The following is a 219,465-nucleotide window of genomic DNA, read 5'->3' on the forward strand; positions in this document are numbered from 1 at the left end:
CTCTGAGAGCGGCTGCTGGGGCTTTCATTGCTACACGGGCCCGCGTCTCTTTGCCGCTGTCTCTTCCACACGCGTATTCCCCTCCTGTTCTACCCGCTCACTCACTAACTCAAACGCGCGCATGTTCCATTTCCCCTCGACTGAACAGCACCGTACCGTCCCGATGCCCCTTTGTCTTTGTCCACTTACGCTGTCTTTCTTTACGTACAGTCGTTCAGTCATTATCTCCCCTCCCAGATAGGGTGAGTAAGCGCAGTAAAACGCCTACTCGCAACCAGCCAGACTCAAAACCACATCTGGCTGTTCTAATTCGTTCTCTCTTCGATTTTTGTGATTGAGAAGGATGGCAGAATGGTAACATTACGGCAGCGATCGATGCTTTCCACCAGTATCGTGAAACATTAAGTTGTTTCCTTCTCTGATAATATTACTGTCGCCGTGGAACGAGAAACAAGGCTGATTGGCAAGCCATAGGCGCAGGGTAGTACAGCTATTTTTTTAAAACGATTGCCTTGTTACTAAACAACTAGATACAAACGCGGCATTACCCGGATATTCGTGTTGTCAATTTTCTATTAGAAACTTAAACGAAAGGAGATCTGTTTTTATAGTGTAATACAGAAAATACATCGTTTCCACGCTTTCGTGAGCTGGCATGAAATTATGAAACAGTTGTACAGAGAAATATACATAATGTACAGATGTATAAGTACAGTACCTTGGAAAGTTTCCGTACTGTGGGCGCAGCTGCTTCACGTGTATACAAAGCGATTTTGGCGACTTCTCTTCACAACTCTTCAGACGGCAATTGTTTACAACTACAAACGTTTCCGCTTCGTTGTTGAAAGCTGTCAAAAGCGCCGCCAGGTGTCAGAGATTTACTTAAGGTGACTCGACTGTAGGATTGTCTTATAAGTAACGAATAATTGTATTAAAGCTTCATGTATGATGCAGCAGCCTTTCATGCATATCATTGTTTATTATGTCATATCTATTGAAGTATGGTACGTAGGTGTTTGTTACCCTGACAGGGATTGTTGCTAGACAGTAAGGGATGTGTTTACCAAGTTTAGTTGAAATCGGTACTGTGGCTTAGGAGGAGATGAGAAACTTACACGTACACTATGTAATCAAAAGTATCCGGACACCTGGCTGAAAATGACTTACAAGTTCGTGGCGCCCTCCATCGGAAAACGCAGGAATTCAGTATGAAGTTGGTCCACCCTTAGCCTTGATGACAGCTTTCAATCTCGCAGGCATACGTTCAATCAGGTGCTGGAAAGTTTCTTGGGGAATGGCAGCAAATTCTTCACGGAGTGCTGCACTGAGGAGAGGTATCGGTGTCGGTCGGTGAGGCATGGCACGAAGCCAGCGTTAAAAACATTCCAAAGGTGTTCTAAAGGATTCAGGGCCGGCCGCGTTGGCCGAGCCATTATAGGCGCTTCAGTCCGGAACCACGCAACTGCTACGGTCGCGGGTTCGAATCCTGCCTCGGGCATTTATGTGTGTGATGTCCTTAGGTTAGTTAGGTTTAAGTAGTTCTTAGTTCTAGGAGACTGATGACCTCCGATGTTAAGTCCCGTGGTGTTCAGAGCCATTTGAACCATTATTTAAGCACCCAGGCACTGTTGGTAGCCCGTAAGTTCATCTCGATTGTAAGTTTCTCAACAGTTGCACATCTATTCACTCGCACACATCTGCCAGACGTTGTTCACCTGTGTCATATATGACACTTTATGTACCACACTTGCCTCGATGCCAGTTTCGGATAGCGTCATTTTGCCATGCACGGTATACTTTAATCACGACGGCACACGAACAGTTTAGAAACTTAGCGGCTTCGGACATGCTTCAACCCTTGGCCCGAAAAGCAATGATAGTGCCCTTTTCGATGTCAGACTAATCGCTTCGTTTGTGCATTGCAACGACTGCACTTTTTCCCGCATCCCACCGACATGCTTTATATATTCTCCCTCGGCGTGTATGAGTGGTTATTGCACGTTGACGTCGTACGTTGGCGGTGGTCACATTAATGTGATAGGGCCGTGCACATGTAGATTCAAAGTGAACACAGCAAATTAGATCACTATTGTGGATTGTGTCACTAGTCGGACGCTTCGCAAGCGTCTAGCACTGCGTGACGTATCGGCGGATAATTCGGTCATAACCCAGTGAAGCAGCTTTTGCAGTTGTAAAATGGATATTTTACAAATCTGAATAGTTTTCAAGTGCCTACGAAGAAGTTTTGGCATTGGTCACAGTATGCCAAAAACTGCTTGGACCACTTTAACTGGTTTTCACCAGAATCGCTATAGTTCGATTTTCAAGTCCTCGTGTCTGAAGAGTTTTGCCAATTGTTTCTTATCTATTCTGTCGCCACCTGGATGGTAATGTAAATGATCTACCCTTTTTCTTCTCCATATTTGTGAGGTTTGCTGTATTATGTTCTACACATTCGGCTGTCCGAGTCTCAATATACGAGTAGTTTAGTATGTTCGTTTCCGACAGCTTTTCCTGCCTTGTTGTCCCATCGTTTCACTAACACCAGCAAATGGTAATTTTGAAGTAGGTTTCAGATGATTATTTGTGTCGCAGCATTACACACCTCCTTGTAATAGAACTGGGCAGTCTTTCTGAACAGCCGAAGATGTGACCGATTTTTTCCTCAGCCTCACCGCAGTGTCTTCGCTTCGGGTCTTCCACTGAATTTTAGATTCTGGTTGTGATGGCGTTAGTTTTGGTACCATTTTCTTGTGTAATTTCTTTCTTACGGTTTCGCTGGTCAACCAGGACAACAGCTTTTCCTATCTGTTCAGCATTTGATTCTTTCCAAAATACTGCTCATGTACTGCTTTATCGGGCGAGCTGAGTGCAGCACTGAATAGCGGGTTTCCGGTATTGACTCTAGATTTGCTCTTTTTTTTTAGAAGATTCCTGATGTTGACCTCAGCCAGAGCCGATTCTTGGCTTTCATCTAGTCTAGCAACGCACGCTTTTCTTCCATTGTTAGCCTCACTTCCAAGTGTCCTCAGCCACCTGTTTTTCTGGGGAAGTATTACGTCCTCCCATACACTTCTCACAAAGCGAGAGATTAGCGCTAATACGGATATTTACAAGTAATCATTCTTGCTACGAACAGCTTACTTTTGGGTACCAGGAGCATCCTGTCACTTACCATTAGGTGGCTTCCTGAGTCTAGACGTCGATGCATCACTGTCCCAGTACAGACCACAGCACCTTTGTTCTGTATCGAGTGCAAGTCGTGATTTCGAAGGTTTCGTGACCTGTTAAGCTGCGAGTTCCTTAACTACGACCTTGGGATTGAAAACTGTTGGGTCACCCTCAAGGGCTAAGGGGTGTGCTACACATTAGGCTGTAGAAGTGCACTTACGATGTCCACGGCAGTTGCGTTGCGTGGCGATGTTGCTAGCAGTTGGTGTGTTGAGCTGTGGGAACTGAATACGACGAATCGTGTGTCGGCTGTCGGTAGCCAATCAGGATGCTCGTTCATAACTTCCTGTAGTTCGTACAGAAACTTAGGTAGTGTTTTGTTCTTTAGATTTGAATTTTACCACGTCATTGGAATTTTCGACGAAATCGGAAATCAGACATACAAGTAGGTTTTTGCAGCAACTACATATATAGGCTCACGCTGCACATCAGTCTGTTATGGCAATGGAATTTTCGTATTGCCATCTCGCAAGCTTTTTATCACATTCCAACCTAACGTAGGTCTGTGGCTTCGCCAAGTTCGGCCTGTCAGCACATCTAATTTTTTGCCATTCACCAAAGAAATATGAAAATCACTCATCAGTCCTAAATTTCATAACAAGTAGACCAGTGAAAGTTATTCTGGTGTTTTCCATAGCGAAAAGAAACTTAATCAGTTCGTATCTAGTGTCGAAAGAAATCGTTATATTTAGTCATTCTTATCGGATACCGTAAACTGTCACCCGATTGGCTAAGACCAAATTCAGCAAATTACCAACATCGGAATACAAAGAAAGAGCCGCCTACACCATAAGTGAATTTGCGACTACCAAACGCTGCTACCCAGACTGCTGAGTTCTTTCTTTTTCTTTCAGTAATTATCTATACAGGTTGTCTTAGGAGGAGTGGTCAGTATTCAGGGATGTGACGAGAACGATTATTCGAAACTAAAATGTCAAGTAAACACGGGTTCTAAAATGTACACTGATCAGCAACAACATTATGACCACCGACCTACTACCGAAATAAAGCCGTCCAGTCGATAGCAGCGTCAGCTGACTAGGAATGATTGCTAGTGAGACAAACGCACGGTTCCAGAATGAGATTTTCACTCTGCAGCGGAGTGTGTGCTGATATGAAACTTCCTGACAGATCAAAACTGTGTGCCGGACCGAGACTCGAACTCGGGACCTTTGCCTTTCGCGGGCAAGTGCTCTACCAACTGAGCTACCCACGCACGACTGGAAGTTTCGTATCAGTGCACACTCCGCTGCAGAGTGAAAAAGTCATTCCAGAAACATCCCCTACGCTGTTGCTAAGCCATGTCTCCGCAATATCCTTTCTTTCGGGAGTGCTACTTCTGCAAGGTTCGCAGCAGTGCTTCTGTAAAGTTTGGAAGGTCGGAGACGAGGTACTGGCAGAAGTAAAGCTCTGAGGACGTTGTGTGAGTCGTGATTGGGTAGCTCAATTGGTAGAGCACTTTCCCGCAAAAGGCAAAGGTCCCGTGTTCGAATCTTGGTCCAGCACACAGTTTTGATCTGCCACGAAGTTTCAAACGCACGGTTCTTGTAGTATCAGTGAGCGTGCTGTCCGTGTGTGAAATGGGGTAGGCGCATTGTCTGACCGAGGGCAGATTGCGATGGCACGGAGCCTCGGCACGAACGTTTTGTAAACTGCATGACTTATTGAGTGTTCGAGAAGAGCTGTGGCGAGTGCCTTCAACACGTGGCGAAACCAAGGTGAAACCACGCCCTGACGTCGTGAGGTTGGGCGGCGACTCCTCATTACAGATGTCGGACGTCGTAGGCTGGGCAGACTGGTAAAACATGAGAGGCGGCGAACTGTGGCAGAACTGGCATCAGACTTTAAAGCTGGGAAGAGTACAAGTGTACCTGGACACACTGTGCACCGAACACACGATGGGGCTCCGCAGCCGACGACCCATCCACGTGCCGATGTTGAACACCACGGCATCGGCAACTATGACTGAAATCGGCACGCGATAACCGGCACTGGACACTGGCGCAGTGGCAGAGCGTCACATGGTCTGATGAATCCCGATACCCTCTTCATCATGGCGATGGGAGGGAGGGAGTCCATCGTCTTCCAGGGAACTGCTCCTTGACACCAGTACTGCGGGAGGGAGGCAAACTAGCGGCGGCTCCATTGTGCTCTGGGGAACATTCACGTGGGCATCCATGGCTCAAGGCGGGGTTCGTGCAAGGCACCATTACGGCCATGCAGTGTCGTACATTGGTTAGAGGCCACGTGCACTCCTTCATGACGATTACGTTCCCCGACGACAGTGTTACTTTTCATCAAGATAATGTCATAAGGCTAGGAGTGTGATGGGATGGTTCGAGGAAGACAGTGGGGAGTTCCAGTTGATGTGCTGAACCCGAGCAAACACGTCTGGGATGTGACTGAACTTAGTGTCAGAGCTTATCGCCTCCCTCCCTGCAATTAACGGGGTTAGGTGACTTGTGTGAGCAGATGTGGTGCCAACTCTCTCCAGCCACCTGCCAAGACCTCATTGCTTTCACCCCACAATGTATCGTCGCTGTTATCCGTGCCAGAAGTGGACATACCGGCTACGCCACAACATTCAGCTGGCAAATTCTGAATATGTTTCCAGGTTGGCTTTGATAAGTGCCTTTTGCATAGGAAGACATATTGGGATATTTCTGTGTTCGATGTTGAAATTATATCTCGCACGTCTTCTGTGACAGTTAGCCTAATTGAAACTGTCCAGTTAGTGCCCATGGAGCACCGGCAGTAATCAACAAAGATGCGTTAGAAGGCGAAAGGATTGTCTAAACACGACGGCTTTCGCTTGCTTCAAATTGAAATTTGATATTTGCTAGAGGCAGATGTCACCTAAGCATGGTCTTAATCTTATAATTTCTTTTCCATTAAAGGCCGCAACTTTCAGTTGGAGATTTAATCGCTGGATGGCTGGCTCAGTGGTCAAGTGTGTAGGTGTGAAACCAGAATCTGTAAGCCTGAAGTTTAACCCCAATCGATAGAGGGAATTTTAATATTTTCACTTCATTCGCCTCTAACTATGACTTGGGGTCGTGGAAGTTGCCAAGTTGCTGCTTCATTCAGAATCCTTAATAAACTGTGGGTCATCCAATAACTAGCCGTTTAAGACTGTTCAAAGGTCGAAAGAGGACTGGAGCGTTCCATCTAAAATAGTAATATGCAGGCTGGTTATAATTAAACGTTCACTACTTGAAAGAGTCTCTCATCAAAAACGAGAGTTCGTAGCACAAAGAAACTTTGTGCAAACATTTTTAAGGATATGTGTTACAGAAACAACCAGTAGACCCATGCATGAAACACATTTTAATTTCCACATAAGGGAGTAACATTTGTTAATTGCGTACCATGTTTACGTTCCAGGCTACAAACGTTGCTCAGTGTAAAGACCATCTGTAGCCACGACAGCCTGGAACCACACTGTGGATACTATTTCACAATTTTTTGCAGTCTTTTTGGAACAGTGGACCATTACATGTTCAGCTGCTGTACATAGTTCGTGCAATGCCTGAAGATCCCACGCTGCGTCCAACACTCTCAACCGCGGCATAAGTAACTTATTCAACAACTTGTGGCACAATTGGCCTTCGGCTTCTATCAGAAGCATTTCCTAAATCTACAGTTAAGAGCAGCTGAAGTATTGCTGTTGTCTTGCGAGTAAAGCTCTGTTCACCTTGAAACTTCCTGGCAGATTAAAACTGTGTGCTGGACCGAGACTCGAACTCGGGACCTTTGCCTTTCGCGGGCATGTGCTCTACCAACTGGGCTACCCAAGCACGGCTCACGCCCGGTCCTCACAGCTTTACTTCTGCCAGTACCTCGTCTCCTACCTTCCAAACTTTATAGAAGCTCTCCAGAGAACCTTGCAAAACTAGCACTCCTGAAAGAAAGGATATTGCGGAGATATGGCTTAGCCACAGCCTGGGGAATGTTTCCAGAATGAGATTTTCAGTAAAGTTGTGAGGACGGGGCGTGAGTCGTGCTTGGGTAGCTCAGTTGGTAGAGCACTTGCCCACGAAAGGCAAAGGTCCCGAGTTCGAGTCTTGGTCCGGCACACAGTTTTAATCTGCCAGGAAGTTTCATATCAGCGCACACTTCGCTGCAGAGTGAAATTCTCATTCTGGCTCTGTTCACCTTCTCTGGCTGTTTGCAAATGTAGTTCACACTGATGCTTGTGTTTCCAACCTACATCACCATAGCAATACCGGCGCCCAAAGGAAAGTCATGAAAGTAACACTACTAACAACGCACGCGCAGTGCACAATCTGAATGTAATTGATATCGAGTTTTGCACCTATACGGTAAACAGTTTTCAGTCTACACTGGCTCAAGTAGCGAAAGTATAACAGTAAGCACCTTGTACTTGGTAAAGCACTATGGTGTTGAATCAACCCTATGATTCGAGCACAGCGTTATTTTACTGCGCTTACTATGTTATACAGAAGATGCTTTTCTTACTGTTTGTTACCTTCAGATGTGATAGCGGCCACGACACCATCGTTTGTCTCTAAATACAATAGATATTATTTGGAAAAAAAAGTCGTATTCCATCACCAACGTAAATAAGTCCAGAATGGATTCTCACTCTACTGCGGAATGTGTGCTGATTTGAAACTTCTTGGCAAATGTGACAAAAAATGATTCAAATGGCTCTGAGCACTATGGGACTCAACTTCTGAGGTCATTAGTCCCCTAGAACTTAGAACTAGTTAAACCTAACTAACCTAAGGACATCACAAACATCCATGCCCGAGGCAGGATTCGAACCTGCGACCGTAGCGGTCTTGCGGTTCCAGACAGCAGCGCCTTTAACCGCACGGCCACTTCGGCCGGCGCAAATGTGATAGATTGGGACTCGAACCTGGAACCTTTGCCTTTCACGGACAAGTGTTACATCGGTTGAGCTATCCAAACACGGATAGACCAGGCACCGTAGCTCAGCGTATTCGATCAGGAAAATAGTCACGCTCAGTAGTAGAAAACACCGAGTGAAGTTTTAAACGATGCATTTTCACAAGTGTCATGCGACGTCCTCACAGAAATTGTGGCGGAAAAGGACGAAGAAACAGATATAAAGCCATTGCGCATTCCTGCCGCCAACAGTAAAGTACATCAACCAGCCAATAACTAAACAGTCTACTTTTGCCAGGTGAGCGGCGACGGCGTCTTGTTCGTGTCCCATGCGCACCGTCGCAAACACGCGTAGTTTGTTTACTTCCTCGCCGCAACTTGTACTCAGGTCCGTTGACACTGCGTCACTATGGCTCATTCTTACAGAATCAGCTTCCAGCCCTACCACGCAAGAGAACGAGTCTTTGAAATCGAACGATTCATTCGTGACGGAGTTCAAATACCACCACTGCACATCGTCGGTATCCACCTAACCATCCCAAGTAGCGTCGTCTACGTCGAGATGGTCGACGACGAGCTAGGTCACGCTGTTGTGCTCACAACACTCTCAGGTTCCAACACTCCGCTGGCCACGGTGGCCGAGCGGTTCTAAGCGCTTCAGTCAGGAACCGCGCGACTGCTACGGTCACAGGTTCGAATCCTGCCTCAGGCATGGATGTGTGTGATGTCCTTAGGTTAGTTAAGTTTAAGTAGTTCCAAGTTCTAGGGGACTGATGACCTCAGATGTTAAGTCCCATAGTGCTCAGAGCCATTTGAACCATTTTCCAACACTCCGATGGTCACATCGGGGCGGTTACCGTTGACAACGCAGCACTAGGATTATGCACACTAAGAGTCTTCGAACTCTCGTTGGAAGTACCGCCGGACGCAGTCACCGCGGTTCTCCGACCGTATCGGACGGTAGTTAGCCACGTGGCCGTAAAATGTAACACCTTCGATACATAGCCGGTCCTCAACGGCGTGCGACAAGTTAAATTGAATTAATACCTAGTCATAGGTGGATGTCGAGCAGTTGTGATGTTCGATGGAGATCTCATACTTGTTCTGGTGGCGGCCAAGAGGGTCACATGCGTAGGAGCGCATTCAACGTCGGGTTACACAAATCCCATTAGGTGACCCGGCGCCACCCCTCCTACGGTATCGGTTGTCCCCCTCAATCACACAGAGGCGACGCGTTCAACCGTCATGGCAGACGAAAGACCACTTAGAAGACAGCGAACGTTAGATTGCGCACCCATAGCACGTACAGGGTTAACTGAGACCGTTATAGGGTCGACAGAGATTGAAAACAATCGCCCGTCGGCTTCACAGGGACATTCAGATGAAAGGATGGAACTCGACACTAGAGTTGTACCAACCTCTGCTTTTCTCCCTGAGGGAGATGCGATGTTGGAACCACACACTCTTTCGGAAACAGAATTCCGTGTCCAAGAAAAGAGGTCACGGAGGAAACATAAAAAGCTACGTCGTACGCCCTCAGACGGTTGCCTCCTGCAAACGTCTCCTGCGGTTGAAGGCTGGGCGGCCAACGAGACGGGAAATATGGGTGACACAGTGTCGCCCTCACCTGTTGCTATCCCTGCCTTCGACACAGCCGTTTCCACTGTCTCAGGTAAACAGATAACAAGAACAGCTCCCGTAGCCGGTACACGGTCAGCCCCTCCCGAGTAACAGCAGATGACGGTGCGGACGCGGCCTGCAGATGACAGGCCACAGCATTTACGGCGACCACAATGCAGGAGACGATCTACAGACCCTTAGCGACCATCAACGTTGACACCATGCGACACGTACGAAGTTGTCGTTGCATTGACACTGTCTCTCTCTAAGAGCTTTGCGTCTACCATTTCTCGGGTATTCATAACGTGTAGGCTTTGACGGCCGGTGTTTTCATTAGTTAAAACTTCCGGGCTGAGAGGCCATGGTCGATCTGTAAAACTTCTTATTCCCGATGTTTTGTTGACAACTCCGGGCAACATCTTCCGAAGTGAGTCAACGACTGGCTGCCAGGTTTTTTTTCCTTTATTGTTATTTAACACCTTACACAAGGTGGGCTGGCAGCAGCACAGTACGCTGCTCTTCAGCCACAGGTTTTACAAAAGGAAAACAATGGAGACACAGAATATACAGAACACAGTGGGGGTCAAAAAACAGTAGACACAGAAACGAAAAACACGAAGCCGTTCACAAGCTAAGACAACCAAAGAAACTGTTAGCACTGAACACAGACGCTGATGATGGAGACGACACGTGAACGATGGAGCGTGGGCGGCGAAAAACACTGAGGCCCAAACACGACGGCACACACACGAAACCGATGGCGATGATCTCTGGCGCGCGAATGTCCACTTAACGTGTGCGAGTCCGGGGACATGCCAAGAGGGGAAGAAGGTGGAGGGGGAGGGAGAGGAGAGAGCAGAGATGCCAATGGTTGGGGAGATGGGGGGAGGAATGATGGTATGGGGGTAGGAGAAGCCCAGGGGAGGAGGGGGAGGAAGGGAGGAGGGAAGGAAGGGAGAGAGAAGGGAGATAGGGTGCCCTGAGGAAAAAAAATAGGAAGTGGGAGGGGAGGGGTAGATGCAGGAGGGCATCATCAGGGAGGGGGAGCTGGCGGAAGCCACCTTGGGAGAGAGTAAGGAGAGTCGAGAGATGGAGAGCAGGTGGGACGTGGAAATACAGGTGCGGCAGCAGGCAGGGGTGGGAGAGGATGGGAGAGACAAGCGGGTGAGGAGGATCGAGTTTACAAGAGGTCTAGAGACTCTGTATCCGTTCGAGGAAAAGGAGGAGGTGGGGGAACGGAATAAGGTCCTACAGGATCCGCGTTGGGGAGGGGAGATGGATGCGATAGGCAAGGCAAAGAGCATGGCGTTCAAGGATTTGACGGGATTTGCAAAAGGTAGGAGGAGCGGAGATCCAGGCAGGGTGGGCGTAGCAGAGGGATGAGGGATTTATAGGTGTGGAGGATGGTGGAGGGGTCCAGACCCCATGTATGGCCAGAAAGGAGCTTGAGGAGACAGAGTCTGGAGCGTGCCTTTGCTTGGATTGTCTCGATATGGGGGGGTCCAGGAGAGGCGACAGTCAAGGGTGACGCCAAGGTACTTAAGGGTGGGGGTCAGGCGATAGGACGGCCATAGATGCTGACATAGAAGTCGAGGAGGCGGAAGGAAGGGGTGGTTTTGCCTTCAATGATCGCCTGGGTTTTGACCTTGAGCAACCACTGGTTGCACGATGTGGTGAACCAGTCAAGATGGGATTGGAGAAAGTGTTGGGAGCGCTGCAGGGTGGGGGCGAGGGCAAGGAAGGCGGTGTCATTGGCGTACTGGAGAAAGTGGATGGGGGGTGAAGGCGGCGGCATGTCCGCCATATACGAAAGGTACAGAAGAGGGGAGAGGAAGGAACCTTGGGGCACACCGGCGGAGGGGAAGAAGGTGTGGGAATTCGTGTTATGGACGGTGACGTAGGAAGGACGTTGGGAAAGATAGGACCCGATCAGACGGACGTAGTTAAGAGGAAGGGCGAAGGTTTGGAGCTTGAAGAGGACACTGGAATGCCACACGCGGTCATACGCGCGTTCGAGGTCGAGGGAGAGGAAGATAGCGGAGTGACGGGAATTGAGCTGTTCAGATTGGAGATGAGTGAGGTGAAGGAGAAGGTCATCGGTAGAGAAGGATGGCCGAAAGCGACACTGGATAATGGGAAGGAGGTGGTGCTGGCAGAGATGCTGGTGGATGCGTCGGGTAAGGATGGATTCCAGGACCTTGCTGAAGATCGAGGTAAGGCTGATGGGACGGTAGGAGGAGACAGCGGACGGCGGTTTGTCGGGTTTAAGGAACATCAGGATATGGGAGGTTTTCCACAGGTCGGGGTAGTAGCCGGTGTACAGGACTACATTATAGAGCCTGGCAAGAGTAGAGAGGAAGGAGGCAGGAGCTTCATGAAGGTGGCGATAGGTGACACGATCGTGACTGGGAGCGGTGTTGCGTTTCGTGCGGAGTGTAGCGATGAGATCCTGAGTAATGATGGGCGCATTGAGTTCGGTTTGTGCAATGTTGTACAACTACTGGAAACCAGGAGCGAGGGGAGAGACAGAGGTGTCAGTTCGATCGCGGACATCCGAGAAGAGGGAGTAATCGAAATGGGGATCGTCGGGGATGGTAAAGACATTGGAGAGGTAGGAGACAAAGTGATTGGTCTTACTAAGGTTGTCAGGGAAGGGTTGATCATCATGACGGAGACGGTAGTAGGGAGGGGCTTTAGATCCGGTAAGGCGGCGGAAGGCTGACCAGTACTTGGACCAGTTAATAGGAAGTGTAGCATTAAGACGGGTGCATGTCTATCGCCAGTCCCGGCGAGCAAGGTCCTGATGTGTCGTTCTAGTTGCCGGTGGCGTCTTAGTGTGTCCGGGTCACGCGTGTGAAGAGTGGCACGGTAGAGACGGCGGGATTCACGGAGAAGGAGGACGGCCTGGGGGGATAAAGTAGGACGGTGGGGGTGGATGGCGACGGAAGGGACATGGGCCTCCACAGCCTCAGACAAGGGCTGCTGGAGAAAGGAGGCGGCACGGGTAATATCATCAGGGTGGTGATATATTAACAAATAACATTGTGCATTAAACTACATACTTTCACCTAATACAGTTAAATTTTATAATGTGAAGCACATATGTATAATTCACAATTAAATTTTCAGTCGAAATTACTCCTTCCTATACCTTCTTTAAAAGAGTGGTAAAATTTCCAAAAGGTATCTCAGTTAAAAATGCCCTAAAACCATTAACACAACAACACGTACATGACTAGCTCAAATAATAAATACATGTACGGCAAAGCCCAAGATTTGGTTGGTTATAGAAAGTTTGCTGATTTCAACAACGCAGACCACATTCAAACTCTAGCCAACATAGGCCGCTTGCCGGTCAAAACATGTTACGACTACGGCAGCGGGGAAATTCACATAGGTAATAAAAGAACACAGGTCACCTATCAATCTTACCAAAATCAGTTTACACGGAGGAGGAAGAGGAGAGTGGGGATGGGGGGGGGGGGGGACGGAAACATAATAAATACCATACGCAAGTGCGCTTGCCAAACCTACTACTAAAAATACAGTATAAAAGGATCACAATTAATGACAAAATCCGGGATAGGCCCGGCAATATTGCACCTGAGCGCTGAGCATTATACTGAGTGCACTATCCGAAAATTACCTCGAGCAATTAAACAGAGAACCGACTCGTGGAGATACCATCTTGGACCTACTGATAACAAAGAGACCCGAACTTTTCTACTCTTTAAGCGCAGAACAGGGAATCAGTGGTCATAAGGCCGTTGCAGCATCCCTGAATCTGCAAGTAAATAGGAATATAAAAAATGGGAGGAAGGTTTATCTGTTTAGTAAGAGTAATAGAAGGCAGATTTCCGACTACCTAAAAGATCAAAACGAAAATTTCTGTTCCGACACTGACAATGTTGAGTGTTTATGGAAAAAGTTCAAGGCAATCGTAAAATGCGATTTAGACAGGTACGTGCCGAGTAAAACTGTGAGGGACGGGAAAAACCTACCGTGGTTCAACAACAAAGTTAGGAAACTACTGCGAAAGCAAAGAGAGCTTCATTGCAAGTTTAACCACGGCCAAAACCTCTCTGACGAACAGAAGCTAAACGATGTCAAAGTTAGCGTAAGGAGGGCTGTGCGTGAAGTGTTCAGTGAATTCGAAAGTAAAATTCTATGTACCGACTTGACAGAAAATCCTAGGAAGTTCTGGTCTTACGTTAAATCAGTAAGTGGCTCGAAACAGCATATCCAGACACTCAGGGATGATGATGGCATTAAAACAGAGAATGACATGCCTAAAGCTGAAATACTAAACACCTTTATCCACAGCTGTTTCACAGAGGAAGACTGCCATGCAGTTCGTTCTCTAAACCCCCGCACAAACGAAAAAATGGCTGACATCGAAATAAGTGTCCAAGGAGTAGAAAAGCAACTGGAATCACTCAACAGAGGAAAGTCCACTGGACCTGACGGGATACCAATTCGATTTTACACAGAGTACGCGAAAGGGTTTGCCCCCCTTCTAACAGCCGTGTACCGCAAGTCTCTAGAGGAACGGAAGGTTCCAAAAGATTGGAAAAGAGCACAGGTAGTCCCAGTCTTCAAGAAGGGTCGTCCAGCAGATGCGCAAAACTATAAACTCTGACGTCGATCTGTTGTAGAATTTTAGAAAATGTTTTTTGCTCCTGTATCATGTCACTCCATACAAATACTTTCAGAAACGACTTACTGACACTTAAATCTATACTCGATGTTAACAAATTTCTCTTCTTCAGAAACGCTTTCCTTGCCATTGCCAGTCTACATTTTATATCCTCTCTCCTTCGACCATCATCAGTTATTTTACTCCATAAATAGCAAAACTCCTTTACTACTTTAAGTGTCTCATTTCCTAATCTAATTCCCTCAGCATCACCCGACTTAATTCGAATACATTCCATCATCCTCGTTTTGCTTTTGTTGATGTTCATCTTATGTCCTCCTTTCAAGACACTGTCCATTCCGTCCAACTGCTCTTCCTAGTCCTTTGCTGTCTCTGTCAGAATTACAATGTCATCGGCGAACCTCAAAGTTTTTATTTCTTCTCCATGAATTTTAATACCTACTTCAAATTTTTCTTTTGTTTCCGTTACTGCTTGCTCAATATACAGATTGAATAACATCGAGGAGAGGATAGAACACTGTCTCACTCCCTTCCCAACCAATGCTTCCCTTTCATGCCCCTCGACTCTTATAACTGCCATCTGGTTTCTGTACAAATTGTAAATAGCCTTTCGCTCCCTGTATTTTACCCCTGCCACTTTCAGAATTTGAAAGAGAGTATTCCATTTAACACTGTCAAAAGCTTTCTCTAAGTCTACAAATGCTAGAAACGTTGGTTTGCCTTTCCTCAATCTTTCTTCTAAGATAAGTCGTAAGGTTAGTATTGTCTCGTCTGTAAAGAATTCGCGTTAGTATTTTGCAGCTGTGACATATTAAACTGATAGTTCGGTAATTTTCACATCTGTCAACACCTGCTTTCTTTGGGAGTGGAGGGTATTTCGCTTGTCTCATACATCTTGCTCACCAGATGGTAGAGTTTTGTCATGACTGGCTCTCCCAAGGCCGTCAGTAATTCTAATGGAAACTTGTCTGCTCCCGGGGCCTTGTTTCGAGTCAGGTCTTTCAGTGCTCTGTCAAACTGTCACGCAGTATCTTATCTCCCATTTCGTCTTCATCTACATCCTCTTCCATTTCCATAACATTATCCTCAAGTACATCGCCCTTGTATAATCCCTCTATATACTCCTTCCACCTTTCTGTCTTTCCTTCTTTACTTAGAACTGGGTTTCCATCTGAGCTCTTGATATTCATACAAGTGGTTCTCTTCTCTCCAAGGGTCTCTTTAATTTTCCTGTAGGCAGTATCTATCTTACCCCTAGTGAGTTAAGCCTCTACATCCTTACATTTGTCCTCTAGCCATTCCTGCTTAGCCATTTTGCACTTCCCGTCGATCTCATTTTTGAGACGTTTGTATTCCTTTTTGCCTGCTTCATTTACTGCATTTTTATATTTTCTCCTTTCATCAATTAAATTCAATATTTCTTCTGTTACCCAAGGATTTCTATTAGCCCTCATCTTTTTACCTACTTGATCGTCTGCTGCCTTCACTACTTCATCCCTCAGAGCTATCCATTCTTCTTCTACTGTATTTCTTTCCCCCATTCCTGTCAATTGTTCCCTTATGCTCTCCCTGAAACTCTGTACAACCTCTGGTTTAGTCAGTTTATCCAGGTCCCATCTCATTAAATTAGCACCTTTTTGTAGTTTCTTCATTTTTAATCTACAGCTCATAAGCAATAGATTGTGGTCAGAGACCACATCTGCTCCTGGAAATGTCTTACAATTTAAAACCTGGTTCCTAAATCTCTGTCTTACCATTATATAACCTGTCTGATACCTTTATTTGTTCATGAGACCCAGAAAATATTAGATACCATTAGATGCCATTTTCCTTGACTTCCGGAAGGCGTTCGATAGAGTTACGCACTGCCGCCTGATGAACAAAGTAAGAGCCTACGGAATATCAGCTGTGTGGCTGGATTGAAGAGTTTTTAGCAAACACAGCACGTTTTTCTCAATGGAGAGACGTCTACAGACGTTAAAGTAGCCTCTGGCGTGCCACAGGGGAGTGTTATGGGACCACTGCTTTTCACAATGTATGTAAATGACCTAGTAGAGAGTGTCGGAAGTTCCATGCGGCTTTTCGCGGATGATGCTGTAGTATACAGAAAAGTTGCAGCATTAGAAAACTGCAGCGAAATGCAGGAAGATACGCAGCGGATAGGCACCTGGTACAGGGAGTGGCAACTGAGCCTTAACATAGACAAAGGTAATGTATTGCGAATACATAAAAAGAAGGATCCTTTATTGTATGATTATATGATAGCGGAACAAACACTGGTAGCAGTTACTTCTGTAAAATCTCGGAGTATGCGTGCGGAACGATTTGAAGTGGAATGATCATGTAAAATTAATTGTTGGTAAGGCGGGTACCAGGTTGAGATTCATTGGGAGAGTCCTCAGAAAATGTAGTCCATCAACAAATGAGGTAGCCTACAAAACACTCGTTCGACCTAGAATATTGCTCATTAGTGTGGGCTCCGTACCAGGTCGGGTTGACGGAGGAGATAGAGAAGATCCAGAGAAGAGCGGCGCGTTTCGTCACAGGGTTATTTGGAAAGCGTGATAGCGTTCGGAGATGTTTAGCAAACTCAAGTGGCAGACTCTGCAAGAGAGGCGCTCTGCATCGCGGTGTAGCTTGCTCGCCAGATTTCGAGAGGGTGCGTTGCCGGATGAGCTATCGAATATATTGCTTCCCCCTACTTATACGTCCCGAGGCGATCACGAATGTAAAATTAGAGAGTTTCGAGCGCGCACAGAGGCTTTCCGGCAGTCGTTCTTCCCGCGAACCATACGCGACTGGAACAGGAAAAGGAGGTAATGACAGTGGCACGTAAAGTGCCCTCCTTCACACGCCATTGGGTGGCTTGCGGAGTATAAATGCAGATGTAGATGTAGTAGCCAAAATATGGTTGACAGATACCAAGGTCTGACATCATCTTAGTGCTAACTGACACAACAAATAAATAAGAGTAAAAGAACAAGCAAATGGCAATGCCCAACAATTTAAATAAAAATAAGTGAGCTCATGGCTAAAAGCAATTGCTAGCAACTTAACAAGCGCAGTCCCCAGCAAGCCAGAAAACCAATAACATACACTCCAGCAACCGAGCCAGCCTGACCAAAGTATTTTCAACTCAGAATCGGGGCGCGTGAGCACACCGGGTCCACGCAAAACACACACTGCCAAAAAATTCCCAACAGACCTGGCTGCCACCAGGGCGGGAAAACGGGGGCGACGACCGGGTACACACCAGCAGAAAACTCGACACCTAGACTCCGGCCAAAACGGAATCACGCAGAAAATATAAACAACAGCTGAAGTAAGGTGAAACGAACCCCGCGACGCAGACCATACAGAGCAAACACACAGAAAGCCTGCCCTGCAGTCCTTACTACTCCTGGGTGCGGAAACCCAAGCGATATCGTGGCACCCTTTTCAGAGGCGGAGAACCTCGAACGATCGCGTGCGGGGATCCATCAGTTGTCCACTACAGCACGTCACCAACATACCACACCGCCCAACGGCCAAATCAACGATTCCCGCTAACAATGAGACCACACCTTCACGCCGGGGCGGAAAGCAAAATACCACCAGCTCGGTGCGAATCCAACTGCCGAGGCGAGAGCGCGCGGCACCCCGCGAAAAACGCTCCAGAGGGCAGCAGTCGCCTCAGCGCCTGCGCAGACCGAACCAGACGGAAACAGAAATACAAGTCGCTATCGATAGTGCCGGATACGCAACGCGCCAGAGAAATGGCACACTTAGGTTAGTTAGGTTTAAGTAGTTCTACGTTCTATGGCACTGATGACCTCAGATGTTAAGGCCCATAGTGCTCAGAGCCATTTGAACTTATTAGCTCTGTCCACCAATGTTTTAGTGACACCTCTCTTCTGCCTGAGCTGATGGTTCGAATCCTTATGGAGGTAACGGTTGGTGTGTGTATCTTTTGTATACACTTCATGTCCTACACTCCCATCTGCCCGCTCAGTTACTGATACATCCAAAATATTTAGTTGTCCATTGCTCTCTTGCTCCATAGTAAATTGTATCTTTGGACTAATACTATTTAGGTACACCAAGAAACTATACAACTTCTCTTCACCCTGATTCCATACCACAAAAGTGTCGTCCACATACTGATACCATTTCAAAGGGCTTTTAGTGACAGACTGCAACGCCTGCTGTTCGAAAATTCCATGAACAGATTAGCAACAGCTGGACTCAGAGGGCTGCCCATGGCCACTCCTTTCGTTTGTTCGTAAGACTCATTACCATACTGGAAATAAGTACAGGCAATGTCGAAACAGAGCTACTATATCAGTGGAAAAAATATCAGCTATGTATGAAAGAACTTCGTCAACAGGAACCATGGTAAACAGGGACACCAGATCAAAACAAACAAGGATGTCACCTGGGCTGACAGTAATATGCTTCAATTTTTCAATAAAGCGCACAGAACTTTTAATGTAATTATCAGTTTCACCAATATGTGATTGTAGCAAGGAGGTGAGATGTCTAGACGACTCTTGAGTAAGCGATCCAATAGCACTCACTACCGGACTCAATGGGACATTAGACTTGTGTCTTTGGTAGCCCACTTAATCTAGGAGGGCAAGCTTCCGTTTTACATCGATATTTGTATTCCTCTGTAGGAATAGAAGACATTTCTATTAATCGATTTGTAGCTCCTAACACCTTCGTTGTAGGATCCTTTTGAAGCCTTTTATAAGTGTGGAATCCAAAAGGTGACTGATCCTCCTATGGTAGTCCTTACTCTTCATCACAACTGTAGCATTACCCTTATCAGCAGTAAGTACAATAATATTCCTGTCTGCATTGACCATCCGTAACGCCCTCCTTTCTCCTTGAGACAAGTTACTGCTAGGTGGCTTAGCTTTACGTAGTATCCTGGCTGTTTGCATCCTGATTTCATCAGCAGAATGTGGTGATAACTGTCTCTATATTAACTATAATATCCTGCATAGGAACCTTTGATGGAGTAATTGCAAAATTTCCTCCTTTCGAGAGAACAGAAATTGCTTCCTTAGATAATTCCTTTCCCGATAGATTGGTAACCACACGGGAATCATCTGAACCTGGTGTTTCCTATCTGCCCTCCTGTAAATCCTCGAACTTCTTCTTCTGCCTATTAGAAGACACTTAGTTCCATGGATCTAAATGTTAGCCTGTCTGTCTTATTCCAGTCACAAAACAGCAATCCATTGCTAATAAATAAATGGAGATTTAACAGTTAACTGCTATTTACCGGCAGTCCTCGACGTGTTTGATGAATCTGCTCCCGTAGTATCAGCACTTCCATGCGTGAGTAGATATGGTTAGCTTGCGTCGAGTGAAATAGTCTTCTCACGTTCAAAAACTTCGGAATTGTCCCAGTGTCACGAAAACGTAACAAAAAAGTGAGCGTACAAAGTTGTTGAGCTTTCTTCTTACGTAGAGTGTCCAGTCGTCGTACCATAACAGACATATCCACCCCGTAGAGGCGTCCGATCATAACGTGAAGGCTTTTAAGGCTGGCGTATTCATTAGTTAAGACTTCCGGGCTACATTGTCGTGACACCGGGACAATTCTGAAGTTTTTGAAGGCGAAAAGACTGTTTCACTCGGTGCAAGCTAACCGTATCTACTCACGCCTGAAAGTGGCGATGCTACGGGAGCCGATTCATCAAACACGTCGAGGACTGAAGGTAACTAGCAGTTACTGTTAAATCTCCATTTAATTACTAGCAGTGCAGTTTAGTTTTGTGACTGGAATAAGACGGACAGGCTAACATTTAGGTCTGTGGAAGTAAGTGAAGAAGTGTCTTCCAATAGGCAGAAGAAGAAGTTCGATAATTCAAAGAAGGGGAGACAGGAAACACCAGTTACAGATGATTCCCGCGTGGTTATTAATCTGTTGGGAAAGAAATTATCTAAATAAGCAATTTCTGTTCTCTCGAAAGGAGGAAATTTTGCAATTACTCCATCAAAGATTTCTACGGAAGATATTGAAGCTAATATCAAGGCGGGGTCAAATGCGGGGGTGCAGAGGACGCCGCGTACGTCCCACGTGCCCCCCGGTCGGTCGACTGCTGTGGCTGCCCCGGGTACTGCCTGCACTGAGGTTGACCCCTCACCCGTGGTCGAGTCGGAGAGCATTCCAAAGTCTGGCAGGCAGCGAAAAACTTTCTGAGGAGCGGATCGTAGGGCCTCCCCTCAGAAAGTTTGACGAACAGGTTTCGGGCGTTATCTGTGGCTGAGGATGTCTCTGAGCCAGATGCAGTCGTCCACTCAGTTCCAGAGGAAGCTTCTCGGCACGCAAGGTCTGGTCGTTCACAGAGGGTGGGTTTTCTGGTAGTTGGGAGCTTCAATGTTAGGTGTGTAATGGGGCCCCTTAGGAACATGACTGCCAAGGGCTGGAAGGAAGCCAGTGTGCACTCCGTGTGCATACCAGGGAGAGTCATTCCGGGTGGGCCGCGCGGGATAGCCGTGCGTCCCTGGCGCCTTTTCACGGTCCGCACGGCTACCCCCGTCAGAGGTTCGAGTTTTCCTTCGGGCATGGGTGTGTGTGTTGTCCATAGCGTAAGTTAGTTTGACTTAGATTAAGTACTGCGTAAGCTTAGGGATCGATGACCTCTGCAATTTGGTCCCATAAGACCTTACCACAAATTTCCAAATTTTTTCCATTCCGGGTGCCATGAAGAGTACAGGGTGTAGCCAACTGCAGGTGCTGGCTCATGTCGGTACCAATGACGTATGTCGCTTTGGGTCGGAGGAGATTCTCGCTGGTTTCGGGCTGCTAACGGAAATTATAAAGACTGACAGACTTGCTTGCGAGATTAAGCGGAGCTCACCATCTGCAGCATCGTCGATACAACCGACTGTGGTCCTTTGGTGCAGAGCCGAGTGCTGGATCTGAATCAGAAGCTCAGGCGGTTCTGTGACCGTGTAGGCTGCAGATTCCTTGAATTGCGCCATCGGGTGGTGGATTTTCTGGGTTCCACTTAATAGGTCAGGAGTCCACTACACAGAGGAAGCGGCTACACGGGTAGCGGGGGCTGTGTGGAAAGGACTGGACTGCTTTTTAGGGTAGAGTGCCTCAGGGAACCACAGAAACGACGTCCGTTTAAAAGGGGCAGGTAAAACACAGTAAGTTAGTTGTAGAAACGATCGGTACTGTACTTGTAAATTGTCGTAGTTGTGTTGGGAAAGAACCAGAGCTCCAAGCCCTAATAGAAAGCATTGAAGCTCAATTAGTTAAAGGTACAGAAAGCTGTCTAAAACTGGAAATAAGTTCAGCAGAAGTTTTTTCTAGCGATCTAACAGTTTTCAGAAAGGATAGATTAAATGTAATTGGTGGTGGAGCATTTATTGCCGTCAGAAGTAATTTGCCTTGTAGTAAAATTGAAGTAGATAGTTCATGCGAAATAGTGTGGTAGAGGTTATACTTGACAATCGGACTAAACTATTAACTGGATCGTTTTACCGACCCCCGACTAAGAAGATATAGTTGCTAAACACTTCAAAGAAAACTTGAGTCTCATTTCAAATAGATACCCCACTCATACAACTATAGTCGGTGGTGACTTCAATCCACCCTCGACATGCTGGAGAAATTATACGTTTAAAACCGGCGGCAGGCATAAAACGTCATCCGAAATTGAACTGTTTGCTTTCTCAGAAAATTATTTTGAACAATTAGTTCATGAGCCCACTCGTGCGTGAATGTTTACGAAAGCATACTTGACCTCTTAGCAACAAATAATCCTGTACAAATAGTGGGCATCGTGACGAATACAGGGATTAGCGACCACAAGGCAGTAGCTGCTAGGGTGAATACCGTAACACATACAACCATCAAGAAGAAACCCAAAGTATATCTATTTTCAAAAAAGCTGATATGAATGCTCTTAACTCCGTTTTAAGAATTAGTCTTCGCTCATGTAAGCTCATGTAAGCGTAGAAAAGTTGTGGAATGATTTCAAAGAGATAGTATCGACAGTAATTGAGAGAGACATACCACATGAATTAATAAGTGATGGTACTGATCCCTCATGGTACACAAAACGGGTCAGGTCGCTGTTGTAGAAACAGCAAAAAAGTCATGCCAAATTTAATGATGAGGTCCCATACTCCGAGGAGCGTAGGGAGCGATGCGGGAGACTCGTACCGCAAAATCCCCAAGACTGGCAAAGTTTTGCAGAAGTTCGAAATATAGCGCGTACTTCAATGCGAGATGCTTTCAATAATTTCCACAACGAAACTCTCTTGAAACCTTGCAGAAAACCCAAAGATATTCTGTCACACATAAAGTACACCAGTGGCAAGACGCAATCAATACCTTCACTGTGCGATGATAACGGTGAAGTCACTGATGACAGTGCCACTAAAGCAGAGTTACTAAACACGGTTTTCCGAAAGCCCTTCACCATAGGAGACGAAGTAAATATTCCTGAATTCCAATCAAGAACAACTTCCAAGACGAGAAACATAGAAATAGATATCCTCGGTGTCGCAAAGCAGCTTAAATCACTTTATAAAGGCAAGGCTTCCGGTCCAGATTGTATACCAGTCAGGTTCCTCTCAGAGTATGCTGATACAATAGCTCCATATTTAGCAATTATATATAACCGCTCGCTCACAGAAAAATCCGTACCTAAAGACTGGAAAATTACTCAAGTCACACCAGTACCAAAAAAGGGAAGTAGGAGTAATCCGTTGAATTACAGGCCCAGATCACTAACGTCGATTTGTAGTAGGGTTTTGGTACTAATGCTGTATTTGAACATTATGAAGTACCTCGAAGAAGACGATTTCACGGCACATAATCAGCACGGATTCAGAAAATATCGTTCTTGCGAAACAAAACTAGCTCTTTAAACTCATGAAGTAATGAGTGCTATCGACAGGGGATGTCAAATTGATTCCAAAGTTTTAGTTTTCCAGAAGGCTTTCGACACCGTTCCTCACAAGCGTCTTCTAACCAAACGGCGTGCCTGTGGAATATCGCCTCAGTTTTGGGACTGGATTCGTGATTTCCTGTCAGAAAAGTCACAGTTCGTGGTAATATGCGGGAAAGTCATCGAGTAAAACAGAAGTAATATCTGGCGTTCCCAATGTAAGTGTTATAGATCATCTATTGTTCCTGATCTATAGTAACGACATAGAGGAAATCTGCGTAGCCCTTTTAGATTGTTTGCAGATGATGCTGTCATTTACCGTCTTGTAAAGTCATCAGATGACCAAAACGAATTGCAAAAGGATTTAGATAAGATACCTGTATGGTGCGAAAAGTGGCAGTTGGCTCTGAATGAAGAAAAATATGAAGTTATTAGCATGAGTACTAAAAGAAATCCGCTAAATTTCGATTACGCGGTAAGTCATACAAATCTGAAGGTTGTAAATTCAACTAAATACTTAGGGATTACATTTACAAATACCCTAAATTGGAACGATCACATAAATAATGTTGTGGGTAGAGCCAACCAAGGACTGCGATTCATTGGCAGAACACTTAGAAGGTGCAACAGGTCTACTAAAGAGACTGCTTACACAACGCGTGTCCGCCCTATTCTTGAGTATTGCTCTGCGGTATGGGATCCGCACCAGATGGGAGTGACGAATGACATCGAAAAGTTAAAACAAGGGCAGCCCATTTTGTATCATCGCGAAACAGGGGAGATAGTGCCACAGACATGATACGCGGATTGGAGTGGTAATCATCAAAACAAAGGCGTTTGTCATTGCGACGAGAACTTCTCATGAAATTTCAATCACCAGTTTTCTCCTCCGATTGCAAAAACATTCTGTTGGCACCAACCTACATAGGGAAAAATGATCATCACGATAAAATAAGAGAAATCAGGGCTCGCACAGAAAAATTTAAGTGCTCGTTTTCCGGCGTGCCTTTCGAGAATGTAACGGTAGAGAGAGAGAGCTTGAAGATGGTTCACTGAACCCTCTGCCAGGGACTTCATTGTGAATAGCAGAGTAATCCGTAGATGCAGACGTCATATCACCAGATCAGTCTTCCCTTAAGGAAGCTCTATGTCGATACCGTGACATAATAGCCCTAGCAAGGCCACACTGCATCCCGGGAGCGCTGGCTTTAGCCAGGCTTTCGATCGAGTGGATCACGTCTACCTAAGTCCGTTCTCCAACACATTCAGTACCCACTCCTCCGAGGTGCGACCTTCAATGTGCTCTTTAACGAGCGTGTAACGCAATCCCTCCAGATTTCCAGATCGTGCTTCAAGGCTTCCCTTGGCACTGGAACCGCCCTCTGTGGCCTCTCTCAACGCCTTCTAACATTCTGCGTGGTGTCTACTTGTTCTAAGTCGTGTCTCCCTACCACTTTCGCGCAACGACGCTCTGAGCGTGTTTTTTAGGGAATTGACTAGTTTGAACCTGGGACCTGTTGCTGATAAGGAGACGCCAGACCACACATGACATGTAGAGTTCAGAAGAGGTCAGTGAGACTAGCGATGATATAATCAAATACTTAATGATTTCAGCGTCAGCTCCACTGCACTCCCTGTAAAAGAATCTTAATACTCACTAAATTTAGTGGAAGGGGTTCACGACTTTCCTATTTTTAGTTAGCTGCTAAAATAACGTCGAAAAAGCAGTTAAGTTTACCATTGGAATTTTTATTCTACTCACAAAACATTGTTTATAAATTGTACTATTGATAAAAGGAAATATTTTAATACAGGATGATAAAAACCAACTGCGTTCAACAAAAATGTGAACGAATATTCCCTGAATGGGTTTCCAAGTTCTATAATGGATCGAAGGATGACCTATGCCATATCACATCTGTAATCTAGGTTTAAATTAAGTTTCATAAAAGAGAAAACTATCAAAAATGGTCTACAGTGACCCTCAATTATCTTTAATTACTTATTTAAATTGTCTTAAATTACAGTGGCTGATGTGGCTTCTCAATAACTATATAACAGAAAAATCATCGCATTTCAGATTTTAACTTCAAGTAGCAAATGTGGATACCACGAAGTTTAATTAGCGATCGACACAAGTATTACGTAAAGAGGGGATGCAACAGATGAGACTTCTGCAGTTCTGAGTGAAGCCTTATGCGCTCTTATGCGGCATCGCTTGCGTTCATTACCTTGTCGGTGGTTAGGTAGCGTCAGGGGCTGCTGGCGGCGCAGCTCCACACACCTCGTCATCTCGGTAGCAACTCTCTCGAATTTATCCTTACTACTGTTTACCAAAGTTGGTTTAAGAAAAAGGTATCTGGCTGCGTTTTCAACTGACCAATCAGCGTCTCAATTTTAACCTTAAGCTCCGCCCACAAAAAATCTGTCTGTCCAATGAGATACGTTATACTTTCCGCGGTGGGTCAAAGTTTTTAATGTTTCATACATAACAGCTGGTGTGGCTCTTTTAGTGTTATAGTAAGATCTATACTGTTCTTCTGGAGGCCTCTATTTTTAGCATGAGCTGGAGGATGGGCCTCTTGGCGGTCGGCCGGCGATGTGGGTGTCCCATTGTCCCGCTCTTATCGTAAGGCCTTCTAGCCTGCACTGCTCTGCTCCCGGCTTCTGTTCTCATTCCTCCCCAAGGAACAGCGTCTGTTTCATGGTGGGAAGGTATGACATGCATTTAGACGTTCTTGTGTTAGTCTGTGGTATTCCATTTACTCACTCGTTGATCGTATTACCTTGGTTAATTTAATGTCAGGAGTTATTCGGAGGCATGTGACATATTGCCGGATTTGCTATCATGTCATGGTTTTCATGGGAGGTGTTGGATTTGCCTGACACCTTACAGCCTCACGAGATTCGACTTAGGTGGCGTCACATTTCGCTACACAGCGTATGCAGACGACCTGGTTTTTGTGCTCCGCAACACCGACGATGTAACCAGCGCACTAGAATGGATTGCCGCACACGGTGTGGCTTCAGGCAGCTGACTCAACGTCACCAAATCGGCCGCCATGAACATAGGAGAAGGGTTGACTCCAGCGTGTGTCGACCCCCTAAAGCTTAGTGGTTCGATCAAATGTCTCAGAGTTTCAGGGCGACATACGGTGCATTGCGGCACTTAATTACAGCCGCTCATGACAACAAATTCGGGTCAGGCCTAAAACCTTCGTCTGCGGACCCTAGACATTCTTCAAATGGCATACTTACTCATTGTTTACCTAGCATTGCTCCTTCCACACATGGCACGTGTACATGTTAAGTTACCACATATAAAAATATCTGCGGTTATGCGTGTTACACTCTGTATAACTGGTTGAGAACGTACAGCGCCCCAATAATATATTTGACAGGAACTGCACACTATCTATTGTATCTCGAATGACTGATAGGCATTCACTCACTACATTACCATGACACCGAAATTGTAAACAAAAGTCATTGCTTCACACTTTTATGGTATTAGAATTAATATGAATTTTGATTGCTCTGTTTGAAATTACATCTTCCCAACGATTTTATTCACGATATTCCACGAACTTTTGATAAGAAATGTTCTGCTTCATAGAAAGGTTTTTGAAGGAAATAAAAATTTTGAAACAGATAAAAGTCAGAGAGACCGAGAAAATGCTGTTGAGGATCAACAAATGCAATCAAGAAAACTGCCGAATATATATGTGGGTAACCAGAATAATCTTTATACATTGTACAGCATATCCTGTAACACTCGGCAATGCTACACTACTGGACATTAAAATTACTACACAAATAAGAAATGCAGATGATATACGGGTATTCATTGGACAAATATAATATACTAGAACTGACATGTGATTACATTTTCACGCAGTTTGGGCGCATGGATCCTGAGAAATCAGTACCCAGAACAACCCCCTCTGGCCGTAATAACGGCCTTAATACGCCCGGGCATTGAGTCAAACAGAGCTTGGATGGCGCGTACACGTACAGCTGCCCAAGCAGCTTCAAAACGATACCACAGTTCATCAAGAGTAGTGACTGGCGTATTATGAGGAGCCAGTTGCTCGGCCACCATTGACTACACGTTTCAATTGGTGAGAGATCTGGAGAATGTGCTGGCCAAGGCAGCAGTCTAACATTTTCTGTATCCAGAAAGGCCCATACAGGACCTGCAATACGCGGCCGTGCATTATCCTGCTGAAATGTAGGGTTTCGCAGGAATCGAATGAAGGGTAGAGCCACGGGTTGTAACACATCCGAAATGTAACGTCCACTGTTCAAAGTGCCGTCAATGCCAACAAGACGTGACCGAAACGTGTAACCAATGGCACCCCATACCATCACACCGGGTCATACGCCAGTATGGCGATGACGAATACACGCTTCCAATGTGCGTTCACCGCGATGTCGCCAAACACGGATGCGATCATCATGATGCTGTAAACAGAACCAGGATTCATCCGAAAAAATGACGTTTTGCCATTTGTGCACCCAATTTTGTTGTTGAGTACACCATCGCAGGCGCTCCTGTCTGTGATACAGCGTCAAGGGTAATTGCAGCCATGGTCTCTGTGGTGATAATCCATGCTGCTGCAAACATCGTCGAACTGGTCGTGGAGATGGTAGTTGTCTTGCAAACGTCCCCATGTGTTGAATCAGGGATCGAGACGTGGTTGCACGATTCGGATAAGATGCGGATAAGATGCCTGTCACCCCGACTGCTAGTGATAGGAGGCCGTTGGGATGCAGCACGGCGTTCCGTATTATCCTCCTGAACCCACCAATTCCATATTCTGTAACAGTCATTGGATCTCGACTAACGCGAGCAGCAATGTCGCGATACGATAAACCGCAATCACGACGGGCTACAATTCGACCTTTATCAAAGTCGGAAACGTGATGGTACGCATTTCTCCTTCTTACACGAGGCATCACAACACCGTTTCACCAGGCAACGCCGGTCAACTGCTGTTTGTGTATGAGAAATTGGTTGGAAACTTTCCTCATGTCAGCACGTTGTAGGTGTCGCCACCGGCGCCAACCTTGTGTGAGTGCTCTGAAAAGCTAATCATTTGCATATCACAGCATCTTCTTCCTGTCGGTTAAATTTCGCTTCTGTAGCACGTCATCTTCGTGGTGTAGCAATTTTAGTTCCCAGTCGTGTAGATCTGCAGTTTAGTGTAGTCATAGGCAATTAATTATTGCTAGAAATGCACGTGAATTTTGTAACACAAATAAAGCCTATCCCCTCTCGAACGCTCTGCGCTCCCTTGCCCCTCCCCTCCCCTTGCCCACCACGCTCTACCTAGTGGGGGGGGGGGGGGGGAAGGGACGTGTGACAAAATATACCAGCCATTATTCGGTTCTGCCGGTCTCGTCAAATAACTGCAACCTTATTTTTATTCCGGTATTGATTAGTGGCCTAAGAGAACCATTGACACCGCAAAGCTGCGAGTTACACGTCAGGAACTTCTCACCGCGCCGCTGTTCCGGGCCGGCAGGATGTCGGCTGTCTTCGCATGTGTTCGAGTCCGTCCGCGCCGTGTCACCCCCACCACCGCGTCTGGCTCTCCCGCGAAACACTCCAACCCCGCACAGCCGGCAGCTCAGTTGCGCACGAGCAACGCGCGCGCTAGGGTCGTGCGGCGGTAAGGAAGCAGCCGCCACACAGCTCGGGAAGTGTGTTCGTGTCGCGGACTGTGGTGGTCGCCGAGTTCGTATCAAAGTGATCCAAACACACAAGCAGCCTCTCATACTATCTTAATAGATGGACTGCTGTGCTGAATGCGTGTTAATGCCCACAGAGCATTGTTGCAACTGACTGTTGTTTCCTGGTTTTGGCGTCAACGCGTTATTTCGAAACATAACTAAGTATCCGTCGTTACGAAGCTAGTTAGTTAGCCCTTACGCTCTACGACTTGAAGCCAGTTGGAGAAAATTGAACTGATGCACACAAAAATATAGTGTTTTGCAAATAGGTAGAACTCAATCTGACATATCTCTTACCAGAGACTGATCACACTCTTAAAATTTATGACGCCCTCTGTATTTAACTAGACTAGTAATATGCCGTACATTTCTGCAGAGAATCTTTTAAAAAACAGTCAAGAATTAGTGTTATGGTGGTTTTATTAGGAAGCCAGTTGGATTATTCATCAGCATTCCATCGAAAGTAAAATCCGCTTTATCCTGAATCCGCCGTCACTACCAAAGACGGAGTTCTGACACAACTGCAAAAATTAAGAACTGGGTGTTACAGTCCTCAAATTTGCCAGTTGCAGCAACTTATGTTCGAGTTTGAACCACCAGTATAGTCGCACATAATGCCACTCTAGTCTCCGTGCAATTTTACGCGTTCTCAATAACAATTCATGGACGAATAGCTGTATTTGCTGCAATCAAGTCAAAACACATTTCTGTTGCAAACCGAGAATATTTCTGTGACGCAGCTGTAATGAACTGAAGATATCAGCGGCTTTTCTGAAGAGTTTTTGTTGAGCAAAATCAGCGTCGGCCGCAGACTGAAGCGACAATGCATCGCAGCTGGAGAGGCTCCACACGTGACGGACGGCCTGTCCGTTCCTAGCGATTGTGCAGCACATAGCCAGTGACGGGGACCGACGTGCGGTGCATTGTGAACACAGCCAGCAGAGTTCATCCGCAGAAATGTCCTCCAGTCTTCAGCGGCGACCTTCGGCGTCCTTTTGGAAGCAGCACCGGCGCCCGCTGCCCTGGTGCGCCGTAGCGCTGCTTCTGGCTGCGGCAGCTGTGGCAGTTGTCGCGGAGCCAACAACCCCAGCGCAAGGTAGGAAAATTAAGATACCAGGCAAACGATTAAGACACGCGGTACGGTTTGAGTGCTCTTTTTTTCTGCTGTTTGTATGTGTGATTTCATGCCTCTCTTGTGGCATTTTGAAGTTAGGCTGCAATCGGAAAATCGAACAGGATTCATTTTCTGCCTCTCTTGCGTCTTTTTGAAATTAGACTGCAGTCGGAAAATCGGACTAGATTCATTTTCTCTAACTATCCAGCAGCAGTCCAAATATATTCATGTAAACAAATGCACTTGAAAATGAGAATAAATTCTCGAAACGCGTTGTGCTAAGCATGAAAGGAGAAGTAACTGGTGCAGTTTTCATTATTTAAATCACGAATTACTTGCATAATTACCTGGGATTCCACGTTCTTCAGTAATAGTTTTTAACCACTTAAGTGGGTGATAATTTCTTTTCTTTTTTTCCCCCCACCCAAGATCGCGTCTTGAAATATTTTTGTACCCCCAGTTACCGTTAGCGACAGGTTCTAGCTGACATTTTCGGATCATCAGGAAATATATTACTGCGTACGAATCACACAGCCATAACAAGAGGGAACGCCGTTTATAAAACTTTCAGCTAGTCAAATACGTAACGGTGGCACTTTTGTTTTATAAATGGAGTGTGCCCTCGTTATGGTTGGGCGATTCATGCACAGTAATATGATTTCCAGAAGATTCGAAGATGACAACTAGACTCTGTTGAATACGGACTGCCGGCCGGTGTGACCGAGCGGTTCTAGGCGCTTCAGTCTGGAACCGCGCGACCGCTACGGTCGCAGGTTCGAATCCTGCCTCGGGCATTGATGTGTGTGATGCCCATAGGTTAGTTAGGTTTAAGTAGTCCTAAGTTCTAGGGGACTGATGACTTCAGATGTTTAGTGCCATAGTGCTCAGAGCCATTTGAACCATTTTTGAAACGGACTTTCAGGAAATAGAAATATTTCGGAACGGGGTCTTGGATGCTAAAATTCTTATTAATCATCAAACAGCATTTCGCTCCCAGCAACGTGCGCAACTTATGTACAGGAGTAATATCCCCTACCGCTGACTGACTTACCTCCTTTCGACTACGAAGTACTGAAGAAATAAATCTTACGAGGTTTGGAATGTGACGTTCTCGCACGTGGCTTTCTCTTACGTCGCGAGGACACCAGTATGTTATAGAAGTCAAACATAGCTATCGATACGATATAATCGAATTTGTTTTATATGACGACCTGAGGGCTCATCTGTGTCTACCACAGTAGCTGCTCCATATTTCAACTGATAATGAGGCGAACGTTGATCGTGCTTTATGATTTTGTGTGATGTCAGGACTTGTTCCCAAAACACTGCGCGCGAGGTTTTAATGTGTCGCGTAGTGGCTCATCCAATTTTATTTTTAAGTAGTACCCTGTTTCAAAAATGTTTATGGGACGTAACTGCTAAGGTCATCAGTCCCTGAGCTTACACACTACTTAACCCAAATTATCCTATTACACACTACTTAACCTAAATTATCCTAAGGACAAACACACACATCCATGCCCGCGGGAGGACTCGAACCTCCACCGGGACCAGCCGTACAACCCATGACTGCAGCGCCCAAGACCGCCCGGCTAATCCCGCGCGGCTACCCTGTTTACCCGTGTCTGTCCTGATATTTTATCCTTGATTTTACCTAATACTTCTGCTGTGTTTTGTCTGATCGTTATGGCTGGTATATTACTAATCTTACAAAAGCTGGGTTGTATTTTCTATACGTGTATGAGAATACATCATGGTTTTCTAATCTATTGTGATTTTTTATAGCTTTTCACCACCATCGACTGCAGTCATTTCAACCAAAGACACTGATAGCCTCGCCGCATAGCACCACAAATATAATTCATCACCATCGTCATCAAAATATTATTGAGTGAAACTGAAGTGAATTACGATAGAATGATATTATATTTCACATAATTATAGGTCGTTTACCTTGAGAAATGCCGGCCGAAGTGGCCGTGCGGTTGAAGGCGCTGCAGCCTGGAACCGCAAGACCGATTCGGTCGCAGGTTCGAATCCTGCCTCGGGCATGGATGTTTGTGATGTCCTTAGGTTCGTTAAGTTTAACTAGTTCTAAGTTCTAGGGGACTAATGACCTCAGCAGTTGAGTCCCATAGTGCTCAGAGCCATTTGAACCATTAGAACCTTGAGAAATACTTTAAAACATCGTCTGTACAAAGAAAAACTTCACAAATTACCCGCCAGTAGGATAGCTCTTTATTAAGGCCTCGTCTCGTACGAACTTCACGCCTTCTTTTTCGTCTTTTCTTTTGATTGTGAATGGCAAAAATTGTAAAAATGTCTTGTCGTTAAGACGAGTCGCTTTTGGTGTTCAAGGGGTGTGTATAATTGATCACATTTGTTGTTCACATGATATATCAGCTGTTCCGCAAGAATGTTGATGACGAACTCTGGTCTGACTTTTTCGCCCCCATTTCTTTTCGTCCCCAGTATATACATTAAAGCACGCATCGTCCAAGAAATGACGACCGAGCGAGGTGGCGCAATGGTTAGCACATTGGAATCTCATTCGGGAGGACGATGGTTCAAACCTGCGTCCTGTTATCCTGATTTAGGCTTTCCGTGACTTCCCTAAATCGATTCAGAAAACGCTGGGATGGCTCCTTGGAAAGGGCGCGACCTACTTCCTTCCCCATCCTTCCTTAATCCTATGCGGCCGATGACCTCGCTGTTTGGTCCCCTCCCCCCAAGTCAACCAGCTAACCAATAAATGGCATAAAGTATCACGACAATATTTTCTTCGGTCTGCATGTGGCCATTTGGTAGCTCTTCAACTGGGAATGGCTAATATCCACGCCTCCCATATTTTTCTTGTAGTCCAAGACGACACTTTGTTTGTACACGATGCCATTATTTGAATTTATTTCCTGAAATATATTCTCCTGGAACGAGCCATTCATCAAAAAGTCTGTCTTCTCTTTCTATTTCAACATTTTTTATGCATTCGCACATCCTCAGTTTTTCATTTTTCAGGATGTCAGGGAACTTCTTTCTGTTTTGGCGCATTATGCAGACAAACGTCGTGGTTCTTAATCGTAACTTCGTCAAACAGATCTGAACTAGTGCAGCAGCTGTTAGTTAAATAAAGTAACCCTTTCCGAGCAATTCATGAACAAGCGCTAATATAATCCGAGAAATAACGCACTTTCTCTTCAGGACAATGAGTGTCGTAATTTGCACCCTCAGGTGTAAAAACAAGAAAAATCACTATAATTGGCCGATAATACATAATCTTGACTGACTGGAGGTGCTATCTAGTGGAGAAAGCAATAACTAGTAGCATTATAACACCTGATAGCCTAAAACTTGTCGTTCCACTTACGTACAAACTTTAGATTGCTGCTGACGGATGTTTCCGTGGACAGTTTTAGTATGGCCTGGACCAGTGGCCATTCGTACACCATTACAACATCTGTCTTATGTACGTAATATATTAATCAAGGTTTGAACGAAGAATCGGAGATTGCGCATAGGGAAACTGCGTGAATCGATTAAAGTTCAGATTTGGTCCACCGGTGTATCGGGCCTTGGTCTAAGATATTTTCACCGTTTTCACGTGAAAAAAACGGGTTTTTCTGGGACGTGTCTAAAGCGAGCCACTTCCATACTTTAAACTTGTACGAATCGGTTCAAACTTTGCACGAAGGTAGATACATGGATAAAGTCAAAACGAAACTTTTTTAACCAACGATCTGTTTCGAGATCAATGTAGCACGAAAAATTTGTTCTATGTGAAATGAATGCACGGAAACTGTTTAAAGTGAATCAGATAAATAAAAAATGCATTCTTACTCTTTCAGAAAACAATCCTCATTTGTATTTTACGTGCAAAAAAGACTTTTCCCCCTTTTTTTACTTGAACCACTTATCTGTTCAAAACTTGTGCGAATCGGTTCGAATTTTGCAAAAAGGTAGAGAAATACATGTAATTAAGGGCCGTCTTGTTGTTTTGTATAAGCTTTACCCGTTACCACAGTATAAGCAACATGGTTCGAAAGACAATTTAAAAAAAATCTATACCGGGTCAGTCGCCACCCGAGTCAAGAAAAGTCAGCATCGGTTGCCAAGCCATGACGGCCTAATGTCAAAATTGTGACAGAATAAAAGTTGGGAATCAGGTTGAAAAATGCTCCTATCGTAGCACAAAAAAATGCGAATACGTCCTGGGTAGAGTTAGGGTTGTAAAGCAAGGGGACTAGTTTTTCGACTTATCTGGCGGTTTCAAAAACATTGAAATCGAAATATCGTGACACAGTCACGCTTTTTTGCGAGTTAACCCTACTTTTAACCCTGCTTTCCCAAAGCAATGAGCTATATTAGACCCACCCCTGTGAGGGGTGTAAGAATAAATAGACACAAATTTATGCGCTTCTAGAGAGCGAGATGCATCTACAGTAGGAAGCATCCGAGAATGGTGGAGCTTCTATAACAGGCAGTATCCCAGAGTGAGCATGCATGCATCCTGCACTTTGCTGACACGTTGTGTCATACTACACGACATAAAAATCGCCACGTTGGATGATATTTGCTGCATGTGAGGCTGTGCGACGTGACATCACGTATCATATTAGTTTACTTGGTACGATGCATTTACTAACAGTAAAAAGTGAAAGAGCGCGAAGATGTCAAGATGTCTTGACATAAATGTCTCTGAAGCTGCCAGATAAGTCGAAATGCTAGTTCAAATGGTTCAAATGGCTCTGAGCACTATGGGACTCAACTGCTGAGGTCATTAGTCCCCTAGAACTTAGAACTAGTTAAACCTAACTAACCTAAGGACATCACAAACATCCATGCCCGAGGCAGGATTCGAACCTGCGACCGTAGGGGTCTTGCGGTTCCAGACTGCAGCGCCTTTAACCGCACGGCCACTTCGGCCGGCGAAATGCTAGTTCCCTTCTTTTGCATCTCTGACTCTGCCCAGGACATATTCACCTTGTTTTTGCACTGCGATAGGAGCACTTTTCAATCTGGTAACAATATTGGCGTCTCTTTGTTCTGTTCCGTTCGCGTGCTGAGTGACAGACAGATGACTACATGTCTATGTACGCACTGTAATATCTCTTATACTCAAGAGCATTACACGATGTATTCATTTGTGATAGTAGAATGGTTGAACAGTCAAATGCACCATGTTTAAATTCATGCAATGGGTTTTCGCGATAACTACGTCGTCTTTTGTCACCATAGACTGATATTTAAAATACCGGCCGGTCCGTGTGACCGATCGGTTCTAGGCGCTTCAGTCCGGAACTGCGCGACTGCTACGGTCGCAGGTTCGAATACTGCCTCGAGCATGGATGTGTGTGATGTTCCTAGGTTAGTTAGGTTCAAGTAGTTCTAAGTTCTAGGGGACTGATGACCTCAGAAGTTGAGTCCCATAGTGCTCAGAGCCATTTGAACCATTTATGTTCCCGAGCACATCTGTTACACTTTCATATGGACTGTACCGGCCTGTTACGGACGCAGCAACGAGTCTCCGAAATCGTTCGATGACTGTTGTCATGCATCTTGATAAAGACTCATAACTCTGAAACCGGGCGCACTAAGCTATTGTGTGTGCTGTATCCTTTCCGTTTGCAGCGCACTTTCCCAGAACCTTCCAACAAATATACACGATCCAGTCACGTTAGTTTTACCAACGCCTTTATTCGTCATCAAGCGATAACCACTCACAAACGGCAGCTAGCAGCACTGGAAGTGGTGGCTACGTGAAGCGTGCTGGAGGGATGCAGAAAAAAGTGTAGTCGCTGTTGTAAAGCAGAAACGGACCGCTTTATCTGAAGTCCAAAACGGCATGATCATTGGCTCTCAGGCCAAAGATGGAAGCACTTCCGAAGTTTGTAAACTGCTCGCCTATCGCCGTGGTTAAAGTATATGGTGAATGGCAAAACAGTGCAACTGTGAGCGCTACGGGCCATGGAAGACAGGGGTGATGCGTACGAGCTGAGATGTGTGCGAGCGAATAGACGTGCAACTGTTGGGAAACTGACCGCCCAATTAAACGAATAGGCTACCAACAGTCTCCTCAACGACCGTTCAACGTATGGGCCTCCACAGCAGGTGCATGGTTCATGCATCCACGCTGACTGCTGATTATCGGTGACGAAGACTGGAAAAGACACGCCAACGCCGCAAGTGCACGGCCATTGAGTGGTAGTAGGTGGCCTTTACAGAAGAATCTCATCTTATGCTGCATCGGACAGTTGGTCGTTGGTGCGTACGGCGTGAAACGTCTGAAAGCGAACACCCTGCGAGAGTCGTCGGAAGGGTCCAGGCCGGAGGGCGTCCCCTGGGTGATCTCGTCATTATCGAAGGCACAGTGGATCAACCCAAATATGCGTTCACACTTGGGGACCATGTCCACCGCTGCACGTAATTTACTTTTCCTCGGCACGATGGTATCTATCATCAGGACAACGCAACACACCACGCAGTTCGGAGTGTACGTGCGTCTTTTGAAGAGATCCTGGATAAATTTACCGCAATGCCCTGGCCACCAAACTCCCCGGACTTAGGTCCAGTCGAGAATCTATGGGACCACTTCGATCGAACTGTATGCGCCATGGATCCTCAACCGAGAAACCTAGAGCAGCTGATCACGGGATTGCAGACGGCATGGCACCAGCTCACTGTCGGTACCTTAGAGGACCTCACTGACTCTCCTCTTGCACGTCTCGCGGCTTTGGACAAGTTAATGTGACACGACAGCATAATCCTTCCATTCACCTTTCCTAATAGTGATTTTACGTGATCGTCCTACTTCACAAAACTTCTTAAGGCACTGTGAACGGTTCCGAATTTATTCGTGTTTCGTGCGCCATCCGTTACGGATTTCGTGATAACTCGTTTTTTCTACACGCTGTTTGTAAATGGTATCTGTGATATATTTTAACTACTTCGTCGTTTATGTGCTTACACCAGTAGGCAGTGTATCAAACTTGATTGTTTCAAGTACTTTTTCCATGTTTTGTATTTTAAATGCGTTTTGGTATTTCAAATAGTTGCTATGTTTTTGAAGTTCCTCAAATCAAGAAAACAGAAAGAGCTGTCTATACTCACTCGAAAATGCTTTTTATAGCCAACATCATATTAATTGATATTTGTTCTTGACGACTGCTTTCGACAGCTGAGACTGACACCTTCTGATCTTCATTTTTTGTTGTTGTTATAAACTGTGTCCCATCATGAATGATAAACTCATTATGGAAGACGATTTATAAACAAAAATCTTTTGAAGATCCGAAGAAGACAGCTTCATCTGTTGAAAACAGCCGTTCGTAAAAAGTATCGATTAATGCGATCTTTTCAAGCTAATATTGTCTTTTTCAAGTATCTCCCGCTTTTAGAGATCTCGCGATTCCGAAAATGTTAGGAAATTAAAAACTTTGAAATACTTACAGTGATTTTTGGCGACGATTCTTCATATGTTCCTAGTGAGAATGAAAGTCCGAATGACTGTCAGTGGATGGTTTTATGGTTCCGAGAACGATTCCAGTGTCCGTTATATCGCTAAACCTGTAAAGAAGCCTAAGGCGGCAGTCTTTTCAAGTGATTCCCAAAGTAACGAAGATGGTGATCCTGTTACTGTGAATGATTCGTTTTGCCATTATGTTAATATTACTCCTAAATACGTATACAACTTCAGTATATGAGATATACATCCAATTTTTATAATCAGATGCCATCTGATTCTTTCACTTGGTAACAGGCACATTCTTGTATTTATGCTCAGTAAAAGGGAGCGCCCGTTACCTAAAACAAGTGAAAATTTTGCCCACGTCTTTCTGCATTTGCTCAAAGTCGTCCATAAACGATACTTTCCTGCAGAGCAGGGGTTTCCAATGCTTGCCTTTGACGCAACACTTTAAGCGTCCTGATACTCTGAAAGAACACATTATTTTGAAGGTTAACAAAATTTTCAAAAACTCCGAAAAACTTTTTTTCATTCAGTGATCACTTCAATTTTAAATCAAAACTAATAATACAGAAATCATAATAAAACTTTTAATACAGCATTAATTTAGCGAAATGTCGATTCCATATTCCTAGATTTCCAGAAGGCTTTTGATACGGTTCCTCACAAACGACTATTAATCTAATTGCTTGCATATGAAGTATCGTCTCAGTTGTGTGACTGGATTCGTGATTTCCTCTCGGAGAGGTCACAGTTAGTAGTGATGACGGTAAATCATCCACTAGATCAGAAGTGATATCTGGCGTTCCGCAAAGTAGTGTCATAGGCCCTCTGCTGTTCCTCATTTACATAAATGATCTAGGTGACAATCTGAGCAGCCCCCCGTAGATTGTTTGCAGATGACGCTGTAATTTACCGTCTAGTAAAATCATCAGACGATCAGTTCGAATTTCAAAATTATGCAGAGAGAATTTTCGTATGGTGCGAAAAGAAAAGTGCGAGGTCATCCACATGGGAACTAAAAGAAATCCGATAAATTTTGGGTATACGATAAATCGCACAAATCTGAGGGCTGTCAATTCGACTAAATACCTAGGAATTACAATTACGAGCAATTAAATTGGAAAGACCACATAGATAACATTGTGGGGAAGATGAAACAAAGACTGCGCTTTGTTGGCAGAACACCTAGAAGATGCGACAAACCCACTAAAGAGACAGCCTACATCACACTTTTCCTTCCTCCGTTGGAATGTTGCTCCACAGTATGGGATCCTTAGCAGGTGGGATTGACGGAGGACATGGAAAACGTGCAAAGAAGGGCAGCTCGTTTCGTGTTATCGCGCAATAGGGGTGAGAGCGTCACTGATATGATACGCGAGTTGTTGTGGCAGTCACTGAAACAAAGGCGGTTTTCTTTGCGGCGAGATCTGTTAACGAAATTTCAATCACCAACTTTCTCTTCCGAATGCGAAAATATTTTGTTGACAACCTCCTACGTAGAGAGAAACGATCATCATAATAAAATAAGAGGAGTCAGAGCTCGAACGGTAAGTTTAGATGTTCCTTTTCCCACGCGCCATTCGAGAGTGGAATGATAGAGAAGTAGTATGAAAATGGTTCTATGAACGCTCTGCCAGGCACTTAAGTGTGAATTGCAGAGTAACCATGTTATTAATACTTCTCCGCGGAGCACTTATTGACTTCCCACGTAACACCGGTGTTCCACGGAACACAGTTCAGAAAAAGCCTGCTTTAGAGGACTTCATCGCCAGTGAACAATTGGATACTGGTGATGATGCTGTGTAATAAATCATTTATGTATGTAGAGAACTAAGAGTTCTTGCTAAGCTTTCTTGGAGCACATCCTATATTACTTTCGTTTATGTAGAACGTTCACCGTCCAGTGTAGCGTACTGGGTTCTGTTAATCAAATATTCATTGAGCTAATCACATATTTGCGAAGAAACTCCATGTGACTGCACTTTGATAAGCAGTCTACGAAGAAATACAGTGTCTAACGCCTTCCAGATATCTACATTGCCGGAAACGTTCACCTGCCTCCGCTGTCTGCGAGGTACTGATTATGAACTAAGCAAGCTGTGTATCCAGTCTGCCTCCGCAGATGAGTGCTCAGGGCGGCTGAATGCCATAAGTAGGACTCGGGTTCGATCCCCGATTTTGCAAGGAATTTTTTCATGGTGTGAGGACTGCAACTGGGGGGTACGTAGCCGTCTAATGCCAACTGAGGAGCTACTTTACCGAGTGGTAGTGGCTCCAGCTCACGCAAACTGGCAACGGGCTGGAGGGCGGTGTGCTGTAGAGATCGGAAACGCAGCGAAGATAAATCTAATATCTGGGTGGCATGCTTCACAGATCAATGCGCTGCTGTTACATCAGTACTATGGGGCTTCCTTCTATCAGCGAGTATGATGAATCTGGTGCTGATGTCGCTTCATTCTCCCCGACACTTTCTCTCTTATTGACACACGTAGAAGAGAAACGCTAGTTTGTGCCGGAGATGTATACACGATCTTGACGCTGAAAAGTAAACACTGGTAAGGCGAAATCACCGACTGTAGGGATCGGATGGATTTTAACGAAGCTGTGTTTGGTGAGATAAAAATTAATTCGTGCAAAATACACAACTGCAAATGTTCTCCATTAAAGCAGGAGTGATATCTAGAATAAGTTTCACGCTATAGCCCACGCTTCAGAAAAAGCATACAAATTTGTTCCAATGCCAACAAAATGACTGTATTCTTATCCACTCCACTGCCAGTATGAGAATACATATATACGGCGTCAGACAAAAACTGCGCACTGAGAAAAGTTTCCGTTATATCCCTGCCGCAAAAAAGCGACCTATTTCTGTATTCATTTCGTCATCGCAGCTTGCATTTATGGGCTAACAGCGAGTTGTGTAGCTTATCATTTGTTTCTGTAATTTATTTTAATGATTAATGACCATTTAGAAGTGGCATTTCATCCTCACGTCATGTTTTCTGGTACTGTCGTTACAGACACATTAACGCCTCCAAAGTATGTACATGTCAAAATAATTATTAGACATTCTCTGACTAGATAACAAATATTAAAACCAATTTACAGCAGTCCTCGAAAAAGTTTCATCTATATAAATATACACGGTGACAATTACTGAAGAATATGAAAATAGAGAATTTAAATTAGCTACAAAGAATTTAAATTAGCTACAAACTACGTCGTGCACACACTTTATTCAACATGTAAACGTATCTACAACTATTCGGATTTGACGTGTTTGATACGCCTGCCGTCATTAGCTATGATGTGGTGCAGTCGAAAAGCAAAATTCTGCATGACCCGCTGAAGTGTCGGAACATCGATGCTGTCGATGACCTTTTGAATATCTGCTTTCAGCTCGGCAATAGTTTTGGGGTTTTTCCTGCACACATTACCTTTAATTTCTTTTTTTGGTCATCAGTCTTCTGGCTAGTTGGATGCGGCCCGCCAAGAATTCCTCTCCTGTGCTAACCTCTTCATCGCAGAGTAGCACTTGCAACCTACGTCCTCAATTATTTGCTGGATGTATTCCAGACTCTGTCTTCCTCTACAGTTTTTGCGCTCTACAGCTCCCTCTAGTACTATGCAAGTCATTCCCTCATGTCTTAACAGATGTTCTGTCATTCTGTTCCTTCTTCTTATCAGTGTTTTCCACATGTTCCTTTCCTCTCCGATACTGCGCGGAACCACCTCATTTCTTAGATTATCAGTCAACCTAATTTTCAACATTCGTCTGTAGCACCACATCTCAAATGCTTGGATTCTCTTCAGTTCCGGTTTACTCACAGTCCATGTGTCACTACCATACAATGCTGTACTCCAGACGTACATTCTCAGAAATGTCTTCCTCAAATTAAGGCCGATATTTGATATTAGTAGACTTCTCTTGGCCAGGAATGCCCTTTTTGCCAATGCTAGTCTGATTTTGATGTCCTCCTTGCTCCGTCCGTCATAGGTTATTTTACTGCCTATGTAGCAAAATGCCATAACTTCATGTGCTTCGTGGCCATCAATCCTGATGTTAAGTTTCTTGCTGTTCCCATTTCTACTTCTCATTACCTTCGTCTTTCTTCGATTTACTCTCAATCCATACTCTGTACTGTTCATTCCGTTCAGCAGATCGTGTAATTCTTTTTCACTTTCACGCAGGATAGCAATATCATCAGCGAATCGTGTCATTGATATCCTTTTACCTTGAATTTTAATTCCACTCCTGAACTTTTCTTTTATATCCATCATTGCTTCCTCGCTGCACAGATTGAACAGTAGAGGCGAAAGGCTACATCCTTGTCTTACACCCTTTTTAATACGAGCACTTTGTTCTTGGTCGTCCACTCTTATTATTCCGCCTTGGCTGTTGTACGTATTAAATTTGACCCGTCTCTCCCTATAGCTGTCCCCTACTTTTTCAGAATTTCGAATATCTTGCACCATTTTACATTGTCGAACGCTTTTTCCAGGTCGACAATTCCTATGAAAGTGTCTTGATTTTTCTTTAGTCTTGCTTCTGTCATTAACTGCAACGTCAGAATTGCCTCTCTCGTCCCTTTACGTTTCCTAATGCCAAAATGATCGTCATCTAGCGCATCCTCATTATTCTTTTCCATTCTTCTGTGTATTATTCTTCCAAGCCACTTGGATGCATAAGCTGTTAAGCTGATTGTGCGATAATTCTCGCACTTGTCAGCTCTTGCCGTCTTCGTAATTGTGTGGGTAATGTTTTCCGAAAGTCGGATGGTATTGTGCCAGACTCATACACTCTACACACCAACATGAATAGTCGTTTTGTTGCCACTTCCCCCAATGATTTTAGAAGTTCTGATGGAATATTATCTATCCCTTCTGCCTTAGGCCGGCCGCAGTGACCATGCGGTTCTAGGCGCTCCAGTCTGGAACCGCGCGACCGCTACGGCCGCAGGTTCGAATCCTGCCTCGGGCATGGATGTGTATGATGTCCTTAGGTTAGTTAGGTTTAACTAGTTCTAAGTTCTAGGGGACTGATGACCTCAGATGTTAAGTCCCATAGTGCTCAGAGCCATTTGGACCTTCTGCCTTATTTTATTTTAAGTCCCCTAAAGCTCTTTTAAATTCTTATTCTAATGCTGGACCTCCTATCTCTTCTAAATCGACTCCTGTTTCTTCTTCTATCACATCAGGCAAATCTTCCCCCTCATAGAGGCTTTCAATGTATTCTTTCCACCTATCCGCTCTCTCCTCTGCATTTAACAGTGGAATTCCCGTTGCACTCTTAATTTTATCACCCTTTTGAGTTTCCTGTATGCTGCTGAGTCTGTCCTTCTATCATTTATTGTTCGATGTCTTCACATTTTGCCTGCAGACATTTCGTTTTGGCATTTATTGTATTCCTGATTTTCACCGAACATTTTTGTACTTCGTCCTTTCATCGATCAGTTGAAGTATTTCTTCTGTTACCCATGGTTTCTTCGCAGTTACCTTCTTTGTATCTATATTTTCCTTCCCAACTTCCGTGATGGCCCTTTTGAGAAATGTCCATTCCTCTTCAACTGTACTGCCTACTGAGCTATTCCTTATTGCTGTATCTATAGCCTTAGAGAACTTCAACCGTATCTCGTCATTCCTTAGTACATCTTTGCTTATTGATTCTTCTTGAAAATGTCTTAAGCTTCAGCCTACTCTTCATCACTTTTATATTGTGATCTGAGTCTATGTCTGCTTCTGGGTACACTTTACAATCCAGTATCTGATTTCAGAATCTCCGTCTAACCATGATGTAATCTAACTGAAATCTTCCCGTGTCACCCGGTCTTCTCCAAGTATACCTCCTCCTCTTGTGGTTCTTGAACAGAGTATACGCTATTACTAGCAGAAACTTGTTACAGAACTCAATTAGTCTTTCTCCTCACTCATTCCTTGTCCCAAGCCCATATTCTCTTGTAACCTTTTCTTTTTCTCCTTCCCCTACAACTGCATTCCAGTCCCCCATGACTGTTAGATTAGTCGTTTCAATATCCCCATACACTTTCTCTATCTCTTCATCTTCAGCTTGCGGAGTCGGCATGTGTAGCTGAACTATCGTTGTCGGCGTTGGTTTGTTGTCGATTCTGATAAGAACAACCCCTTCACTGAACTGTTCACAGTAACAAACTCTCTGCCCTACCTTCCTATTCATAACGAATCCTACTACCGTTATACCATTATCTGTTGCTGTTGATATTACCCTATACTCATCTGACCAGAAAACTTTGTCTTCTTTCCAGTTCACTTCACTGACCCCTACTATATCTAGACTGAGCCTTTGCATTTCGGATTTTCTAGTTTCCCTACCACGCTCAGGCATCTGACATTCTACGACTCAACTCTTAAACTTATCGTTTCGTTGATTATTCAATCTTTTTCTCGAGGTAACCTCCCCTGGGCAGTCCTCTCCCGGAGATTTGAATGGGGATTCCGGAATCTTTTGCCAATGGAGAGATCATCGTGACACTTCTTCAGTTACTTGACACATGTCCTGTTGATTTACGTTATGTGTCTTTAATGCAGTGGTTTCCATTGGCTTCTGCATCATCATGCCGTTGATCATTCCTGATTTTTCCGCCGTTAGGGGCAGTTTTCCACCCCTAGGTCAGGAGAGTGCTATGAACCTCTGTCCGCTCCTCCACCCTCTCTGACAAAGCCGTTGGCAGAATGAGGGTGACTTCTTATGCCGGAAGTCGTAGGCAGCCAATACAGCCCCACAAAAAGGAGCCGCTTGTGTTCAGATCTGGAGAATATGGCGGCCAATCGAGGCCCATGACAGTAGCCTCTGGGTACCGCAGAGCCAGAATGCGGTCCCCAGAGTGCTACTGCAGGACATCAAACAGTCTCCTGTATGGGTGGTATCGAGTTCCGTCTTGCATGGACCACATCTTGTCGAAATCAGAGTCACTTTGGTTAATGTGGATGAAATCATCTCCCAAAACCTTCACGTACCGTTCGGTAGTCATCGTGCCATCAAGGAATATCGCACCGATTATTCCGTGAGTGGAAATTGCACACCTAAGTCACCCGTTAAGGGTGAAGAGACTTCTCGATCGCGAAATACGAAATGTGGATTCCCAGTTCCCCAAATGCGCCAATTTATATTGTCGAACCCATCCAAATGAAAGTGGGCTTCGTCACTAAACAAAACCACAAACGCAAATACAACCGTTTAGAAGTTACGACGATTTTGGTTCATATAGTTCAATAATTGCCACTCTGTATGCATACACTGAGCAATATTTACTGCTGGTTGATCAGTTGTTGCCCGCATCTCGTGGTCGTGCGGTAGCGTTCTCGCTTCCCACGCCCGGGTTGCCGGGTTCGATTCCCGGCGGGGTCAGGGATTTTCTCTGCCTCGTGATGGCTGGGTGTTCTGTGCTGTCCTTAGGTTAGTTAGGTTTAAGTAGTTCTAAGATCTAGGGGACTGATGACCATAGGTGTTAAGTCCCATAGTGCTCAGAGCCATTTGAACCATTTTTTGATCAGTTGTTATATTGGCATGTTACTTGCTTCTGGCGATTAGACAGGTCGGACATTTTGTGACATTTCAGCTTGCGCTTGAGAATGGCTATAAAGATGAAGTCATGGTTGTACGAAGTAAATGAATCGTAATTTGCGGGTCAGCGGCTGAAATCGTTTTCAAAACGTTTGCGTATGTAGCGGGAATGCCGCGAGTCAGCGGCTGTACTTGCTCTTGCTCTTCTTTCTGAGATAGAAGAGGCCGTTTTTGAGCGACAGCGGGCTCAGGAACGAATGGGCTGTGACGGAGATTCACAAGTCTAGTCTAGGGGCACACGGAGAGGGTGGGCTCGGAGGTGTCGTCATAGGACTCGCTGGCGAGTATAGAGCGAACATAGTTCGCCTGGGTAGCTAGGCAGCAGATTGTTAACCGAAGGTCCCAGGTTCTATTTCAGGCCACCTCGGATATTTTGTCCGCTCGTATCGTTGTAAATGTCAAGTAATCGTCTCCAATACGCTATCCTATAGTCTTTCCATTATAGAGGTGGCTGAGTGGTCGCGACCGGAAAAGTAATAATTAAAAAATAATTTAAAAATTAATTAAAAAGAAAGGAAAGAAAAAGAGAATGACACGGCGGTCTGCCGGTACCGATTGTTCCTCCAGAGCCTGCTGGCAGTGTTTACTTCACATGTATTTCACAAGTGGTTGTTGATAAATTGTGTTTATTCCTGGAGACAAGCACCTTTCCCTCCAGGAACGAGATAATGACTGAGCCTAGAAAAAGCTTTGGGATCTTTCAACAGGCATACGTCGACGACTGTTGGTCTCTATATTGTAGAGATTCTTCTTCTTCTTTTTTTTTTTTCAGCCGAATACCCCGACATAAGAGGAGTAGGACAGAGGAAATATTCCAGTGCTGGCACTGGACTACCCGTCAAGGGAAAAGCTCTCGATAATCTTGGACGCAACGATATTTAGTTCATTTTTTGAACAAAATTGTTCATTGTCCCGAAGGAGAGTTGAAATGTGTGCGGGCGTGTGTATTTCATCAGGACTGTTTTGTCGAGTATGTTCATCTTTGGACGCCCGTCATCAGGGCCTATTTTCATTCGGAACGCATGAAACGGCGTTCCGGCGCCTCCGAGGGACATTTTTTGAACTCACGAGAACAAGTCAGTATTGGAGCTTTAGAGCAATACATGTGTATTAAATAGCAACGTTAACTATAATTTGGCGCTGCATCGGCTCCAGTGAAGGCGACAGTGGGTGACCAGCGTGATGGGATGGGCAGGAGGGAGGAGGGAGATACTGTATTTGTGTGTGTGTGTGTGTGTGTGTGTGTGTGTGTGTGTGTGTGTCTGTGTGTGTGTGTGTGTGTGTGTCTATGCGTGTGTGTGTGTGTGTGTGTGTGTGTGGGTGTGTGTGTCTGTGCAGTATACCCACGATAAGTTGAGCTCTGCTCTTTTTGATCGGTACGTATCGGTACATCTCGTGTTATGTGTGTCAATGAGAAACACACAACGTAAGGAGTTTTTGAATCTCTGTATAATGTGCTTGCACGAAATCTTGCTTCTCCCGTATCGTAATTTACGCCATAGGTGCTGACCAGTGACGCGCACGGCACACGCATGGCTGAAAGTTGGCATCCTTTCGAGTCGATGCGTAAACATCCCTCCTCTGACATCTCTTTGCCCTCAGCGCTCAAGATCTTTTCCTCTTTGTTAGAACATAGATCAACTCTTGTCTTAGTTTGGATTACCTATACAGCAGAAGGCAGTTCCCAGCGGGTGCTATTTTGTACTCTCGATAAAAAACGGAGATGTGTTACGTGTTTGACCTTTACGCTTGTCTGTCAGTCTGCGCCAAAATGGCTACCAAACGAAACGTACCACTTGTATGCATGTTTTTTTTTCTTTTATTTGAAAGCTGCTTTAATCAGCATGGTTCTTCGCCATGCTCCGTGAAAATCTGTTATACTATTTAAATGTTGTCAGGTATATGACGTAAAAATGTTTCCCGCCAGCGCGCTCTCTTGACATATGCTACGTGGGTTTATTGTTTTGATTATAAGAAAGTTCGTTCAAAAAACGTGAATTTGAGAACAGTATTTTGGAAAAAAATCTTTTATGTCTTGTCCCAAGTTTTCAAAAGCCTGAAATTGTCATTTTTATGGCTGGGTGGGGCGAAGGGGGGGGGGGGGGGTGTTTGTATAGTTGAAGAAGTGTGTTCCGGCACCAAGAATTTTAGAAATTAAGCTCTGAGTGGCGCATTTCTAAGCCATTCGTCAGGTTCGCTACTCCATTTACCATTCTGACGTTATTGCACTGGGAGTAGCTGTGCACATGTGAAAATTCGTGTAATACAAAAGATATTTCTTATTCGTAAAGAAACTGTGTCCACTGATTCATCGTACGCCATGTTGACAACACAGTTCAATGCCCTCTGGCCCCTTGGCTTCCTATTAACAAGGCTGTTAAATCCCATCTTGGCCGTTCACTCCTTGTCGACAGCACAGTCAAATAGGCTCTCGTCTCTTCGTTCTCAGACTCGTGTTCCGTACTCCTCAGCAGTGTACTCGTACGTACTCAGTCGGGTAGTATGGATGAGATATTCGTGTCTGCTGAAACTCTCGAGCATGTTGGGTAATACATGGTATGTCACTGTGCGATTAATTGTGAGCAAGGTGCTCGTCATTTTGAACAGTTGCTGAAAAAGAAACGACTGTTATTCTTATGTAATGCACTGTCCAGTAACATAACAGTTCATTTCTGTTAATTTACTAATGTTCCATAATTTGTTCCTAAAGGGTGTTTAAACATTTAGAGTAAAAATTATGCAGATGACATTGGATCTGAGATGAGTAGCTAATGGGCGGAAACGAATAATTCTGGTAGTAAAAAGATTTGAGTACGCAGTTCGTGAGTGGCGTATGTTTGACAGTTGTTCGTGTTCCTGCAGCAACTTCGGAGTGTTACCTTGAAAAGTGAGACACAAAGTCACCACGACAATTTTTTTTCTATGAAGCTTTTTTCTTTTTACATGAAGTTGTTGTTACCTGACACCCCAGTTCAAACCGAAGAAGAAGTGGTTGGTAGAGTTCTTTGTGCCCATGTCATTGTCTAATGGACAGTAGGTATAGGTAGCAGAACGCCACAAAATTCTGAGCGCCGTTGTACATTGTACGTCAGTCGTGACTTTTGTATAATTGCGAAATGGCTAAGTTATTGTTATAATGTGTGAGTTGTCTGTCAAAGGTAAGAAACTAAATAGCCCAAACATCAATATGGCAGACCGTGACGTGTAAAAAGTATCGATTACTTCTTAGTGAAAAGTAAAAACAACAAACAGCCGCCGATAATAATGGTCTTTATTAAGAACAAATAGCACCGTTGTTGTTCAACATCAGATGGCTGTTCACCATCAAAACTACATTCAGCTGATGTTTTATGAGCATTGTTGATTTTTTCCGATGTGGCGAAAGTTTCGCGTTATGGGGATGCCACCGAAAGTCCATTATTCCAGGGAAATTTCGTAACAATGAAAACCATCCAACATAGCACTTGAGTTGAATGTAATTTTAAATATGAACAATCGTCTGACAGTGAAGCTGTCGATTCGAAACTAGGAAGAGCGTTACTTGCTTAACTAGGCTTCTTGCTGTTCTCTTACATTATTGGAAAGAATTAAGCAATAACTAAGTATTCAAGTCCGACTTTTATTTCCTCACCTCAAAGAACCCAGTTTAAGATACTTCACCGTGGGTATTATATTGACGTAAATTTTTTTGCAACACTATCTGCCGACATGATATGTGTCGTGTAGTTCGAAAGATGTGGCGCAGTGGTTAGCGTACTATAATCTCATTCAGAATTTTGGCGATTCATTTCCCAATTCGGACATCCAGGTGTTAACCATTCCGTGGTTTGCCTAAATTGCTTAAGTAAAGGACTCGATTGTTACTTTAAAAAGGACAAGACCGATTTCATTTCATTACCCAGCTAGGCCAATGAAATTACATGAATGCTTGGTGTCTGTTCTTTCGGACATGTCCGAAAGGACAGACACCACGCAGAATCCGCAGCCGTTACACATCATACGTAAATTGAAGGTGGAGAGGGGAAGAAAGGAAAGTGAAGAGAGGGACTCAATGCTGTCAGCTGCATTGGGACATAACGCGGAATCGTCCGCAGCTCGTGGTCTCGCGGTCGCGTTCTCGCTTCCCGAGCACGGGTTCCCGGGTTCGATTCCCGGCGGTGTCGGGGATTTTCCCCTGCCTCGAGATGACTGGGTGTTTCTGTTGTCCTCATCATTTCATCATCATTCATGCGCGTGGCGAGATGGGACTGAGCAAAGGTTGGAAATTTGTACCGGCGCTGGTAACCGCGCAGTTGAGCGCCCCACAAACCAAACATCATCATAACGCGGAGTTAGCGGCGAATGAAAACTTGTATAGGACCCGTATTCTAACCCGAGGTCTCCTGTTTACTAGGCAGGTGCGTTACACTTCGCGGCATCCGGGACACAACGTTATCGCAAGAGCGCGGACTACTTAGGCACGCCCCACAGCCGTTCGACATTCCTATCGAACGACATGTCCGAAAGTACAGACAACACGTATTCATATAATTTAATTGGCCTAGATGGGCAATTGATCCATTATCTTCAGTGCGGATGCACAAGTACGTCCGACATCCTGTGGGAACCTCAGAGAGCTAATATGGAGCAAATGGACAGGAACTGTGGATAGGTGGAGCTGGATGGGCGTACCGAGATAGACCGCACAGTTGCAATGACGTCGTGTCCTGGGTGGCCCAGTGGTTAAGGCACAAGACTCAGGAAATCCCTAGTTCGAATCCCGGTCTGATACACATTTTCATTCACCGCCGCTGATTTCGCTTAGTGTTCCGTTGCAGCTGACAGCAGTGATCTCCACTCTTCCCTTTCCTTTCATCTCTTCTCCTCCTTCAGTTTACATATAACTACTGTATTTCATTCCCCTCAGTCCGATCAGTCTGGAACTGCGCGGCCGCTACGGTCGCAGGTTCGAATCCTGCCTTGGGCATGGATGTGTGTGATGTCCTTAGGTTACTTAGATTTAAGTTGTTCTAAGTTCTAGGGGACTGGTGACCTCAGCTGTTAAGTCCCATAGTTCTCAGAGCCATTTGAAACATTTCAGTCCGATCATTTGCACCGCCTCTAACGGGCCTCTTTCACTACCGGACTTAAACCTTAATCTTTCCTATTTACTTCCTTTGCTAGTGTTCTCATTGATCAAGCCTGCCAGCGAAGAAGCAAGAAGTGCTTTACTTGTTCCGTAAGCAATCCGTACCATTAATCAGTGGCTACACTTTCTTCGCATACACGAGATACATTCCGTATTACATGAATCTACACGGGCGTAAAAAATTTTCCCAAGGCAATACGCGGAGGTAATGCTGGTACCAAAATGAAATTCTGGAACTTTGTAAAAATATGGGTTCGCCCAGTATAAGCGAAAGCTGTCGCGGCCCAACTCCTATTCAGTAAAATATTTTTTCATCATGTCCGCGTCACTGCGCAAAATAAATTAGCAATTAACGTTTCGGCTGCTGCTGAAAGTGGTCCGCATTAGGAATACTGGTTGTGGTACATCGTTGCAGCTGTGCGGTATATTTTATCCATTCATTGCACGGGTTATCAAAACAACTTGTTCTTATGGTAACTGGCGGTGTACACACACAGAAGTAATCACCTTGATGTAAGCCAACATCAACAGCAGCCACACCGTGATTATTATTTAAATTGACAACAATGTGTTGTCTCATAACGAGAAGAGAGTTTGCTAGACACTTGTCTCATAATACAATGTGTGATCAAAAAGTGACGGGAACTCGTTTTTCTTAAAAATTCTTTATTTATTCATCAACTTTATTCTCTTCAGAGTAATGTCCTTCAGATATACAATACTTACGCTAGCGCTTTTTCCAATCTTGGAACCACTTCTGGGACTCACTCGTCGTTATGGCGTTAAGCTGCTTCAGTGATTCTGTTTTTACCTGATCAGTGGCCGGAAAAACGACGTGCTTTCATGGTTCTTTCCAGCCTCCGGAATGGAAAGAAGCCGCAGGGGCCATGTCCGGCGAATACAGTGGCTGAGGCAAGATAACGGTTTTGTTCCTTGCTAAAAAAACCACGAACAAGCATTGGGGTGTGAGCGGGAGCATTTTCATGATGCTTCACGCAGACGGCGCATAACCTCCATAAGGCAGGAACTCATGATGCAGTGTCACTTTACAGTCAAAGATAACAGTGAGAAGAATCTTCGCAAGCGATCGAACTTGTCGAACTTTTCATCGAGCGAGGTGGGGCAGTGGTCAGCACACTGGACTCGCATTCGGGAGGACGACGGTTCAATCCCGTCTCCAGCCATCCTGATTTAGGTCTTCCGTGATTTCCGTAAATCGTTTCAGGCAAATGCCGGGATGGTTCCCTTGAAAGGGCACGGCCGATTTCCTTCCCCATCCTTCCCTAACCCGAGCTAGCGCTCCGTCTCTAATGACCTCGTTGTCGACGGGACGTTAAACATCACTAACCTGACCTTGTCGAACTTTTCGGTCTTGGCTCTCTAGGGATCTTCCATTGGGACCATTGGGCCGTGAGTTCGACGTACCCACGTTTCGCCATCTGTTATAACCTTCTTTAGAAGTTCTGGATCGTTGTCGACTTCATTCATTGGACAAGTGTGTGCCGAAAAAGTGGGTTACGGACGGTAAAGACCCACCGTGGATTAACAGCGCAATTCGGCGAATGCTCGGGAAACAAAGGCAGTTGCACTCGCGGTACAAGAAAGATCGGGAGAATGAGGACAGGCAAAAGTTAGTAGAGATTCGTGCTGCTGTAAAAAGAGCTATGCGCGAAGCATTCAACAACTACCACCGTCATAACTTAGCAAAAGATCTTGCTGAAAATCAAGGAAATTCTGGTCTTACGTAAAATCGGTAAGCGGGTCGAAGGCTTCCATCCAGTCACTCACTGATCAGTCTGGCCTGGTAACGGAACACAGAATAACGAAAGCTGAAATTTTAAATTTAGCATTTGAGAAATCTTTCGCGTAGGAGGATCGTACAAACATACCGCCGTTTGAGTCTCGTACAGAATCCCGTATGGAGGACATAGTGATAGACATCCCTGGGGTTTTGAAGCAGCTGAATGGGTTGAAAATAAATAAATCGCCAGGTCTTGATGGGATTCCAATTCGTTTCCACAGAGAGTACTCTACTGCATTGGCTCCTTACTTAGCTTTCCTGAAATCTCTTGCCCAACGTAAAGTCGGGAGCGACTGGAAAAAAGCGCAGGTGACGCCTGTATATAAGAAGGGTAGAAGGATGGATCCTCAAAATTACAGACCAATATCCTTAACATCGGTTTGTTGCAGGATTCTCGAACATATTCTCAGTTCGAATATAATGAATTTCCGTGAGACAGAGAAGTTGCTGTCCATGCATCAGCACGGTTTAAAAAGCATTGCTCCTGCGAAACGCAACTCGCCCTTTTTTCACATGATATCTTGCGAACCATGGATGAAGGGTATCAGACGGATGCCATATTCCTTGACATCCGGAAAGCGTTTGACTCGGTGCCCCACTGCAGACTCCTAACTAAGGTACGAGCATATAGAATTGGTTCCCAAGTATGTGAGTTGCTCGAAGACTTCTTAAGTAATAGAACCCAGTGCGTTGTCGTCCATGGTGAGTGTTCATCGGAGGTGAGGGTATCATCTGGAGTGCCCCAGGGAAGTGTGGCAGGTCCGCTGTTGTTTTCTATCTACATAAATGATCTTTTGGATAGGGTGGATAGCAATGTGCGGCTGTTTGCTGATGATGCTGTGGTGTACGGGAAGGTGTCGTCGTTAAGTGACTGTAAGTGGATACAAGATGACTTGGACAGGATTTGTGATTGGTGTAAAGAATGGCAGCTAACTCTAAATATAGATAAATGTAAATTAATGCAGATGAATAGGTTCAAAAATGGTTCAAATGGCTCTGGGCACAATGGGACTTAACATCTGAGGTCATCAGTCCCCTAGGACTTAGAACTACTTAAACCTAACCAACCTAAGGACATCACACACATCCGTGCCCGACACAGGATTCGAACCTGCGACCGTAGCAATCGCACGGTTCCGAGCTGAAGCGCCTAGAACCAGCTCGGCCACCGCGGCCGGCAGATGAATAGGAAAAAGAATCCTGTAATGTTTGAATACTCCATTAGTAGTGTAGCGCTTGACACAGTCACGTCGATTAAATATTTGGTCCTAACATTGCAGGGCGATATAAGGTGGGACAAGCATGTAATGGCAAATGTGGGGAGGGCGGATAGTCGTCTTCGGTTCATTGGTAGAATTTTGGGAAGATGTGGTTCATCTGTAAAGGAGACCGCTTATAAAACACTAATACGACCTATTCTTGAGTACTGCTCGAGCGTTTGGGATCCCTATCAGGCCGGATTGAGGGAGGACATAGAAGCAATTCAGAGGCGGGCTGCTAGATTTGTTACTGGTAGGTTTGATCACCACGCGTTACGGAAATGCTTCAGGAACTCGGGTGGAAGTCTCTAGAGGAAAGGAGGCGTTCTTTTCGTGAATCGCTACTGAGGAAATTTAGAGAACCAGCATTAGAGGCTGACTGCAGTACAATTTTACTGCAGCCAACTTATATTTCGCGGAAAGACCACAAAGATAAGATAAGAGAGGTTATGGCTTGTACAGAGGCATATAGGCAGTCGTTTTTCCCTCGTTCTGTTTGGGAGTGGAACAGGGAGAGAGGATGCTAGTTGTGGTACGAGGTACCCTCCGCCACGCACCGTATGGTGGATTGCGGAGTATGTATGTAGATGTAGATGTAGATTCAGTAATTCCTGAGCGACGTCTACGCAATGGCGATTTTGGTCGAAATTCTACAGTTTCGGAATAAACTTCGCTGCTAATCGTTTCGCGCCCGACACGTCCGAAAGAATTTCGTGAGCCAAAAGACACGCCGACATCATCAGCTATCTGTCTGATAGTAATCTCGCTCTTTTCCAGTACTATTTTTCTTTACTTCTTCCACATTAACGCCAGGGCGTCCAGGGCGGTCGTTATCTTCAACATCCTCTCGACCATCACTGAAACGTATATACAACTCGTGAACTCTTGTATTGCTCAAAGTAGAGGCGCCAAAAGCCACAGTCAACATTTAGAATGCGGTGCTGCACTGTATTCCATTTTCATTCAGTTTTGATCCATCATTTTCGAAAGTAAAATCTCGCCGAACACTCTAACACACGTGTAATCTTTTCTACAGTCAATAATAAACAAAACATTCAAAACAGCTGAAAATGCAAATATACGAGATCATCAGGAACATGTGTACCAAAAAGATAACAAATTGAAAATCAGATGTATAAAACGCGCGAAATTATAAAATGCCGTTGCTTTTTAATCAGTCCACCTATGTTCCTGTACCACTGTTCACTTTTCAGATCTGTGTTACGCCTGCTCCCCACTGAACAAGTTCGTGGATCGCGGGTACACCTCACGACGTACATGTAAGATTTTTTCGTACATTACTCTGTTTATAGTGAAAACTTATTTCAAGCACTCACGTAAGATCCAGCTTCAGGAAAGAGGGTGGGGGAGGAATACTGATAGTGAAAAGTAGCCGCCAACGAGGCTTAAAAAACGAATTTAATGAAACGCGTCATTTAGTCACAAGAAACAAGATCTATGATAGATGTGAAACGCGAAAGATTTGTACCACTTCAAGAAACGATAGAAGATATGCGAAATTATTTTAGTGCTAAAATAAGCCTAGATACCTTTGAAAAATAATTTTCTGAGCGTTGGCTGTCCAGAGGCGATACTATTCTTTCCTGACTCAACTGTAAAGTGCAGTAGGACTACATGCAACAACAAAAATTTTTTACAGTACGAAATAGCACACTACTTACATCTATTTTTAAAATGGTTCATTCTTTGATTTGCTGTGTTAGGTTTCATCACGAATTACTGCTGTTGTATTTAATATTAAGCACAGTGCTTATATTTTAAGACCATTTTCTTATCCGTGTCGTACTGCATCTGTTCTTTTCTTCGTGGTTACATTTCATTACGTTCAAGTAGAGCCTCGAAGGCGTATTTCATTGTTTATGTATGACTGGTTCATGCGTGCGATCCACCACAGCACCGACTGTAAAAAATTGCAATTGTTGGTGTTTCAGAAATAAATACAGCGAAGTACGCAGTGCTGATGTCGAAAAGTGTTTGGTCAGTCTCATACACAAGCAGTGTGGGTATAGAAAATCACAGTTTTAGTGACTGAGGAGCAGCAATATTACATTGCATAATCCTAGATAGCAGCCTTTCATCTACATTTACATCTACATCTACATACATACTCCGTAATCCACCATACGGTGCGTGGCGGAGGGTACCTCGTACTACAACCAGCATCTTCTCTCCCTGTTCCACTCCCAAACAGAATGAGGGAAAAATGACTGCCTATATGCCTCTGTGCGAGCCCTAATCTCTCTTGTCTTATCTTTGTGGTCTTTCCGCGAAATGTAAGTTGGCTGCAGTAAAATTGTACTGCAGTCAGCCTCTAATGCTGGTTCTCTAAATTTCCTCAGTAGCGATTCACGAAAAGAACGCCTTCTTTCCTCTAGAGACTCCCACCCGAGTTCCTGAAGCATTTCCGTAACACTCGCGTGATGATAAAACCTACCAGTAACAAATCTAGCAGCCCGCCTCTGAATTGCTTCTATGTCTTCCCTCAATCCGACCTGATAGGGATCCCAAACGCTCGAGCAGTACTCAAGAATAGGTCGTATTAGTGTTTTATAGGCCGTCTCCATTACAGATGAACCACATCTTTCCAAAATTCTACCAATGAACCGAAGACGACTATCCGCCTTCCCCAGAACTGCCATTACATGCTTGTCCCACTTCATATCGCTCTGCAATGTTACGCCCAAATATTTAATCGACGTGACTGTGTCAAGCGCTACACTACTAATGGAGTATTCAAACATTACAGGACTCTTTTTCCTAGCCGGCCGAAGTGGCCGTGCGGTTAAAGGCGCTGCTGTCTGGAACCGCAAGACCGCTACGGTCGCAGGTTCGAATCCTGCCTGGGGCATGGATGTTTGTGATGTCCTTAGGTTAGTTAGGAGTTAGGTCTAATTAGTTCTAACTTCTAGGGGACTAATGACCTCAGCAGTTGAGTCCCATAGTGCTCAGAGCCATTTTTTTTCCTATTCATCTGCATTAATTTACATTTATCTATATTTAGAGTCAGCTTCCATTCTTTACACCAATCACAAATCCTGTCCAAGTCATCTTATATCCTCCTACAGTCACTCAACGACGACACCTTCCCGTACACCACAGCATCATCAGCAAACAGTCGCACATTGCTATCCACCCTATCGAAAAGATCATTTATGTAGATAGAAAACAACAGTGGACCTACCACACTTCCCTGGGGCACTCCAAATGATACCCTCACCTCCGATGAACACTCACCATCGAGGACAACGTACTGGGTCCTATTACTTAAGAAGTAAGCCTTTAAACATATTTGTGGGGAGAGGAAGTAGTTCATCACCATAAACTCTTTTTCTGTGTACAGCAAGACGCAATTTAACTCAAAAAATAAAATAAAAGTAAAAGAAGACAACAATACTTCCATAATGCAGGAAATGTTAGTGGGCTAGGTGATGAATATTTTTCATCCAACAACCTACCGCTGAAAAGGTAATGGAAATTGTGTGTTGGGACGGGTGGGTATGCCTCATAGTCTTTCGGCTGGTTAAAAGCCATCTCCCTCCTATCGCTTTATTTTGTGATCTACACTAGCTGATAAAAAGTTCCCGTACAGTATTAGTGGATATTAAGTGCGATTTGTCCACCCTTCACCCATTTGACGGCTTCAGCTCTTCACTTTCAGAGAGGACTCTAAACATCTATGGACAAATGAGAGCCAATTCTTCCTCAAGGGCCGAAATCATAAAGTGTAGTAATGGAGTCTGCAGCGAAGCGGGTGTGAACTATGTTTCAACAAAGGAATTCATGAGTCAGGACTTCCAGAGCGGAACGAAACTTCGAAAACGTTAAAAACATACGTTTTGACAGAGCACAGAGAAACAGTGTGATTGTTAAACTGTTTTCACAGAGTACAGAGAAAATGTGCGATTGTGAAACTGTTGCGTTCATTTGTTGCAGTTTATGTGACAAACTATTACGTTTTCATCATCTCCTTGGGAGTGTTCGCATTCACATTCACACGAACACCTATATCTAGCAAGGGGGCATATCTGACTCACTTTCCAATCGTACAAATTAGGTGGGTCGATAAGAGATTCCTATCATATGACACACATACTGTCGCTAATGCCATATGCAACACACCAGACGTGTTTTCCGGTGGAGGATTCGGTTGACCTGTCGCCTTGTCATCAAACGTTTGTTTTTCACACTCTAACGCCACTCCCTTTCGGCTGCTGCCGGCCGTTGTTTCAGAGCTGTTCTAGGCGCTTCAGTCCGGAAGCACGCGGCTGCTACGGTGGCAGGTTCGAATCCTGCCTCGGGCATGGATGTGTGCTATGATTTTAGGTTAGTTAGGTTTACGTAGTTCTAAGTCTAGCGGACTGATGACCTCAGATGCCCATAGTGCTTAGAGCCATTTGAACCATCTTCAGGCTGCTAACCGAGAACTTACGTAGAATCACTTGTCATTATAGGTCCCTACCTTTCACCTCACTGTATCAAACGGACGTTACACTACGGCACAGACACAAATTTCAGTAAAGCAAACAGCGGAATAAAAAAGAAAAAATAATTGCCACGTGGGGGTTTGAAGACCGTTCGCCAACTTCACAGCCCAACAGCTTTACCACACTTTTTTTTTTGTTTTCGGTTGATCTCATTTTGTTCGACATTCTTCGTTTACATTTCTTCGGGGCGGACGTCCCACGACACCTGTTCGATTTCATCGATGATCTATTCACCCAGTTCTTTAATTACAGAAGGCAACTATCCCTCTGACCGAACACGCTGAGGTTCCGTCCTAGCATCCACTTAACTCGACGCCATTTCTCTTCCGCGTTACTCTATATTTCACCTGCTGTTCTTGGACCGTTCATTGCTTCTGTTTTACTTCTTTTCCACAGTCAAGTACACCCTCGTTCTGTTTTCATGCTTGATCTGTGTTCAGTTTTTGGGGGGCTTCTACTGAATCCTCTTACCACTAAATCTGAGGGGAATGCGATGGCGAGTTCCCCTTGTCATGTGACATCTTGTGACTGGTCCACTTCCTACGTCACTCCTGATCGACCCGTTGTGCTGTTGCTGCTTCTGTGCTGACAACACGTCGCTGCTCGCCTCCTTTTAATACAGGCACTCACGCAACTCGTGGCATCTAGTGGTCCATTTCGCAGTACATAGGGATTTTCGTATACATTTCATAATGTGCTGCATATGCCTACTGTAATCCACTTACGTAGCTCAGCAATAGCACTTCTGTGGAGAAACAGGGCAAGGAAGATCCAGGTGCCACTGACGACACAGTCATTGGAGACCGCGCACAGAGGAGTAGCCAAACAGGCATTTGCCTTCATCGATTTAGGGAAAGTATGAAAAACCAGTACGAGGGTTTCCGGGCGGAGATATAAATCTTGTCTTCCCGAATGTAAGTTCATTAGCTTAGTACTAAATCACCTTGTATTGTCTTACGTGTGGGAGCTCCGCCGAGAGCCTGTAATCGACGTCCGGTGCTATCAAGTATTTTCGCCTAGGATGGAAAAATGAAACTCGGTGCACTGTAACGCTTTTCATAAATCTCACTAAAATGTCCGTCCTGATCACTTTTTCAGTAGCCTCACTCACTGCTTTTAGTAACTCTTCTCTTCGCACTTTCACTATCGATTCAATTTTGAAAATCATCCTACAGAAATATATTTCAGAAGCTTTTATTTTCAGATTCTTATGTTTTCTCATCGTACACATTTCTCTTCGACAAAGTAGTGTGGTCCCAAACGTGGAAGTTTTTTTAATTTTCATGTTCGTGTGGACTAGATCCTTTTGTTGAAGAGAACATTCATTGATTCATCCAATATGATTCCGATGTCTCCACTACGTTGTAAACCTCACTAAGTCACAATAACTAGATTTCAGATGCTAGTGAGAGTTTCTGTGTTGTCCAAGTCTTCCATCTGAGGAAAATACGCTAATGTGACTCACTGTTTCCTCCTGTAAACAACTGCTGCAGTAATTTAAAAACCAGCTCAGTGGTTTCTGCTTGAGTCTAACAACACATGACATGACGAGACAGCCGAGCTCTATAATACTGTACGTGCGATATCCACAATCAAAACGACGTCAACACTTCATTCCTTGCCAATAATACATAGGAGAAACGGAACGTACCTTTCTCGCTCTCAACGTTTGCTTAGTGGCTTTCCACGCCTCTCACAACACAACGCTTAAAACGACGTAGAGAACAACGTGGCGATTGTGGTCTTCGCCTTCTGTTTCAGTTCTGTCAACATTATATAGGAGAGGTAGAACTTACCTTATTTTTCTTCTAGCAAGGTGAGTCGGTAAACGACAACGGAAAAAAGCAAACAGCCTTCTGCTTGTTTCGACGATTTACTTTTACGTTCACAATTTCCGTTTATTCCCTCAACCTTTTCTTTCCCAGTGGGTGCTCTGTCTGCTTCTGAACGGGTACTGTTGAAAAATATGAAGTTTCAGCATCCACTTTGTTACAGATATTCTTGAGCATACATTCGTCACGTAAGTACAGGTATCGCAGCATTTACACTCCTGCCATAAAAAACGTGAGCAAATAATGGGACTGGATTATTTTGGATCCAGAGTCTATTTTTTTAAATGTATTACGTTGTAATGCGTATGTTACCTGCAAAGTGTGAAATTGAGGAAGTGTGTAGAATTTCTGGGTAATATACAGAACGCGTAGAACTCTTTGGCGATGTGTTTCATTTTAACTTAATAATTTTCCTAGGAAATCTATAAAACGCATAGGTATATTATAAAAATGCAAAATGGATCCAGTCAAACAATGAAATTAGAATGAAGTAACAAGTTCAAACTGTAAGTTTATAAATTTAACCGAAGTTAAATTAAAATATTAAAATTGTCACCACTGTATGTCTGAAAATTGACTTATTCTAAAGTAGACGTATTTTAATAGCTTTGAACGACTACTAGCATGTACTAAACAACTGGAAAAACAGTTTTTAACAATTATTACAAATGTGTAATAAACAATAACTGAATCTAAAGTTTTAATTTTTGTATACTTAGAAGCTCTGCTTCTTTTATACTATATTTACTGCAGCAAGCAGAACTGAAATTGCGTTTTGAATTGGAAATAACTGATCTTTTTACACACGAGCATCTGAGTTTCTGGCGTTTATTTTTGCACATGCACTTTACAAATCCACTTCCAGTCTCCATTGATTGCTCACCTGCAGCTCACCTGGACGATATTTCTTTGCCCATCGGAACGTATTTAGACATTAGGATGAATTTTGCATGTATGAACTGTTACCACGTGTACAACGGCTTTAGAATTCCTTCTTTGGTACCGATTTTATAAAAATCATCATTTGTCACATCAACCAAGACAGCCAATGTTACGAGTGTTCCCACAACCTTTATCAATTTCAGGGAAAGGCACGTTAATTGTAGCTCCCCTTTCTACTAACGGAACATTTTCTTTGCCTGAAATTCTAGCTTTTTCTGCGAGTTTTGCCTACTAACTTCAGTTGAATTCCCACAGACGACATGAATGGAGCGTTCACAGCGTGTCACTGCTGTGCTTGGCATCTTAGCGGAAACGAAACTCTGACACACCTGAGCTCCAACCGAATTGGACTGAAACCGTTACAACAATGGTATCTGTGTACTTTGTAACTGACAAAATATTTAATTTAAATTTTTTCCATACTTTGCCATAACCGTAGCCAACATTATACTAATTGCCTAAACTAAATCTCCGTACGAACAGGTCTTGGAAGTCCCAACGGTACCAACCGGCCGCCGTGTCATCCTCAGCCCACAGGAGTCACTGGATGCGGATATGGAGGGGCGTCATGTGGTCAGCACACCACTCTCCCGACGTCAGTTTACGAGACCGGAGCCGCTACTTCTCAATAAAGTAGCTCCTCAGTTTGCCACACAAGGGCTGAGTGTACCCCACTTGCCAACAGCGCTCGGCAGGCCGGATGGTCATCCATCCAAGTCCTAGCCCAGCCCGACAGCGCTTAACTTTGGTGATCTGACAGGAACCGGTGTTACCACTGCGGCGAGACCCTTGGCATTAATTGCATAGACAAAGTATTAAATGATATGCATTTCATACCTTGACTAATGGTTTTTGGTATTTTATGGAAGATGATACCTTACAGGAAAGGGGGAGAAAGGTAAGTGCATCAGTTTGAATAAGAGAATCTGGCCCGGAAACGACCGAGTCGTAAGTTAAAAGCGAAAGTCGTTCTGATACCGTTGACAGTGGACCTCTTCTACTGCGGTCTCTTTGCATTTCATATTTTGGGAGGAGTTAGTATGGACCAAATCAAGAAAAAGTTCCCTAGTTCATGAGCTCTAAGCTCCATACCATAAGAGCTATGAGTACTTGTCCAATAGAAGAGATGTTTTATACTAGCAAAAAAGATGAACAAGTTCTCATAGGCCTTGAAGTATGCATTTTACGGCCCATGTGTGCCTGACGTCTTTTTCTTGTTTTGGTCCATACTATCTCCTCCCAAAGTATGGAAAGCAAACAGCTTGTAGTGGAAGAGTTCCACTGTCAGAGATGTCACAACGACTTTCGTTTATAATCTTCGACTCTTTAGTTTGAGGGCAAGAGTCCCTTACCTCAAATTGATACAGTTTCCCTTCTCTATTGTCCCTGAAAGTTTGTCACATCACAGAATCACTCTGTGTATTGCTTAGGCATTCCATAAAATGCCGGATTTCATAGTTTCACGGTGATACATACATTAACACTGAAGGTCGTCTCTTAGGCCGTTGTGTTTGTCATTATTATAATATGTAAGTTTCTTATAAAAAAACTAAATACTTATTTTCAGCTGTTATTTCAAACCACTCAGTTTAGGAGATTCTACCATATGCATTTTTAACCCTTAAAGATTTGGAATAGAGGGTGTAGGCCCCGTGTTGCAGGTGCTGAAAAATCAGTCTCCTGGAAGACTGCGTCTCATGATGGGACGATCTGCAAAATGTAACAGTACATAGCAAACATCCTGCCAGGTGACTCGTATTCATCGGTTGCCCCCGTGGGGCCGGTGGCTAATGTTGCTGGTTGCTGGTGCAGTGCTCCCTGCTCCAATATTTTTTCAATGCTACATCTGCTCAGGGATCCAACCAGCGCAATGTTACCACAGAGACGATGTTCCAATATACTGCCCGGCGTCATTTTTGGCCGCACTTCTGATGTAAAGTGGACAGGTTTCTGCCAGTAAAGGAGCAATATGACTTTTATTTATTTACTCTTTTCCATTATTTCCAGGTCATTTCATGCTGTCTCAGTTCCCGCTGCACGTTATGGTCGGAAGTTGTTGGAACAACAAGCTTGTGTGCCCATTATGTCTGCCACCGTTTGGACCTCCTTTTCCAATGATGTAAAGAGCTATGTGCTGTGACATAGTTGTTTGCTTTCCGAACTTTGTGCCACTGTACTCACGCCACAGCTCTGACTTCAGAGCGATGCTGGTGTTTACTTACTCCTTAGCGCTGCAGTCCTTGTAGGGTCTTGATCTCTCTGAAAATAGCAGCCCATTTCTGTCGACCTCCTACTCGTTTCCTGCATCTTCTTACTCCCATCTTTCTCAGGTCGTTCTCTACGTCATCCGACCATCGCTTCCGTTGTTTGCCTTTGGAGTTTCTGTCTGTTGAATTTCTTCTGTAGACCTTCCTGACAGATCTTCCTTTACCATTTGCTCTGAATGGCACAGCCACCTGCAACTTTTAGATTTTATTTCCGAAACTAGGTTAGCGTAGCCGTATAGTTCTTCCAATTCCTTGTTTTTCCGTATCCTCCACTGCCCTGCCTCACTTACTGCTCCAATAATATTTCTTAAAATTTTCCGCTTGCAGAAAACTCCCACTAGTACTGAAGCTCCAAAAAAGGCTCAGTTTAGCCGGCGAGTCCGTAGGTGATGGTATAACGAGCGTACACTATAAGTGGCCACGCTTTCTCACCTGAGTTTCCCAATAATAAAGCCAGTCCGTCCTTAAACTGATTTAGTGAATCACCGGGTAGTAATCCATGGTTCAAATGGCTCTACGCACTATGGGACTTAACATCTGAGGTCATCAGTCCCCTAGCCTCAGAACTACTTAAACCTAACTAACCTAAGGACATCACACACATCCATGCCCGAGGCAGGATTCGAACCTGCGACTATAGCAACCTAGACCTAGAACCGCTCGGTCACTAGGAATTCATCTTACCTGTTATGTGGAGATGCTCTCGTAGCTTTATGTCCCTTTTCAGAGCCGTAGCAGCGCTGTCGGGTTGTCAATAAGAAGTACTACTGTCATATAGTTTACGTAATGAAGGGGGAGGAAGTTTTTGTGCAAATAATTTTCAAAGGGAATGCCAATATGGTGTGCTTATTTAAGAAAAACCGTATACTGAACATGTTCACACTGATTATAAGCTGACTATTAACGGTACGAGAGCATGCTCCACGGCATGATTAGATCGAAAGGCATCCTATCGACGACTGCTAACTAAGGCACACAGTTTACACCTTGAGCGTACAATCGGCTGAGTTTTGCGACCGCACCGCAAAACCGTGCGATTAGTAGACGAAAGGACGTGCCTCTCCAATAGGAACCGAAAACATTTGATCGCAAGGTTATAGGTCAACCGATTCCTCCACAGGAAAGTACGTCTGATATATTCAATACGACACTGATGACGGCATGTGCGTCACATGACAGGAATATGTTGTCGACCCACCAAACTTGCACACTTGGGGAATGGGTAAAAAGATTCTTCTACCTTGCCCGATTTAGGTTTTCTTGTGGATGTGATAATCACTCCCAAAAAAGTTATGAAAACATAAGAGTTTGTCACATGAACTGCAACAAATGAATGCAACAGTTTCACAGTCGCACAGTTTTCCCTGTGCTCTGTCAAAACATGTTTTTTACGTTTTCAAACGTTTCCGTGTGTAGACCGTCAAATCCTGCATATATCCAAGCAAATCTAAACATGTCCAGGAATTTTGGAGAGCGAAGTTGATTATGTGTGAGTGCCTGAACTTTGACAATTGTCTGAAAATAAAAAATTGAACGTTTCACTCGAGAGAAGATTTGGACCGAGGACTTCTCGTTCCGTAGCTGCTCACGCTAACCACGGAACCACGGCGCTCGTGAGTTGATACTCTCCTTGATGTTGCCTACCTTGCGCATGGACTACTCAGTTTGTATATTTTGCTTATTTTCTTCATAGTTGCACACAACTTCTTCCTGTTTTCTCGATTGATCTGTGTTCAGTTTTTCGAGGCCTATCCATTGTGCCAACTTATAACAAAATCTGAGGGGGGTGCGATGGGGAGGTTCCCTTGTTAGTACAATTGTCCCGGCTGTATTTACGACCAAGAGCTGATTAATTAGAACATTAAGGGTCTATTACAAACCTGAAAATAACAAGTCGGGCGGTCAAAAAATGAAACAAATCACCATGAGCATTACAGGACGTTACTCCCCTTTATCAGCAATAAGTTCCATGGATCCACGGTGAGTCGCAGCGGTTACTGAGTGGTCTGATGGAAGGCAGGTAGAAGAGGGCAGCCAGGCCACGAGCGGTTGTGTGACACGGATGTTGCCAACCAACTGACGGCATGTCGACCTGCTGCTTGTAGTCGATGCTGATCCCGGTGAACTGCTCCGCTATCCTCCTCCTGCGCAGGCCCTCCTTGCGGACATCGTGACCCCTTCTTCTCGAGAGGCTACCGCCAATCCCCAAACTTCGTGCCTCTCTCTCGTGCCAGCGAACCCGTATACAGGGTGAGTCACCTAACGTTACCGCTGGATATATTTCGTAAACCACATCAAATACTGACGAACCGATTCCACAGACCGAACGTGAGGATAGAGGCTAGTGTAATTGCTTAATACAAACCATACAAAAATGCACGGAAGTATGTTTTTTAACACAAACCTACGTTTTTTAATGGAACCACGTCAGTTTTGTTAGCATATCTGAACATATAAACAAATACGTAATCAGTGCCACTTGTTGCATTGTAAAATGTTAATTACATCCGGAGATATTGTAACCTAAAGTTGACGCTTGAGTACCACTCCTCCGCTGTTCGATCGTGTGTATCGGAGAGTACCGAATTACGTAGGGATCCAAAGGTCACCGCTTTCACCCGTTTCATGTGTCGCTACATCAGCAATTACATGGTGATGACTTTAATCATGAGAGCAATTCTGTCAATGGGCACTAACAGAGAATTCGTTGCAGTTCTACCTGTTTACCGATGAAGCGGGTTTCACAAACCACGGGGCAGTGAATCTACGGAACATGCATTACTGGTCCGTGGACAATCCTCGCTGGTTCAGACAGGTAGAGCGACAGTGACCGTGGACTGTAAATGTATGGTGCGGAATCATTGGCGACCACCTCATTGGTCCTCACTTCATTGCAGGGACCCAAACAACTGCAACATACATCGCGTTTCTACAGAATGACCTGCCAACGTTGCTCGAAAATGTCCCACTGGAAACGCGTCGATGTATGTGGTATCAGCATAATGGTGCACCTGCACATTCCGCAATTAACACTAGGCTGACCCTTGACAGGATATTCGACGGGCATTTCATAGGACTTGGAGGACGCATAAATTGGCCAGCTCGTTCTCCTGATCTTACACCTCTGGACTTCTTTCTGTGGGGTACGTTAAAGGAGAATGTGTGCCGTGATGTGCCTACAACCCCAGAGGATATGAAACAACGTATTGTGGCAGCCTGCGGTGACATTACACCAGATGTACTGCGGCGTGTACGACATTCATTACGCCAGAGATTGCAATTGTTTGCAGCAAACGATGGCCACCACATTGAAAATCTATTGGCCTGACATGTCGGGGCACACTCTATTCCACTCCGTAATAGAAAACGGAAACCACGTGTGTACGTGTACCTCACCCCTCGTGGTAATGTACATGTGCGTCAGTGAAAAAGACCAACAAAAAGGTGTTAGCATGTGGACGTAATGTGCTGTTCCAGTCTCTTCTGTACCTAAGGTCCATCACCGTTCCCTTTGGATCCCTACGTAATTCGGTGCTCTCCGATACACACGATCGAACAGCGGAGGAGTGGTACTCAAGCGTCAACTTTAGGTTACGATATCTCCGGATGTAGTTAACATTTTACAATGCAACAAACGGCACTTATTACGTATTTGTTTATATGTTCAGATGTGCTAACAAAACTAACAGAGTACCATTTAAAAAAACGTAGGTTTGTGTTAAAAAACATACTTCCGTGCATTTTTTTATGGTTTGTATTAACCAATTACACTAGCCCCTCTCCTCACGTTCGGTCTGTGGAATCGATTCGTCAGTATTTGATGTGGTTTACGAAATATATCCAGCGGTAATGTTAGGTGACTCACTCTGTATATATCGGCAAGCAGACAACCTAAGGGCACAACCCACAGATACCAACTCTTCCTCATAGATATTGGCAATGGGGCTGCAAGAGGGATAGTCGATACTAGACAGAACAGTCTACTAACTCAAAGACGCAGCGGCTCATCAGTATTCCGTGCACAATAGTCAGTTCACTCCATTCTACAGATCCCGTAATCTTCTTCACTCGTTATATTCTCTGCTACTCTTACTAACATCCTTTCACCATGAATTGTGATCCCGCTCCAGTAACTTTCTTTTATCTTTGCGATTGCTTTTCTCGATGTACAGGTTGAACGGTGAGGTAGACAAACTGCGTCATATCTTATGCCTTTTTTAATCTGTTTACTTATGTTGCTATTCAATTCTTACTGTTCCTTATTATGGACGTTAGGTTCCGTCCATCCTGTATCCATTTCGTAAAGAATCTTCTCGGGAGTTGGGCATAGGAAGGGTCTTCAATTTGTAGTACAGGCGTCGAATATGCATATGGCGATGATGTAGGCGTGCTGTCCAGAAGACTGGAAGAGCAGACTAGAAAAGGAGTCAGACAAGTTTGGGCTTAGAATGAATGACACCAAAACATAGTATATGTTCAGTTGCAGGAGAAACGCAGCTGTTACTGAGAAGTACGTCAAACTGAATGGGACCAACTATGGGACACGTTACCAGTTGGTAACCAATAATAACAGCACACGTGAGGAAATAAAAGAGAGTATTGATGCAGGAAAAAGATCTTACTCCGTGCTGATTAAGATCATGCAGTCACATAGCATGAGTAGAAAATCGAAGGTGGTTGTCTATTGAATGCCTATACGGCCGGTGGTAAAGTATCGCTCAGAAACATGGACAATGACTTTGGTAGAAGCCCCTGAGAAGATGGGAGGGTTTGAAGTATCCCTTATCTGTAGATAAGAGTGCATTTTTTTCCAGTTTTGCCATTTCACCTACATGAAGTGAATGTATCTGCGCTGCAGTAAGTATGGAGCGGCAGATTCCCATACTGGCTAGCAGAAGCGGTTGAAACCTGGCGCTTTCAGAGCCAGTGGGACGAGGTGCCGATGCAGAAATCGCTCGTGACGTCAGCAAAGAGATACGTAGGGAAAGTACATTTATTCTGGCGCGAATCAAGCAATTGTTATTAATAAGTATTTGCTAACAAATGTTGCCTTTTGCCGTCCAGAGATTAGAGGAGCCTACGGGTCATAAATACTATCTTTCAGTAATTTTACAATGAAAGGAAACGTTGCTATTAGTAAATAATGAGTCACTTTGCTAACTGTCACCAGAGCTTTAGTCAATTGTCAGAAGCACGGGCTGGGGTCCAGTCGCATCTTGCTTGCCGATTCAAGTTAAGAGCTTGGTTGGTTTGTCATATTGTTTGCTAATCTGTTTAACCTTTAAGCACAGCTGCGCATCTTAACCCTGAACCTTTCGATATACAGCTTTCAAATTAAAAGTTAAGTAATTTTTTTGAGTAACTGAATCACTCGCGTCATCAGTGGTGCTTATATAGTTTTCATGTGTTGCATAAGGGCAGATAATAGGACAGACTGTGTCCAGGACGGTAGTAAACACCGCTGTTTCACCCGATAACGGGCTGGCTGTAGGTTCGGCCGTCTAGGAATCATATTCTTTGCTGTTTTGCAATACAGCACTTCAGATTTCTTTTGCAAAGATTAAAAGCTTATTCAACTTAGTTTTTAAGTTCAGAAGAATTTTGCAAAAAATTTGTAAAAAAAATATGGTTAAGTGCTTCGACTAACTGTAAAACACAGTGTTAAATAAACAGGTTATGTTAAAAGAAAGTTATATTGATGAGTCCTCCCTGCCACATTTTCCTTACTGCCAGTAAGTACCAGGTACCAATGGATTGCGAGTAAACAAAGGAAATATAATAGTAATGACGGGCCGGCCGTTGTGGTCGAGCGGTTTTACGCGCTTCAGTGTGGATCCGCGCGACCACTACGGTTGCAGGTTCGAATCCTGCCTTGGGCATGGATGTGTGTGATGTCCTTAGGTTAGTTATGTTTAAGTAGTTCTACGTTCTAGGGGACTGATAATCTCAGATTTTAAGTCCCATAGTTCTCAGAGCCATTTGAACAATTTTGAAAGTAATGAGGAGTAGGAGAACGTCAGTGAAACGTAACAACAAAATTGTGTACCTCGTAGTTGGCGAAGCGAAGGAGTTCTGCCATCTTGGAGGCAAAATAATACATAACGGACAAAGACCAAAAATGCTATAAGAAATCTAGCACAGGCCGAGAGGGCATTACTCGCTTGAAGAAGACTACAAGTATCACACATAGGCATAAATTTAGGGAATACATCTCTGAGAATGTACGTCTGGAACGCAACGCTGAGTGGAAAAACCGAAAGAGGAAAGAATCTAATCGTTTGAGATTTAATGTTACAGAAGGAAGTTGCAAATAGGGTGTTAAGAAATGAGGAGGTTGTCGACAGACTCGGAGAAGGAAAGAGTCTGTGGAATATAGAAACTAGAAAAGAGGCAGGGATGTTAGAACATAATGCTAGAGGGAGTCACAGAGGACCAAAAGTGTGTGGGGAGACAAAGTTTGGAATGCATTCTGTAGATAACTGAGGACGCTACGCGCAGGCGCAGGTGCTCCTCTGCTATGAAGATGTTGGCACAGAAGAGGAAATCGAGTCCGAGCGCATCCAACCAGTCAAAAGTCTCACCTACCATCTCCCCTAAAAGAAGGTGAAATATCTACGTTTCTTGTGGATTCTTTGTTGTTGTTCCCTTCCATTGTGCTATCACCGACTGTCCGATATCCAAGTCACTTAAATCAGCGATTTCCTGATTCTCAGCGTAAAGAGATTGACCTGTGTCATTTATTACTAGAGTTGTAAAACTGCCGTAGGCTACAGTAGACTATCAAAAGTAAGGGGAAACTACCATAGTTTTCCTAATAACTTTGCTCAGTCAATATCATAACCGCGTTACTTATGCATTAGATGTATTGAACTTTACCTCATTTCGATCACTTTGATTGTATATGTGATCAGTGTCTTACTAGATTCTCCCAAAAACCGGTAGCGGTGAACCGCTTAGAAAATGAGTGTGATATATAAATGCAACTAATCTACAGAACATTATTTCTCTGCGTATTTATCCTCCCACTTGTTACTTAAAAAAGAACAGTATTTATAGCAAAATTCAAATTCTCGTTAATTAATACAGGTTTTATTCGAAAACCGTTGATTTTAACTTGGAACAGAAAAAAACAGTACGGATTTGTCACATAGTCCAGAAAACGCAATTTCCACAAAAAAGGTAACATTAAAATAATACAAAACGAATTCATATCAAACATTGCTTCAATACGTCATCGACCTCATATAAAACATGTTTCTTCATTGCCAGACAAATTTCACACGTATCAATTACAACAGAAAGCTCTTGCCTTTGATCATGATGAAGAACATTTTATTAAGTAAAAATAAACTATAATTATGTAGGTTTTTTGTGTTTGTGCATGTAAACTGTACTTCCATTAAAAGTAACTGTTTTGGTACATAAAAGAGAAGAAGCTATACGCGCTGCTGGTTGTTTTTGTTATGAAATGTAGTTTATGTTTTGTAAGGATATAAAATACACAGTTAACTAACAGCAAACGACGTGAGTGTCAAATTATGTGCAAAACAGACAAAAGTTAACGACAAGTTGTCAGCTCTCAGTGACTTCACAGACATTCATTTGTTCTTTGCCTACCAATGCTACCAATACTGCTACTAATGTTATCATTGTCTGCGTCATTTATGTACACTACCAAACCTACCGAACCTACGGTTCGATAGAGCGCAACTCTGTTTATTACGTATATTTCCTGCATACCCATGCAGAAGCGTAAATGCAGTCATATGCCTGAACTGTGTATTTCAAGACGGTTGCGGAAGATTTCGACTCGTTACCCTGATACTGTCCTTCACTTGCACCGCATCTTGTGGGAAGCTTATCGCAGTTTCAGAGATTGACAAACGGCGTCCCACATTCATCTTCGTCGAAGTAAAAACTGGCTTGCTGGACGCTTTAATACGCTGTCCGCGCCATGTTTATACCGATTCCGACAAGTCTGAAATCTAAAGACGGGCGACTAGTGAAAGGTGTTTTTCGCCGCAGACGCTTCCTCGCGTCCGTCTACAACGTCGCTTTTGAGGAGAACGGCGCGGTGAAATTTAGATGAGTTCTTTTCATAGCCACGCAGCACTCCAGCGAAAGCTTTTCGTACGGTTGAGAGATGCCTTATGATAGTGCCGAAAAGTTTCTCAGTAAACCTTTTCTGAAACATTACGTCCAGCTTCTTTCCCTTTGCGGTGTATTACCTCCCCCAGCTTTTGCTATACACACCGTCGTCTCACAGAATATGTACCACACAATGACATCCACGAGAGAGATTCACACGGAATTACGGGTAAACTTTTACGGTAAACCAGACACAGTGGTAAGTCTACTGGAAATAGGTTGGAGTAGCATTAATATAGGAAGTTTTTTAAGTGCATGAAACTCAGCAGTTTACTCGTCTTGTATTATAACTACAGGTTTCAGTTCACATCGACATGATATCTGTGTACGTGAAAACAAAGCATGAAACAACTAGAAATGCGTGAAGTCTACTCACTTAAACATAGTTGGTATAAATTAACACTTACTAAACGTCAAATATTAACCCCATTTCATGGCATATTATATCAAACTACATCTACGCAAACACATCGCAAGCATCACAGAGTGTACCTTGTACAACCAATAGTTCATTTATTTTCCAGTTACCCATGTCAAACACAGCTCCTTATGACCCCTAACTTCTCTAATGTTACCATCGTGGTGGTTGCGCAAAATGTAAATTGGAGACAGTAGAATCGTTCAGCAGTCAGCTGCAACTGCCTGATCTCTAAATTTTCTCAATAGTATTTCGCGGAAAGAACGTCGTCATCATATCAGGGACTCCCATTTGAATTCAGGAAGCATCCTTGCAGTACCCGTACGTTGATCGAACCTACTGGTAACATATCTAGCAGCCCCCTCTGAATCACTATTGTTCCTGATCTATATGAACGACATAGGGACAATCTGAGTACCCCTCTTAGATTGTTTGCAGGTGATGCTGTCATTTACCGTCTTGTAAAGTTATCAGATGACAAAAACGACTTGCAAAATGATTTAGATATGATATCTGTGTGGTGCGAAAACTGGCAGTTGACCCTGAATAAAGAAAAGTGTGTAGTTATTCACATGAGTAATAAAAGAAATCCGCTAAATTTCGATTACGCCGTAAGTCACAAAATTCTGAAGGCTTTAAAATCAACTAAATACTTAGGGATTACGATTACAAATAACCTACATTGGGTCGATCACATAGATAACGTTGTGGGTAGAGTAAACCAAAGACTGCGATTCATTGGCAGAACACTTAGAAGGCGCAACAGGTCTGCTAAACAGACTGCTTACACCACGCTTGTCCGCTCTACTGTGGAGTATTGCTCTGCGGTGTGGGATCCGCATCAGATGGGACTGACGAATGACATCGAAAAGTTAAAACAAGGGCAGCTCGTTTTGTATTATCGCGAAACAGGGGAGATAGTGCCACAGACATGATACGTGGATTGGAGTGGTAATCATCAAAACAAAGGCGTTTTTCGTTGCGACGGGATCTTCTCATGAAATTTCAATCACCAGTTTTCTCCTCCGATTGCGAAAACATTCTGTTGGCACCAACCTTCATAGGGAGAAATGATCATCACGGTAAAATAAGAGAAATCAGGGCTCGCACAGAAAAACGTAAGTGCTCGTCTTTTCCGCGCACCGATCGACAGTGGAACGGCAGAGAGACAGCTTGGATGTGGTTCACTGAATTCTCTGCCAGGATATTTATTGTGAATAGCAATCACGTTGATGTAGACATTGGTGTAGACGTCTTTTTTGCATCCGATACGCTTGAGTGGTACTTAAAAATTGTTCGCACTACTCTTCTATCCGCGGTCTCCTTTGCAGATGAACCACTCTCTCCTATAATTTTGTCAATAAACCAAAGTCGGCCATTCGCTTATCTACTACCGTCCTTACGTGCTCGTTCCATTTCGTATCGCTTTACAACGTCATGCCTAGGTATCTGATCGACGTGATTGTACCGAGCAGCACACTACTAATGCTGCAATCAACATTACAGTAAATTGGAAAGGTCTAAGCTAGAATGATGGCAAAATAGCAAATTCTACGTCGCTGTAAGTACTTGCCTTCAGGGATGATGATCCGCTGAAATACGAACTTACCCAGCTAGATGAAAATATCATTAAAAAATATGAAACTACCATCACTGGTTGCAAGCAGTTCATTCTCTCTCTGCTCCAAATATGGTGATAGGGAAACGTAGTCTGTTCCAGAATGAATTTCGTAAATGAACACATGTACAGATTTTAATAAGGATCAGAAAAGTGAAAATTATTTTGGTAAGAATCTCTAATTATATGAATACTGAATGTATATCGCCAAGAAAATGAATACAAATATTCTATTTTACGTACAAGTGCTCATCGACGGACCACGTGACTTCACATGACCACATGCACACAAAGACAAGCAAAATCGCCAGATATTCTTATTAGCACCAATGATATTGCGTAATGAGTGTAAAAGCTCCGATGATGGAACATAAATGATGGAATATAAATTGGATATCGATTCGAACTTGTTCTTACGAAACCGTGAACTCGTACAAAGAACTAATATTACAATGCATCGAAGCATAACAACAGGAGTGCAGTGCAGGCAAGCAGACATCTCAAACATAATCCAGAACAATGTCGTTTCAAGCCGCCAATTTCTTTATCACAAGACAAAGCGTCTGTCCTAATCACATCGGTACGTCTTCATAAGGCCAGGCTGCACAACAGTGTTGTCTTTGGTCAACGACAATGCGGCTCTCACTGACCGATTCTGCTCGCGAAGAATTTCTATTGACTTGAGAGGTTAGACGACGCTTTTGAGATATGCCTTGCAGTTCCCAGCCAAAGATAAACAACTCTAGCAGACGGATAAGTGACTAATTATGTTCGAGACAGACAAGTGCTTGTACATGCGCTTAGGAATTCATTGCATGAAAGGTGTCTTAACAGCAGACAACCTTCAATCTGAAACGGAAAATGTTCGGTATTCAAATAACGATTTAACGTTATCTTAAAGTATTTTGCAGCGGATGTTACTCAGTCAAGGAAATGACTACGCAAACACCTCTACGGAATATGGAGGCATCAAACAGTAATGTGACGATTCTAAATCTACAGTTTGCAAATCACTGTAAGAGGGAGACTGAGCACAAACAAAGCAGTTTAGTACATTGAGGGTTCTAATTCCATTCAGCTTTAAAGCTAAATAAAAATATGTCTAGCAGCCTTTAACAGTCTGAATAAATTTGCAGCAGCTACACAGGAGACGTGCAAAGGCCCGTCTGAAGTTTCCTAGAGCTGGCCATGGAGTTCTGCAAGGCGGTCGTTGGGGGTTTCGATTGAGTATCTGCCGGTACAGATCCCTCATTGCTGTGACGTTCTCTCGCGAGTCAGACTAACCTGTGACCTTTTGCGCCGACTTCCTTTGTATAAGCTCACCGACCCCTGTGAGAATCAACATTCAGGCCCATTGTCGGGTGTTGCTTTGAATACTACTTCTCGTATGCGATACACAGTGCTGGTGAAAATACATTCATAGCACCGACGTTGTGTGTTACTGGCAATATGTGTACGACTCCTAACTCTGCTATTAACGAGATCGTAAACTCCAGACTACGTGGGCGGCGCTGTACTCCAAACTTTTGAACGCAATAGTGTTCCAAACTGAACATGGACTTGCAAAAAGTAGTGTTTTATATTTCGATATTTTTCTGCACTTGGCTAAGCAAATTCCAGACTGATTTACCACTGCCATTCAGAAAAACAACATAAAGAGATCCATGTTAGTTTCTTTCTCTATTATTTTCGACACGTCCACTAATGATGGACTATTTCTCATCAGCAGTTTACTCATTTTTTTCCTTTTTCTTTCAGTTTCCCTGGCGGTCGTCCATCCTGTCACCACAAATCTGATCTTTTAGGTAGGAAGTTCTCGTGCACCATCTGTCACTGAACTGTGTGTGCATCATTAACCAAGTTTTGTATTCGCATTTAACTGTTCTCGTTTCGTGTTCCCTGAGGCTGTGGCATGGAGCTAGTCTGCAATTATCCTACATGAGTGTGGGGAAACGCCCATAAACAACATTCATGCCAGTGTGCGGACGTTAGTCGGGATGTGTATGCAAGTCCACTTCACTTCCGTGTCACTAAGTTAACCTGCTCTCCGTTAAGCAGAAATGTACAAATCGCACAAAGTTAAAAACACCTGCATTACATGTACAGCTCTTAAGTATGATTCATAAGCAGATTATGACACTATATTCTTACTGACTCACATAGCTGACATTAGTGACGACACGGAGAATGTACAGGGAAGCCAAAGCAGCTACATTATGAAATAAAAACAGTTCCTAAAGTATGGACCAGTTATTGTTCTTGTTTGCCAGAAACAGGTGAAAAAAAGACACCAGTTTTCTATATTTCTCCGTAGTCATTATTTTGAGGAAGGCTACCTTGATTTCACAAAAACTTGCGAAACTGTCCCCTGGTTGACACTTTCATTTGAAACGATAAACAGATGATTCCAGTTCGTAATAACTGTTATTCGTGAGCAAAGATCTGTTGTTACCTGAACATCAATGGCGTCTTCTGCAAGTAATGAAATATATTCGTCTCTATCGTCAAGCAACTGGAGGATACGAAGAAATCCAACGAACATGCTGTGTGGCATGAAGATAATGCACTAAGGCCCGTGCATAGCCGTGACAAAATGACCATCGACTCTGCGCGTACAAAGCTAGGGTTTCTCAGTTCATGGCATTAGCAAAAGCTTACCACGCTGTGGCTGTCTTCTGAGAAGCAACTGATTAAAAGCGAAAACTATATAATACACTACAGTTAGAGACTAGCAACTGTTTTATGTTAACGTTTACAGGGTGTCTGGCTAGATACAAATGAAAGGCGCGACTAGAGGAGAAACAAGAAAATAATCCTAATAAACACAGGTCCGGAAAGCAGTGCTTTGTCCTGCACGACAGAGTACATCGACTCGTTATAACGGAGTTACCGAGGTTCCAGATTGCAGATATTCACTTGAGGACAAACACATTATGTTGTGACTTACAATTTGCAATTTTTCACAAACACAATTTTTAGTTGAGTAAGTTTACAAGGTTGATGACTGAACAACAAAAGAAAGGTAACAATAACGATGCCAATAAAAGTCTCCTAATTGGTTCAAATGGTTCAAATGGCTCTGAGCACTATGGAACTCAACTACTGTGGTCATCAGTCCCCTAGAACTTAGAACTACTTAAACCTAACTAACCTAAGGACATCACACACATCCATGCCCCAGGCAGGATTCGAACCTGCGACCGCAGCAGTCGCACGGTTCCGGACTGCGCGCCTAGAACCGCGAGACCACCGCGGCCGGCAGTCTCCTAATTGAGGCAAACAAAAGTTCGCTTCTAAATTCCCACGAAGGTTCGTGGTAACACAACACAGTAGTACAAGTCCAATTCAGAGGCGAAGACGTAACTTCAGCGGTCGAAGAACACGATGTCGGCATCCGGAGTGAACTGAACTTCGAGGGTGGTTCTAGCCCCTAAATAACTCCAGCCAATAAGATTTTGGCGTAATGATACTTCCTGCAGGCCGTGGCTCCAGCTCCCCCTGCAGGAAGTAGTGCTCGGAATGTCTGTTTCCATTATGTTGTATGTAGATAGCCGGTGTTAACCATGGTGCTTTTGGTACACCATGGACATAGACAACCCGGTCGTCTGTGGTGTAATATGGGTTGCCGCCCTTCAGGGGCTACCTTGGCTCCGGCATAACACACTACAACAGGTATTCCTCCATGGTCACTGTTCTTATAAAGGAAACTATCACTTCGATTTGTTAGAAAATTATCGTCAGATTTTCCTCTTAAATATATCATCTGATGGCTTTTTAAGAAAACGAAACCCGCAAGGTTCTGTATAACTTGCGGCTCGGAACATGCAACAAAGCTGTGTGAAAAATTGTGCTCGATAGTGCACAAGTCTATGATGGCGTGGTAAAAAGTAATGCCCCCGAATATTTGCGTGAAGACTCTTAAAGATTTTTATACAACACAAACGTTATTAACATTCTACATCTGCGTGTCTTCGAATTTGTTTTTCTACATAGTTACCTACGCAAGCAACACATTTCTTCCAACGAGAAAACAGTTTGTTGTTACCTTCACAATGAAATGTTTTGACTTTGTTGACGGAACCAGAACCTCACCTCTGCTTGCACTGCTGTATAACTATCAAAGTGAAACATTCGGAGCTGTGCTTTAAGTTTTGGAAATAAATGAAACTCGGATGGGGCTAAGGCGGGACTGTATGGAGGATGATCGATGACAGTGAACCCACGGCGTCAGATTGTTGCTGCTGTCACAGCGTGTGTGTGTGTGTGTGTGTGTGTGTGTGTGTGTGTGTGTGTGTGGTCTGGGATTGTCATGCTGAAGGAGAGGGTTCTCCACGTGTGGACAAACTCCTCAAATTTGAAAATAGATTATAGTACGCTGTTCGTCACGCACCCACGTAGTTACGTTACACACCGCCGTGTTACACACTACAGTTCAGAATCCTCTAGCAGCAGGCAGCTGCAGATATGAAGAACATAGTTGTAGAATATACAGGGTGTTTCAAAAATGACCGGTATATTTGAAACGGCAATAGAAACTAGACGAGCAGCGATAGAAATACACCGTTTGTTGCAATATGCTTGGGACAACAGTACATTTTCAGGCAGACAAACTTTCGAAATTACAGTAGTTACAATTTTCAACAACAGATGGCGCTGCGGTCTGGGAAACTCTATAGTACGATATTTTTCACATATCCACCATGCGTAGCAATAATATGGCGTAGTCTCAGAATGAAATTACCCGAAACCTTTGACAACGTGTCTGGCGGAATGGCTTCACATGCAGATGAGATGTACTGCTTCAGCTGTTCAATTGTTTCTGGATTCTGGCGGTACACCTGGTCTTTCAAGTGTCCCGACAGAAAGAAGTCACAGGGGTTCATGTCTGGCGAATAGGGAGGCCAATCCACGCCGCCTCCTGTATGTTTCGGATAGCCCAAAGCAATCACACGATCATCGAAATATTCATTCAGGAAATTAAAGACGTCGGCCGTTCGATGTGGCCGGGCACCATCTTGCATAAACCACGAGGTGTTCGCAGTGTTGTCTAAGGCAGTTTGTACCGCCACAAATTCACGAAGAATGTCCAGATAGCGTGACGCAGTAATCGTTTCGGATCTGAAAAATGGGCCAATGATTCCTTTGAAAGAAATGGCGGCCCAGACCAGTACTTTTTGAGGATGCAGGGACGATGGGACTGCAACATGGGGCTTTTCGGTTCCCCATATGCGCCAGTTCTGTTTATTGACGAAGCCGTCCAGGTAAAAATAAGCTTCGTCAGTAAACCAAATGCTGCCCACATGCATATCGCCGTCATCAATCCTGTGCACTATATCGTTAGCGAATGTCTCTCGTGCAGCAATGGTAGCGGCGCTGAGGGGTTGCCGCGTTTGAATTTTGTATGGATAGAGGTGTAAACTCTGGCGCATGAGACGATACGTGGACGTTGGCGTCATTTGGACCGCTGCTGCAACACGGCGAACGGAAACCCGAGCCCGCTGTTGGATCACCTGCAGCACTAGCTGCGCGTTGCCCTCTGTGGTTGCCGTACGCGGTCGCCCTACCATTCCAGCACGTTCATCCGTCACGTTCCCAGTCCGTTGAAGTTTTTCAAACAGATCCTTTATTGTGTCGCTTTTCGGTCCCCTGGTTACATTAAACCTCCGTTGAAAACTTCGTCTTGTTGCAACAACACTGTGTTCTAGGCGGTGGAATTCCAACACCAGAAAAATCCTCTGTTCTAAGGAATAAACCCTGTTGTCTACAGCACACTTGCACGTTGTGAACAGCACACGCTTACAGCAAAAAGACGACGTACAGAATGGCGCACCCACAGACTGCATTGTCTTCTATATCTTTCACATCACTTGCAGCGCCATCTGTTGTTGAAAATTATAACTACTGTAATTTCGAAAGTCTGTCCGCCTGAAAATGTACTGTTGTCCCAAGCATATTGCAACAAACGGTGTATTTCTATCGCTGCTCGTTTAGTTTTAATTGTCGTTTCAAATATACCGGTCATTTTTGAAACACCCTGTAAATAACGTTTGTTTTATTGAAAAAGCTTTAAGAGTTGTCACATAAACAATTCGGAGGCATTACTATCCACCAGTTCCTCGTATTAAGACAGAGAATTAGCAAGGATACGTGTATTACCGTAAGCATAATTGACATGAGGTGTAGTACATGTTGTGATATGCAGACAGGTAGGAGTAGCTCCACCTATGTTCTGTGTGTAAGCAACGATTACGCAGAGAGTTTATTGTTCAAAAATCGCATCTAAATGTTGTCTGAGAGGGAGAACATCGTGTTATGCTCGTGTAAGAAGGATAAATGTCTACCAGCACGACTACGACAGTGTCGTTGTCTATCGAGACTGCAGTTTACATTTTCGCGATATTGCTGCTCGCTTTGATCGAGGTTGCAGGATTCTTACTAGGTTTTCGGATATGTGTATTAAGGACGGTTGTCTCCAAGCTCACACAAGATCTGAACGCCGCACGCGACTAGCAAATTGTTCGCTCGAAAGTTACAGGATGATACATCCACGTCACATCCATTGAGTTATAAACTGGGCTTGTTTGCAGCAAGACGGGTATCGACGATGACAGTGCGACGACGTATGCAGCACCATGTAGACAGCTAGGGGTTACTCCGTCTGTGTTCTGTGTGTAAGCAAAGATTGCGCATTGCTCCGGCATCCCTTCTCGTGGCAGCAGAGAGAGGTTTGTCGACACAGCTGCACCCAACGACCAAGTTCGATGCAAGAATGGCATCCCGTCGTATTTTCAGACGAATTCCGCTTCTGTGCACATCATCGCCAGGTCGTATCCGCGTGTATGTTCTGAGAAGGAAAGTTTCCAGATTTAATTCATCAATCAGGCCCACGACCTGACTTTCTCCAAAATGGGACGAGGACAGGAAGATATGTGAACATCCAGGGTAGTTGCACGGTAAATGACAGCGAAATAACTCTGGTAGAAGACTTGCGGCATTTATTCCGTCAAAAGGTATACACATGATGTAAATGGGTAAGACGCCATACGTCTGGAGATAGCCGTTACAGCCAGAGTTCCGTATGGGTCAGAGGAAAGTAGGCGAAGAACGTATTAACGGATCGGAAGCTATTGGCCAAGAGAACGAAGCGTCTCTGCCTCGGTTCTCGGCTGGCTGGGTCCGAAGTGAGCCTTTCCTGAGCTTCTATTGGCCGAGAGTTGGGAGCGACACTTTCACGGGAGTCCACCCATCAGCTGTCTGCGAGAACCATACTTAGGGCGGCATCACGTGCTGGAACATGAAACAGGCTGTCAGAGCGGTTTCTCAACAAGCAGCAGCCTTCAGACATATTAATCAGAGTAAAAATTTTAATAAATCGTTCCTACTCCCTCAAAACCGGTGGCCACTAGCACGATGTGAAGATATGGGTTGCCACTGGTTATACAAAATCATCTCTGGCTCCCATGGCGTGTAACTGGGACGGCAGCCATTACATTTATAGCTAGCCTGTCGCTGTACCCTGTTTGCTGGGTCTCCGTGTTATCTTTCAACAAGATAACGCAACGTTGTAAGTGGCCCTTGCTGTCCTGATCTATAGCGTTACAGAATGTACTCGATGGTTCAGCTGGCCAGCATATGCACTATATCTGCCACCTACTGAAATCTTCTGGTCATAGGTTACACGGAGACTGGTGAACCACCTCCCACCAGCCTCTGCGATTAATAAACTGTGACAGAAGGGTGAAGCAGCATGGAATGACCTACCAGTGTATGTCATCCCGGTTGAGTTAGACTCTATGATACAGCTGGATTACAGCCACTGTAATTGTCGAAGGTGTAGATTTGTGTGCTAGGTTTCACATGCTGTACACCCCAAAATCACCTAAAAATTTAATCACGTGGTTATTCTGTTGTTGTTATTGTTCTGTTCTTCAGTCCAAAGACTGGTTTGATGCACCTCTCCACGTCGCTCTATCGTGTACAACCCTCTTCATCTCCGAGTAACTACTGCAACCTACAACCTTCTGCTTACGTTATTCATTTCTTGGCCTCCTTCTAGTAGTAAACCGTGATCCCTTGATGTCTCAGAAAATATCCTACCAACCGATCCCTTCTTCTAATCATGTTGTGCCAGACATTTCTTTTCTCCCCAGTTCTATTCAGTACCTCCTTACTAGTAACATGATCCATCCATATAATCTTCAGAATTATTGTGTAGCACCACATTTCAAAATCTTCTGTTCTCTTTTATGTCTAAACTGATTATCAGCCATGTTTCACTTCTGCACATGGCGACACTACAGATAAATACCTTCAGAAAATACATCCTGACACTTAAATCTAAACTTGATGTTAACAAACTTCTCTTCATAAGAAACACCTTTCTCGCCATTGCCAATCTGCGTTTCATATCCTCTCTACTTCGAGCATTATCAGTTATTTTGCTGCCCAAATACCAAAACTCATCTACTACTTTAATTGTCTCCTTTCCTAATCTGATTCCCTCAGCTCACCTGATTTAACTAGTCTATATTCCATTATCCTCGTTTTGCTTTTGTTGATGTTCATCTTATATCCTGCTTTCAAGACACTGTCCTTTCCGTTTCATTGCTCTTTCAAGTCCTTTGCTGTGTATGACAGGATTATAAAGTCATTGACAAACTTCAAAGCTTTATTTCTTCTACCTGGACTATAATATCTATTATACATTTTACGCGCAATAAGTAAAGTTTCATATGAGAAAAAGTACTCACCAGGAGTCTATACTCGACGCCGTGTTGTATTTGCCTCATATACAGGATTACAATTAGAGGACTAAATAAAAAACGTAAATTAGTTACAATCTGCGGCGTGCACACACCTTATTCAACATGTAAACGTCACTACAGATATTCATATTTAGTTTATGACGTTTTCGATATCCTTGACTTCACTGCCGATGATGAGGCGAATAGTGAAATTCTGCATGACCCGCTGAAGTGTCGGAACATCGATGCTGTCGATGACCTCCTGAATGGCTGTCTCCAGCTCAGAAATGGTTTTGGCGTTATTCCCGTACACTTTGTGTTTAACATAGTCCCACAAACAGGAGTCGCATGTGTTCATCTCTGGAGAATATGGCGGCCAATAAAGGTCGTTGCAGTGGTCTATGGGTAGCACAGAGCCAGTATGCGGCACTGAAAGTGCGCCTCCAGAATATCAAATACTCTCTTGCTTCGATGTGATCGAGCTCCGTGTTGCATGAACCACTTGTTGTCAAAATCAGGGTCACTATTGAATAATGGGCATGAAATCGTCTTCCGAAACCTTCACGTACCATTCGATAGTCACCGTGCCATGAAGAATATCGCACCGATTATTCCGTGACTGCTCATTGTACACCACACAGTCACCCGTTGAGGATGAAGAGACTTCTCCATCTCGAAATGCGAATTCTCAGTACCCCAAATGCGCCAAATTTGTTTATTGACGAACCCACCCAAATGCAAGTGGGCTCCGTCACTAAACCAAACCATGCACGAATACTAATTCCTCGCGGCCAACGGTGCAGTTTGAACGTCCTAATCAAACTGTTCGGAAGTTATGACGATTTTATTTCATGTAGTTCAATAATTGTCACGCTGTATACCATCCCTCTTCCGTGCAATAAGATGGACGTCCATAAAGTAAAGTTTCGTATTTACAATCATTCCTGTTGCTGCCATTTTAATAGCTAGCAGTGTACTTCAAGCAACTAACGTTGCCCTATATTGATATTAGTCCAGTTTAATTATAGCACATTTACTGTATATTTCAGTTAAAAAATGTTACATCACTGTACTCTCTACACGTCCGATCTGTGTTGTCTGGGGGACGCGCCTGCGTCATGATGTGAGGTTGATACTTCGAATCCCGCCTCGATTACGGGTATCCATTTTAAGATTACCGTACAAAGTTCAAGAAGGTAGGTACTATTTCGAATACAGGCATAATGGATGGAGACTGATTATAGACGTAAGAGCTCATCAGAAAATTTCTGTTCGATGTCACTACAGTCCACAATCAATATGCCAATGAGGCAAAAATTACCATGAGAATTGAGGCAACTACCCCACCGATGCATCATGTTGAAGGTACCGTGTCCTGCTGCATGAAGAAGTCGTTAACTTCCTTCTGCACATCTTCGTTCGATGGGAATCGCCGGCCTCTCAATGCCTCTTTTAAGCGACCAGGAGAGCGATAGTCGCGTGAGGAGAGATCAGAACTATAGAGACGGTGCTCGAGCGTCTCTCACTTTAGTTAGCGTAACCTCTGCGTTACTACAACTTTTACGATATGAGAACGTGCGTTATCATGAAGCAGCAGTACCAAGAACCATTCCACAAGGATGGTTTTCGACGGAACTGCTGCCCCATACACATTCTTCATTCTCCTATTGATGTCGTCCTGTGTTTGTCCTTCTGCAGCGAAGGAGAGATATAACGCCACATTGATCCTGTTTGGACGCGTTTGGTACTAACATCGCAATTTTCACGATGCCGCATTTTCCGTGCGCACATCGGGAAGCCACAAATGCCACACTGATCTCATGTCAACGTGTTGGTGCTTATAAATCCACTTCGAAATTGCTCTGCGTTGCGTATGCGGTGCAGCAATGCTTTCAAGGGGAAACTTTTTGGTCGCCTCTTACATATCCTGTAAGTACGAGTACATTTACGTCTCGTACTTACGTGTTAAGAGTTCTAGTAAACAGTGACTTTGAACACTGCTGTGGTGTCGTACAATATCGATACCACACCAGGAAGAACGCGTTCCGAGGTTGGCAGTAAACCATGTGACGGGTCCGCAAATCCGCGATCATCTCGAGTACTTTTATCTCCTGCTGAACGCGCACGAAGTGTCACCACCGAGCCGGTACAAGGAGACGCCCCAGTGAGGCCAGAGCCCAGACGAAGCATGAGCAGCGCCTGCAGTAGTTTCTGTGTATTGTGATTTTGCATGGCGATTAGGCGCTTATTAACAGACTCTCTCGGACTTGCTGTTCCAAGTTAAGTAACGACAGTGAAATTCAGAGTACGTGTCCATCTAGTCATTTCTGCTTTCTGTCTTGGCACTCACCTCTAGTGGATCCAACACACAACATTAATAACAAAAGTCCAACAAAATATTGAATACTGCAAAAAGTACGCTATTTTATTGTTGTTGTTGTTGATATTGTGGTTTTCAGTTCGAAGACTGGTTCGATGTAGATCTCCATGCTACTCTATCCTGTGCAAGCCTCTTCGTGTCCGAGTAACTACTGCAACTTACAGCCTTCTGAATCTGTTTCGTGTATGAATTTCCTATTCTCCCTCTACGATTTTTACCCTCCCTCCCCCCCCCTCCCAGCCTCCCTCCAGTTCTAAATTGGTGATCCCTTGATGTGCCAGAATGGGTCCTACCAACCGATCTCTTCTTTTAATGAATTTGTGCCACAAATTCCTCTTCTCCCCAACTCTATTCAGCATCTCCTTGTTAGGTACGCGATATACCCATGAAATCTTCAGCATTCTTCTGTAGCACCACATTTCAAAAGCTCCAATTCTCTTTTTGTCTGAACTGTTTGTCGTCTATGTTTAACTTCCATACATAGCTACACTTCATACAAATACTTTCAGATAAGACTTCGTGACACTTAAATCTATGCTCGATATTAAGAAATTTCTCTTCTTCAGAAAAGTTTTTCTTCTCATTGCCAATCTACATTTAATATCCTCTCTACTTCTGTCGTCATCACCTACTTTGCTGCCAAAATAGCAAAACTCATCTACTACTTTGAATGTTTCATTTCCTAACCTAATTTCGTCATCATCACCTGATTTAATTTGACAACATTCCATTACCCTTGTTTTGCTGATATTTAAGATACTGTTCATGCCGTTCAGCTGCTCTTCCAAGTCCGCTGCTGTCTTTGACATAATTACAATGTCGTCGGCAATCCTCAACAATTTTTAGTTTTTCTCCCTGGACTTTAATTACTACTCCAAGTTTTTCTTTTGTTTCCTTTACTGCTTGCTCAGTGTACGGATTGAATAACATCTGGGTAGGCTACAACCCCGTCTCGCTCCATTCTCAACTACTGCTTCCATTTCATGGCTCTCGGCTCTTTCTTCACAAGTTCCAAACAGCCTTTCGCTCCCTGTACTTTCTCCCTGCCATCCCTAAAATTTCAAAGTGAGTATTCCAGTCACCATTGTGAAATACTTTCTCTAAGTCTACAAGTGCTATATACCTAGATTTGCCATTCCGTAACCTAGCTTCTATGGCAAATCGTAGAGTCAGTACTACCTTGCGTGTCCCTGCATTTCTCCACAATCCAAACTGATCTTCACCGGCTTCTAAGAGTTTCTCTGTTCTTCTGTAAGTAATTCGTGTTAGTATTTTGCAACCTTGACGTGATAAACTGATAGCTCAGTAATTTCCACACCTGTCCTCTTAATTAACAATATTTCAATAACTGAAAGAAGTTGCAGGTAATTACTGGATTGCGGAATAATGTTCTGCGTATTCTTAGTACTCTAGAGTGATTCGAGATATAAAACAACTGATGAAATGTTAGAGCCAGGCATGTTATGTGGGAGGAACAGAATAGTTTCCACTGTTAAAAAACGATGATGAACTGAAGTACGAGATGAACACTGCCCGCCGGCCGGGGTGGCCGAGCGGTTCTAGGCGCTTCAGTCCGACACCGCTCTGCTGCTACGGTCGCAGGTTCGAATCTTGTCTCGGGCATGGGTGTGTGCGATGTGCTTAGGTTAGTTAGGTTTAAGTAGTTCTAAGTTGTAGGCGACTCATGACTTCAGAAGTTAAGTCCCATAGTGCTCAGAGCCATTTGAACCATTTTAATACTGCCCACCGTGAGACTCTGTCCCGCTTGGAGGTGTTGCGGGCTCGTTATGCGATAAGTAAAACTTGTAACCGGACCAGATACTAATAGGAAATCTTTCGACAGACGATTCGGGCCTCAAAATTCGGAAATACAAGGACATATTTACTTTGACAAAGGGCAGGGGTCTGAAACGAATGTCTAGGAAATGGCGAAGCCGGTCGTCTGTTGGCGTGTTACAGGAAAGTTGCCGAAGAAAGTGAAGGCGACAAGTTGTTGGGTGACCTTGCTTCAGCACAGAAGGTGCAAGTGGGATCCCCACCACCACTTCTATCCTCCCTGTCTCCTCGCACCGCAACCTCCTCCAAAGAATCCCTGATGGCGACGATGCCCCATCATGTTCCATTCTATCCCGTTGACAGTCAGCGCGAGTGGCACCATTTGTAATGAATTGTCGAGTATGCAGGCTGAAAAGTATTTAAACCGACAAACTCTGGGAGGTTGTATGGGACATCAAAACAAATATTTTTCCCTAATGTAATTTTTTCCTATGAGGAATATCTAAACCGGTACAGGAAGATTAATCTGGTAGCAAATTAATTAAACCAACAAACACTTTTCCATTTTTTTATGACCAAGAGACAACACATTAACAAAACCCAATTTAAATTACAGTAGATTTTCATAAATGCCTCCATTGACACGTAAACAAAGGTTACACCGTCGGATCATGTTCTGTCTGACACGGGCAAAACCCCAGGAGCATTCTGAATTGTTCCTGCTGCTGCTACTATCCGGGAAACGGGATCGTCTTCTGATGCAACAGGAGTTGCGTAAACAAGGTTGCTCATCTCTCCTCACACAAAAAAGTGCAGAGGGGACATATCAGGGGATCGAGCAGGCCATGGTACAGGACCACCTCTGCCAATTCACGTTTCAGGGAAACGTCGGTCCAGGAATAGACGCACACGACGACTGAAATGTGCCGGCGCCGCGTCATGTTGGAACCACATGCGTTGTCTTGTAGGGAGCGGGACGTCTTCCAGCAATTCTGGCAATGCTCTGGTGTGAAAATTGTAGTAGTACCTCCCATTTAATGGCTTAGTTAGCAGATATGGCCCAGTTAAACAGCCCCCAACAACAACGACCCACACATTGACAAGAACCGCACTTGATGAGCGCTAGTAACTGTGGCATGTGGATTATCTTGGCTCCAAAGATGCGAATTGTGCATGTTGAAACCTCCATTACGCCCGAACGTTGCTTCATCGGTAAACAACACAGAGGATGGAAATGTAGGATCCATTTCACACTGGTCCAGGTACCACTGTGAAAACTGTGCTCTGAGTGGATAATCAACTGGTTCCAGGTTGTGGAAACGGTGTAAGTGAAATGGACGTAACAATTGCTCTCAAAGGGCTGTTCTTACATTCGTCTGATTCCTCCCCATGTCACGTGCAATTGCACGACTGCTCATTGAAGGATCCTGCTCCACATGCTCCAAGACAGCTTCCTCAAATTGCAACGTTCTTAATCGTGCGACGGCGTCCCTGTCCAGGTAATCTGCTAAATGACCCGGTCTCATGCAGACGTTGGTACACAGCAGGAAAGGTCGTATGGTGCGGGATACTGCGATTAGGATATTGTTGTTGATAAACCCGCTATGCAGCTCGTCCGTTGTGGTGCGCTACGTAGAACGCACCAATCATATCAGTATACACAATCCAGGCGTACAGCTCCATTAGTAAACAGAGACAATGCACTACTACACTGGTGGACAGCAGTTGCCTACAACTGAAGAGCGTAATACGCCCTCTAGCAACTGAAGATCGTAATACGGCCTCTAACAACTACGGCCTCCACCAGCTTAAATAGGAAAAAATGACATTAAGGAAAAATATTTGTTTTCATGTTCCCTACAAGCTACGAGAGTTTGTCGGTTTAAATACTTTTCACCCTTTATGAGAAAAAGTACCACCACAGGTGTATCTTGAGAATGTCTTAACTGTCTCCGACGACTAGTTTCTCTGGTACATTAGCGTGATTCTCAGGCCCCACCACTGCGAAAACACTTCCTTGGCGCATTTATTGTGGAGTCCTTGATGCTAGTATTCGTGGGCTATCTTTTTCGGTGGTCTGTACTAGACACCGTTTTGCCTGCAGTGCAAATTTCGAGTGTCCTGACATTCCGTTCCGCGCCATTAACACGCGACGCGCAGCGTGAATCGGGCTCTACTTAGCACGTGCCGCGCCGCGCCGCTGACAGGCTGGCAGAGTGGGGCAGGCGCCTGGCTTTACTCCGCTAGACTCCGCCACACGAGGGCGGCAGTGACTGACGCTTCCGCCTGCCGGCCGCCCACGACGCCAGGCAGCAGCAGGCGGCGTCCACGCCAGGCCCACCCGCCGCCGCCGCCGCTTCCTGCGACAACCGGGCCTTTGTGACCGAGGCCTTTGTCCCACTGCTGCAGTCGTATCCCCTTCCCTCGTCTTGTCTTACTGCTCATCCTCCTGCTCTTCCTCTTCCGTTCCCCATTAGCTACACATTATTATATCATTTTTTCTCCCTGCTGAACTTGGTAAACTATGGACTGCGTAGAACATAAGGGCTTCTTGGCCATTATTTTCCTCTCGTTCCAGAACCTCATCATTCTTTCTCTTCTCTCTTTCCCTCCTCAAAAATCTGATTTGATCCATTATAAATAGTTCTGAAAGCCTGCGACTGTGTAAACAATAAGTTTGTTTATAAATAACTCATCTGCTACCAGTCACGATTTTCTTTATTTTTCACACGATGCGTTTCGGGAAATGATTCCCATTTTCAAGTGCGTTTTTTGTCTTTCTTATGTCGTTCCTATGTGATGCTGTCGATGTGTAAGATTCTGCTTCATTTCGTTGACTTTACTGCAATATATAAGAAAACACGCGATTTTTAGTTGGTTTTCGATCTTTTTGTGAAGTTAGTGGCGAAATTTAGAAGAATTTGTACTTACAGTTTCCTTATGGTCCATTTGTGCAGAGTCTCACACACACTGTGGTGTGCATTCTGTAAGAAATTCAGTACACACACCATCAGATTATTTGACTTTTCGCTCTAATGAAGTAGGCGAGTGTCAGCAATATGTCTCGTGGTCTTATCATGGTGTGTTTATCTTCTGCCATTAGGTCAGACGATAGAAATGCCACTTGCATGCTTAGAGTAGCAGATTGATGGTGACCAACTTTAAACAGAACTTGATTCATTTTCACACACATTTATTAAAATAATAACAAGCATAAAAATTACTTAACTTGGTTCTGGATGCTATTTGCAATTGACAATCTGAAGTTCCTTTTGTATAGGTACGTTAAGCTTATTCTCACTAATATCTCTGATACTTGACAAAAGTGTCTATACATTTATCTTTATGGCTATGTACAGGAATATGGTAATCTTATTAGGTGCAGACTGAAACTTGACTATAGACTCGTACAGACTGTTGCAGACAAATGCAGACTGGTACAGACTAATGCAGACTGGTACAGACTAATGCAGACTGGTACAGATTGGTGCAGACAAATGCAGACTGACTAATCAGAGGTCTGTACACTCGTTATAATGCCTCGCGTGTTCATGTATCACTGCGCCAGTGCGATCCGCGAGGAGAAAAGGTTCTACGTTAGCAGCAATCTCATTGGCTGCGTTACATATTAATACGCGGATCGGCGGAAGCAGAATTTGGTCCGTCTCTATGGCAGCGCCATCTCATAGTGCGGAGACGGATGCGCGCTGCGCCTGCGCTTTTGTGCTTAGCGGAGTGCGCTCTAGTGGGAAAGTTGTGTACGCGCTGACTATGCGGAACTATGTACACAACACACACTAAACATCACACTCAATTTGTTGTACACTTTTAAACATCGAAAACATTTTACATAAACAAAACAGTGACACAGATGTTCTTACAAGCAGTCAACATAGATCACATTATAGATCACCTTCCACAGAGTATGATATGCTTTTGTACAGAGGTTATTTACCTTAACAATTTGGATCATAATTTACTTATGTCTATTTTACAATTGCGCTTATTTCTATGTGTTCCTATTTTTATTTAAGTATACTATCGAAATATCTGAAGAAATTCACTGATTCACTTTCAAGTTTTTGTCCCCTCACGAGTCGGAAAACCACGGCCACCATCGCTGAAATCGGATTTCTGGTGCTTCACACCCACCGTTTCTGATTACTACTAATTCGCGGCTGTGAGGAAATCTCTTTGCTGCCGTCGTTTCAGTGAAAATGCGAGCAGCTGTTCTGTGGTCGATGCGACAGTGTCCATGAAAGTGGTTCGTGGAGGATCAACAGAAGTTGGAGGAAATAACTAACCTGTAGGGTCCATCCGAAAACCATTTCGGAGAATTAGGGTGAGACTGGCCGGATATCTCCAAAGTCGGGGAACAGTTGTGACATTTTTGGGGAGTGACACTTAAGTGGAGATGAAACGATTAACATTTCTTCAGAGCCCAAGACGATTCAGGTAACTCTTAGAGTACGTACGTTGACTTCTCCTTCAACCTATCCTATATTTCGGATTTATTTTTTAAATATGGGGAAAGAAATAGCCAGTGTCCCTTAAAAGGAATTATATTGGTATTTGCCAAGGTTGATGTAGAGAAATTATGAAAAACATAACTGAGGATGGTCGCACGCGGACCTGAAGCGTCGTCCTCCCGAATACGACACCAGTGTGCCAACCACTGCGCCACCTCGCACGGGCTTTAGACCTCGGCCTACACTACAGATCAGTCTGCCACAACAACCAGGTTTCTCATCTTTCACATTTGTTGGTTGTGCCGTCTTACAAACAGACTCGCTGTGAAAAGCTGCTTATCTCAGCAAGAGCCCCGTGCCCTGCAGCAATGTCTGCCCATACAAGTTTTCCATAGCCCACTTCTTCCCCTTGAAACTGGCTTCGGTAGACACGATACACATCTGATGAGCACACATGCGTTGCCAGGACATTATGTATTTCCAAATCCTTTTTCTGCCTCTGTCAGAATTACATTTTATTCATTATTAATGTATTAATATTACACGGTGACCCACCGCCTTCATAACTATGTTGGGTCGTTTGCTACTGAAAGCTAATACACTACTGGGCATTAAAATTGCTACACCACGAAGATGACGTGCTACAGACGCGAAATTGAACCGACAGGAAGAAGATGCTGTGATATGCAAGTGATTAGCTTTTCACAGCATTCACACAAGGTTGGCGCCGGTGGCGACACCTACGACGTGCTGACATGAGGAAAGGTTCCAACCGGTTTCTCATACACAAACAGCAGTTGACCGGCGTTGCCTAGCTGGTGAAACGTTGCTGTGATGCCTCGTGTAAAGAGGAGAAATGCGTACCATCACGTTTCCGACTTCGATAAAGGTCGACTTTTAGCCTACCGCGATTGCGGTTTATCGTATAGCGACATTGCTGCTCGCGTTGGTCGAGATCCAATGACTGTTGGCAGAATATGGAATCGGTGGGTTCAGGAGGGTAATACGGAACGCCGTGCTGGATCCCAACGGCCTCATATCACTAGCAGTCGAGATGACAGGCATCTTATCCGCATGGCTGTAACGGATCGTGCAGCCACGTCTCGATCCTTGAGTCTACATATGGGGACGTTTGCAAGAGAACAACCATCTGCACGAACAGTTCGACGACGTTTGCAGCAGCATGGACTATCAGCTCGGAGACCATGGCTGCGGTTACCCTCGACGCTGCAACACAGACAGGAGTGCCTGCGATTCTGTACTCAACCACGAACCTCAGTGCAGGAATGGCAGAGTGTCATATTTTCGGATGAATCCAGGTTCTGTTTACAGCATCATGATGGTCGCATCCGTGTTTGGTGACATCGCGGTGAACTCACATTGGAAGCGTGTATTCGTCATCGCCATAATAGCGTATCACCCGGCGTGATGGGTTGCCATTGGTTACACGTCTCGGTCACGTCTTGTTGGCATTGACGGCACTCTGAACAGTAGACATTCCATTTCAGACGTGTTACGGCCCGTGGCTCTACCCTTCATTCGATCCCTGCGAAACCCTATATTTCAGCAGGATATCGCTCGACTGCATGTTGCGGGTCCTGTACGGGCCTTTCTGGATACAGAAAAAGTTCCACTGTTGCCCTGGCCAGCACATTCTCCAGATCTCTCACCAACTGAAGACGTCTGGTCAATGGTGGACGAGCAACTGGCTCGTCACAATACGCCAGTCACTACTCTTGATGCACTGTGGCATCGTGTTGAAGCTGCATGGGCAGCTGTACCTGTACATGCCATCCAAGCTCTATTTGACTCAATGCCCAGGCGTATCAAGGCCGTTATTACGGTCAGAGGTGGCTGTTCTGGGTACTGATTTCTCAGGATCTATGCACCAAAATTACGTGAAAATGTAATCACATGTCAGTTGTAGTATAATGTATTTGTCTAATGAATACCCGTTTATCATCTGCATTTTTTCTTGGTGTAGCAATTTTAATGGCCATTAGTGTAAAAAGCGGCGGAAATAGACTCTTCGTTTTTCCCTACAACTTTCCTCAGTGCTGTTATTTTTCTAGTCTCTTACATAATTACATTGTTAATGTAATTTTACTATATTCTTATGAAGAAAGTAACAGACAAATGATTTATCTAAGAAAAGAGGTCCCACAGACGAAAGGAAAATATTTAGAAACTAAAAGAGGTCCATTTGACCTGCCATTTCGAGTAATAGGGCTTCGGTAACAACTTCGAGCCTGTCTCACCTGAATCAATGCATGGTTACTACTTTATGTACGTATGTCATGAGATTAGCGCTACGTGTTTTTGTATGAGATATGACGGTACTGTTTTCTTACTACAATTACTTTCTTAATTTGCCCTCACCGTAAGCAGGAGAGCAGCCTCGGAAATGTGATCTCGAGCCTTTTCTCCCCGAAGTGGTTCAGATGGGACTTAACTTCTGAGGTCTATGGGACTTAACTTCTGAGGTCATCAGTCCCCTACAACTTAGAACTACTTAAACCTAACTAACATAAAGACATCACACACATCCATGCCAGAGGCAAGATTCGAACCTGCCACCATTGCGGTCGCGCGGTTCCAGACTGTAGCGCCTAGAACCGCTCGGCCACTCCGGCCGGCTCCCCGAAGTGCATTACTTATCTGTCTTGTTCGTTCCTGTTTCTGTAGCTGCACCATATTATATTGCAAATGTGTTTTCATATACAGTATTATGAGGTTTACGTGTATTACATTTGGATTACTATGCAGTTTACGTACTACACAGTTACATATTTTCAAATAGTGATCCAAAGAACAAAAGAATTACTTCTTCAGCTTTGTACAAACAAGATCATTCGCTGTTTTATTTCTTATTATTCACTTACTTATGAATTCCGTGAATATATCACTTGCAGTATTCTTGCAGTCGTGTGATCTGCTACTATGCCGTATATGTATCTGAATCTGGAGATACTGGTGTCTGCAGGTCGCCATCTGTTCTGTACGGTCACCTGTTTACATATCACTGTTTGAATCTTCGTCTTCCCATATATCATGTGGTGTAGTGTGTGTGTGTGTAGCCGTGGTATTGTGTGTGATGGTTGCTGCATATAACCCTTACGTAGCGCTCTTGGTATTTCATCAGTGATGCAGTTAACCATGCTTAAAGCTTGCACTTTGTCATTGATTTCTGACACATGTCTTGCGTGTGTGAGTGTGTGGCACTGTAATGTTATGCGTTCGATCGACCTATGTCCCTCACATTACCTGAGGTGTGTAGGGTAAGGGCCAGAATTACATATGTCATTGGTGAACCTTGAGTGTTTTTTTCCTCTTGATAATGAAGCTACATTCCTTTCTAAAATTCTTTCACAGCCTACGCAGTGTGTTTACTGTTTTTCCATTGTTGTTGTTGTTGTTGTTGTTGTTGTTGTTCAGTCCGAAGGCTGTTTTGATGTAGCTCTCCATCCTACTCTATCGTGTGCAAGCCTCTGAATCTCCTAGTAACTACTACAACCTACTCGTACATCCTTCGGAATCTGCTTACTGTATTCATCTATTAGCCTCCCTCTACGATTTTTACTACCAACGCTTCCCTCCAGTTCCTGATGTCCCAGAATATGTCTTCTTCTAGTCAGGTTGTGCCACAATTTTTTTCTCCTAAGTTTTATTCAGTACGCGATCTACCCGTCTAATCTTCAGCATTCTCCTGTAGCACCACATTTCAAAAGTTTCTATTCTCCTCTAGTCGGAACTGTTATCGTCCATGTTTAACTTCCGTACATGGCTGCACTCACTACAAGCACTTTCAGAAAAGATATCTTGAAACTTCAACCTATACTCGATGTTAACAAACTTCTCTTCTTCAGAAACGGCTTTCGTACCATAGCTACTCTGCGTTTTAAATCCTCTCTACTTCGACCATCATCAGTTATTTTGCTGCTCAAATAACAAAACTCATCCACTGCTTTATGAGACTCACTTCCTAATCTCATTTCCTCAGCACCACCTGATTTAATTCGACTAGATTTCATTATTCTCGTTTCGCATTTGTTGTTGTCCATCTTATATCCTCCTTTCAAGATACTGCCCATTCCGGTGAACTGATGTCTCTGATGGAACTACAGTGTCATCGACAAACCTCAGAGTTTTTATCTCTTCTTCCTGAACAACAATTCCGATTTCAAATTTTTCTTTTGTTCCCTTTACCGCTCGCTCAATTTACAGACTGAATAACGTCGGGGATAGGCTACAACCTTGCCTCACTCCCATCTCAACCACTGTTTCCCTTTCATGCTCTTCGCCTCTTATAATTGCCATCTGGTTTATGTACAAATTGTAAATAGCATTCCGCACCATGTATTTTGCCCCTGCCACCTTCAGAATTTGAAAGAGCAACATAAATAAATAGCTACGTAAATAATAAGTAGCAGACTTGTTAAATCTGCTTCCTCATTTCTTCTGTAGTGTTCTGATGGTAACGGTTTCTACATCGTCTCTATTTGATTCTATAAAAAGAACACAACAATTGGCTGGCATTACGCCCATAAGTCTAGTACAAATAGAGTGAAGTCGTTCGTGGGACCGGCGCAGCTGACCACACAAGCGCCACACTAGCCAAGAGACGTGTTCCCCATAGTCGCTACGTACAACCTGAGGCTCCTGGTGCAGAGGTCACGCCGGGCAGAGCGTGGCACGAGCTGGGAGGCCTCAGTCGCCCGGAAGCGGCCATTGTCTGGCCCGTGGTGGGCCGCAGGAGTATCTGGTTGCGGCGCCCCCGTCTGTGCACGTGGGGGCCGCCACACAGCCCGGGAGGAAGTGTAACCTCAGCATCCTCCCTTAGCTCAATTACGATCCGCTGGACATAATCTGTACGCACTGGTAACTCTACAGGTCTTACAAAGGGAATTACGAATGACCTGTCCCACCAAGAAATTCGTCATCTGCGAGGGGCGTTCTATAGTAATGCAACTCATTTTCGAGGCTCGGTCCGGCACACAGTTTTAATCTGCCAGGAAGTTTCATATCAGCGCACAGGACGCTGCAGAGTGAAAATCTCATTCTGGAAACATCCCTCAGGCTGTGGCTAATCCATGTCTCTGCAGAATCCTTTCTTCCAGGAGTGCTAGTTGTGCATGGTTCGCAGGAGAGCTTCTTTGAAGTTTGAGAAGTAGGAGACCAGATACTGGCGGCTTGGATAGTTCAGATACTGCTGCACAGTTGGCGCAATGGATAGAGTCGCCGGCACGGTAGCTCAGCGTGTTCGGTCAGAGGGTTAGTTGCCCTCTGTAAAAAAAAAAACTGAGTTAGTGGATGAACGTGAACAACCGTCATGGGACGTCCGTCCGCCCCCAACAAGTACAACGAACAATAACGAACAAAATGAAATCAACTGAGAAAAAGATGGTAGAGCACTTGCCCTCGAAAGGCAAAGGTCCCGAGTTCGAGTCTCCGTCCGCCACACAGTTTTAATCTGCCAGGAAACTTCAACTCATTTTTTCTCGGTCAGTTTCGGCTGAAGAAATGCAGAATTTATTGTACCACGCTGTGGAATATTCCCGCTCCAGCTCCTATAGTTTTATGAAGTTCCGATACGGGGCGGCGCTGTACATAGCCCTCAAAATGACATCTGTAGCGAAGGTGCGTTTCGAGTAGAAAGCTGTCATTGAGTTCCTTTTGGCAGAAAGCATCTCAGATATTCACAGGCGTATGCTGCATGTCTATGGAGACATGGTAATGAATAAAAACACCATGAGTCGTTGGGCGAGGCGTCAAAACAAGGTGGCGCAAACCTATCCGATCCCCCACAGGCCCGCTGGCCGCACATAGCTCTGACTCCTGTAATGTTGGAACGTGGGAACATTCTCAATGCAACGATCACAATGAAACACCTCCTTGGTCAATTTTACGTCTCTGTTGGTAGTGCTGGCACACTCCTCCACCAGCTGGAGTACTCAGAGGTTTGTGCCCACTGGGTTTCGCAGAGAAGACCATAAAGACAAACGAAGGACCATCTGTGAGGAATTGCTTGCTGATCGTCGGAGTTTCTTGTGAAACATCGTCACAGCCGATGAAACTTGCATTTGTCACCTCGAACCGGAAACAAAACGGCAATCCATGGATTGGCACCACACCTCTTCCGAAGAAAAGCGTCAGAGCCGTACTCTCAGTCGGTAATGTCATGGCAACGTTTTTCGGGTGCCGGTTGGCTGGTTTGTGGACGTTGAAGGGACCAGACCCTTCGGGTGCTCTGAAGGGGTTATTCTGTTTGTTGTCCTCCTTGGTAGTGCAACGATCAACCGTCAAGGGTACTGCGCTATTCTCAGGAACTGAAGAAGCGACTTCAGCGCGTTCGCCGCCACAAAAATGAGAAAGAACTTCTCCTTCTCCATGACAACACAAAGCCTTATACAGGCGTGCGCACAAGAGAGAAGCTCCCTAAACTTCATTGCACTGTTCTACCTCATCTAGTCAACAGCCCGGACCTCGGACCTTCCGATTTACATATGTTTGGTCCAATAAAGGATGCGCTCCGCGGAAGCAGTACTTCGAAGACTGGAATGTTATTGATGTTGCAAGACTTTGGCTCCGACGTCGAGCAGTAGAGTAGCGTCATGCGTACATACAAGCACTCACTGTAAGGTGACGTAGGACCGTCGCGTTGAACGGAGGTTATGTTGAAAAATAGGGTTTCGATCTAAGAGATTGGCGGATAATAATATGGCGTGTGGGAATTCTGAATAAAACCAACGAACTTTGAGAAAAAAGAAATGTGTCGCGTTACTTATTGAACGGTCCTCGTAGATTGGTACGGCAACATCACTGTCTACGAGGACAGATTGTATCACCCGAGAGTGGATACGTGGCGTAGCGAAGTGATGGAACTTCACTTCCATCGCCGAAGGCTCACGACATCTGACTGAAATTCCACTCTTGACCCCACCTAGATGTTTATTTATTTAGTGTACTGTTATTGTATAAAACACTCAGTTGTTTTATTCGTGGTATTTAATTCACATAACCGATTACGAAACTTTACTATTTCAACTTCAGACGTACACTATGTGATCAAAAGTATCCGTACACACCCAGAAACATGCGTTTTTCATATTAGGTGCATTGTGCTGGTACCTACTGCCAGGTACTCCATATCAGGGACCTCAGTAGTCATTAGACATCGTGAGAGAGAAGAATGGGGCGCCCCGCGGAACTCACGGACTTCGAACGTGGTCACGTGACTGGGTGTCACTTGTGTTATACACACCTGTACGCGAGATATCCACAGTCCTAAACATCCCTAGGTCCACTGTTTCCGATGTGATAGTGAAGTGGAAACGTGAAGGGACACGTACAGCACAAAAGCGTACAGACCGACCTCGTCTGTTGACTAACAGAGACCGCCGACAGTTGAACAGGGTCGTAATATCTAATAGGCAGACATCTATCCAGACCATCACACAGGAATTCGAAACTGCATCGGGATCCACTGCAACTACTTTGACATAAGCCACACATCACGCCCGTAAATGTCAAACGGCTCCTCGCTTGGTGTAAGGAGCGTAAAAATTGGACGATTAAACAGTGGAAAAACGTTGTGTGGAGTGACGAATCACAATACACAATGTGGCGATCCGATGGCAGTATGCGGGTATGGAGAATGCCCGGCGAACGTAATCTGCCTGCGTGTGTAGTGCCGACAGTAAAATTCGGAGGTTGTGGTGTTATGTTGTGGTAGTGTTTTTCATGGAGGAGACTTGCACTCCTTGTTGTTTTGGGTAGCACTATCACAGCACACGCCTACATTGATGTTTTAGGCCCCTTATTGGTTCCAACAGTTGAAGAACAATTTGGGGATGACGAGTGTATCCTTCAAAACGATCGAGCATCACTTCATAATGCACGGCCTGTGGCTGAGTGGCTAAACGACAATAAAATCTCTGTAATGGACTGACCTCCACAGAGTCCTGACCTGAATCCTATAGATCACCTTTGGGATGTTTTGGAACGCCGACTTCGTGCCAGGCTTCACCGACCGAGATTGATACCTCTCCTCAGTGGTGCACTCCGTGAAGAATGGGCTGTCATTTCCCAAGAAACCTTCCAGCACCTGATTGAATGTATGCGTGCGAGAGTGGAAGCTGTCCTCAAGGCTAAGGGTGGACCAGTACCATTTTGAATTCCAGCATTACCGATGGAGTGTGCCACGAACTTGGAAGTCATTTTCAGTTAGGTGTCCGGATACTTTTGACCACATAGTGTCATTGTGGCAATCCATATCAGCCGAAGATTCAGATTCAGAATACGTCGTTCTTCAGATATACACCTGACTCTGTATTCACGTGAAGTGCTATCGACAAGGAATCTCGAATTGACTCCCTATTTCTAGATTTGCAGAAGGATTTCGCCACTGTTCCTTCCAAGAGACTTCTAATCAAATTACGTGTCTCTGGAGTATCGTTGCAGTTGTGCAACAGGATTTACAATTTCCTGTCAGAAAGGCCACAGTTGTCAGTAACTTACGGAAAGACACCGAGTGGGATTCACCAAACAAGTGTTATAGTGCTCCGCTGCTACTAATCCGTATAAACTACTAGCCAACCCGGCATTGCATCGCAGTTACTAAACGTGTTTGGGAATTGGATATACGTCCTAATGCCCTCCAGCCCTCTCTCTTTATTCATCTGTTCCTCCATCTCTCTTTGTACATTTCCTCCTCCCACTCTCATTGTCGACCTCCTCCCACACTCTTTGTCCATCTCCTCATCCTCCCACACTCTCTGTCCAGCCCCTTGTCCTCCCTCTCCCTACCCGTCTTCCCTCCTCCCTCTGTGTCCGCCTCTTCATTCCCCTCTCTACGTCCATATTATCGCCCTCCACCACCCTGTCCATCTTCTTCTCCCTCTTTTTCTGATTTGAGCCAGCTTCTATAATAGTATTCTAATCATAAGTCGATAAGCCGTAAACACAACTTTCCTCTTTCCTGTGAAAACCGACTGCGAGGAAGAAAACAAAACAGCTCATTGTTTTTCTTTTAATAATATGTGACATATTGCGCATACATAGGAAAAGAAATTGTTCAAATGGCTCTGAGCACTATGGGACGTAACAACTGAGGTCATCAGTTCCCTGGACTTAGAACTACTTAAACCTAACTAACCTAAGGACATCACACACATTCATGCCCGAGGCAGGATTCGAACCTGCGACCGTAGCAGCAGCGCAGTTCCGGACTGAAGCGCCTAGAACCGCTCGGCCACAGCAGAAATCCATTACTGTACAGCTACACTATTGATGACAAACAGCTGGAGACAGCGTCGGCCGTAAAATAACTAGGCGTAACTATCCACAGCGACTTTAAGTGGAATGACCGCATAAAACAGGCGGTGGGAAAATCAGATACCAGACTGAGATTCATCGGAAGATTCTTAAGGAAATGTAACTCATACACGAAAGAAGATGCTTGTAAGGCTCTTGTTCGCCCGATTCTTGAGTATTGTTCATCTATCTTGGATCCCTGTCAGGTAGGACTGCTAGAGGAGATAGAGAAGATCCAACGAAGAGCGGCTCGTTTAGTCATGAGATCGTTTAGCTGGCGAGAGAGCGTTATGGAGATGCTAAACAAACTCCACTGGCAGACATTACAAGAGAGGCTTTGTGCATCACTGGGAGATTTACTATTGAAATTTCGGGACAGTACTTTTCAGGAGGAGTCGGACAACATATTACCTCCCTCCACATACGTCACGCGTATTGACCACAAGGAGAAAATTCGAGAAATTAGAGCCAATACAGAGGCTTACCGACAATCAGTCTTCCACGCACTATTCACGAGTGGAACAGGGTTGGAGGGAATAGTGGTACCGAAACTACCCTCCGCCACACACCATTAGGTGGCATGTGGAGTATGATGTATATGTAGATTTATTGAGGAAGAACGTGCAGGCAGAAACAATTTCTGTAGTGGGAAATTATACCATTTTGTGTATTACTTACATCTTTGTATATTATATAAATCTTTTAAAAAATTATGGTGTGTGTCCCAATGCTAATTAAAGAATCGTGTAAAAATCTGAAGTGGACTGGTCAAGTACTTTCGTGATTATGTGAACACCGTTGAAAACCGGCTAGCCTTATTGTAGTAGTATAGATTCAGGAAAGGATCTGTGTAGCCCTCTTACACAGTTTGCGAATGAATCTGTCCTTTACCGTCTACTACAGTCATCAGAAGATGAAAACCTATTGCAAAATGATTTAGATAAGATTTCGGTAAACAGCAAAAAGTGGTAATTGACTCTATACAATAACAAGTGAGAGGTCCTCTACGTTAGTACCAAAATAAGTCCGTTAAATTTTAACTGTGCAGTAAGCCACACAAATTCAAAGGTTGTCGATTTAGCTATATGTCAGGGGATTACAATATCGAACAACTTAAACTGGAATAATCCCATACAAGAGGTTCTGAGGAAGGCAAGCCAAAGTCAGCGTTTTATTGGCAGAACCCTTAGAGGATGCGACAAATGTACTAAAGAGACTGACTACACTATGCTTGTTCGTCCTTTGTTAGAGTACTGCTGAACACTATGTCGTCCTTATCAGACAGGGAATACAGTGGACATAGAAAACGTTCAAAGAAGGGCAGTTCGTTTTGTATTAGCTTGAAGTGAGTGAGTTGCAAGGATATGACACATGAGTTGGGGTAGCACACAAGGGCGTTTATTGCTTCGTGAGATCTTTTCACGAAGGTTGAATCATCTAACATTCTACCCCCATAGGAAAATATTTTGTTGAGTACCTCTCGCACCCAACTCCTCAGGTATTTGTTGGATATACTCCAGTCTCTTTTTGCCTCTACAGCTCTTACCCTCTACAGCTCCCGCCAGTACTATGGAAGTTATTCCCTGATGTCCTCTCACTGTTTCCCATATTTTTCTTTCTTCGCTGATTCTGCGGAGAACATCCTCATTCCGTACCTTATCAGGCTACCTAATTTTCAACATTCTTCTGTAGCACTATATCTTAAATGCTCCGATTCTCTTCTGGTCCGGTTCTCCCACAGTACGTGATTCATTACCGTATAACATACATTCTCAACAATTTCCTTATCAAATTAAGACCTACATTTGATATTAATAGACTTCTTTTTGCTAGGAACCCCCTCTTTGCCTGTGCTGGTCCGCTTTCTATGTTCTCCTTGCTTCTTCCATCGTCAGTTACGTTGCTCCCAATTCCTTACCTTCATCTACTTCGTGATCACCAATTTTGATGTTAATTTCTCACTGTCCTCATTTCTGCTACTTCTCATTACTTTCGGCTTTCTTCGGGTCACTCCCAATCCATATTCTGCACTCATGTGACTGTTCACTCCATTCACCACATTCTGTTACTATTGTTCAGCGTTACCTAGGATGACAAGGTCATCAGCGAATCTTGTTGTTGGTATCCTTTCACCGTGAAACTTAATCCCATTCTTGAACCTTTCTTTTATTTCCATCATTATTTCTTCGACGTACAGATCCAAAAGAAGGAGTGAAAGACTGCAGCCCTGTCTTACTCCCTGCTTAATTCGAGCTCTTCATTGTTGTTCTTCCACTCTTATTGTCACCTCTTTCTTTCTTGTACATATTATATTTTACCCGTGGTTCCTTCATATTTTTCTCGGATGTTCAAACAACTTGCACAATTTTACACTGCCGATCGCTCTTTCCGGATCGATAAATCCTATGAACATGTCTGATTTTTCTTCATTGCTGATTCCATTAAGATTCGCAAAGTCAGGACTGCCTCTCTGTTGCCCATATCTCTCCAAAAGCCAAACTCGTCGTCATTTAACAGATCCTCAATTTTCTTTTCAGTTCTTCTTTATGTTATTCTCGTCAGCAAGTTGGATGCTGGAGCTGTTAAGCTGATTGCGATATGGTTCTCGCACTTATCTGCTTTTGCTGTATTCGGAATTGTGTGGGTCATATTTTTCCGAAAGTCTGAAGACATGTCGCATGGCTCATGGATTTAATAGTCGTTTGGTTGCTACTTCCTCCCATTATTTTAGGACTTCCGACGGAATTTTATCTATCTTTCTGGTTTATTTGATCTTAAGTCTTTTGCAGTTCTTTTAAATTCGGATTCTAATAATGAATCCCCTATTACTCTGCATCACCTTCAGTGTCTTCTTGTATTACATCAGACAATTCCTTCCCCTCACAGAAGCCTTCAGTGTAGTGTTCCCAAGTATACGTCATTTCCTCTGCGTTTAACAGTGGAATTCCCACCTCACTCTTAACGTAGCCACCCCTGTTTCTCGTTTCACCGAAGGCTATTTTAACTTTTTTATGTGGTGAATCAACACTTCCACCGATTATTTTCTGTTTCTACTCCTGCATCCATTTCGCCTTGGTTTCTCATCACTTCCTCTTTATTTCGTTCATAAGCAATTACTGTTTCTGTATTTCTGTCTTTCATTGAACACTTTTCGACTTCCTCCTTTCATCGACCAAAAGTATTTTTCCTGTAACTCAGTATTTCTTCAGAGTTGCCTTCCTTGTATCTACGTTTGTCTGCCCAACGTTTGTGATGGCTCATTTTAGAGATGTCCACTTCTCTTTAGATGAACTGCCTGCTGTAGAATGTTACCGCAGCATGCAAATATTTAGAGATCTGCCAATGCGCCTCATCCTTACTTAGTAATTTAGTAGCCCACTTCCTTCCACAGTGGTTCTTCCGAACGATTCCCTTGGACTTTCTCATTACTAAATTGTGGTCTAGTTGTATATCTACTCCTGGATACGCCTTTCAAACAAATATCTCATTTCGGAATCTCTGTTTTCAATGACGTAATCCAGCTGAACTATTCCAATACCCACGGATCTTTCCAAGTATATCTTCTTGGAAATGATCTCGAGGCACTGGAAGATTCCATTGCGATTATATCATGGTCAGACAGGGATTCTGATATCAGATATTGAATTGTAAGACCTACCCAGGAGCAGATAAATACTCAGGTCACGATTAAGTAGTATTGAAGGTAAATTGAAGTTTAGGAGAGAACGTGACCACATCGAAAACCCGTCGAGCTATTGGAAGTATGCTCCGAATTAAAGTGGCTACAGACAAGAACCGCCATATTTCATCCTTACAGTAGCTCTATACACTTTCTGTGTGGTTACAGTTCGGATCGCTTTATGTTCATCAGTGTTTCGGTTGAGTTAGATTGCCACAAGCATATCTGAAGATGAAATTGTGTAATTCCGATATCGATCATATGAATAAATCACATCTATAAAACAGTTGAATGTGGTATCGAATAACAGTAAGCTAATGAAATGCCTCTAAGGTTCCATCCACGAAGAGGAATCACAGAGAAATAAATTTATTTATCGTTGCTACTAATCAAAACTGTAGTTTTATGGTTGAAAAATAAACAAATTGCATTTTATATCTGATATTTTTTATTTACATTGTTTTCGGCGTATTTGGTCATAATCAATAAATAACTGATTAGCGTGTACAAGAGATACGATTGTGTAGGAGACCAAACATTACGTACAAAAATACTATCTGGATTGCTTGGAGCTCCACAGTTTACAAGTATTTCTTAAAAGACAGCCAGCTGCACACCTTGAGCTGCATGTTAAAATATTTAATTGCCAGACCGGTAGTCAAGCACATACCCATCGTCAGCTGTACATAGAGAGCACATCTGTATCAAACGGCGCCTGAGACAGGCGCGAGATCTTTATGGCGTTAAAATTGATACGGATGACTGTGATACACAGGTTGTGTATGTACATGTTGTTACTGTCATGCGCTGGAGCGCAACACTTCATGTTCGTGCTGACCGGTATGGCCAAGAAGTGTGGCCGTGTAGCGTTTAACAGCTGTAACATGTACCCACGACAACCTGTGTATTACAGAGGTCCATCAGTTTTAACATCATACAGATTTAATGCTGTACACACACGACTCTTGATATTGACGTACGTTCCAGGCTGGAATAAGTTACTGGCGCGCCACCTCCTATACTGTCAAACGCTAGGTCTTTCTTCACAGTAACTTAATCCAATAGCTCTTAATTCAGAGCTTTGTCATTTACATTACGCAATTAAGGCACCGACCTGTCCCTGCGGATCTCACTATTTGTCTGAAATTAAATATCTTTTCATTGCACTTACATAAAGGAATTGGTATTCCATATTTATTTTTATCCCCTTTTACATGTTCAGTACATGTGTGTTAACATTGTTCTTAGACAGTAATGAGCAAATATTCAGGTCAGGTTAAGCCGATTTCAGTTTCTCCTCTCACCATTAAATTTGTCGTTTCTGTCTTTGCTCATCTTATTCTGAACAAACGACACTGAAACAATTTTAATAACGAAAAGAGCATTACCCTTACCTTCGGATTCAGAACTGTTTCACCTGAGTTGAGTACTAAAGATTAATCACAGGAATTAGACTTGTGACTTTATTGCGAATGTCTCGATTCTGTAACATTACCACAACGTTTGTGTTAAAGAAATATGTAGATTTTTTTTTCTCGCTATCGCCATCCAGAGCGCACTTTGTTTGCAGAAGTATTGCTTCAGTCATTTTTAATAAAATAGAATTTCATTTTCCTTTTATAGGCTTCATTCTAAAGACAAATGTTACATTCTGCTCCCTATCTGAAAACTATTAGATTACTGTATTACGGTAATAATTATATTCGTTGTTCCAGCGAAAGGCTGTAGTGGCAATCCCATTCGTTTTTAATAGCTATTCCTTTGAGTTTTGTGAAATACATTTCGAGCAGCTTTTGCCCAGTCTCGATACAAAGTGCTTTGCCCTTAATGATGATCACTGAATCTATTCGGAGTTTTTTTTAATGAATCAGTATGCTAGATATCTACAACATATGAACAATATCCAGGTTATTATGAAGATTTCGTGCACCTTTTGAAGTACACCTTCGAATTGCTAGCATCATTAATGCATGGCAAATGTTTAAGACGGAATGGCTCTGATGTATATGATGCTGCAGAGAACTCAAAAACACTTAATCCCCCTGAGTCTTTAACTTTTTATTATGATGCAGTTTCATTTTAATGGACCACCTTAAGTTTTAATAAGTATTTCTAAGTTGATCGCCCGCAGGCGAAACGTCTTACACATTAAGTAGCACAGAAATTCTTAACTCTAATGAAAGCCATTGTGTCGCTTAGAAATTTAATTAGTTCGACCGTTAAAGCTAGCTAAATTTATTACGCGTTTAGCGGGCGATATTCCTTCTGTATGAAGTGGAACGGAAATTCATTTGCAGAAACCCGTTTCGTGATGACACTGCACTGTATGTAGCCTGCCTCGGTAGCTGAGTGGATGCCGGCAGGGTAGCTCAGCCTATTCGATCAGAGGGCTAAAACAAAAAAAACTGTATTCTACGATGAATCTGAAAGGGCGGCCTGTGACTTACGCAGAGACCAAATGACTAGAACAGTGACGAACAAAATGAAAAAAATAACAAAACGGGAAATTAGTCCGCATAGACAGCTGCCACGCGGAGGACCTGTGTTCGATTCCCGATACTTCCAAGGATTTTTCCTTGGCGGGAGGACAGGTACGGGGTGCACTCAGCCTCGTGACGCCAAGTGAGGAGCTGCTTGACCGTATAGTAGCGGCTCCACCGTCTGGAAAGTCTGCAAAACGGCCGGGAATGCCGTGTGCTGACCACATGCCATTCCGCAGCACATACGCATGACACCGCAAGGCATAGGATGACACGGCGGCCGGTAGGCGTCACTTGGCCCTTTACGGCCTGGAGAGGAGCTCGTTATTACACAGCATGTTGTGTGCCATAAACCTAAGTCTCAGGACACATACTGTAGACAGCGAAAATCAGACACATTTACAAACTAGTGGAGTATTCCTCACACCTAAACAAAAAATAAAAAAAGGGAGTCTACATTAATATGTTCTGAATATGCTTCTTACCAGCGGATGGGGTATTCCATCGTCTTTTGTGCGTGTATATGAGACATATAAAGATGTTGGAGTACACTTGGTATTGTTAATTGCAGAAAATTTTACATAGTTTACCGTCAGGAACACACACTAAATGCTCAAAATAGATAGTTACAGAGATAATATCTGGTTTTCATCCGTTGGAGAGTTTCAATGAGAAGGTCTTCGAGGCTGTAGGACATGTCACAAAAACAAAAATACACAATACATATTTACACAACGTGACATATATGCAACCAATATGTGACGTTCCTAAGTTCGTCTGTGAAAGTGGATTCGATAAGCAACCTGAACTACCTTTAAACGGAATCTAGCCTACATGACATTGTGTGCGTGATGTATGAATGTCAGTTTCACTGTCATTTAAGCCCTCAACAGATAGTTACATGAAAAACTTAAAACTAACATTTGAATAAGCTATCCGACTGCGTATTTGAATTTGAAAAACCGCAGGACCAAATGAACCTGTAACAATGAATACCTAAGCTATCTGACTGCGTTTTTGAACAACAATTTTCAGGTGATGCAGAACGTGGCTGGTGCAATGGAATTTACTAGATTAGAGTACATGGCATGTTTTGGTGTGTTAGTGTCTCTGTTTTGGCCCTACGTTTTCCACTCACCTCTTTGGATGACTGCCTTTTTCCATGCCGTTTACAGCAATTCGCAGCAGCGGCTAAAGCTTATTGTTACTAAGAATGAATTTAATAAAAAGGAGTTTGTTTGTGTCCTGTTAACTACTAAATAACTTGTGAGGCGGTATTTCATAAATTAAGTCTATTTAAAACTTCGGAAATAACAGACACTGACAGTAACATAGGTATCAATCATGTCTTAGTGCCAGATTAACAAATTATTTCTATGATTATTATTTATAGGATAACGACAAGCAAACCATGGCATTATTGCAAACTCGGACTAACAATCACGGTGTTTGGCTACGTGGTGTGCGGTATGAACGAAGACGCACGGGCGGTTTACAACGATAGAGGAGAGAGCCATGTGGTTAGATATGGAACACCATAGGTGACACCATTTTAGGGTTTTTATATTTTGACAACTATGTGGAGATGCACCTTGGAAGACACGACTGCGATAAGGGAAGTAGCCACGATGTTTTAATTTTATTATCAGTTTTATTGTGCCTGGTGTATGTTCCATTTTAGCGACTTTTAACAGGTTCTTTTACTTTTTATTATTCTGATGATGGAAGCTTGACTTCCGAAAAGCGTCAATCTTAGTGTTTTACACTATAAACAAGAGGTTGAGCCGATATATTGTTTAACATTAACATTCACAACCACGACCTCTCATCCAGTATGGATAAAATCAAAAATCACGAGTCTAACCCTGCAATCGCTTTCGCATTATGCTTGCGAATTTTATCTTGAATTCTATCCAAGTGTAGTTAAGCCATCTTTATCTCTCCTGGCTATACAAAAAAAATCAGGCCTTGAGTGTGGTGAGATCTGCCATCACAAACGTGAGGCCAGCGTGACACGTCTTCTGTCTCCGAGCTCTCCACCGTCACTACTACTTCCACTCTCGCCAACAGACCTGGTCTCACAACAATGCTTAGAATCGCGCTCCCATGTTTCGCCCTCAGATTGTTACTATCGATATATGAGTGCTTACACAATGGAAAGAATAGAGTTGACTATATTGTTTTCAATGTAATAGAGAGTCCTGACACACTCCTTAAAACAAGAAGCGGTATGCTAATGGTCCTTTCAACAGTTTAAAAGTGGATTGATCTTCAAGGACGGGGAATAATCAAGAAATCTGTAACGTATTTCCTTTCAAAAGTACGTACCAAACTTGTCACCATCGTTTAATTATGTATGCAATGAAGTGCAAAAGATGATTCTTACCATCTTCGAACGAAAGCAGTTTTCAACACTTGTTCGCACAGATCACGTTACTGCACAGAATTTTGTGCAGACAACATACACATCTGGTGGTATTACTAATAAATTCAATAATGGACTAGAATGAGTGTGCCACGCATAAATCCTGTTTACTGTATTAGTAGCTACACTTGTAGCAGCAGCTAATGATTTATTGAAAATGTGTGTCCCTGTATAATGGGCAACTTTCTGGATCAAAATAATTGATTTATAATATTCACGTAGATTACTCTTAATGCTAGTATTGATTCCATGAACTGTGCTCTTGGTTTGACAAACAGTTATGTCGTTTGTGACAATTTCCATTGAGTAATAAATACACCGTGAAGGAAGTATTGGCGTAACCAGGTTCCTGAAAAGGCTTCTGCAGGATGTTTTTCAATTTACAATATAATTTAACTTGTATTACATGATTATGGCTTTGGAAATCTTCGCTTGACTTGATGAGTTAGTCCAAAATATTAATCCAGTATGGCATTACGGAATGGAAGTAAGCGGATTATGCTCGATTTTCGTTTTTAAATCATGTTTGTCTGTCAAAATAAATAAAAGATTTATGTAACCGTGTCAGTATTTCTGTGTTATCCTCAGTAGAGAAACCTGTATACCGTTGGTCACGACTGGAGTAAAACGGAGACAAGTGTACAGAAGAGATTACTATTGTAATGGAAGAATGACCACTAACTGTTTACTGAGGGTAGAAAGACGCTAGTTCCGCTTAACAATTGGAATTGATCGTTCTAGAGTCTATGGAATATGTAAAGGATTAGCGATAAAATGCGTCGTTTCCTGACGCTTATCAGAATGCTAAAGAAAGGGGTGTACCCTCTTCTGTTCATACACACCTAGAGTCTAGGAGTCTATATAGATATGTGAGAACACCAATGAGATAGAAAGGAATTCCGTATAGGCTTACAATATTCCGCTATTTTTCTCGATGTGCAGTAGTTAATAATCAATGTATCCTTTTCAGAAGAACGAGGCCAAAGACAGTGCATGGTACCAAGAAAAGCCTAATTCCACTCCGGTTTGTACTTCCGATTGGATTTCCTCCCTTTGGTGATTTAACGATGATGCTAAGCCGACAGTCTTCTGAAAACTGTAATGTTTGCCAGCAGAAATTGTGAACAACATAACTGAAAACCTGCACTGGAAATCAACTCTTCAAACTGACCTTTGAGCATTCCCCTTACAGCCATCACCGTAGATAAATTAGTATTACACACAACGTCCTGTAAAGAAGAAAGCAAATTGTTAAAACAATAATTATGATGATATAAACACAAATCCAAAAGACGTTCCGGTAACATAGACTACACACAATTATGCAGTCTGCTTCAGTTAGTTCATACCTTTTTATCTGCTTCCGTTAAGAATGAGTAAAGTTCGTTCATAAACTGCAAAGCCATAAAATTTCGGGCGTGCATCCGCATAAATTCAGTTTCTTCTTCTAATATTTCGGCTGAATACCGCCCAGCCTTCTTCAGAGTGAGTCGAGGTGACTATCGCTCCAGATGTTGCACCGTCCTTTTAAAGCCGTGGACCGAACCAATGCGCGTGCCGCCAAAGACGGAGCAAGTGCTGGAGCGATAGTCACCTCGACTCACTCTGAAGATGGCTGGACGGTATTCAGCCGAAATATTAGAAGAAGAAACTGAATTTATGTGGCTGCACGCCAGGTATTTTATGAACAGTCTTTACGCCGCGAAAACATGATGATGCAAAGTCTGTGGTTGCTAATAATATGGGCACGAATGTTGGTAAATGGTACTTCTTACTCACTACATTCCTAAGCAACTCTGACGTGAGGTCCCACCAGTTTATGCATCCCAAACATATGTGATTTATGGAATTATTTCCATCTTAAGCAATCCAAGTACAAAGAGAGCTCAAGAATGTTATCGGTTGTGTACGTAACATGAGATGACAGACCTGTTATTTCATGTTATGTACACAACTCGTAACTCTGATGTCCTTGGGATGCCTTTCCACTTGGATTACTGTAGATAAAAATAGTTCCGAAACACGTCATGCACACTCTGTGATCAGTGAAGTCACTCTTCACTTGCTGTAGGTTCATGCGATCTAGCCAGCGTAACTACAGATATACGCATATTTACATGACTTCGTGTCATTCCTTTATTATGTCATGATGCTGAAATTTTACAGCGCGAACAGAGAACAAGAAAATATGGTAAGCAATGTGATGTGTCGACAGAAGTGCCGACACAGTGTGGTTTGAGGGGACCGCAATGCACGCTATAAGCTCACGAAGGATGACGTGAGGTCTGAACAGGATACGTAATGAATGCTATAAAGAAAAGTACGTAGCTTTTGGAATACTTAACTTTAATCCATCCTTGTTGTATACATCGTTCTTGATGAGACATGCTTTATGCGATAAGTATCAATTGCTATGTAAGGCTAATGGCGCCTTGCTAGGTCGTAGCCATGGAATTAGCTGAAGGCTATTCTAACTTTCTGCTCGGCAAAGGAGCGAGGCTTCGTCAGTGTAGTCGCTTGCAAAGTCGTCCGTACAACTGGGGCGAGTGCTAGTCCGTATCTCGAGACCTGCCTTGTGGTGGCGCTCGGTCTGCGATCACTAACAGTGGCGACACGCGGGTCCGACATGTACTAATGGACCGCGGCCGATTTAAAGCTACCACCTAGCAAGTGTGGTGTCTGGCGGTGACACCACATTCCTCCCCCGCAAGTCGGCGAACGGTCGTGTTATAAGGCTTCCGCCCGCCGTGGGGAGGACCCCATGTTGACGTATGCGATGAGGTGGGGAGCCTAACAACAGGCGAGGCTGTGCCACTCGCACCCGGCCATTCGGTCCGAGGGGAGCTAGGAAACGCCTAAAAACCTAGTCCAGGGTGCACGTCAACATGCGGTGTATGCGCCCGTAAAGAGACAGGAGGGGCCGAAGGGTCGACCTCCATTGCGTCGGGGTACCCGACGTTCGAAGACGCCATGTGGTCCGGAGCGGGCAAGAGTTCCATGGCGGAGGACAGCTGGTCACGGGAAGCGATCGGCGGCGCGTGACCCAGGGAGGCGCTTGGCGGTTGCAGCGAAGCGTCCACTGCGGGCGGCGCCGGCGGGAGACCAAGCGGCGGCGGCGGCGGCGGCGGCGCGTCGCCATGGGGCAAAATGGAAGGCAGCGTCGGTAACACCTGGGGATGAGGCGAGCCAGTAGATGGGTCCCCAGGGCGCTGACCGGACGGCACCGTCGCTGAAAGCAGACGGGGAGCGGCAGAACCCAGGCGACGACAGAGGCGCAGCTGATTAAGATGCCGACGCACCTCACCAGAGACCCCCAAAACCAAATACATCGCGTGGCCGAGGCAGCGAAGAATGCGCCCTGCGAGCCAACGCCGTGAACCTCGATAGTTGCGATAGAATACAACGTGGCCTGGAGCAAAAGCAGGAGTCTGCCGCTGCACAGGAACCTGATGCGGCGGATGCAGCAAAGACATCAAGGTTCGATGAGGGCGACCGTGGAGCAACTCAGCCGGCGAACGACCATCTCGGGGCTGAGAGCGATACGAAGACAAAAAGAGCAACAATGCGACCTCCCGAGAATGCGACTCTTTCAACTTCAACATCTGTGACTTGAAAGTCCGGACCAATCGTTCAGCGGCACCGTTTGACTGAGGCGAAAACGGCGCGGACGTCGGATGTTGAATACCATTGGCCTTGCAGAATGACTGAAATTCTGCGGACATGAATTGTGGGCCATTGTCGGAAACAATAGTCTGTGGAAGACCTTCAATGCAAAAGATAGCAGACAACGCTTGGATGGTGGCAGATGACGTCGTGGAAGACATCTGGACAACGAAAGGAAAATTACTGAAGGCATCTACCACAACCAACCATCTGGCATTCCAGAATGGACCAGCAAAATCGATGTGCAAGCGTTGCCAAGGGGAAGTGGCTTTGGGCCATGCAAAGAATTTCCGCGGTGGTGCGGATTGTTGTTCAGCACACGCCATGCAAGAAGAGCACATATTCGTAATCGCATCATCGATTCCGAACCAAGTACAGTGCTGACGAGCAATTTGTTTCGTTCGCACTATACCCCAATGTCCTTGGTGAAGAAGCCGTAAGACAGAGGACTGTAACGAACGTGGGACCACGACTCTGGACTGATCATTATCAGAACGCAACAACAAAACACCACGTCGAACAATAAGTCTCTCCTTGTGAGCAAAAAATCGGCGAACCAACGGATCCTCCATCCGAGACTTTGACAAAGGCCATTGCGTAGCAACAAACGCAAAACGGTAGCAAGGACACGGTCAGCAGCTGTGGCTGTAGCTACACGACGAAAATCAATCGGAAACGATTCGACCACGTCATCGGTTTCCGCATCAATGAACATGCAAGCAAGTTCGGAAGAATCGAATGCTCTATCCTCAGCAACAGGCAAACAGGACAACGCATCGGCGTTTCCGTGCTTAGCCGTGGACCGATACACGATATCGTAGCGGTACTGCGAGAGGAAAATAGACCAGCGAATGAATTTCTGCGCTGTACGCGGAGGTACAGGCTTGTTCGGATGAAAAAGCGACGTCAAAGGTTTGTGGTCTGTGATGGTGGTAAAGTGACGACCATACAAGAAATCGTGAAACTTAGTAACACCAAACACGAGAGCCAAAGCTTCTTTCTCGATTTGTGAATAATTTCTTTGCGCTGACGAGAGCAATTTTGACGCAAAGGCAATAGGGCGATCATGCGACCCATCTTTGTGCGCAAGCACAGCACCGATCTCGAAATCCGATGCATCTACCATCAACAAAAGGGGTTTCTGGGGATCGAGTGGCGTAAGGCAAGTATTTGAAAGCAACGCCGATTTCAACTGGCGAAAAGCGCGTTCGCATTCCGTCGTCCAGACGAACGGAACACCTTTACGGCGTAAGCGATGAAGCGGAGCTGAAATGGAAGAGGCATTGCGCACATAGCGATGGTAGTAATTAATTTTTCCTAACACACTCTGTAGCTGCTTCAAATTCTGCGGCGAAGGCAAGTCTTGTATGGCACGGAGGTGCTCTGGACTGGGATGTATGCCTTGAGCATTAATTACATGTCCCAAATATGATAAGTCACGAGCAAAAAACACACATTTGTCCTTCCGCAAGCGAAGACTATGTTGTCGCAATACCTGAAATAATTGTATTGACATCTTCAACTTTTGTGGTCCTGTCCTCCTCAGTTGCGCGTAATACTACGGTATATTGATAAGTTTCACTTATGGACCGTCTGACAGCAACTGAATAAAACACAATTTTAGTGCCATACGCGTTTCGCCTTTATTTTCTGTAAGGCATCATCAGTGGCCTGGAATATGTACATATATTAGCTATTTTATTTACATTTTTGTCACTGTGCCTATAGGTTATAAACAGTTCTGGTGGTTGGTATTTCCTATTAAGTAGTAATGTTTTGAACTGTACTTACAGGTTGCGTAGACAGTTTCTTACATATTACGCTCCTGTTGCATTTTTAGTGTTGTTCTTCTTCCTATGAGCGCCAGTTTGCTGTTTTTTCCACATTCCACAGCACTATGCACTGAACGCTTGTTTTAATGCAATGTTTTGGTTTCTGTTGCCGACAGTCAAATGTTTTTGCCAAAGATCGAATATTACTGCCAAACTTATGAGTGTAACTATTGAAGTATCTGTGGTCTGTTCGTATATGCATTTGTGTGTGCGTTTGTGTATGTGTGTGTGTGTGTGTTTTGGTGTGGTATTAATTTAATTTCATTTAATTTTATTGTATTTAGTTATTTCTTTTTGTTTTGTCCCACACACACACACATACACAAACGCACACACAAATGCATACACGAACAGACCACAGATACTTCAATAGTTACACTCATAAGTTTGGCAGTAATATTCGATCCTTGGCAAAAACATTTGACAGTCGGCAACAGAAACCAAAACATTGCATTAAAACAAGCGTTCAGTGCATAGTGCTGTGGAATGTGGAAAAAACAGCAAACTGGCGCTCATAGGAAGAAGAACAACACCAAAAATGTAACAGGAGCGTAATATGTAAGAAACTGTCTACGCAACCTGTAAGTACAGTTCAAAACATTACTACTTAATAGGAAATACCAACCACCAGAACTGTTTATAACCTATAGGCACAGTGACAAAAATTTAAATAAAATAGCTAACATATGTGCATATTCCAGGCCACTGATGATGCCTTGCAGAAAATAAAGGCGAAACGCATATGGCACTAAAATTGTGTTTTATTCAGTTGCTGTCAGACGGTCCATAAGTGAAACTTATCAATATACTGTAGTACCTGAAGTAATGTTCGAAGATTTGCTAAATGTTCATCTGCTGTCCTTCTGGAGATCACAATATCGTCCAGATAGTTCGCAGCAGTAGGAACCGACGCACAAACAGTTTGTAAACATTGCTGAAACAATGCAGGGGCAGATGCACACCCGAATGGCAGTCTTTTGAATCGGTACAAACCAAGATGCATGTTAACCACCAAGACGCGCTGGGATTCGGCGTCCACCGGTATTTGCAAGTACGCATCTGCTAGGTCCAACTTCGAAAAGTATTTACCCGGGCACAGTTTATCAAAAAGATCTTCCGGGCGGGGTAAAGGAAAAGTTGCAATCACTAGTTGTGGATTCACTGTTGCCTTGAAGTCCACACAAAGTCTCAATTTTCCGGAAGGTTTTGGCAAAATTACTAATGGTGAGGCCCAGAGAGAAGCCGGCACATGTTCAGTTACACCTTGTGATTCTAAATCGTGTAATGTTCTTGCGACCTCATCATGCAATGCGTGGGGAACATTGCGCGCTCTGAAAAATGTCGGTTGCGCATTTACTTTCAGTTCCACATGTGCTTCATAGTTCTTACCGCAACCAAGGCCCGGTGCGAAAATGTCTGCAAATTCTTCACATAGACGAGAAACACTGGCGGAAGGCACAGTCTGGTTCACTGAGAGGACCTGATTGACTATTGACAAGTTAAACAACTGAAATAAATCTAAACCAAACAAGTTCACTGCAGTAGAAGAATGAAGAACGTAAAATGACACAAGTTTTGTTTGTCCCTTGTATGTTGCAAGAAGAGTGCACTGTCCTGACACAGGGATCTGCTGTCCTGAATAACTATGTAACTTAACAGTTGCGGCACGAAACGGAGGTTTGCCCAGTTGTTTGTACGTGTCGTGATTGATCAATGAAACTGCAGCTCCGGTATCGAGCTGGAATGGTATCACTTTGCCTTCAAAGTCCAAGTCTACAAAAAGTTTATTGTCCTGCCGGCGACAAGAGCGACGTTCTCGTGCAATTTGAACTGATACAGGTACATAAGCACTTGCGACCTGACGAGATTTCCGGCGACGTCGACGCACACTTTTTGTGGGACGCACACAGTCACTGTTAGAGAAAGGGGCACTGGACGGAGTGGAATTAACTACATGAATGTCCACGGGCGAAGGTCCACGAGCCTGAGTGTCCTTGGTACGATTCCGGCGCGAAGCAAAGGGCCTGGAATGATTAAGAGTGTCTGATCTGAGCTTTTTCTGGCAAACACTTTGAACATGTCCTTTCGTATTACAGTAAAAACAAATAGCTTGGCGTGACGGGAAATTGTCATGCGAATGTCTAGTTGCACACCGCGGGCATGATTTCACTGCATTTGCATGCTTGCGCGGCACACGTGGAGAGCTAGGCGGCAGCTGCGTGGACGAGCGCGAGGGCTTTTTATCGTTCCGTGCAGCGCGCCAGGCGGGCCGGTTAATGTGACACACGGCTGGCGAAGTTTCAAATGATTCCTGTGCAAAGTCAAGTGTGTCTTGTCTATCTAATGTGTCTATCACTTGTTGAAGGGAGGGATTAACTAGTTTCAAAATCTGTTCCCGTATACGAACATCAGAAACGTTCTGTGCAATTGCATCACGTACCATTGTATCTGAATAAGGGAGTCCACATTCATACTCAAAAGCACAATCCCTTGTAAGGCCTTGCAATGTTGCAACCCACTCCCGATTAGTTTGACTGGCCGTACGTTTTGTACGAAAGAACGTATACCTTTTTGCAACTACATTAACTGTGTCCTTGAAATAGGCATCTAACGCCGACAAAATTTCTTCATAGGACAGAGTTGCTACGTCGCGTCTGGAAAATAATTTCACTATCACATGGTTCGTTTGCACGCTGACACAAGACATAAGTGAGGCTGCCGCTCGTTACCTTGAATTCTGTAGGCGGCGAGATGAAATCCAAATTGGCGTGATCACTCTGTCCAGCTTTCCATAGTTGGGTTAAATGGCCGGAACGGGGGTGCAACAGCATGTTGTGGCTACGGTAGTGGTGAAGCGGCGGCTGCCGCACCGTTTTGCATTGCACATTGACCCTGGACAAGCTGTCCAAGGGCATCCAATAACGCCTGCGTCTGCTGATTCTGCAAGCGATAAAATTCGGACAGTACATCTGCAGAAGCCATGACACAAGTAAATGTAAGCAAGTAGAAAGAACAAGACCCTTTTTTGACTCATCGCCATATGATGTGTCGACAGAAGTGCCGACAGAGTGTGGTTTGAGGGGACCGCAATGCACGCTATAAGCTCACGAAGGATGGCGTGAGGTCTGAACAGGATACGTAATGAATGCTATAAAGAAAAGTACGTAGCTTTTGGAATACTTAACTTTAATCCATCCTTGTTGTATACATCGTTCTTGATGAGACATGCTTTATACGATAAGTATCAATTGCTATGTAAGGCTAATGGCGCCTTGCTAGGTCGTAGCCATGGAATTAGCTGAAGGCTATTCTAATTTCTGCTCGGCAAAGGAGCGAGGCTTCATCAGTGTAGTCGCTTGCAAAGTCGTCCGTACAACTGGGGCGAGTGCTAGTCCGTATCTCGAGACCTGCCTTGTGGTGGCGCTCGGTCTGCGATCACTAACAGTGGCGACACGCGGGTCCGACATGTACTAATGGACCGCGGCCGATTTAAAGCTACCACCTAGCAAGTGTGGTGTCTGGCGGTGACACCACACAATGAACTTTCACCATTTTGTTGGGGGAGGGGGGCGGCGGGGAGGGGGAGTGTCAGTGAGATAAAGTTTCCTGAAGGTTTGAAATTCTGTGGAAAGTAAATCAGAAGTCACAAAGTACTCTCACTCTCAAATACTGGATGGTTATTGTCTGGGCGCTACAGTCTGGAACCGCACGACCGCTACCGTCGCAGGTTCGAATCCTGCCTCGGGCATGAATGTGTGTGATGTCCTTAGGTTAGTTAGGTTTAAGTAGTTCTAAGTTCTAGGGGACTGATGACCTCAGATGTTAAGTCCCATAGTGCTCAGAGCCACTTGAACCACTTGAGCCACTTGTTATTGTCTGGGTAATTTGCGCGCCCTGGTTTACGCTGCTTCAAGACGCACAGTTTCTACCTTTAATACCTGACTAATTCGGTTAAGTCTTTCTATTACACCTCGTAATGAGTCGATGACCGAGCCAGGTGGCGCAGTGGTTAGCACACTGGACTCGTAATCGGGAGGACGACGGTTCAAAGCCGCGCCCGGCCATCCAGATTTAGATGCCGGGATGTTTCCTTTGAAGGGGCACGGCCGATCTCTTTCCCCATCCTTGACACAATCCGAGGTTATACTCCGTATCTAATGAACTCGATATCTACGGGACGTGAAACCCAATCTTCCTACCTTCTTTCTGAGCAGATAATAACAAAGCATTTATATTTTTAAATTCAATCAATAATCATATGGAACTAGGCGAATAACAGGCGTTACCGGGTATGTATCTGTTCCAGTCCCACCAGCCAACCTCCACCTACTCCCCTCTCTGTCCACCTGCCACTCCCAACTCTCTCTGTCCATCTCTCTGCTGCTCCATTTCCTGTCCGCCTCCTCTTACCCTCTCTGTCGTCTATGTCAACGTCTTTGTTTCCTTTGTCCATTTCCTACTCTCCCTTTCTTTGACCATCACCCCCTATTTCCTTTCTGTTTCTATCCATTTCTGCCTCATATCTGTGTCCATGGCCTCCATTCTGTCTCTGTCTGTTCATCTCTGATCCCTCTCCTCTCTGCACATTATCACTCCCAGCTCAACAGGAAGTTTCCAGATAGTCAGTAAAAAGTGTACCAAGTGTGGTAGAAAGCGATCCATGGGTCTGAGTTCTTTACCCATGGATTTTCCACATACAGACTTTTCACATGTATGTCACATACATTTAATATATTTCAAACATATTTGTCTATATATTTCACCGGTATTTCTAGCGAATTTTTCCCTGCAGTTTCTTTTCACGCAGATCAGTATTTATGACGTCATATCACCTGAACTATGGGTCGTACAATGACACAATTTTGCAGATACATTCAATGGTATACGTGAATTCTGTGTGAATAATGTGCCATGAGTAAAGATAGTTGTAAAGCAGTAATACATTTAAACGGTATTCCTGATATGTCAATTTTACTGCGTGTACAACGAAAATGTTGTAAGCTATAAACTTTTTTTCTTCGTGATTTTGTGGAGGATTCTCAGAGAGACAAGGTTTCGTTAAAGTTTAAATTATGTGTTAAGTTTGCTACAATTCACTAAGCGCTCTCAATTTCAAATACTGGATGAATAGAGTCTGTACATTCGCGCGTCATAGGCTACTTCTTTTTCACCCCCAACCCCTTTGGTAGGTCCATGATCCTTATGTCCTCGTCCTCCTCCCCCAGCGATCCTTTCCAAACAGTCGGTCTGGTAGTTTAGCAGGAAGTCTAGTACATAGGTACTTACATACATATTTACAACGTTAAGTCTGCCGTTTTGCAATAGATGGCAGTAGCGGCAGTAATAGTACAGGTGACAGGTCGTAAGTATCGTATAATAAGCTTAAGCATTTGAAGCATAACGCCATCAAAAGATTAGTCGTCTTGTGACAGAAGTATGAAGTTATTCTCGATTGAATATATCGGCTTAAGAGCCTAGTTCTCGTCATTTGCTGGAAGTTTTAATTTTCTGCTTTAACATGAAGGAACATTCTGATGGGGCTCAGAGAATGCTGGGTGAGACCTATAGTGAGGTACCTATTAGTGAAAGAGCGTGCAGAGAATGGTTTAACGCTTCAACCACGGCGGTTTAACATGAAGGAACATTTTGATGGGGCTCAGAGAATGCTGGGTGAGACCTATAGTGAGGTACCTATTAGTGAAAGAGCGTGCAGAGAATGGTTTAACGCTTCAACCACGGCGGTTTTAATATCGAAAACTGGCTTAGCGGTGGAAGAGAGACGGTTTTCGAAGCTACTGAAACTGGCGAAACAGTCACACGAGATCTTTATCGAAAGCAACTGATGCATTTCATCCGAGCACTGAAACATAAACAGCCACAATACAGCGATAGGCATGAGAAGGTGATTTTTCGCATGAGATTGCTCGACTCTGTGTCACAAAACCCGTCAAAACATATTTGGAAATGTTGAAGTGGGAAGTCCTACGCCACTAACTCTATTCTCCAGACATTTATGCCTCTGACTGTAAAAATTTTCGATCAATGGTACAGGGCCTCCTTTATCAACATTTCCGGTCATGCGAACAAGTGCAAAATTGGATCAACTCATGGACCTCATCAAAAGCCGCCCAGTTCTTCCGTTGTGGGATCCGTGGGTGCTGCCCCTGCCCAAGTGATGGGAAGAAGTAGTGGCCAGCGATGACCAGTATTTTGAGTCGTAGTTTTTTTGTAGGTTTTTCACAATAAAGCCTCGAACTTCGAGAAAAAACGGCAGAAGCAAAGTTGTACACCTAATATGTATAGATATTGAAAATATGTTTGCTGCTCGTGGAAGACGTCAAACAGGCATACTGGGGGCTAAACGATCGTTTTAGCTACTTGGTGACAGAAATTAGTACAATTGCCAGAAAATATTTATTACCTTAAAAAAAAGTCACGTATGCCACAAGAAAATGAACATGTGTTAATTTCGTTCACTGTGTGAACGTGTTGTTCAAAGTTGGCGCTCGGTACGTAAAGAGAAAAGTAGTTCATGCAACTGACAAAAATCATAAAGGATTATGTGACTCTCTGCCATCTCAGAAGTTGCCCAGACGCACGCGGGTGTGGTAGGGCTGGAGTTGATGAGGCACGGCCTTCCCGCGACTCAGATTTCTCCTTTTTGTATGAAGTTCGCGACAACTTTTCTTCATTTCCACAGAGACACAGCAGCTGGGAGAAATGAGCGACCGCACAGCGCGCGGTGTGGGAAGGCGGAAGCCGCGCCCCTGGGAGTTGCTGGCCAGTGCCACAGCACTCAGGGTCCTCAGCGTTAGTCACGCTTCGTCAAGTCGCCGCGCGGAGGCAAAAACTCTGCCCAGCCGCGGCAGCCGTGCGCTCATAAACTGCCCACAGCGGCGCGTAAATTCGTTTGGGCCAGCGGTTCGCTGTCAGGCCTAATTCTGACCGCCGTTTCACTCCAGAACATTACCTCCCGGTACATTTGCCACCGTTGTTAGCATCATTGACAAGATATCCGTATTGTACACTCTAAGACACAAAAAGAGACGCACCACGAAGGAATTATCACAATGGACGGATATTGGCCGGTGCAATGTACATGTACGGGCAAACAGATGATTAACATCCCTGGGGTTGTGAAGCAGCTGAATGGGTTGAAAATAAATAAATCGCCAGGACCTGATGGGATTCCAATTCGGTTCTACAGAGAGTACTCTACTGTATTGGATGATTACTTAGCTTGCATTTACCGCTAATCTCTTGCCCAACGTAAACTCCCGAGCGACTGGAAAAAAGCGTAGGTGACGCTTGTATATAAGGAGGGTAGAAGGACGGATCCTCAAAATTACAGACCAATATCCTTAACATCGGTTTGTTGCAGGATTCTCGAACATATTCTCAGTTCGAATATAATGATTTTCCTTGAGACAGAGATCTTGCTGTCCATGTATCAGCACGGCTTTAGAAAGCATCGCTCCTGCGAAACGCAACTCGCCCTTTTTTCACATGATATCTTGCGAACCATGGATGAAGGGTATCAAACGGATGCCATATTCCTTGACTTCCGGAAAGCATTTGACTCGGTGCCCCACTGCAGACTCCTAACTCAGGTACGAGCATATGGGATTGGTTCCCAAGTATGTGAGTAGCTCGAAGACTTCTTAAGTAATAGAACCCAGAACGTTGTCATCGATGGGGAGCGTTCATCGGAGGTGAGGGTATCATCTGGAGTGCCCCAGGGAAGTGTGGTAGGTCCGCGGTTGTTTTTTTATCTACATAAATGATTTTTTGGATAGAGTGGATAGCAATGTGCAGCTGTTTGCTGATGATGCTGTGATGTACGGGAAGGTGTCGTCGTTGAGTGATTGTAGGAGGATACAAGATGACTTGGACAGGATTTGTGATTGCTGTGAAGAATGGCAGCTGACTCCAAATATAGATAAATGTAAATTAATGCAGATGGATAGGAAAAAGAATCCTGTAATGTTTGAATACTCCATTAGTAGTGTAGCGCTTGACACATTCACGTCGATTAAATATTTGAGCGTAACATTGCAGAGCGATATGAGGTGGGACAAGCAGTTGTGGGGAAGGCGGATATTCGTCCTCGGTTCGTTGGTAGAATTTTGGGAAGATGTGGTTCATCTGTAAAGGAGACCGCTTATAAAACACTTATACGACCTATTCTTGAGTAATGCTCGAGCGTTTGGGATTCCTATCAGGTCGGATTGAGGGAGGACATAGAAGCAATTCAGAGGCGGGCAGGTAGGTTTGTTACTGGCGGGTTTGACCATCACGCGAGTGTTACGGAAATGCTTCAGGAACTCGGGTGGGAATCTCTAGAGGAAAGGAGCCGTTCTTTTCGTGAATCGCGACTGACGAAATTTAAAGAACCATCATTTGAGGCTGACTGCAGTACAATTTTACTGCCGCCAACTTACATTTCGCGGAAAGACCACTAAGATAAGATAACAGAGATTAGGGCTCGTACAGAGGCCTATAGGCAGTCATTTTTCCCTCGTTGGCCAAACTGCGAGGTCATCGGGCTCTTCGCATTAGGGAAAGATGGGGAAGGACGTCGGCCGTGCCCTTTCAAAGGAACCATTCCGGCATTTGCCTCAAGCGATTTAGAGAAATGACGGAATACCTTAATCAGGATGGCTCAACGCGTGATTGAACCGTCGTCCTACCGAATACGAGTCCAGTGTGCTAACCGCTGCGCCACCTCGCTCGGTCTCCAGGGAAAGACCTTCACAAATTGAGCAAGTCAGTAACTCATTGGTCCACCCCTAGCCCTTATACAAGTACTTACTCGACTTGAGATTAACAGATTTTTTGGATGTCATGAGGGATACCGTTCCAAATCCTGTCCAATTGGCGCGTTATATCGTGAAAATCCCGAGCTGTTTAGACGGCCATAATGTTTCAAACATTCTCAATTGGGGAGAGATCTAGTGACATTGCTGGCAAAGTTAGGGTTTGGCTACAAAAAAGACAACCAGTAGAAGCTCTCGCCGTGTGAGGGCTGGCGCTATCTTGCTGATGTGTAATTTGAACATGACTTGCCATGGCAGGCAACTAAACGGGCCGTAGAATATCGTCGGTGTACCGCTGCGCTTAAAGGTTATCTTCGGTCCTGCTATGAAATGAAATGGCACCCCAGCTCATCAGTCCTGGTTGTCGGGCCATACGATGGGCGACAGTCACGTTAGTATCCCACCCGATGCCTGGGACCTCTCCATACACGTCTTCCGGTCAGGTATCTCTTTCACTGGAGGAGAACTGTCTTCATTGTTGTGTCCCAGTGTGAAACGAGTCTCGGTCAGCAGCGATGACGTGTCTGGAGATCCGCTGGACAGCGGTGGGACACCAACCTGACTGTCGGCCGCCATAGAGCCCGAAAATATAAAAAAGTGATCGTCCGACATATTATTTCATTTCATAACAGGACCCCTTTGGTTATCCGTGGTAGCCTAACAGCACAGCTCCGTTTTAATGTTCTTAATGGCAAGCAGTCCTGGGGTGACAGCAGCAAGATAATGCCGACCCGTACACGGTGAGATGTTTTACTACTCTTCTTCGTCTTTACCAAACCCTTCCACAGCCAACAAGGTTGTCGCATTTCTCCTCAGTTGAGATCATTTGGAGCAGTATGGACAGGGCCCCCAACCAACTCATGATTTTGAAGATCTAACGCGCCATTTGGTCAGAATCTTCCACGATATCCCTCAGAGGGACATCAAAAAACGCTGTCTGTCAAAGCGAAACTGCTTTCATAAAGGCCACAGGTTGACTAACGGTTTATTTCTCTTGGAAAAATCTTTCAATTTTTTCTGAAACTGTACGTATACCTTTTCTTCTGTACGTATGCCTCACATCTACGGATTTCCTTCTCATTCGGATACTTTCTTCGTGGTGCGTCCTTTTCCGTCTCACAGTGTATTTAGGTTTTACTATCGCAGTAATCTGCCTTCTTATCTGTGTGGTCAGCCCTACTGACTACCATGCAGAGGATACGAATTCCATTTCTGGTACTGCCTCTTTGGTGGTAGGACTGCAACGGGATGCACGAAGTCTCGTGGTGCCTACTGAGGACCTTGTTGACTGAGTGGTAGTGACTAACAAAACGGCCGGACAGCGGTGTGATGAACCCACGTCCCTCCTTACTGCATACACTGCCGAGACTGACGGAGGATGATACGGTGGCCAGTCGGTACCGATATGGACAGAGAATGGAGAGAAAAGCAGGCACCTTCAAATTGCTACTGTTATAACTATGTGCTAATATTACAAGTTGTATCGTAATTACAACCGAAAGCCGGCCGCGGTGGTCTAGTGGTTCTAGGCGCGCAGTCCGGAACCGCGGGACTGCTACGGTCGCAGGTTCGAATCCTGCCTCGGGCATGGATGTGTATGATGTCCTTAGGTTATTTAGGTTTAAGTAGTTCTAAGTTCTAGGGGACTGATGACCACAGAAGTTAAGTCCCATAGAGCTCAGAGCCATTTGAACCATTTTTTTTTACAACCGAAAAGAGACAAGTGAAAATACATGACAATAGAAGCAAAATTGTTCCAATAAATATGTGGCCGCAGACAAACCCCCAAAACCTTCAGTCTACGTTACTGCCCAAAAGCTGACGATGTGAACTGGTTGTAACAGCCAGACATTTCATGTGGTCATTAAAATTCGACATTTTCACTTCAGACACAGGTCGCTAATATTCTATCAGATCAACTTGCGTTTTCTATAGCTGTATCGTACACGCAGAATGTATCGCGCCGTCACAGTCGTCGATAATATTCGTCCCGACGGAGTCTTTTTTTTCCCAGTCTTCTGACTGTCCTGATACGGTCTACCACGAATTCCTCACTTGTGCCGAGAACTTCATCTCAGCTTCAACTGTTGGATTAGTTCAATCGTCGTCTCCCCCCCCTCCCCCCCCCTCCACCACCTCTCTCAATTGCGGCCTTCCTCTAAAGCTCCGTGTAGTAACGTGGAGATTATTCCCTGATGTGTTAACACATGTCATATCATCCTGTCCTTCTTCTTGTTAATGTTTCCCATGAATTCCTTTGTTCACCGATTACTCTGAGAACTTGCTCCTTCGTTATCCTACAAGGCCACCTAATTTTCAATTTAGCACCACATTTCAAACGCTTCTTTTCCGTCGTCGTGCTGTTCCTTCTCAAATTGGGGCCTACATTTGATACTAGAAGAGTTTTTCTGTCCAGCAATGCCTTCTTTGCTATACTAATCAGCTTTTTATGTGTTCATTACTTCGTCTGTCATGTGCAATTAAGAGCCAATGAAATTGGTACACCTCCCTAATATCGTGGAGGACCCCCGCGAGCACGCTGAAAAGCCGCAACCCGACGTAGCATAGACTCGACTAATGTCTGAAGTAGTGCTAGAGGGAACTGACACTATGAATGCTCCAGGGCTGTCCATAAATCAGTAAGAGTACGAAGGGTTGGAGATCTCTTCTGAACAGCATGTCGCGAGGCATCCAAGATATGTATGCTCTATAATGTTCATGTCTGGGGAGTTTGGTGGACAGCGGAAGTGTTTGAACTCGGAAGAGTATTCCTGGAGCCACTCTGTTGCAATTCTGCACGTGTGGGGTGTCGCATTGTCCTGCTTGAACAGTTCAAGTCTGTCGGAATGCACAATGGACATGAAGGATGCAGGTGATCTGACAGGGCGCCTACGTACGTGTCACGTGCTAGAGTCGTATTATGTATACGTATCAGAAGTCCCATATCACTCCAAGTGCACACACCCCACACCATTACAGAGCCTCCACCAGCTTGAACAGTCCCCTGCTGACATGCAGGGTTCATGGATTTATGAGGTTGTCTCGATTCCCTTACACGGCCATGGGCTCGATACAATTTGAAACGAGACTCATCCGGCCAGACAACATGTTTCCAGTCATCAACAGTCCAATGTCTATGTTAACAGGCCCAGGCGAGGCGTAATGCTTTGTGCAGTGCTGTCATCGAGGGCTCACGAGCAGACCTTCGCGTCGAAAGCCCATATCTATGATGTTTCGTTGAATGGTTCGCACAAATGGTTCAAATGGCTCTGAGCACTATGGGACTCAACTGCTGAGGTCATTAGTCCCCTAGAACTTAGAACTAGTTAAACCTAACTAACCTAAGGACATCACAAACATCCATGCCCGAGGCAGGAATGGTTCGCACACTGACAGTTGTTGATGGCCCTGCATTGTAATCTGTAGCAATTTGCAGAAGGGTTGCACTTCCTTCACGTTGAACGATTCTCTTCAGTCGTCGTTGGTCCCGTTCTTGCCGGAACTTTTCCAGCCGCAATGATGTCGGAGACTTGGTGTTTTACAGGATTCCTGATAGTCACGGTACAGTTGTGAAATGGTCGTACGGGGAAATCCCCACTTCATCGCTACCTCGGAGAGGCTGTGTCCCATCTCTCGTCCGCCGACTATAACAGCACTTTCAAACTCACTTAAATCTTGATAATCTGACATTGTAGTAGCAGTATCCGATGTAACAACTGCGCCAGACGCTTGTTGTCTTATATAGGCGTTTCCGACCGTATTCTGCGTGTTTACTTGTCTCTGTGTTTGAATAAACAAGCCTATAAGCGTTTCTTTGGCGCTTCAGTGTATTATTTGGATGGTAAGGTAGTTGAATTCCTTAACTTTGTCTACTTTGCCGGTGTTAAGTTTGTCGCTGTTCTCACTTCTGCTTCTCCACATTATTTTCGCATTTCTTCATTTTATTCTCTAACCGTATTCTGCGCTTATTAAACTGTTCATTTCATTTAACACGTCCTTTAATTATGTTATTTTTTTCGGTTTCCGTCACAGTTGCATTAAAAAGATTTTATTTGTGGCGCCTAGTTTCGGACTTCATTATCCATTCTCAAACCGAAGCCTTTTCATCTAAACGTTAACGAACATACCACAAATAAAATTACTTGAATGCAGATGTGATAGAAACTGCAAAAATAAAATTTAGTAATCCATCTTGTTGGTCCTCCCTGCTACATTAAGCTGAAACTTCATAAAAAAGTTCCCTCTTTCACTTTCTCTGCTCTGAGTACCGCAATGTCACCAATGAATATTAGCATTGGTATCCTTTCATCCTGAATTTTAATCACACTTCTTGCGATTGAATCGGTACAATTTTAGTAGTCTGTTGAGCCGTTGGTAACGAATAAATACGTATTTTAGGGATGTCATAACATTTGTTATTAATTGACAATGTGCAACGTGTACGGCACTGTATCACAAGCACTATGAAGATAGTGCCAAACAACTCATATAGAATAAAACGCCGTTCTTGTACAGTATATGTCTGCCTCTATGAATATTTACCCTCAGGTTAACGCCATCCCTTTCCCGTCAAAAGTCTGTCCTCGATTGTTAGCCAACCATAGGACAGGAAAGACCACAATTATTTATAAGGAAGTTCTAAGTACAGGCAGTATGACATGAGAAAACGTTATTGTTCAGTCGTTTCATCAGACTGACCAGTGTGTAATCCGAAAGCAGTATGTGTTGCTCTTATTTTGGAACATTAAAATTTCCATTTATTGCATCATGCAGTTGGCGTTACTGTCTCCCAGTAATCTAACATCATGTCCGAGGTTGAGTAGATCTCAGCTTAGGGCTAGTTAATCACAGATATAATTGCTACAGATGCATTTTAAACTCAGAATCATCATTTAAGTCAGTTATGTTCTAGGGTTCGAATTTCACACATGGTTGAGATGTGTGGTTACTTAGCCATGTGAAGTGTCACACTTTTGAAAATGTTCCTAATTATTCTTTGATCTTTACAGTCTATTCTTGTTTTTCCGATACCACAAACATTTTGTTTTTCCATCTCTAAGAAAATTACGGGTATAATTAAACTCCTTTCAAGTCGTCCCTGTGCAGCTAATATTAGAGCTAGTGTTGCTTGTCTGGTTCCCCTGTTTACCCTGTTACTGCTAAGATACTATAATTACGTCATTAAGAGATTCTGCGTAGCAGGTCAACTCTTTCGCGCTCTTCTGCTTCAGGAATGTACTCACTGTTTTCCACTGACTTTGTTAGTTTCCAGCAGACCCTTCTCATTTCGGCGAAGAGGATGGCGCAAAGATGAAGTAATTGGACTCGTGATCGAGATAGCCGAGGCTGAAATCCTCGTTTGGCCATCCACATTTTCGAACGCACTCTAGTTATTGGTCGCTGTCGCATTCTCAAGCGCTCATTCCTGTAAAGTAGCCAACCTGTCAAGCTGTTGTCATGAAGACAATCGCTGCAAACCAGGTGGCTAATATCTTTGACAGGTAATATATTTTTATCAGATACGAACAGTTGTCATGAATATCTCCATTGTCCGTCGTATAGGATGGTGGGAACGCAGCGGCATATAGTAACAACAATAAATAAAATAACCTCCTACTGTGGTTATGTTGTTACAAATTTTAATGCATGATCGGTTTCGAGATTTCACGCCTCATTCTCAGCTGCACCAGTGCACAGTTCCAATTTCAAGCCTGCAATATACATATCTTCATTATCCATCGTAGCTGACAGTGGGAACGCAGCCGCGTGTAGTAATAACAATAAATAAAATAGTCCTAAGCAACAGTTACGGTGTTGAAAGTTTTATTTCATGATCGATTCTGTTCAAAAACTATTACTCTGCTTGAATAAAGTTAGCCAGTTGGAATACGTCGAATGTCTTGATACAGTTTTTTTAAATATCCGAGTCACTGTTTTCGAAGGTGCAGACTCGCTACCTCGAAAATAAAGGGAAAGGGCCAGATTTAAAGGCTACTTCGGAGCTGCTGCTATTTCCGTCTCTGGTCTGCCGCGGTTATTAATGGGGGAAGGGATTACCAGAAACAACCGGGCGCGCCCGAGGCTTCCACGTCAGGCATGACAGACGCAGCTCTCAAACTGTCGACAGCAGCGCTAAGAGACCTGCTAGCGGCCGGAGGAGCAACGAAAACAGGCCGCCTTTACGAGGCAAAAGTCGGGAGGCGGCCGGAACGGAATGGCGTAGGAATAACGGAGAAGCGAAGCAGAGATGACGTAAGGCTGTTCTGTCTGTGTCACTCACCGCGAGCCTTTCAAAGTGGTTCGTGCAGGAGAGAGAGAAAGAGAAAGCGAGAGAGAGAGAGAGAGAGAGAGAGAGAGAGAGAGGGAGAGGCACGCAGAGGGACGGAGGGGGGAGGGCTGAGATGAAAAGGGAAACGGCAAAACCTTTCTGAATATATGCTACGCTTTGACGTCAGTGCAACTGAAATCGGCACTGCAATAGCAGTAATTTCAATTATGTTGAGAGCCTTATCATTAAAGCTGTTTAACTACTAATTGCAACAGTTCTTTTTGTTCAAACTCCTCTTCATAAATGTTTATTTTCACGCCTTAAACCGTGTAACTAGGAAGTTTATTATAGTAAGACACCCCTATGGGCGACAGTTGAAACTGCTGCAACACTGATTCGTTTGGAGAAGATCTGATGATGTAACTGTCGATAATCTTGTAGCAGCCGTTTCAGGATTCTGGCAATGGAACTTGGAAGGAAGGAAACACGTATTGGATTGGTTCTCAGAGTATCCTTTCCCAGAATGTGCCCTTAGTGATTTCCGGAAAAAAAGCTAAATTTGGATCGCTGACGGGGATTTAAACCGTTGACCTCCGGAATACGAGCCCGGTCCTGAGTTAACCGCTGCTTTGATTTGTGTTGGCGGTCTTTCTTAAATCGTTCCGGACAGTAATAATAGAGTCAGACTGAAATTAATTCGCATCTCAAGGCTAATATTCAAAATTGCATCTTTGTTATGACCAGTACTGTTTGCAAACAGCCACCGCAGCGCTCCACTGCAAGCTGTGATAGAAAGTCGCTTCCAAGTCCGTATCTTCTAAACAAATCAAACAGAATATCTACAGTTCACTTATGATAATCAGGCCGTTTCGGGAGAAATACTTTAGGAGCTGGTAATATATTTTAGGAGGTGGTTATATAGACATTCCATATAAAACGTATCCAGTTTTTACCAGAAGTATGAAACCGGAATTTCCCTATAGATGGTGCTAGGCGTCAGTGTAGGGCTCGTGAGGCCGTGTCTGCAGCGCCATCTGGTTCCCGTAAAGACTGACGACAAATGTCGACAAACAGTAACCCACGTCCCATTCATTGGTATCTGTTCCAAGTCCGTAAACGGGTCGAGTTTTGTGCCTATGAACTACAATTTGCGGGCGGCGTTGGTTTTCTGTTATCACTTGAAGAAAACTGCTGCACAGTTGTATCGGAAGCTTGTCAAAGCTTTCAGCGAACATGCTCTTGGAAAAACACAGTGTTTCGAGTGGTTCAAAAAATTCAAAAGTAGTGATTTTGACGTGAGAAGTGACGAGTGCGGGAAACCATCAAAAAAGTTCGAAGACAGCGAATTGCAGGCTTTATTGGATGAAGATGATACTCAGACTTAACAGGAACTCGCGGAACAATTGCATGTGACGCAGGAAGCCGTTTCTCTTCTGTTGAAAACTATGGGAAAAGTGCAGAAAGTGGGGAAATGGGTTCCGCATGAACTGAATGAAAGACAGCAAGCAATTCGAAAGACAGCTTGTAGAATACTGCTCACCAGATACAAAAGAAAGTCACTTCTCCATCGAATAGTGACAGGTGATGTAAAATGGATCCTAAGAGTCGTAAATCATGGTTGAATCTAGGAAAGCCATCGACATCCACTGCAAGACCAAATCACTTTGGAAAGAAGGCAATGTTCTCTTTTTGCTGGGATCAGAAAGATGTCATCTATTATGAGCTGCTAAAACATAGTCGAAGCATTAACACTGATCACTACCAACAGCAATTGATCAATTTAAATCGAGCAGTACGTGAAAAACGACTGGAATATGGAAAAAGGCAATACAAACTCATATTGCTCCGTGATAACCCCTCCCCCTCCCCCCCCCCCCCCCCACCCCGCCTCGCCACAGCAAAACGGGTCAGGAAAACGATCGGGGCGTTCAGATGGAAAATAGCAGGGCATGTGGCTTATTCTCCAGACTTGTCTCCGTCCGATTGTCACCTATTTGCATCACTGGGTCACGCTCTCGCTGAACAACGCTTCAGTTCGTATGAAAATGTACGAAAATCGTTCTCTGACTGGTTCCCTTTAAAAGAAGAACTTTTTTTGTCGTGGAAATCACATTACAATGAAATGAACACCCTTAGCTGCTTATAGGCGTTGACATACGTCAACGGGGACAGATGAAAATGTGTGCCCCGACCGGGAATCGATCCCGGGATCTCCTGCTTACATGGCAGACGCTCTATCCATTTTTTTTCTTTTTTTTTTTTGTTCGCTTTAGTTCGTTGGTCTGCTCCGAGCGGACGTCGTAAGACATCCATTTAAGTTCGTTGTTGACCTGTTAACCCAGTTTTTTTTATTACAGAGGGCACGTTACAGTACATCTGAGCCACCGAGGACACAGAGGATAGCGCGACTGCAGCACGCCTTCCGCGAAACTCACATTCTCAACGTATTGTCACGCCCATTATACTCATTACTCGCGGCGCGTTGCCGATTCCCGTAAGAGTTCGGGCACTGTTTGTGCATTCGCACCGAAGAAGAAGATGGTCAAGTGGCTGGTGTACCCTTAACTATATATATATATATATATATATATATATACTAAGATGGTATCTGTTCTTTGAGATGGATAGAGCGTCCGCCATGTAAGCAGGAGTTCCCGGGTTCGAGTCCCGGTCGGGGCACACACTTTCACCTGTCCCCGTTGACGTATGTCAACGCCTGTAAGCAGCTAAGGGTGTTCATTCCATTGTAATTTCATTCTAACGAGCTGAATGGTCACCTATGGTATCTGTTCTTTCGGACATGTCCGAAAGAACAGATACCATCTTAGTATATATATATGTGGTAATCATAGCCTGCCGGAGAGGTGCGAGAAATGTATAAACAGCAATGGAGATTATTTAGAGTAAAATATTGTTTATCAGTTTCTAACAACAACCAAATTTTGGTTTCATACTTCTACATCTGGTACTGATTACAGAGATACAGCTGGTTACACATATGTTTTATTCCGTGTATTGGTAGTCCGCTACCTACAGCTTTATTTATTGCCCTTTTTGTTTTAAAGTGCAAGTTGAGGTGTGCGCTTGAATTGAAATAACTGAATTTTTTAGCTATGACTGTGAGTGTGATCTGGTGGTAAATTCTACTGGATAGTTTACTGATGCCGCAAATACAGTGGTGGACAAAAATATAAAAAACATCAAGAACATAACACATTACTGTGTTAAATACGGTGTGGTAAACTCGTTGACATTATGAGCAACAGACACTCGTCACAGAATGAATAGCTACAGCCTCTGTGCGGTTTTTAAGGGAAACTTATACCATTCTTCCTGCAAAGTAACAATGAAGGAGATGGATAGCGACCACCCAGCCTTCTCCCCAAAGCAGACCACTGTAAAACAGAGATATCGTGACTCTGCGGTGGCCAGCGAAGATTAGACACTTCACACTTCATCCCCGTGCTCATAAAAGCGGTTCTGAATGAAGCGATCTGTGTGACAAGTGTCGTGTCGCCTTGGCACACAGCATCACCGTTGGTGAACGAGCATTGCGTTACGGAATAGCACTTGATCACCTGCAACGGTCCCATAATCCTTGGCAGTAATTCGGACGTACACAGTAACCAAGGTGCTCGTGGAATACCACACATACACTGTGTCATATTAGGTGCATTGTGCTGCTACTTACTCCCAGGTACTCCATATCAGCGACCTCAGTGGTCATTAGACATCGTGAGGGAGCAGAATGGGGCGCTCTGAAGAGCTCAGGGACCTCGAACATGTTCAGGTGACTGGATGTCACTTGTGTCATACGTCTGTATGCGAGATTTCCACATTCCTAAGCATCCCTAGGTCGACTGTTTCCGATGCGATAGTGAAGTGGAAACGTGAAGGAACACGTACAGCACAAAAGTGTGCAGGTCGACCTTGTCTGTTGACTGACAGAGACCGCAGATAGTTGAAGAGAGTCGCAATATGTCATAGGCAGACATCTATCCAGAACATCACACAGGAATACCAAGCTGCATCAGGATCCCTTGCAAGTACTATGACAGTTAGGCGGGAGGTGAGAAAACTTGGATTTCATGGTCGAGCGGCTGCTCATAAGCCACACATCACTTCGGTAAATGCCAAACGACGCCTAGCGTGTTGTAAGGAGCGTAAACATTGACGATTGAACAGTAGAAAAACGTTGTGCGGAGTGACGAATAACGGTACGCAATTTGGCGATCCGATGGCTGGGTGTGGGTATGGCAAATGCGCGGAGAGCGTCATCTGCCAGCGTGTGTAGTGCCAACAGTAAAATCCTGAGGCGTTGGTGTTATGGTATGGTCGTGTTTCTCACGAAGGGGGCTTTCAGCCGTTGTTGTTTTGCATGGAACTATCGCAGCACAGGCCTACATTGATGTTTTAAGCACCTTCTTGCTTCCCACTGTTGAAGAGCAATTTGTGCATGGCGATTGCATCTTTCAACACGATAGAGCACCTGTTCATAACGAACGGCCTATTTCGGAGTGGTTACACGACAATAACATACCTACAATGGACTGGACTGCACCGAGTCCTGGCCTGTGTCCTATAGAACACATTTGGGATGTTTTGGAACGCCTCACCGACCGACATGGGTTAAAATTCCCCAAGAGACCTTCCTGCACCTGATTTAACGTATGCCTGCGAGAGTGGAAGCTGTCATCAAGGCTCAGGGTGGGCCAACATCGTATTGAATTCGACCAATACCGATGGAAGGCGCCACGAACTTGTAAATCATTTTCAGCCAGGTGTCCGGATACTTTTGATCACATAGTGTAGCTACTCATATCACCAACGGACCCCCTCCATGTTTCACTCTTAGGATGTACACTCAGCCAGAAGTTGGAAACGATGTGCAAAAAGACTCCCCCGACCAAATCACATTGTTCCATTTCTCGATAGTCCAGAAGTTATTGCGTAGGCTCTACGTTTTGCTGTTATGGTAAATTCATCTCGCCCTGCAATTCCCTGCTTGCGGAGGTTCCTTCGCATTGTTTTGGTTCTGACAGGGTTGGCGAGTGCGACATTCAGTTCTGCAGCGACTTTTGCTGATATCGTCCTTATTTTTCGTCACAATCCTCTTCAATGACCGTCTGTGAAGGTCACTCAATAAAGTCCGCGTTGTGGCTTAGCGGATGATGTTTCTCCACTTTCCCTGCAAACGATAAAAATATTGTATACGGTGGCCGTTGAAAAACCAAAACTGTAGCTCCCATAATAGAAGCACTAACAATTTTCCCACGTTCGAATTCACTTAGCTCATACATAGTGCGCTCACGACTACACAGAACACTGCTCTGAAGACGAATGACACTTGTGAACATTCCAATACCTATTTTGGAAATGCGGTTCTAGCTGTCGGATTTCCTGATTCACAATCAATTTTCGCTCTCATGTAAAAGCTCCAATGTTGCCGAAAGTTGCGTGACTTGTTGTGTTGTCTCCGACGTGTAGGCAAGGGATTACTGCAGCACTCGTGTCATTCTGAGAGGCATGCGGTAAACGTGGAAACGTGAACTATGGCGACGTTATTACCAAATTCTTCCAAACAGGACCAACGTTCTCTTATTCTCTTCATGGCTGCCGAAGGACAAACACTGGTACACATGAACTCGCGAGTGAAGAATGTTTCTCACGGCGATTTTGCCTAATTGGCATACCAATTCTGGATTGTAAGTCCTCCGAAAATAAACTTTTTAATCGTCCCTTATACACCTTCGATGTTCATGTAGTAAAACTCGAGCACCAGACGTTGGATTTGAGTTTATTATGTATTTACTACTGAGTCTATTAGTAACATAATTTGGAGGGAGTATCTACATATACCACTGAGTGTAACGACAAAATTATAATATTGTACGACATACAGCTCAGGAGATATAGCGCCATAGACATTTAGATGCTTAAAAAACTAACTTCTGCTAAAAATGGAGCGCAGATTATCCAGACTATATTCATGCGGTGTTTCGGTAATGAGAACACTTAGTGAATTCCAACTACTTCTACCAATAATTTCAAACTTATTTACACACATTTCCTCGCGTACACGCTTAATGTCAAATACATAACACTTCAGCTCATCACCCCCTTTTCAAGCTGTTTTATACACGGGAGTTGGTTTCTTTAAGGAATCGTGGGTTTACTTGTTTCATACGAAAATGCAAACGAACGGAGTGTGGATGGAGTTGAAGTCGTTATTTGGTTGGTAGAACGTAGTCTTTCAACAGCATAGTCAGAATTTCTACACGTATCGGTGTTCCACATATAGAATTATGGAAGCAAACATGCATCCACAGCCTTTATCTCTATCATTAACAGCGCATTCAACACCTTAGGGAAGGAGATGGTTGCAGAGTGGTTGGAAATATGTTGTTTACTAATTTACAGGTAATCCGATTGATACCTTTTGGTGATGAAGTCACCTTCAGTGGCTGGCACATCCCGCTGTGCAGTAGGGGTGGCATCACAGAAAGAGCCAACGGTGGTAATACAGCCCCCAGTAGTATACCGTTCGCGGGAAGTGCACCGCCCGTTGGCTGTCAAATGCCAACCACTATAAATCAATCTATGAGGTCTTGGCAGCTATAACTCTTTACAATGACTAGTGGCCGATCGCGCTGACAAGCGATATTGTACCTTTCGGTCTATTTACACAGTATCATTTAGTTATTCAATGGTCAAGCTGCAAGTTTTGTGCCAAACACTGATCAACTATATTCTAATAATGTGGGTTCTCTGAATTTTTTGTTTGTCTGCATCAATGTTATCTCCATAGAAATTGCGCCCATGTGATACACTGCTAGGAAAAATAGTACTTCCTTATAGACGTTTCCAGTTCAGACACGAAGGAATTACAGACACTGGCAGCGAGAGGGCATTCATTTAAGTCAACGCGGAATGTCAAAAATTTGTTTCCATTTCACTCAAGTTCTATTGTTGCAACAGTGCATATGGAGCATATGAAATGATTACATTTATAGATCAACAGCACAATCGGTTACGAGGTACCAGGTGTCGACCCAACCTGAAACACCTGTATTAGTACGTGGTTAGCCTCCAAGGACGGGAATGCAGGTGCTGACTTTCGTATCCAGTTGATCGAACAGGTGGCGAATACTGGCCTGGGATAAGTTATACTACGTGGTTCAAATGGCTCTGAGCACTATGGGACCCAACAGCTGAGGTCATCAGTCCCCTAGAACTTAGAACTACCTAAACCTAACTAACCTAAGGACATCACAGACATCCAGGCCCGAGGCAGGATTCGAATCTGCGACCGTAGCGGTGGCGCGGTTCCGGACTGTAGCGCCTAGAACCGCTCGGCCACCCCGGCTTCATTTTTGACTTCGCATCTGTAAACCGTTGTTGCATCACCTGTTATGACACATTCCGGCAGTTTTTCATCGTTGCTAAACTGATGTATCAACTATTGAGTCATTCGCAATAACTGCTTTTTTTGTCAAAATTCAACAGTTTTGGAACAAATTTTGAAGTTGAACGTTTCATATCAAAAACATCCGGAAGAAAATGATGGCAAGAACCAACTGATGCGCCACCGCCGACAGCGACTTCTCTGATTTTGATTCGGCGACCGCCCGTAATCATTCTTGTGATCACGGCAGTTACTATCTTGAGTGAATGGGTATGTCTGCAGCATACCCATCATTAACCCTAGAACACTAGAGGGGGAAAAGTTACATTGCTACTAAACCATAAATATTACTACTCTTAATTTTATTCTCAGGAGTACATAATGTGTGTAGTTAATAGCAGTTATTAGGTCTCCCACGGAATGTTATGTACGAAATTAAGTAGAAAATATTTTGTTTTGTAACCTCCGACAGTCATAAATTTTACGAGGTTTTATTAATGTAGAGTCCAGCCAAGTTGGTGTTTCCATTTTCTGCACAGTGTTTCGATGACCGACCCAGCAGCCTCCTTCACATGTTGCGAGTTTTGCTGCTACGTGTACTCCCTGCCTGAGTCCAGCCAGATTGTGAATTGTTGCTAGTACCGTGCCGCTGTTTGCAACTAACTAGTTTAACGCCCACTTCTTCGCTCCCATAGACTGTATGGTCTGCACAGATTTTTCTTTCTTTTTTTGTTTTTCTTTAACCCAATTTTTGTGTTGTCCAAAAATTGCAACAACGTCTAAACTTTTCACGTTAATTAAGGCCATATAAGTTCTGACCAAAAAGTGTGTCTGGGGTGCAGGATTTTTTTTAATCACGCCTTTTGCCTTCATGTGGTGATGTTTCCACTGAAACTTTTATCCCCAACAGATATTTTTTATATATGAAATATACATTTTCATAAATTCGGCTTTAATTTTTTTAGCATAACAAAATATTTTCTTAACAGTTTTCATCCCTCTATTTCATCCCTTTAGGCGATGAATTTCCAAAACCAGTGAAACGTGTATTTATTTATTTCTAACAGAGAAGCCAAATACAAATTTCCGTATATTTAGCCTCGAAGTGCTTCATAATGTAACAATATCATAAAAATTTTGATCTCCTGTTTCAGTTCCTTAGGCGGCTGAATTTCCAAAAACACTGAAATACAAAATTTTTTATTTCTAACCATGAAGTCAAATAGCAATTTTCGTAGCTGTAACGTTCATAATGTTGTATTAATCATTAATAATGATTTATTTTCGACAAAGGTTTCACGTTCTGTTTCCCCTCATCAGTGGCTGACTTTCCTAAAACGCTGAAATAGGTACTTAATTATTTCTGACTAAGAAACCAAATACTAATTTTCCTAGTTCTAGCTTCAAAATTGCTTTAATAGCAGCATATTTTCACAAAGCCTTTGATCCGATATTTCACCTCCTTAGAAGTGGAATTTCGAACAGCTTCTTCTTAAATGATGCCTATACTGTGAGATCCACACGCTCTCTGACTTTAAAGTTTCTGTTTTCAGTGGTTTGGGCTGGTCTGGGCGATGGTGAATAACTGCATCAGTCTGGTCCTCTTTCACTCTCTTAGAGGTTGAATGTTAGAATGAAACACGTTCTTGTTGTTGTTGTTGTTGCTGTTGTTGTTGTCTGCAGGCCTAATATTTGATTGATGCAGCTCTCCACGCTACTCTATCCTGTGCAGGCCCCTTCACCTCCGGATAACTACTGCAACCTACGTCTCTCTGAATATGCTTACTGTATTCATCCCTTGGTCTCCCTCTCCGAGTTTTAGCCCCCACGCTTCCCTCCAGAACTAAATTAATGATCCCTTGATGAATCAGGATGTGTCCTATCAACCGATCCCTTCTTTTAGTTGGGTTGCACCACAAATATGTCGTCTCCTCAGTTTTATTCAGTACCGCCTCATTAATTACGTGATCTTCACATCTAATCTTGAATATTCTTCTGTAGCACCACATTTCAAAAGCTTCTATCCTCTTCTCGACTAAACTGTTTATCGTCCATCTTCCACTTCCATACGTGCCTACACTCCATACAAGTACTTTCAGAAAAGATTTCTTGACACTTAAATCAAATTTCTCTTCTTCAGAAACGTTTTTCTTGCCATTGCCAGCCTACATTTTATATCCTCCCTACATCGACGATCATCAGTTATTTGCTTCCCAAATAGCAAAACACATTTACTACCTTAAGTGTCTCTTCTCCTAATCTAATTCTCTCAGCATCACCGGACTTAATTGGACAACATTTCACTATCCTTGTTTTCCTTTTGTAATGTTCATATTATATCCTTATTTCAAGATACTGTCCATTCCGTTCAACTGCTCCTCCAACTCCTTTGCTGTCTCTGACAGAATTACAATGTCATCGGCAAACCTCAACGTTTCTTCTCCTTGGATTTTAATTTCTACTTCAACTTTTTCTTTTGTTTCCTTTATTGCTTGCTAAATACACACACTGAATAACATCGGAGATATGCTACAACCCTGTCTCACTGCCTTCTCAACCACTGCTTCCCTTTCGTGCCCCTTGACCCTTATAACTGCAATTTGGTTTCTGTTCAAACTGTAAATAGCCTTTCGCTTCCTGTATTATAACCCTGCCACCTTCAGAATTTGAAAGATAGTAGTCAAGCCAGCATTGTCAAAAGCTTTATCTAAGTCTACAAATGCTATAAGCCTAGGTTTGCCTTTCCTTAACCTATCTTCTGTGAGAAGTCGTACGATCAGTATTGTCTTGCATGTTCCTCCATTTATCCGGAATTCAAACTGATCTTATCGAGCTTAGCTTCTACCAGTTTTTCCATTCCTCAGTAAGGGATTGGTGTTGGTATTTTGCAGCCGTAATTTATTAAACTGATAGTTCGGTAATTTCCATACCTGCCAGCATCTGCTTTCTTTGCAATTGAGATTATTATATGCTTCTTGATGCCTGAGGGTATTTCGCTTGTCTCATATACCTTGCTCACCGTATGGAAGAGTTTTCTCACGGCTGGCTGTGCCAAGGCTATCAGTAGCTCTAACGCAGTATTGCCTTTTCCAGGGGCCTTGTATCGACTTAAGTCTTTCATTGCTTTCTCAGATTCTTCACCCAGCACCGTATCTCCCTTCTCATGTTCCTCTATGTCCTTTTCCTTTTTCATAATTTTGCCTTCACGTACATCTCCGTCGTATTGACCCTCTATATACTTCTTCCACATATCTGCTTTCCCTTCTTTGCTTAGGACTTGTTTCCATCTGAGCTTTTGATATTCGTACAAAAGGTTCTCTTTTCTCCAAAGGTCTCTTTAATTTTCTGTGGGCAGTGTCTATGTTATACCTAGTGATATATACTTTTACGTCCACACATTTGTCGTCTAGCCATTCCTGCTTAGTCATTTTGCGCTTCCTGTCGATCTCATTTTTGTGGTGTTTGTATCCCTTTCGCCTGCTTCATTTATGACATTTTTGTATTTTCTCTTTTAATCGATTAAATTCAGTATTTCCTGTGTTACCCCAGGATTTATACTAGACCTGGTCATTTTACCTACTTGATCTTCTGCTGCCTTCACTATTTCATCTGTCAAAGCTATCCATTCTTCTACTGCGTCCCATCTCCTTAAATTGCTGCCTTTTTGCAGTTTCTTCAGTTTTAATCTGCAGTTCATAACCAAAAACTAAGAAGCCTAATACCAGTTTTCATAAAACATATCATCACCTGTTTCAACCCCTCTCTCACCGGGAAACAAAATACCAATTTTCATAGGTCAGATTGCAAAGTTGCCTTAATAGCGACATATTTTGAAAGAACCTTTCGTCCCTATTTCTCCCCTTAGGGGTGGAATTTCGAAAAATCCCTTCTCAAACATCTCTTACAGTGTAAGATAAACAACCTGTGAAAATTTCAAGTTTCTATCCTTAGTAGTTTTGACTGGGCGGTGATGAGTCAGTGAGTGTGTCAGTCGGGACATAGCCTTTGAGACTGTGACTTCTACTCGAGATGCCCACTACGCTCACTGATGCTCTTTGGTTCTTCAGAGCCCGCGCTGATATTCCGTGAAGCACACTTTCTCGCAGAGTTTCTCGGCTCTAGTGGATGTGATGGTGGGCGGCATCTTAATAAACTGAGCGTCAAACTTCCCAGATGTTATTGCGATGGACACCTTATTTACGCAGTCCTAGAAATTTGACTTTTGCGCCACGATACTCATCGCAGGATAATTCACTTCACGATTATGTTAGAGACATTGCTCGGCGGCGTTGATTTGCTTCGTTGATCTAGTCGGGTCATCACAGATGTTCCTTACATACCTTCTCTGCTGCTGTACAGGCTGCCCCATTTTGAGGCGTGTCACATATACATGGAACCCGATATCGAGCTTTAGCAGACTTAGATCATCTTTAACATAGCAAACATCTTTATTTACAGGAGCGAAATTCAGTGGATGCAGTACCTTCGGCTAATTTTATTTCACAGATTGAAGTGCTTCAAAAATATCGTTTTCATCACGTTACCTGATCACTGACTTTGTTTGTAACTATGATATTATGCAATGAAACAAGCAACTTAAAAATTATATCCTGAGACGCAACTCTAATCCTATATTGTAGCAAATTTTACTCAAAAACCGTTCATAGCTGCACAAACAATTTAATCAGATTGAACCTTCAAACTAACCTATTCGTTGTACTTGTGACTGTGGTTGAGAAACGACGCGCACGTCTTGGTCCTCTTCATGACCGTAACAGTAGCAGTTAGTATTTCCGACCGGCAGGGCAATGTGCTGTAGCTCTGGAGAACAACAATCCTTAAACAGTGTTCACTGGGCTTCAGAGAAAAATGAGATCAGTTCTCCTCTTAGTGTCGGGGGAAAAAAGAGACAGAATGTCCAGTGCGGTGGGTCCGCAGTGTTTTTCAGATGTGACTTAAACGGTGCCTTGTAAAGAAACGCCGCTCTGAGTTAATTGGCTGGAATTAACGGAGCTCCTGCGGCAGCATGGGACGTTCACACAGTCCAAGCGTTACAGCATTGATTTATAAGTACGGATATGGTAGCCAGTCTTTTTTTCTTTGTGTGTTTGCGATAACGTACAGCGCACGTGTGTATTAACCGCCCTAGCTACCGTACGGTCAGAGATGAATGGGTGATAGATATCGGCTCCCGAATTAACTCCGTAACAGCCGGAAGTGCGTCACACGTACGTCGTCGTCATTAAGTAAGAACGTCAGTGTACAGAATTTAATACACAGAATATTCAGTGACGGAAATCTCGCTGCAGTTAGTAAAAGTTTCTGTTTTGTTTCTGAAGGAATATACATTGGCATTGCGGATTTCTAAACAAGTACTACTAGCGGAAAGTAGAACTGAATACATTTTGTGTCCTCCAAGGGAAACAGCGATCATAAAGCGGTTACTGCATCGATGATTACCGCCTAAATAGAAATATAAAAAAAAGGTAGGAAGATTTTTCTGTTTAGCAAAAGTGACAAAAAGCAGATTTCAGAGTACTTGACGGCTCAACACAAAAGTTTTGTCTCAAGTACAGATAGTGTTGAGGATCTATGGACAAAGTTCAAAACCATCGTACAATATGTATTGGATGAGTACGTGCCAAGCAAGATCGTAAGAGATGGAAAAGAGCCACCGCGGTACAACAACCTAGTTATAAAACTGCTGCAGAAGCAAAGGGAACATCACAGCAAACATAAACATAGCCAAAGCCTTGCAGACAAACAAAAATTACACGAAGCGAAATGTAGTGTGAGGATGGCTACGCGAGAGGCGTCCAATGAATTCTAAAGTAAAGTTCTATGTACTGACTTGGTAGGTAATCCTAAGATATTTTGGTCTTATGTCAAAGCGGTAGGTGGATCAAAAAAAAAAAAAAAAAAATGCCCAGACACTCAGTGACCAAAATGGTACTGAAACAGAGGATGACAGACTAAAGGCCGAAATACTAAATATCTTTTTCCAAAGCTGTTTCACAGAGGAAGACTGCACTGTAGTTCCTTCTCTAGATTTTCGCACAGATGACAGAATTGTAGGTATCGAAATAGATGACAGAGGGATAGAAAAACAATTAAAATCGCTCAAAAGAGGAAAGGTCGCCGGACCTGATGGGATACTAGTTCGATTTTACACAGAGTACGTGAAGGAACTTGCCCCCCTTCTTGCAGCGGTGTACCGTAGGTCTCTAGAAGAGCGTGGCGTTCCAAAGGATCGGAAAAGGGCACAGGTCATCCCCGTTTTCAAGAAGGGACGTCGAATACATGTGCAGAACTATAGACCTATATCTCTAACGTCGATCAGTTGTAGAAGTTTGGAACACGTATTATGTTTGAGCATAATGACTTTTCTGGAGACTAGAAATCTACTCTGTAGGAATCAGCATGGGTTTCGAAAAAGACGATCGTGTGAAACCCAGCTCGCGCTATTCGTCCACGAGACTCAGAGGGCCATGGACACGGGTTCCCAGGTAGATGCCGTGTTAATTGACTTCCGCAAGGCGTTTGATACAGTTCCCCACAATCTTTTAATAAACAACGTAAGAGCGTATGGACTATAAGACCAACTGCGTGATTGGATTGAAGAGTTCCTAGATAACAGAACGCAGCGTGTCATTCTCAATGGAGAGAGGTCTTCCGAAGTAAGTGTGATTTCAGGTGTGCCGCAGGGGAGTGTTGTAGGACCGTTGCTATTCACAATATACATAAATGACCTTGTGGATAACATCGGAAGTTCACTGAGGCTTTTTGCGGATGATGCTGTAATACATCGAGAGGTTGTAACAATGGAAAATTGTACTGAAATGCAGGAGAATCTGCAACGAATTGACGCATAGTGCAGAGAATGGCAACTGAATCTCAATGTAGACAAGTGTAATGTGCTGCGAATACATAGAAAGAAAGATCCTTTATCATTTAGCTAAAATATAGTAGGTCAGTAACTGGAAGCAGTTAATTCCGTAAATTATCTGGGAGTAGGCATTAGGAGTGATTTAAAATGGAATGAACATATAAAATTAATCATTGGAAGAATCCTAAGGAAACGCAGTCCGAAAACAAAGGAAGTAGGTTACAGTACACTTGTTCGCCTATTGGTTGAATACCGCTCACCGGTGTGTGATCCGTACCATATAGGGTTGGTAGAAGAGAGAGAGAGAGAGAGAGAGAGAGAGAGAGAGAGAGAGAGAGAGAGAAGATCCAACGGAGAGCAGCGCGCTTCTTTACAGGATCATTTAGTAATCGCGAAAGCGTTATGGAGGTGACAGATAAACTCCAGTGGAAGACTCTGCAAGAGAGACGCTCAGTAGCTCGGTACGGGCTTTTGTTGAAGTTTCGAGGACATAGCTTCACCGAGGAGTCAAGCAGTATATTACTCCCTGTTACGTATATGTCGTGAAGAGAACATGAGGATAAAATTAATCTCACACGGAGGCATATCGACAATCTTTCTTTCCACGAACAATACGAGACTAGAATAGAAGGGAGAACCGATAGAGGTACTCAAAGTACCCTCCACCAAACACCGTCAGGTGGCTTGCGGAGTATGTATGTAGATGTAGATGTAAGCATTAGCTATATCTAGCGACAATGGCACATATTTACGTACCACAAATAGTCAAACGATTTTGGATGATCTACTGAACACGGAGCGGAAGATGCAGTCATGAGCAACTGGATTAGAGACAGTCACTCTAATTCGTCGAAATAGATCTCTATGCCACAAAATAGACTTCTGCAATTTGACGAAATGGCACAAGACAGTACTTTGTAAGGGACGCTATCCGATCAAAACTATCCAGACACCTATTGCTGGGCGCCAACACTGGGTGTGTCAATCGTTTGCCTTTATGACGGGTGAACTATACTGGGGCACTTTCAGTGAGGTGTCCTAAGTAATGATGTCGGGCGTTGCGTTGGGAGTGTTTTTGTCCACAAATCATGGCTTCATAGTTGCTGCTTTATGACTGGGTGCATTTTCACACCGATACAATAATTTCGCAAGCGTTCCTCTACTCAAAGCAGTACACAATGCTGTGGTATGTGTTTATATTCTTCCGCATTTGGCGTTTTTTGTACATGCAACAAACGATCACACCCTAAATACGAAAAGCACCACATACCGTAGCATCGCCTACTCGCAGTACAAATGGCGGCGCGTGGCATTCTCCAGGTATTCGCCAAACTCAAACCGTTACATCGGATTTCCACGTGGAATAGCGTGAGTCACCATAGCAAATCATTCGTTTCCAGTCATTCTCTGTGCAGTGTCGACGCTCTGTACGCCACCCAAGCGTCGCTTAGCATTGACTGTAGAAGTATGTTGCTTATGAGGAGCTGCTCGACCATTCTGTGCCATTCTTTTCAACTCCCTGCGGACAGTAACTGTGCTAGACAGACGCTTGTAGCAATTTGGAACTCGCGAGGGGTTCCTGCCGCTGAAGTTATTCGATTCTTTATAATCGTACTCAGCAATGCTCGACCGTTCCTACCTGCCAGTACATGATGTCTGCCTAGGCTTTCTTTAGTTGTTGATGTTCCTTCGCGTTTCCACTTGACAATCACATAACCAACAGCCGATAAGTGCAGCTTTAGAAGGGTTGAAATGTCTCTGATTTACAGGGTTCGTTCAAAACGTAATGCAACGCATTTTAATTCTGAAAGCTGGTTGGCTTTTTTATTCAGGATTCAATACAGTATATTAATCACGACTATTTTGGCTACAAAACCCTGTTTTTCAACATAATCTCCGTTCATTGCCACGTTACTCGGAGAGCCTGTGTGCCCATATGGTACTACTCTACTGGTCGACGTCGGAGCCAACATCTTGCTGCAGCTTTAATCTTCCCGTCATCCACTTACTGCTCCCCGCGGAGTGCGTCCTTCATTGGACCATGCTGATGGAAGATGGGAGTTTCGGACTATGCGGTGGATGAGAAAGAACAGTCCAATGATGTTTCATGAGCTCTTCTCGGGTGCACAGACTTGTTTGAACCCTGTGTTGTCATGGCGAAGGAGAAGTTTGTGGCGACGAAAGTGCTGAAGTCATTTCTTCGGTTTACTGAGGTTAGCACAATAAACTTCATTCGGAGTCCCAGAGGACCGTCGCCATGATTTTATCAGTTAAGGGTGCGACTTTGAACTCTTTCTTCGGAGGAGACGTGAGGTGGCGCCACTCCATGGGTTGCTGTTTTGTTTCAGCGACTTTACTGCGAGGTGAAAATTGCCTCGCCCAACGTCTCACCGTGCTTTTGTTCACTGACAGGTCTCCGTAAACATTCTGCAAGCACCTATGAATATCTGCGACGTTATCAGTATCCCGCTCAAAGAAGATAACCTCTGACCTCTCTGCTGCGAACGTATCTCCGTTACATTTTGAAGGCTACATACAGCGCCACCACCTATCGGAACTTAATGATGCTATAGGGGCTGAAGCGGGAATATTCCGTGATGTCCCAAACCATATTCTACATTTTTTTCAACCGAAACAGGCCGAGAAAAAACATGCGTTGCATTATTTTTTGAACGTACCTCGTATTTGATATTAAGGTGACACGCAGTCACTTGTCCACGTTCGAAAAAGTTGAGCTTTCCTGACCGAGTCACTATGCTGTCACAACTTCTCTAATGAGAACACAGTACACCCCCACCTCCTTTTATAATGGCGGGTCCGCCTCTCGTGTCATCTAGCGATCCACTCTGCATTGCGTAGGGGCGTCCAGATACTTTTATCACATAGTACATACCTCTATGCCACGCAAGAGGTGTCTATGATATGTCTGTATTGTAGAAGACATGATGAAGTATGCTGCTTTACTATTCATGATCACCACTGTGATAGTTCTTTCTGCAGTAACACCAGACTAATATCTAACTGAGGTTATGGTTTCTTTGCACAGCTATATTTCCTTGTGGATCGGTGTCTCTGAACTCTTCTCCTTTTGTGGCGGCGCTCTGGGAGCCAAGAGGCGACTTTAATTCCTTCTCATTCACTCTTTCTGTTTAATAGCTTTCAAGGAATACAGTAATATTATTTGTGGTATGACAATGAAGTGGTTGTTACCGAAATTTAACTTCACTGAAATTTTATATGTAAACTGGGACTTGCTTTAACTTGTGAAAAATATTCATTGAAATTACAAGCATGGTTGGAGAAGCATTTCTTTTTAGCATAATTTTATTGTGTTTTTTGGTTTCTGACGTGTGATTAATTTTCCAAAGCATACTGTATATTACAATGTTAATTTTACGTCACTCTGGTATATAGTTATACTGTTCAGCTTATATATATGTATATAAAGAAATTGTTAATCTCATTTTCTAATTCCAAAAAAAGGCAGTCTTTTTTCTATTGTTCCTGTTTAGATAAAAGAAACGCAGTAGAGCACCTGACGACAAAAAAGAAGGTTCGCTCACGCTAAGTCAAAAAAGAATGGCGCAGTGGCCAGCGCACCTGTAAAAAATAAAGAAATCAATAAATAAAAATGTGCTCACGGTGTTGGACTGCAAAGCGGGTGGGCAGTATTGAAAGTTCCCTCGTGCGTGGTTTTTTTTCCGAGGTTCACTACATGGAAATTTGTACCTGTGTCGAAAAAGGAAAGCAAAAAAAATAAGAGGCAAAGACACCTGCCTAGTAAACACGAGACCTGGGTTCGATTCCCGGCCTTGGTACAAATTTTCACTAGCCGCTTCAGTCGTTGTACATAAAATCGTATTGGACAAATTGTGTAAGCGGCGGTTAATAATTCTATCAACAGTGCACCTGTCTTACTTGTTTGATCTTTTGTGACCAAGTCCTGTTCCTAATCCATTACATACGAAAACATTTCGACACCTTTCTTGCATTAACAGCGGCAGATTTGCCCCAGGTGGCCAATATTGTAACTATTTTTTTTGAGCGTAAATGTGTTCCACATTAACGCAACCTAACCTAAACACCATACGATAGTTAGAGCTCTCGCCGGACCTCCGTGAGTAGCTGCATTTATTTGCAACCACTCGGCGCAGCAGCGCAACCTGCAGGCTAGGCTAGCTTCGTCACTTTCAGACGTGCGTTTCTCGCGGTATTTCCGTGGATTTGTCCGACCCCTGTAGACTCCCCGTGTGACGTGCGAGACCTGACGTCGGCGCTTTCCGCAGGCGAGGAGCCGCGGCCTCCGCGCATCACGGAGCACCCCAGCGACGCGCTGGTGTCGCGCAACGAGCCGCTGACGCTCAACTGCCGCGCCGACGGCCGCCCGCCGCCTTCCGTGTCGTGGCTCAAGGACGGGGCGCCGCTGGCGCTGGACGGCTCCCAGCAGCACCGCGTGCTGCTGCCCGCCGGCTCGCTGCTCTTCCTGCGCGTGCGCAAGGAGGCCGACGCCGGCGTCTACCGCTGCGTCGCCAGGAACGCCGCCGGCGTCGCCTACTCGCGCAACGCCACGCTCTCCGTCGCCTGTGAGTACCCGCGCGCACTCTGCAGTGCATGCACTGTCTTCACTTCTAGATGTCCCAGGAGCAGTGGTCGACACTCAGCGATATGATAGAAACGATTATTTCGAGCAGAAAACTTCACGTGTCCATCATAAGCGCTATTCCGACATAGAACACATTTACTACACACTGAGACAAAAGTAGCTGCATAGTAATATTCCCAGATGGCGCTAGTATCGCGTACATAAGGTACACTATCATCAGTCAGAGCATTATGACCACCGACCTACTCTCCGTAGAAACCAGTCAAGACGATCAGTTGATCGTGCTGACTGCGTGTAGAATGAGGAAGGCTTATGGTCTATCTGAATTTGATCAGTGGCAGAATTTGATGGCCCGGAGGCTCGGCACGGGAATTTCGGAAACTGCATGATTTGTGGGGTGTTCCAGGAGAGCTGTGGTGAGTGTCGTCAACACGTGATGAAATCAAGATGGTGCCACGTCCAGACGTCCTGGGGTTCAACGACCACCCCTCATTACAGGTGTCTGACGTCTCAGACTGAGCAGATTGGTAAAACAGGACAGGCAGCGAACTGCGTCGGAACTGATACTAGACTTTAAGGCTGGTCAGAGTGCAAGTTTGTCTCAACACAGAATGGATCGAACACTCCAGACGACCTACGCATGTGCTAATGTTAAGACTACGGTATCGACAACTACGACTGAAACAGGCACGTGACAATCGGCACTGGACGTTGGCGCAGTGGCAGAGCATTGCTTGGTATGACGAATCCCGATACTTTCTTCGTTATGCCGATGGGAGGGCGCGAATCCTTCACCTTCCCGGGGAACAGCTTCTCGATACCCATACTACGGGACAGAGACAAACTGGAGGCGGATCCATTATGCTCTAGGGAACACTCGCGTGGGCGTCTTTGGGTCCAGTGGAGTTCGTGTAAAGCACCATGACGGCAAGGAATGTCGTACACTAGTTACAGACCACATACACACCTTCATGACAATCATGTTTTCTGACAGCAGCGGCATTTTTCAACGAGACAATGCGCCATGTCACAAGGGCAGCAGTGTTGGACGAACACAGTGGCGAGTTCCAGTTGGTGTGCAGGATCTCCCAGCCCGCCCGATCTGAAACCGATTGAACACATCTGGGATGTGATTGAATGTGGCGCCAGACTCATCGCCCCCTTCTCAGTATTTACGGGAGTTAGGTGTTTCTGTGAGTAGATTTGATGCCAGTTCGCTCCAACGACCTACGAAGGCCTCATTGCTTCCATGTCACGGTGCGTCGCCGCTGCTATCTGTGGCGAAGTAGGACATACCGGCTAAGGTACATGGTCATAATGTTCTGGCTGATAGCGTAAGAAGTCAGTTGTCCTTACGTTAGTTAGTTAAAGTTTGCTAGTTATTTAGCAGACAGCTGTGTTCCCACTGCGCTCTAGAGAGTTGGATGTGGGAGCTAGAGGACGCGTTGTTTACGTGCGTGGCCGAGGCAGTTGCCGTTACAGTTCAGGATTCGGCCAATCGTCGTCAGGCGGGCTATCAACCGTCCGCGGCAACATCGGTCGCTCAGACTACGACGACACTGCAAATACTACCGGATACGTAAGGACTACTCATTCGGAAGCCTGTGAAGAACAAGACGTGGATGTTATTCAACTTGCGAACGACTCCAAGAGAAACAGAGAAGCCACCACAACGAGCGATGTTTCCCAAATCACCGGTTTCGGTGAAGGGGGATTTGTCTTACCGCCGAAGAAAAGACAAACTCGGCTTACTAACGCGAGAGCGGCGTCTACGCCGCCTGAGCTGCCGTTTTCAAACTCTTCCGCAGCAACAAGACCAACAGCAACATCAACAGCTTCAGCAACAACTAGCGCAACAGAAGGAAAAGCTTCCTCCTATCGTGCTGCAGTACAAGAAGCAATTTTTTTTTTTTTTTTTTTTTTATTGGTCATCAGTCTACTGACTGGTTTGATGCGGCCCGCCACGAATTCTTTTCCTGTGCTAACCTATTCGTCTCAGAGTAGCACTTGCAACCTACGTCCTCAATTATTTGCTTGACGTATTCCAATCTCTGTCTTCCACTATAGTTTTTGCCCTCTACAGCTCCCTCTAGTACCATGGAAGTCATTCCCTCATCTCTTAGCAGATATCCCATCATCCTGTCCCTTCTCCTTATCAGTGTTTTCCACATATTCCTTTCCTCTCCGATTCTGCGTAGAACCTCCTCATTCCTTACCTTATCAGGCCACCTAATTTTCAACATTCGTCTATAGCACCACATCTCAAATGCTTCGATCCTCTTCTGTTCCGGTTTTCCCACAGTCCATGTTTCACTACCATACAATGCTGTACTCCAGACGTACATCCTCAGAAATTTCTTCCTCAAATCACGGCCGGTATTTGATATTAGTAGACTTCTCTTGGCCAGAAATGCCTTTTTTGCCATTGCGAGTCTGCTTTTGATGTCCTCCTTGCTCCGTCCGTCATTGGTTATTCTGCTGCCTAGGTAGCAGAATTCCTTAACTTCATTGACTTCGTGACCATCAATCCTGATATTAAGTTTCTCGCTGTTCTCATTTCTACTACTTCTCATTACCTTCGTCTTTCTCCGATTTACTCTCAAACCATACTGTGTACTCATTAGAATGTTCATTCCGTTCAGCAGATCATTCAATTCTTCTTCACTTTCACTCAGGATAGCAATGTCATCAGCGAATCGTATCATTGATATCCTTGCACCTTGTATTTTAATTCCACTCCTGAACCTTTTTTTTATTTCCATCATTACTTCCTCGATGTACAGATTGAAGAGTAGGGGTGAAAGGCTACAGCCTTGTCTTACACCCTTCTTAATACGAGCACTTCGTTCTTGACCGTCCACTCTTACTATTCCCTCTTGGTCGTTGTACATATTGTATATGACCCGTCTCTCCCTATAGCTTACCCCTACCTTTTTCAGAATCTCGAACAGCTTGCACCATTTTATATTGTCGAACGCTTTTTCCATGTCGACAAATCCTATGAAAGTGTCTTGATTTTTCTTTAGCCTTGCTTCCATAATTAGCCGTAACGTCAGAATTGCCTCTTTCGTCCCTTTACTTTTCCTAAAGCCAAACTGATCGTCACCTAGTGCATTCTCAATTTTCTTTTCCATTCTTCTGTATATTATTCTTGTAAGAAGCTGCAATGCATGAGCTGTTAAGCTGGTTGTGCGATAATTGTCGCACTTGTCAGATCTTGCCGCCTTCGGAATTGTGTGGATGATGCTTTTCCGAAGTCAGATGGTATATCGCCAGACTCATATATTCTACACACCAACGTGAATAGTCGTTTTGTTGCCACTTCCTCCAATGATTTTAGAAATTCTGATGGAATGTTATCTATCCCTTCTGCCTTATTTGACAGTAAGTCCTCCAAAGCTCTTTTAAATTCCGATTCTAATACTGGATCCCCTATCTCTTCTAAATCGACTACTGTTTCTTCTTCTATCACATCAGACAAATCTTCACCCTCATAGAGGCTTTCAGTGTATTCTTTCCACCTATCTGCTCTCTCCTCTGCATTTAACAGTGGAATCCCCTTGCACTCTTAATGTTACCACCGTTGCTTTTAATGTCACCAAAGGTTGTTTTGACTTTCCTGTACGCTGAGTCTGTCCTTCCGACAATCATGTCTTTTTCGATGTCTTCACATTTTTTCTGCAGCCATTTCGTCTTAGCTTCCCTGCACTTCCTAATTATTTCATTCCTCAGCGACTTGTATTTCTGTATTCCTGATTTTCCCGGAACATGTTTGTACTTCCTCCTTTCATCAATCAACTGAAGTATTTCTTCTGTTACCCATGGTTTCTTCGCAGCTACCGTCTTTGTACCTATGTTTTCCTTCCCAACTTCTGTGATGGCCCTTTTTAGAGATGTCCATTCCTCTTCAACTGTACTGCCTACTGCGCTATTCCTTATTGCTGTATCTATAGCGTTAGAGAACTTCAAACGTATCTCGTCATTCCTTAGTACTTCCGTATCCGACTTCTTTGCGTATTGATTCTTCCTGACTAATGTCTTGAACTTCAGCCTACTCTTCATCACTACTATATTGTGATCTGAGTCTACATCTGCTCCTGGGTACGCCTTACAATCCAGTATCTGATTTCGGAATCTCTGTCTGACCATGATGTAATGTAATTGAAATCTTCCCGTATCTCCCGGCCTTTTCCAAGTATATCTCCTTCTCTTGTGATTCTTGAACAGGGTATTCGCTATTTCTACCTGAAACTTGTTACAGAACTCAATTAGTCTTTCTCCTCTTCCATTCCTAGTCCCAAGCCCATATTCTCCTGTAACCTTTTCTTCTACTCCTTCCCCTACAACTGCATTCCAGTCGCCCATGACTATTACATTTTCGTCCCCCTTTACATATTGCATTACCCTTTCAATATCCTCATACACTTTCTCTATCAGTTCATCTTCAGCTTGCTACGTCGGCATGTATACCTGAACTATCGTTGTCGGTGTTGGTCTGCTGTCGATTCTGATTAGAACAACCCGGTCACTGAACTGTTCACAGTAACACACCCTCTGCCCTACCTTCCTATTCATAACGAATCCTGCACCTGTTATACCATTTTCTGCTGCTGTTGATATTACCCGATACTCATCTGACCAGAAATCCTTCCTTCCACTTCACTTCACTGACCCCTTCTATATCTAGATTGAGCCTTTGCATTTCCCTATTCAGATTTTCTAGTTTCCCTATCACGTTCAATCTTCTGACATTCCACGCCCCGACTCGTAGAACGTTATCCTTTCGTTGATTATTCAATATTTTTCTCATGGTAACCTCCCCCTTGGCAGTCCCCTCCCGGAGATCCGAATGGGGGAGTATTCCGGAATCTTTTGCCAATGGAGAGATCATCATGACACTTCTTCAAATACAGGCCACATGTCCTGTCGATACACGTTACGTGTCTTTAATGCAGTGGTTTCCATTGCCTTCTGCATCCTCATGTCGTTGATCATTGCTGATTCTTCCGTCTTTAGGGGCAATTTCCCACCCCTAGGACAAGAGAGTGCCCTGAACCTCTATCCGCTCCTCCGCCCTCTTTGACAAGGCTGTTGGCAGAATGAGGCCGACTTCTTATGCCGGAAGTCTTCGGCCGCCAATGCTGACTATTTATCAAAATTTAGGCAGTGGTGGGGATCGAACCAGGGACCGAAGACGTTTTGATTATGAATCAAAGACGCTACCCCTAGACCACGGGTAAAAGAAGCAATATAAGCTCTTAAATAACTGGCTGAAGGGGAACTTTGCGGGATCTTTCACCGCTAAGCAGGCTGGAGGTGACAAACCAAAGCTCACGCTGCAGAGTAGAGACGATTATGTGAAAGTTATGGAGTGTCTAGGCGCTGAGGGTATTCCCAACTGTACATTTCCGTCGGTAAAACCGAAATGGGTGAAGGCGGTTATCAAACGCATTCCTCGGACTGTACCTCACGAAAACGTTACAGCAGTACTACATGAAATGTGATTCACTGTCATTAAGGTTGACTGGCCCAAGATTCCCGGTACAGGAAAGATTTCATTGAAGAGAGGTGTCATATTATCTGGTAGTGAGCAGCACCGCGAAATATTACAAATGGAGCGGTTTCATGAGTTCGATGTCACTATTGAGAAACTGCCCTCAAGTACGGGACCCATACAGTGTCAAGGTTTGTATCACATGGCACGTCCGTGCACAGTGCCGCCTCGATGAGTTAAGTGCTGCCAAGGACACGACAGGGGCAAATGGCCCTTCAAGTGAGAGTCACTGTCGGTCTGCTGCCTCTGTCAAGGTAATCAAACAGCCAGCTACAGGGACTGCGTCCAGCACTAGAAAGTTCCAAGATGGCGAGCTTGACTCCTGCCACTCCGCACCCAGGAAGCAGCTCAGAAGATGTCATAGATCTCGACCCACCAACCAAAGCTCGTTTCGCCTAGCAGCGCCAGAAAAACGAAGGAACACGGCCGCGACCCCTCATTAATGGAGCGACGATCTGCGAAAATCGGACAGAGCTCCACAGCAGCAGAAGTAGTCTGTGGGATATCTCCGGACCAGCAGACGAAACCTCTCTACCAGTCAACGCTCCCAGGAAGTACTCAGGCCTTCTGACGACACTACAAATATTGCTGTATTGATTCATCAGCTGAAATAGGCTGTGACTGAACTCAAGGGAACGCTGGCCGCTGTGCCAGCACTCATTATCTCGGCTCTTCAAGAAGTCGTCAGAGGACTCTTCCATATTACCAGCGACACTACTCAGACGTCATGCCCAGCATTATGCACATTCCGAGTATCCACTTCGCAACTTGGATTGCTGCAAGGAACCTCTACAAATTGAAGCAGTTTGAACTTTTCCTGCGCATAATGAATGTTGATATTTGTATGGGCAGTGAGACTAACATGAAGCCAGAATTAAGGGCCAATACTGCTAACTATACGTGCTACCATATAGATCGCCTTACCGCAGGTAGAGAGGCGGCCATCTATATACGGAATCCAGTCCGCCACTATGTAGCTCACCACTTGCAGCTCCACACTGTGAAATCCGCCTCTCTTCAGGTGGAAAGCAGCCTCGGAGTCGTGACATTTATGGCCGTCTACAGACAACCCAGAGGACACATCCCAGAAGGGTACACTGTCAATATCGTCTGGCACAGGGAAAAGCAAATTGTTGTTGACGACCTCAGTGCCAAATATGATAAACTGCAGTCGTCGTATCCTATACCACATAGCTGACTGTTTCCAAGCCTGGGTCCGAGCTCCTGACAAACCCACGAGTTATCCCAAGAATGACATCCAGCCGGATGTTCTGGATCTCCGCATATCAGAGGGCATTCCGGGAGTCGTCACAACTGAAGCCGTCCATGCACTCTCCTCGAACCACACCTCAGTTATTCTCTCTGCCACGAGGCAAGCTTATGCCCACTGCCAGCCACTTTAGTACTGGCAAGACTCATGGAAGCGATAATCGTCCCAGTCTACATCATAGTCTCACAATACATGCGTTACTAGCCAAAGCCGATGATGATGAGGCCACTACCTACATCACAATGGCCATTACGGAAGCCATTACTCTATCCATGTCTCAGGCGCCCACAATGAATGCAGGAAGCCGCCCTAAAGATCTCCTGCGGGAGATACTTGTTCTTGTACGAGAAAAGAGCCGCTTGACCAAAGAGTGGCGTCTCATGAAAGAACGTGACGTTAAGATGCCGGTCATTCTTTTTCAGCGGCACATTAAGGCGGCCCTCATAGAATATCGTAATAAACGTGTGGCACATAAGTTTTCATCGATCCCACAGACAACTGGCCTTTGGGACCCAGTCCGAACATTCACGAAGAAGTGTTGCTAGACACCTCCGCTAGTGACTCACAACGGGCATGCCCACACACCAAATGTCAAAGGCAATGCCATCGCTGATGTCTTCGAGCGCAACTTCACACCCGTGAAGGAGCCCATAAGTCCATATCCAGATGGTTTAAGACAGACTTCAGGTGTATATCGCAGCGGACGGTGAGGGGGCAGAAGCCCAAGACCAGGAAACAGTGAACAACAAGTCTGGCGGACATTTCAATCTCTTCCTCGCTGGAAGACTTCCAGACTCGACCTCATCACTGCTCCAATCCTCCGAGAATTACCACCGACAGCCATCGTGCAAGTCACCCACTGGTTCAGTGCTATACTCTCCCACACTTGCTATACTGTCCGTTGGATTTGGAAGAAAGCAGTCGTTGCTGTGCCCAAACCGGGAAAGAATCATGCAGAACTAACCAGCTATCGGCCTATCAGCCACCTCTCAACCCCCAAGAAAGCATCTGAGGTTGTACTGCTATCCCAACTAACAGGACGCCTCACTACTGAAATAATATTGCCACATGAAAAATTTGGGTTTCGTGAAGGCCACTGCAACCCTCTCCAGCTCTTACAAGTGGCCGAGCACATCATGCAGACTTAGAACAACAGGGGGATCTGTAAAATGATTCTCCTCGTTGAATCACGAGCTTTTGTGGAATACCAGTTGGAGCTAGATGCATAGGAAACTCCATTTCGGAAATCGTCAGCTAACTACATATTCCGAGATCCACAGTGTCAAGAGTGTGTGGAGACTACCAAATTTCAAGCATTACCTCTCAATATAGGCAACGGAGTGGCCAGCAGCCTTCACTTAACGATCGACAACAGCAGCGATTGCGTAGAGTTGTCAGTGTTAAAAGACTGCGAGAAATAACCGTAGAAATCAATGTGAGGTGTACGACGAACGTATCCGCTAGGACAGCGCGGTGAAATTAGGCGTTAATGGGCTATGGCAGCATACGACCGGTGCGAATGCCTTTGCTAACGGCTCGACATCGGCACCATTGCCTCTCTTGGACTCGTGACCATATCGGTTGGACCTTAGACGACTGGAAAACCGTGGCCTGATCAGATGAATCCTGATTTCATTTGGTAAGAGCTGGCGGTAGGGTTGGAGTGTCACACAGACTTCACGAAGCCATGGAACCCAGTTGTCAACAAGGCACTGTGCAAGCTGGTGGTGGCCCTGTAATGGTGTCGGCTGTGTTTACATGGAATGGACTGGGCCTCTGGTCCAGCTGAGACGAGCATTGACTAGAAATGTTTATGTTCGGCTACCTGGAGACCATTTGCAGCCGTTCATGCACTTAATGTACATAAATAACGATGAAATTTTCATGGATGAAAAAGCACCATGTCACAGGGCCAAAATTATTCGCGATTGGTTTGAAAAAGTTTCTGGACAATTCGAGACAATGATTTTGCCATTAATACCGCCCGAAATGAACCCCACCGAACGTTTATGTGAGATAATCTAGAGGGCAGTTCGAGCACAAAATATGGACGGCTATAGAGGCAGCATGGCCCAGTATTTCTGCAAGGGACTTCCAACGACTTGTTGTGCCCATGCCATGTCCAGCTGCTGCACTACTCCGAGGAAGATGAGGTCCGACACTATACGAGGAGATATCCCATGAGTTTTCTCACCTCAGTGTAGATTGTTATTTATTTTGTGTATTATTCAGTGCATTATCATTTTGTACAACAGACCACAGTGGTGTAGAGGAAGTCGAGACCAACAATATGATACAGGACACTTGTGAAGTGCGTGTGTGTGAAGTTGGGAAACTATCACAAATCTGCCTACAGAAACTACCTAACTACAGTGCACGTGCGTCGCTCCAGAGTTTGAATATTCGCTCGCTCTCTTCGCGCAAACTGTTAGTTCTAGAGAAAAAAATTAATAGGTCTTTTTAGTAGAAAATTTAATGTAGTTTAATTTTATACTGAGTCAAGTTTTCGCTAGAGGCCGCGGTATATGAGTTATTAAAAAAAGAAAAAAACGTAGAAAAGTGATATTAAATGGGTTCTATCTCGGAATGTCCATGTGATTTTTATTTTTTGTTATTAATTAATTAATTTATTAATTTCTTTTTGCTTCAAATGAGCTTTCATGTCAGACTAGTGAATCCTGTGACACTGAATAGTTTGCAGGTCAAAAGAGCAAAATAAGAGTTCTTTTCGTGGCTGCTTCCTGTGTCTACGTCTACGGCACGATTCTCACTGCGGCGATACCATATGCGATGCGACACAGGTCGCACGACACGCTGCTTTCTAATGCGACACTCATGTTTCCGCTGGAGCGATACATATACGATAAGATACGCGATGCCTGCCAGCAGATTAGAATGATAAGGCGTTCGCATAGTACTTCGTTGTGGTGAGGTTTCCCTTTAGCTCCGTACCTAACATGGCCATGTCTTAATATAGAATGATACGAAAAGAATTTTCAATTTTTGACACAGCACATATGACTTGAAATTTCTCTCCCCGTTTTTTGTGTGACCAGTTACGTGAAGCAATGAGCACTCCGCGTTGCACTGGGTGATACAAAAGATATATTTACGGTGTTGGCTCGCTGTTGTCATAGATCGAACCACTTAAGTCGCTTTCACTACATTTCTATGATCATCCCAAATCTGGTTGCTTCTGCTTGTATCGCGTGTCGAATCACGTATCGTATCGCATGTCGTACGGCGCAGGTACAAAGAGGATGCAAAAACTGATTAAAAGTGATCACTCTTTTGTACGTGCCGCAGGTTTATAGTGAAAATGTAGCGATAAAATAAAAACCAAAGTTTCGTGTTAATGTGTAGTTTAATTATCAATGCCTTAATGCAGTGGTTACACGGAATAGTATAATGGTTACAGAATAGATAAATCACAAATTTGGATGACACTCGTCCTTTTATGTGCGATGGTCAGGTACGTATTCGCTTTAATCCGTTTTTTCGTTTCTTTTTCGACTCTTCCATAGCTCTCGCGTTCGCTCATTACTGGACTGGCGTTCAGGATTCCTTTCGAAGTGAGTTTTCCTGTGACACGCTTTTTCTATAGTTTCAAGCATGCTGACGAGTACTACGATATCATGTCTTTCATTATTCTGTAGTTTTCAGTTTAATACAGATTTTCACCTACATTTCCGCGAATACTTATATTGTCTCATTTTGGGTCTCAGTAGTGTTCCGTAAGCTCTTCGCAATGACACCTGACCCAATTTCCTATCTATATGCCTTTCCACGCTATACCAATTTGCACTGTCCAGTCACATTAATGCGACCATCTGTCAAATCCCTTAATAACCACGTTTAGCAGCGCGGACCGCTGCGAGACGTGTAGGAAGAGTATCAATGACTTTCTGTAAGGTACCGACAGCGGCGTGGAGCCACGCTGACTCCAGTGTCGCAGCCAACTGCGCTAGGTCTATTGGTTGAGGATCCATGGCGCAAAGTGTCCGATCGAGGTGTTGCCATAGATTCTCCATTGGGATTATATTCGTGGAGTCTAGTGGCCAGAGGAGAACAGTAAACTTAACCTGGTGCTCTCAGAATCACGTACGCATACTGTGGATTTAGTGACACGTTGAAGTGTCCTTGTGGTAGATACCATCGTGCCGGGGAAAAATCAAACTGTATGAAGAGGCGGACATGGTCCCCATGGATAAATGCATACATGTGTTGATTCACTGTGCCTACCGGAATGACGAGATAATGCAAGAAATGCTTCGAATATATTCCCCAGGGCATAACGCTACCTCCTTCGTCCTAGACCCTTTGCTTTCAACGTTTCACTCCGTAACCCCAACGACCATCTGTGCGATGGAGTATAGAAGGTGATTAATTTGAAACGGACACCTGTCGCCACTGTGTTGACGTTCACTATGGTGTTAATTTGCCATTTGCAGCCTTCGTCGCCACTGATGAACAGCAGTCAGCATGCTTACATGAACCATGCGCCTGTTGCGAAGACCCATACACGACAATGTTCTCTGAACTGTCGTTGAGGAGGTACTGTAGGTAGCCCCTTGGTTGATCTGAGCTGTTAACAGCTGAACGGTTGCACGTCTATTAGCCCGTACACATCTCCACAGCTGTCGTTAATCTCTGTCATCTGTGGCCCGTGGTGCACCACAGTTGCCTCGTCGCTGTTTTGTAACGCACAGTATACTTTAACCACCGCAACCCACGAACAGTTTACGAAGTTAGACCTTCCGGAAATGCTTCCACCTCTGGTCAAAAGGCAATGATCATGCCTTTTTGGACGTCAGATAAATAGCTCCGTTTTCGCATTACGAGAACGACTGCACTGTTGTCCGCGTGCCCCGACGCGCTTTATATACCCTCTACTGACAGACTGCAACATGGCACGTATTAGTGGTTATTGCATGTTGACGTCGAACATAGGTGCTGGTCACATTAATGTTATTGTACCGTATATAACATTACACAAAGGTAATCGCTAATAATCACACGCATGCGAATGCTCTGGAGCGATGACGCCAGAGGTAAAAGAAATACTGCTCGACAAACACGTTCAGACGTCGTCTACCATGTGTTCAATAGTTTTGACTTGGGCGCGTATGACCCCAGTTCTTTTTACGCCCTAAAGCAAAACAAAACCAAATCCAATCTACCATTGTTTACTCGTTATTGATCTCGTAAGTACTAGCTATTCATATTTGATGGTATTTTTCCACACAAGAAAGTAGGACCGACGGGTGAATGGACGTTTTACCGTTAAAAGCAAAACTTGATTGAGATACGGTTTAAGAACTAGCTGGAAGAGATTCGTAAGTTCTTCTGTTCCTCTAGTTCCTGTGTTATGCCTACGAGAAGCCGTCTTTCCCTCGGCCCGCGGCAGTAAACACACACATTTGTAAACAGTGTCATTTCGTACAAGTAGTAGCTACACTTAAAAAAAAAAAAATTGATTTTTATTAGGGGCGATAAAAAATATTTGTTCGGAGGGCGTACATTCCAGAATCGGTATGTGAATGAGTCAAAATCACCGTGTATATTGCCCGCCCCGATAGCTGAGTGGTCAGCGTGACGGGTTGCCGTCCTATGGGCCCGGGTTCGATTCCGGGCTGGGTCGGGGATTTTCTCCGCTCAGGGATTGGGTGTTGTGTTGTCTTCATCATCATTTCATCCCCATCCGGCGCGCAGGTTGCCCAATGTGGGGTCGAATGTAATTAGACCTGCACCATGGCGGCCGGACCGGCCCAGTACGGGGCCTCCCGGCCAATTACGCCAAACGCTCATTTCCATATCGTGGACATTGAGGAAATCATCCCTTCAACGCCAAACGTTTGGCCCAAACCACCTTGTATTGATGCATGAAGAAGTTCATAACTGCATGCTGCACATCCTCGTCCGACAGGAATCGTAGCCCCTTCAAGGCCTATTTAAGGGACCGAAGATGTGATAATCGCATAGGGAGAAATCAGGCCTATAGCGCAGGTCCTCGAGTGTCTTTGACCTCAGATACCGTTGATGAGGCTGTCCTGCCAGACCGATCGACGTCTTGAATCGCCGCCAGCTTGGCGCACCACCCCACAGCGGTGGTTTTTGGCACATATGCAGCTCCATACACATTCTACATTCACGGATGAGTGTCTACCGATGTTTGTCCTTCGGCAGGCTAGAAAAGAATAACAGCACGTTGGTCCTGTTTGTGTGCCTTTGGTAATAAGGCCGTCATGGTTCACGGTTTTGGATTTACCTCACGAATTGCACGCTGATCGCTTGACTGTCTGACGGTGCTTATATATCCGCATCGGAATCGTGCTACGTCGCATGTACACTGGAGCAACGCCCTCAGACAAGCTTTTGTATCGCCTCTGATAGTAGTGTTTCAGATAATCATTGACTGAAAGTAAAAATGATTTCAAAACCTGATCATTAAGAGATAATATAATCGTAGAGTTTAGCACAGTAGGGCACTTACTAAAGTGAGAAACCGTGTACATGACTTGAAACAGTGAAACTCACGGCGCACAAACAAGTGTCGTGCAGTCTTTTGCGCGACCCATCTGGATCTCCCTTGGCAAAGTGTGGGGACACGGCGTCTGCGACACCAGTCGTGCTTACGCCTACATAAGCGCGGCAGCGGCCGGTGCTTTATGTGCGACGGCGAACGCACGCCATTTTTCTGGTCCCCCACCGCGGACAGAGACGAAGCATCGCGTCAGCGCCTTCGTGTGTATTCTGCCGCGGTAGCGGAGGCCGTTTGCAGGCGGGCTCTGAGCTGTATCTCAAACACCCGGCTCTAGGCAAGCAGCACGTGTCCTTCAGAGGGGGTGCCCGCAGTGGCTGCCAGGGAAGGTTGCGCACTGCCACCGAACGCGTGTGTCGTAAGGGCCGGTCACAGAAATCCGCCAGCCCACAGTGATACAGGTTTTCTATGGCGTCCTAAAAAGACACTTGAATGCCCGACGGTTCTTTAAAGAAAGCCATGGATGATTCCCATCCGTTCCCTTGTCCAGTTTAAGCATGCGTTCCATCCCCAATGATCGCCCTGGCACCCGAGGGACGTGAAATTCTACTCTTCCTGTATGTGTATGTATGTGTGTGTGTGTGTGTGTGTGTGTGTGTGTGTGTGTGTGTTTGTGTGGGTGGGAGGTTGGCTGGGTGTTTTTGTGCGTTGGGGGTTAGGGGCCCTCAACGGGAAAATTAGCTATGCCTCACCAAAACTAGTGGAAAACAATGTGTTTAAAACATAGAAAATACGATAAGGGAAGTAAGAGGCAATCTAAGATGAAATTGCACTCACTTTCTCTGCCTATTGCGTAATCACCCGTACGATCACACTTGATCACATTCTGTAAGACAGCGTTAACTGGTGAAATGTTCGAAAATTGTCAACTGAAATTCACATAAGACACGAGGTAAGCTGAAATAGATACACATGAATGAATATGTGCATGGCCAATCACTTACAGAAAAAGCAGGTGAGCTAGCGGCCCCGATAAAGTCTCCCCAAAGTTTTAGAGAAAAAATTGGTCATTTCATTAAATCTTAACATACTTTCCACATTCACGCTATTGTGCGTTAAAGCAGGGGGCTATGAGTTGCTGCTGTCTTGTCTGACTTCAAAATACATAATCTGTACGCTACAAGTTCCACACCATGGGTGTCCTCTCAGCGGAGCAAGTAGCCGTCCGTCAAAGGCCTGTGTCCTAAGCGAAGACGAGCGAGAAGGACCTCATTCCGTGTGCATGTCTGGAATGTGGTAGGTCATAGTCGACTTGTGGACTTTACCACACGCTACTTATCGTCTGTCATTTCCACTCATTCTTCTTCCCATCGACGTATGGCTCTGTACCTCTACAGCGAGATGACAGCATGTATTGCGATGGCGCAATGAACTGAGGATCGCGACACGTCTCCTTGGATGCTACATCCACCATTTCTTTCCCCTTGATGCGTGTGTGTCCTGGTAACCAGCAGAAAGATGCCTCATTTCCCAGCCCTGGAAAAGTCGTCGTGGGTATCCGGGCTACATTATCTGCTGGGTCCAGTTGTTTTATAAAGTGGAGGCACTGGTTCAAATGGCTCTGGGCACTATGGGACTTAACTTCTGAGGGCATCAGTCCGCTAGAACTTAGAACTACTTAAACCTAACTAACCTAAGGACATCACACACATCCATGCCCGAGGCAGGATTCGAACCTGCGAACGTAGCGGTCTCGCGGTTCCAGACTGTAGCGCCTAGAACCGCTCGGCCACCCCGGCCGGTCGTGGAGGCACTCAGGGCGTCGGAAGAGACTAGGAATTTAGCAGTCGCAACATATCCCATCTGCTCCAGTGGCCTCGTATAATTCTGAATCGAATACAGTGAACTCTTCTGGCAGTCGGATCTTGAGGACACGATCACGGGAAACAACAGAGCAACCCCCATCCTATACAGTGTGTCAGGAGAAATGATCAATATTAAGGGATATGACAGATGTGAACATTGGAAGCAAAAATGTCTAACAAACGTGGACTCATACTGCATACTGCAGACTTTAATAGCTGTGAGCACATCTTCGTCTGCGATACTGTGAAAGAAACCTCTTCTGCAGGAAGCTCTTTGCTTTCCATGTTTTATGTGTAAGTAGCATGGAAAACAAGCAAGAATTGTCTAGTAAAACGCAGCTCTAAAGTGCGTACCTTAAGAGCTACTACTACTTGTCCAGTAGAACGAAGCGTTTCGCAGTAGCGAAGATGAACAAATGGTTACTGCTCTTACGGTATGCACTTTACAGCCCATGTTTACTAGACAGCTATTTCCTCTTTTAGTCCATACTACCTACTCCTAAAATATGGAAAGCAAAGAGCTTGCAGTAGAAGAGATTTATTTCATAGTATCGAAGAAGAAGAACAAGTGCTCATAGCTCTGCACGCAAGTGCTTCTGAGCCGGTGTTACTAGAATTTCTTGCTTTGAATGGTGTTTCCGCCATGAACCCTGAATACTGACCGTTCAATCCCGAAAGCTATGTTGATCAGTAGATATGTCATAAAACGATGCATTGAAAACGGACACAGGTACGTAGGCTCTCCTGCACCGCATTGGATATAAGGTTACTCTGGGTCTCTGCACCATGGTGGGAGACGATTAAAACCTTGGATTTGGTTTGTATTTGCCCCGCACAGAGACACGCTTCACGTCGCTCTCAAACGGCCTTGTCTGTCGTGAACAACTGGCGAAAAGGCGTTTCAAAAATGAGCGAACAACAACGCTGATTGGTGGTGAATCGGGAGCAGCGAATAACTTATTTGCCTGAGGGACCATGAGGAGTTCCCATTGCATGCTGAGTGGCGGTTCTCGAGCCTCAGCACAGAGAGTGCATATGTGGCTGTTTCTGTCGGATTCCATGGCCAGCCTGATACCCACAAGGTGGATGGCGCCAGTTAACAACTTCCAACGAAGACGCTGGAAGAGCGGACTGCAAAGAAGTGCGTAATTTTCCGTAGATAAATGTATGTGTGTTCATTTTAATCGTTCTCGTCGTGTTTTTGATATATCTGACTTGCGTGTGATGGACATCGTTCGACATTGAAGGACTTGGTGAGGTTCCTGAGCTTCATTTCTGAATCGGAACTGTCGTGATCACCGCACCTGAAGGACCTGAAGGACAGGACCCAGAAGGCACTGAATGTCTTATAGTCCCATAGCCAGAGGACTTGGGGACCGGAGAGGGCGCCTCGGCTTCCGTTTTATAGATCTTCCGTGCGACTGCGGCTAGATCACGGGTGAACATTATACAGATAAGAGAGGCCTTCTTCCCTGGAGATCTGATCTTGGTTCCCTAAGACGTGAAGACAAGGATAATATGTCTGTCAGGGGTTGAAAGAATGAAGGTTTTTACTAGATTAAAATGCAGCTACTGTTCGGCATAGTCTCTTTTAGGTACATACCCTTTGTCTAACGTTTCTGCGATGGTGAATTGTTTCCATCCTTGAAGCACAGTTCCGGAAGGAAACTTCCATTAATTGCTCGTTGTTTCCAAAAGGTTTTGCCGTCATTATTCTAAGTTTCGAACAGGTGGAAGTCAGCGGTGCTAAATCTGGTGGATAAGGTAGGTGTTCCAGCAACTGACACTTCAGACTCCGTCACTTTTCCATTTGCAAGACGTCTTTGAAGTAAGGTTCTTTGTCCTAGTGGGTGTTTAATATTTTTTATTTTTATTTTTAGCAATTCAGATATTTTCTTCCACATTATTTCATACAGAAGACTTACGTTTGACTTTTTGCAGCTTAGCAAATAAAAGTAAGTTATGTAAATACGTCATCTTTTGCGTCAGATGAAGCTGGCTTATTCCGTTTAGCTACAAGATGACCAACTACTAACCAGGACTCTGATGGTCGTTTCGTTCCCGGCGCGAAGTTGTGGATCTAAGTCTCATCCATAGATATATGTGTTGTTTTTTTCTTTTTTTTTTAGGAAAACGTCCAAATTTAGCTGAAAAATTCATTTATGAATTCCCTTCTGGATATTGCATCATTTTAGATCAAGGGATATAAGAATAAAGGCTGTAGCACGATCATGCAATATGACACATTAAAGAACTATTATTATATATATTGTATACTAAAGAAGGTTACAGTTCACGTTTTGAAGACAACATATTTAAGCCAATACGATCTTACGTCATGGCAGATAGTGGAATCAGGTTCTTAATTTTTATTAGTACATAACAGTTTTTTCTCCATTTGCTGTTTGTTTTATCATTGTAATTTGTTGTATATTACGTGGATCACTATTAATAAATATCTTCCGGGGTGGCGAGTTACTTTATCAATCGATATGACTGTCTTCGGACAGTTAAAAATGACCTCGTGTGAGAATCTAACACAAACGCCCAAACTGTAAGACCAGTTCTTGAGGGTTCCACAGTTCTGCGCATTTCACTAGATTTACTTATTTTTAAGATCCTGTACCTCGGTCGCTAAGAAACGAAAACCTTATAGGATCACAGTGTTGTCAGTCTTTCTGCCTGTCCGACTGTTAAGACCTTTTATCCCAGGAACGGCCAGAGGTACCAAGTTGAAAATTATGTCAAATACGAAGATCGACAGTCCATTGACGGAGTAAAAGTTTACGCTTCTGAACCAAAGCAGTCAAAAGATACAGCCATTTATTCCACATATTTTGACACTCGCAAACCCGCTCATCGAATTCTGTGAAGTACTTCTCGTTGATCTAGAACCGTAAAATTTGGCAAGAAGCAAGGTTGCACAATACAAGTAAAGGAAAAAATCTGGAAAATATTAATTCGTGATTTATAATCAATATTTTTGATATCTGTTACCCATCATTCTAACCGTTCTGTTGAGGCTCCTCTTTCTCAGGAACCGCTAGAGGCATCAAGTTGAAATTATTGTCAAATACCACGGTCTACTTTCCCTTGAAGGTATGAAAAATTAAGCTTCTAACTCAGCGCAGTTAAAAAATACGGCCATTCTTTCCATGTAAATAAGTTTCCTGTATTGTCAATACTTGCAGTTGAGAAACCGTAAAAGGAAAGTCGCTAAAAAGGAAAACACAGAAAATTGGAGAAACCACAGCATGCGTTCTTTTTCTAAGCTGCAGAATACTTTACTTAAAAACTGAAATTCTATACACAGAGATAGTTAAAGGCAGTTTTTCCTGTTACTTAACGCAAAGGAAACAAAGAAACCATTGATGATGGTGTAACCTCAGCGAAACACGTCCGGTTGGAGAAGAAGAAAACATAGTCAGCTCAAGACGGAACTTATCCAAAAGCAAATACATTGGTACTTGAACATGGACAAAAGAATGAGCTACAACCTCATGATGAGTATCGGTGACTGTTGTACGTTGCCGCAGTGGTAACACCTGTCCCCGTCAGATCACCGAAGTTAAGCGCAGTCGGGCTGGGCTTAGCATTTGGATGGGTGACCGTCCAGTCAGCCGAGCGCTGATGCCAAGCGGGTTGCACTCAGCCCTTGTGACGCAAACTGAGCAGTTACTTGACTGAGAAGTCGCAAAAACTGACAACTGATGGCAGAGCGGTGTGCTGACGGCATGCCTCTCCGCATCCGCATCCAGTGAAGCCCTTGGACTCAGGGGGATGACACGGCTGCCGGTCTGTACCGTTGGGCCTTCCAAAGCTTGTTCGGAAGGAGTTTAGTTTAGTTTCTATACCTGAGCCAGCAAAACATTGCTGTATATGGTGGCAGAAAGTCAAGGAATATTTTAAGGAATTGGTTTAAAAAATTTATTTCAAAGGCCCAGTCAAATCTTTACAAATTTAGTCCTAGAGCAACTTAAGCTGTGCCTATGTGACACAAGTTGCCTGTGTTTCAAAACCGAGGCAGTTCTGTCCAGTTAAGACTCCTGACATGACTGGGTGTTGTGTGCTGTCCTTGTTAAGTCCCATAGTGCTCAGAGCCATTTGAACCATTTTTAAGACTGCTGACAAGAGACGCCCTGAGACCTCTGCTGAAACTGCTAGCGAATTCATGCCATTGGTTTTAGCCAATAGCGTACGTGGGAGACAGGTCACGTGTGTGGACGCCTGGAGTGTTCTGCAGTGCGGAACACGGTTGCCTCTCTCTCTTGTAATCCAGACCCCGAGCAGAACAGACGTTTTATCGGAAGGCAGGGCCTTTGGCTCTGCTTTTCACGACCGGCCACCAACGTAAGTTAACATGAACCGCTTCCATCTCCGTTGACCATTTCAATTAATTGTTCGACCTCCTAGACTGGCATAAACCTGGTAACTTCCGACCCTAGGCGCGCCCTTTGTATGTCATAAACTGAAATATATTCTGTTCATTGTACCTAATTTCCGGTTCTGTCATTTAACGGCAGCGTTGGATGTCCACTCTCAAGTCCTGGCCGCTCAACCTCCTTCACACTGTCGTCAAAAGGCATACGTAATAACCTTCTCCCCCCTTCCCTGACCATGTACAGTACAGTGCTTTTCACAGTCCGCATTGTGTAAGTTAGATTGGCTATACAGCAAGAACGATGTCGCACCTCTACACACATAGCAGACGGTTGCTTTTCTAAATGGTTCAAATGGCTCTGAGCACTATGGGACTCAACTGCTGAGGTCATTAGTCCCTTAGAACTTAGAACTAGTTAAACCTAACTAACCTAAGGACATCACAAACATCCATGCCCGAGGCAGGATTCGAACCTGCGACCGTAGCGGTCTTGCGGTTCCAGACTGCAGCGCCTTTAACCGCTCGGCCACTTCGGCCGGCGATTGGTTTTCTGTTCTATCCCGTAAATAAAAGCTATTGAGTAAACAGCAGCATAATAATGTAGATATAATCATAACAAAGCATACGATTTCCATAATGCAGCAAAGAAATGCAGAAAATAAGCATTTGATGATGAGCGATATCTTGGATACAATGTGGATCATAGTTTTCAAAGTAAATAATAGGCGATATTGTAACATCTCACTCTAAGTTTTATAATGACAATGATTAACCGATATCTGTAGCTTTTCACTCACCATTTTAGGTGACGATGGCACAATTCCATCCAGCTCTCGATCGTTGCTGTAGTCGGAATCAGCGCAAAAAGCGTCTTCATAGACATCGCCATTAGCACAAATCTAGTGAATGTGTTTGCCCATAATTTTGTGGAAGAATATGCTTTGAGCCGTACCAATATGCGCCTTTTCTAACAGGACTTTGTGTTCGTCTAGCGCTTTGTAACGTAAGCCCGTACTTTTCAGCACAATATTTGGTGCGTCTTTCGCATCCCTGAAAAGTTCAATTTGTTTTAATGACACGATTAACTTTTCTACCGTAGGATACTCTTTCCTGCTGTTTTAAGCAGAAACATGCCTGAGAATAGCACCTTTCTTAAAAGAATTTAAGATGGTGACTATGTTAGGCTGCTTTTTCTTCTTTCCAGAACTCGCTAAAAACATGTTATCTGATCCAGACAGATCGGATCCGTTGCGGCTCACGTCTACATCTTTCAACTTCTGCAGTAAAACTCAGTTGCTTACTTTTGTTCTTGCTCTTATTCGAAGATCTTTTTTCCGGCCGAAGTGGCCGAGCGGTTCTAGGCGCTACAGTCTGGAACCGCGCGACCGCTACGGTCGCAGGTTCGAATCCTGCCTCGGGCATGGATGTGTGTGATGTCCTTAGGTTAGTTAGGTTTAATTAGTTCTAAGTTCTAGGGGACTGATGACCTCAGCAGTTAAGTCCCATAGTGCTCAGAGCCATTTGAACCACTAACATTAACCTATGCGTTTCACAAATCGCTTACCTCACAAAAATCTTGGTTACTTGAACTACTGCAATACAGCGAGCACCACTACTGCCAGCTAAATAAAAGATTCAAACTACGGAAGGCACTAACTACTGATAGGCATAGTTAGGAAATGAAAGATTTTAATGTATTTACCTTAATAGTCATAATATATATAGCAGTTCATGACAAATTACAAAACTCCGCCATCTCTCTCCCCACATCCACCACTGCTTGCGGCTCACCTCCAACTGCGCAACGCTACGCGCTGTTCACAGCCAGCTGCCTAACACTACAATGGCAGACAACAATGCAAACTAGCCACAGACTGCACACAGCACAGCCAGTGATTCTCACACAGAGCGCTACGTAACGTTGCCAATAAGAAAACATGAACAGCCTACTTACACCTTCAGTTTCTCGTTCTTCACTAGTTAACCTGGTACCTTGCTGGCTTGAAACGTAAATGTCAAGTGCAAAGTTTCAGCAGTCGGTGTATAAAATGAGTGGTATAAAATGAGTGGAATTTTTGCGCAGCACTGCCATGATATTTAGCCCTGCAGTCGACATTCGGCATTCATGTCTATAGAATAAAAATGTGTGGTATATGTCGTATGTGAACAGTTACAGAGGCTCACGAGGTACGGCTTGTGCAGCAAAGGACGCGTGTGATATTAACGTGACAAGCAGCTGTGTTTCACTGAGCCGCGACTGATCGTCCGGAGCGCACACTGATTGCTGGAAGCCCCTCGGCAGTGCCTGAATGCCTCGTATTTGGCTTGTCACTACGCCAGCGATCCATTGAGCAGTCCGCAATAAGGGCAGAGTCCCCGCCTGAATCATAAATAGCGCGGGCTCAGATTTCCTGGCGCACAGTCGGCGGACAGAGACAGCAGACAGACAGACGAGCAGATGGGCGCGTGTTTAATTCAACGGGGGTCATCACGAGGGCCGGCGCAGGCGGTGCCTTTGTTCGCAGCGATGACTGGCTCGGCAAATGAGGCGGACAATAGGCTCTGGTCAAGGGGGCGGGTGAAGCGCCGAGGAGTCTTTCGCTCGCGCGTCGCTTTGTGGCTGCGAGGAAGATTATAATATTCCCCACCGAGCGTGCAGAATTAATTTTGAAAGTCATGTCCAGCTGGCAAAACGTCTTACACATACTCTCGAAGGACCTTCGAGTTCCTAAATGCAAACACAGAGGAACCTCGGTCATACGGAGTGGGTGCTACTGAAGGTCACCCACATTGTTGGAAAATCCGGATAATCCGGAATTTAGAAAGGAAGACTGCCGTTAGTTAGATGCCTTAAGCATATGCGATAACATTATTTTCACGTCAGTACACTAATTCTGCCGGCGACCTTGTCAGAGAGGGCGGAGTAGCAGACAGAGTGTCATAGCATTCTCTTGTCTTTGGGGGTGGGAAAGTCCCTGTAAAGGCGGAAGAATCAGCAAAATCAACGGCATGAGGATGCAGCATGGAAACGACTTCACTGAAGACATATAACGTCCATCCGCAGGACATGTGGCCTGTAATTGAAAAAGTGTCAGGATTATCCCTCCATTGGAAAAAATTTCCCAAATACACTACTGGGCAATAAAATTGCTACACCAAGAAGAAATGTAGATGATAAACGAATATTCATTGGACAAATATATTATACTAGAACTGACATGAGATAACCTTTTCACCCAATTTGGGTGCATAGATCCTGAGAAATCTGTACCCAGATCAACCACCTATGGCTGTAATAGCGGCCTCGATACGCCTGGGCATTGAGTCAAACAGAGCTTGGATGGCCTGTACAGGTACAGCTGCCCATGCAGCTTCCACACGATACCACAGTTCATGAAGAGTAGTGGCTGGCGTATTGTGACGAGCCAGTTGCTCGGCCACCATTGACCAGAAGTATTCAGTTGGTGAGAGATCTGGAGAATGTGCTGGCCAGGGCAGCAGTCGAACATTTTCTGTATCCGGAATGGCCCGTACAGGACCTGCAGCATGCGGTCGTGCATTATCCTGCTGAAATGTAGGGTTTCGCAGGGATCGAATGAAGGGTAGAGCTACGGGTCGTAACACATCTGAAATGTAATGTCCACTGTTCACAGTGCCGTCAATGCGAACAAGAGGTGACCGAGACGTCTAATCAATGGCACCCTATTCCATCACGCCGGGTGATACGCAAGTATGGCGATGACGAATACACGCTTCCAACGTGCGTTCACCGCGATATCGCCAAACACGGATGCGACCATCATGATGCTGTAAACAGAACTTGGGTTCATCCGAAAAAATGACGTTCTGCCATTCGTGCACCCAGGTTCGTCGTTGAATACACTATCGCAGGCGCTCCGGTCTGTGATGCAGCGTCAAGGGTAACCGCAGCCATGGTCTCGGAGCTGATAGTCCATGCTGCTGCAAACGTCGTCGAACTGTTCGTGCAGATGGTTGTTCTCTTGCAAACGTCCCCATCTGTTGACTCGGGGATTGATACGTGGGTGCACGATCCGTTACAGCAATGCGGATAAGATGCCTGTCATGTCGACTGCTAGTGATACGAGGCCGTTGGGATCCATCACGGCGTTCCGTATTACCCTCTTGAACTCACCGATTCCATATTCTGCTAACAGTCATTGGATCTCGACCAACGCGAGCAGCAACGTCGCGATACGATAAACCGCAATCGCGATAGGCTACGTGATGGTACGCATTTCTCCTCCTTACACGAGGCATCACAACAACGTTTCACCAGGCAACGCCGGTCAATTGCTGTTTGTGTATGAAAAATCGGTTGGAAACTTTCCTCATATCAGTACGTTGTAGGTGTCGCCACCGGCGCCAACCTTGTGTGAATCCTCTGAAAAGCTAATCATTTGCATATCACAGTATCTTCTTCCTGTGGGTTAAATTTCGCGTCTGTAGCATGTCATCTTCGTGGTGTAGCAATTTTAATGGGCAGTAGGGTAGTCCCCCATTTGGATCTCCGGGAGTGCCTGGCAAGGGGGAGGTGACAATGAGGAAAAGATTGAATAACCAACGAAAGGAGAACGTTCTACGAGTCGGTGCGGGGAATGTCAGAAGCTTGAACCTGATAAGGAAACTAGATAATCTCTGAGAAGGAAATGTAAAGGATCACGCTAAATATAGTAGGGGGCAGTGAAGCGAAATGGAACGACGGCAAGGATTTCTGGTCAAATGAGTATAGGGTAATACCAACAGCAGCAGAAAATGGTATAACGGGAGTAGGATCCTTTATGAATACGAAGGTGGAGAAGAGAGTGTGTTATTGTGAACAGTTCAGTGGTAGGGTTGTTCTCGTCAGAATTGACAGCAAATTAACACTGACAGTGATAATTCGGGTATACATACCGACGTCGCAAGCTGAAAATAAGAGATAGAGAAAGTATATGAGAATATTGAAAGTACAATACAGGACGTAAAGGGAGATGATAATCTAATGGTAACGGAGGACTGGAATGTGCTTGTAGGGGAAAGGAGCAGAAGAAAGGGTTACAGAAGAATATGGGTTATAAGAAGGAATGAGAGAGGAGAAAGACTAATTGAGTTCTGTAACAAATTTCAACTACTGCAGTAATACCGAATACTCTATTGAAGAATCACAACAGAAGGAGACGTACTTGAAAATGGCCGGATGATATGGGATAATTTCAGTTAGGTTAGTCGTGCCCTTTCAAAGGAACCATCCCGGCATTTGCTTGAAGCGATTTAGGAAAACCACGGAAAACCTAAATCAGAATGGCGGGACTCTCGTTTGAACCTTTGTCTCCCAGCATGCGAGTCCAGTGCGCCACATCGCTCGGTCGGCTATTGGGCCAATTACATTCATTTAGGGCATGGAATTACTATGAAGATAAAAAAACAATGGTGCTAATGAAAAATACTGCTTATAGATAAAACATAGGGTGAAAATATCTTACATATATCCAGGTCTCTTTTCCGAAAAACAAGCTTGGGGACACTTCGTGCCAGAAGCAATGCAGCGACAATTACTGAAATATTAAGTATAGCTAATTAATTACTTAACTGTAAAACTACCTTGTAATCAATATTACCTAACAATATAAGTTTCCAAATTGTCCTCAGGTCAACGCTGCTGTAGTCTTCACCCATTCGTACTTTATTCTTGGTATCAATAAGTAATAGGTCTGCGTTTCATAAACAAAAAGCGTGCATAGCACGTAGATTGAAATAATTGCAGTGGAAGACCACCCAATTTAACGAACATGAGACTACTGACAGTAGAAAGGCAGAATGAAGTTCTTGTATATGTAATAATAAGATACATTTGCAAAAACGCACGTTCACTTTCACCCGTAGATATGGGAACACATTTCACTGTGTTAAGAAGTGGTAGGAGAGATAGTTGAATTTTCTTCCCGATCAGATAGTCCCGAAATCCTGTAAATGTCCCTCTTTCTGCAAAATCAAAACGACTTCATAAGGTCTTTATACTTGTTTCACTGCACTTTATTCCAGTGTTTTCACTTCCGGATATTCAGAAATAGCAGTATCCTCTGTCTGCAGACGGCGATTCTCCATTCGGTGTTTTACACAATCATAAAATCGCTGTGCTGAAGACGGCCGTTTTGTTCACCATTCCAGTGTAGTTCCTCTGAAGTTCAGCTCTTCTACTGTTTTGAGAACTTCACAGGTAATGAGGACCACTGCTCACTTCCCTGTCTCCGAATACCAACAGCTGTTTTTTTTCCCCTTACAACTGGCAAAATGCAGTGTGATGTCTGGTGACTGTAGTTCAAAAAATGGTTCAAATGGCTCTGAGCACTATGGGACTTAACCTCTGAGGTCATCAGTCCCCTAGAACTTAGAACTACTTAAACCTAACTAACCTAAGGACATCACACACATCCATGCCCGAGGCAGGATGCGAACCTGCGACCGTAGCGGTCACGTGGTTCCAGACTGACGCGCCTAGAACCGCACGGCCACACCGGCCGGCGCGACTGTAGTTCAATAGTTACTTCTGATAGTTCCTAAAGGGCATCGCACTTTGGAGCTGTGTCGATAATGAAATCAACTTTAGTGGCACACTGCTATAAATTTTTGTGCAGAGCACTGTCATTTGCTTTGAGGCTCTTTTGCAGGAGTGAAGCGAGCAACCAATGTTTTAAGGCTGTTCCACACTGGTGACATACTTCCGAAGCCCGATGCTACCCATCTGGTGCCCAACATCCTGCCTGTTTTCAGAACTTCCATTTTACATAGGTGTGTGATATCTTATGGGACTGAACTGCTAAGGTCATCAGTCCCTAAGTTGACACACTACTTAACCTAAATTATCCTAAGGACAAACAACCACACACTCATGCCCGAGGGAGGACTCGAACCTCACCCGAGACCAGCCGCACAGTCCATGGCTGCAGTGCCCTTGACCGCTCGGCTAATCCCGCGCGGCTTTACAGAGGTGTCCATGCTGCTTTCACTCTTGATCGTTCTTTGGTGGCTGGTGGTACGGGGAATATAGCTTGTCTAAAAACAGCTTGGAGTGACTCACATGTGATGGGAAGTCTCATTTTATTACATCAGCAGTAATTCAGGTTTATAGTCAGCTCAATATCAAACCAAAATCTGTCGGGAATGCTGTTCCATTAATGTAGCAACACCTTTTTTTTCCATCCCATCATCACCGATGCCTCAACTATTACACTGAAATACAATTTTCTTTCAGAAACTCATTAAAAATCACATTGTTCCAGACAGTTTACCGATGTGTTACATATAGCTTCAGCAGTAACATTATTTACCTATACTACCTGCTTGGAACAGCCGTAGGCCGTACTGCTACAATTGCCAGAAGACTTTAGGTTACAGGCTATAGGGTGGATTTTAGCAGTAGACAAGGAACTATGCTTATTCCAAGCGTGTTTGTAGTTTACATTTTAATTGGACAGTAGTACATGCTAGTGAAAACATGATCAAAAGAAATAAATCTGATCTAAGTCCGTGAAATAAATTGTTGTCAAACCTTTATAATCTCCAACATCACAAATAAGGTAATTTGCGGATAGGAAAGTCTAGGGTACGTTCCCCCAGAAAAAGAGCACTGCATATACGATACAATAGGTTACAATTTTAAATTTGATTCCTCAATTCAGTGAACAGAATCAGTGGCATGAACCTCCTTGCATTGCCTGGATATGATGTTAAAGTACACTTCTGACCCATGTGTTGACACAACTGCGGCATAGGGTGAGCACTTTTTTCCACTTAAAAATCTATATTTGCTCCCATTTATGGCGTATATCAAATCCTTTAGCAAGAGGTTCTGCAGCAGTTTTTGTCCTGGTTGTACGCATTTTGGCCTATTAGATGTAGCATTTTAGATATGGTCATGAAGAAAACCGCGGTCGCCCAGTATTCTCTTATATCCATGTAAGAAAACTTACTGCCTTTTGAGATTTGTTGGAGATAACATGGCTTAATGTTGTGACCCAGTAAGTTGGTATAGTTTCTAGACAGCCTTTTAGGGCACATTGATGTGTGGAGTTGTATGTTGAGCTTGCTTGTATAGTTGCTGTTTAGTCACAGAGGAAAATAATAATCCACAATGTGATCGCAATGCAGAGTAGTGGAGCGCTGCAACTGTTGATCCGCAAATAGTTCAAAACTGGCTCTGAGCACTATGGGACTTAACTTCTGAGGTCATCAGTCCCCTAGAACTTAGAACTACTTAAACCTAACTAACCTAAGGACATCACACACATCTATGCCCGGGGCAGGATTCGAACCTGCGACCGTAGAAGCAGCGCGGTTCCGGACTCAAGCGCCTAGAACTGGTCGGCTACAGCGGCCGGCTAAATTTTGACGCTAAGAGACCTTCCTTAGTAACAATTTTATAGTTATTAAGAGACATTATGTTATTACAATTTTGTTGTCTAATAATAATATCTGAACTATATGTAGTCGAGTTCAGCGTCGAATACAGAATACCAAAAATGAAGGACCTTGTTTTTCTACAGAATATTATTAGTGCTAGCTTAATGCAACTCTCATATTAAACCATATTTCTTCTGCGAACCAGAGCATTCTTTTTCACTTGGGCTGGTTTTGAGTCGCCAGTTACGATAGTACAGTCACGAGATTGAGAGATCATCAGTCAGTATCCCTTTACCTTAAGAACCACGAATACATCATGCAATACACAGCTGTACTTATTTTCGTTTTGCCAGTCGATTTCACTCACAATCTGACGATCCTCGGGTCACCTGTACCAAATGAGAACGATATATCAAGTGCATAATATAATATTCCGCATACAATATTTTCTGTTTAGCGTACACGCATTAAGGGCAGTTGCTACTTAATTGTACAAAGAATATACTTCCAAAAGACGTATTTAACTATACGTTGCCCAATTGCAATTATTAATTAAAATCTTGAAATTTTCCATTTTGGTATAACTGATAACTTATCGTATACTGTTGTCCTCCAATGTAAACTGTCAACCTGCTTTGATCAGCTGTAGGCCGACTGCTACTACTGCCAGAAGACCTTATGTTACAGGCTATAGGGTGGATTTTAGCAGTAGACAAGGCACTATGCTTATTCCAAGCGTGTTTGTAGTTTACATTGTAATAGGACAGGAGCACATAATTAGTTGTATCACAACCTATACCAAAATATTTACGTATTTAACACTCTTTTTATAGTGCATTAATATTCGATGAGAAATGTATGGGGGCCGGCCGAAGTGGCCGTGCGGTTAAAGGCGCTGCAGTCTGGAACTGCAAGACTGCTACGGTCGCAGGTTCGAATCCTGCCTCGGGCATGGATGTTTGTGATGTCCTTAGGTTAGTTAGGTTTAACTAGTTCTAAGTTCTAGGGGACTAATGACCTCAGCAGTTGAGTCCCATAGTGCTCAGAGCCATTTGAACCAAATGTATGGGAGGTACTATGTACGATTATTTTATACACTTGATTTATAGTTATTGTACTTGGAGACATATGACCCAAGGACTGTACTGTTCTGTGTTGCACAATGCGGTTCCTCATTTTTATTCAAGTCTGAGCACCGACTGCAAGAAAATGTTCTTTCTCTTTCATCTAAGGACCTTCCATGGATACCAATACCTACGTCAGCTGCATAAGCGAAATTCCTACTGACAGTATAAGAAATACTTTCAGTCTACAGGTTAAAAATATTTCGTGCAAGTAACGAGCCTTGTAAGAACCGACTCTTCAGAGTTCTTCAGTTGCTGATTCCGATGCCTAGAATAAGTTGGAAATATATATATATATATATATATATATATATATATATATAATGTCATGGAATTTTGCCAGGAAATTTATTTCCTTTACTTGCATTTCGGCAGCTTCTACTAATACTATGTTACAATAAAGATGTAGACAGAGAAAATCGGCCAACTGCGATTAGGATTCGGAGCGTTCCGTACAGACTTGATTATGTAAAAATGGTTCAAATGGTTCTGAGCACTATAGGACTTAACATCTGAGGTCATCAGTCCCCTAGAACTTAGAACTACTTAAACCTAACTAACCTAAGGACATCACAAACATCCATGCCCGAGGCAGGATTCGAACCTGCGACCCTAGCGGTCACGCGGTTTCAGACTGAAGCGGCTAGAACCGGTCGGCCACTCCGGCCGGCACTTGATTATTTATACGGTATAGATAATACCAGTATAATTTCATGTGACGCAATGGCCTTACTCAAGGCTTCTATTGGAGGCTACTCGGTGCCTTCCATGTCTGTAACGTCGTGGAAACTGAACCGCATGTTATTTTTAGTGACTCCTCACGTCATCGAGAAGTGCAGACTAAACTAAAACGAAGACTGAAAAATCTGGTATTCGACGGAGATTCGATACTACGATGTCTCAGTTTCCAAACAGGCGGTTTGGCGCCACTTTTCCTTTAATTATTTGTTAGGCATTGTTTTCGTTATTTGGTCTGGACGCACCTCACATGAAGTCCTTTCATGTTCATCGTTGAGCATTTCACTCAGTATTATTATTATTATTATTATTATTATTATTATTATTATTACAGTGGGCAGCTAGACCTTTGACCGGGCACTCTGAGCTACCGTACCAACTCCACTAGACCACCAGGCCCGCCAACTATGTAAATAGTTAATATGTATGTAGCTTTCTTATAGGTGAGATTACGAGTCCCAAATAGGTTACGCATACGACCGTATCTTTTGATTGCAGTGACTTATAAGTTTAAATTATTTACACAGCCAAGAGACTGTAGACCTTAGTATATGGTATAAATTTCAATTTGATACCTCTAAAAATTCCTGATAAAAAGAGCCCGTTACCGACTTCATTGCATTGACTTAAAAGCTTAATATTTTTACCACAGACGTCACCATTTGATATAAATTTCAACTTAATACCACTACCCGTTCCTGAGAGAAGAGTGTCTTAAAAGAAAGACTGCCAGCAAAAGGCCAAAGAATGCTTTTTATGTGATGCAATTATAGATTAACAATTTTCAGATATTCTTTCTTTACTTGCGCTGTGAAACCTCGCTGATTGTCAAATACCATGATTCAAGGTCAACGAGAAATACCCTATATGTAATGATCAGTGAGGCTGCGAGCACCAAAGTGGGGCCGTATCTTTTCATTGTGGTGACTTAGAACCTCAAGTTTCTTACACCGCCGAGGAAACTATGGACTTCAGTACTTGGCATAAACTTTATGAAACGTCCCCTTAGAAAAATTTATGAATTACTGTGCTGATAAACCTCTTACATTATTTGATTTTCAAACAGCTGAGCAAAACTGAACGTACTCAGACATTCACTAAACTGACACACAATATTTTTAGCGCAACGCAATCTGACTTTCAGTAATCCCTACAAAAGAATGGCCCTTACTAACAATAACCTTACCTTTCATGAATTCTTACCTCACAAAAGTCTTCGTTACTCGAAATACTGCAATACAGCGAGCTCCAATACTGCCAGCTAAATAAAAGGTACTCACTACTGAAGGCACTAACTACTGATAGGCATAGTTAGCAAATGAAAGATTTTGATAGAAACAAACAATATATTTACCTTAATAGTGTTCAAAAGTCATAATATATACATCAGTTCATGACATCCAGTCTTACAAATTTACTGTCTCTGATGGACACACGTCCAGATCATCCGCTCTCAAAACTCCGCCATCTCTCTCCCCGCATCCACCACTGCTGGCGGCTCACCTCCAACTGCGCAACGCTACGCGCTGTTCACATCCAACTGCCAAACACTACAATAGCGAATATTACAACAATGCTAACCAGTCACAGACTGCACACAGCACAGCCAATGATTTTCATACAGAGCGCTACGTGGCGTTACCAATATAAAAACCTAAACAGCCTACTTACAACTTCAACTTGGTACTTCTACCAGTTCCTGAGAAGAAGGTGTCTTAGCGGACGACAGACAGATCGAGAACAACGTTATACTGCAAGGGTTCCTTTTTTACACATTTAGATACTGAAAAAGGGAAAATTATGGAATTTACGGAGGGCTATGAGTTTATAGTGATTTGGAGAGTAGATGTATACTTATGGGGCCTAAAGGCCAGTGTACTGCTATTACTATCGCTGTGCCAGCAGGGCACCGGTTTATATTCAGCACCAATCGCGAGACTAAGTTAAATCTGGCAGTGGCGGCAGAGGCTGAACGGCAGGTTTGAACGCTTGAAACCCCCCACCCTTCCCCTTACAACTGCTGCCGTGGGGCGTAAAATGATGGGCGTAATGGCCCGGGAGGGAAGGGAGGTTTGAAGGGTGGCGGCTACCAACTTGGGCGCTCCCCCCCCCCCCCCAACCCCCCTTCACCCAGATGGCCCGTTGCCGCCCTTCCTCACATCCTGCCGATTGCAGGCGGTAGCAGCCTCTCAGAGAACTTCCTCCCTGGAGGCCGTTAGGGGCGAAGGACCGCTGCGCTTAAACGTCCCCCCGCTCTATTACGACACGCAGCAGGTGATAACGCGCTCCATCTAGGTCTTCTGCTTCGCTTTTTTTCCCCTTTATCTGTGAGCCACGGCAAGAGTAATTAGACTCTTAACAGAAAATGGGAGAGGGATAGCAAGAGGAGGAGGAAGAAGAGGAGAAATGTAAGTTTCCGTTTGAGGGCGTTGCTGCAGCGTATATGGAACGTAGCGCGACTGCGAAGTGGATATATAATAAGCACCGACCTGTGTCACTGTGGTATTCGAGTCTTTCGAGGTGCGTGCAATTAATGCGAAATCGTGAACTACAGCGACTTTACTGCTAAATATGTCCGAACGGGACAAACGTGCTGTTATTCTTTCTTTGGGTGCTGAAGGACAAACGTCGTAGACATCCTTCGGAGAATGAAGAATATGTATGGGGCAGCATGACTGTCGAAAACCATCTTTGTGGAGTGGTGCACCAAGTTCAGTGCTGGTCGCGGATCGACTCAGGACGCTGGTCGATTTGGGAGCCCAGCCTCATGAACGGCAACGCAATTGGGAGACCCTCGAGCACCCGTCCTATAGCCCTGATCTCCCCCCATGCAACGCCACGCCTTCAGTCCCTTTAAAAACGCCTTGAAGGGTCGACGACTCTTGTTGGACGAGGATGTGCAGTATGCAGTTAGGACTCCTTCATGCAGTGGGGCACGGTGTTTTACCAAACGGATTGCCTCATACTGGTGCATCGATGAGATGATTGGCTCAGTGGTCACGGTGATTCTGCTGGATTGAAAAGCCAATTGTGCACTATGCGGCCTGTCGAAAGGAAACCCTCTGATCGCCAGTTATAGAAACGTAAGAACAGAATGCGCCACGGATTCTGAGCTGGCTCATTGCGCATTGTGCATGGTGCACAACTTCAGTTGTAGCCGCGCGACTGCTGCGGTCGCAGGTTCGAATCCTGCCTCGGGCATGGATGTGTGTGATGTCCTTCGGTTAGTTAGGTTTAAGTAGTTCTAAGTTCTAGGGGACTGATGACCACAGCTGTTAAGTCCCATAGTGCTCAGAGCCATTTTTCAGTTGTAGGCTGCCTATCTAACAGATTACAGGTGCAGTACATACTTGATTTGAAATATTTAACATAACTATTATTGACCATAAACAAAAATGTAAAATGGTGTCATAATCTTCTGACTAAAAAGTATAACTTTATGTCGAGGGTTTAAACACAGTAAAACAAGTATAACAAAAATGGTTCAAATGGCTCTGAGCACTATGGGACTTAACAAATGAGGTCATCAGTCCCCTAGAACTTAGACCTACTTAAACTTAACTAACCTAAAGACATCACACACATCGATGCCCGAGGCAGGATTCGAACCTGCGACCGTAGCGGTCGCTCAGTTCAAGACTGAAGCGCCTAGAACCGCTCGGCCACACCGGCTGGCCCAAGTATAACAGATACTCTTTATATACAATGTGATTCTGTAATAAAGTTACAAACTTTCAGGGATCATGGAAAACGATAGATGTATCAATAATTTGAAGCGAGGGATCCTGGTCCAGAAACGACTGAGTAGAGACTTATAAGCGAAAATCGATACCTGTGTCAGCGGAATACATGTACAGGTACTGCCGATGCTTACTGTAGCACAGGTAACTTTCGGAGGTGGTAATACGGACCAATACAGGAGAAAAATGTCTGGAAAACAAGGGCTCCAAAATAAACCCTTTAAGTGCTATGAGCATTTGTTCATCTTCGCTACTGGCCGGCCGAAGTGGCCGTGCGGTTAAAGGCACTGGAGTCTGGAACCACAAGACCGCTACGGTCGCAGGTTCGAATCCTGACTCGGGCATGGATGTTTGTGATGTCCTTAGGTTAGTTAGGTTTAACTAGTTCTGAGTTCTAGGGGACTAATGACCTCAGCAGTTGAGTCCCATAATGCTCAGAGCCATTTGAACCATCTTCGCTACTGAAATACACATCTCTTCCACTCGAACAACTATCCATAGCTCTTAAGGTATGCATTTTAGAACCTATATTCACTGGAATTGTTTTGTTAGTTATCTTCGTACTACCTCCTCCACAAGTATGGAAACGAAAGAGCTTTCAGTGGAAGAGATACATTCCGCTGTACTGAAGGTGAGGAATTGCTCGTATCATTTAGCGCACGCATTTTAGGGTCCATGTTTACTACATATTTATTTTTGCTTTGGTCCACACTACCTTCTCTGTGACTTGCCTATCCTACAACCACCGCAACAACAGTACCTGCACATGTATTCCACTGTCAGAGATATCAAAACGATTTTCGAGTGTAAGTTTCCACTCGTTCCTTTCCAGACTTGATCACTTACCTCAAATTGATATATTTACTATTCTGCGGCATCCGTGAAAGATCGAAACGTAATCACACTGTTACCCAGTGTACTGAAGCAGCGTAATACACGGGCCACAAATTACCCAGAGTATATGCATCCAGTATTAGAGGAGGAGAGCACTTGCCAATTTGCAATAAACTTCATACATCATTTCAAACCTGTTCGAGCCTTTTACTCGATGACCGCCACATAAAATGATTAAAGGAAAAAGGTTTAACGCTTACTACATTTTCGCTGTCCATATAGTGAAACTGCAGCACCAGACATGACGTTTTCATTTGTTGCTTTTTTACGAAGAACTGTATTCGCAACACGTTTTCAGACAGCATACACATATTCCACTGAATACACGTGCAAAATTATACCATTGTACAACACACATTTCAGGAGATATGACGTCATAAAAGTAGAGTTGCGAGAGGCACTACCTTTTAAGACGGAGTCTGAATTACCCAGACTATACTAATTCATTGTTTGATGGTGATAATAATGAGAGTACTTAGCGAAAACCTGGAAAATTTAACACATTATCTCGTTTGTAAATTAGTTAGACATTTGAAGCATTTTCGTACATTGAAATTCGATTCTTTGAACGGTTCGTGGGGGGTGGAAGTTGGTGTCGGTGGATTCTGGTAACACTTAATAGTGACGATGAGGGGATCTAGATGGCACAGTGATAGGACCCTCGCTCGCATTCAGGACTACAGTAGTTCATACCCCATCAACTCATTCGGATTAAGGTTTTCGGTGATTTTCGCTAAGTCATTCATCGCAATGCCAGAGTGGTTCTTTTGCGTGCCCAGCCTTCCCAAATTCTATCTTGTCCTCAGTCCCTAATGACTTTGTCATCGACGGGTCATTGATCCATTACCTTCATTTTTTCATTCTTCAAGGAAATAAGGTTAGATTTTGTCCGCTAGTTGCCATTGGGGTCAATGACTCTGGGTATTAACTATGTATGGGGAAAAATAGTTGACTAGGTTCGCATTTAAGGAAACATTCCAGAATATCCAGAGAAAGTTTGGAAGGTAGGAGACGAGGTATTGGCAGAAGTGAAACTGTGAGAATGGGGCGTGAGTTGTGCTTGGGTAGCTCAGTCGGTAGAGCACTTGCCCACGAAAGGCAAAGGTCCCGAGTTCGAGTCTCGGTCCGGCACACAGTTTTAATCTGCCAGGATGTTTCATTCCAGAATATCTTCGAAGTGCACTGCTGGCCATTAAAACTGCAACACCATAAAGGACACCACATAGTGAAACTTCATGTACTGTGCATGTACAGTAAAACAGGAAGATTACACTACTAGAATTTTAGTGGTTTAAGAGTATACAGCATACGAAATTTAGTATAGACAGGTTCCTTTTCGGGAAGCAACACTGTCCCGAATCGAACTGAGATTTTATAGCAGATACGGTGCTGCATCATCAGTGGTAGTTGTTGCCGAGCGATCGCGTGTCCGTCTCTCTGCAACTCATGACCAGATATTCTTAGTGACTGAGTGTTCCAGCCAGGGCAACAGTTGAACAGCTTGCGCATGGAGGTAAGTCAGGTCAGCATGGCAACATTAGGTCGTGAGTTATCTTTTTGAAAAATAACCTCATAGAGACCTCGGAAATACGGCCACAGCCACTGTCCTCAACACGTCAAAATGCAGCAGCTGCTGTCCAAGTCGCTGACAATGCGAACCGGAGGTGTCCGTGCAATGTACCCAATGGCACCCCCTTCCGTGACGGTGAAAATCGACATCGCGAAACTGGAGCGCGCCCTGTTTTTGAAATATACTCATACATCCATAAACGCTTAATCGCATTTGATGAGTATGTTTCAGATAATCAGTGTCGACTCTAACCAAAAATCCAATATTTTAATACGAACGTAACACGTGGAGTCGTCATCACACATTCGTTGCGGTCACTTAAGATCAAGCAGCCACAATGAATGATGACAACTTTACTTTTTCAGCAAGATACCGGATTTTCTGTTAGCGTCGAAACCAGCTGGCTGTAATATATTTATCAAATTCGATCAAGACTTACAGGCATAAAAAGCCATACCATCAACTCAGACGCTTGGCCTGCATGACTGAGGAACGCAAACAGGCAAAGTTCGTTCTCTACTGAGCCTCGAGAATGGGTACGACCATCGAGATTCTGTACGCGGAATAGACGATCGATATGGAGCCATTGCTGTGGCAAATGCTATACGCTCAGCTGTCGGCCCGCCACTCTTTGTTGCCAGGTCACGGGAAGCCGCAATAGAGGACAGCGTGCTGACAATCCGTGGTGCTCCAGAAACCGTGGCACTGTCCGTGTGGGTACTTGTCTTCCTGCAAAGGGTCCCATCTCCTGGCTCCAGGTACACTATCTGATCAAAAGTAATCGGAGACAGTTTAGAGGACATTATTATGGTGGGGACACTTTCAGTAGATTGTCCGAATGTGTGTGGTGGAATAGTAGCCGGTTTCTTCTCAAAAGCCGAAGGCAGAGAGAGAGTAGCGATGTTGGGCTCTAGGATATATACCCAAGTCGACATTCCAGCTGTTCACTTTGGGTTCAGTTCGGGACTCTGGGTGAGTCAGTACATTCCAAGAATGCTGTTGTCCACAAACCACAGCACCAGAGGAGCTGCTTTATGACCGGGTGCATTATCATGGTCTGGAACCCCGCTGCTGCTACGGTCGCAGGTTCGAATCCTGTCTCTGGCATGGATGTGTGTGATGTCCTTAAGTAAGTCAGGTTTAAGTAGTTCTAAGTCTAGGGGACTGATGACCTCAGATGTTAAGTCCCATAGTGCTTAGAGCCATTTGAACCATTTTGCATTATCATCCTGGTACTAAAAATGGTCGTCTTTGAAATGTTCTTCTACTGTACACAGTACACAATTATGTAGAATATCTTCACAACCTTCTGCAATAGTGTTTTCTTAATTGCAGTAAGGGGCCAGCAGACTATTTTATGTATTGGACAGAAAACCCACATCTGGATGCCCAGACTTGAATTGAAGACTGCTGCTCAGAAATTCGAGTCCAGTGTTTTAGTCACTGCGTTACCATTCTCGGTATTTGTCATGTCTATTACTGAAACTGTCGCTGTGCAAGAAGCAGGAGTTCTACACAGAAAATATTCTTGGTAGTGTGCGCAAAAAATAATGCGGCGCGTACCAGCACCACGTAGTTGAGCGGACGCTGCAGTCATGGACGGTGGGGCTGGTCCTGGCGGAGGATCGAGTCCTCCCTCGGGCATGGGTGCGTGTGGTTGTCCTTAGGATTATTTAGGTTAAGTAGTGTGTAAGCTTAAGGACTGATGACCTTAGCAGTTAAGTCTCATAATATTTCACACACATTTGAACATTTTACATTTTTTGATAGTCGTGAGGGTTCCGTTGCATATGGCTTCCGCGCGTCGGGGGACGTGGAGTTTAGTAGCTGAAGCCTCCCCACAAGTAGAACTTCTAGGCTACAGACAGCGAGCCTGCAAACGTCAGCATTAGCAGGCTATGCTAGTACGACCAATAATCCGATAAATCAGTAGTGTCTGACTAGACTGGTCAATGAGACAACCAGCGCGTAAACAACTGAGGGAGACGGTCGCCGCTAACAGACGAAATGTACAGCTGAGCTGCCGATAGAGACAGCAAACCAAAGCGGCCGGCCATTGAGAACGAAGGGGCGAACTCGCCCTGCACAGATAATGTGTTTCTTTGGATGTGCCAAGTTATACTGTGTGACCTCTAACGCGAATAACCCAATTTCCTCATGAAAGAGGTAGACGTTAGGTATCGTTCAGTACATATGTCTTATTACTGGTTATATATTCTGATACTTTTGTACAATTACTCTGCTTCTTGTGTTCTTTGTTTTTTCTTATTTTAGTTTTTTTTCTTTTCGTTTGTTTCTTCACCTTTCCAAAAGAAAGCAAGATTGAGTTTAACGTCCCATCGACATCGAGGTCATTAGAGACGGATCTTTCCAAAGAGGCACTTGTCGGCTAAAACATACTGTCAGTATTTATTAAAGACGGAAGATATATTTGCATTAGACTCGTATGTCGAAGAAAATCATGGTGCTACCGTCGAACCATCTAGGGACTTATATCATCTATAGAAACCTTAGATATCTACATCTACATCTACACGAATACTCTTCAATTCACACTGTCAGAGGGTTCATCAGACAACTTCCCCACTTTTTCTCCACTGTTCCAATCTCGTGCAACGTGCGGGAGAAACGAACACATAAATCTTACCGTGAAAGCTCTGATTACTCTTATTCTGTTACAATGATCATTCATTTCTAAACATGTAGCTATGAACAGAAAGAATTCACATTCGCAGAAAGGATTGAAATTTCGTGAAAATATATCACTATTATTATTATTATTATTACGACTTATCTTAGAAGAAAGATTAAGAAAAGGCAAACCTACGTTTCTAGCATTTGTAGACTTAGAGAAAGCTTTTGACATTGTTAACTGGAATACTCTCTTTCAAATTCTGAAGGTGGCAGGGGTAAAATACAGGGAGCGAAAGGCTATTTACAATTTGTACAGAAACCAGATGGCAGTTATAAGAGTCGAGGGGCATGAAAGGGAAGCAGTGGTTGGGAAAGGAGTGAGACAGGGTTGTAGCCTTTCCCCGATGTTATTCAATCTGTATATTGAGCAAGCAGTAAAGGAAACAAAAGAAAAATTCGCAGTAAATATTAAAATTCATGGAGAAGAAATAAAAACTTTGAGGTTCGCCGATGACATTGTAATTCTGTCAGAGACAGCAAAGGACTTGGAAGAGCAGTTGAACGGAATGGACAGTGTCTTGAAAGGAGGATATAAGATGAACATCAACAAAAGCAAAACGAGGATAATGGAATGTATTCAAATTAAGTCGGGTGATGCTGAGGGAATTAGATTAGGAAATGAGACACTTAAAGTAGTAAAGTAGTTTTGCTATTTAGGGAGTAAAATAACCGATTATGGTCGAAGTAGAGAGGATATAAAATGTAGACTGGCAATGGCAAGGAAAGCGTTTCTGAAGAAGAGAAATTTGTTAACATCGAGTATAGATTTAAGTGTCAGGAAGTCGTTTCTGAAAGTATTTGTATGGAGTGTAGCCATGTATGGAAGTGAAACATGGACGATAACTAGTTTGGACAAGAAGAGAATAGAAGCTTTCGAAATGTGGTGCTACAGAAGAATGCTGAAGATAAGGTGGGTAGATCATGTAACTAATGAGGAGGTATTGAATAGGATTGGGGAGAAGAGAAGTTTGTGGCACAATTTGAGTAGAAGAAGGGATCTGTTGGTAGGACATGTTTTGAGGCATTGAGGGATCACAAATTTAGCATTGGAGGGCACCGTGGAGGGTAAAAATCGTAGAGGGAGACCAAGAGATGAATACACTAAGCAGATTCAGAAGGATGTAGGTTGCAGTAGGTACTGGGAGATGAAGAAGCTTGCACAGGATAGAGTAGCATGGAGAGCTGCATCATACCAGTATCAGAACTGAAGACCACAACAACAACATATCACGAAAGAGACCTGTGTTTTAATGATTCCCTGCCCAAGCCGCATATCATATTCGTGACATCTCTCTCCTATTTCGCTTTAATATAAAACGAGCTGCCATTCTTTGAAATTTTTCGATGTCCTCCGTCTATCCTACTTGATAAGGATCCCATACTTCATAGCAATACTCGAGCAGAGGACGTAGAAGCGTAGTACATGTATTCTCTTTGGTGGATTTGTTAGATGATCTAAGTTTTCTGCCAATAAAACACAGTCGGCGATTCACCTTATACAAAACATTATCCATGTGATCGTTTCATTTTTAGTTGTTCATAATTATAATCCCTAGGTATTTAGTTGAATTGACTTCCTTTAGATTTGTGCGATTTATTGTGTAACTGATACTTAACGGATACCTTTTAGTACTCATACGAATGACCTCTCATCACTGGGATCGATTGCCATTTATAAACTGTGCAGATATCTTGTCTGGTGATTTTACCTGACGTTAAGTGACAGCATCGCCTACAAACAATCAAAGAGGGCTGCTCAGATTGTCTCCTAAATAATTTATACAAATTAGGAACAGCAAATGGCTTATAATACTTTCTTGGGAAACGCCAGATATCACTTCTGCTTTATTTGGTGACTTTTCGTCAATTCCGACAACCTAAATCGGGAAGGCTGGACCGGAATGTCGACCACACTCCTCCCTAAAGCGAGCCCAGTGTCTTAACTTGAGCTTTGGCCGCGTAGGTTTCGGATGAAATTATTCTTTTGTGCCAATTTTTGTCAATTCTCCCATTCCTTTCTCCCTTTCTGGTCACTCTTAATTCTTTCACTTTTTATTAGTTAAGCAACTACTATTTAAATTTCACTGTTTAGGAAATCTTAAGATATTGCTACACAAAAGAGTACCTAGGATAACCCATAAAGAGACAGATACTCTCCACCTCATACCATACCGACATCAGAAAAAAACAAAGATGTTCATTTGTGTAGACTTTCCACAGAGCACAAGTATGTAGCTTAGAAAACCGTTCTTTGAGACGATGCTGCGGGCTGAGTACGAACTAAAATAACGATGACAGAAATAATTCGAAGAGTCAGCAAAAAGAGACCTTTTGCTCTGATATGAAGATATGGTCGCATTAGATTACCCGAGGTAAGGCTGCCACAAATAACTTGGGTTCCTGCGAAGAGAGTGAATGAGATAAACCGATGTTAAGATGGGCAGAGGTAAGAAGCGTTGCTGTGTCAAAAATAACATGATTGGAGGTCAAGGAGTAAAATAATTTGTGAAGCTGACTGGGCGACAAATGACGTTTGATGTAAAAAATAGCTTCATAGATAGATATTTAGAGATATAATTCCGTTTTTGAAAAGAGCATTATTTTATGAACATTTCAGTGATATCTTTCCTTGTTCCTCGAATATATCGACCGTTTTCTTAACTTTTGTAAACATGATTAAAAATTTCTTTGGAGAATCTTTTGTTTCTTATAGTTTCTTGTGATGTCTATCTTTTCACTTTGTGTATTCTTTCTGAGGTCTTCATTTCATCCATATCCGACCTCACCTTTTTTTGTTATTATTGGCCATCAAAAAATTTCTTGAAATGTTTTCTTCCTGTTTCTATGTCCTCAGACTTCTTGTAATATCACTGAAAACGCTTACATTATGCAGCAGAAATATTTTTCGGGTTGACTATTTTGTAATTGTTTAGTAACTTATATTTTAAATAAAAAAAAGGAAACAAGGTTTACGTTTCACATCACGTAGACGCCGGTGTCATAAGAGACATAAGCTCGGACTGAAGACTAGGGGACAGAAATCGTTCGTAAAAGTTCCGAACGAACCATCCCAGCTACCACAGTAATTTAGGATAATCCTTGAAATCCTACATCAACCATTCCTCACACGGTATTACGCTAAACATTTGGTTTGCATCTATCATACGCGGTATGAAGACCTTCCTATTTTAATCCACACTGCCAGAGCAATGGAAATATCGAATTCAGCTGATATAGCTGCAGGATTCTGTTATTGGAGAATATTATTACTGCTGCATCTGATTCCTGAATAATCTGGTTAGCGCAGTATTTAGTTATCGCAGCGCGGGATTATTGAAGTATTCGATTAATGTGCGTAAAATAATAACAATAAAAATGCCCGTGTTGATCTGTTCAAAGAAGAAAAAAGCATTACATGTTAGAAAATCCGATGCTACGGATTTTACGTCGGAAAAATGCCTTCGGCAGTTTTAGTTCAGACTCACACTTCCAGACCAAACACCGAGCTCATGTAATTAAATCTTGTATAAACATGTTTCCTTTTTTTACCTTTTTCGTTTTTCCACTGGTGATTAATACTGGCGAGAGTTGCTGCTAACCCGTTCGGCTTTACGAAAGTTCCTCGCCTTCTTTTTTCACATCCGCGTAGAGACGAATGCTGCGTTACCACTGTTTCAGACACTTTACACTAATTACGCCGGCGCCGTGTTGGGTACGTGCTGGCACATGTCAATTAGCGAACTTAATCCTCTGCGAGTGAGCAGTTGCTGTGCGGCTTTAATTATTGCGCGTTACGTAGTATGTTGTGCGACTCTACGTAATTAAGACTTAACGATAACGCCTGTATAGCGAATTCAAACGAGATCGTGATAGGTACTGAAATGAAATATCGACAGATGACGACTTTCTTTTTCATCTTTTCGTTCTGCAATATTTCGGAATGTGAATACTCGGTGACAATCATTACGAAGAACATCATCGATACTACATCGAACATCATCGATTACTAGTCCAACCAGGGGTGGCTCCAGGGCTTTTGCCACTTCGTGCGAAAATTTCAAGCGCCGCCCCCTCCACCACCCCCTGCCCTTCCATTTTCAGATAGAGTCAACCTTCTTCATTGTACTTCATCCGTGACGTCTTACTTTCACGCACGTTATTCAACGGTAAGTTTTTTGGACGTGAATACGTCTTTAAGACCGAAGACAAGTCTGGAGCACCCGTCAGTGAAACCGACGTCAAAAACGTTACGGTGTAATACATTTTGAATTATTACTCCTAAATTAAATGTGTCATCGAAAACTGAGTTGTGTCGCTCGCGGAACGTAAAAGGCAAATCCGTTCACTTTCTCGCGTCGGCTGAGCAAAAGGGTGGTGGTGGGGGGGGGGGGGGGGGGGGGAGGCGTGCGGCGCGGGATCTGCAGCAAGCAGCAAAGCAGATTTATATCGGTGATACCGGTGGCGCTTCTGCTTGATGAAGTGTAAGTTAATGGGCTAACCACTGACTTGCATGTAGATGCTTTATTCGTTGAAGAATAGTGTATAAATCACCAGTACCTATTTAGCGTGTCTGTAGTACGCAAAGGAAAAAACTGGTGTGGTCGGATGTCGAGAATGCGTGTTTTCCAATATGCACGACCGCGATTTATGGGTCAAAGCAAGCTGTTTTGAAAGTACTTTTATTTAATGTAGCAAAAAGTGATAGTTACAGCCACGCAAACAGTTTGAAATACGTCGAAACTGGACAGAGAGTTGGTGCAGTGCACTTCAGATTCTACAGTTCTAAAAAAAGAGACTTGATAGGTTTTTCCGTATGATCTTAATAGTAACATCTACTTATTATGGTTACAACAACGAGAAAGAAAAGGAAATGATGAAAATCTTAAAACAATTTACAGACAAATCACCAAAAATTATTTTAAGCAACATGGTAAGAAGAAGAGCAATATAACTTAGCGACATTTCTGTGTTTGGTAGAGGCATGATGCTAACTGAGTTGGCAACACTGCCCCTAGCAAGTTTCCGTATTTTGAAAGGCGCACCCAAGGGGACGAACCGCAGCTCTTCATTTTTTTATCTATTTCACAATGCTGTACATAATTTCCGGTAAGTCACTAGATTTTATCAATTATTGGTACTTTCAACTTATTCTCACAATTCTTCATTTACGCAAGACTTTCAGTGTCATGTTTCATTGGATCACATTAAAATTAATCGTTTTGCCGCCCCCCCCCCATAAAAAAAGAGCTTGCCGCCCTGGGTGGTGTGGCACGGTTAGCACCCACCGCCCAGAGTTGGTAGTGAGTCCAACGTCAAAATCGTTTGATTTCGTTCTGTTCTACATATCTGAATAATCGTAACCGAACCAGAAGGAGCAATGGTTAAACCAGTGGACTTACTTCTTTTGCATCAGAAAGTGTAGCTACAGGAAGTCACTTACATATGCGGAAATGAGAAACTGGTATAGCCCCAAATTAGAAAACGGGATTTCAATCACGAGGAAAATTGCAGACCTATACAATAAGGTGACAAAAGTCATGGAATATGTCCTAATATCGTGTCGGACCTTCTTTTGCCCAGTTTAGTGTAGCAACTCGACGTGGCATGGACTCAACAAGCCACTGGAATTCTTCTGCTCAGATGTTGAGCCCCGCTGCCTCTACAGCAGTCCGTAATTAAGAAACTGTTGCCGATGCAGGAACTTCCACACGAACTGACCCCTCGATTATGTCCTATAGTCTAAATATTCGATGTGAATCACGTCGGGCGATCTGGGTGGCCAAATCATTCGCTCGAATTGTACAGCATGTTCTTGAAATCCTTGTTGAATAATTGTGGCCCGGTGACACGGCACATTGTAATCCATGAAAATTCCATCGTCGTTTTGGAGCAGGACGTCCATGAACGGCTGCAAATAGTCTCCAAGTAGCAGAACATAGCCGTTTCCAGTCAATGATCGGTTCAGTTGGATCAGACGACTGAGTCCATTCCCTTATGTATGCCATTATGTAGCCACTGCCAACTTGCACAGGGCATTGTTGACAAACTCTGTCCATGGCTTTGTGGCGACTGAGCCACTCTCGAACCATACCATCAGCTCTTGCCAACTGAAATCGTGACTCATCCCTCCACTCCGCGGTTTTCCAATCGTCAAGGGTCCAACCGATTTGGACACAAGTCCAGGAAAGGCGTTGCAGACGCTGGCGTGCCGCTAACAAATGTATTCGCGTTGGTTGTCTGCTGCCATGGCCCACTAACTCCAGATTTAGCCGCACTGTCCTAAGGGATACATTTGTCGTACGTCCTACGTTGATTTCTGCGGTTATTGCACGCAGTGTTGCTTGTCTGTAAACACTGGCAATTCTGCGCAAACGCCGCTGCTCTCGTTCGTTAAGTAAAGGCCGTCGACTACTACGGTGTCCGTGCTGAGAGATAATGGCTGAAATCTGGTGTTCTCTGTACAGTCTTGGAACTGTGGATCTCGAAGTATTGAATTCCCTAACGATTTCCGAAACAGAGTGTCCCATACGTCTAGCTCAACCACCACTCCGTGTTCATAGTTTGTTAATTCCCGTCATACGGCCATAATCACGTCGGAAACCTTTTAGTAAACATCATCTGTTGTGAGTACACTTAACTGCTCCGTCAGTGCATTGTCTTTGTGCATCTTGTGTACGCGGTAGTACCGCCATCTCTCTTCTTCTTCTTCATCTTCTTCACCTCCATATAGTAATGTTGGTATTGACGTAACTTTATAAAATTCTAGATTCACTTCTGTTCTTACTTTACGTTGGAGGGCTCTTCTGATAGTGACATTTGTTGTTGTTGTGGTCTTCAGTCCAGAGACTGGTTTGATGCACCTCTCCATGCTACTCTATCCTGTGCAAGGTTCTTCATCTCCCAGTACCTACTGCAACCTACATCCTTCTGAATCTGTTTAGTGTATTCATCTCTTGGTCTCCCATTTAAGTAGTTTAATTTCTCAGTTTTGTCTTTTTGATCTAGGTCTCCTCTGTACGACAGCATGGTTTCTAGAAATCCGAATCTATCTACTTGCTCTATAATCTTGTTGTCTCCTATTATTTTTGTTCTTACTCGATTTTTTCCACAGCAAGCCATGGCTTTTGTTTTTTGTATTGATATTGACGTATTATATAGATGACATGTTTGGTATAATTCGTAAGCAGCTCTCTGCAGTCCATCTTCATTATTCGAAATTAACACTTGGTCATCTGCGAATAAGAAAGTCATAATGTAATCTTTTTGGTTGAAGTTATATGTATAGTTCGTCAGTTTCATTCTCCATTGCCGTTTAATGTCGTCAATGTATATATTAAAAAGCAGTGGAGAGAGGCTGCAACCTTGTCGAACACCTAAATCAATAATCTTTGTTGTTTATTCATTGTCCCTAATTATTTGGATTTTTGTATTAGCATAGATCTTTTGAACTACCTGTACAATGTGTACTGGTATACCTCTTGTTATTAAAATTTCCCACATTAGCTATCTATTTACTTTATCAAAAGCCTTTACATTATCGCCGAAAAGGATGTGCGTTTTTTTATGGAATTCCTTATGGTTTTCTATAATTTGCTGTAGCATAAATATGTTGCCCGTACAGCTTCTCCCCTTTCTGAATCCATTTTGCTCTTCTGACAACAGGCAGTCCATTATGGGTTATAGTCTCTCGGTTATTATTCTACCATAGATCTTATACTCTGTATTTAATAATGATATGCCTCTATAATTTTCTGGTTTTTCTCTGTCTCCTTTTTTAAATATTGGTTTTATAAGTGAGATCTTCCATTGTTTTGATATTTCCTTTGTTATCCAGCAAAGATTCAAAAATCTGAGGAACCTTTTTTAAATGCTACTGAAGAATATTTTATTAGTTTGCTGTTAATGCCTTCACTTCCTTCTCCCTTTGGGTTATTTATATGTCAGAGAGCACATTCTAATTCTTGGAATCCAAGATGATTTTGTTTTGTTTCAAGAACTTCATCATTTTCTGTGCTCATTTCATGAGTCCACATTTCCTTGTAATAATGCAGCCAGTCTTTGTTCTTTGTTACATTGATATCTGCCGCATTCTTTTCGCTGTTATAATGTCTTACCATTTTATATACAACTGTTTGTCTCCCATGGACATCATTTTCGGTCCTGGCAACAAAGTTATCCCAACCGTCTTGATGGAGCTTCCTGCTTACTTTTTTCATTTCTGCTATGTGCTTCTTGTATGCTTCATTATTCTCCTGAGTTGGGTGTTGTAGATATTTTTTATATAGTTTTCCCTTTATTTCAACAGCCTCCTCAATTTATTTTGTCCAAATTATGTGGCCTTTTTCCTCTTCCTGTGTTTCGTTTAACCTAAAGCTTTACTGGCCGCAGTTCTTAGTATGTTCTTAATTTGTTCCCAGTCATTTTAAATATTCTCTGATTCTGGAACTGTGCCCAATATTGTGTCCAAACGTCTTTCATAAAGATTCTTGATTGACTCCTGTTCTAGTAAGTAGACTTTATATACCTCCCTTGGTTATTCTGAGGATTTTTATGTGTTTTATGCCATCTCTGTTTAAGCGCAACTTTTACTTGTAGCTGGAAGTGGTCTGTGTTTATGTCGTACCCTCTATATACACGCACATCCTGAAACAACACATCTGTTTCTTGGTTTGTTACGAAGTAGTTATTTGAGGTTCTAAATCCTCTGGCAGCACATGTGTATTTGTGTATGTCTTTGTGTTCAAAGAAAGAGTTTGATATTCTGAAGTTGTTTAAAGTTTCAAAATCTCTTAACAGGGTTCCATTGCTGTTGACTGTAGTCTCTCCAGAATAGCCAACTATATTATCTAACAAACAGCACAGCGAACGCATTGTTGTGGCCAAGATAGATACGAAGCCCACACCTACTACAGTAGTACAAATTCATATGACAACTAGCTCTGCAGATGACGAAGAAATTGAAGAAATGTATGATGAAATAAAAGAAATGTATAAAATAAAATGAAATGAAATAAAATTAAATGAAATAAAATAAAATAAAATGAAATAAAATAAAATGAAATGAAATAAAAGATATGTATGATGAAATAAAAGAAATTATTCAGATAGTGAAGGGAGACGAAAATTTAATAGTCGTGGGTGACTGGAATTCGAGTGTAGGAAAAGGGAGAGAAGGAAACGTAGTAGGTGAATATGGATTGAGGCTAAGAAATGAAAGAGGAAGCCGCCTGGTAGAATTTTGCACAGAGCACAACATAATCATAGCTAATACTTGGTTTAAGAATCATGAAAGAAGGTTGTATACATGGAAGAACCCTGGAGATACTAAAAGGTATGAGATAGATTATATAATGGTAAGACAGAGATTTAGGAACCAGGTTTTAAATTGTAAGACATTTCCAGGGGCAGATGTGGACTCTGACCACAATCTATTGGTTATGACCTGTAGATTAAAACTGAAGAATCTGCAAAAAGGTGGGAATTTAAGGAGATGGGACTTGGATAAACTGAAAGAACCAGGGGTTGTACAGAGTTTCAGTGAGAGCATAAGGGAACAATTGACAGGAATGGTGGAAAGAAATACAGTAGAAGAAGAATGGGTAGCTTTGAGGGATGAAGTAGTGAAGGCAGCAGAGGATCAAGTAGGTAAAAAGACGAGGGCTAGTAGAAATCCTTGGGTAACAGAAGAAATATTTAATTTAATTGATGAAAGGAGAAAATATAAAAATGCAGCAAATGAAGCAGGCAAAAAGGAATACAAACGTCTCAAAAATGAGATCGACAGGAAGTGCAAAATGGCTAAGCAGGCATGGCTAGAGGACAAATGTAAGGATGTAGAGGCTTATCTCACTAGGGGTAAGATAGATACTGCCTGCAGGAAAATTAAAGAGACCTTTGGAGATAAGAGAACCACTTGTATGAACATCAAGAGCTCAGATGGAAACCCAGTTCTAAGCAAAGAAGGGAAATCAGAAAGGTGGAAGGAGTATATAGAGGGTCTATACAAAGGCGATGTACTTGAGGACGATATTATGGAAATGGGAGAGGATGTAGATGAAGATGATATGGGAGATATGATACTGCGTGAAGAGTTTGACAGAGCACTGAAAGACCTGAGTCGGAACAAGGCCCCCGGAGTAAACAACATTCCATTGGAACTACTGACGGCCTTGGGAGAGCCAGTCCTGTCAAAACTATACCATCTGGTGAGCAAGATGTATGAGACAGGCGAGATACCCTCAGACTTCAAGAAGAATATAATAATTCCAATCCAAAAGAAAGCAGGTGTTGACAGATGTGAAAATTACCGAAATACTAGTTTAATAAGCTACAGCTGCAAAGTACTAACACGAATTCTTTACAGACGAATGGAAAAACTTGTAGAAGCCGACCTCGGGGAAGGTCAGTTTGGATTCCGTAGAAACACTGGAACACGTGAGGCAATACTGACCTTACGACTTATCTTAGAAGAAAGATTAAGGAAAGGCAAACTTACGTTTCTAGCATTTGTAGACTTAGAGAAAGCCTTTGACAATGTTCACTGGAATACTCTCTTTCAAAGTCTAAATGTGGCAGGGGTAAAATACAGGGAGCTAAAGGCTATTTACAATTTGTACAGAAATCAGATGGCAGTTATAAGAGTCGAGGGACATGAAAGGGAAGCAATGGTTGGGAAGGGAGTAAGACAGGGTTGTAGCCTCTCCCCGATGTTATTCAATCTGTATATTGAGCAAGCAGTAAAGGAAACAATAGAAAAATTCGGAGTAGGTATTAAAATCCATGGAGAAGAAATAAAAACTTTGAGGTTCGCCGATGACATTGTAATTCTGTCAGAGAGAGCAAAGGACTTGGAAGAGCAGTTGAACGGAATGGACAGTGTCTTGAAAGGAGGATATAAGATGAACATCAACAAAAGCAAAACGAGGATAATGGAATGTAGTCGAATTAAGTCGGGTGATGCCGAGGAAATTAGATTAGGAAATGAGACACTTAAAGTAGTAAAGGAGTTTTGCTATTTAGGGAGCAAAATAACTGATGATGGTCGAAGTAGAGAGGATATAAAATGTAGGCTGGCAATGGGAAGGAAAGTGTTTCTGAAGAAGAGAAATTTGTTGACATCGAGTATAGATTTAAGTGTCAGGAAATCATTTCTGAAAGTATTTGTATGGAGTGTAGCCATGTATGGAAGTGAAACATGAACGATAAATAGTTTGGACAAGAAGAGAATAGAAGCTTTCGAAATGTGGTGCTACAGAAGAATGCTGAAGATTAGATGGGTGGATCACATAACTAATGAGGAAGTATTGAATAGGATTGGGGAGAAGAGAAGTTCGTGGCACAACTTGACCAGAGAAGGGATCGGTTGGTAGGACATGTTCTGAGGCCTCAGGGCATCACCAATTTAGTATTGGAGGGCAGCGTGGAGGGTAAAAATCGTAGAGGGAGACCGAGAGATGAATACACTAAGCAGGTTCAGAAGGATGTAGGTTGCAGTAGGTACTAGGAGATGAAGAAGCTTGCACAGGTTAGCTTAGCATGGAGAGCTGCATCAAACCAGTCTCAGGACTGAAGACCACAACAACAACAACAACATTATCTATTCTTTCCCTTCATGTTCTTGCACTGTAGTCTCCGCCAGTTACAATATAGTCATTGTTATTTGTCCTATCTAGTGTTTTCTGTAGTTCTTCGTAGAAGGTCTCGCTTTCCTTCGTCCTCCCTTCCTCTGGGGCATACACTGCTATACAGGTCAGATTTCCCCTAGAAATCTTACGTCTTATGCTGCATATCCGCTCGCTTATCCATGCATAGCTCATCAATCTGTTTGTCCATTTTTTATTTATTATTATGGCAACCCCAGCTTGTGCTCTTTGGCTTTGTTCTACTCCACTGTTTATCATAGTACTAATTTCCTATATCTTTAGTTCCTTTTATTTTCTTTTTAGTTTTTGTGATAAATACTATATCACAACTCCACTCTTCAAATATTTTATGTGGGCCTCCTTCCTTTGTCGATATCCCTCTGACGTTCCTTGTTATTAAGTTTACATGATCCGCTATGCCAAAATCTTTAACCAATTTCCTTTTCCGGTTCGCCGTATGCTTTTCTGTCTGGGTTTTACTATGTAGCTTGTCAGTAACTTTTTATTTGGCCTGGCCGCCTTACGGGGGCTGTGCATGTATAGTTTGATAGTGAGGCTGTCACTTCAAGGCCCTCCAACATACCTGATTTTCTTCCTACTGTCGGCATAGCCCTTGACTTCATCGAAGCACCCAAACCCTCCCCCCTCCCCCCTCCCCCCTCCCCCGTTAATGCGGTGTCCCCTGGGTGTCGTCTGTATATGTGCATATCGCTATCCCATAACTTTTGTTACCTCAATGTATATCGTAAGACATTACAAAAATAACGGCATATTTACAGTATGAACATTTTACGCACCAAATAACTGCTTATGCTAATCAATTCAAACAGTGTAAAGGTTCAGAAGTTTCTTCAATATAAAGTCTTTCAGCATCGTAAAACGCTTACCCTCTGCCTCTAAAATAAGTCAAAAGGATTAATCATGCATGTATGCCTTGTCATTCCCCGAATTTCAATTACGTTGGAAGCGGTCGCTGGCGCCTGGGAACTTGTCCCGATGTTCTCAAATGAGGTCCGCAGCTCCGGCGCTGATGGACGTTTTTACTTAATTTACATGTTTACGAGTTTCTGTCTGCCCCTCCTGCGCCCTGAGAGGCGAGCAGGTACATTATGAGTCTCGTCTGGTGGAGAGGGGTCAGTCTGAAAATAACGCATTAGGGTAGGTTTCCTTCTTTCCTCCTAAGGCCATCAACTGCAGGAGCCAGACTGAGTAATTCTACGTACTCATTAAAAGGCCGTGGAAGCCAAAATTCATGCTCAGTTTAAAACATCTCCTGAGTTGCGTTTCATGAAAAAGAGTAAAAATTTACAAATTTTTGAACGATTATTAATCATTGCCACAGACGATTAGAAAGAACCTCCACCTCCACAAGCCCACACAGCATTCGATATATTGTCCAGTATTCTCATTCACTCATCGGTGATGATAACAGTTTTCCTAGATAAGCTTCACACATAACACTTCCTCATGCTAGATAAACCTTTGTCTTTACAGGAAATTAAATGTGCTAACAGGGACTCCTTTCAGTCATATGTTTAAGGACGCAAGCTACTTTGTCGGCTCCATATTACGTGAAAATCAGTATTTCTTTCTAGTACTACCTCTTTTGCAAGTGTTTTACTGTTCTGCAGTTTATCATAGTTAATGCACAATACTTTCGAAACAATCTGCAAGTATTTTGAACAGTTAATGACATATTGGTCCTTATAATAAACAATAATTGTAAATCTAATAATAATAGTAAGATGTTCTGAAATGCCTTCAAATTTGGGTAGTTTGCATATGAAGGATACCAAATTTTACCAGATACGTATGACGTGTCGGCTAATATGTTAGAGCTATTTAATTCCGCACTTTAAGTACATTAACCACAATAATTTATTGTATGTTATATTTTAATGTTTAGAACTTTCCCTAACAAAGACTCTCTAGCATTAATTGCAGCTGCAGTAAGTTTAAATATACTATACATGTATAGATAAAGGTAAATCACAGAAAAGAAATTATGGAAATGCTTCATAAACTTGAGGAGGGATGTGTACCTAAATTCTGAAAAATGCAGCTTGAGGGAAATTGCAAATTAAGATGTGAGCCATATTAAATTATACTTGAGAGAATTACTGAAGCTATCTCTTCATTCAGCTGCATATCTTCACTTTCAAGCCTCCTCTTGGCGTTCCCTTTAGAACTTACAGATTCTTTGGTGAAAGTGTGAACACATAGTTCAGCAAAAAGAAATTAAATTTCATTTTGTAACATGAGGGCAGTACGAAAATATATACATTTTATATAAAGGAGTATAGAAATGGTTAAAGGAAATGACATCTGCCTAACAGTAGGATTATACATTTAATTCATCGTTATGTGCAAAATTCTAGGGGATATTGTAACATAATTTCATAATCAGTAACAAATTATCGAAGCATCATATTTGTTAAAGGAAGTGGTGAAATGTAAACAATATGGTAGTGCAGATTACATGAAAGTAATTGAACAAACAACTTGTTGGATGCATGATTAGCATCACTGCCAACAAAAAAGTCTGAATGATCGGGTGAGCTATGTGGCAATCCTTCTCCCGAGGAACTGATATATAGGTTCCTGTCAGTAACATGAACTGCTTTTTTTATGAACTAGTTACCCATGAATTTTACTTTATCGGATTTCTGATATGTGACATTGTTAGCATTTACTACACACTAATGAACATCTAGAGTCACAAAAATCTGTAGTACTTAGGCATCAAACATTCAGTAGGAACAAAAGCTTCACCAAATATAAAATTAACAGAAGCAAAAGTGATCGTTTACACATGGCAGAAACAAGCAGAGCTATCCGTGTATACGCATTATCTCAGACAGAGTCACTGGAAGCAAGAATTTTACACTACTAGAGTTGCGTAATTTAAATAATGGTGGCATGGTAGCGTACCGACAGCGACTACAAAAATTTAACGTGTAGAGGTCATTTTTCTTTATAAACGCATTAAAGGGAAAGAGAATAAAATTTAATGGTTCAAATGGCTCTGAGCGCTATGGGACTTAACTGCTGAGGTCATCAGTCCCCCAGAACTGAGAACTACTCAAACCTATCTAACCTAAGGACATCACACACATCCATGCCCGAGGCAGGATTCGAACCTGCGACCGTAGCGGTCGCGCGGCTCCAGACTGTTGCACCCAGAAAATAAAATTTAATAAAGTTATATAAAAATTTCGATTTTTGCATCCTTCAAAGGTTAACCGTTTCATATCGTCGTATCTCAAGAGTACCTTATACTTTTACACACTCTATAGAATACTCTCCTTTTCTTTTGCGTGAATTTTCCCTATCGACGTGGATTATCATTTTTCTTTATACTCTTGTTGGAAAAAGAGCATTAAACTGATCGTATTGTACAATTTAATGTCTGTGTCTACCGCTTTTACAAGATTTAATGATGTTTAGGATCGTGTACACATTGAAAACTGATCAGAGTTGTGTCTTGTAGGCAAATGCGTCTGTGGTGTACAGTTCTCTGTCTGATGGGATTGCCTGTGGGGATAGAGACACAGATCCATGTGTGATACCCTGTCTAGGCCGTGACTTAAGCACGGAAGTGGCCTATGGTACTCCGTCATTCTCCTGTTACATGCCAAAGGATTAAAACAGTTTCATCCGTTAAAAATATACTTAGTGCTTTCCGATCATCAAGGAGTCGTCTTATCCGCAACCTGTTAGAATGGAGGAGCTTCACACAATATGATTTGATGATGTGTCTTCCGGGTAACTGAGAAGAGCTCTTGTGCAGTGTAGTGTAATAGTATTTGACTAGTAACACCCCCCCCCCCCCCCCCAAACACCGATTATTTAAAGAATCCAACTCCTATGTATAGAGCAGCTTCAAGCGTCTGATTACAAATGAGTTAATGTGTTAAATATTTGACATTAAGGAACCCTTTACGGTTGAAGACCTAAGGCAGCTAGATTTTTACGCATCTTTACGTTTTTAACATCATATCTTCTGAGCTAAATGTTTTCCAGTGACGTAATTGTAGAGGGACAGGTGATGGAAAAAAATATGCCATCATCAAAATCGCAATACATTACAGTTCCCAATAAAGTTGGAATTCAGAACAACTTCTATCTGTCTCGGGACTAATAAATACAATTCTCTATAGTTTTTAACGGAGTCTTATGTTATTCTTCCCTGAAAACTGGTAATGTTGGTGGATAGTGATCACTCATCTTTCTCTCCGAAGTTTACCGTAATAAAATTGAGATCTCGTGCGTGTCTTTGGTGACCAGGGAAGATTACACGCTTCACCCACGTGCTCACGAAAGACGTCCTGAACGGTGAAAGCTATGTGAACAGGGACATAGTCACTGGGTAACACTGGATGGAGCTGATCAGCCAGACTGGTCACATAATCTTTGGCAGTTATGCGAGCTTACAGAGTAACCAAGGGGTCGAAGAAATACAACGATATGGTTGCTCAAATCGCCAACGATCTCCATACCATGTTTCACTCTTGGGACGTCAACTCGGCCAAAATTTAGGAACGGTGTGCAAAAGGATCACCGGATCAAATCACATTCTTCCGTTTGTCCGTAGTCTAGTTTTTGTAGCTTCGGCTCTAAGTTTTTTTGTTATGGAAATGAGTATCATTGAAGACTGATTCACGAATTTCAGTTCGCCCGGCAATTCCTCCCCGCTTATGAAACTCTTAGATTGGTTACGGAAGCACCCATCGTACGAGTACCAACAGTTTGTCCACACGAATTCACTTAACACCGACAGAATGCACTCACAACTACACTGAAAACTGTTCTGACCAACATGATAGTTGGAACGTGTGAGGACATTGCATATTGCATGCAAGATGATATATCTGGCCGTTACCGGGAACACTGACAACTACAGCCACAAGTTTTCCCTACTGGGTATGTGGGATAGCGTCACTGGGGAAATAGATTTGGTGCAGGAACTGCCATACCAGAATTCCTACCTGTGTTTCCTGCTTATCACGAAGTAATGCTGTAGCCTATCAGGCATGAGATATTTTTTTTTCAGTTGCAGGTACAGCAGTTTTGAATTGATTTCAAGTCGTTTCCTTACACTGGTTTCATCCCCGCTATTTCTTTTCAGTGAGTTCAGTTCACAGTTTTATTCATTCTTACTAGTTTTTTCCTTAAGCTGTTCTGCAGAAGTCACCCAAAATTTTCCTGCACTTTGAAAAATGTTCTTACGTGGTAACATTGCTTGACAGAGAGTAGAAACATTCCTTAGATCTATCGAAATTACTTCTTACTTATTTTAGTAGAGTGTACTGTGCAAGTGTTTAGCTGTCCTGTTGTTAGTTATTCGTACCAACTGAAGTTTTCAAATTATCAGAAGCAACTCCTCTTTTCAACTTTTTATTTTTGTAATGATGTGTTCCATGAAGCGTACCTGATGTTTAAATCTTTCACTTTACTGTCCAGTAACGAGTATCTTTGTAACAACAGCTGCGAAAGCTGCATGTTTTGTGTACTGTTTCGTAATCTTGTTACACTTTCTTCATTCTGAACTTTTTTCACCAGCTGCGACATAGTCGCATATATGAACAGTGATCCAATACTGTCAAATGTTTTTTATTCCAGTCTTCGATCAGAATATCAATTCTTTTGACGATGACCGGTTTGAGTGAGTAATGTCCATCCTCAGATCTTTTCTACACCATGTTCTAAAGTGATAAGGCCGTAATGGCATCGTCAAGACATATAAACATTACGGCCTTATAAATTTGGGACATGGCGTAGAAAAGATCTGAGGATGGTCATTACTGACTGAAACCGGTCATCGTCAAAAGAATTGATATTGTAATCAAAGACTGGAATAAAAATCATCTGAACTTTTTGTTTTTTATATCATCTTTGTTTCGATTATTTTTTCATCTACACTTAATAATTATACACTTCATCTTTTGCTGTCAGTTTTTTTAATGTATTTCAGTGTTTGCCCATCTTCGCTACCTCCTCCCGAGACTGCTATTTGCAGCGCCAGGTTAACTGTTCGTGGATACCGTAGCCTATGTTTCATATGTGTTGCTGTTGTGGTCTTCAGTCTGAACACCGGATGATGCAGCTCTCCAAGCCAGTCTATCCTGGAAACCCTCATCATCTCTGAGTAGGACTGTAACTTCAACTCATTTCAGTCTGCGTACAGTATTCAAGCTTTCGTCTCCCTCACCTCCATCACTTTTTTTCACTATCAAATTGACGATTTTCTGTTTCTTCAGGATGTGTCCTGTCAACCGAACCCCTCTTTTGGATAAATTGTGTCATAAATTCCTTTTTTCTCCATTTCCACTCAGCACCTCTTCGTTTGTTATTCGATCTATCCGTTTAACCTTCAGCAGTCTTTTGTAACCCCACATTTCAGTACTTTCTGTTCTCCTCGTGGTGGAACTGCTTTTAGTCCGCGTTTCACTTCTGTGCAAAGCTACACTCCAGAAAAATACTATCAGAAAAGCCTTTTAACTCTTAAATTTGTACTCGATGTGAACAAAATGCTTTCTTTCCGGGATGATTTTCTTGATGTAGTCAGTCTGCATTTTATGTCCTCTCTACTTTGGACATAAGCAGCTATGCTTTTGCTCAAATAGCAAAAACCCACCTACAGCTTTTAGTTTCTCGTTTAGTAATCTAATTCTTTCTCCATCACCTGATTTTATTAGTTTACACTCATTATCTTTGTTTTGCTTTTGCTGACGTTCATATTACAAACTCTTTACAAGGCATTATTCATTCTTCCCAACTTTTCTTCCAAATCCTTCGCTGTCTCTGACAGAATTACAACGTCGTTGTGAAACCTTAAAACTTTTATTGCTTCTTCATGAGCTTTAATGCCCTTTCTAAATTATTCCTTGATTTGTTTAACTCCGTGGTCAATCTACAGATTTAATAACGTGGGGGATTGGTTACAACTCTGTGTCATTGCCTTCTCAACTAAAGTTTCCCATCCATGTCGTTCGACTCTTATAATTGCAGTCTGAATCCTATACAGTTTGTAAATAATCTTTCGCTTCCTCTACTTTATCCGTGTTATCTTCAGAATTTCAACGTATGTAGCCCAGTCAATATTGTCCCACATACCCATGCCTTTTTTGGAAGTGTCCTCTGTAAACTTCTTTCCTCACCTAATACTTTTACTAATTCTTTATTTATTACTTATCAGCCTACTTAATTTTTAACATTTACCGAGAGCAGCGCATTGCACGTTTTCCAATTTGTGCCTCTCCTGATTTTCACGTAGCCTATTTTTCAGTTCCATGCTTTGCTATGCTCCAGCCTTACATTTCCAGCAACGTCTTCGACAGTTCCATCTCTGTATTTGGTATCGATGTAGTTCCTGGGCTGAAGAACGTTTTCTTTCTTGATTTGGGTTAGTAACCAATAATTATTGTCACAGATATAGTTTTTGGTCTTTATATTCGATTGAAGAGTCAGAGATAGGATCGGGGGCAGACAGAGAAGTTCTGCGCACGATTGGGCGGGCGTGGTAGATCATGGTGAGGATGGAGGGCAGTGCCAGTCTAGCTAAATAATATTAACCAGTCAGTCACTTTATTACAACCCACGCAGCTACACTCTGAAGCTGCAGTGTGGTGGCTTCGCCTGTCTGGGAGTATGGCACAGTAGCCTCATGTGGCGCAGTGATTGCTGGGACCTGCCTGTGGGCTCTTACGTATGTATGCACCCCGGAATGCTGACGCCTGTGACCAGCTAGCAGCACGTGACGCACTTATGTGTACCCCGCTGCTCCTTGTTACATGTCTCGTCTGTACGAATAGTGATGCAAGACACTATGGCGGCTGCCTCAGTGTCAAAAGAGAGCAGTTATATCAACCCGGTCATGACCTGCTGCCCCCTACGCAGGGATCGGGCTGCTGCTGGAGTGAGCTGAGAAGTGGCCCACCAGTGGAGAGGCACCAGGCTCCAGAAGCAGTGCTTGATGCAAGAAGATGGTACAACGCTGGTGGCTGACTGGGTTCATGGTGGTTGCTTGCTAACCCAGCAGTGCCTGCCATAGCCCCCTTTTCGTTGTAGGTTCGCCAGTCCGAGATTATCTCTGATAAAAATACCGGCTCACTTCTGGTGATGTACCACTTCTTCTCGCGTTCCTGACATTTCTGCCGCCCATCGGTGGAGAAATCGGATGGTGTGTTCTGTAAGATACTTGTTTCATCACTGCGCTGGCAGGTTTACGGTGGCTGGCCGTTATGTCTCACAATGTGACATCGTAACAGGCATGTCGACTTACTGCACTCGCTGGATGTCTATGGCTTATAGCAGTTCTGCACTACTAAGCTACAGGTAGCATAGAGCACTCGATAGAACCGTAGTTTTGTAGAACAGTGTACTTGCTATTGGGCCTGTCCATGTGTTAGCGAGTGACTTGTGCTGCTGCAGACCTCCGCGAGGACTTCCGACCGGAGCCGAAGGACACCCGAGTAGCCGCGGGAGAGACAGCTTTGCTGGAGTGCGGCCCACCCAAGGGGCTGCCGGAACCAGCGCTCATCTGGAGAAGGGACGGGCAGCCGCTGGACCTGCGCGCCTCCACCAGGTCAGTACGCTGGCCGCCACTGTGCAACGTTATGATCTCCAAATGCCATATGACTCAAAGGTACTGATACCTGTTCCTAGATTTACAAGGGGATCCACCATAGATCGGTCTCTGACAAAGTGAAAAATCAGAATGGTGAAAGTAACGGGACACCTGTTTTGGCTCAGGGGCCGCCACTCTGTAGTTCCCTAGAAAATGACACGCCACTTCTCTAGTCCGCTCTCGCGGCAAATATGTGAAAGTGAGGCCTAAGCCGCAGCGCTACAGACTTGCTTCGTTTCACAACAATCGAGCGGACTGGTCAAGTAGCGTAGAAAGTTTGACCGTCATGTTCTCGGAAACTACAAGATATCGGCACCTAAGCCAAAACAGATGCCCCATTAATTTCACCCTGCGAAGTTTAGATTGTGTTAGAGAATGACGTATGGGGTGTTCCCGTCGTTAGAGAAGGTTCTGACGATGTTGAGTGCAATATGCTTTTCGAAACTCTGAAGGCAGCCGTGAAACAGTGCAGAGAACGAAAGGTTCCTCACATCTTGCACACAAATCAGACTGCAATTACAAGGGTCGAAGAACATGAAAGGGAAGCAGCTGATAACATGGAAATGAGACACGATTATAGGCTTTCCCGCATGTTACTCTCTTTCTCCACTGAGCTAGTTATAATGAAATCCTTGGAGTAACTTTCCTCATGTCAGCACGTTGTAGGTGTCGCCACCGCTGCCAACCTTGTGTGAATGCTCTGAAAAGCTAAGCATTTGCATATCACAACATCTTCTTCTTGTCGGTTGAATTTCGCGTCTGTAGCACGTCATCTTCGTGGTTTAGCAATTTTGATGGCCAGTTGTGTAGTACTGTGGGCAAGTTTGTGTGTGTGTATAAGGGGGGGGGGGGGTAAAAATCGTAGAAGTAGACCAGGAGATGAATGCAGTAAGCATATTCTGGAAGATGTAGGCTGCAGAGTTATTCGGAGACAAAGAGGCTTGCATAGGATAGAGGAGCATGGAGAACTGCATCAAACCAGTCTTCGGACAAGACCACAACAATAACACCCTATTACATTTTCCCACTGGCAGACACGTCCAGGTGTACAGGTGTGTCTGTGCTAGTGGATGCGATGCCAGTTGTGCTGCTAGTAACGGTCAGTTCTCTGTGTGTGTGCCCTAGGCTCCGCCTGGTGGACGGAGGGAACCTGCTCATCTCCGACGTCCGTCAGGCTGACGAGGGCCAGTACCAGTGCGCGGCGCAGAACATGGCGGGCTCCAGGGAGTCCAAAGTCGCCAAGCTCACCGTCAACGGTAAGGCCGCGCTGGGCTCTCAAGCTAGAAATACGTCCACCATTCCAAATATTTCTCTCCTGTGTCGATGAATGTCACAGTAGGACTGAGATTCGTATAATATTCATCAACAAAGGTTCTCTGTGCTTCTCCATAACCCAAAAGAGTTTTACTGCCAGTTTTCAGAATTTTAACGTAACCCATGATTGCACCCATACTTATGATAAGTACCATAGATCAGGGGAACAAGTTTGGAAAAAGAGTATTACGTTAACATCGAATACACGTTTAAGAGCTAAGAGTTATTTTTTTTTTTGTAAGTGTTTGTCTGGAGTCTTTTATGGAACTGGCGCGCGTACAGTGTGCAGCACAGACGAGAAGAGTATAGAACTGAGAACGAAGTCTTTCGTGGTGGCACTGTCTCATATATTCAAGGTAAACCTCGGCCTTTCGACGATTACCTCCCTCCTCTTCGTCACGAGCAGCTGCCTGTCAAAACTACTGCCGTGGTGGCCTTACGTACAACAAAGACGGCGTCTGATTGGTAAATTTTATGAAATGACGGACGAAATGACTATGTTGTCTCCAGCAATGGCCAATTTTTTTATGGAACATTTTCAGGAACGTGCATTAAATTTGGCTCCTTTTCGTCTGTCATCATTTTATTGTTATGTTGACGACACATGTATGGTCTGTACCGCGGCATAGAAATTCTTGAGCACTCTCTGGAACATATGAATAGTATGAGCCCAAACATCCAGTTCACCATCGAGGCAGAGAAAGAGGGAAGAATGCTATTTTCACATGTTTTGCTACAACGAAAATCGGATGGACGTCTCGGCCATTCAGTTTACTGCTAGCCGACGCACACTGATTTGCATCTTAGCGCCCAGAGTTTTCGTCATCCAGTCCAGAAGAGAGTAGTTTTAAATCCACTGTTGAACATAGCAAAGACCGTTTCTGACGAGGGCCACTTGGTTTCCGAAATTAATCATCTGAAGTTTGTGTTCCGAAAGAACGGCTATGGGTCACGTGATACGAAGTCAGCGTTCTCCAAGGAAAGGAACCGGGAAAATGTTGAAAATTCACGTGAAGAGCCACCGATTGCATTCCTTCCACCGAGCGAGGTGGCGCAGTGGTTAGCACACTGGGCTCGCATTCGGGAGGACGATGGTACAATCACACGTCCGGCCATCCTGATTGAGGTTTTCCGTGATTTCCCTAAATCGCTCCAGGCAAATGCCGCAATGGTTCCTTTGAAAGGGCACGGCCAACTTCCTTCCCCGTCCTTCCCTAATCCGATGAGACCGATGACCTCGCTGTTTGGTCTCCTCCCCCACAACAACCCAGCCCGTTCCTTCCCTTCTGCGGCGCTACGCCCAGAAAAATTGGCGGAGTCCTAGGAAGTCGAGGTTGAGGACAGTCTCGGCCTCAGGATTTCTGGGATTTTTAACATCCCTTGTGAGAGTGGAAGCAATTATATCGTTTTCTACCGCTGTACAGAACATCAACGGCATATTAAAAATTCAGAACTGGAGAAATCTGCAGTGGCAGAGCACAGCCTCACAAACATACAATACTGTTTGATGAATTAAAGCTTTGTCCCAGGCCCCCCCTGGGACTCGGTAATTAAAGAGGCTTTAGAAATAAGACTGTGAGAGACAGCGGATATAATCTTAGCAGTGCACGGAAAAGCGATCTCGATGCAAAGAAGAGTCAGTGATATTCGTCGCAATGTTTACGTTACGGCGGGTGCGGTGGCACCACCAGCGCAGACGTTGACACCATCTGCGACAGTATGACGCAATTGCCGATCAATCAGAAGTCTTCCTGGGCTATATAAGGCCACAACAGCTGCAGTTTTGACTGTTAGTTGCTCCTGACGAAGACGCTGGAGGTAATCGTCGAACGCTGGAGGTTTTTCTTTAATTGACGCGGCAAGAAGTCCGAGAATGTAATGCAAGATTACAGAAGCTTTCGAAATGTGAAACAAAGAAGTGCTGGAAATTATGTGGGAAAGTCGAATAACTGGAGCACTAAATCACATAAGAAGAGGTTTTGGAAGGATAGACTAGCACACAGACCTGCACATAACCAGCCTTCAGGCTGACGAACTACAGTATAAAATAATATGCTCTCTCAGTTAGCTTTTCTCGTAGATAAAAGGACTGATATGCTGTCTTCCAAAGCAAAGGTAGTCTTGTCTCATCACTTCATCTAACATCTGAAGATAATAGGAAACGCGATCTGAGGAGATGCTTCGTGACGAAAATCAAGTCAGAGAATGACCAACTGTAGCTCTAATGTAGATGAAATCGATTACACGGTAGTGTTTGTCATAGATAGATATATTTAAAATTGTAGGGCGCAAAACAGCGTGTTCATCAACGCCCTTCCTCAAGATCGCGGTACGGTTGATGTTTTGATGTATGTGTAGCTACTTATATTAAAACGAAAAGCGAAGGTGATGTAATTACAGCCACAGTCATAAAAATTCCGGATACATTTTTCAGTATATCTATTTATGCCGTTTTCATACATTAAGAGCGTTGATAAAACAGTGAATGGCATTAAGATGGCTGGTGGCTTGCGACGATAATAAGATGAGCCAGCCACTTGGTTGTTGCGTTGTCTATTTGTTGTACAAAAATGGTATTTTGTCATCTTGAAACTTTGAGCGACAGAACTGTAGAAACAAATATTGTTTTACTTAACAATACTTGGGGCATGATCTGACACAGGAAAGGCTGTAACAATAGCGTAACCATGAGCGCAAACAGAGCCTTCTAAATAAGAGACCCTACATGCATCTGGTATAAATTACAGCATAATTTTTCTATATATTGTAATCTTGTCATAATCTTCTGACTTAGAACAGTGCCAGGTGGTTCTTTATTTCGGTCAAATTCTTAGTTTTCTTCTGGAGAAACTCAGACAGTTATTGTTCCTATTCGTTCAAAATGTTCAAATGTGTGTGAAATCTTATGGGACTTAACTGCTAAGGTCATGAGTCCCTAAGCTTACACACTACTTAACCTAAATTATCCTAAGGACAAACACACACACCCATGCCCGAGGGAGGACTCGAACCTCCGCCGGGACCAGCCGCACAGTCCTATTCGTTACATAAATTCCGAGAACATAACCCTACGTCTTCAGTTATCCGAAGCGCCAGTCAGATTAAAGTACGCTTTGCAACTGGGCTGTTTGTTAATGAAACGGAATTGCCAGTTTAATTTCCGAGTACTTAAATTAAAACAACACAGTTTCGATTGGTACTTGAAGACGAAGTTCTACGTAATGTTTGTGATAGATTAAGGAAACCATCAACTCACAGTGTCGACCAGTTTGAAACTCATAATTTTCCAGTTAGGTTAATTCACTAAAAGCCTAGAAAAACAAATCTTTAAATGCTAGGGCGTCTGCTGAAATTCATCCAAAAGGGGGAAGGGTTTTGGAACTGCCTTTTGGAATAACTGATATGGTGAGTTTGAAAATGTGTAAGGCCAGCCGGAGTGGCCGAGCGGTTCTGGGCGCTACAGTCTGGAACCGCGCGACCGCTACGGTCGCAGGTTCGAATCCTGCCTCGGGCATCGGTGTGTGTGATGTCCTTAGGTTAGTTAGGTTTAAGTTGTTCTAAGTTCTAGGGGACTGATGACCACAGCAGTGCTGAGACCCATTTGAACCATTTTGAAAATGCGTAAGTACCAAAACCAAATTTGACAGAAACTGTTCAGAAATTTTTACTACCGAACCGTTGATAATTCTTGACTTAATATGTTTAAAGTCGATGAATTTGACACCTAAACGGCAAGCATATTTCAATACCATATGCATACTACATCTTCTCATACAAGTATTATTACCACGAATATGGATACCACCTTTTTGATTCAACTATTTGAAATTATATGCTCATGTGATTAAATGCAGAGTATACAACAAGCGGTGAGATACAACTATAAAATATTCACAAAAAGTATTTATATTAGATTTGCAACATCTATTCGTCTATTATTCGATACTGCTTTGGGTTACTCGGCTACTTTTTCCTATTTGGCCGCATACCGAGTATCTAGGTACTATTCGGCCGAATACCAAATACTTACGTAAGAAGTTTGATTGTAGTCAGATAACAGGTAAAATGAAAACATTGATTTATTTTATATTAATAACCAACTTCGGTATTATAAAAATTAACAAAAAACTAGGGATCAAATAAATTAAATTTATGTATTCTGCAGGCACATTCTTTAGATTTCAAAATGTTTATGCACTTGAATTCTCGTAATTAAAATTTGAAATTGATGATTATGGTACAGAAACACTAATTTTCCTGCATTTTTAGGCAGTAGTTTACACCTTATCTTCTCGTAGAGATTCCCAGCTTCAGTGAAGAGACGCTCTGAATAAATACTACTTCCAGGCGCCGACAAATATTTTGCTGCAAGATTTACCAAACACGGAAATTTATCTTTTCTTGCTTGCCATGTGTATGGATTGTTATGACGTGACATGTCCTTAATACTCAAATGAAGGTGTGTTTCGGTTACAATTACAGTTTTTCTTTCGATGTCCCTGTATGAGTTGTGTTTTTTATGCAACCATGTCTTCGGAGCAATCCATAGAAAATGAGTGAATAGTCTGTCTTAGGCTCTGCTCTCCGGTTCTCACCCTCTTGGCCCGAATAGGGGACTAATTCGCGCTATCGTCGCTGCTTGTTTCACAGTTCATCTTTAGGCTATCGATCAAAATATACTGCTTTACTTTGCCTCTTTGCGGTTGACTGGTGAAAACATTCATTTTAAAGCGTGGGTCTAAAGCGGTAGCTGCTAAATAATTTTTACTTGTTGTGATGCCTTCAAACCCTTCGTACAACACTTGTTGTGTGACAAGCCTCACCTGGCTTAATGTGCGTGTTAGCTCTGCCGTGCTCTTTTTATCGCAATATCGCATTAGTGTAACAACATACGGAATAATTTAAGAAATGCAAGCTCATCCGGAACTTGTAATTTTTGTTATTTTCTCAAATGGTTGTAATAATTGCATAAGTTTCTCTAAAATCTCCCACTGTGCAGCAGTCAGATTGGCAATATCACAGTCCGTGAGACAGAGCGGAATGGTCCGTTTTTGATCCGTTAGCCATGCAAGAATATAATAGGTGGAATTCCACCACATACTGACATCGTACACCAATTCATGCTGAAGGAGAAGAACGTCTTTTTGGATAGAATGCAGTGTCAGAACGATTAAAATGAGTTCCGATCTTCCTACCTGTTGCTATCTTTAGACTCACATTTGACTGAGCCTTCGGACAATCGTCAACAATTAATTGGAGAGTATGAATGAAACAACGCACTGAGGCCAAGTATGCATTACTAATAACAATTTATATGTTGCGTCCAATATCATGAATAACGACATGAATTTTTGCCAGTTGCATGTCCCATAAACTTGAAATTTGTTATAAAGTGATCGCTATGTTTTCTGTTGTGTGTATTCGCTCAAAATGCTTAATGCTAAATATTACATTTTTGACATTGTATTCACGAGCAATAAAATGCGTAGTAAGATTTAAGATCTGATTTGATTACGCAAGCACGCCCATATGTCGCATGTCACGGAAATATAATCACTCTTTGAAAGTTTTCTTTTAATTGTCTCAACGACCTTATGATATAGGGAATTATTTTGTCTGAAAAGTAAGGGAGATAGAGCGCTATTAATCAGTCTTCTAAAACCAGCCCTTTCTATTGTATTTACTGCCCCATGGTCAAGAGGTATCATTTCGAGAGTTAATAGATGGTATTTTTTAGCCTTGGGATCATTAATATCGGATGGTTTGCGTATTTCAGCACATTGTTCTAAACTCAGTTGCTTTTTTGGTATTGAAAGATTACTTACATCTGTATCTTGATCCGTAAATGAAGTGATCGTATGATATTGTTGTCCTGGTGGCCCCATTCGGGGGAGTTCAGCAGCCGTATTGCAAGTGATTTTTAGTTGACGCCACTTCGGCGATTTGCGAGTCAAACATGATGAAATAAATGATGAAGGACACAAAACACCCAGTCTCCTTCAGGGAATCGAACCGGGCCCGTGCGTGGTAGGCGGTAGCGCTACCGCTACGCTACGGAGTCGGACCTTGATCCGTAATTTCTTGCCCATTAGAAAGGAGCAAGGAAAAAACACGTCGACACAACTTATCGCGCCACGCACCGGCCGAATACTTTTGCCAAATATTCGGCTAGAAAGCCAGAAAGCGGTATTTCACTTGTGGCCGATTTTACTGTTCGTTACAAGTCTGATTTACACTGATCAGCCAGTCCATTATGACCACCGACCTGCTATCTAGATAATATCGTTCAGGCGAGGAACGACTGCTAGTGAGACATGCGCACGGCGCATTTAGTATCAGTGAGCGTGCTGTACCTGTCTAGAATGGGGAAGTCGCGCGATCAATCTGAATTTGATCGAGGGCAGATTGTGATGGCCCGGGGGCTCGGCACGAGCACTTCGAAAATTGGACAACTTGTCCGGTGTTCGAGGACTGTTGCGCTGAGTATCTTGAAGTGACGAAACGAAGGTGAAACCACGCCCCAGCGTCGTGGGGTTGTGCGGCCACTCTTCATAACTAAAGTCTGACGTCGTGGGCTGAGCATTTTGGTAAAACAGGACAAGTGGCGAACCGTGGCGGAACTAACATCAGACTTTAATGTTAGGCAGAGTACAAGTGTATGTGAACATACCGTGCACCAAACACTCCTGACGAAGGTCCTCTGCAGACGACGACGATGTGCCAATGTTAACACGACGACATAAACAGATAAGACTGAAATGGGCGCGACACTGTCGGCGCTGGACGTTGATGCAGTGGCAGAGTGTTACATGGGCTGATGATTCCTAATACCTTCTTCATCATGCCGATGGGAGGGCGCGAATCCGTCGTGTTCCAGGGGAACAGCTCCTTTGACATCTGTGTATTGCGGGACAGCTGACAGGGGCTCCGTTACGCTCTGGGGAACATTCACACGGGCTTCCTTTGGTCTTGTGGAGCTCATGCGAGGCACCATGACAATCACGGATTATCGTAAACTGGATGCAGTCCACGTCTCCCCTTCATGGCGATCACGATCCCAACGGCATTTTTTCGGATGAATCCAGGTTCTGTTTACAGCATCATGATGGTCGCATCCGTGTTTGGCGATATCGCGGTGAACGCACATTGGAAGCGTGTATTCGTCATCGCCATACTGGCGTATCAGCCGGCGTGATGGTATGGGGTGCCATTGGTTACGCGTCTCGGTCTCCTCTTCTTCGCATTGACGTCACTTTGAACAAGATGTTGCGCAATGTCACAGCGCCAGGAGAGTGATGGAGTGGTTCGTGGAACACAAGTGGCGAATTCCATTTGATGTGCTGGTTCCCCAACTCCTCAGATCTGACCCCAATCGAACAAATTTGGGATGCGACTGTATGTGCCCCTACACCATGCCGAAGTTTATGGGTGTTAGGTGACCTGCGTGTGTAGATGTGGTGCCAACTCTCTCCAGCGAACTAGCAAGGAGTCGCCGCTATTATCAGTGTCAATGGTGAACATACCTGCTATTAGATAGGAGGTCATAATATTCTGGCCGATCGGTGTATATTCAAATATTGTTAGTTTCACAGTGTTGTTACAGTTGCTGCTTGAGAATGTCACAATCGTAAACAAATAAATAAGTACATCCAGACAGATAATGTTGCCAGTCTCTAGATGTACAGAATAGTGACTGCTGAAATCACAGTACTTCCTCTTGCTCTCGGTCAATGTTAAGTCTGCACTTTGTAGAGTGGCAGACAATAATTACTAGAAAATCGTGGGATTTAATTATGAACAAGATGTCTGAACTACTCCAGGGAGACAGCTATTTTTGAATGATATTCCGGTTTGGGAGGTTTCGTTTCTAATCATCCCAGGTTAGAATAGTTACGTTAGGTTACTGTTTCTCTCCATTTAACTGTCTACATTTACATCTACATGGTTACTCTGCAATTCACACTTAAGTTCCTGGCAGTAGGTTCATCGAACCATTTTCATACTACTTCTCTACCATTCCACTCTCGTATGGCACTTGGGAAAAAGGAACACCTAAATCTTTCCGTTCGAGCTCCGATATCTCTTATTTTATTATGATGATCATTTCTCCCTACGTACATGGGTGTCAACAAAATATTTACGCATTCGTAAGAGAAAGTTGGTGATTGAAATTTCGTAAATAGATCTCGTCGCAAAGAAAACTGCCTTTTCAGTGACTGCCACCCCAACTCGCGTATCATATCAGTGACACTCTCACTCCTATTGCACGATAACACGAAACGAGCTACCCTTCTTTGCACTTTTTCGATGTCCTCCGTCAATCCTAACTGGTAAGGATCCGTTACCGTGCAGCAATATTCCAGCAGAGGACGGACAAATGTAATGCAGGCTCTCTCTTTAGTCGGTTTGTTGCATCTTCCTGGTGTTCTGCCAACAAAGCGCAGTCTTTGTTTCGCCTTCGCCACAATATTATCTTTATGGTCTTTCCAATTGAAGTTGTTCGTAATTGCAATTCCTAGGTATTTAGTCGAACTGACAGCCCTTAGATTTGTGCGATTTATCATAAACCCAACATTTATAGGATTTCCTTTAGTACCCATTTGGATGATCTCGCACTCTTCTTTGTTTAGTGCTAATTGCCACTTTTCACACCATACACAAATTCTCTCTAGATCATTTTGTAATTGGAATTGATCGTCCGATGATTTTATTAGACGATAAATTGCAGCGTCATCTGCATCGAAGGGGGCTGCTCAGATAATCACCTATATCATTTATAGAAATCAGGAACAGCAGAGGGCCTATGACATTACCTTGCGGAACGCCAGATATCACTTCTGATCTACTCGATAATTTATCGTCTATCACTACTCTCTGAGAGGAAATCACGAATCCTGTCACACAACTGAGATAATACTCTATATGCACGCAATTTAATTAATAGTCGCTTGTGAGGAACGATATCAAAAGCCTTCTGGAAATCTAGGAATATGGAATCGATCTGAGATCCCTTGTCGACAGCACTCATTACTTCATGGGAATAAAGAGCTAGCTGTGTTTCACAAGAACGATATTTTCTGAGTCCGTGTTGGTTATGTATCAATAAGTCATTTTCGTCAAGGTGATTCGTGATGTTCGAGTACAGTATATGCTCCAAAATCCTCCTGCAAATTGAAGGCGATGAGGTAATGAGGTACTACTCCTACCATTTTTTTGCAGCGCGAATAATGTTGGTGTTGCAGTGAAGCCGTTCTTCAGCAAGGAGCCGGAAGACGCGACGGTGTTGGAGGGCGGCGCCGTGCAGTTCGAGTGCCGCGTGGGCGGCGTGCCGGCGCCCACTGTGCTGTGGCGTCGCGACGACGGCCGGATGCCCGTGGGTCGGGCGCGCATCGCCGACGACAAGTCGCTGCGCATCGACGGCGTCGCCGCCGACGACGAGGGCGTCTACATCTGCGACGTCGAGAGTCCGGCCGGCAGGATCTCCGCCAGGGCAGCTCTCACCGTGCACTGTGAGTGGCCGCTGTCTTCTGCCAAAGGCTTACCCGACATCGACATCTGGGGACAGGAATATTCAAGGCTGTCGAACTCAGTCTTACGTTTCCTCTTCCTCCATTTCGTTGTACCCTGGTCGTGGGGTTCACTCTAGTTCATATTTTGGCAAGTGTGTATTTTAACTGTGTTGTAAGATGCCCTGCCTTCCGAAACTTTCGTTTTTATTTATTTATTTATTTGTTTATTGTTCCGTGGGACCAAATTAAGGGGAAGTCTCCATGCTCATGGAACAAGTCAATACATGAAATTATAACACGATATTAGAAACAGATAAAATGAAATATAAAAAAACATATTCAGGTGACAAGTCGCAAGCTTAAATAAAGAAAATCAACAATGTAACACTGGAATTTGCTTAATTTTTTAGCTCTTCCAGGAGCTCCTCGACAGAATAGAAGGAGTGAGCCATGAGGAAACTCTTCAGTTTAGACTTAAAAGAGTTTGGGCTACTGCTAAGATATTTGAGTTCTTGTGGTAGCTTGTTGAAAATGGATGTAGCAGAATGCCGCACTCCTTTCTGCACAAGAGTCAAGGAAGTGCATTCTACATGCAGATTTGATTTCTGCCTAGTATTAACTGAGTGAAAGCTGCTAACTCTTGGTAATATGCTAATATTGCTAACAACAAACGAAATTAAAGTAAATATATACTGTGAGGGCAATGTCAGAATTCCCAGACTATTGAATAGGGGTCGACAAGAGGTTCTCGAACTTACACCACATTAGTTCGAACAGCCCGTTTTTGAGCCAAAAATACCCTTTTTGAATCAGAAGAATTACCCCAAAAAATAATACCATACGACATAAGCGTATGAACATATGCGAAGTAGACTACTTTTCGTGTTGAAGTGTCACTTATTTCAGATACTGTTCAAATGGTAAATGAAGCAGCATTTAGTTTCTGAACAAGATCCTGGACATGGGCTCTCCACAACAGCTTACTATCTATCCGAACAATGGCCTACACCTCTGCCATGAGAGCTACCTAACAGCAGAACCTTCTTCTTCCTCTTCGACTTTGCAACTGTTCTAGCCACCGTAACTACTGAGGTCTGCCGGATACTTCCTACATCTACAGCTACTAGAGATTCCTCTCCACTAGACTCTGACAGTTGGTCATATCTGTTGTTAACCCTTTCGTCGGCAAAATTATTGAGCAGTTTTTTTAATGAATGGAGAGCAGATAGTAGTTAACGGATAGGTATGTTTATCATACAGAATATCAAATTTGCTCCAACTGTGAAAGTGAGATCACACAACAAGGTGGGAAGTAGTCTTCCCACAGCCCTTCCTTGGAGTTAAATGACAAAAACAACTTTTTCAATATATTACCCTTTTATTTCATAAATTTACTTCTCTTGTTACAATGATTGTTCACAATTACTTGCTATGAAATTTTCTGAAACACTGGTCTATGCAAAGTGCTATTTGACAATATATACAAACACAGCGAGTACTCTTTTCCGCAGCTTTGGTACTGCAATGACGGCACGTCCAGTAGGTTTCTCCTAAAATGGGTTGATGCTCCCCTACAGCCACATGACGAAAATCTTCAGGTTCTTTACCCCTTTTTGCGAGAAAGACAGGTTTTTGTCCACGCCATTTTGGGATGAGAAGCCAGCGATCAATTGTCTGACTAGATGGATCCTGTATGTGAGCTGATCATGCTGTCCGCTTTTTCTGTTACTTATTTTCCTCAGGATGAAACTGTTCACTGCAGCAACGTCCACCAGGAAATAAAATATTCTGTGCCACCATTTTACAGAGCGT

General features: G+C 43.8%; 1 protein-coding gene across 1 annotated transcript; it reads left to right on the forward strand.

Annotated features, from left to right (window-relative positions):
• The first annotated feature begins 28,930 nt into the window (after positions 1–28,930).
• Positions 28,931–219,181, forward strand: LOC124712110 (roundabout homolog 2-like). The gene is made up of 6 exons (XM_047242407.1): positions 28,931–30,112; positions 147,532–147,828; positions 206,635–206,788; positions 207,956–208,086; positions 217,387–217,653; positions 219,165–219,181. The coding sequence occupies exons 1-6, from the start codon at positions 29,974–29,976 to the stop codon at positions 219,179–219,181; spliced, it is 1,005 nt and encodes a 334-aa protein (XP_047098363.1). The 5' UTR covers positions 28,931–29,973.
• Positions 219,182–219,465: the final 284 nt, after the last annotated feature.

Source organism: Schistocerca piceifrons, chromosome 8, assembly GCF_021461385.2.
Source record: "Schistocerca piceifrons isolate TAMUIC-IGC-003096 chromosome 8, iqSchPice1.1, whole genome shotgun sequence".
Classification (NCBI taxonomy): domain Eukaryota; kingdom Metazoa; phylum Arthropoda; class Insecta; order Orthoptera; family Acrididae; genus Schistocerca; species Schistocerca piceifrons.

Bases quoted from the DNA above. Each gene is read 5' to 3' on its own strand.
- LOC124712110 (XM_047242407.1), top strand. From the start codon at position 29,974: ATGTCCTCCAGTCTTCAGCGGCGACCTTCGGCGTCCTTTTGGAAGCAG. The intron at 206,789-207,955 runs GTCAGTACGCTG...TGTGTGCCCTAG, and splicing joins GACCTGCGCGCCTCCACCAG to GCTCCGCCTGGTGGACGGAG. The intron at 208,087-217,386 runs GTAAGGCCGCGC...TTGGTGTTGCAG, and splicing joins CGCCAAGCTCACCGTCAACG to TGAAGCCGTTCTTCAGCAAG.